General features: G+C 50.3%; 1 protein-coding gene and 1 long non-coding RNA gene across 3 annotated transcripts; one reads left to right on the top strand and one right to left on the bottom strand.

The window, feature by feature from the left end:
• The first annotated feature begins 63,624 nt into the window (after positions 1 to 63,624).
• Positions 63,625 to 106,352, top strand: LOC149865176 (uncharacterized). Its single transcript, XR_016442443.1, has 3 exons — positions 63,625 to 63,751; positions 72,472 to 72,579; positions 106,238 to 106,352. It is a non-coding gene; the product is annotated as an uncharacterized LOC149865176 (long non-coding RNA).
• A 14,475-nt stretch (positions 106,353 to 120,827) lies between these two features.
• PTH1R (parathyroid hormone 1 receptor) lies at positions 120,828 to 267,105 on the bottom strand. Of its 2 annotated transcripts, XR_016442410.1 has the most exons (14): positions 266,646 to 267,105; positions 191,995 to 192,100; positions 168,708 to 168,818; positions 167,635 to 167,753; positions 156,408 to 156,502; positions 154,414 to 154,600; positions 147,889 to 148,042; positions 140,194 to 140,254; positions 138,611 to 138,677; positions 134,755 to 134,849; positions 133,032 to 133,173; positions 132,689 to 132,730; positions 129,910 to 131,402; positions 120,828 to 129,131 (listed from the first exon to the last, which is right to left on the bottom strand). XR_016442410.1 is itself a non-coding variant. In XM_090047971.1 (13 exons), exons 1-13 carry the CDS (start codon positions 266,718 to 266,720, stop codon positions 131,040 to 131,042), a joined length of 1,617 nt encoding a protein of 538 aa, XP_089904097.1. In that variant the 5' UTR covers positions 266,721 to 267,105; the 3' UTR covers positions 120,828 to 131,039. The 2 variants fall into 2 exon arrangements, 1 of the variants encoding a protein (XP_089904097.1); XM_090047971.1 differs by having other exon boundaries at positions 120,828 to 131,402.
• Positions 267,106 to 287,724: the final 20,619 nt, after the last annotated feature.

The following is a 287,724-nucleotide window of genomic DNA, read 5'->3' as shown; positions in this document are numbered from 1 at the left end:
GGAGGCTGATTTCTTGCCGTCTTCCTCTTTGCTGGTCCCCATCACATAGGAAGTACCTGCCATTTTTTTCCAGTCACATTACAGATTCCCAGATAGTTTCAACCCTGGTGGGAATCGATTCCCCTCCTAAAGGCAATACATTAAAAAAAACCCCAAATAGTTAAAAGACAAGAATTTCCCCTGAAATGAAAAGCATTTGTGAAAATTCTTAATTTGACTGAGAAGACATTTTCCTTAAAATAAATGACCAGAAATATTTAAGCAGCTCTGTGAATAATATGCAGATACTACTAGATTGCCACTGGTTGGGGATGACCGAGGCGTAGTTATGTCTTTCTTCTGCTGTGGGGATTTCCCCTGCTTCTGAGCTTTGCTGGTTGCTGCATGGGTCTGGGAGGGAATCCTCCTCCTCCACTTGCTTCTGCTATATGTGCCAGGGGGTCAGGATTTTTTGGTGGGGAGGAGGAGGTTGGCTGCAGCCCAGGCTGGGGCTGGTGACTGGGCTGTGCCAATGCTCCTGCTGGGACTCAAACCCAAAGATTAATGGCTAGAGGGTCTTGCCTCTTTCCTGAGGGGTAGACCGATCACTTCATTTGGGGTCAGGCAGAACTGTTACCCCCTGGTCAGATTGGTATGGATTGTGGGGCTGTTTGCCTTCCTCTGAAGTGGGGAGTATGGGGGGCATGGCTTCTACCTGGGATCTCTTGAACATAAGGGCCAATATGGTGCCAATCTTTAAGAAGGGAAGGAGAGAGGATCTAGGAAACTATAGGCACCTGATCAGTTTGACCTCGATACTGGGTAAAATTTTGGAAAAAATTATCAAGCCGTCCACTTGTAAGAGATGAGCACAAGTCATGAGGCTGAAGGATAGCCAACATAGTTTCGTTGGTCACAACATAGGTGGTGTCTGCCCAGCCTCGTCTTCTTCTATGATCAAGTAATGAACTGCTTAGATGTGGGAGGTGTGGTTGATGTCATGTACCTGGATTTTAAAAAGGCCTTCAATATGGTGTCACATGATGCTATAAACAAAACAGGGGATTGTGGGTTAGCAGAGTCTATGGTCAGGTGGGTTGGGAACTGGTTAAGGGGTCAAACCCAGACAGTGTTAGTGGATGGGTCTGTATCATCTCAGCAGGAGGTGGCCAGTGGTGTGCCGCAGTGTTCATTTCTTGGTCCCGTGCTATTCAACATCTTTATCAGTGATTTAGACGAGGATGTGGAAAGCACGCTGGCCAAGTCTGCAGATGATACTAAGTTATGAGGAAAATCAGTCATGTTAGGGGGTAGGATGCAGGTCCAAGTAGACCTGGACAGAGCGGACGCGGATGCAGTTCAATAAGGATAAATGCAGGGTGCTTCATCTGGAAACAAGTAACCAGCAACATGAATATGGGTTAGGAGGAGATGTCCTGGCCAGCACGATGGCTGAAAGGGACCTTGGGGTTATAGATTTTTCATAGATTTCTTAGACATTAGGGCTGGAAGGGACCTCGGGAGATCATCGAGTCCAGCCCCCTGCCCAAAGGGCAGGAAGTCAGCTGGGGTCACAGGATCCCAGCAAGATAAGCATCCAATTTCCTCTTGAAGGTGTTCAATGTAGGTGCTTGAACCACCTCCGCTGGCAGGCTGTTCCAGACCTTGGGGGCTTGGACAGTAAAGAAATTCTTCCTTATGTCCAGCCTGAAACGGTCTTGCAGGAGTTTGTGACCGTTCGACCTCGTCATCCCTTGGGGCGCTCTGGTGAACATGGGATACCAGATCAAAAGCTTTTTTGAAGTCAAGATATATGACATCAATCTCTTCTCCCTTGTCCAGGTGATAGGTCACCTGGTCATAGAAGGAAATGAGATTGGTCAAACAAGACCTACCCGCAACAAACCCGTGCTGGCTATCCCTTAGGATGTTAGCCTGGGCCAGTCCCTCAAGGATGGCCTCCTTAATAAACTTTTCTAAGATCTTCCCCAGGATAGAAGTCAGGCTAATGGGCCTGTAGTTAGCCGGATCCACTCTCCTCCCTTTCTTGAAGATTGGCACCACATTGGCCTTCTTCCAGTCTTCTGGCACTACACCAGAGCACCAGGAGTTTTCAAAGATCTGTGCCAGGGGCTGGGTTATGGTTGATCACAGGATGAACATGGGCCACCAGCGTGACACCGTAGTCAACAGCACTAATTGCATACTGGGATGCACTAGCCGATGCATCGTGAGCAGGCCTAAGGAAGTGATACTTCCTTTTTCCTCGGTCCTGGTGAGACCCCAGCTGCAGGACTGTGTCCTGTTCTGGGCGCCGCACATCAAAAAAGATGTGGAGGATCTTGAAAGGATCCAGAGAAGGGCCACAAGGATGATTAAGAGCCTGGGGGACAAACCTTATGAGGAAAGACTGAGGGGTTCAGCGTGGGGAAGAGAAGACCAAGGGGGGACTTGGTAGCCATCTGTAAGTATGTAAAGGGTAAGTATTGAGACCTGGGAGAAAAACTGCTCACTGGGGCACCCCTGGGGAGGACAAAGAGCATGGCCATAAACTGTCAGAGGATGGGTTCAGGTTGCATGCAAGGAAGTAAGTCTTTATGGTGAGGGTGACCACAATGTGGACTAGACTTCCCAAGGCGGGGTGCAGTCCCCAACCTGGGAAGGCTTCAAGAGGAGACTGGATGGGCACCTTGCTGGGATCTTTTGATCTCATCAGTATTCCTGCCCAGAGCCAGGGGTTGGACTCGATCTTTCGAGGTCCCTTCCAGCCCTGAATTTCTGTGATTCTGTGATACATTAACAACCTTCTGCAGAAGCAGGATGTTGGCTGCCACGGTCCCCCTGCTTTACCTGTAGCAATATTGGGTGTGATGTCTTGTGTTGTGTCCGGGTTGAAGGTAGTTTTACTAAGAGGCTAGAGTATGGATTTGTCTGGGATGGCTTGGGTAGGGAAGATCCTGCTTCAGGCAGGGGGTTGAACTAGATGACTTATGGAAGTCGCATCAAGCGCTACTTCTGTATGATGCCTATGAGTTGTGCAATTACTAGGAAAAAACGCATCTTTGATGTTTTTTCTATTCTTGGAGCTACCAGCATTGGCCAGCAGCCCTTGTGTCCTGTCAAAGCGGAGTTAAGGAGACTGAGAATTTAAGGCCATGTTTTCAACCATAATAATCATCTGACTAGCTAAGTGGTTGATGCATTGATGCCCTTTGCAACCATCCAGCCTGGGCTTTCAGTGGTCATAACCTGTGCACCTGATTTTTTGAATAATCAAATAATTTCAGAGCAGCCTCTTTGTATTGACATCTGCAACATGTCAGTTTTAAAGCTGGTGAATAAAAAATTATATATCATAACAATTTAGATGTCAGAGTGATGTGATTAGGATGCAACTGGAAAACAATTAGCATTGACAACTGAGGGAGTGGAAAAATCAAGCTGGAGAGAAATCTGAAATACTTTTGAGCTCAGATCCTAGCGTGGACGATAGCAGCTCTGCTATACCAGCTGATGACTCAGAGCAAAATGATCTTGCTCTTTCAGTAACGTATTTTTAAATCTTAATTAAGAGTAAAAAGAATGTAATTAGCATTAGCTAGATGTTGCCAGATGTCACCAAAGAATATTGTGTGGGAGTACACGAGGTATGGAAAGTTTGAAAATGAGTGCCTTCAAACACCTGACGAAGGAGACTGCTGTTAGATTTATAGAAAAGTAGGGCTGGAAGGGACCTCACAGTCATCCAGTCCAGGCCCCAGTTTCAAGCAGGATCATCCCCGTCTCAGCCCTCTCAGCCAAATATCTATTTGCCCTGCTCTTACAAACTTCCAAGTTTGGAGACTCCACAACGTGGCGAGAGAATCTGCTTCAGTGCTGAACAACTCCCAGAGTTAGGAAGTTCTTCCTAGTATCTAACTTAGCTTTCTTATTACCGGTTAAAAAGCAATTCTCCCCTTGTGGCCAGTTCAATTCTTGACCACCGTGCTGACGAGAGTGCTGAACATGGGGTGATGACGCATCATGGAGATACTCGAGTGGGTTTGGATCATCTTAGGTGAATAATTTCTTTGTGCATTTCTTTGAGTGGCCTAGTGTGTCCATGGGCATGTCCTATGAGGTCAAATTTAGGAACTAGTTTTGGCCAAGGAAAAAAAGATGGAAGAGTCAACCATGAAAGGTGGCACACGGGCTGTCCTCTGGCTTGGCAAATGGATGATTTTATTAGTCATTACATGATAAAGGTTGAGCTGCTTCATGCCCCCTTGATCTCAGAGGATTTTGCAGTACCCTCCTGCATTAGTAGAAGTGTTGCCAGGAGGTCCATGGGAAGTAATCATTCCCCTCTTTTCAGCACTGGGGAGGCCACATCTGGAGTCCTGTGTCCAGTTTTGGCCAGCCCACTACAGAAAGGATGTCGACACATTGGAGAGAGTCCAGAGGAGGGCAATGAAAATGGTTGTGGGGCTGGAGCACATGACTGGTGAGGAGAGGCTGAGGGAACTGTGCTGATTTAGCCTGCAGAAGAGAAGACCGAGGGGGATTGAAGAGCCGCCTTCACCTCCCTGCAGGGGGGCTGCAAAGAGGATGGAGCTGGACTGGTCTCAGTGGGGGCAGACGACAGGACAAGGAGCAATGGGCTCAGGCTGCAGCAAGGGAAGTTGAGGTCAGAGATTAGGAAAAACTCACTAGGAGGATGGTGAAGCACTGGAACAGGCTCCCCAGAGAGGTGGTGGACTCTCCATCCTTGGAGATGTTTAAGATCCAGGTAGACAAAGCCTTGGCTGGGATGATGTAGTTGGGGCTGGTCCTGCTTGGAGCGGGGGGTTGGACTAGATGTGACCTCTGGAGGCCCCTTCTGACTCTCATTTTCTATGACTCTGATTGACTTCAAATACTCCATTACTCTTTTGTCGTTCCACTGACCTCAACTGCTCTGAAGGGACTCAGGAATTGCCCAGATGCTCAGTACCCTATATAAAGCATGCCCAAATGAGCAACATGTAGGGTGGCACTGCTTCTCAAGATGATAGGCAACTGTGTCATACCTGATATGGATGACTTCCAGACGCATCCGTGCACTCAGCCCTACACAACAGAGAAGATCCTTTTCTGCCTCTGCACTGCTGAGAAGGGAGTTCCCCAGCCTGTAGGTATGGTGCCGGTTGTTCCTCCCCAGGTGCAGCACCTTGCACTCGTCGGTGTTGTATCCCACCCTGTTCTCGTCCGCCCACCCTTGTAACCTGTCTAGGTCCGACTGCAGCCTATTCCTCCCTTCTTGCGTGCCCACATCCCCCCACATCTTAGTGTGATCTGCAAATTTGAACAGGTGCTTTTTACCCCCTTGTCCAAGTCGCCGATGAAGATGTTGAACAGTGCGGGCCCGAGGACCGAGCCCTGCGGGACCCCACTGCCCTCATCCCTCCGGGTCAAAAATGACCCATCCACCACCGCTCTCTGGGTGCGGCCCTCCCGCCAGTTGGCGACCCAATTGACTGTGTGGGTGTCTACACCACAGCCCCCCAGTTTCTTAATGAGAACGGGGTGAGAGACAGTGTCGAAGGCCTCCCGAAAGTCCAGGAAGACGATGTCCACTGCTACCCCTGCATCTAAGGGTTTGGTGACCTGGTCGTAGAAGGCCACAGGTTGGTCTGACAGGACCTGCCGCTGATGAACCCGTGTTGGTTGCCCCTAAGCATGATCTCCCTCCTGGCCCCCTGTGGACTTGTGCCAGGATAACTCTCTCAAAAAGCTTCCCCAGGACTGAGGTAAGACTAACTGGCCTATAGCCCCCTGGGTCCTCCTTCCTCCCTTTTCTGAAGATGGGAACCACGCTGGCCCTTGTCCAGTCCTCTGGCCCCACACCAGAGGGGGGCCCAGTGTGGGGGCTGTTCTGGTCCCTGCTCAGGAAAATGGAGGGAAAGAAATCATTAAAGATGTTGGCTTTGTTGTCAGGTGTGACGACCAATTTCCTAGCGTGTCTTGCAGGGGCCCCACATTACCCGGTACCTTCTTTTTGCCCCCTGTGTATTTAAAAAAAGACTTCTTGTTGTCCTTGATCCGGGAGGCTCATCTCAGTCCCATCTCCGCCTTGGCCTTCCTGACCCCCCGCATCCCTGAGCAACCACAGTATAATCCTCCCTGGGGCTGGCCCCTCCCTGCCATCAGGTGTGCTCCTCCCTTTTAGCTAGGAGACATTCCTGGATGCTTTTGGTGAGCCGTGGGGGCTTTTGTGCCCTCCTGCTCCCTTTGATCCTTGTTGGGATTACCTCTCTTTGGGCTTGGAGGATCGTCTCCTTAAGAAGTGACCACTCTCCTTGGACACCCGGCTCCCCTCCCCTCCGGGACCTCAGTGCCTCCCTGACTAGCCTCCTTCGCCTGTTGAAGTCCGCCCTCCCGACATCTAGGGCTGCTGCCTTGCTGCAGCCTTTGCCACCTTGCGCTGGATGGTGACTCCCAGCAGGCGATGATCGCTGTTGCCCAGGTGGTCGAGCACCCGCAGCCCCCGCACCAGGTCGTCGTCCATGGCCAGCACCAGGTCCAACAAGGTGTCTCCCCGTTGAGGCTGTGCACCTCCTGGGTTAGATGGAGGTCCTACATTTGGGCTAGGGACCTATGTGAGTGGTCAGACCTGGCTGACTGTTCTCCCCAGCAGGTGTCTGGAAAGTTCAGGTCACCCATGATGACCACTTCCTTGCACCTAACGACCTCCTTGAGCTGACTCAAGAATTCCTGGTCAGGCTCTTCCCCGTGGTCGGGAGGTCTGTAGTAGACCCCCACCGTTAAGTCTCTTTCCCCTCGACTGCCTTGTATTTGGACCCAGAGCACTTCCATGTGCCCCTCCTCTGACCCTGTGCTACCAGGTGAGGATGTGTATTCCTCCTTAATGTAGAGCACCACACCCCTGCCTTTCCTCGCTGTCCTGTCCCTCCTGTACAGCCGATAGCCCTTGACATTCACCGCCCAGTCGTGCGTTGGGTCCCACCACATCTCAGTGATCCCCACCATGTCTGGGTTGATGTCAGCTAGCAGGAGGGTAAGTTCCTCCTGCTTGTTCCCCATACTATGAGCATTTGTGTAGAGGCATTTGAGGCCTCCTGTGGATGTGTGCACTGGCCCCCTAATCTCAGCATTGCCCTGGCTCCTGTCGCTTACCTGGGTATATGTCCGCTCATCGGTCTAGGCTGGGCTGTACTGGTGGGTGTTGCATGGTTTAGTGGTCCAAGGCTTCCTCCGCCCTCATCTTCCCCTTTCCCCCACGAGCCTAGTTTAAAGCCCGCTGGAGGAGATCCACCAACCTAGAAGAAAACACACGCTGTCCTTTGGGGGAAAGGTGAAGCCCGTCCCACACGAGCCTGTCTCTCGTCCTGATGTGCAGGTCATTGTCTAGGAAGCCAAAGCCCGCCTCGAGACACCATTCCCGAAGCCGCCAGTTGGTCTCTGTGATGCAGGTCTCATGTGAACTCAGATTTGTCTCCTTTATTTTAAAAACTGCAAAGATTGTATCGACCTGATACTCCAACGGCATGGGAGTGGAGCTGTTCCTCACTGCATATAGATTTGGACCAAACAATGCATCAGGCTAATTCAAACAGGTCAGTCATCCGTCTTGCCATCCATCTTGCCATCCATCTTTTCTTCCTCCGTCAATCAATCAATCAGTCAATCAGGCATTGGGAAACGTCCCTCCTTATGTCAGACAAATGATAGTCTTTGCCAAATTACCTTATGACTCGTAAGCAATAAATGCCTGCTATTAACAGGCAGCAGTGCTATTAAAACTGAGCATGGCCAAATCGCAGAGATGTGTTTGCTTGTGAAAGCCTGATTGTTCAGGCTGAGTGATGAGGGTTGGGCACTGGGCAGCTCCTGATGTTTTCCAAATGAACCTGATTTTTCTTCTTCCACTAACTTGCTTTGCCATTTAGACTGCAAGCTGATCTAAAAGCCTTTTGTTCCATTAGCAATGGAAATAAGGAGCGCGAGGAGATTTTGTTTGAGCATTTCTTGCAGGGGGAAAGAAAATTTCTCAAATGAATTAATAAGAGCTAGAACATTTACAGGTCCCACTGGCTGCAGGCAAACTGCACTGATGGGCTGAGCAGCATCTCACAAGCATTAATGAAGGTGTGGGCCCTACTGCTGTCAGCTCAGGTCCCTTGAAATCTTTCATATTTATCTTCCCAGCACCCCTGTGATGTGTAGGTGCTATCATCTTTATTTTACAGATTGGAAACGGAAATGAAGACATGAAGTCAAATAATTTAAGGTACCCACTGAGGTGAAACGAGAGTTAACCAGGAGGAGACACTGATGAAGCCCCATATGGAGAATGTCTCGTCCTGCACATAAACACGAGTTAATTGTAAAGAAATATTGTTATAATAATCAGGGATCCTGGTTTTCTGATGTAAAAAAAATCACCAATTTTTGGATTAAAATATGTAATCCAAAATCCACACAAGTCCTGTACCACGGAGCAGGAGCGTGATGCGACTGCAGTGGCTAAGGGTGGCTTAAGAGGGATGAAGTGGTATAAAGGAGAGCTAGGGCACACCACCGCGACTGGCAACACCTCCTGAGCTGCAGGATGTTCTCAGGAGTGGCAGGAGCTGTATTCCCGGGGCCATTTAAACTCGCCCGCACAAAGCATTACAGGATTACTGTAGGGTATAATCCTGCACGGGTGCCTGAGAGATGAAGCAACCTACCTCACTCCTGGTTCTTTGCTAATTCCCTTCCCTCCTCTGCCTATTGCTACTGGTAGATTTTCATTTCGGGCTTATATCATTCCAGACCTTCATGTTCCACAATGCTTTGCCCTCCCTGCCCTCCCCGCCCTCTGGTCATTTGGCCCCTGGTATCCTGCAAGGCACTGGCTGTGGGAGAGCTAGAAGTTCATTATGAGAAATAAAGCATGAAATCTACTGAATGGGGAATACAGGTTTTACCGTCATAGGGCCAAATCCTTGGATGTGGTAAATGCGTGTGTCGCTCTATTGAAGTTAGGGGACCTCTTCTGATTTTCCCCAGGTACAATCAGCCCTGCCATTAAGAAGTATAAGTGAATCAAGGCATTATGCGTTCTCATTTAGTATAGCTAGAGGCTTGTTTTAAGAGGCCAAATGGGAACATAATTCCTACATTTTCCTCTAGAGCTGATTCAAGGGACAAAGCAGCTTTTTCCCCCCTTGCTGGAATAGTGCTCAGTGTTGCATCAAAAGAATGTGGTCCAATTGACAGGTGACACTGACAGTGTCTCACTGGGCATGTCTACACGTGCATTTAAGTGCGACAACATTTAATGCGCATTAAGCTAATGCTCATTAAGCAATTTATGGCAGGTGTCTACACGTGCAAGACCTTAGGCAGCAGGCCTTCCCCCGCCCAGGGCCCAGGACAGCCATGCACCTGCCAGCATGGGCCTGGGCACAGGCTCTGGGTGGCTCTGCCTGACCCCTTCCTCCTGCACTTCCTGCTCCAGCCTCCTGCCCCACTGCCCACATACCCCCTGCCCTCTGCTCACCCCCAGCACCACTCTCAGGACATGCACATGGGTGAAACAAAAAAATGTTATTACCCCCACAACACCCATCCCTCCCTGCTCAACAAACAGAAATCCCTCCATCCACAAATGAGCCCCTCCACCACCCTCCTCACCCACTAACAATAAAAAACCCACTTACAAGTGGTAAACTATATACAAGAGGAAAACTATTTACAATATTTTAGGTCTTTAAGCCCAGAGTGGGGGGCTTAAGGGGCAGGACTGTGAGGTAAGTGCTCAGCACCTGAGCCCTTGGATGCTCCCTGGGGCTAGGCTCAGGCTGGCTCCCTAGTGACAGGGCTTTTAGTGCCGGGTCACATCTACACATGCATTAATGTGCATTAACTAATCATGCCTAAATTTGATACCTCATTTGCAGGTATCAAATTTAGGCACAATTAACTTAAGTTAATGCAAATTAAGGGTCAGCACACATAGACATGTGCACATAATGCTCATTAACTTAGCATAATGCACATGAATGTCTCGTGTAGATGCACCCACTGAGTAAGAAGGATGAGTGAGCATGCCAAAAGCAATTTGGGTTTGAAACTGCTGGAAATAGATTCTGGTTTTTAGTTGTGCAATAGAAAAAAAGCAACAAAGATTTGACAGGAATTAGACACATTTTGTTAAATAAAATAATTGTGCCCCCAAATCAATTTTCCATTAAAAACAGGGAGGATGTAGATAGTCTTTCATCTGTGGCCACAGGGGACTGGACTAGGACCAAGTTGCAGTAGAGGAAACTGAGGTTGGAGTTAAAGAGGAACTTTCTAACTAGGAGGGTGTCAAGCACTGGAACAGGCTGCCTAGAGAAGCTGTGGACTCTCCATTCCTGGAAATACTCAAAAGTAGGTTGGATGGACACTTGGTTGGGATGGTTTTTGTCAGGGGTGATCCTGTCTTGAGTAAGGGGCTGGATTACATATGACCTCGTGAGGTCCCTTCCAGCCCAACTTTCCTATGATCTTATATCCACAGAAAATTTGTGGCCAGTCCAAATACAGAGTGGGAGATTTCACATGCATTCACCTTTGAGTGAATTCCTAATTCTATTTGCATAGCCAACCATATACGTTATGAGGAACAGCGGTGGTGTGCCGATGCCGTCCGATTTTGGGTGAACCGCATTTCTCCTATCTCTGCGGCTTCATCTATGAACAGATACAGGCTGTTTGCCTTCCTTCATGAGCAGAGCTCTACAGAGTTAAGGATTATTGTTAACATCTGATTACATTGCTCGTCCACATTGTGAAATGTTCTCTGCTGTTTTATGTGATGGCTGGTCTCCCAAAATAGGCCCAATTGCTTGGAACATGTCGATATTTTTATCCACGTCTCTCTGAGTCAGTGCAAGGGTATTGTTTCCAGTTGTCGCCCAGCATTGTCTTGGCTATGGACTGTGTTTGCAGATAAATAATGAGGGAGGAATTCATAAGGCATGAGGCAATAACTCCACTGCTCCATAGAGAGAGGGTCTTTGGCATCTTGTTGGTTCTGACCACATAGTTCTCTTTTGTTATTAGCCCTCCTGGTTGTTGTGTTTATTAGCAAGCATCCCAATATTTTTCAAAGGAGCTTATTACATCTGTGTTAAAGGCTGGGATGTTTAAATGAGCTGGAGTTTGGAATCCAGCTCCTATTAAATTTCAATGGATGGAAATATCTCTTGCCTCACTAGGCAACAGAGGATGTTCTTGGGGCAGGGGGACCTTTGGAAGCAAGGATAGTGGGCTTGTGCTTACAGCCTAAGCCTGTGAATGTTACTGTTTTTGTTTCATTCCAGTCACTTGACCTCTCTGCCTCAGTTTCTCAGGCTAGGACTGTAACACCAGAACTTTGCAGCATAAATGAATCATAGAGAAACAAGCCCTCAGGAGATGATCTAGTGCATGCCCTTACTCAAGGAAGGATAGCCCTGTTTGCAATCATCCCAGTCAAGCATTTTCCTAAGCTGCTTTTAAAAACTTTCTGCAATGGAGAGTGTGTAGCCCTTCTAGGTAATCTGCTCCAGAGCTGAACACCCTGATAGCCAGACTGTTCTTCCAAATATCTAATGCAAATCTCCTGTTACAATTCAAACTCACTACTTCATTTCTTATCCTCTGCAGATAACAGAGCATATGATCTCCACCCTCTCTAGAATAGTTTGAAACACTTGACTGGGAGATGCTGTAGACATGCTGAATATTATATTATTATTCCATTTTATTGTATACATAGGAATTTCCAGGATGGACGGACCAGAGCCCTGTCTAGTTCAGGGTCCTGTCTTTGAAGGAGACCAGCACAAACTCTTTCAGCTGCACATGCAAGAAACCTTGCAGGGGGCCACTAGAGGATAACCTGTCCCTGGGGGAAACATGTCCTCTGTGGCAGGCCAGTAGGGGGTGCTCCTGTGTTGAGCCATCCACCTCACTGTGCCTGACCACCTTCCAGGCTCCAAGTGCCTCCCTGGGGGCACCTAATGTCTGGCTGACCTTCTTCCTGGAGCACATCTGCAAGCCTGGGGGTAATGCAGCCACCACCCAGAGTCTGGACTGATCTTGGACCTGTGCCCCCTGGGAAACACAGGTCTAATAGTCCGTGAGGGTACTTGACCCACTGCAAGAACTTGGGGTGCTTCCTTCAGTCTGAAGCACAAATAGTGGTCTCCTTTAGTCAGCTGAACAAAGGCATAAGCTAGACCCTCTCCCAGTAAGTCTCCTACGCTAGGTACAAAGGAGAGCTTTACTGGTTCCAAGGAGCAGGTTTGGAATAGGGTACAGGGTAGAGCAATATTAGAGAAATACCTTAGGGCAAACAGTGGCATGGTAGCCTCTGATCATGCATCTGTGTTACTGCAAGCTATATATCTAGTTAGATCTCAGGTAGCTTACTCACAAGTATCACTGAGAGGCAGGTGGAGATTTCCTCTGGAGGCAAACAGTTCACTGACCATGAGTTGAGAGAGAGAGAGAGAGAGAGAGAGAGAGTTTCAGATGGTCTCTGTGAGTTTTCATCATGGCTGCTGCTCCTTCTCTGGGACAGTCCTTCACTTATATAGCCCTTATGACCTCATTTACCTGATCCAGTGAAGGCCAGCAACTGTTGGCTGCCAGCCAACCAATTTGAAATGCTTCACTGGTTGCTGGGTAGACGGGCAGGGTCTTTAACCCCCTCCCAGTCATGATGGCTTTGTTTAGAACAGGAGGGAGTTTAAACACCCTACCCAGGTGTGCGAGGCCAGTCATGTAGGCAGAGGGAGCAGGTTTCCCACTCCCTCTGGAATGTACCCAGCTCAGGTTACAACTCAGGGTTACCTGAAGCTGATGGGACCAGGGATGTCTGCTCTCTGCCATGACCATGGTAACCAAATTGTCAGATAGCAGAGTCTGGGGAGAGACAGAGATGGTATTCTGCCACATCCACGTACTGCCATACAGTTGGGTCGGTTCATACATGTGCCAAACAAATCCCAGGCTGCTATATTTGGGGTCAAGAATAAATTTCATCTTATGGTCAGATTGGTATAGACTGTGGGGGTTTTTGCCTTCCTCTGTAGTATGGGACATGGCTTCTACCTAGGATCTCTTGAGTGTATATTAACAACCTTTTACAGAAGCAGGAGATTGGCTGCTGTGGTCCACAGCCATTGGTTGTCATGGTCCACAGGGCATGGTTTACTTGTGGCAGGTTCAAGTGTTATAGCTTGTGTTCTGTCAGGGTTGACTGTGTAGTTTTGCTAAGAGCGAAGGCAATGGATTTGTCTGGGATTGTTTGGAAAGAGATAATCCTGCCTCAGGCAGTGGGTTGGACATGACTTCTGAAGGTCCCTTCCAGCCCATCTTTTCTATGATTTATATGAATTCCCTATAAAAATCCTTTGCAGTTATAGGGGCACTCCTGATTTCCAGAGTTCATCATAAATGTTGCCTAATAAAGCCTCATTGAACTTCTATGAGGCAGGTAGGTACTATTAGCTTCATCTTGTGGAAGAAGACAATGAGTCACAGTGAGGCTGAAGGCTTGATGTCTCAGAGCTACTGAGTGTGGCAGTGCAGGTGCTCTTTGTTTCTCAAAGTGAAGCCTCTACACACTTGGCCTAAGCCTTGATGGCAACAAAAGCTCAGGATGGAAGGGCTGACACCCAACCCCTTGCTGTCATTGCTATGCAGCATGTCCCTAGAGTGGACACAACTGCTTGGTGCGTGAGCCAGAAGAGAGAGAGTGCCAAGGCAGTGCAAGATTTAGGACTTATTTTCTCTCTTCAGGCTCTTCCTGGAAGCCGAGTTCTCCGAGTTCCTGGATATAATCCTCCAGGCCTTATGATGAGAGGCTGTGGGACTCTATGGCCTGGAAAAGTGCAGGCTCGGGGGGGGCCTGGTGGCTGTCTATAAATACATCAGGCGTGTGCATTAGGATCTGGGGGAACGCCTGTTCACCAGAGCGCCCGAAGGGATGACAAGGTCAAACGGTCACAAACTCCTCCAAGACCATTTCAGACTGGACATAAGGAAGAACTTTACTGTCCAAGCCCCCAAGGCCTGGAACAGACCGCCGCCAGAGGAATGGAGGTGCAGGCCTCCTCCAATTGTACATATGGGTGTTCACATACTTTTCATTGGTCACAGTCATATTTTGCAGCTGCCTTAGATATAGTCTGCAGACCCCCAGGGGTCTGTAGACCACAGGTTGAAAACAACTGGTCTGAGACAAGACTTGAACTCAGGGTACTTAGCGAGAGTTTGCCATCATTGTGCCACCACATCACCTTCTGCTGATAAGGGTTCATGCCCAAACAGGATGATGAGCAAACTTTGAATTATTCAGAGGGCTTGAAGACCTAAAAAGTTTGGAGTGAGTGAGAGCTCTGCCGTTGAAACTGGGAATCTCAAAACAGCTTTTCAGCAGTTTGGTCCTAGCAGGAAAACTAGGAAGTGCCAGGAAAAGCAGGTCAAGAAAAATCAACCAAAGTGAGGCAGCAAACTTTGAGTTGTTCATTTTCCAGTCTTGGTGTGACAGGAGTTGCCGGTCATTTAAGACACAATGGGCACGTCTACACGAGATGCGTATTGCGCAGTAGCCGAAAAAGACGGTGCAGTAGCGTGCTGGGCAAGACCTGTGCGAAGATGCTACTGCACAGTGTTATTTATGCTACGGCAGAGTTAGCATCACTAAAACCCTCGTGTGCTGGCGCTACTGTGCAGTAGTGCGAGTTACCGCGCTTGATAACCAGGTACTAAACTTAATGCCCAGTAACTACGGCACATTAATGAACATATAGAGGCGCCCACGATGGGCCTAATCCAGCTTGATCCCAGTTACACCCCAAAAACCATGGCATTTTGGGTGATGTCCTTAGAAGGGACTGCAAGTGGGACGGCAGCATCATGAGCTCGCTGGTGCAGGTCCCATGGTGAAGCAATGGGGGAAAGATGGAGTGCATCACAGCAGCTGCGACCTCCTCGTAGTAGCACGCTGGAGAAGGAAGCTACAAAACCTGGATAAAGTCCTGGGTATGTGGCTGGACCCAGGAGAGGAGCATAAAGGACACTTTCCGTGGTCAGAAGAGCTAGAGACCTGGGGGCGTGGGATCCGAGGTTAAGGCCTCCTTAGATGCTACCCTTCATTTCCCTGTCGCCGGTGTCTTGCTTGGTATTTCTACCTTGGCTGAAGGAGGAAAGCTGATGAGAAGGAAGCTGGACGGAGAGCAAGGTTCACTGCCCTTGGGAGAAGGAAAGTGGGGGCAGTATCTGTTTGTCCTGTAAGATGTTGCTCCGGAGTGGCTGTTTTCCATGCCTCTGAGACATAAGCCAGTCACGGCAAGGGCAAGTGGGGAGTGTTTTCCTCTGCTAAGAGTGTTGTTCTGCAAAGCAGGTACGCTATGGGGAGCGTGAGGCACGAGCGGGGCTGAGCGCGAGAGCCGAGCGATCGGTGGCCTGTTAAACGCTGCATTCCCATCCCCTCTCCTCCTCGTAAAACAGAAAGTTCAAGTTTAATAGCAAACAGAGACCATCGCTTGTCCTCGGCTTGTCTGTGATGAGGTGTCCTGCTCCAGATGGCTCTCGTCATGGCCCAGGGACCGCTATTAATAGAGCGGTAGGAAGCACTTCTGGTGAAACTGGGGAAACCGTTACGGCGTTTGGAGACAGCTCATGTGTTAACGCCCGATCTCGACTCAGGGAGCCCCCGGGGTCTGTGGTCTGTCTTGCAAGCCGGTAGGGTCCAGACTCCTAGAGTCAAGATGGGAAGGAAGGGGGTAAAGGGACGGGGACAGCTGAGCTCTGGCCCAAGGGCAGTTGTTTCTAAGGGCTCGGGGCCAGCTCTAGGTTGTAGGAGGGGTTCCCCTCTCAGCTGTGGATGGTGTGCGTTGCACGCATGGATATTATTTTTACCCTGTCATTTTTGAACACCAAAAACTTGAGCTATAACTTATCCGACCCAGAGAGACAGTGGGAAAATCTGGTTCCTATGTACCCCCGTGAACCAAAACCAGATGAATTCACATGGTTCTGAGTATTGTTTCCATGTGATAGTAAACATCGCTTGTTTAAACCAAGTTTGCCTCCTGCGTGTGAAGTTTTAATGCACTGTCTTTTGATGCCTCGATGGTACAAGCTTTGTTTTTGTAGGCTGGGGCCTCCCACCCCTGCTTTCTTTGACCTTTTGTTCTCTGAAACTTGTTGCTGACTGCTCTCTTGTTGCTTGGAGCAGCTTAGGTAATCGGATGATCTCTTGCCGGTGGAGGCGTTAGCAACATTGCGCCTGCAAAACTACTTACCGAATATGTAATCTGTTACTGGAAGGAAAAAAACAATCCTTCGTGGGATGAAATCCTTATGCAGCTCGTGTGTGTAGCTTCTGGATACACCTTTCCAAGGCTGCAGATGCATCAGCTTCATTATTCTTTAATCAGAGGAAAAACAGGCCTCTAAGTACACGTCTCCCTTTCATATTAAGAAGGACCTGGCCTGCTAAATCTTCACGGATCGCTTGATTTGACAAGGTGCAGGGCTCATAGCTACCTAATCTAGATATGGCCAAACCATGAAGTCTAATGGTGCCACGTGCTGCAAAATACAGCGGTAGTATGGAAAATAGGACTATCGCATGAAGAGAGCCCTTCTTGAGCGGATGTGTTACGGAGCACTGTGTCCAGATTTGGGATATGGACAGATTGGAGAGCCCAGTGCAGTGCGACGACAATGACTTGAGGCGTGGAAAGCAAGACTTATGAGGAAAGGCTGAAAGAACCAGGGTTATTTAGTTGGGAGAAGAGAAGACATAGGGGTGATTATAAAGAGGATGGAGATGGGCTTTTCTGTGTGGCCAGAGGGGCTCAGGTCTAGGAGCAATGGCCCCAAACTGCAGCAGAGGAAATTTTAGGCTGGAGATGAGGAGGAATTTTCTGTCTATAAGTGTGGTCAAGGACCCTACATGCATCTGAAAGATTTGGGGTAATGAGGTCCTGGTCTTAGCTAGGGCTACTCTCATTCAAATAAAGGTAGTGTGGTGCCACATGGATAGAGCAGTTTGAAGTTCAGTGAGATTTTTAAGGCCAAAAGGAGTCATCAGACCATTTCAGTCTGAGCCCCTTGTATGACAAAGGCCACCGCAGGCCCTGGAAGCTTTTAAGTGCAGGTTAGACAGATGTCATCTGTCCGGGATAGTTTAGACAGGGGTGACCATGCCTTGATGGGGCTGGGTTGGAATAGGTGACTTCTTGGCGTCCCCTCCAGCCCTGTCTGACTTGGATATCTAAAGCACACCTTCCTGGACGGCAGAGGAGGCTAACCCGTAACATGTGAATGCTAAGTACTCCGAAAAATAAAGATGAACCCAAATCGCTGTCTTTGGGAGGAAAAAAAACGGCCAATATTCTTAATCGCCCCATGCCTTAGCTGCACCTCAGCTTCTCTCGTTTTCCAGGGGGTATTTTGGGGATAGCGAACATTTTTGAATGCCCTGCTAGTAGCAAGTATCACAGAAAAAGCCCAGGAGACATTGAAGCAGGATTTGGGTAGCTTTCAGCAAGGAAGGTGCTGGCCCACTCACTGAATCATGATGAAAAAGCAGAATATGGAACAGCTGGTGCGCACTTGTCCATCCCAAGCGCAGAACGGGGAAGATGTGACTCAAGGCTGTATCGTGAGATATATGTGCAAGGGGGCTGAGTTAGGGTCTGATTCTTGTGTGAACTAGTTTGCTGAACAATGTTGGTGGGAAAGAGAGAGAAACCAAGCTCCTTGTGGATTAGGGGGAGTCCAGGGTTTTTGTGGGTGATATCTTCTATTGGACTATCAGTATAGTTGGGATCGGCACGTTCAAACTTTTGCTGGTACCCACCATTGTGTGACTATGTCCCTCCCAACTATGCCATTGATCCAAAAGAAGATCTCACCCGCAAAAGTCCTTGCCTCTTGCATTTTTCTTGGACCATCACAGCTACACCATCACCCCAACACTACGAGAACAAAACAGCATTTTTCTGGTTGCAAAATGGACCTAAGCAAAACTAAGAAGGATGGTCGCAAAGAGGATGGAGCTGGGTTGTTCTCAGTGAGGGCAGACGACAGGACAAGGAGCAATGGGCTGAAGCTGCAGCAAGGGAAGTTGAGGTTGGATATTAGGAAAAACTTTGTCACTAGGAGGGTGGTGACGCCCTGGGACAGGGTCCCCAGAGAAGTGGTGCAATCTTCCTCCTCGGAGGTGTTTAAGGCTTGGCTTGACAAAGCCCTGTCTGGGATGATGTAGTTGGGGCTGGTGCTGCTTTCAGCAGGGGGTCGGACTAGATGTGACCTCCTGAGCTCCCTTCTAAGTCTAATTTTCTGTGATTCCAGGATTTTATTAAAATAACCCAGCAATAATAATTTTGATTTCAGTGGGATCCAAGCTAAAAACCTTGTATGCCCTCCCCTTCCCCCCACCTTAATTAAAACAAGTCTGTTTTGGTTTGATTTGACCCGAATCTTCCTTCTACCCCAAATTATTTGCCCAGCTCCATGTTCTGGCAGCCTCGATTCTGGAACTTCCTAAACGTTGAATTTTCAGCCCTACAACCTGAATGACTTTTAAGGAATGGCTCTTTTTATTTTAAAATGTAATTGTAATGGTTGGCAGATTTCCACAAGGGCTCCTCACCCCGAGAGACCTGCTGTGTGTGACGGCACCAAGCTCTGCCTCGGAGCTAAAATGAAACCAGAAAGCCTCCAATATTTTTGTGCCTTTCCTAAGATTTATGTCACAACTTAATTTCCCTTTGAGTCTTAATGAAAGATTTGTGGGCCCGAGAAAGCGTTTATGAAATCCAGCCGGTCTCGCTTCCTCATTCAGTGCCGTGCCAACTTTTTGCAACAGGGTTAATCAAAGAGATGGAGATGACTAAAACATAGGTTTAATGAAGACTAATGCTTATGGAAAACATTTAAGGCTACTGCTGGAGGTCTCTGGAAAATAATTGCCTTCTGGTATAGGGGGCATAGAGGGTTTTAAGTTAGTTTTTTGTCTTCTACCTACTGGGCGATCCTCCCCCTCTATGCGGCACTGGTCAGGCCGCAGCTGGAGTACTGCGTCCAGGTCTGGGCGCCGCACTTCAGGAGGGATGTGGACAGCATGGAGAGGGTCCAGAGGAGGCCACTCGCATGGTCGGGGGCAGCAGGGCAGGCCCTACGAGGAGAGGCGACGGGACCTGAAACTGTTCAGCCTCCACAAGCGAAGGCTGAGGGGGGACCTGGTGACTGTCTATAAACTCATGAGGGGGGACCAGAAGGGTTTGGGAGAGACCTTGTTTCCCCAGCTCCCCCAGCATAACAAGGAATAACGGCCACAAGCTGTTGGCGAGGGGGTTTAGATCAGACATCCGTAAGAACGACTTCACGGTCAGGGCGGGTAGGATCGGGAACCAACTTCCAAGGGAAGTGGTGCGGGCTCCTACCCTGGGCATCTTCAGGAAGAGGCTTGATGCCGACCTGGCTGGAGTCATTTGAGCCCAGTGTTTCTCCTGCCCAGGCCGGGGGTCGGACTTGCAGATCTACAAGGTCCCTTCGACCCCACTTCTATGATTCTATTATTCTGTGATAAATACTGGGCAATTTTGTATAGTATCACCTCTGTCTTGGGAAATGAAGTTCCTGACCTTCTTCTCCTAACTTCATGCTGAATCTGAATTAAAGAAACAACATGAAAAAGCTGTGTGATTTTCTCTGCAGTCTGGATTTTTATTTTTTTGTTGCAATAGTTGGAATAGCGGAGAAGGTAAAGGGAAAAATAAAGCCCTCACAAAGCACGTGCTGAAATCCTTCTCCTACTATCCTTGTAGACTGCATAGATTCATAGAAAATTGGAGTTTCTAATATTGGAAGGTACCCCAGACAGTCATCTAGTGCAACCCCAAGTGCCTACAGAGGTTAGGAGGCTGTGAAATCACTCTTTTGTGTCCTTTTTTCTGCAGGGTTGGCTTTGCAAAGGGTGAAATAGAGACATGATTAGTCGTGTTAGCATTTCCAAGTCTGGCTTTATTTCCTGGTCCTACCATCACCTTCTTGCATGGCTTAGAAAAGTCACTTAATCTCTTTTGTCCCCAAGCTCCTCGCCTGTAAAGTAGACCTGATGTTACTTCTGTTCTTCTGCTCCCAGGTTCAGGTTCAGATCTGTGTCTGTTAGAGCCAGGTGAGACTTTTTGGACAAAACGTTTTGTCAAAAAATGCCACTTGTGGTTTCAGGAATTTTTGCTTTCTTTTTTCTTCTAATGCTTTTTCCAATTTGAACCATTCTGGAGAGAAAAAAAAAAGATCAGAATCATTGAAACATCCTTCTGACATTTTTAAAAAATGAAAACTGTTAATGTTCAATGACAATGGCTCTTTTGGATCCAAGCGTGGAGGTTTACATTTCCTAAAAAGAGGGGAACTCAAACAGGACGGTGCCGTTTCGCACTGCTTTAGCAAATATTTTGTAGATTTCGTAGACGTTGGGGCTGGAAGGGACCTCAGGAGATCATCGAGTCCAGCCCCCCTGCCCAAAGGGCAGGAAGTCAGCTGGGGTCATAGGATCCCAGCAAGATAACCCCTAGCATCCCTTGCAGGATCATTGTGGCTTCCCTCTGTCAGGAGAGGCATGTGGGGGGTAGGCCTTGGTCTGTAAATTCTCCTTGCAAGATTGGGCGTGCAGAGCTGAGCTACTGAGCATCCTAAGGCAGGACCTGGAAGCAGTGGAAGTAATGCAGACCCTTATAAGTCTTAGGGGTCAGGTCCTTTGCAAGTGATAATTCAGGGCAAGCATAGGTTCAAGAATAGGATACATGGATACCTTCACATTTCTGTGCCTCGGTCGTCCCCTCTGCACCAGGAGCAGAGAAAGGCAAGTGAGCAGTTTAGCACTTCTACTGGAAGGAAACCCACAAATCCACAGGGAACCAGCCAGTTTGGTGCCTTGGCTTTTTTGGTGGGTGTCTAATGCATCGCTGCCGCCCTGATTTGTTGTTCAAACTAATTCATTTTTACCTCTAACCAATGAATAATAAGCTGCAGCCTGTAATACAGAAAGCTGGAAGATAATGGGGGGGGACTAGAAAGAAAAAAAATGCCAATATGGAGATGTGTTAACGAGGGGCAATAACAACTGGCGACAAGCCAAACCTAAATTTGCTCCATCCCTCTTGCTCCGTTAGAACAGGGCCCCTGCCACGTCTGCAAAAAAATTGCTTGCTTGTCCCCAACAGGCCATTTATCTTCAAAGAGGCAAGTCTGCATGTGGAGAGTGTGTGACTGTTTTTACCACGGGCTCAGCAGTGCAGTGATGTGAATGCTGGTTCTTGGCTTCTGAGAATCATAAAGACAAACAGAAGCAAAATTTCCATTGTATTAATGGACTCTCAGAATGAGGAGCTTCACAGTCGCTTCCCGTGATGGAAGTTCCCGTACTCACCTGAATCCAAGACAACCTTGAATTTAAGATGTCTCCTGTCAGCATGTGTGTAATTGCCAAGCCATGCAATAGCATCCTCGGTGGCCATGTGCAGTTCCTGTAGTCCACTGCTGAACTTAATCAGCGGGCAGTCATCGACAATAAGGGACATGGTGTGTGTTTTGCCACCACTACAGTCTGGATTGTCATGAAGACCCTAATGGTGGAGGCTGGCCATGCGCAGACCTTGCCCTGTCTGAAACCTATTCAGCAAGGCCTGCTGAGAGAGTGGCAGGTTTAAGCCGTGCAAGCAGACTGTAGGACCTGTGATAAGGAGCTAGTTTAGTGGTAAAGTCTACCTCCATTCCTCATACCATAGGGTTTCTGTCATGCCGCCCTGGGCTGGTAGCTTGGACCACAGTGGGTGTCATGATGGTAGATGTGCAACAGGTAGATTGCAGAGACTGTTGTACCCCCCCACTTCAATTCTATACATGGAAGATGTGTAAATTTGTTGTAATTTTCCATGTCTAGCATCTAATGATTGGAGGATCTTCCTAAATGTGTCTCCACCACCACTGCAGCAGGGAAAGCAGTGAGGTAGGAGGGGGCATTGGGAGACAGGCAGGTGGTGGGGAGCAAGTGCTATGGAGGCAGTGTGGGGGCAGGTAATTTGCTCCCTGGGCTGTCTCTCCCCATGTACCTCCCCTTATGCCTATGCCTGCCCTTTCACAGCTTCAGACTCCTGCCTCCCCCCACAGCCCCATCCCTCCCCCACCTCCCCACCCCAGTTTCCTCCTATCTCCCCACCCCCAGCAACCTTTGTCCCCCATTGCTTACTCTTGCTCTGGTTCAATCCCTGCTCCATCTTGGGCTATGGCCATGCAGTTGACCTTCAGCTTGTCCCTGTAGCAGTTGTATGGATCCAGCACTGCTGCTATGTGGCCAGGGTGAGGCTGTGCTCTGCTCCCCAAGCTGGAGCAGAGGGGGAGACAGGGGAGGGAGAAGAAGCAAAATGGAGGAGGAACAGGAGGAAGGGGGCTCAAGGCTGCGGGGAGGCAGAAGTGGTACAGCAGAAGGAAGATGGAGAGCAAGGGCCCAAGACTGCAGGAGTAGAGACAGGGGGGCAGAGGTGGCAGAGAGGCTCCAGCCCCAACCCTCACCACATTAAATGGGGGGAAAACCTCATCTTGTAATCGAGTAGGTGCAAATGATGCTTTGTTGGCCACCTGCTCCATCTTCCTGGCCAAAGCAGAAAGATTCCCTTCTATGTACCTCCTAATGCTTTGTCTAGCCTGGTTTTCAAGGTCTCACTGATGGGGCTTTCTGCTGCTTTCCTTTGGAGAGTGTCCTATGGACTGAAGCCCTTCATGCACTTCCAAGTCTCCCCTGGTGAGTCTTCAGACTGGACTTTGCAGACTAGGAGACCTGTATAGACTTGTAGAGTGCTGACAGTTCAGTGCAAATCTTCACTTGGGCCACGTTGAAGGAAGAGACTCTTCTATTGCTCTTGGCCTGGGGAGTGATTTGTGTATCTCAAAGACTGGAAGCTCATGCTTACCTCATTTGAAGGTCCCAGCATCAAGCCCTGCTGAAGACTCAGTGAGGAGGCCCTTATGGTAACAGTTTGGACAGGAAGTGTTGGCACTGGGAGACTCTTGCTCAAAGCTGGTTCAAACCCATCCTGGTAACTAAATCTCACCACAGCTCCCTTCTGAAGTGCTTCTCTCCTTTTCACTGCTGCTGCACAGGTGCTTATGCCTCAGGGGTCCACTTGCTCCTTGCATTTTTGTACTTTGGTCTCTCCATAGGCTCCCTGCCTTGTATAGTCATGGGGGATGAATTAAGAGATCCAGGATTCTCACTTTCGAAGGTCCCACGTCCAGAAAGTCGCTCTGGGGATCAACCCAGCTCAACCATCTAGAAGCACTGCCTTTCTCTGAGAAGAATTTTAGCACTTTATTCTGGAGGACACTTATGGTTCTCCCCAGTGCTATGTATATTTTTAATCAGGGAGGGTGTAGAAAGCTCAAAGGCCAGGGGAGAGACTCAAAGGCTTGGGTAGCATGTCATATGACATACAATACACGCAGTGTCTCTTTTCATGAGGATATCAGATAACTGTTTGGAGTTGGTAGGTACTGTGGAGGTTGGGGAGCTATCTGTTTGCATGGAACGATGCATGTGCAATGCACTAAGCTATTGCATTGCATCTCCAGTCCAACATTGCAGACACTAGAAGTTAGGATACAGAAACACCGGCTTGGAAGTGACTTATGTCACTGAATCCAGTTCTCAATGGTAGCAGGAAAGTGTCTTGTATAACCCCTTCATCATCTGATCATGCTTTGTCCAGATTCCTAGAGAGAGCCTTGCTTTTAATATGGCTTGTGACCTTCCCGACTGCCTGACCCCACATCTTTGCACAACACAAAGCTCTGTTTTACCTAGACACTGATCACAAGCACATAAACTAATACTCATTGGACAAAAGCATCAAGTCTGTCGTGACACTAGGTAGAGACTGGCTTCTCCCAGTCAGCTAGGACAGTGCTTTCATCCTGTTGGCCTTGAATGTCATTGCCTGTTCACTGCTCACTCTCAGTTTAGAAACTCAGTGCTACTATCCTATCACTATAGCCTTGTCTGCCATCAGTCACTGCCCTGTTGGCTAAGAAGGGTGGTTAAGAATAGACAAGTTCCTGTATGTCAGTACTAACGCCTAGCTCCTCCTAGGAGCCAGTACTTTTCTGGGAACGCGATGAGGGAAAAGCAAAAAAAACCCCCCTGATTCTAACTGGGCACGTCTACACATGCAAATGCTGCAGGGTAGATTTACTCTAGAGTAAATTACTCTAGAGTAAATGCACCCTGGGCAGGCATCTACGTGTGTGGGGATTCACGAGCAGATTTGCTGCTCCCGGCAGCAATCTGCTCCCACCCCCTCTGGCCCTGCACTGGGTCCCTGCAGTAGGGTGCTAGCCCAGGGGCTGGCAGGGAGCATGGGTCAGAAGAGAGCTGCCTCTTTCCTGGGGCTGGGAGACCACTCCCTATCCCCAAGATTTTTCTGCTGCTGGGGTGGGCTCTGGTGGCAAAGCCCGGCCTGGGGCAACCTCCTCCTGCCCTGGAAGCAGGGAGCTCTCAGCCCCGGCTCCCCAATCAGGGGCATGGGGCTTGGAAAGAGTTGCAGGGGAGGGGCAAATCCCAGCCCCCTGCTCTAATCCAGCTAACAGTGAGCCCCCATCTGGGTGGGGATTCCCTGCTCATCCTAGCTTCCCCACAAGCAGATTGTGGCAGGGGACTGGGACCTTCCTCTCTCCCACAGCTCTTCCCCCTTGACTGCCTGATTGGGGCATGTGGCTAGGAAAATTGCCTGTGTGGCATGGGGCATGGGGCTGTCTGACTGGGACAGTTCCCAACCAGTCCCGGGCTGAATGGGGAAATCTACACATGCAGCCTGGAGCTGGCTGGGGACTGCTCAAAATGGGACAGTCCCCAGCTACCTTCAGGCTGCACATGCAGACTTCCCCATGCAGCCTGAGGCTGGCTGGGAACTGTTCAGGTCAGTGTCAAATCCCAGCCAGCTCCAGGCTGGGTAGGGAACTCTCCCTGTGCAGAGAACAATTTCCTAGTCCCCTACTGCAGGGAGACATTGTCCCCGGCCAGGCTCCAGTGGCAGAGCCCATGCTAGCAGCAGGCAGCTCTGGGGGGCAAGGAACTATTTCCTGCTCCCTGCTGCCCAGCTGACCATCTACATGTGCCATACTGTGCAGTAAATTACTCAGCAGTTAATTTGCTACTTGCATTTGCAGGTAGCAAATTAACTGCTGAGTTGAGCAAATTACTGTGCAGTAAGGGTCCGCACATGTAGACAGTGATGCTTACTCCGGAGTCATTGACTCTACTGTGTAGTAAAGCATCTCGTGTAGATGCCCCCACTGAGTAGTATTTTTGACACCCATGTTGTACGAGTGTAAACAACAGCTTCTCATGCAAGGCCATGGAGAATCGTGGCTGTCCTCCTTGGAGCGTGCTTTGGACAGCTGCGAAAGAGCCTGATGCATGCAAGCTGTGAAATGGAGAAAGCTTGCCAAGGCTTGAAAAGCATGTGAAATCATTTTGCCCGGGGGTTTATTGGTGATCGTGTACACAATGAGGGAGAAGGAGTTTTGGGCTGTTTGGCTGCTTTTAAAATAAGATATTTTTAAAGCGTATCTGGCAGGCTTTGGAGGACACATGCTTGATCCACTTCACTTTGGAACAGCCCCCGTTGACTCTTGTGACTTTCATAGGAGTTAGGGAAAAGCATGGGAGATGCAGGCCTGGAGTGCTTATTTTTGCTAACTGCTGCTCTGCTCTGTCTGGAGGGAAATGGGGACTAAGGGGCTTTTATTCTGATCATTGCTGCATCCAGAGACACGGTTCTCGACCCTTTTTTAGATTCAAGACACTCTCTATTCAATTCCAGACACCCTGCAGAAAATGCCGGCTCTCTGCTTTTGCTCATTTTTTGACTATGGAAAATAACAGAACAATTCTTCTGTTGCACAGAAATGCAGCAAAGACCACAGTGGGGCAGGATACGTCTGACATTATGGTGAAACCTCTGGGTTTGTCTTTTGAATCCTGGTTGAATGCATAACAGTGAGCAGCACCCCACAGCACCCTTAAAAGGATCTCATAGCACCCAAGGTGCCACGGTTGACCGTCACTGATCTAGAGATCAGGCCAGTCCTTAGAGTGGAAGTGTTTGCTGGAGGGATACAAACCCTGCTGTCCTGAAGGATGAGGAGGGTCTGCTTGAACTCCTGGCCGGTGGTACCCAGCTCAGGCTCTGACCTGTTTGGGCTTCTATTTAGCTCAGATAAAACTCTATTGATTAGTTTGGTGGCTACTCTTTGAAATCTAATTGGCTAGCCATTTCTGGGATAACTCCATTGACTTCCACCAGGGCTGAGCATGGTGCTTCCTGAAGCGAAAGGTGTTCAGGAAAATATAGGACTAGATCTAGGGATCATAGGAAAGTAGGGCTGGAAAGGACCCCATGAGGTCAGTTAGTCCATCCGCTGCTCAAGGCAGGATCACCCATGATACGCTCTAGATCTTGATACTCTTCCTCCCTACTTAGTCAGGCTGGCTTCTGTGGGCTTACTTGTAGAAACAGGTATGATTTAATGGAAGAAAATTCACTTGAATATATGCCTTTCTTTTTAGTTTCACTGAGGTTTTGGTGTGGTGGAGGGACAGACTTCCATAGTCATTTCTGTGCTGTTTGAGTCATATCAATGTTGATAGGAAAGTAGGGCTGGAAAGGACCTCACAAGATCCATCCTAGTCCAGCTCCTTGCTCAAGACAGGATCATCCCTGACTAAACCATCCTAGGCAAGTGCCTGCCTCACCTGCTTGAAAGCTTCCAAGGATGGAAATCCCACAGTTTCTCTAGGGATGCAAATAGGTTTCATGTAGCTCCCTTCTAAAGATGACCAGAGAGAGCCCTGGCTAGCTGAAGGTGTTTCATGAAACCAGAATAGTCACCATATCAGACTTCAAATCAGGAAGTAGAACAGATTTACAAGTTTATGAGTGAATATTACAAATTATTTGCCTGGTTTTGCAAAGTTGGAGGACAAGACAGGGCCCTTTGTATGGTAGCTACATGGGTACATAGTTGGTCCATGCTGATGCAGTCTGAAGCAAGCTGTTAGTTGTGCAACCTATGTTAGCTCTGGGTAAAGTGGGGTTAAGAAAGTGTGGCATGACTCTAAGGACAGAAGAGAAGCAAGACCCCATGCCTGGTAATCCCATCAGTATTGAGTTGTGCAGTAGCAAGACAATCTCAGACTGTGGTCGTAGCACGCAGTGTACAATTGCTGGGGTAGGGAATATTGAAGGGCATCCCTTGGACAGCCAGTTAAAACAGGTCCAACTCTGAAAGCTTCCCATGTCGTGAAGTGCATGGAATCACTCAAAGTCAGCAGGCAATTACCAAATAAATGACTAGAAATCCCGATGTGCCAGCTGTCAGTTCACCAGTGAGAGAAGAGACAAACTTCACCAAACAAATTGCCTGCCTTTGCTTAGTTGCTCAATTTTTTTCTGGATGACAGTTTTTATAGGAGGGTTGTTATCTATTATCTTCACCTCTGTTTTCTTGGGCAGGGACCGGGACTTCCCCGCTGGGATGCCAGACGGACTCGAGGGGAACGCCTCCAGACCTCAGGCTGGGGAGGAGCGGGTTAGAGAGCTTCTGGAGAGGCTGCACATGTTCAAGTCAGCGGGTCCAGATGCTCTCCACCCCAGGGTGTTGAGGGAGCTAGCAGGAGTAATTGCAGGGCCCTTGGCACGGCTTTACAAGTGCTCGTGTTGCTCGGGCCAGATGCCGGATGACTGGAAGGTAGCCAACGTGGCCCCATCTTTAAAAAAGGGAGGAGAGAGGACCCAGGCAACTATGGGCCCGTCAGTCTTACCTCAATCCTTGGGAAACTCTTCGAGAAGATCCTCAAGGAGCACATCTGCGATGGGCCGGCTTCAGGGATGATGCTCGAGGGCAACCAGCACGGTTTCATTAGGGGCAGGTCATGTCAGACCAACCTGATTGCCTTTTATGATCAGGTCACAAAAGCCTTGGATGCAGGTGTTGCCGTGGACGTCGTCTTTCTGGACTTCAGCAAGGCCTTTGACACCGTCTCCCACCCCATCCTCATTAAGAAACTAGGCGACTGTGGCACGGATGCCTACACAGTCAGATGGGTTGCAGGTTGGCTGGAGGGTCGCACTCAGAGGGTGGTGGTGGACGGGTCATATTCGACCTGGGGGGAAGTGGGCAGCGGAGTCCCCCAGGGCTCGGTCCTGGGGCCCGCGATGTTCAATCTCTTTATCAGTGATTTGGACGACGGGGTGAAAAGCAACCTGTTTAAATTCGCTGATGATACCAAAATTTGGGGTGGGGTGAGGTGAGCACGCTAGTAGGGAGGTAAAGACTGCAGCAAGGCCTGGACAGGTTGCAGGGGTGGGCTAGCAAAAACAGGATGCATTTCAATATTGACAAGTGCAGGGTGCTGCACTGGGGCAGTAGAAACCAGCAGCACACTTATAAGCTGGAAACTCCCTTCTAGAGAGCACGGAGGCAGAAAGGGATCTGGGAGTCATTGACTCCAAGGTGAACATGGGCCGACAATGCAAGGTCACGGTCGGCAGGGGTAACCGCATCTTGTCGTGCATCCACAGATGCATCTCGAGCAGGTCCAGGGCGGTGATCCTCCCCCTCCATGTGGCACTGGTCAGGCCGCAGCTGGAGGACTGCATCCAGTTCTGGGCACCGCACTTCAGGAGGGATGTGGACAACATGGAGAGGGTCCCGAGGAGGCCACTCGCATGATCAGGGGGCAGCAGGGCAGACCCTACAATGAGAGACTGCGGGACCTGAACCTGTTCAGCCTTCACAAGCAAAGGCTGAGGGGGGAGCTGGTGACCATCTATTAACTCACTAGGGGGGACCAGAAGGGTTTGGGAGAGACCTTGTTTCCCCTCGCACCCCTGGCATAACAAGGAATAAGGGCCACAAGTTGCTGGAGAGGAGGTTTAGATTAGACATCTGCAAGAACGACTTCACGGTCAGGGCGGCTGGGATCTGGAACCAACTTCCAAGGGAAGTGGTGCTGGCTCCTGCCCTGGGGGGCTTTAAGAAGAGGCTTGATGCCTACCTGGCTGGAGTCATTTGATCCCAGTTTGTCTCCTGCCCTGGCAGGGGGTCGGACTTGCAGATCTACAAGGTCCCTTCGACCCATTTCTATGATTCTATGATTCTCTTCAGCAATCCCTGGCAGTTAAGGATGATCGTCTTCCAGGATTGGGTCTCAAGATGGCTGGCAAAGCTGATCTGGGATTTACAGACTGCTGCAAGTCAGGCAAGTGTTGCCATGTGCGTTGGGTGGCTCCCAAGCCTTGATTCGTGTGATTTATTATAGGCCAGTGGCAGCTAATGTATAGCATGCATGCCAAAAGTGGCATGAGCATCTTGTGTGTGTGGCACATGGCAGGTTGGGGAGGGGACAGGCAGCACAGTGGCAGATAAGGCAGGGAGCAGAAAGCAGAGCAGCAGATCAAGCAGGAGGAAGGGGACCAGAGGGCCATTTGATGAGGGTATGGGGCCAATGGCAGCAGTCATCTGAGTGATGAGACGATCCCATGGGGTGTGATTAAATCAGTGATTGTCGCAACAAGTCTGTGGCCGCCTTGGAGTTTACAGCTGTCACTGCTGTCACGATAAAGCAGCAACAGGGGAGAGACCCCCGAATCGCCTGCTGGCAAAGCGCAGCCCGCGGTCTAGCTCTTGATGTGAAGGGATGTCAAATGCCACTAAACTCGCAGCTCTGTGGCCTGGAGCCAAAGGCTCTCTAGGTCAGCCTGAAAGCTGCCTTGGCATCACTAATTCCATTTTTCTCTTTCTGTGAATAGATGCTATGAGCTGTAAGCGGGTTGCGCTTAGAAGTAACCGAGCACAAAGACAGTGCAAATAGCTGCTGCAGGCGAAACAAAATGTTGATAGCTGTAGACTGTAGGGAATCAAGATAGAAGAGAGAAGACAAGCAAACCCAGGCTGGTCCCATCTGCAAAACAGACCCAACTTTAGCTCAGTCGGTGAGAAGTACATGTAGTTAGAAACAGGCTGGAAATGGAATCATAGAGTCTTAGAAAACGAGGGCGGGAAGGGACCTTGGGGGGTCACATCTAGTCCAACCCCCTGCCCCAAGCAGGACCAGCCCCAACTGCATCCTCCCAGCCAGGGCTTTGTCTACCCAGGTCTTAAACACCTCCGAGGATGGAGACTGCACCACCTCTCTGGGTAACTTGCTCCAGTGCTTCACCACCCTCCTAGTGAGAACGTTTTTCCTAATCTCCAACCTCCACTTCCCTTGCTGCAGCTTGAGCCCATTGCTCCTTGTCCTGTCGTCTGCCCCCTGAGACCAGCCCAGCTCCATCCTCTTTGCAGCCCCCCGGCAGGGAGGTGAAGGAGGCTATTTAATCCCCCTCAGTCTTCTCTTCTGCAGACTCAATAAACCCATTTCCCTCAGCCTTTCCTCACCAGTCCTGTCCCCCAGCCCCCAGGCATCTCCATTGCCCTTCACTGGACTCTCTCCAATGTGTCCACATCCTTTCTCTAGTTGGGGGCCCAAAACTGGACATGGGACTCCAGATGTGGCCTCCCCAGTGCCGAATAGGTGACAGAAGATGACACATTGGTGAGGAAAGGTAATAGGTGAAATCCCATAGCTTAACCGTATATTGAATATATAAGAGGGCTGAAAAAGGGTATACAAGCCTGAGGAAACAACTCCAGTTTGGGGAGCTGTCATCAGATCAGAGGAGGCCACACTGGTCAAAAATGCAGCCCCCAATGCTGTGACAATGCTGAATAATCATGCATCATTTGGAAAGCCTATGTAAGGCTACCTTTACAGACTGTTTGGGGTTTTGCTTGCGTAGTAGTATTGCTTACGTGTTCAAGAAAGTTGGATTTGGGCCTGGAGTCCATTTATGTCACCCCTTGATCAAAACTGAGTTTCACACTCTGGGCCAGGTGGGGCTCACAGCCTGGATGTGGCTGATCATCAGCGACTTGGATGAGGGGGTGAAATGTACTCTGTCCAAGTTTGCAGATGACACTAAGCTATGGGGCGAAGTGGACACGCCGGAGGGCAGGGAGCAGCTGCAAGCAGACCTGGACAGGTTAGACAAGTGGGCAGAAAACAACAGAATGCAGTTCAACAAGGAGAAATGCAAAGTGCTGCATCTAGGGAGGAAAAATGTCCAGCACACCTACAGCCTAGGAAATGACCTGCTGGGTGGCACGGAAGTGGAAAGGGATCTTGGAGTCCTAGTGGACTCCAAGATGAACATGAGTCGGCAGTGTGACGAAACCATCAGAAAAGCCAATGGCACTTTATCGTGCATCAGCAGATGCATGACAAATAGGTCCAAGGAGGTGATACTTCCCCTCTATCGGGCGCTGGTCAGATCGCAGCTGGAGTACTGCGTGCAATTCTGGGCGCCGCACTTCACGAAGGATGCGGATAACCTGGAGAGGGTCCAGAGAAGGGCCACTCGTATGGTTAAGGGCCTGCAGGCCAAGCCCTACGAGGAGAGACTAGAGGAACTGGACCTTTTCAGCCTCCGCAAGAGAAGGTTGAGAGGCGACCTGGTGGCTGCCTATAAGTTCATCAGGGGGGCACAGAAGGGAATTGGTGAGTATTTATTCACCAAGGCGCCCCCGGGGGTTACAAGAAATAATGGCCACAAGCTAGAGGAGAGCAGATTTAGATTGGATATTAGGAGGAACTTCTTCACAGTTCGAGTGGCCAAGGTCTGGAACGGGCTCCCAAGGGAGGTGGTGCTCTCCCCTACCCTGGGGGTATTCAAGAGAAGGTTGGATGTGTATCTAGCTGGGGTAATGTAGGCCCAGCACTCTTTCCTGCTTATGCAGGGGGTCGGACTCGATGATCTGTTGAGGTCCCTTCCGACCCTAGCATCTATGAATCTATGACCCCTAAGTGAGGCAGTTTTCAGGTCTTCCAGATCACCGGTGCCACAGCCTTGGAGCTGGATGCCTTGCCCACGTCAGTCATGCTCACCACCTTATGGCTTTGTTTTCCTGGTACAAGAGAAGGAGGGTTAGATTTTGGTATCTGGATTTTGGTACCTGGACAAGGGGAGAGGGTAAGCCCACAAGCCCACACCTAGGCTTGATCTGGCCCAGCCGAACCAGTGGAAGCAGAGATGGCTTGTGTGTAAACCCCATTATTTCCACAGGCGGTGGAGTAGTCTGGTGTCGTGGGCATTATGCAGTTATCAAGAGCAAGGGAGCTGGGCATCGTCGAGGGTGATGGAGAAGTTAACTCCTCTGCTGAGTCTGGGGCCTTATCTTCTCATGAGTGGTTGGGCATCGGGGCCCTCAGCTTCTGCTGGCTCTCAGGTTGCATGCGTGCTATCAAAATCTTTGGTTACTGAAGCAGGGTGACTCTTGCATCAGATGATGTGAGCCCAAGAAGACCCCTTTTCCCTGGAGCACTTTCCCCCGACACAGAAGAGACCAGATTCGGCCCAAGGCCCAGCTGCTTTGGGCTTCGGTCTAGATGCTGATCACCCAGCTCAATAGCACAGGCCTCAGGAGGTAGCTGGGGTGTTGCCCGACAGCTGGAGGGTGACTGTGCATTGCATCCCGATCCCTTGCTTCACTAAAAGGACGCTGCTGTGCGGAGGGTCTTTCCTGAGATGCACTGGGGGCCGCTGCTGCAGGTGCTTACGGACGTATGGCTTGTGACTGTGTGTAGCTTTGTGGAAAGCAAGGGGAGCTCCCACTGTGCTCGGTACCACGTGTTTGTGGGGCCGGATCCGTAGCTTGGTTTTATTTTGTGAGACGGGACACAGGACCGTGGGCACTCCTCCAGACATGGCTGAAGAAGATCACTGGGTGGAGGTGAGCCCTTGCAAACTTCAGACCCTCACTTTGTGCCTTGAGAAGAGCCGTGTTTCCAGCAGGTGAACGTAATTCTGTGCCACCGGGCACTGTCGGAGCCATCAAAACTTCAGGCCAAGGGGCGGAGATCATCTCATGCTTTCAATGCCCGTGGACCTCCACGCAGATAGAAACACAATTCGATACTCAGCATCATGCAGCAAACTGCTTCCTGCAGCTGAAACCCTCGCACTTCTTTACAGCTCACAGAAGCAGGAGGTGGGATCAATTAGGGGTTTTTACCTACAGACTTCAGATCATCTCCATTATGAGCCCTTGATGTTCACCACTGCTGCTGCTTAGAGATTGCTCTCCGTTCAGCTCTCTCCTGGAGACCTTTCTTCCTTCGGAAACATCGGACACAGATAATGGCTCACTTTCCTGCTTCTGGGCAGAGGATGGCTCTGCACAAATAGAGTCTATTGCTTTGAGACCAGGATACACATGCAAGATAAAAGATTAGGATTCACAGCTGGGTCCGTTAAGCCCAAGCTGCCTTGCTCTCAGCAGCCTCCGATCTCAATCTGCAGCATCTCCAGCGGCGAAGCGCTCTCTGTCCGGACAGTTTTGATCACACATTGCATTCACAACGGTGCCTTTAAGTGCTGTATAAAGTGTCAAGGCAGGAACTGCCGGCTCTACTACCCCGGGGCGGCTATCCCTCCGGGGCGGTGCAGGGACTATTTAGCAGCATGACCGTCTGAGACAAGGAGACAGCGTCTGCCAGGCCGCGGCGTGAAGCAGCATCATCCCCTGACCCCGGCAGATCTCTGCTGACAAACACTAGCTCACCATTCAGGCCAGTGCTTTCTCCAGTTTCAGCTGCAGGGGGAATTTAGGAATAATACGGTATAATCAACCCAGATAGAGTTTGGACAGACCATCAGGGAGAGATGTGGAAACCCCTCCGAAGTGTTTAATGAGACCATTTAATGAGACCTACTCTCAGTTTGACAGGTCAAAGGAAAGAAGGAGCTGCCCGGAGTGATGGAGGACACAGCGGCCTCTTGCTATTATAGCTGTAGGCCTGGGATCAGCTGATTGCCTCTTCTGCAGCAAATTACATAGGAAAGGGATATGGATCTTAGTGTACTGCTTCCCCCTTCACTCTGGCACCCACCTCCCACCCCATTTTCCCCGTATCATTAACCTAATGCAGCTACTTTCTACCAGGGCTGGACACAGGCAAGGGCGAACTGAGTGGCCACCTGGGGCCCAGACAGAAAGGGGGCCTGAAAATGGTAATTATTATTATTATTATTATTATTATTATCATCATCATCTCTGGCCCAGGGGGCTGCCAGGAGTCTAGGTACGGTGCTGCTTTCTGTGGTAAACTGGACTGAGATCACAAATGCTGGGGGGTCACTCAAGCATCGCAGTCACAGGGCATCTCCTTCTGTTGCGTGGCGAGCACCGGCAGAGAAGGTACAGGTTAATTAAAGTTGTCTGTTGAGGTTCGATAGCCAGCTGATGGTTGTATGATGATGCTTGATAGCCACACTGGCTAAGTGGATTGCTTCACTCCCTCTGTGATATTGCAAGTTCAGGGCAGGAGTTTGCAGTGTGGTTCATGCACCTCACTGCATATGTAGTTCGGCGAGTCCTTGATGCCTCTTTTGTTCAATAAATGGGCACACCTTCCAGGTCCCGTACAAATGTGGCTCAATATTTACACTGCAGGTAGAAACCCAGTAGCTTGAAGGTGAGGTCTATGACCAAATTTTTGGTGCACACTGTTGCCGCAGACCAGATTTCACGCTGCCGGCTCTCAGCATCCAGGCTGTTGGATGAAAGTTGGAGGGCGTGTAACCAGAAAGGTTTCTACATCTTGGTGGGCAGGCAGTATCTTCATACAGTGGGAGTTCAGGGTCAGCCACGATCTTTTCAGACTCTCAAAGTACGGCCGAGCCCCTTCTCACCGTGGAGGGAGCGATATTTGATAACTCCAGCAGCCGTGGAAGTGACGTGGATTTTCGAGCACCGCTCACTACTTGCATGGTGGTGTTCACCTGTGTGTCCACGTGATGGGTGTGAGGGCTTCGGTATCAGACAGGAGTGCGGGGTATTCATCTGTAGAGAGTGCCAGGGCCGGGCTCGATCTCCGGAGGGTAGGACCATTGCTTCCCCAGGATATTCCAGCGAGCTCCTCTACAATGTTTATTCCCATCGCTGTCTTTGTGCCAGTCCTTTCGCAGCTCAGTCGAGAGTTCAATCCAGCATTTTTTTAGTGCCACAAAACTGTACATTTAGCTTTTTATTGCCCTGGCAGTTCTCAAGGTGGAATGAGGAAACAGCTGTCTTAGCTGCATTAGGTTTCAAGCACCAAGTTTGGAAATAGGGTCTCTAGGGTGTGCAGACCGTTTCTGAGGACTTTTCCTGTTGTCTCGAACGTATCGCATCCCATCGACAACATCAAAAAGCAAGACCCCCTTTCATCCAGCCGCACCCAACAGAACCTCTGATTTTGGGTTGAAAATGCCTGTTTGGACAGTTTTTTTCCCAACCCTCGTATATCCTGGCCCAATTTCTACATTCAGTCTCACCAGTGGAAACCATATGGGGCATTTTGGACTAATGAGGAAGAGGCTGGGCCCAGGCCTGACTAGCTGGAATCTGAATAGGAGCAGTCGATCTGCCGCAGGAGCTGCTTTTTGTATTAATTCCTGGCCAGCTGGAACAAAAGGAACTTCAGATTAGTCTCATGCCTGCAGAGAAACCTGTTCTTGCAAGAAGTCAGGTGCTTTCCAGCCAGGGCCAGGTCTCATCTTCATTGAAACCAGTATAAAGGTTTCAACTACAGCAATGGATTGGGCCCCTTCCCTGAGGTTCAGATACGGCCCTGAATTTTGAAAGCATTCCTGAAGCACAACTTGCAGGCCTTTTCACTGAACAAGGATATTCCTCCAGAGAGATAGATCCTACTTTTGACAGAGCCACCTGGATACCACGTGAAGAATTTCATAGATTTCATAGACATTAGGGGTGGAAGGGACCTCGGGAGATCATCGAGTCCATTTGCTGCAGTACAAGAAGAAAATCCCCACAAATTGCACACCATTAGTCATGACATATCATCCTTCCCTGGAACCTACATGGAAAATGCTCAAACAATTGCAACCCATACTAGAAGATGACACAATTCTTCAAGAGATCTTTCCAGAACCACCCATCCTAGCTTTCAAACAAGAACCGAACCTCACCAACCTCATCACCAGCAGCAAACTTCCTTTGGCCCAAAGCACACCAAGTGGATCCAGACCATGCCAGGACAAAAAATGTAAAACCTACCAACACATCACCTCTCCCACAATAACTACACCCCACAACAGGACCATCACCATTCCTGGGTCTAACACCTGCATCTCCAGAAAAGTTATATATCTCTTCCAGTGCACTAAGTGCCCTGATGGAAAATATGTAGGAGAAACCAAACAAGAACTGCATACCAGAATGAAAGCACACCAGAAATCTATCAAAGAGAAAAATACCCAATTGCCTGTGGGTGCACACTTTTCACAAGACAACCAGTGTCTCTCCAGTCTCTCAACTCTAATCCTCAAAGGGAATTTACAAAACACCTTTCACAGACGAGCCAACGAACTTCACTTCATCAATCTACTGGATACAAAAAATCATGTACTAAATATAGACATAGGATTTATGGCATGTTATAACCTGTGTGCCATCTGATAACCCCAGGTAACCTCTCTACATGTTACCAGCTACATTTTCTCTCCAGTTCAGAATTCCCCTTCCCCCACCCAACACCTACCTGTCTCTCACCTATTGCCTCCCATGGCTTTTGATCCCCACTGCCATGCATTTGCATTTCCACAGACCTGCATTTTGCATGTTGGCTGCTATTCCACCCAGGAGAACACAAAACACCAGCAGACTCTCCCTATGTCTGAAGAAGGGTGTTTGTGCCTGAAAGCTTGCAAAGAACAATTTTTCCACGTATTTCATTGGTCTAATAAAAGATATCACATCTACCCAAAGAACCTTGTCTGCTTGTGTCCTTAGACCAACATGGCTACAACCAACAACTTCCAGGTTCCACACCCACCACTCCTCCCCATGATAATGCCCATCTAATCTTAGTGTTACAGTATTAAGAGATGGCCCTTGGCTTGATAAGCAGCACCATTAGCAAATGCCAAGACAGGGCTGAAAAGAAGCCACTCTCCTGGAAGCTGTACAGGTACTAGATGGCTTTGATTTTTAAATGGGCCATTGCAAATTCTCCTTCACTGCCAAGTGTCTCGTTTACAAAATAAAAATTGAAATGCTTCAAAAAGCTTTCAGCATAAAATGTGGGGTGTGGCAGGGCACTGTGTGTGCCTGCCACTTTAAGGCCCTGGAGCTGGCAGCCGCCAGGTGCTTAATGAGGGCAGCCATTTTAGGTTCAGGGCTGCCCATATAAACAGGGCAGTTTGGCTTGCCTGCTGGAGGTCAGGCAACAGTACTGGTTTGGGGGCTGCTGAGTTTCATTCAGAGGTAAGGGAGGAGCTGTAGGGGATGGTAGGAAGCTCCTGGTCCTGGGTATGACCTAAAACTACACCCTGCTGGGAGTGAGTGGCCTGGTGCGGGACCCCCCCAGGAAATGCCAGGCCAGTGATCACCCCGGTGAAAGGTGGGTTGGGGCACCTTGACCCCTAGCCCTCACCTTCAAGTGTGTTGTGTTCCATTGGAGGTAGTTGTGGGGGTGCAAGGCCGAGAGGGAGAGTAGGGAGCCAGGGCCAGGTACAGCTGAGGCTGCCTGAGCCCTGCAGGGGTTTGAGACCCCCACAGGGAGAGTTGGGGCCATGCATGGCTGTGGCCACCTGAGCCTCCCTGAGGAGGGAAGCCCCAAGACCCTGAGTAAAGGGGGCATGATGACCAGTATGGGGAGTGTCCAGTGCAAGGGGGGGTTGCGGTGGGCAGTGCCCAGTGTGAGGTGGGGCTGAGTCCTGACCTGTTAAGCCCTCCACCATCAGGAGGCAGAGTTGGGTCAGATATAACACCCAAGCTGCAGTGTGAGGGGGCAGTGTGATGTGGAGCCCAGTGATGGGAGAATGGGCGCTCAGCCAGAAAGAGTGAGAGCTAAGTCCTGACCCCAATAAGGCCTCCCTCCACCGTTTGGAGGCAGAGTGTGGGTCAAAGATAACATCCGTAGTAACACCATGACCTGCTGCCCAGGGGGGGAGTGAGAGTCCCTTCTGACACCCTGAGGCACCAGTCATGGTGTGAGGTAACCCCAGCTCCACACATTCATGAAGGAGGACCCAAAGAGTAATGGTCATATACCAAGTTCTGTCAGAGCTTCCCTTGACTGGCCCAGGTGGGGGCCAGGACCAGGAGGGTCCGAAGGGCAAGAGGGCCCACTGAGAGGGATGCCCAAGAGCCAGGGGCCTGGGGTCCTGACTGGCCTGGGGGTGCGCTGGGGCTAGTGTGAGCCAAAGGTCCCAGTGAGGGGACCACACCCGAAGGGGAACCAGTGGCAGGGAGATATGTGGACCAGTATGACGGCGGCAGAGTCCGCCTGAAGAGAGGAACCCGGGCGGGGTCCTACAGTAGGATTCTGGGGCCCATCGTGTGGACAGGCACGTATGAGAACATCATGTCATCTGCGAGGCTTGGGCTGTGGTGTAGGGGAGGAATGGAGCCGCAGATAGCGCCCCCTGGTTGTGGGGCAGAAAATGGGCAGCCTCCTGCTTGATTACATCTATCAATTATTAAGATCAAGGCGTGGCAGGAGAGGAGGTGGGCGGTTGGCCCTAGAACAGGTGGGCGGGCTGCGTGGAGATCGGCCCCAAGGTGGCCCCCTGTTAAACGGGGAAATAAAACACATGACAGCTGTAGTGGGCTCCTTAGGAAGGAGGGGAAAGAATTCTGTGTGTGCAAATACTCCTAAAAATCTAATGGTGGAGGGGAAGGGAAGAGCAATATCCTGACAAAAGCACCAGCAGACGCTGAGGTAATGAGTAATGGCAGATCATAAGACTCCTTAACTTTTCCAGTCAGCTGCTCTAGGCAGCAAAGTGTTTCTCTAGGCTGCCTCATTAACACATCTGAGGGGGGACTCTGAATCATGCTGCAGGTGATTAGAGGCATGTGGTGAGCCGTTTTGTGTGGTGGAGTATCACGGGCATTCGATCAACCAGGAACCCCATGGTCTGTGTTTGTAGCACATCTCCTGGCTGGTTCAGGAAACAGGAGGTGAGGGGAAGTGGTTCCTATTAGAAGGTCTCTTCTGCACAGGCTGTAACACCACGCTGCCAGAAACTGGGGGCAAAATTTTTGCCATGGTGTAAAGTTGCATAGCACTTCTGATACCCATGGGGTTAGATTGAATTACTGGGCTGAGCATTTACTCCTTGATCAAGATGCATAGTGGCTGGGTTTTACTGTTAGACTGTGAGCTCTCTGGGAGCAAGGAGCAGTTTTCTCTTCTGTGTTTGTACATCTCCTGATGCTGTAAAGTCTTAGTCCATGACTGGGACTCCTTGTGCTATCACACAACTTCTTATGCTGGTCTTAAAGATCCCCAGAGCATCACCTAGAAAACACAGTCCTCATCCTGACTGGTGCTTCCATACAAACCGTGGGTCCAGTGGTGAGCTGGTGTCAGCTGATGTTAGTGGAAGGACCCAGTATCATCAAAGGGGGTGTGACCTTGTCAATGGGCATGTCTACATGTGTGTATTTAATGTGCATTAGCCCAAATTAAGATGCATTAAGAGTGTATGTCTACACATACACACCCTTAATGAACCTTAAAAAGGGTGATTTAAGGCTACATGGCACAGGTAGCTAAGTCACATTAGCACACGTGTAGATGTACTAACGCACATTAACATGGTGTGCATCAATGGGTACATACTGTGTTAATGCGCATTAGTGCATCTACACATGTAGTAATGCGACTTAGCTCCTCACACCTCAATTTAATGTGCCTGAATGTGCATTAATTTGTCCATGTGTAGACATGCTCCTAAATTGCCTTAATGCCCCTTAAGCAAAGGTGCATTAAGTTTAGGTGCACGTAAATACATGTAGAGACATACCCAGTATGTCTGTATGCCCTATTTTGCACAGGGGCATGTGAGAGCCCAGGATGTGCAGCAGTGAAAAAGTGGAGACTTTCATGGTTTTGAATTTCTCTGAACCATCATTCACCTTTGCATGGGTGTTATGATAAAAATCAGGTCCAAAATGGGATAGACACTCACCTAAACCGGTTTAGTAGCATGTCCTGTTGTGTGATTAGAACAGCGTAGGAGAGACTGTGGAGTCTCCCTCCGTGGAGGTGGTCAAGATTAGTTTGGACAAAGGCTTGGCTGGGGTCACTCTTGCTTTGAGCAAGGGGTTGGACTAGATGTGACCTCTTGAGGGCCTTGCCACTACTGTTTTTTTTTGGGGGGGGGATTTTTTTTCTTTTCTGCATACAATGAATGCAAGTGAGAACAGGCCCTGTAATTATTTGGGAAGCTTTTCTTGTAAACCTTTGCTCTCAGTCTTCTTTTTTTCTCCAAGTTTTTGTGTTTAATTTTGAGGACAATTATTTGCCAACATAAATCTGTTTTAGACCGAGGTTAATTATTTTTGGCAGGGGAGAGAACAAACCATCTTCTCCTGTTTTATTGTTTTCCATCTTCTCAGCGGCCTGTTTGTTTTATGTTGCCGCAGCAATCTCTGCCACGAAGCTGACATTTGAGAAGCGATCGGGGACTTTCATTGCATGGATGTTCAGACATATTCACGAGCACAGGGGATGGTGATTTTGATTTTTAGCACCAACTCCATCATTCATCAACTTGAGGATAAAATGCAAGCAGGGCACAAGGGCTCCAGATGGCTTGGATTGTCATCTGTATGGAAGAACCATAGGGAAGTCGGGCTGGAAGGGACCTCCAGAGGTCCTCTAATCCAACCCCCTGCCTCAGGCAGGATCGTCTCTGTCCAAACCATCCCAGACAAATCCTTTGTCTAGCCTCTTCATAAAAGGACAGTCTCCCCTGACGCAACACAAGATATAACACCCAAACTTGCCACAGGAAAAGCAGGGGTCCATGGCAGGCAATGTCCCATTCTGTTAAAGTCAAGACACATGCAAATAGATGTTGTGTTCTGCTCCCAAGGAGCTCCTTATCCATATTAGCTGTGGTGCAGCCCGAGGAGTAAGCGAATGGGATGGAGTCAGGGTTTCACCCGGAAAATAGAGGCCCAAGAGGACCCACTTTGCCTGGCTGAGAAGTAAGCCAGTAGGGCTGTGCAAGGCTTTGGACAGATTCGGATCTGGAGAAGCTTTGGACACTTTGGGGTCTGAGGCAGCACATCTGGGTCGAAGCGCTGCCTCATTGGCTTCCCAAAGCGGTTTGGAGCTACCTCGGGGGTCTGGCCATAGGGTATAATGGGGAAACAATACAATATCTCAAACTTGTTGTTTTTTGTCCAATTTGGATGAAATTTTCAGGGATGGTAGACTCTGCAGAAAGCATGAAGTCTGCCAAGTTTCAAGAAGATTAGTGCAGGGGTGTGGGGGGAACTGCACCCCAAATTCTTGAAAGCAAAACTCGTGTCTTGTCTAGTTGTTACAACATAGTGGGGTAAAAACTGCAGGGCTGGTAGCCTTTGCTGAGGCCACAAAGCCTGCCAAATTTCAAGAAGATGGTGCAGGGGTTTGGGGGGAACTGCACCTCAAGCTGTGGACAAGCAAAACTCGTGCCATGGGTGACACTGCATGTGTTAAGGCGCAGCGGGGTGACAGCTGCAGGGATGGTAGCCCCTGCTGTGGCCACGACGCCTGCCAGCTGTGGAGATCGGTGCAGGGGGGGTTCTGGGGCCCTGCACCCCTAGCTGATGACAGGCAAAACTCGTGCCATGGGTGCTTGTGGGACTGACTGTCTCTGTCTTGGGGCGGGGAGGGGAGACACCACTGCAGGCCTGGCTGGGAAGCTGCTGTGTTCCCAGTTACCAATCAGTCATGTTTCACTCGGGGACCAGCTCAATACACAGGACCTAGCTAATATAGCCAGTTAATTGCCATCAATTAGCACCTACAAAAGCAGGCTAAGGAGAGGAAAGAGTCAATACAGACAATCAACTGCCCCAAGACAGAGACGGTCAGTCCCACAAGCACCCATGGCACGAGTTTTGTCCGTCAGCAGCTAGGGGTGCAGGGCCCCAGAACCCCCTGCACCGATCTCCTCCACAGCTGGCAGGTATTGTGGCCACAGCGGGGGCTACCATCCCTGCAGCTGTCACCCCGCTGTGCCTTAACACACACAGTGTCACCCATGGCACGAGTTTAGCTTGTCTGCAGCTTGGGGTGCAGTTCCCCCAAACCCCTCCACCTATCTTCTTGAAACTTGGCAGGCTTTGTGGCCTCACCAGGGACCACTATCCCTGCAGTTTGTACCCCCCTGCAGTGTAACACACAGCTGTGACATGAGTTTGGCTTTCAACAATTTGGGGTACAGTTTGGCCCAAACTCCTGCACCTACCTTCTTGAAACTTGGCAGGTCTCCATCCTCTCAGCAGTGGCTATCATTCCTGCAAGATTCATTGAAATTGGACAAAAAAACAACAAAGGTATAGTTATTTAATTGATTCCCCATTATACCTTATGGCCAGATCTCCGAGGTGGCTCTGAAACTTCAGAGCTGCTTCGGCCGGATCGAGGTGGAAACCCGGTCCTGAGCTGTGGGTCGGATTGTGGTCATCCAAAGCAGCCAAATCCAAGGCCAGATTGGATTGCTGCTGACCCGCATGGACCTATAAGCCAGCTGGTGCCACGCTAGGCGGGCAGCTGCCTCTCACTCCTCTATGGGCAGCTCCGTTCTCCCTCAGTGGGAAGGTCAGTAAGAGCCGGGCATGGATTATGTATGGGGATGGGTTGTTGACCAGGCCTTGTCGTTGTTTCTGTTTGCTCTGAGGAAATGGAGGCAAGAGAAAGACCGTTATGCATAGCTCTGGCATAGACTATTTTGCATTGGGCCCCGTGACAGCAGTTAGCTTAACTAAATAGCATAATTGAATATGCTAATGAACTACCTGGGTTGCGGCTGTGGAGTCTGAGACGTGCACAGCGCATCTACATGTGCCGATTTAAGGAACATTTGTCATTTTTAAGGCGCGTTAAGGGCACACCGTGTAAATCCACACCCTTAATACATCTTAAAAGTGGCGATTTTAGTCTCTTTGCACCTAAATTTGATACCTGCAGAAGCAAATAGCTAAAATGCCTTAATGCACATGTAGAAGTGCTAAGGTGCAGTAACACCATGCATGCCAACTAGTTTTAGTCCTAAGCCATCCCTCACACTGCGTTTAATGTGCCTTAGCATGTGCACGTGTAGACATGCGCCTAAATCACCTTAATGTGCATTAGGCAAATGTGCATTAAGCTTAGGCACGCATAAAAGCACATGTAGCAGTGTTGGGAAACGAGGCCTTTCATCAGGCTGCTTGGGGTCTTCCACAGCCTTTTCCTTCTCAGGGCCACATCCCTGGTCCCTTTCCTTCCTCCAGCCTCCCTGATACCTTCCCAGACCATCCCCAGCCAAGAGGGCAGGGAAAAATCCCTGTGTGTAGTGCTCCACCCTCTGCTGGTATTGGCTTTCATAACTTCAATGGTAAGATGCTCCAGTCATTGCTGTCCTGGCTTTAGTTGGACCAAGGCTTGCGGAAAGAGTATTAGTCAAGCCTATTCCTCAGAGACATGCAGCTCTCCTCCCTTAGTTGTTGCTTTTAAACAAGCTTCTCTCCCTCGGAGACAGAAAACAATATTTGTATGGGCTGGAGCAATTGATAGTGTTCAGGGCTGACGGGAAATTAGCAAGGTCGTTAAAATCCATGTGGGTGGCTTTCGGTTGCAGCTGTTTTACTAAAGGGAAAAAGGGTGGGATCGAACCCCCCCCCGCCACTGTTGCAGATGAACAGCTATAAATTGCAGTTGTTTGAAGCAGAGGCTAAAAAAAGAAAAAGCTGAGCAAGGTTATTGGAGGTTTTAAGGTTTCCTGTGTGTTTCTCAGATCCGCTGGCAGAGATGTGGCTTCACCCAACTACTCTGTGTGTGAAAGCAGGATGCTGAGGTTAGTGTGGGGTGGGGAGATGGCAATTAGTGCTGGATTGGAGCAAAGCTAAGACAACGAAGGAGATCTGGCTCATTTTTAGCTCTGCCACCCATAGAGGCCAGGGTTATTTTTTTTTCTAGGGGTGCATCTTTGGGAGTTAGCGGGTGTCTTCAGATCCTCAGCACCTCTGAAACTTCAGCCTTTTTTATACATAGGTCAGAGGGCCCATTTTATTAGACGAAGAGCAAGAAAGCGGGAAAACACACAAGCCAGATTTTCCCGAGGGCGTATAGCGTGCAATCTGGTTTTGGTAAGGAGCTCTCAATCAATCATGGCATGGTTGCTGGTCTTCTCAGACACCACAATTTCTACGCTGTGGACATCCAAAGAAAGGGCATTTGGTGCCCCAAAAGCTTATCTAGCAACTCTCCCAGTCAAAGAAATCTTGCTTCTCACATGTTCTCTGGACCAGCGCAGCTACCGCAGCCCAGCTGGTTCTTGCAAGAGGTCTTGACAATGTGCAGATACAGAGGAACTCAACACTCACATTTGACCTCTCATACCATTGTTTTTAGCCATTGAGCAGGGGTTGTTTCATCTGCCTTCCTCCACTAACAAATGAGGAGGAAATGCTGCATTTTTTTGAATGTCGTTAGCATCACTGCCATAATAAATCCCACATATGCAGGGCATAAATCCAGCCTGTATCTGTGTTCACCACAGTGGCTATCATGGCTTCCCACAGGGTCTGGGAATTTCCAAAGTGTAGTACATTTTCTTTCTATTTGTTACTTAATCTGATAGGAAGGACCACCCACCGGGTGCTTGTTCTGTGTGCTCAATGAGTCAAGTCTTAGGAGGGCTGGGGCATGCAGGCGGACGCGGCAGCACGGATACGGAGCTGGCTATTAGATGTTTGCTAACCACAACATTTTATGCCCGGCCCCACCACTTGCAACCTGACATCACGAATACTCACGTTGGCTTTTGCAGAAGAGCTGAGACATTAGGAAAATGTCCCTGGTCTGGACACAACCTTATCAAGGGCTTCACGTTGACAGTGTGCTGAAGGCCCGTTGACTTCAATATTTCTGTGCCTTTGTGAATCAGTGCCTGAACAAAGAGCAAGGCAGCCATTTGGCAGCCTCAAACACAGAGGTAACACATTCATCAAAAGCCTTTAAATGTTTGCCCTTCTGCTGCAAAGCACACCCCTATCCCAAACACTTGAGCTAAAGGAGCAACTCCATTGGCTGGTAGCAGTAGTAGGCTGTAATTCCCTATGTGGGAGAGAAGGAGAGATGGGGGGGGCGGAAAGGGAATCGCCATAGTGTTATCTGATGATTAAAGTGATGGAGGGTTGGAGGGTGGGCCTAGCAGGTGTGAGATCCTGCTTGAAGACCGTACCCCACCTGTTTCACACTAGGGACTTGTCCTTAAGTTGATGCCTTCCAAGTGTGTTCCTTCGTTTTGGAGCTGTAGAGCTAGCCTCTGCTTTGGAGCCTGATGGATTTGGAGCAAGGGTTTCAATATTTATTGGTCCAACAAGAGATTTCATAGATTTCATAGACATTTGGGCTGGAAGGGACCCTGGAGGATCATCGAGTCCAGCCCCCTGCCCCAAGGGCAGGAAGTCAGCTGGGGTCATAGGATCCCAGCAAGATAAGTATCCAAATGTGTCTTGAAGGTGTTCAGTGTAGGTGCTTGAACCACCTCCGATGGCAGGCTGTTCCAGACCTTGGGGGCTCGGACAGGAAAGAAATTCTTCCTTATGTCCAGCCTGAAGCGGTCTTGCAGGAGTTTGTGACCGTTCGACCTCGCCATCCCTTGGGGCGCTCTGGTGAACAGACGTTCCCCCAGATCCTGGTGGTCACCCCGATAAACTTATAAGTGGCCACCAGATCACCCCTGAGCCTGCGCTTTTCCAGGCTAAAGAGTCCCATGGCTCTCAGCCTGTCGTCGTAAGATCTGTTTTCCTGACCCCTGATCATGCGCGTGGCTCTCCTCTGGACTCTCTCAAGCTTCTCCACATCCTTTTTGAATTGTGGAGCCCAAAACTGGACACAGTACTCCAGCTGCGGCCTCACCAAGGCCGAGTACAAGGGGAGAATGACGTCCCGGGATCTGCTTGAGAAGCATCTATGGATGCAAGCCAGTGTTTTGCTTACTTTACTGGCCGCAGCATCACACTGAAGGCTCATGTTCATCTTGTGGTCAATGATGACCCCCAAGTCCCTTTCTTCCATAATACTGGCTAGCGTAGCACTGCCGAGCCTATAAGGATGCTGCAGGTTTTTCCTCCCAAGGTGGAGAACCTTGCATTTTTCGGTGTTAAACACCATCAGGTTCTTGTCCGCCCATTTGCTGAGCCTGTCCAGGTCAGCCTGGATCACCCGCCTGTCCTCTGGCATGGATGCTTTGCCCCAAAGTTTGGTGTCATCGGCGAACTTGTCCAGTCCGCTCCTGACTCCAATGTCCACATCATTGATGAAGATGCTAAACAGAATAGGGCCTAGGACAGATCCTTGGGGGACCCCACACCACGATGATCAACTTCCATCAACCACCACCCTCTGGGTCCTACTGCGGAGCCAATTCCCAGCCAGCGGGTCATGGTGAGGTCAAAGCTGCAGTTAGCCAGTTTTGCCAAGAAGTGATCATGGGATACCAGATCAAAGGCTTTGTTAAAGTTGATGTATATGACATCAATCTCTTCCCCCTTGTCCAGGTGATAGGTCACCTGGTCGTAGAAGGAAATGCGATTGATCAAGAAAGACCTACCCACAACAAACCCGTGCTGGCATCTGCCAGTCCATTAAGGATGGCCTCTTTGATAAACTTTTCTAAGATCTTCCCTGGGATAGAGGTCAGGCTGATGGGCCTGTAGTTAGCCGGATCCACTCTCCTCCCTTTCTTGACGATTGGCCCCACATTGGCCTTCTTCCAGTCCTCGGGCACTACACCAGAGTGCCAGGAGCTCTCGAAGACCCGTGCCAGGGGCTGGGCTATGATGCTCGTCAGCTCCCTGAGTACCCTGGGGTGTAACCCATCAGGGCCGGGTGACGTGAAGGTGTCCAGCCTGTTGAGGTGATCCTTCACGAGGTCAGCACTGATGGAGAGCAAGGAATCTCCCTCACCCAGACCTCCCTGACCCATAGTGGGCAGGGCCATCCCATGGGGCGGATGCAAAACTGATGCGAAGTACCCATTTAGCAAGTTTTTCCTGGGCATCAGTTGTCAGTTGTCCCATCTGGTGCAGCAGGGGTCCAACGTTGCCCTTGCTTTTCCTCTGGCTCCCCACATATCTAAAAAAGGACTTTTTATTGTCCTTGATATTTGTAGCTAGTTGGAGTTCAGTTGCAGCTTTGGCTGTCCTGGTTTGCTCCCTGCAGGTCCCGGACCAGAGCAGAGTACTCCTCCTTGGTGGCGGTTCCAGTTCTCCATCCTTTGTAGGTCTTCCTTTTTAGACACAGGAGGTCTGCCAGTTCCCTGGAGAGCCAGGGGGGCTGCCGTGCCCTCCTGCTGCCTTTCCTCCGAGACAGGATGGACTTTGCTTGCGCATCCAGGATCGCTCCCTTGAGGAGCAACCATGTGTCCTGAACGCCCCTCTCCATTGGGTTGTGGCCTTTTAGGGCCTCTCTGACAAGTCTCCTGAGCTTGTCAAAGTCAGCTTTCCTGAAGTCAAGGACTTCTGTACAACTGACTGACTCGCCAGCTTTATGGCAGATGGAGAAGGGGATCAGCTCGTGGTCACTGTCACCCAGCTTCCCATCGATCGTTAGGTTGCTGATTAGGTCGTCCCCGGTTGCCAGTGTGAGGTCGAGCAGCGCTTTGCCTCTCGTCGGCCCGTAGACTTCCTGCGTCAGATAGAGGTCGTCCGCACATGAGAGGAAGTTTTGCGACCGCTCAGATTTGGCCAAGCGCTCCTCCCATGAGATGTCTGGGTAGCTAAAGTCTCCCATGACAACCATACACCAGGAATTTTAACCCAGAGGGTTTCATGTCATCACCGTGGATGCCAGTGTCGGCTTGCAGGGACATGTAGCTTTCCTTGACATAGAAAGCTAGACCCCTGCCCATTTTGTCCACTCGATCCCTCCTGTACAAGGTATAGCCGTCTTTACCCGTGGTCCAGTCACGGGTGGAGTCCCACCAGGTCTCCGTTATCCCAATGACATTGTAGTTATTTGCATTTAGGAGGAGAACAAGTTCCTCCTGTTTATTCCCCAGGCTCCTGGCATTTGTGTATAGACACGGAAGCGTCCCCTTAGGGGCTCTTGCCTTGCCTACATTTTGTTCCAGGGCTGGGGCAGGGGTGGGCTCCCTTAAGTGCCTTGGCCTGCTGGCTTTGCAAGGGTTGCTCAGCAGGCCAGCAGTGGTGGTAGTCCCCCATCCCCCGTCCACCGGTGGGCTCAGTTTAAAACCCGGTGGAGCAGTTCAGCTTGAGAAAAGCCTCCTCCCCGGTGGAGAGAGGTGGAGGCCATCACTTCCCAGCAGCTCGCTGCCTCTCTCGCCGAAGATTGGGCTGTGGTCATGGAAGCCAAAGCCTTCCCGATGACACCAGCGCCGCAGTCTTTGGTTCACTGCGTGGATCCTCCTCTCCCTCCTCAGCCCATAGCCCGAGGGTGGGAGGATCGACGAGAACACCACCTGCACCCCCAGGCCCTTTAGCCCCACTCCCAAATCCCTGTAGTGCCTCATGACCCAGCTAGGAGCGCTCCAAGCCATGTCGTTGGTGCCCACATGGATGAGGAGCATGGTGTCTGTGGGCTGGAGGAGTTTAGGGATCCTCTCCGCAATGTCCCAGATGCAGGCCCCTGGGAAGCAGCAGCCTTCCCGGGCTAAGGGGTCGGGGCGGCAGATTGCCCCCTCAGTGCCCCTCAGGATGGGGTCTCCCACGACAAACACTTTGCGTTTGGTCTTGGGGAGAGCGGGGGCGGTAGCTGCAGTGTCCTCTGCATTGCTTGGAGGAGCTGGCAACTCCACAGGCTCTGCTGGGGCTGCAAGAGGCTCATACCTGTTGCAAAGCTCCAGCGGGGCAGGGGCCTTGGTGCAGCGGGCCCTGGGGCCCTTGACCACCTTGGTCCTGCCCCGTGGCTGGACAGGTAAGACAGCCACAACTTCAAGTTTCAAGCTCAGGTGCATAACTATAGGCCTCTAAACCCATACTTAAATAGGGGGTGACTTCAAAAGGGACCCAGCACCCACAATACTTATTAACTCCAGTGGGATTTGAGGATGTTCCTTGTCACCACAAAACTGGGCCATTTCTACAGGTGGCTAAAGATGGTGGCAGGGTCTACACTAGGAACACAACTGGGCAAGTTGGGGTTAATATTTTTCTCTAATTCATAAGAGAATTAGAGACAGGAATTCCCATCCTAGAGCAAACCAAGGAGCCTGCTAGCCTGGTATCTTCTGTGTGATGGTGCCCAGTGCCAGCTGCATCAGAGGTAGCTTCAAGTAACCGCAAAGAAGCCAGAAATGGGATATGTGAACTCCAGGGAAGGTTTCTGCCCTGAAGCCTGCTGAAGTGCAGCTTAAGACCTCAGGTACAAGGGTTTCATGGTGAGGTTTGTGGCTGCTCCCACTTTCTCCAGAAGTGTTTCACAGTCCTGAGCTGGGAACAAAGCTCCATCTCCGTCACGTTCACAGATCTCATTCCTGAGGCTGACCTCCCATCCCCCCTGTGCAACTGCACCATCACAAGAGTCAGCATGCAAGTGCGGTGAAGTGCTCCCTTTTGTACCATGGGCCAATACCAGAGAGAGCTTTGAAGGACCAAAATCTTAATTCTTTCCTCTGTACAAAGTGCTTTGAGTTCAAGCAGAAGGTCCTTTGCAACGTGCAAGATCCTGGCATGATTATTTCATCAACAAGCCAGTGCCTTTTTCTTCAAATGATTGCCTTCAGCACAGCCCCCATCTTCCTTTCCAAAATTAATTTAGGGTCTGAAGATCAAGAGAGAGGGAGAAAGAGGGAAAGAAGGAAGAAAAGAAAGGAAGGGGTCCATAAAAAGAAAGGAACTAAAAAAATATTGATTTTCAATTCCCTTTCCAAGTGAGACCGCGTGAGTCTTGGCTCCAAATGCTCTAATAAGATGCTGATACATCGCAATCAATGCGTCCTTCGTGTCAATGGAAAAGTCTACAAGCAACGAATGGAAACTTCTCACCACCTATGTGGTGCCTAGGGACCAAAGTAGAAACCCATAGGACTGTTGATCCATGATCAGGGGACAGATTATAATGGAGATCAAGGAAAGCACAGTTGGAGCCTGGGGGTCTTCGGCAGGGCACAGCTGCCGATCACAACTAGCTGAGGACACTGAAGCTGTGAGGAGGATGGAAGCCGGCTAGAAAGTCATTGATGCCTTGGCAACAGGCACGTCCTGCTCCTTCTTGTCACGATGTGCACAAGAAACACCAAAAGTGTAACTCTGAAAAGAAGAACACAAAACCCTGCCTGCCTTCCAATACACACTTAAAAGGAGTGACACCAATGTCTTCCAATGCACGCTTAAAAGGAGTGATATCAACGCCTTCCAATGCACACTTAAAAGGAGTGATACCAATGTCTTCCAATGCACGCTCAAAGGAGTGATACCAATGTCTTCCAATGCACGCTTAAAAGGAGTGATACTAATGTCTTCCAATGCACACTTAAAAGGACTGATACCAATGTCTTCCAATGCACGCTCAAAGGAGTGATACCAATGTCTTCCAATGCACGCTTAAAAGGAGTGATACTAATGTCTTCCAATGCACACTTAAAAGGACTGATACCAATGTCTTCCAATGCACGCTCAAAGGAGTGATACCAATGTCTTCCAATGCACACTTAAAAGGAGTGATACTAATGTCTTCCAATGCACACTTAAAAGGAGTGATATTAACACCTTCCAATGCACACTTAAAAGGAGTGATATTAACGCCTTCCAATGCACACTTAAAAGGAGCATTTCCTACCTCTATACACTGGGTGTTGCCTGTCATGTAATACCCTCAAGGCCACAGCATGCTGACTACAGCCATTTTCTGTGAAGCAAAAACTGCCCAGTGCTGAAAGCAAATTTAGTTGGTGAAGCACGCTGAAATCAGGAAATGTCATAGGTTACGGCATAAGAATTGTTATTCCCATTGCAGCAAGGCTTTCAGACCTCAGACCAGGACTGTCTTTGTACAAGGCACTACATACACAGGCATGCTACAAAAATGGCCACATGCCAGAAAAAATCCTAACCTGTTCAATTAGGGTGCAGTAAACAGTCATCCATAAGTTACCCATGGTATTGGCACAGGAGACTGAAAAGGTGAAGGCATTCCCATATGTCCCTGCAGGGGCTGCCGATATCTTGGGTGGTAGCACGTCTATCCCAGCTGGGCTGGGAATGAGGAGAAGCATGGTTATTGCAGCCAACCCAGCTAAGCCAGTGCATACAGAGCATCTGCCATGCCTGGAATAGGGCCCTCCCCAGGCTTGCTCCCTGATGAAGAAACAAGGGGCACAATTTGGCCCTGTAGCAGCAAAGCTGTGAAGCAACCTTGCTTCAGCCACACAATCATGGAGAAGTGGGGCTGGAAGGGACCTCCAGAAGTCACATCTAGCCCAGGGCTGATCAACCTTATGCAAACCACCTTATACAAATCCATTGTCTAACCTCTTAGCAAAACTGCACCGGCAACCCTGACATAACCCCTGAACTTGCCGCGGGTAAACCTTGGGTTTTAGATGGTGAGTGAGGATGCAAAACCCTGAACACGGCAGTGGCTGCAGGGCCATGCAAGAGTTTGTCTGGCTCTTGGCAGCAACACCTGTCACCCCAGCATCCTGTCCCTGACTCTGCTCCATGCAGCCGGAGGCTCAAGCCCACCCTGCCCTTCACTTCCATCCTGGTGCCTCCATCTACCAAGCGCCCAGGGCTTGAGGGCCACACACACCAGCTGCCCATGCCGCTTGTGGTACCCGTGCCATGGGTTGCCCACCCCTGCACTAGACAATATTGCTGCAAGAGAAGAACTGAGGACTAGATCTATGATAAAGATCATGCTCAGCAGATTTCCTCCTCTATCTTGCAAATGAATCCATACCCATGTGATTTCAGGCATGTGAATAATCCTTCCTGACGGCTGCAATGTGGCCCAATGGATGGACCAGGAGTCCCATCTCTTCCCATCTCTGCCACTTGCTTGCTGGGCCACAGCATCATCCCCTCCCACCGTTGTCTTTCTTGTCTACTAAACTGCAGGCCGTCTGGGACACGAGCTCTCTCACACTGTGTGGACTGTCTTCTTGTACAGCACCTTGCACCCTGGGGCCTGTGTCTCTTGGTGTCTCCAAGGGGGTTTTAGCACCATAGAAATAATAACGAATTCCCTCCTGCAGAGCACAGAGGGCAACTTAGCCACGTGGAAGCAGGATCCCCTCTCCAAGCGTATAGCGCACTTTGAAAGGCAAAAGGTACGGCCATGGTCCTTGCATGCCCACAAAGATCTGCCATTGCCAAGGCAGCCACGGGGGCTGCTCTACTCTATGCCAAGGACTAGGGCAGGCAATGACTGCAGGTAGGGTTGAGTATTTGCCCCTTGACATTGGAAAGGCCTTGGACATTGAGCCATTCTGCTCCCTGCCTGTGGCATGCAGGTGAGGCTCTGAAGGCCTGAAAGCATTTGATCTAACTACAAAGCTAGTCTAACTACTAGGCACCATGGGGTGTCTGGGTAAATATTAATAGTCTGTGATATTCAGGAGGTCAAAGTAGACACAGGAGGTCTGCTAGTTCCCTGGAGAGCCAGGGGGGCTGCTGTGCCCTTTTGCTGCCTTTTTCCTCCGAGACAGGATGGACTTTGTTTGCGCATCCAGGATTGCTCCCTTGAGGAGCAACCACGCGTCCTGAACGCCCCTCTCCATTGGGTTGTGGCCTTTTAGGGCCTCTCTGACAAGTCTCCTGAGCTTGTCAAAGTCAGCTTTCCTGAAGTCGAGGACTTCTGTACAACTGACTGACTTGCCAGCTCTACGGCGGATGGTGAAGGTGATCAGCTCGTGGTCACTGTCACCCAGCTTCCCATCGATCGTTAGGTTGCTGATTAGGTCGTCCCCGGTTGCCAGTGTGAGGTCGAGCAGCGCTTTGCCTCTCGTCCGCCCGTAGACTTCCTGCATCAGATAGAGTTCGTCCGCACACGAGATAAAGCTTTGCGACCGCTCAGATTTGGCCAAGCGCTCCTCCCACGAGATGTCTGGGTAGTTGAAGTGTCCCATGACAACATACAGCGGGATTGTGCGCCCTCAGCCAATTCCCTGGTGAACTCCTGGTCGAGGTCCTGACTCTGGGTAGGGGGGCTGTAATAGAGACCAGTTCTTTCACTCAGTGGTGAGGCAACCCATCTTAAAGGGAAGGGAGGTGTTAGCTGAAGCTTGCATACACACACACACACACACTTGCGCACACACACACACTTGCGCACACATGCACATGCATATGCATATGCAAAAATAAATGTTTCAGAATGAGGTAGGGAAGGAGGTGGTAGGAAAGATGCATGGTACTATATTTTTGGGGCCCAAACTTCAGCCAGGGCAGCGTGGCTTTGCTACTGCAAACTCCAGTAATGTCACTGGGGCCTGCTGGCATCAGCTGAGGATCTGAACGAGTCACTTGATGAACCAGTGTTGGTTCCTCCACTCGAGAGTGGGCAAAAATATGTGGTCTTACTTCCATCCCGGGAGTACAGAAGCCAGGAGAACAAGGGTTAGAAATAAAGTCCCAAGTTTGGTCCCCCAAGAGCCATCAGGAGACTGGCCCTCCTAAAATTTCCTCTGGGGCATTGAGCTGGAAAGCTTTCAGCATACCCGCCTGCAGCAGGCAGATAAGCTGCCGTGGGGCTTTCCCCCAGGGGCTTCAAAGAAGAAACACCAGGGAGGGAAGAAACCCCAGTGCTTTCTGCTGCTGATGGTGATTGTTTAAGACTGTTTCTGGCCGGCCCCAAACTTGTGATTATTTGCAGCGCTCCGAAAGCTTAATTGAATCTGCATGAAATGGCTTTTCCTTTATCATAAATAACGTGAGATTATTCTACCCCTAAAAACTCTCAGTGGCGCCTTGTGCCAGGGGCGTGTAGTGTCAAGTCGTGCATTGCAGGAGTGGGCCGAACTTGTAAAATGTGGAGGTGTAAATCCGGTGGGGGGAAAATCTCCGCTGACGTTAATTGGCACGGTTAAAAAGCTATTGAGGTCAGTGCAGCCTCCCTTGGTTTAACTGAGAGCTGAATTTAACTCAGACTATTTCAGGAAGGAGTTTGCAGGCCCCAGTCCGGGGCACGCTCGCTAGTCTTCAGGAACTGCGGTGACAGGGTACTGATACCGCCTCGTCATCGTTTCCAGCTGTTTAAATTGCTTTATATACATATTTTCCTAATATCCCACTGCCATGGAAACAGTTGCTGTTCTTGTCGCAGGGAGATGGTGGGATCGTGGGTGCCAAGGAAGGGTTTGCTTGAACTTGAATAGGAGGGCAGGTCGTGTTAGAGCAGTCTTGAAGTTGCTCTAAGTTGTAGTCTGGCTGAAATGGGCCTTTACCGACTATCTGTTGAAGCCAAATTGCCCGAGAAGAACATGCATCAGCAGTTTGTGGGCACCAGGAGCCACCGGCATAAAGGTTTGAGAGGAGGAAAAACAAGTGCACGGCATTTAAAAGAACACCCCGAGGTCAGCTGAGGCCTCAAAACTGATGGTAAGTTTTGAGGAAAAATCCTTTACAGACCATATGCTCCACGGGAATGTTTCTAGGACGTACACGCATGCGAACGGGGCTTCGAGTTTGCAACGGGAACCTGCAGCGTTTGCAATAGCAGAGTCACTGCAGCATGGGAAAGGAAGCAAATTGCCGTGGGAAGAAGTGAAGGTATACAAACTTTGTGCCGACCAAGGAGAAATGCAGACAAGCACCACGCATGGAGACGAGCCCGTCTGATCGCAAAGATCTCTGCAGTTTTAATCCTCTGAGGCAGGGTTAATCACCTCGCTGAGGAAACGAGTGCTTAGCAGTGCCGTGCCTTGACTCCTGGCAGCCCTGGGCAAACTTGTAGCATCGGGCCCCTCTTGGCCAGAGATGATGATTTTTTTGGTTGCAAAAGTCTATCACATTTGTGGTATCAGCGTCTTGAAATAGTTCATTTCATCGCCAGTCCTGTCTATACACAATATTAAAACATTTTCTTTTTCTTTCATTTTTGGGCCCCCCTCTGTCTGGGCCCCAGGCTGCTGCCCAGTTTGCCCGTGCATATGTCTAGCCCTGGTTCTTAGCACCATGAATTGGGAGACTCTCCCTGCTGTATCGCTCAAAACTGCCTGTACCCAAGTGGTGCTTAGGACCTCATAGACATGCCATTGGCTGTGGATGGTGTAGGCAAGACTCCTATTGACCTCAGTGGGCTTTGGATCAGGTCCACAGCTGTATCCCAGCTGCAGGCTGTAAGGTGAAGCTGACCGTCTGTGCACAGGGACGGGATTTATGCAAACTCGAAGGCTCCTAAATGCGGGGCTGCTTGAAACTGGTTACAACGGGCTGCGTTTCTACTCCAGACTTTGGGGCACAATCAAAATGGTTGGACCCACATTTTTGGCTGAAGGAGGCTCCTGTTGCCAGCACTGACTACAACTTTGGCTCAGTTTCCCTTCTGACTGGGCATGCTCTGATAACTATTAGGCCTCAGCCAGGTGCTATAAAAACCAGACTCTTAAATCTTCCTGCAGCTTGGCAACATCAGGGCGGCTGGGCTTGTCCCGGTAATTTATGGCAATCCTGAAATGATCACTATTAAAGCATGCAAACAAGCAAGAAACTCCTTGGATGAACCGCTCTACCTGTTGGGTGCGCATCCCTTGACTTGGGAGACCCCCAGCCCTTCCAAGTCGGTGTTTGAAGTGAAATGTTTGGGCAGTGCCTGTAGTTCTCGATGACATTTGTAGGTCTAATAGTGATATCTCTTTCCAGCAAAGGGTCCCTATCCCTGGGCTCTCCCTGATTTGGTCATAGGCTGGGACTTGGGTTGGCTTCCTGAGTAATCTTGGGCCAAGTCATTGAAGATTTCATCTTTGGAGTGGGGTTGCCTGTTGCTGTCATGGACACAATCCTCTGGGCTCAATCTGTCTTTTTTCTGTCCAGCTCTACAAAGCGGGGAGACAAACTTAGCATCAGAGGGCAAAAAGGCGCCCTCAAACTTCTCCCCTGCCTTACAGCTACGGTGGTGTGAGAATGAATTCCCACTGTAGCTCAGTAGCTCGGTCTAGTGGACTGGCACCCCACTGTGCTAGGTGCTGTACAGACATGGTGCAAAGAGCTTACCATTGAAGTGGTGCATTAAGGTGGCAAGCACTTAAGGGACTTGCCTACACAACTGCCTCACTGCACTTGCAAGCCCTTCCTTGAAGAAAGCCGTGCTTACTTGAATGGGTGGGATGTGCATCAGTGTGGTCAAGGCAGGAAGGTGTCATAGGTATGTCCAGAGTGATCGCATGCAGCGTTCCTTCCGACGGGAAGGGACACAGATCTTTTCTCAATGAGACATTATCATGGTAAAGCTCATTCCTCCTCTAATCTCCGTTATTAATTACACACCTGGCAACTATATTTGTTTCTGCTCTTGAATGATAATAGTTAAAAAAGAAATCCAGTTAATTTGTTTAAAGCACTTTACAGCTGTGACCCACCTGTCATCTAGGTTGTGACTGCTGTACTTCTCAACCGCGAGTGACTGGCTTTGATGCATTAAAGGCGGAGCAAAGGTCTCTGCCATGTGCTTTTCAGAGCGTCAGGTTAATTAATAACAGTAGCTCCCCATGTCTCTATTCCAGTTCCACTCTGTCCTGATTAGTTTTATGATCAACTCTGGTCATTAAGGCTCACGTCCTAGTTAAATGAACGGGGAATTATTATTTTGGTGCCTCTCTAACTTCTCCTGGTCTTGCTTTGGTTGGTGTGCTATCCTGTTCCTCTATTGCTGCTGGTGTATGAGGAGTTGCCTTTTTTTGTCCTTGCCGCCATTTGGAAAACCAGTATCTTTATTTTTTCCCCCTTCCTTTGCCAAAAACTCTAACTTTTTGCCCTCTGATGCTGTGAACCTCTGCAGGATCCTTGCAGTGCAGTTTTATGTGCAAGGTCTGCATTGCATGCAGGAGTCAGGAGGCGGGTTGGCATCCAAAGGGGCTAGCAAGTTGTGGTGTGTCCGTGTGTGGCGGGTTACCCAGGTGTCTCCCACATAGGTGGCTGAGTTCCTGGCATGCTCCCATGGGTGGGTGCATGCATTACTTCCAACTCTTCTTCTTCTTTGAGCTTTACTTTTAATCATAAAATGGGCAATGGCAAAAGATGAAGCTCTGCCTGAACCTTCTTTGCAAGCTCAGTTGGTCCTAGGGTTTCCCTGGAGCACGTTCCCTCTTCCCATTTCCATTCCTGCTGCAAGATGCATTGTATCCTGGGTAGGTGTTGTTAACCACGGTCCTCAGGGATGCTCCCAGGAGCCCTGCTGGGAAGCACACAGTCCCTTCCTTTTGACACAGGGGTCCACAACTTCACAGAAAGTGCCCAAGAGCGTGTCAAAACCACTGTGGCGGTGCTACCAAGCACACCCAGTAACAAGGCAGCAATGCCATGTTGAGAGCCCTCCCTGCCACTGGTTCCTCCTATTTCTGTCTCTGGTGCGTTTGAGGGCAGCATGGGGGAATGCCTTTGGTACCTGTATTTCTAGGCTGGGTGTGTGCAGTGAAGGAGGATGGGGCTGTGCTTCTCAGTAGGACTCTTGGAAGGGTTTAGACAACCCTCTGGAGATGGTTTCAAGAAGTTGTGGACTCTTGTATTTAAGGGAGGGGGACCTACTTGCTAGCAGTTGTCTGGATCCTGCCAAACCCATTATGTTAATCACCTAGCCAGTCGAGGCACCCGCTCTCTCCATCGTTAAAACATACCGGTGTTAATCTTTTATTTCGCAATAGCTGCACATTTTTTGTACAGGAGAGAAAAGCACACTTATGAATGCAAAATCAGTTTACGGAGCAGAGGCATCTCTAAATGAGCGATCAAACGTGGATGTGATTGATCTTGCATGAAATAATAAAAGAATTTAGTAATGTTTGTTATAGGATAAGAGGGCAGCTGGCAGCTTCCTGGATATCTCAGTTAATCTTTGCACTTCAGCTGTATCTCTTTGCCCAGCTGAAAGAAATTTATTTGAATTGTAGAAGTCACAGAAAATGAGGGTGGGAAGGGAGCTGAGGAGGTCACATCTTGTCCAAACCCTGCTACAAGCAGGACCAGGCACTTGAGGATACTTGATTTATGATGGATAAATAGCTGAGCTGGATAATCCACAGTGATGCCAGTGTTATATGCTCTTGGTTGGGTTAATGAGCCTGGCCACCATAGAAATGTCTGGTTGGAGAGGTCAGCTCCATGTCTCCTGCGCTGAGACAACCTTCGACACACCCGTAGACACTCATGCTACGACACCGTACAGTATTGCTTGTCTTTGATGAGGTTCACATGTAAACCCCTGGCCAGCAAAAAGACTGGGCTAGTTGTATGAGCACAGGGCTAAAAATGAGTAGCAATCCTTGCAGCCGAACCTCAGCTCTAAATTTGCTTGATTTTATTTCATATGGCTTTGGGGAAGACACCGAAGAACAGCAGGGAAGTTAAGAGGAGGCTAATTAGAGCTTGTGAATAATTTATCGAGCGAGTTTTGCCTGCCTTTCCTGCTCTGTAAACAGTTTTCCCTCCCCTCCTTGGCATGCAGAGCGTCTTTCTGGGTAAGCCGGTGGGTGGATCGTGTGCGGCAGATATATTGACAGCTCAAGTTTGCGCCGTGCTCATTATAATTGAGGTGCCTGGTAATGTTCTGAGGAGGTAGGTTTTTTGTTGTTTGCTGTTGTCAGAATCTGCTGATTTTTGCCCATTTTGACAACCGTTTTGGTAACCTGGCATGATGGGAAATCTGATGGGTTTTTGTCAGTCCAGCTGCCCATCTCAACAGCCCCCCCAACCCTGTTTCCCTCGCATTTCTACCTTGCATGGAGGGTATTGGGCCATTTACTTTCTCCCTGTGTACCTCTGGGCATAACCCTGGGGTGGGAGGGTTTGTGGTATAATCCACAGCTTTTTTGGGGTCACTTGTGGCTGTAGCATCTGACCTCCAGGCACAGGATGACCATACCCGCTGATACCTCCAGCATCTCCGTCGTAGGTTCTCCCCAGCACCACAGTACTGGGGAGGGGGGCAAATAAGTACCTAATCCTCTTCTAGTGTTTAACATTGTCCTCAAACTCCTCTGGGAGGTTCAGGAGTGTTATCACCCCATTTTACAGATGGACAACTGAGGCACAGAGAGCCTCCATACAGTCCTACTAAATGTCTCCAATGACTGGAGAAGCCTTCCTCATTACCCTGTGTCCTGCTATGTAAGTGAGTGCTAATGAGGTCGTTCATCTGTGGTGAGGCCTTCACATGCCCTTTCCAAAGGCTTCACACTCCTCCCTCCCCAGTGCTACTCCTATATCCTCAACCTCCTCGTTAAGTATTGATTGATATGGGCCTATTTCCTGGCATTGCTGTAGCCGGGAGTGATACCAATTAGCTGCTGTGAACAGGGTGAGTTTGAATTGTTGGGAGACGGGTTGATGGGTGGAGCCGGTCGGGTTAGAGTCCAGGGTTCAGTTTCTGGGTTAGACGCAAATGTCCCCCGTGTCTGAAGTCATATCCCTTTGGGTACAGTTTTGACAGCACCTAGGTCACTTAGGGGCCCAAAGCCCAGGGCATTTTAATGAGTCTGTGGCTCCCAGTGCCACTGGGAACAAAATCATTTCCAGCTCAGCGCCTCAGTTCCCAGTCTGTAAAATGGGCATGATTTCTTTTTCCTCACTCCCACCCGTGTTGATGCTGCTTTCTGTTGTTGGGGTGGTTACTGATCGTGGTGCACCATGGGGCCTTGACCGGGACTGCAGTAGCTCCCTGGCCTGCTTTACTGCACGTCGCCCCAAGGCAGGGAGGAGAAACGATCCTAAAATCCTGGTCCCCTGCTGCAAAACAGTGGACACACAACCTTTTTGGAGGCCTCTCCTGTCATCTTGCCCTGTCTGGCGGGCTTTTCTCTGTCTCTGGTCCCCACTCCCATGTTTCCCACGCCTCTCAGAGCCCATCTGCAAGAGGACACGTGGGGGGAGTCTGTTTAATGGGAAATTCCCCAGCTGCTGGGTATACGTCCTTCCCTCTGCCGCTGCCTGCAGTTCACCAGGCCTCTCCTCTTTGGCGCGGGCCACAGCATTTGGGAAGGAGAAGGACGCAGGACAGAGTATTGACTGTCAGCACGGTGGGACGAAGCCAGCAGGGCATCAATGCAGGTATTTGGGAAGGTTTTAATGAGACCTTCCTCCTAATTAAAAGGCCCCTAGAGGCCCCTTCCTGGCTCTCCTCCTTCTCCCCCCTGCCCACCGCTCTACGGGTTTGACGTTGAGAAGGAAGGTTTGCGGTGGTGTGAAAAACCCTTGTCCCTTGGACTAGATTTGTGCGAGCTTTGGTGAAGGATCCCAGGCAAAATCTGCAATTTTCTTTTCCTTTTTTGGCCTGCAAAATTTAAAGGACCAGATTGTTTGCTGCTGCCGTCCCCTCCCGCAGTGGATTTCAGACCTCTAAGACTCAGCTCCTGAAAGCTATTTAGATGCCTGATGTTACCTCATATCCATGGGACGTGGGTGTTGAAACAACACTGAGGTGCTAGGTCTTGGTTCATTTGGGGCGTGCTCGCGTGAGCATGTGTGTATTATGGGGGGAGGCAATACGAAATAACTATACTGGAAGTAGCATTTGTCCTTTCTGAGCAGCACAACTCTCTTCAAGCTAAACTGGAGGTGGGGTTTCTTTCCCATTTTTTTGAGTGGGGATATGTCCAGGACTCACGTTTTTGTGTGTTGTAGCAGGCATGTCCTCCCTGGGACATCGGTTCCTTTCTCATCTCTGCCTCTGCCATCACTTATACAACTCTGATTTTCCAAAAGTGCTGATCACGGACGATTTCGACGCAGGTCGCCGGGTATCTGGCCCCTCTATGCATAAGGCTTATTTATAATAGGTCTGTCTGGCCCGCATTGCGTCCAGGAGTCTCATAGTAGTTCCTTGACTTTGAGGCCCGAAGGCATCATTAAGATCATCTAGGGCAGTTTCCAACCTTGTTTCATTTGCGGACCCCTAAAAAGTTTCGAATGGAGGTGCAGACCCCTTTGCAAGTTTGGAATGGAGATGTGGATCCCTTCGAATGATCCATGCTCTGGCAGAAAGCCACCTTGGTTTCTCCCCAAAATCTCTGCCCTGTGACTATGTGATTAGATGGGCCAGCACAGAGGATTCACACCTCACCCTGTCTCTTTAGGTAACCTGAGCTGGCTGCAGTCCTGGGGGGGGAACCTGCTCCCTCTGCCCACGGGACTGGCATCAGCCACCCGGGTGAGGGGCATCTACCTGGGGAGCTGGAATCTGCCCGGTAACAGGTGATGTATTTCAAATTGGTTGGCTGACAGCCAGCTGGGGCTGACCTCCACTGGCCCAGGTGAATGAGGTCACGGGGGCTGTATAGGTTGGGGGGGGGAGGAGGCAGCAAAGCCGGGGAGACAGAGGAGCCTTACCATCTGGACCTAGCTCTCTCTCTCACCCCAAGACTCCAGAGGGGAAACTCAACCTGCCTCTGGAAGATGCGTGTGAGGAAGCTACTCAATCTGTTTAGATATTTAGCTGGCAGTAACAGAGATGCATGATCAAAAGGCTACCTCAGCCCCACTGTTTGCTCTTTAGGATTCCTAAGATATTGCTCAATCCTGTACCCTAGTTTCCCCTACCCCTTGTAATCAATAAAGTTCTCCTTTTTGACTGGTGTGGGAGACTTATTGAGGGGTGGGTCTAAATTATGCCTAAGAGACCCCTTAGGTCTGCGGACTAAGGGAGACTTTCCTTTTTGCCCCCGGACTTGGGGAAGTGCCCCAAGTGCCTGTACCGGGTTGAGTACCCGTCGGACTATTAGGCCTGTGTTTCCCCGAGGACACAGAGCCGAGACAGTCCCTTCTCGGGGTGGTGGTGGCGATGTTACCCCCAGACTAGCGAGTGTGCTCCGAAAGAGGGGTCGGCCGAGCATAAGGCACCCTAGGGAGGCATTTGGAGCCTGGAAGGTGGTCAGGCGCAGGGAGGTGGGCGGCTCAATGCAGGAGCGCCCCCTACTGGCCCGCCACACGTGCGGGTACTCATGTACTTCTGATTGGTCATAGTCATCTTTCTCAGACCTCCCAGATATAGTCTGTGGACCCCCAGGGATTTGAAAGCCACAGATATAGGGTCCTCTCCTGGGGTCCAAGTAATTTGTACATCAGACCATTTGAACTACAGCATAGCTTTTAGACTGACATCCAGCCTTATTTAAATGTGATGGACAATCCTCCCGTGTCCCCACGCAAATTTTCCCCATGGCAAAGTGCATCTATTGTTAAAATATCTACCTCATTCCCTGGTCCTTAGAGACAGGAAATACAAATCAGGTCTGGCATATCCCATGCATCTCCAGCCCAAAACCCCAGGCAGTATAAACCAGCATACTCCGCTGGCGTCTAAATGGCAGTGTGAATTTGTGCCAGTTGAGAATCCTTCACAGATGTTTAATGTTGCCCTGCAGCATTTGTGGGAGGATCTAGAGTGTCGAAAAGGAGGGTGCAGATGGTGTGTACCATCGCATGTAACACAGCACCTATTTTTTTATCACATTAAAAAGAAACTAGATGCTTTGCTAATACCCCAGGGCTGTATTATTTCATTTAAGATTGGAGCAACAAGACAGATACATTTATTGGAACGTGCATTCATTTGTTGTATCGTATATAACCCCCCCCCCCAACAAACTAGACCAAAAATAATCAAAATAGGTTGTTTCATTAGTCTTGCAGTTATTAATGGACATCTCTCTTTCAGGATTCATAAAGCAAAATCTAGCCTTCTCGAATTTGGACAGTGATTCCCTGCTGTACTTGCAAGTTATTTCCACACCTGAGTGGTGAGTTAAAAAACAGCCTGCAGGGCTGTGAAATAGGAGGTACAGCACCAGGAGCAGCTAAGACCGGGCAGAATTGCAGAAAAAAAAGATAGCTTGATTTGCCGAACATCAGCTTTGAGCAAGGGACTGGACTAGATGTGACCTCCTGACGTCCCTTCCCACCCTCCTTTTCTATGATTCGATGATTATTTCATTAGGACCATGAAAAAGGAGACAGGGTTGTTAATAGCAGTGAAATGAAGTGTTCAGAAACATGAGGTAGATTATAATGAGTCAGTTGGCTCCATCAGGACATGCTGCTGCCATTGCCAGGGAGCTGGTTTTAAACTCTGGGTGCAGCAGAAATCCAGGGGGGGTGCGACTGCACTGCTGTACCCCCACCCTGCATCTGCCCCAGCACTGTTCAACAGCTGTCATGTACCCTCCAGAGGTGGCTGCACTTTAGTGGTAGATCAGGGAAACTCTGAGTATGTTTTGCTTTCTGGTTTGTTTGCAAAGCATTGAGATTATCTGGTCCCTACAGATAAAATCCCTTTTTTTTTCTCCACCCAGAGGCAATGGATATACTGGACTCTAAAGACATGTCTCTTGACTTTACCCTGCCTTATCACTGGGGAATTTAGGAAGAAGACCACAGCTTCAGCTTCATCTCGCTATCCCTAGCCCCATGTTATGCATGTGTGGTAAGCACTTCAGTCTGTCTTTCGTGCTTGCAGTTAGATGAGCTATTTGCAGTGCAGAAAGATCTGTCTGTCTGTCTGAATCAATCTGAACTGAATGATTTTCTGTAAAACACTATCGATCCATCTGTTTGTTCTCACAAAGGTTTTGATACCGTTTATCCTCAGGAACAGATAGAAGTAATATTGGGAATTAAAAAAGAAAAAAGAAGCTGAGAATAATTGATGAGGCTGCTTGCCAAACTAAAAGCCTGGTCTAGCACCCGCAGAGCAGGCAGTGGGGCATTCATGGTGCTTTTCTTATAAACCGAGACATGTCTGCAGGGATGGCTCACAGACTGGGTAGAGCAGGCGAGAGTAGGACAAGCTTTCCTTATTGCCCACGGTTGTGTGTCTGCATCTGGGTCGGGGGAGGCCACATCTAGGGAAGGGATGATCATTTGTGGCCAACTGGACTGTGAGACATTCAGAAGCTAATGAAGGCTAGTTGGGATGGTGTTGCGATGAAGTGGACGGTTGTCCACCAGAACCTGGACCAAGACGATTATGAAATTCAGGCCCGATTCAAAGCCCGTAGAAGTCAACAGGAAGATCCCCATTGACTTTCCCATGTCTTCCCAGCATAAACTATGGTCTATAAGACACCCATTCAGAACCTGTAGGAAGTCACCATTTTCCCTTGCCCTGCCACAAACATCGATTTTTTCCAGTACTGGGCACATAATAGCCTGGTCTGTACCCCTGGCAAGCTCCTCCAGGGTGCATATTTTCTCCAGGAGACCAATGGAGACTTTCCCTGTTTCACTATAGTTGCATCTCTTTGTGTTGTTGAAGTAACTCCACGGCCTCATCTCATTTTTTGACCCGCTGACTCTTACTCAAAGGCGGTTTAAATGTTTCTGTGTGGACTGCTCACTCTCTGGGTGGTGGTTGGTGATGTCTGTGTGCTTTTGATGTCCTTGTTGTGCTTGCTGGACCACGTAGCCCCATCTTCAGTTGTGCGACCATCAGTTCCCTGGTGGCTGGGGACTCCCCCGGGATTTCAGGTGCCTGCAGCTGCAGCGTGACCGTCTATGTAGTGGATGACTAATATCTGTGACCTGTCACAATCATTGCTTTAGATCATCCAGCCATTGAATCCACTAAATGCGTGCTGATTGCGCCACGTTTTGTTGTTTTTACACGTCCTGTAATAGAGCAGCAGCACTCATAAATGTTTGATCCGCTTGTATGAACCTTGCCCACGCTAGCAACTCTGTCGTTCTTGAGGGAGATCACTCTCGTTCAGCCATTGCACGTGGTGCCCTAAATTGATCAGTCTCATGGTCGTCTTGCTGCTTTAGCTGCTGATTGGGTGCCCAGCTGTTTTTTAGGGGTTGGTACAGGACCTGCTCTGCCATTTATAGCGATGTGCTGCCTTCCCTGGGTGACTGCTAAGCTTGTGGATGGTTGCCCATGCTTTCACGTTGCTGTGGGTCGTGTCCCCACACTCACTGAGGCTCTGCCGTGACTTCTGTGCTTCCTCCTCTAACCCAGGTGCCAGTTCTTTGTAAGCAGCAACATGTCCTCAGCAAATGCAGCTGTTTCAAACATCTGCTTGTATTCTGCAGACTGATCAGAGAGCTCAGATGTCAGCCCAGACACATCGTTCTCTCTGCAGCCTCCTGGCATACTCTCCTTCAAATCAGCACACACTGTGGTCATAAACTGGTTGTAATTTTGTAGCGTTGGGTCAGTTTTTCCTATAACAGCACGAGGGACACAGCTATAACTCTTCCAACCCATTCTCTTGAAATTCAAGTGATGATGGAATAGCACTGAGCTCAGTGTCAAAATAATGTTGATCCAGATGGTGATGGGGGGGTGTGCTGTGAATATAGAGTCTGGCCAATGTTCACCTTGTTGTATAAACCATCTGGGTTTTGGCTGACAAACACCTGCTTAGGACTGTAGCCTCATTTCCGTCAGCTGCCGCTGGAAGGACTGGGGAGCTGGGGGCCGTGGATGAAGCTCAGATGGTGTGATCTGACCCATGCACCCACCAACTCACCATTTTCATCCATTAAGCAGTAGTCCCAGGTGGCTGCTCAAGTCACTAATAACCACTTGAGCTTTGAGCTGGTTGAGATGATGTGGACTAGCAAACCAGCACAATGTCTTTTAATCAGGACATTGCTGGTTTTGGTCACGGCGGCTGTGCTGATGACAAAATCAGGCTGGATGAAGATGGCACATCCAGCTGGTCCTTCAATGGTCAGGTTCATGCCAGGTGTTTTGGGGAGATGATTGTTAATCCCTCGGTGTCTCTCCTGGACCTCTCTTGTTTAGTGCCCGAGAGCCCTTTGGCATTAGCTGTTATATATCCCAATGCCGGCTGCGATGTGGACTCTGCTGGTATCACTCGGGGGTAACGCTGATTGAATGGGTCTGTAGCCACCGATGCTTTCTTTGCAGGATTCGAATCTACCAGGAGCTATGGCACGAGCTCTCCTTTTGGGACATAAACACCAGGTGGATTTAAACTAGTAGCTAGAACTGATCAGGATTTTTTCAACAAAATGCTCTTCTGGTGATTTGTGAACAGCCAATATTTTTTGCTGCTATGCTTGTGTCGCTTGCAAGGATTTCTCAGGTCTAGGATGGACTTTCAGGGGCAAAGACACCAGCAGCCCTTTACAACATGCTCCTGCAGCCTGATAATCAGGATGCTCATGTAGGGCACGGGAAACCCAGGTCGACATCCCGGCTGTCTTGGGGACTCCAGCCTCCGTCTCCTACCACCCAGATAAGTGCAGCACCTGCTTGATTATGTGTGAGGGAGGAGGGTCTCTCACCTGCCCGAGCTGACAGGTCTCAGTTTCATCCCAAAGCAGCGAGAGGAAAAAAGACATGTCAACTTTCCACAGGACAGGAAAAGTAGTTCCCACCCAGCCCTATGAGTGAGCCCGTGGTGAAAGCAGCCCCCATTCCTACCACTTTTCTGGACAATTGGCTAATTCTTTCCTGATCTATATACAAGGGGAGGCCCGTACCCATTTCCCGTTCCAGACAGGATGACCAGAAACCTCAGCCGGACGCTGGAGCCCTGTAAAACCCTCTAGCTGCTGCCTCCTTTTTGGCTTAGCTGCTGCAGAAACTCTCCTCCCTGCCACCACGATCCAGCTGGTTTTGTAGCCATGCCACTGCTTTTTTGCATCAGCTGGCTGCCATGTTGTTCTCGGCATCTGCTTGCTTGTCCCTGTCAAAGGAAAGTTTTCAGAGCTGTTTTCACTGGCGGGGCTGTGTGGCCAGATGAGCTTGCAAAGGGCAGTTTCCCGGCCGGCTGGATTCCCGGCAGCGCGCCGAGACCGGCCCTACACGGTGGCAGGTTTGCCAAGGTCTACGTCTGCAGCCCTACTTCACCTCTGTGTCTTCCTGACTTTCCCATGCCACCGAGAAAATCCTCCCCCTCTCTTCCTCGCTCCTCTTATCTGTCTCGTGATGCCTAGCCTTTCCCCCTTAACGCCCACTTTGATCTTCCTTTCCTTTGGCATCCACCATTGCCTTCCCACAACCTATGCCTAGTGCCTGGTAGTGTGTGGGACAAAGGCTGCCTGCTGGGGGCTGGCCTGTCATAGACTAGCTGCCACTGTCCCATCTGCCATCCTGAATGACCTTGGCAAAGCATTGCTCCTTCCTGGTTTGTTTCCCATTTGTGTCCTTCCCTTGTGCAAGGAGCCCATATCCTGACTTGCATTTCAATAGTGCTGAATAGCAGGGGGAGGGGAGAGAGGCATTTCTTTTGCACTGTGATTTCCCCAGGGCAGTGAGTTTTCAATTGGTTTTTAAATAGAGTGCACCCAATGCAAGACTTGCTGAACAACAATCAGCCTGCCTTTTTATCTTCATTTCTTCACCTGCCATGGGGCTCTTTCAGGGGCTGGTTCTGCCTCTCTCCTCTGCCAGCATCCTTGAGGGCCTGCAAAGCCTAGTAAGAGATGGCATTACTATGCTATGTTGCTCACAGGGCCCATGAAGAAGTTAGAGAGGACCCTGAAGGCTAAGGAACACTGTCCCAAGACAGCATTGAAGATTGTATTGTTTTTTCTTGAATATTTAATGGAAAGCTATTATAGAAGCATGGAAAAATCAGGCCGGCGGGGCACTTCGGGGGTCCTAATAGCAGCCTATAGGTTGGAACAAGAGTTGGAGGGGGGTGGTTTGGAGAGTGACACCATGAAGCTTTTGGGAAGCCTCATGTACTTGGGCAACAGCACAACAGCTCTGCGTGTGCACTGTAACACACGGCTGACAGTGCACTTGAAATAAAGATCCATGCTGAGACCGTCCAAGGGGAGTCCCTTTCTTCTTGCACAAGGAAACAATCCTCTAGATCAACCCCCTGTTTCAACCAGGATCATCCTTGCCTGAACTGCTGCCTATGAAAGCTCGTGAACTTCTGAATGAGTTATTCTTTCAGGTGGCCCCCTGCCTAACCCAGCTTAAAAAAAGGTTTGCTTGACTGTAGCAGGAGGCTTGGCGCTCCTGCTACTTTAAGAGAAGCAGCCAGTGAGAAGCAGGCAGGGCAAGGGCCAATTAGAAGGTCACTTGATCACGAGGGGGCTGGGCTAGCAGGATATAAGCCCAGGGCCTGGGCTGGCCATGGGGAGTCATGGGGAGAGGAGCTCCTGGGCTGCAGCAGGGCTCCTGGCTAACATCTGGGGTAAGCAGCTGTGGAGGTTTTTGGAAGGGATGAAGGGGAGGAGGAGGTCCCAACGGCCCCCGGAGGGGCTGAGCAGGCAGGGCCAGGGGTCTGTAGCCCGGCAAGGGCAGAGGTAGAAGTGTTGACCCAGCAAAAGGGGCTCCCCATAGCCCAAGAGGCAGGTTAGGAAGAGTGAGGGAGGAAGGAGTGACATCCAGGAGGCATGGCCTTGGGTGCAAGGGAGAACGGAGGCCACATAATTAGCCCATTAAAGACGCTAATGAAGAAATCGGACTTGGGAAACCAGGGGGTGCCAGGGGCATCACGGCCACCCCTGGAGCAGGACCCTGTTACATTGACCTATTCTTAAAAGCTTCAGGAACAAACCACAAAAAAGGTTCTTTGGGGAAATCCGATATCTTTTATTAGACCAACTCAAATAGTTGGAAAAAGTTCTTCTTAGCAAGCTTTTGGGCACAAACACCCTTCATCAGGCTGAGGAAACATCTCACGCAACCAGCAGGTGTAATGCGGGCAACATCAAATGCCCTTAACGTGCCATCGGTAAAGCCGGGGGATGAAGGGCGCTGCCAGTGTCTTGCCACTGCAAAGACAGGGAGTAGTTTGTTAATATAAGCCAAAATAGTGAAATATTCCATTTGGGACAGGTTGACATGTTCAGTTTCTTCCTTGCTGTGCCTTTGCTCTATAAAAATGGAAACAGTAAAGCAAAATGTAGACATTTCAACCTTGACAAAACTAAATATTGCCAAATTTTTCATTATGAGAAAAAAAAAAAAGGCCTTTTCATTCCAATTCAGGACAAACCCAATGTTTAAAATTCCAGGATATCCTGGAGCATGAGAATAATGGTTATTAAGCAACTCCAGTAGTTAAAAGAATAACTCAAATATGCACAAACTGCCTTCCCTGCCATGCGGGCAAAATATGTGCATGATTTATGATGCCACTTCAAAATATGACAGTGTTATTCCTATTTTACAGATGGCCAGTGAAATCAGATGACTTCTGCCTGGCCATTAAAGGCCAATCCCTTTACTAGAAAAGCATTTTTCTCCCCCTAGAAGGACTCGTTGCTGTGCTATTTCATAGGGACCCACTCATTCCCTTGTGACATGACTGCATTATTTAACGGAGGGGGTTATTCCAGTGCTGCGTCAAGAAGTTAATCAAGCAGGCAACCTGCATGCAGTACTTTGCTGTGCTTTCTGAAATATCTTTGCGGATGGTTTCATGCAGTTAGCTACGGGAAAGAAGTAATTCTTGCCACTTTGAAAACTAAGGTGTGCTTGGGAACTTGGGGCTTTGATGTTGGAAAAAAAATAGTCTCTCCCTGAACTGTACAGAATGACTGAAATGCATAGTACCAAGTTCATTGAAGAAACAGAGGCCACCTTTGCTCACTAGCAGCAGTAATCTGGCATTATGTATGGTCTTCAAAGTATGAGCGCGATGCTCATATGGGCACCTGCATTTCTGTGATCAGCTTGATCCAGCCTTAAAACCTGTGGAAAAATTAAAATCACAAAGTCAAGTCAAAGAGCTTGCTAATTTTGTTTTCTAGCACTTGACATGTCCACAGCACTAAAAAAAATCCTCAGAATACAGGAATGAGTATTATTATGCCCATTTTACAGATGGATCTACTGAGGGGAAAGTAAAATGGCCTGCCCTGAGGTGAGAGAGAGATCCTGGGGCCAAACCAGGATTATAACTCAGGACCACCCGAGTCCCCAATTTTAGGCTCACCCCTACTCTCCAGCCTGTTGCTTGAAGCATGATGCCACCTTCATGTAGAGCACAGAGGAAGGAAATCCTCCACTGTGCTCACAGCACCATAGCCCCTTCCATCTGTTTCCAGTCACGGGGTATTAGCATAGAGTATGCCTCCTCATCATGCACTTCCTTGGGGGATACTACTTGTGAGGTTTGCTGAGCTAGTGAAGCAACTTGCTATGTTTGCAATGTCCCTCTGCCCAGGTCTCAAAGCATTTTTCAGGTTGTGGTTAAGGCATGAGACTGGGGTCCCAGAGACCTGGGTGCAGTTTGTGTAACCTTGGGCCTATCACTCATACCGCCGCTCTTTTTCATGAATGTGGGAACAATAGTATATCATTTGCCTGCTTTGGCTGTGGGGAAATGACATGCTCTTTGAGGGTTGGGGATGACATGGGTTGCCCCAAACACAGTGGGGTGGGGGGGGGGCGTCCAACAGATATTACTGCAATGCCAATAAGTTAATTCTCCTCTTGATAGCAATTGAGAAATAGGGCCTGCTTTCCTTGCCATTGAAATGCAGCTACCTTGGGGTTAAGAAGTCACTAGAGAGCAGTGCAGTGCTGCGTAGTGGTGTGTGGCAGGAAGTGAGTGAGGAGAACACCCTCTGGGGGTGCAGCTACACGTACACTGTTACTGTGCAGTAATCGAAAATTACTGTACTGTGCAGTACTGTGCAGTAAATATGGTGACCTATGCTGACTTGGGAGTAAATTGCTGTACTGCACAGTACCGCACGGTAACTATGGTGACTTATGCTGACTTGGGAGTAAAATTGCTACCTGCATCGTGCAGGTAGCAAATTTACTCCCGAGTAGTTACTGCGCACCAAGGCATGTGTAGACACCTTAATGCGCAGTAACCTTTTTGTGTGGAATGACTTGGGAGTAACGTTACTCCCAAGTTGGTGCATACACAGCATTACCGCACTATAATGCCTGCATGTGTAGATGCAGGTCTACAAACCACTTACTGCGCAGTAACTTACTGTGTATTCAGTTACTGCACAGTAAATGCATGTGTAGACATGCTGGGTAAGTCACAGAGCAGTTGTAGCCAAGGGAAGGACACCGTATCTCAGCAAAGCAGCCAGGGGAATTTAAGGAGGAAGAATATAAGGACTCACGTTGGAATTTGGCCAGGATGGTGGGGTTAACACCTCTTCTCTTACAAAAAGTGCTCAGGGACTTCTGATGACCGCAAGCAGCCATGAGATGTTTTACATCTCATCCAGAGGAGGTGGGAGGGGAAAAAAAAGCCCCTTCTGCAGAAAAACATCTTAGAAAAGCTCAAATGTAGGCTGCGAAACACGCAGCTAGTGAGGTCGCCAGCATTCAGGTGCAGGTCCTAATATGTCTGTTCGACCACCACACCCACCTATTGCCTTTTTATGAGGGATCTGAGTGGGATCTGAGCATCTCCTATGGATGAGTGATAGCAGCAGTGAAGTCCCTGGGAGATTATGTGTGTCTAGCACTTATTTTTTGGCTTGAAGTATTTGTTTGCCACAGCTGTGAGGGTGGATGGAGGATCACAGTAGAAAGTGTTTTTCTTGCTGCTTCCCTGGACTCCCTCCTGCCCATCTCCACCCATCTTTTATGTGGTCCTGTGATTCCCAGCTCTTTGGGGCAAAGACAGTGTTTATGCTTTTTCTCTGTACAGCACCTAGCAGAGGGAGGTCTGTGAGCAGGGCTCCTAAGCACCACCCCGAGGCAAATAATAATCACAGTCCTACAAAAGCACAGTGGCCTCCGTGGTTCATAGGGTTCAGGCTGTATCACAGCCACATCTTGGCCCACTGATTTCAACAAGTGCTTGACATTTCTCTCCTGTTATCAGCATGATCTCACATGCTGAGGTCTCACGCGTGCAATCAGCACGTGCATGGAAATGTGTGCGGTATCTGGGCCGAAAAGGTAATAATGGCTGGGGAGAGGATCAGCGCTTTTATGAAGTCTGCTGGAAAAGAAATTCCCTGTTGCTTGCAGGCGAGAAAACCTAGACTGATCGAAAGACCTGGAAAGGAAAGGAGCGGAGTCACCAAGACTCTTACGCTGCTCTCTGGAGTTACAATTATATCCTCAGCAGCAAGATGAGGTGTGAAGTTGGTTTCTACGGCTGATTTAGCATCTGGCTGGGGCTGGAGGTGGTAATTGGTACCATTTGTGCTAATTTGGTCAGCGTTTCTTTGCTGCCTGATCGAATCAAGTATCAGCTTTTTAATTTTTTGTTTGTGTTTTTTCAGTTCAGGGGGAACGAGGCTGCGGTTTCGCATTCTTCCCGAAGTCGGGTGCCAGGATTTATTCTGGAGGCAAGGGAAGAGGTTCGAACGATACTTCAGGTTTTGTATTAGGTAAAAAAAAATAAAAAAAAATAATATTGCCAGAGCTGCAGCAGAACCAAACTATTGTATTTCACCTCACCCCAAAGTTAGAAAGGGAGGTGAAAAAGTATCTGGCGTGCACAAAACCTATGCAATTAAGCTTTTCACCTTAGCGCTTCCTCTGTGCCGCCGTTCCCTATGTTTTTCCAGCTACAGACACGTGTAACTGTAGCCTCCTCAGGTTCTAGGTTTAGAGTAAAAGGGCTTTTATAGAGCTGGGTAGTTCACGGGAACAGTAATGAGGTGTTTGGGCTCTTTACTGCTAGGTCACTAGTTCAACCTGCCATCAGTACTGGCTAAACATCCTCCCACGGTAAAGCTGTTTGCCAGCTGTTTGCCACCCCTGGGGCCAGAAGGCAGCTGTGTTTCAGAGCACGATTCATCCCAGGGCTGCTAATGAGGATGCTGGCTTTTGCAGCGGGAACCTTTGACCCCTATCCAGTGCACTAAGGTATGTGTTTAGCCGGGGAGAAGTTATGGGGGCAGACAGCAGTCATCGCCGCCCAAGCCATGTCCTTCTCATGGTCTTCATGGCTCCACTACAGCAGCTGGCCCACTGGGGCATGATGTGCATCTTGGGGAGGCACCGGTTGTGGAAGGGATGGATGGAAGCAGAAGGCAGCACAGGAGGCCAAGCCCTACGAGGAGAGACTAGAGGAACTGGACCTTTTCAGCCTCCGCAAGAGAAGGTTGAGAGGCGACCTGGTGGCTGCCTATAAGTTCATCAGGGGGGCACAGAAGGGAATTGGTGAGTATTTATTCACCAAGGCCCCCCCGGGGGTTACAAGAAATAATGGCCACAAGCTAGAAGAGAGCAGATTTAGATTGGATATTAGGAGGAACTTCTTCACAGTTCGAGTGGCCGAGGTCTGGAACGGGCTCCCAAGGGAGGTGGTGCTCTCCCCTACCCTGGGGGTATTCAAGAGAAGGTTGGATGTGTATCTAGCTGGGGTAATGTAGGCCCAGCACTCTTTCCTGCTTATGCAGGGGTCGGACTCGATGATCTATTGAGGTCCCTTCCGACCCTAGCATCTATGAATCTATGAGGCACTTGGTTGCGTCTTCTGGCTCCCCTTGGCAAAGGAAGGCCCTGCCACCACAAGGACCCTTTGGGATTGGGTGGTTTCTAACCTCTCCAGAAGAGCTTTGTCCCCTAGACTAGGCCTAAGACCCAGTCAGTGCACATCACAAAGCAGTTGAAGCTGGGCAACCACCTGAAGCTCAGCTAAAGACCTCGAGTCAAAGGTCCAACGTCCTTTTGAAGACAGCGCAGAAGGGCTCGTATCATCTTTGTGAGCCCTTGAAGGGCTCCTGGGAAGAGCTGAGCAGACCTGACTGCACCTTGTAGATGTTGGTACAAGTTGAGATTGGGTCATTAGGTTGCGGATGGGAGGCTGTTTTGCAGGTGGGAAAACTGAGGCATGGAGCATTGAGGTGACTTGTCTGAGTGGAGCATTGAGGTGACTTGTCTGAGTTATCCCCAATCTGGCCAATAGAAGTGATGTCTTCTGAGCCCCATCCCAATGTTGTCTCTGCTCACCTGCATGGCGTGGCCCTTTGGGAACAGCGTGTTTTAAAATGTCCTTTGGCTTTAGGTCCCTTGTTTGCAAGGAAGGCTTCCAACCAGCTGGCAGCGGGGTGCCGGCTCACTTTTTCACAAGTGCACACTGGTGCATGCATTACTTCTCCACGCTCACCTGTAGATATTAGGCTCCATCCCTTACAAGCAGAGGTGATAGGATAGCGATTTTTTTGGAATGTGAAAATTCACAGGTGTGAGGGTGCAAATAAGCCTTGTGGCCTGAGTCTCATTTTTACAAAGAGAAAGACTGCTTGTGATGTTTGGTTGATGGCAGCTAATCACAACTGGTAGCTGGGCTTCGCGGTGTGAGTGTGTTGCAATGGGCAGGCGAGAAAAGGTGATCCTGCTCTTCATTAACATGCAGAAAGACAAAAGACCTTCAGTCTTCCAGCTCCTCCTTCTTCGGGTGACCCTAATTGTAATTCTTCTAGTGTCCTAGGCCATCAGCAGTGCCATGCTAAATCAGCAAGCCAATGTGTCTTGCGACCCGTGTTCAGTTTCCGTGGCCTTGCTTTGTAAATCAGCTTTAGTTCATTTCTGCTGTGGCCTTATGGTGCTCTCCTCTGCCCAGTCTCCTCTCCAGCTTCCTCTCATTGTTTGAAATCGTGCGTGACAAATGAGTAAGTAAGTAAGATTAATTAATGGAGTGCATGTGGGATTTGCGTTGGGACTGGAAGAAAGCATAGGCTTTTCGGTGTACTTCGAGCTTCCTGCTCCTCCCCTTAACTCAGATGTCAGTCGGAAAAAATGTTTCCTGCCCTCACAGCTGTGAAAAGTGTATAGCCGTAACTCGTTTGCAACTGAGGTTGTGGCATATCTGCCTGAGTCTGCAAAGAGCCTGAAACAAAAGCTCAGAGAAGGGAAGACTGACCCACTCATCTTCATAGAAACTGGTTGCTCTGGGCAGCTCTGGAGGGAGGGGGCTGGATGGGTGGGATTAGGATCCTCCCTTCTGTAGGACAAATTTCTGCCCTGAAGGTAGAGACAGATGTCCCCATGTGATGTCCGTGCTGGGGACAGGTGAGGCCATGTCCAAAGAGGTGGCTGAGTTGTATTTAAGCCTCAGATTACCACCCTCCGCCTGAGACTAGACTGTCTGCATGGTGGTTGGGACAGAAGGAGAAAGGAGATCATTTTAGTTGGATCCTGGACAGTATTTATTTTCCCGAGGAGAGAAGTGCTGTGTTTATTATGCTATTTTAAAAAAGATATAGTTATGAATCCACAAGCACAAATATAAAATCAGGCCTTTTAGGGCAAAAATTGCTGCATAAACAGAAGTGTTTATGGAGAAATTAAGCTGGCTGAACTGCCGTCTGTCTAGGTCAGGCTCCTGCACACCCCTTAACACATGTCACCCTGTGAGCTCCCTTCCCAGCCTCTCCAGCTTCCCCAATCAGGCAGCCCATTTAGCATGGGAACAGTGAGCTGTCTGAGATGGGCTGGGCTGGGGGTTGCTGGACTCAAAGCCAACCTAGGCGAAAGGATTGGAGTCGGCATTGTGCAGGGAAGCAGGTTTCATAGTTTCATAGTTTCTAGGGTCGGAAGGGACCTGAACAGATCATCTAGTCTGACCCCCTGCCATGGCAGGAAAGAGGACTGGGGTCAAATGACCCCAGCAAGGTGTTCATCCAACCTCCTCTTAAAGCCCCCCAGGGTAGGAGCCTGCACCACTTCTCTTGGAAGCTGGTTCCAGATCCTAGCCGCCCCGACCGTGAAGTAGCGCCTCCCGATATCTAACCTGAACCGCCCCTCTGCCAGCTTGTGACCGTTATTCCTGGTCACTCCTGGCGGTGCTCGGGGGAACAGGGACTCCCCCAGTGCCTGCTGGTCCCCCCGACTAGTTTGTAACAGGCCACTAGATCCCCCCTCAGCCTTCTCTTGTGGAGGCTGAACAGGTTCAGGTCCCGTCGCCTCTCCTCGTAGGGCCTGCCCTGCTGTCCCCTGATCATACGAGTGGCCTCCTCTGGACCCTCTCCATGCTGTCCACATCCCTCCTGAAGTGCGGCGCCCAGAACTGGACGCAGTCCTCCAGCTGCGGCCTGACCAGTGCCGCATAGAGGGGGAGGATCATCCCCCTGGACCTGCTCGAGATGCATCTGTGGATGCAGGACAAGGTGCGGTTGGCCTTCCTGACCGCGTCCCCACACTGCCGGCCCATGTTCATCTAGGAGTCAGTGATGACCCCCACATCCCTTTCCGCCTCCGTGCTGACAAGAGGGAGTTCCCTAACCTGTAGGTATGGTGCCGGTCGTTCCTCCCCAGGTGCATCACCTTGCACTTGTCTGTGTTGAAACCCATCCTATTCTCGTCTGCCCACCCTTGTAACCTGTCTAGGTCTGATTGTAGCCTGTTGCATCCTTCCAGTGTGCCCACGTCCCCCCACATCTTAGTGGCCTCAGCAAATTTGAACAGGTGCTTTTTACCCCCTCGTCCAAGTCACTGATGAAGATGTTGAACAGTGCGGGCCTGAGGACCGAGCCCTGGGAGACCCCGCTGCCCACGTCCTTCCAGGTTGAGAAGGACCCATCCACCACCACCCTTTGGGTGCGGCCCTCCAGCCAGTTGGCGACCCACAACTGTGTGGGTGTCTACACCACAGCCCCCAGTTTCTTAATGAGAACGGGGTGAGAGACGGTGTCAAAAGCCTTCCGGAAGTCCAGGAAGACGATGTCCACTGCTACCCCTGCGTCTAACCATCTGGTGATCTGATCGTAAAAGGCCGCCAGGTTGGTCTGACAGGACCTGCCACTGATGAACCCGTGCTGGTTGCCCCTAAGCATGCGGTCCCCTGCTGGCCCCTTCTGGATGTGTGCCAGCATAATTTTCTCAAACAGCTTGCCTGGGATCGAGGTGAGACTATCCAGCCTATAGTTTCCCGGGTCCTCCTTCGTGCCTTTTTTGAAGATGGGGACCACGTTGGCCCTCTTCCAGTCCTCCGGTACCTCACCAGAGCACCACGAGTGCTCGTAAAGCCGTGCCAGGGGACTTGCAGTGACCTCGGCCAGTTCCTTTAGAACTCTAGGGTGGAGATCGTCCGGGCCGGCTGACTTGAATACGTCCAACCCCTCCAGAAGCTCCCTAACTAAATCCTCGCTAACCCGTGGCCCAGGTGTGCCTCCCCCGGGGCCCGAGGGGGGCACAGGAAGGAGGTGGCTCTTCTGGTCCCTACTTAGGAAGATGGAGGCAAATAAATTGTTAAACATGTTAGCTTTGCCGTCCGGTGTGACAACCAAGTTTCCCAACGCGTCCTGCAAGGGCCCCACATTACCCGGGACCTTCTTTTTAGCCCCTATGTATTTAAAAAGGGCTTCTTATTGTCCTTAATCTGGGAAGCTAGCCCCAGTCCCATCTCTGCCTTGGCCTTCCTGACTGCCCCCCTACATCCCCGAGCAACTGCAGAATAGTCCTCCCTGGTGATGACCCCTTCTTTCCATTTGGTGTAAGCTTCCTTTTTAGCAAAGAGACATTCCCGGATGCTTTTGGTGAGCCACGGAGGCTTGTGTGCTCTCCTGCTCCCTTTGATCCTCATTGGGATTACCTTCCTTTGGGCTTGGAGGATCGTCTCCTTAAGGAGCGACCACTTACCTTGGACAGCTGGCTCCCCTCCCCTCTGGGATCTCAGTGCTTCTCCAACTATCCTCCTTAGCTCGTTGAAGTCTGCCCTCCTAAAATCTAGGGCTGCTGCCTTGCTGCCGGCCTTTGCCACCTTGTGCTGGATGGTGACTCCCAGCAGGCAATGATCGCGGTCGCCCAGGTGGTCGAGCACCCGCAGCCCCCTCACCAGGTCATCACCTGTGGCCAGCACTAGGTCCAACAAGGCATCTCCCCGGTGGGGCTGTGCACCTCCTGGGTTAGATGGAGGTCCTGCATTTGGGCTAGGGACCTACGTGAGCGGTCAGACCTGGCTGACTGCTTTTCCCAGCAGATGTCCGGGAAGTTCAGGTCCCCCATGACTACCACATCCTTAGCCTTCACTTCCTCTGTGAGCTGACCCAAGAATTCCTGGTCAAGCTCTTCTCCCTGGTTGGGAGGTCTGTAGTAGACCCCCACCATTAAGTCCCTTTCCCCTTGACTGCCTTGTACTCTAACCCAAAGCACTTCAGAGTGCCCCTCCCCTGGCTCCTTGCTAATTAACAAGGATGTGTATTCCTTGAAGGTGGAATTCCTCGAGGTGACTCAAAGCCTCCTCTTTCACAAGCTCAGTGCAGGGACTTCAGAGCAGAAGCTATTGCAAAGGGACGTGTTGCAAGCAAGTCCTCCCATAACACCACAATCAACTTTTCATGCGGATGCTCGACTCCCTATTCCCAAAGCAAGGTTTACTCTTAGCTCAGTCAAGGCGCGTATGAGGAGGGCAGAGAATGTGCTTCAAGGACGTCCTCAAGGCCAGCTTGAAAAAAATGCAGCATCAGCATCGACTCTTGGGAGACGATTGCCCAAATAGAGGAAGAGCCTGCTGCAAGGATCTCGGTACTTTGAAACCTCACAGCAATAGGAGATGGAAAAGCGGGAGCGGTAGAACCGAATCAAGAATCCAGACCGAATCATGGATGTGTGTCATGGACCAAATCAAGGACGCAGAGCCACCCAGCCCTCATGCAGACACATGCCTGAGTTGCAACAGAGTCTGTTGGTTGTGGATCAGCCTCGTCGGCCACCTTCGGACCCGCTCAAACGAACCTGGAAGGCAATCGTCGTTGACTGTGAGGGACTGAGGAGGAAGACTGAAAGCAAGGCAGGGATTGGGGCCATGCTTCCACACTGGAGCGGGGTCAGTTGTTTTAGGTGGTCAAACCATCCCCAAGCATTCAGAGTCACAAATCTGGCCCCCCACCGAACTCACAACATCATGAGCTCAGAACAGCGATAACAATTGGTTGCATTGCATGTATTGATTTGGGGGTTTTAGCCTCTCGGGTTCCCATGTTCTTGCTTGGTCTCCACAACCGTCAGGTCTAGAAAATAGTTCACTCGAAAGAAAGCCGAGACCCCCACATAATATTCGTGCTCAGCTCTTCTATGGTCCTGGATCTTAAGGCACTTTTCAAAGGAAGCCAGGATTTTATCCCCATCCATAAAGAGAGGGGAACTGCGGCACTTCTGTTCCCTTCGCATTCAAACCAGGCAACTTTCAACTTTTTATTGTCCCTGACAGTCAAGCACACACAGACTCCTTGATCTCAGAGGGGATTCGTGGTTTCAGCGCAGACCAGCTGGAGCGTACCCAGCCCAAACATGGCAATTTTAGCTGGTAACCTCAGGAAGTCAGAGTGATGCTCCTGCCATCACTTAGAAAACCCAGAGGTTCCTGGCTGGATGGTCTTGTTTTTCCACTGATTGCTAAATTTGGGATCAGGATGGACTATTCCCTTAGGCCAGGCTTCATGGACCATGGGTTTTTTGTCTTTTTCAGTGAGGCCTGTGTCCTGGGATCATCTCAGCATCGATTAACCCATTACTTTCCTGTTATTCCAGTAGCAAGGCATTGTCCGTGATGGCGTCTTTTATGCTTGCCCCCGTACCACTACGGAGGTTGTTCTCGGTGTTTCTGGTGCTGGATCTTGTGTGTGAAAGTTTGAAGAGGTGATTTGGGGGAATACTTAGCAACTGCTTGTCTGCATATGTGGGGGACTAGACTTGGTGGCCTAGGAGTCTCCTTCCAGCCACATGTTCCTGTATCCCTTGACACACTGATAAACCCCCAGCCTTTATTTCTGGCATGATGGCAGTGTTCAGAGGCATCGACCAAGATCAACCACCTCCTTTTTTGTTAAGAGTTTCCCAGTGAATTAGATGACACTGATAGGAAAAACTTTCTCACGAAGATGGTGGTGAAGCACTGGAATGGGTTACCCAGAGAGGTGGTGGACTCTCCATCCATGGAGGTTTTGAAGACCCGGCTAGACAAAGTCTTGGTTGAGATGATGTAGTTGGGGCTGGTCCTGCCTTGTACAGGGGGTTAAACTAGATGGGACCTCCTGAGGACCTTTCCAACCCTCATTTTCTATAACTCTATGACTAACTTAAAGGGAAGAAGATCATCTACCTGCTTACCCAACAACCCAATATTTTTCTTTGGTGATCTTCCATCAAAATACTGACCGAATTTAACACTGCTTAGATGATGGGATTCATCATTGTTCCTTATTATTTGTTTTGTGTGGAATCATAGCATTAGAAAGGAGCCCAAAAGTCATTAAATCCAATCCTTTAGAGGATGGGTCTTTATTGCTAAACCATTGATATTGGTCTTCAAATACCTGAAGGGTGTTTATAAAGAGGAAGAAGATAAACTTTTCTTTGCGGCTATAGGGGAGAGGGGGCAGAAATGACCTCAATCTACAGCAGAGGAAATTTTAGGTGGGAGATTAGGCAGAATTTTCTGATGAGGCATTGGGAGTTGTGAAATCTTCACACTTGGAAATTTTCAAGAGCAAGTTAGACAAATAGTTGCTTGCAATGGTTTAATCAGGACTTAATCCTGCGTTGACCAGGGTGAACCTGTGAAGTCCTTTCCAGCCCTGCTTTCCTATGATCCCAGACTGATGTCCATCCAGCCTTTCCCTGAAAACCTCTAGTGAAGGACTTTCCCCAAGCTGCATGCTTGTAGGTAAGACCTTGAGGCCCCATTCTTCACCCAGGGTCTATTGCTTATACGAGGTCTAAGGACATCAAGTCCCAGGATCGAATAATGGCAATTTAAATGAATTATTTATTATACAGGGAGTAATGGGATTTGCTGGAACTAATCTGAAAGCCTCGGTAGCAATAAAAGGATAGGTTGTAGCTGTGTTGGTCTAAGGACATAAAGGAGATCAGATTTACCCTCAGTAGCAATCATCAATCTTCAGCTTTGCATTATTACTCTGTTTTTAGCAGCTCTGTTGTCTGTGCTCTTGGGGCAACCAGCCTGTGTATTTAGGCCTTGATCTGAAGCCTGCTGAAATTAAGGAAGACCGTGGTGGGTCCTGGATCAAACCTGGTAGCACGTTCTCTCTGTATCACAAGGCAAGGAAGAAGGAGTTTTCTGCTTTGGCACGTCCAGACCTTTTATTGTGCTTGGCTTGTTCACAAATTAATCTGCGTGTGTGATTTTTTTTTTTTCTTCTTCCTTGTTCGCACACACAAACATTTATTCTTCGCACACACACATCAAAGCCTGCCGATGACATCATGGTAACCACAGGAGGAAAATCCTTGAGATGTGTGCTCGGGCTTCGTCAAGCTGCCGCTTGTGTTGTGTTTTAGAAAGTTAATGGTTCCCACAAGACTTTAACCAGACAAACAGGCATATTTATTTATCTTTTTTTTTTTTTTATATTGCTCTATTTCTAAATGGGACTCTGTGAAGGTTTCTTCTTAATTAATTTTAAAGGGTTTTTTTTTTTTTTGTACTTACAGACTTACAGCTCATTGTAAACAGCTTGCAAGTGGAATATGAAGCCTGTTCCAGGCTCTCCCTCACCATCCATTTGCTTATTGACTCTAGTGTTGGTTGTGAGAGGGTTGTTGGGGCTTTGAAATCAGCATTGGAAGCTTTCTGGAGAAGGAATTTAGGAATTTAGGCATCTGGCTGGGCTCATCTGACCCCAGTGCTCTTTCCTGCCCAGGCAGGGGGTTGGACTCGATGATCCACTGAGGTCCTTTCCAACCCGAACATCTATGAATCTAAGCGTGTGCATGTGCAAGGGAACCTCTACGTATTTGTTTCCTGGGTCTAGGTCTATATCTATACATGATAGGAGTGATTTCCAACAACTGAGCTCCTTAGTCTTTGAAATGCTGCGGGAAAGCCTAACCCGGTGAGTGAAATAATGGGGATCAGCTCCAAACTGATGCGACAGGCAACTAAAGAGCACTGGGAAGAATTTAGGCACTTCAGACCCTAAGGGCATGTTTGCAGCTGGTGAGCCCAGGCTGGGATGGCTCTGGGATGCTGCCTGCATGCTCTCAGGAGATCCAAACCTGGAAATATACCCATGTGACTGCTCTGGGGTTGCCCCCCAAAGCTGCTCCAGGACATCAGAGAGCAGGGAAGAGGTCCTTGGAGTGACCTCATTGGCATACTTCCAAGGTATGGAGTTCACCAGTGGGAGTGGGAATGTCTTGGGTAGGACACAGTTGGGGAACATGGTGTAGATGTTCCCCAAAAGTCATTCAAATTGAGCCAGCCTAGCAGCCATGACATTACTTAGGTGCCTTGATTCATTAAGTGTCTTCATGCTGGTTTGGAAAGATCCCTAGGTGCTGAGACTTGGGCCACTGTACAGACTCAAAAGTGATGCCAACCAGTTGCCTCGGTATCCAGCTCCTTTCCAAGCTCCGTTGTGGTCCAGCTGGTGTGGGAGGCCCATCTGGTTCCTTGGATGGGGACAGAGCACACATGCATCAATGCAAACACAGTGCGAAGGGTGTATGCCACATGCCCACTTTCCCTACCCCAAGTCCATGCACTGGCCAGGGGAGCTGAGTTGGCTGGTAGCTGGGTGGTGGAGACTCAGTCTTTACTGGTATAGATTGGGAGCAGATTACAGTCCATTGATACGGCTTCTTGTATCATGCTGGGACTTAGGGAGAGACTTGCAGTCTCACAACTTATTCCTTGGCATGCAAGTGCCATACTGCCCTTTGCATGGGGCAGCGGGAAGGCTTCAGTAACAATAAACAATTCCTATTTCACTGCATGTTCCTCTCCGTCCCTTAGGAGAGGCACAGCATCATGGCATTAGCACACATCTAGCAGCTATGAGTTCTCAATCAAGCTCTGACTCTGAATCACTAACCCTTGCCCTTCCACCTCTTTGGGTCAAATGGGTTGCGGTATCATTTCAGGGGGCTAAAATCAGGATAGCTTGGGCTGTTTCGTGATTTTTTCCCCCCATCTGTGGATTGACAAATAATACCAATTACCTCCCTCGGAAGGGGTTTGGGGAAGGCTGGCAGTTGTCAAGCATTCTGTAACTTTAAACCACTATATAAATATTAGGGACGATTCAGCCAACTCTTGTGAATCATCACCCCCTGACTAGAGAGAGAAGAAGTTGGAAGGATGGGAGGATGTGGTAGCGATGGACGTGTGAAAAGGAAATAACAATCCAATAAACAAGACAGACCAGGAAGATACATTAGAGATGGTTGAACAGAGGATCAGAGTTTAAATAAATTGCGTAAGGTTATATGGGCAGTCTATAGAAGTCATGAATTGAACCTAGATGTATCTAGACAGCCAATGAGGCACTGCTAATGGGCTCCTCAGTCTAGCAGATGAAGGAACAACAGAGTCCAATGGCTGGAAGCTGGAACCAGAAAAATTCATTCAAGAAGCCAGCACATTTTTTTGTCTTAGCAGTGAGGGGTAATTTGCCATTGGAATAAATTACCAAGGGTCATGGTGGACTCTCCATCACTGTCAGGTTTTAAGTCAAGTTCAATGTTTTTCTAAAACATCTGCTCTAGTTCCTGTAGGAAATTAGCACAGGGAAGCCCAAAGGACTGCCGTATAGGAGATCGAGCTGGAGGATCACTGCGCTACCTCCTGGTTTTGTAATATATGACTGTATCTTCCCAGGGTCAGGAGCACCTCATCCAGAAGACCAGGCTCTTTTACAAGTGTGATGATGTGTCGAGGTCCAAACACCATTCATCAAAGAACCCAGCAGAAGCCATGCATTCATCCGGCAATCCCTCTTCCTCCAGGTTTTGAACTAGTGACCCACTAATGAAACCTTTCAAAGACATTACCAAGACCCTTGATCTCTTCACCTTCCCTGGTGCCTTTGATTTAATTTCTGAGGTTTTGCACTGCATGTACAAACTATCTGTGGCATAATCTAGTGTAGTGAGATGTTGATTCCAGTGACACGTTAATGGATTCCTTTTGCATATCGTCTTCTCCCAACTCCTGGAAAAGGAGGATATGCTTCATACTGCTCCTGTAAACCCAGTAGAAAAGAATTCACATCTTTTCCTTAGAATATAGCATGACCGTTAAATCTTGCATTAAAATCAGATGTATAAGGTTGACCCACGTAACTCCATAGCTATGGAGTCTGAGACGTGCTATGGTTGTTCCTGTGACGGAAGGGTGTAACATTGCTAATTCCTTGGGGGATTCATTGTGTCAGCATTCATCATAATGAGCTGCCTGTGCAGATCCAGTGTGAATCGGAGGAGTGATCTGCATAAATAAATATTAGTGATGGCTAGTGGGCCTGGGGGATTGGTAATGAGCTCCGGCGCTGTGCATTTCTGGGTTAGCGGCTTGAATGAAGTCTTGTGCAACTGCATCACTGCCTCCGTACGTTGGGGTCAGCGACCACTGGCTAGAGCTCTTACTCCTCCGAAAGGGAGACACTCATGGTTTCTTGGTGTCACGTACAGGAGGTTTGTAAACTGGTAGGTGGTTTTGCCAGCTACGGAAGGGAAATAAAAGTCCGCACATTAGGTCTTCTATTGAGGCCCTTTCACTGGGGCTTGTTTTCTTCTGGCCAGGATGGTCACAAAATGAGAACAAGTCAAGCCAGAAACACTGGGCAATAGTCTCCAGAGGCCTGGCTGGCCAGGAAAGGAGACAACAGATCTTTCCATTTGAGTCCAACTTCCTGTCCTTTTTATAGGCTCCTCCAAGCAGGCATGTGGCTAGCTTGGAGCCTGTTGATCCTTCACAGGGTCCTCTACCTAGGATCTTCTGTGTGTATATTAACATCCTTTTATAGAAGCAGGATGTTGGCTGCCCTGGTCCCCCTGCTTTACCTGTGTTATGCCTTGTGTTGTGTCAGGGTTGCCTATAGTTTTACAAGGAGTTTAGATTATGGATTGTATAGGATGGTTTGGATAGAGGTGATGCTGCCTCAGGCAGGGAGTTAGACTTGGACTAGATGTCACCTCTGGAGGTCTCTTCTCGCCCAGCTTCTCTATAATTTATATGATTTACAGGCTTACTTTTACTGCATCACAATGCCATTTTCAGCAAGGTAACATCCTTTCTCATAGCATTGGCTTGTGCCACAGGTCAATGGAGAGGTCCTACTTTAAGCATTAAGCCTTCTAACCCCATTGCAACTAATGGAGCACTAGCAAAGATGGCCAGACTTCTCATCCTGGGTCTTTCTTGTGCAGGAAACTACTTTTGGACATCCTGGCTAATGGCCTTGCTTCAACAAATAAGACTGGACGCCTTCTTGGAAGGTACTGTAGTTAATAAGAGAGCCAGTACTTGAGACTTCAGTGTCCTTTGTTATAGAGGAGGGCAATCTAGGTGATTTAATGACCTTCTAAACTTGAAATCCATTCCAGGTAGCTGTCAGTTGCTCACACGGGATATATCTGCAAGGAAAAGGAGGCAGAAATAGGGCAAGAATCACTAAAAGTGCATGTTTTGCCCTGATTAAGACCATTTAAAGACCATCAGGGAGATACTGTACAACAGGAGGGATGTTTAGGGCTATGAGATGGGTATTTTCCAGGAAAAGATCTCAGGTCTGTCCTGAGATTGGGTGCATGTGACCATGTGACAGGAGTACTTCTACTAGAGCCTTTCTATCAGTGGCTCCACCCTCCTGTTATGGGCCACCTGCCTGCCTACTTTCCTGCCACGCCTTGATCTTAATTGATTAATGAATAGATGTAATTAGTGGGAGGCTGCCCATTGTTTTTGTCCTGGTGCCAGGGGGCACTATCTGCGGCTCCTTTTCCTCCCCTGCACTGCAGCCCAAGCCTCGCAGATGATACTCACATGGTTTTGACCTGGGCCCTGCTGTAATTTGGCCCCCTCTTTGACTTCCCTGGGCTTCTACTGCCCCATCTCATCCTGTGCTTTCCTGGTGCTCTGCTGCCTCCTCACCCTGGGGCGTCTCACCCCTCTCAGCCCTCTCTCTGGGGCTTTTCACTCCTCATGGCTCTCTCTCTGGGGCTGGGGTCAGTGCACCCCAAATTGCCACACCCTCTCTGGCACCAGAGTCCCCACGGTACCGTGGAGCCTCTGTGAGACCTCCTCCAACCCCTAATAGCCTAACCCAGTCCTCTGGTCTTACAAAACTACAAATAAAAACTCAAGCCCCTGGGCTGTAACGAAAAGTCTCATTCAATCCCTACCAGGCAATTCTTCACACGTAACAGCAGGCAGGAGCTGCTCGGTCCGTCAGGCTGATCCACTCCCCTTGCCCCTGACTGAGCTCCTTCCCCCATGGCTGCCAGCGGAGCACTGCCCTCCTGGCCCCACTCCTGGGGTTTATATGTGCCAGGCCCTGCCCCTTCCTGTCGGCTGACTCCCCAGTGGTTGCCCTAGCAAGCAGCACCTGTGAACCTGGCTGCCCTGGTCTCCCCACTCCCTGCTAGGGCTCTCTCCCAGGCTGTTCTTGCTCTAAGGAGCAGGGCACCGGTGTGCTCTGCAGCAGACCATCTTGTCTATCTTCCATGGCTATGAGGAAGAACCTAGCACAAGCTCAGTGCTGGCTGTATTGATTTTCACAGAGCGGCAATGCCCACGCTGAACGAGGATCCAGCCCCAGGGCTTGGTCTGCAAACTGGGCAACATCAAGTCACACCAGGAATTTTTCTTCATAATACAGCAACGTGCTTCTACGGCAGCTCTGCTTGACCCAAGCAGCACATGGTGCTTTCCATCAAAGGGCCTTGAAGTGCTCTGCTAACATCCGAGCTTTCCAAGGGAAAGGTTCAGTGCTGATGCAAGGACAACAGCACCATGACCTAGAGTTACAGAGCAGGAGGGAAAACAGGAGATTTAGAAGGGAAACAACCCTACTGCATTCGGCAAAGAGGACCCCGAGATCCTGGCATCCTAAATACCATGTAGCACGCGGTTAAACCTAGAGGGAAACCATATGCTTCCCTCACTCGAATGCTGAGCAGGTCTCGCAGCTGATTTGTACAAATCAATTTTGATTTCCCTGTCAGAAGCAGAGAGGAAATGAAATTGGAGTCTGATGGACTTGAAATCAATCCTAGGCCTCACCCAACTCTTAATGAAGTCAGTGTAGGTCCGTTGGGCCATATGTGATGGTTGTGAATGTGCCGAGCCTTTCCAACTGAGGTCCTGGAGGGAAAACTCATTTGTAGATAGGTCTGAGAGTCAGCTCAGGCAGTGGCATCATCTTCAATGCACCTTAGCCCAATGACTGCAATCCTTCGCAAAGATTTCTGCAATACTCATTTCCCTTGCTAGGATATGGAAGTTATTTCGGAAGACATCTTCCTCCAGTGATCTGCTCATTTTTGTTGCTGGAAAAGCAACACAGGTGGATATATTTTACCTATGTGGTAAGAAAGACTGGAAGAAGTGCAGTAAAACAAATGCATGTTTAGTGACCAGGAATTGCTGAGCGCTCAGTTATAGCTATGCAAATAACTGATTCATATTTCTTTGCATTTCCCTCTCCTTTCCTTTGGAGAGGTATGACTTCATGGCATTAGCATAGGGCTAGGAGCTTTGAATTGTCCTCAAACTCCCAACCCTAACCCTTGCTTTTCCACCTCTTCGGGTCAAATACATTCTGGTATAATTCCATGAGATTAAAGCAAGGATTGATTTGTCTTGCTGATCTTTGATTTATCATTCTGTGCAATAGTGAATAATATAAGTTATTATTCACTATCTCCCCCCCGACCCCTCCTCCAAAAAGAACTCAGCTTGACCCTGAATTAAAATTAAAATGGTTGTGGGTCACATGAATGGCTCTCTCCACTCTAAAACAAATGTTTCCTTTAGCTTGGAAGTATTTGCTATCACTTTTGAAGAGAGACAATCAGAAGACATTTGAATTCCTTTTCTATGAATCTATGACTCTTGGAGTAAAAAAATAAAAAATCCTAGGGCTTTGGCACACGTTACACTTATGGCATGATTTAGTTAGATTGGACTAGTCACCATTACTATGAGAGAGTTTTTTTGAGCAGTTGCATGGGGATGCTGTTTAACACTTGGCCACCAGCACTTTAAGTGCAGTTAACACATCTTAGTGTAACACGAGAAAAATAGGGCTGGGAAGGATTTCAGCTGACCATCTTGTCCAGCTCCCAGCTTAAGGCAGGGTCAGCCCTGTCTGAACCATCCTAGACAAGTATCTGTCTAATGTATTCTTCAAAGCTGTAGGAACAGCCTGACCATTTGGTTTTGAAAATGGCAAACCCAGATCTCCTGACAATTTTAGGCTTCTGTCCCATTTTCCTTATTGCTGGAACAAACCGTTGAACGAAACCCAAATAAATTCAGCAAAGCAACATTTTGACATCAACAAATTTGCCTTTTTTTTTTCTTTTTTTTTCTTCGCTGCTGAAAAATATTTTGGCTGAAACAATTCACCCAGCTCAAGGCTCAGGCCTTGGCCGAGCCCCATCAGGAGGGAGAGCAGAGCAGGAAGGCAGGTTACATGGGGGCTGTTTGGAGCGACCCCTTTGGGTTTTACATCACTGCTGTCTCCAGCCTGGTTTAGAGAGGGTTGACCAACTGCAAAGGGAATGGGCAGTTTCTGTGTGGGACGTGGCAGATCAGGGCGGGGACAGGGAGATAGGGCAGTGAGAAGAAGGCAGAGCAGCAGACCAGGCAAGAAGCACAGGAAATGGAGCAGAAAGCAGAGCAGCAGGTCAGACAGGAAGTATGGGAAATGGAGCAGAAAGCAGAGCAGCAGACCAGGCAAGAAGCACAGGAAAGGGAGCAGAAGGCAGAGCAGCAGATTGGGCAGGGGAAGAATTGGCACTTGGGGAGAGTGCAAGGTTAATTCATGGCATACCTGCCAAAAAGTTTGGGCCCCCCGGTTTAGAGCAGCTCTTGTGCTCCAGCCACGTCCCTGCCGTCTGGCAAGCCTCTGTCAGTCCTTCAGGAGTGCCGGCAGCTGGCTTTACGTCACGACGCCTGGATTACACTGGGTTTCTGTCTCCGTTGCACAGCCAAAGTGTCTCGAGTGTCCCAAAAATTCTGAATGATTTTTTTAATGAAAAAGGCTCAGTTTTTCTCCTTACCAAATAGCTTCCTTTTCTCCTGCAAACAGCTCTAATTTTTACATTTTCTCAAAAGGCATCACCATGTAACCCTGTCCTGGGAGAGTCGGCCAGGACACGTAGGTTATATCATCAACATTTGGAATTTTATTTTATTGGAACGATTCTTGCAAAGAAGGTGGCAGAAACATGAGACATTTAATGCTGGACTCTTTTTAGTTTTCACTCACCCAGAAGAGCAGCATTGTTAAGTGATAAAATGGGCTTCTGGACTCGCATTAAAGGATTGACACAACAGCCCATTCCATGAATGACAGAAAGGCCTTATTTACTACAATCATTCACGCTTAAAGGAGCCTAAAGCAAATCAAAGTCCAGTAGTCAGCTGTCAAGTGATCATTTCTCACCAATTTCTCATAACTCAGGGTTATGGTTGATCACAGGATGAACATAAATTGCCAGTGCAATGCTATAATCAACAGAGCTCATAGTGTACCGGGATGCATTAGCCGATGCATCGCGAGCAGGGCTAAGGAAGTGATACTTCCTCTCTCCTCGGTGCTGGTGAGACCCCAGCTGCAGGACTGTGTCCCATTTTGGGTGCCACACTTCAGAAAAGACGTGAAGGATCTTGAAAGGGTCTAGAGAAGGGCCACAAGAAGGATGAAGGGCTTGGAGGACAAACCTTATGAGGAAAGATGAAGGGATGTGGGACTGTTCAGCCCAGGGAAGAGAAGACCGAGGGGGGACGTGGTGGCCGTCTATAAGTGTGTAAGGGGGAATTATCATGAGCTGGGAGAAAAGCTGTTCACTAGGGCACCCCAGGGGAGGACAAGGAGCAATGGCCATAAACTGTCCGAGGACGGTTTCAAGTTGGATGCAAGGACGAACTTTACGGTAAGGGTGACCGCAAGCTGGAACAGACTTCCCAAGGAGGGGTGCAGTCCCCAGCCTGGGAAGTCTTCAAGAGGAGACTGCACGGACGCCTTGCTGGGACCATTTGATCTCGGCAGTACTCCTTCCCAGAGCCGGGGCTGGACTCGATCTTTTGAGGTCCCTTCCAGCCCTGAGTTTCTGTGATTTCTGACTACAAGCAAGAGGCAGTCTCTTTCTTGCCAGCTTCTCGTGGTGTGGATCCCATCAGCTGGAAGATCAGCTGGTTGGAGTACACATCAGAGAGCTTTCTTGTTCTTGAAGCGCACCCTGTTAGCCGGTTCGTCCCTCTTTTATACCTTTAGCTCAGTATCTTCAAAACAGTTGCGTGGTTGTATAAATCAAGAGACAGTCCTGAGCACTAACTGACAGGAAAGTCCTGTTAATCGAACTGCTCATTACTGGTTATCAGAAAATCTCAGTTTTGAATGAATTACCTTCCCCAGTGATGTCATGTCTCTATTAAATTTGGAACGTATCAGGAAATTGATTAACAACCAGGAAAAACACAAGGGTTTCGAGGAGACATCCTTGGAAGATTAAGGGAATCACTAGGGCACAAGAAGAGCAAATCAAGAGGAGACGCCCTCTACTTGTTGGTCAATGGGCTCATGTTGCAGAAAGGGAAGTTGAGGTTGGATATTGGGAAAAACTTCCTTACTAGGAGGGTGGTGAAGCACTGGAAGAGGTTACCCAGAGAGGTGCTGGGATCTCCATCCTTGCAGGACCGGCTAGACAAAGCCCTGGCTGGGATGATGTGGTTGGGGCTGGTCCTGCTTAGAGCAGGGGGTTGGACTAGATGTGACCTCCTGGGGTCCCTTCCAGCCCTCATTATCTATGATTGTATGGTTCAAAGCTGGGATGCAGGAGCAGGGAGCCATCTTTCCAAAGCTCCAGATGGAGGGGCAGCATCTTGCAGTTTTGTTTATTTGCTGCCTTTTCGTTATTAAGCAGCTAGGATGTGTTTTTTCTTGACATTACCATGAATGGAAAGTGGCAACTCCTAAATCAGTGAAAAAAAAGGCCCAGGGAGATCGTCTGATCTTTCTTGGAACAGCTTGAATGTTGCAATGGAGATAAATGACTCAGTGTGTCCATTAAGCACTAAAAGGCACATGGTTTGCTCATTATAGGCCATTGTATGAGAAGGCCTCAGCCCCTAATGTAATAAAGTTCTGCTTTATTAGGTTATTACAATTATAAACAATGATGCAAACATTGGGGTGGGGGAAAGAGGGCAAGCACTGCAACCGCAGTTGGCATGGTGTTTATTCTAATTTTACATTCTTAGTTGATGGAAATCAGTCCATCTCCGCTCAAGTCAATGGAAACGGGCTGGGAGTTCGTATATACAGCACAAAGCCGTATGCATATACGCCAGCTAGCTTGACGTGCACGGTGCTATGCAGACTTACCTGGAGGATCTGGCCCTGAAATTTTAACGACGTTTCATCACCAGTGCACAGTGTTAATGGGGCCAGTCTCAAAAGCTGCGATTCCCTGTAAAAGGTGCAGGCTGCTTTATGTCTAATCAAGCAATTGTACATAATTTCAGGGCAGCTGAACTGAAGTCTCAGCAAAACAACGTGCCGTTTTAAAAAGCACTCCCCGTTAAACATGATTGGAGAATTCAAGTGTTTCTTGCAGAGCTATTTGCTTAATGGGTAGAAAGGAGCTGACTGAAGTGTGGCTGCATTGCAAATTAGGATTTGTTTTATGTTAAACTGGAACGTGGCGTTCTTATTTCTGGGATAAATGCAGAAGTCAAAGGTTTCGCTGGGTGACATCTTTTATTGCACCAATTGCATAGCTGGGATAGCGTTAGATGAGCTTTCGAATGCGAGACGTGCTTCAAAGGGTCTGGGACAAAGACATCCAAATACATTGAGTTAGTCTGGAATAGCTTTTGGGACTTAAATCCATGCCCTGCTTTAATCTGAAGTTACTTTTAAGTGGGGACGAGATAAACCAGAACAAAGTGCTCTCGGGGTGGACCTGGGAGCGACTTACCATGGAATAAAAGAAGGTGGGTGTTTATTGTATTTCACCTGCTCTGGGGACATTTTTCCATGTGCACGCTCTTACTCTGTGCTAAGCAGAAGCTAAATCATGGTGATTTACTGTGGTTTGGCTATCCTTGTGGGCAGTAATATCACTTCTGGTTGCAACTGTCCTGGGATAACTGCTCTCTGTCTGCTACAGATCCCCCTGCAATTTATATCCAGGTACATAACTGATGTAAATTATACTGGTATAATGTGTCCAAGTCTATGTGCAAGGTCTGCACTTCACTACCCTTATGCAGCTCCACTAACACAAAGCTCCTCCCAGTGACAAAAGGGGAGGCTATGGTGGTGGTGCCTTTAGTAGCAATTATCCCCAGATCTGGGAATATATTAATCACTGGCTTTGCCTGCAGTTTATCACCATGGAAATAGTATCTGTATGCCAGATTGCTAATCTGAAAATGTGTCCAGAGGGATACATTTTGGTCTGTCGGGCTATGTCATGCCTTTCTGCATCCTGACAGCAGCTGGAGAGGCTTTGTGCTTGTACCACCTTTGTCAATACAAACGAGTCATTTCCATATTCATTTATTATACATGATCTGAAATGAGCTCGTGGGACAGCAGCCAGAAGATGACAGGTCTCATTTACAATGACAATGACTACAAGTGAGGATGGTTTGTTCGTGATCATCCCTCCCCCCACCCGTCGGGGCTGTGGGAGCATTTGAAAATGCAGCTGAAATATTGAGCTGCATCCTGCCTGGAGCACTAAACATATGAAAAAACACTTGATCCCTCTATTCTAGGATCCGCTCTATGGATCAGGTCCTGATCTGGTGTCCACTGAAGTCAATGGAAAGACTCTCCTAGACATCACATCTGACCCTGAGAAGGTTCAGAACTGACAGGGGTGCATGCAGTTAATGCTGTATACAAGATGCAATACCGACTCTTCCCATTACCCCTTCAACTATCAACCTCATGGCACAGCCTGTTTTGAAAGGTCCAGAGGACTTTTACTACTGTCTGTCATTACCAGGGATCCTGGTTTTCTCTGATTTAAAAAAAATTCCCAATTATCAGTTAAAAAAAAGTAACCCCAAATCCACATTTTTCCATGATTAAAATGATGTATGTATGGATGTGTGTGTGTATATATATGTGGGTGTATGTGTATATATATGTATATGCATATATTTATAGATGTGTATATATACGTATATATGCGTGTATATCTGTATATATGCATAAATATGTATATATGCACATATAGATGTATACATGTGTGTATATATATGTGTGTATATGTATGTATGTGTGTGTATGTGTATGCACACATATATATATATTAGTGGTGTTTCATTTAAATCATGGACAAATGTGAATATTGGGTCACTTTTTTTAACCAAAAATTGTTGGTTTTTTTTTAAATCACAGAAAACCAGGATCCCTGGTCATTGCCTGAGTTCTCTGCCATCATAAAATCCTTGCTAAATCAATCCAAAAGTTTACTGAGAGTTGTAATATTCTGGAAAAACCTGACTCCAGAAAGGATCGTTCTTCCTCACAGATGACTTTTTGTTGGGCTTGGGAAATTGTTTTCAAAGCTATTAGAGGAAGAGCAATGCTTTTCTTAGCTGTCCCTTTGACTCTGGACCTCCATCACAAATAATGTCCCTTTATTCGTTGGTTGTCCCTTTATTCATTGTAAGATACCTCCTGAAGCTGTTTGCAAACTCCAGCTACTTTCAGAGGGGAAATGTGGCATTTTATAGTACGTGGCAACACAACACGCCGTTGTGCACAGAAACTGGAGGCGAGAAAAATAACCTGTTGGAAGGAACCACGGGGCCATTTTTGTGCAACTAATTAAGCAGGCTGCAGTTTAGACAGGAGAAGCACTCTTGGGAAAGGTACTAGGAGCTCTTCAATAGCCACACGTAATCAGGATTGGTGTTTGATGAAACAAAGACCTTTGAAGCTGTATAAGACCCTGTGGCTCATTAATTAAGGACTGGTTTTCAAGGAAAGGGGCTTGCCTATCAACACCATCTCCTCCTGCTGCCTAAGAGAAGTGCTTTACTGAGCTGTCGCCCAGCTGCTAATACAGCTCCTTCTTTTGCTTGTAAAGGCAGAATGACACAAGCAGGTATAGATTTGGCAGCTACCTGCCAGTTAGTACCTTCGGGAGCTGAGTAGACTGTCATCCCACTTGAGCAATGAAACCTCTTGAGCTGGTGGTTGCTGTTCATAGAAAAGGCTCCAGCCAGTTTACGGAGGGTTTGGAGTCAAGCAGGCGGGGCATTTCTTGTTCAGCACTGCTCTTCCTCCCCCCCGGAAAGCTGCCAGGCTGGTGCGTGTCACTGTCATTATAATGACTCAGTCGAGTGCATTAGACATTGACTTTTTTCTCTCCTTTTTTTAATGCATCCTTGAAAGGGAAAGAGCCATTGACCTTTTGGCGCCCGCTTTTACATCGCACCACCTGAGGATGTCGTGTTGCGGCTGTTCCTCCTGCGTTGCAGTAAATTGCTCCTGGGAGGTTTTGCAGCAAATGGCACGGCTGCTTCAACAGGCTTCAGCGATGCGGCAGCTCCTGAGTCCTGGCTGTCGAGGCGGGAGAGCGTCGGCTGCCTCCGTGCATTGTCCGTTCGGTGGCTCGGAGAGCCTGGTCGCAGTCAGCCAGCTGATTAAACATGGGAGCATGCCTCCAGGCCTGAGAAACAGGAGGCTGGAAGTGGGGAAAGGTATATGTGCTTTCCCCAGGGAGCAGGGACCTTGTGGGAGAGACAAAACAACTGGATGGAGAAATCAGCACCATCGTTGCTATAACAGGAATTGGCACTAATAGGGGTCTACCTACAGTGTGGGGGGACATGCCAACTTCCACAGTTGATCCCGACGTAAAAGCTCTAATTCCCTGGTCATTTTAAGGTGGCCCCACCCATGGGTGCTGATTGGTGGAGAGGCCCCACCCCTTGGTGCTGATTGGCAGAGGCTGTGGTGGGGGGAGGAGGGACGAGGGGGAAGCTGCCATCTTGTCTGCTGTCCTTCATGCCACCCTGCCAACTGGCACCTTCCTCTTTCAGCAGCAAGGATTGCCAGCATTTTCCTTTTTTTCTTTTCCGATTGATTTTGTAGATTTTTGTGGACAGTCCCAGATTTTGCCGTTTATGTAAAAGCTGCGAAACCATGAATTAAATAGGCCCTAGAAATAATTAGTGAGCACTGCCGCACTTTGGTCTTAGTGTATAAGACTGTCTTTTTATTCTTTATACAGCATCAAACACAGCAGGCTCCTGGGCTCTGGCACTCCCTTGTAAAATAAGAGTTTTTAAACCTGAAAGCTTGCTTAAAAATTGTTTTCCGACTATTTAAGTTGGTCTAATAAAAGATATCAGATTCAGCCAAGATACGCCTTGGGATTCCTTGAGTGTGTATTGACAATCTTTTTATAGAAGCAAGACGTTGGCTGCCATCAGCCAGCCTTAGGGTGGGCAACATGGGTGACCGTCCAAGGTGCGTGGCTGCCATGGTCCCTTGCTTTACCTGTGGCAGGTGAGGGTGTTAGGTCTATGATGTGTCAGGGTGTGAAGGGTGGAGATTATGGATTTGTCTGGGATGGTTTGGATAGGGCTGGTCCTGCCTCAAGCAGGGGTTGGACTAGATGTGAGCTCTGGAGGTCCCTTCCAGCCCGACTTCTCTATGATTTTAGCACCCGGAGAGACTATATTTAATGCACATTAGCAAAAGCGCATCAATGAACATGTAGACGCACCCAGGGAGATTCACTGCTATAGCCCTGGCCAGGCATCTGAAGAACTCGATGGAGATCTCCCAAGACCCATAAGGTCACCTGTCCTCTGTATGTCTACACCGCAGTGACTGCAGCTTAGCATAGCTGTCTCCTCGGTAGCTTGGGTTCGGGGGGTATCGGCGGAGGAGACGTGGAGCTCGGTCCACGCAGACGCCGAGTGAATGATCTCAGTGTGAGAAGCGAGCTGGACTGTTTGCACTGTGCTGCTGGATGTATGCTGGGGGTGAATGGTTAAAATGCTTTCAAATGCTAGTGCATTACCACTGATCCACTGAGACTCGTGGGCGTCCCCCAGCCTGCTCTGCTGGGTGCTAAACTGTCCCAGCCCTAAACCTGCTCCATTCGGGTTTAAATAGAGCCATAGCTCCAGTATCTCAGTGTGAGAGCAAAGAGACCATACAGGCACCCAGCTTCAGCAGATTCATGCTCCCAGGGGAAAACCCGCTCCCCCTTTTTAAAACAAGCCAACGTTACATCCGGTCACGGTCATGGACGGCGATAGACAAACGGTGAGAGCAGCGGCACTTTAATCAGGGCAAAGCTCTGAGAAATCAAATAGAGGGAATTATCTTTTGCCAGATTGTAGCTGGGGTAAGAGTAGTCCTGACCCCTATGTTTCACTGTCTGGGGCAGAGCAGCTCATGACCGCAGCAGTGCACCAGTAAGAGCAGCACAATGAAACTGGTGTAAAACCAGAGAGATGGACGATGACCTGAGATCCTAAGCAAGCGGTGGTAAAAAACACAGCGTGGCCCAAGGTCTTCTTTATTTAGAGAGCCGCACACATCTCGCTTTCTGTTTCTTACAGGCCAGATCCCACTGTAGAGCAAATATTAGAAGCACAATGGGAGACTGATATTATTCCTCATCCTAAACTCTCTTCCTTGACCCTCTGCCAGCTAACCACTTTCCAGCCAAGGTGAATACGGGGACACCGGCTTTTAATATTCTCTCTTGGGGAATGATGCAGATAGCATGAAACTCAGATCAAGGGAAAGCTATTTTTGCCCTGAGAATCAACTGCTGGCACAGACTTTGCTTGTAATTATCCCCTGCCCCGTCCTGACCCCGGTACTCACTGGGAATCTCTGGATGATCCAGGATAATTAGTGAGTCACCAGGTCCTCATCAAAATGAATTTTTCCACCATCCTGCATCTGAAAATCCTCAACCCGTGGTGTGAGGAGTGTGGAAGTTTGTAATGATCCTTTTGTGGGTGAAGATGCATTTTATAATTCAGCAGAATCAGAACTAGCCCCCCTGCTCGATCCCTATTGCAGGATCTTGAATGCAACTTATAGTTGCCTGAGAGTTAGGACTGCTTCTCATCTCTTTCCTCAGCAGATCTTGGAGTGCTGCACCAATGGCGTCGGCGTCATTATCCCCATTGTACAGATGGGTACACTGAGGCAAGAAGCTGGGAAGTGACTTGCTCAAGATCACTCTGCAGACCCATGACGGAGCTGGCAAACCAGATCTCCCGAGTCTCAGCGCCATCTTTACCAGACCACAAGGTCTACTAGAAAGGCCGGGTCACACCATCAGACGTTTGGACAGACCTTTCCAAAATAGAGTATGATGGTCTTTATAGGTCCAGGAAGGTGAGGAGGCATCCAGGACTCCCCAGGCCTCTGGAGAGGAGGTGAAGAGTGTCCTTTGTGGTGACTCAGGCTTGGGGAACAGCTGAAGTCCCTCCAACCTCAAATTTTGAAGCACACGTTGCTTTTCACAGTCTTGGGAGTGGGGAAGAGGGTGAAGATCTCAGTGCTTTATCCCTGTCTAGGATGTGAATAAGTATCTAAGAGAAAAAAACATGGGGCTAAAGCTGCTAATTTTCCCCTTAGCGTCCCTTACCTACTGGACATCTCTTTCCCTGACCCACATCTCTTCAGCAATATGGTGATGGAAGCTGTAATTTTTGAAAGGTGCTCCCTAATTCAGGAGTTTGAGGAAGCTGGTCGTTGGGAGATGGTCCTTCAGTTGAGTAGCTAGTGGGTGTGGGTGAGAGACAGACAAAGGGTCTGCAGAGGTTGCTACTGCTCCACAATAAGAGATGTTCCTTTTATTTGAATCTACAAGTGAGACTTTAGCATGGAAATTTCATTGCGTGTCAGTGGGAATGAAGTCCCTGTACCCATGGAAACTTCCCCCCTTGAATGGGAATCATTTATAAGTGGCAGGGACACTGAGGAGAAGAGTTTTCAATGAGCTACAGGCAAAACGATGGAAAGTGAGCCATGCACATTGCAGAGCGCTGAACCTTTAGACAGGCAAAACCCTAGGAGTTGTTATGATACTAGAGAGAGGCGGAGGAGGAAGAAAACTGCTCGGCATCTCCCTAAATCGACAAATAATGAACCAGCCTGTCTGGCCTCAGCCATGCTAATGAAGTCATCACAGAGGAGGTAACATGCATACATCAATATATACGGTCTACAAGGAACGGAAGCTCAGATTAGGAAATGAATAATTCCCGAAGACATAACCTAATCACATAGGCTTGCAAGAGGAAGATGCACGGATAATTATGTTTGTTCCAAAGGGTAATGCAATCAAAAGCTAATATGGGGCCAGTGGTTCGTCACCTGTTGTAAACTCGTTACCTGAGCCGAAAGGGAAGGTCCTCTGTCTCGGTGTGGGAGCTTCTCATAGGTTCCTGGTGTTTATGGGACGAGCCTGGGACCCCCTTTATCTCAGACACCTTTACGTTTCACCCAGCTCCTCCTGCCCAGTAACAGGTGCGGGGATTAGGCATACCTCCCCCAAAAGGCATCTGGTCTTCACCTGAACACATCAAGGGGTGGACATCCACCTTTTCCCTTGACAGTCTATCCTGATGCTTTGTCCCGTTTGCTGTTTGAGAAACGTGCTTTCTGCTGGTTGGAAGGGGCACGTTTCACTTGCGGCAAGGTCATGTTTCACCCTCTTTCAGCAGGCAGGGCAGGGTGGCACTGTAAAGACTAACTGGTTCAGAAAGGCATGGGCTTTTGTAGGCAATGGCCTACTTTGGCAGATACAGACGCTTCAAGGCTCCGGCTATCAGTCATGAGTATCTCCCCTCCGTGCTCATAAACACCCTTAAAGAGACCCCACGGCTGAACAATGTGGAGTCTAAAGCTATGTCTGCATTGCCCTTGTGCCAGGAAAAAGACTGGAAGCACCCCTTCCCGCTTGGTCCTGCTTTGTCCATGCTAAAGCTCAGAAATTAGGCAGTAAAATCAGTCTAACGTGGCTCGGAGATGTTCTCAGACTCTTGGTCCCATCTCAGCTGGCTGTGTTACCTCTGTTTTGGGCTTTGGCATATGCTGAATAGGGACTGGGGAAGTGGTCGGCTTGTGCAGGGCAGCCCAGGCCTTGGCAAGGAGGCAGGACTGATGTGGCCTAAGTAGCCTCTGCTGGCAGGATCAGGGCCCTAAAGGGCACGTGCATGCATCTGAAGTTGCCTATAGGGCCTGATCCAGAAGCTGGACTGATAGTGGCTGTTGCAAACTGAACAATTCAGGAGTCAGATCCTCAGCACTGCCAATTTACACCCCATCCAGCCTTGTGCATTAGCAAATAATCCTCTCCTCTTATGCCAGGTGAGCTCAGGATAACTGAACCAAGGGGAAAAGCTCTCCTTTGCTTTTTGCCACTTTCAACTGCTTGCCCTTCACCCACCTTGAATGCTGTTGAAAAAAGGCAAGCCAGCTTTTATTTCCTGCCCATTTCAGTTTTGCTGCACGTTTTCTGCAGCCTGCTTTGCCGTGCTCCCCTTGGCGGCACCGACCCAGCATGCATGCCAGCTTCCTCAGGCGACGGGCTGCAGGGTGCCCCCGAAGCCTTGCAGAGCTCTCCCTGCATCCCAGGGGGATGCATTCAATAAAGCAGCTCCTTCTTCACCTTCACAGTGAGGCTCATTGAAAGCTCCCAGGACCCTGGCTGGATCGCTGGCCTCTTTGGTGGGTCAGCGGTAGAATAAAATGCCCCATCGGGCTGCCGTGCTGCACACCTCGGCGATACTCACGTTTTTCCCGCAGGGTTAACTTACTCACAGGCAGGCTACGGAGGGAGTTGCTTAATGACCTATATATGAAATTGCCTTGGCTGGGATCCCTGTGGTTATAGGCCAGAATCCCACTAGGAACAACTCTTCCTTCGGAGGTGAATTAAGTTCACTGCTGCATAGAGGTCTTTCAGATGAGACGGGAAGGCCGGAGAGCTGCTCTGCTCCGTGAGGGCTGCCTGTCACTTCCAATAAGAGATGGGGTCTGTCTGCCGGTCTTCCTACGGTCCCCATAGTGCTAAAGGCTGTGACAAGTAGAGACGGTCCCTGAGCCAAAGCACTTACTCCCTGCAGCTGGATTGCATGCTCAACCTCTTTCTCCCTGTGGGAAACTGAGGCACAGGCAGAAGAAGGGCCAGCTTTTTATGGGGACTGAAATTCCTGGTTCCTATGGAAATTGGTGGCCATTAGAGGCTTAAGCGTCGTTGACATGGCCCAGGTTGCGTGGATGGAGTCTGGGATGGGACCAGGGCATGAACACAAGCCGTCTCAGCCCACGTCCGCCGTCTTGATGTCATGTCAAGTTTATCCTCCTTGTCCTTCCCAGGTGGTCGTGATGTGGTCCACCTCGGCAGGGGCTGTATGCCAGTGCGGTATGACTTGGGCATTGAAGGCAGACAGGTTCTTTGGGGGAATCCCATATCTTTTATTAGACCAACTCAAATAGTTGGTCGCTACAACCTACACCCCTTCAGCATTTAAAACAGTTTGAGGCCTCGTGGGTAAGTCTGCCCCATCAGCGGTTTTCCTCTGGCTCCTGAAGACGTCACGCCACCAGACTCCTGTTCCCTCAGTCTTGAGTTGCCCTCGAGATGACGCTATATAATCTAAATCTGAATTGCTTTCCTGAAGCATAACAGACTTAAGTTACTCCAGCTGACTTCCTGCCCCTGGGGCAGGGGCTGGACCTGATGATCTCGTGAGGTCCCTTCCAGCCCTAATGTCTATGAATTTATGAAATCAACCTTACGGAGTCGCTCCAACATTGGATCTGGTCTTGCTATCTGTGGTAATCCTCCGAAACACCGATGGACTGAAATAAGGATCAGGCCTTTTCACTGCATGATGTTTGGTGGTTTTCTCCTGTTTGGGTTTGATTGTTTTGTTGGCTCGCATGCAGAAATGTAGGTGTGAGCGAGGCCAAACAGCAAGCCCAATGCTCAACAATGCGCAGAAACCACTTGCATCTGCATGGGCCCTGGAGCATCAGGCCACTTCTAGAGCCTGCTGTAATGGAGGATAATAGCTTAGTACTTTAGCTAATGAAGACACCCCTTTAGCAAGGGTCTGGCACAAAATCAGCGTGGAACCATTTTAAACCAGTACCTGCTCTCTGCTGGGGTATACATCCCCTAAGGTGGTTTGGAAGCACCCTGGAAAAGGAAAGGTGCAGGGATAATGCACTCAGGACCCCAGAAGCGGGATCAGTGCTTGCATACTTGACAGTGGTGTGGGCTAGGAGTCAAGCCCTTACTCAGTGTGAATTGACACTGTGATCAAGACCTGGGTCTCCTGGACGTCCAAAAGGAGTATCCTCCTCGGGGTGTCTTCACCCTGGGCGTGACTGGTTGACTCTTACTCTCTTGGTGGCATAGCCTGCCTGCGTGATGGCCATGCAGCTCTGAGGGATGAGTCCGTGGGGTTTCGTATCTTGAGAGCAACAGGGCTCGTTTGGAGGCTTCAGTGAGGAATGATCCCCACAGATCCCATCTCTTCTCTGGCACAAGCCACCCTGTTGAAATGGGGGCCCCACGTCTCTCCAGGTGCTGGTGCTTCGCAAGGGGTCCCAGGGGCCGAGTGGGGGCTGGCAGAGGCACAGAGCCCACCTGAGTGCAGTCTGGGAGCTGGGTGCATGATAACCCTAACCCTAACCATAACCCTCTCCCTATACCTGTCAACCAGGATGAGAAAAGGATTGCAAAAGGAAGGAGCAACAACCATCTCTGCATGTCTGGTGACCAGCTGCCCTGGTTGGAGAGGCCGGGGTGGCTCTCCTCTGCCCGCTCGGGGCCGTGCCAGCTCAGTGGCTCAGCCAGCTTGGCAGAGTACCTGCCAGGGACTTTGGCTAGCCTGGGTCCCTTGCTGCCTTGCCCTGTGGTCAGGCCAGGAAATAGCCCATTTCCTGACCTCATTGCACAGGATTAAGTTGAACACTGGATGCTGCCCTATGGCTTTTTCTGCTGGAACTGGAACCCAGCTGGGCTGTCGAGGGGGATGCTTTGAGGGTGGGGGTCTGCACTTAGCCACCTGAAGGAGGGGGAGGGCTGGGTCTGGTATCCTGCACCCCTTCTCCTTCTGCCTGTGGCAACGGGGGCATTTATGTCCGAGCAGAGGGGCAACAAACCATATATTCACTCCATGCTGGGTGGGAAAAGGAACCGTGACTAGGGGGCTGGTGGGTGGTCTGGACCCAGTGCAGATGGAGGGTGAGGATAGCAGGATACCGAGCAGCTGCAGAAAGAGGAGGTGATGAGGGAACTCAGATCTCAGGCAGAGGTGAAGTGGTGGAGATGGGGGATCAGTACTGATACCCAGGAAGCACATGTGTTGCAGGGGAGGACAGGGGTTAGACACCCCCGCTCCCCCATGTTACACTCCTGGGACATAGTGGTAGCAGTCAGATCCAGTAGTGAGAGAGGAAGTTTGGGACAAGAGTCAGGAGTTGAGCCAAGGTCAAGACCTGGAGCAAAGCTGAGATTGCAAATCCCAGGTGGACTTGGCTAGGGGCCCTATGGGTATGTGGCCAGCCTGACTTACCTTACCTGGTGGGGCTGCCTGCTGCAGCTCCTGACACTCATATCCTGTGGAGAGGGGTGTGCATGTGTGTGTGTGTGTGTGTGTGTGACACTTGCATTGCGAGTGTCACACACACACCTTTGCAGACCTTTGCAGAGGTGCCTGTGTGTGCATGAGAGAGACAGCACCGGTGGTTATGGACTTTGTCAAAGCTTGTGACAATGTGGGGAGGGCAAGCCAACCTGGAGCTGGTGCAGGAGGGTGGGGGTGACTTAGGAGTGGTGTAGGGCACGGTGGGGCACCAGAGACAATGCAGACTTGGAGTAGAGGGCAGTGGACACCAGAGCGACTCCAGTGTGTGAGCCGTCCTATCCCCTGGTGAAGGCCCAGATGTTCGTGCATTTTGGGGTACAGTCTTCTTGGCCAGGTGCAGATTAACCCCTAGCCCCTAGTGGGAGAATGGCTCAGAAACCCGGCTGTGAGGCACTCCTGGAATCTCCTGTCCCCTATGAGGATGTACCTTGCACAGAGGAAAGCTGATTTATCCGGTGACAACCTCCCGGTAGCTACACGCTGTGTGAACGTGATGGCTACTAACTTGGCTGACCTGCAGGGATTGAACAAGAGATCTCCTGGCTGCCGCTGCAACCAGCTGGGGACTCAGAAGTAAGCACTGGGCAGGGGTGAGTGAAGCGTTAGCAGATCGCGCGTCCCTGGTTCCTTTGTAGTGTTTCCCCTAATGACTGAATCCAGCCTAGTTTTTTTAATTTAATGATTGCTAAATTTACCTGTCCTTTAATTGGATATCTCACCTCAAGGGAAATTTGCATCCTCACTGCTTTGGCCAACTCAGTTGCAGCAGTATGCTGAGAGGTGCATGCATTTCTTGCAAAATGGGAAAATCCTTCCCAGTGACTCTGAATGAAAGAGGAAAGACAGGGCTGGTGTCTAGAGACCACAGTGGAGCAGTCGTGGGGCATTTCAGTGTGGTCTTGAGGAGAGCTTGGCTTCACCCCAGGGTGTTGAGGGAGCAGCAGGGGTTATTGCAGGACCCTTGGCACGGCTTTATGAGCGCTCGTGGTGCTCGGGCCAGGTGCCGGATGACTGGAAGGTAGCCAACATGGTCCCCATCTTCAAAAAAGGGAAGAGAGAGGACCTGGGCAACTATAGGCCCGTCAGTCTTACCTCAATCCTAGGGAAACTCTTCGAGAAGATCCTCAAGGAGCACATCTGTGACGGGCCGCTTCAGGGATGATGCTCAAGGGCAACCAGCACGGTTTCATTTGGGGAGGTCATGTCAGACCAACCTGATTGCCTTTTATGATCAGGTCACAAAGGCAATGGATGCAGGTATCGCCATGGACGTAGTCTTTCTGGACTTCAGCAAGGCCTTTGACACCATCTCCCACCCCATCCTCATTAAAAAACTAGGCGACTGTGGCACTGATGCCTACACAGTCAGATGGGTTGCAGATTGGCTGGAGGGTTGCACTCAGAGGGTGGTGGTGGATGGGTCATATTCGACCTGGGGGGAAGTGGGCAGCGGAGTCCCCCAGGGCTCGGTCCTTGGGCCCGCCCTGTTCAATCTCTTTATCAGTGATTTGGACGACGGGGGGAAAAGCACCATGTTTAAATTCGCTGATGATACAAAAATTTGGGGTGAGGTGAGCATGCTAGCAGGGAGGGAAAGACTGCAGCAAGGCCTGGATAGGTTACAGGAGTGGGCTGACATAGCCAGGATGCGTTTCAATACTGACAAGTGCAGGGTGCTGCACGTGGGCAGTAGTAACCAGCAGCACACTTACAAGATGGGAAACTCCCTTCTTGAGAGCACGAGGCAGAAAGGGATCTGGGGGTCATCATTGACTCCAAGATGAACATGGGCCGGCAGTGTGGGGGCGCGATCAGGAAGGCCAACCGCACCTTGTCCTGCATCCACAGGTGCATCTCGAGCAGGGCCAGGGAGGTGATCCTCCCCCTCTGTGCGGCACTGGTCAGGCCGCAGCTGGAGTACTGTGTCCAGTTCTGGGTGCCCCACTTCAGGAGGGATGTGGACAACATGGAGAGGGTCCAGAGGAGGCCACCCGCATGGTCAGGGACAGCAGGGCAGGCCCTACGGGGAGAGGCGACAGGACCTGAACCTGTTCAGCCTTCACAAGAGAAGGCTGAGGGGGGACCTGGTGACCATCTATAAACTCACTAGGGGGGACCAGAAGGGTTTGGGAGAGACCTTGTTTCCCCAGCGCCCCCCGGCATAACAAGGAATAATGGCCACAAGTTGTTGGAGAGGTGGTTTAGATCAGACATCCACAAGAACGACTTCACGGTCAGGGTGGCTAGGAGCTGGAACCAACTTCCAAGGGAAGTGGTGCTGGCTCCTACCCTGGGGGCCTTTAAGAGGAGGCTTGATGACTACCTGGCTGGAGTCATTTGATCCCAGTTTTTCTCCTGCCCTGGCAGGGGGTCGGACTTGCAGATCTACAAGGTCCCTTCGACCCGACTTCTGTGATTCTATGATTCATGGATGGTCCTACCAAGGCAGACAAGCCAGATTGTGGGGATGATGATGGGGATGATGATGGTGAATTTCCAGGAGCCCTTGGACCATTCAGTTGGCTTCTTTGTCTCCATCTTCGCTGTTCTCCGCTGTCTAGGTTCATATACCATGTTCCTTGCTGTGCTACCCAGCCTCCCTCCATTTGTGCATTCAGCAGCTCACATTGGGCATGCAGCGATTGCTTTCTTCTTGCCCTAAAAGGTGGCACATGTGGGTAAGAAGTGCTTTGCTCCTTGCCTGGTGAGCAAGGGCATGCTGAAGAGTGCACCATGCACTCAGAGCAGAAGGGGATGAGATTTGTCGGGGGCTCTTGGTTCTTAAGGAAGCCCCGTTCATTGCCTTGGACCAGCCCCCGGGAAGACCCCACCTGAGATTTACTCTCAATGTAGACATTTGCATGGGACCAGAAAAGCAGAGCTGTCAACCAGGGTTGCCTGTCCAGGTCTTCATGTATCCTCACAACCCCTGCATGTAGTCAGGCACCGCTGTCTTACAGAGGGGGAACTGAGGCAGGGAGAGGGATATCGAAGGGTCCATTCCCCAATGACTTCAGAGGCCCTTAAGTGTTTTGCCAAAGGTCGCCAGTGGTGACCCTACCTCCCAGTGACAAAGGGACGATGGTTTCCAAGCCTGCGCTATTCACCAGTGCAGCACCCACATACCAGCATCAAAGAATGGGCCTTTAAACACCCAGCAGAGAGATCCCATTATCTCCCATTACCTGTCTGGCAGAACAGCCCTGCCAAATACTAATGCCTGGCATCCACTGGGAAGTAAAAATAAGTGACAAAATTTTCCAAATGTCTGCTCCCCAGATTCACTGAAAAGACAGAGAGGGCTTCAGATAATTTCCCAGGGGATGCAGCTGTGTGATCTATGGGCAGACATCTCCTATAGACATTTTGCTTTATGGCCCTTTGTTTAAAAGGAGAAGATTCATCAAGCAGATTCATTTACTCGTGCAAATTAGCAACATCTCTTCTTCCTCCAGGCAGATGCCTTTTGCTGAACTTTGGAGACTTCCTTTGAGAGAGGCAGAGAGATGCTTTCCTCTCCTCGCTACCAGCCGATGTTAAATGCTGCTCTTGAGAAAATGACAAGCGAAGGTTAGGAACAAGACTCATTTGGCTATTTCTTTTTAGGGGTAGGGCTATGAAAATGCATTTTCCATGTGGGAAACAAGGGTAATTCCTAGCTGAAACCCTTCACATAGACTAGGGTTTCGGTGTCATGCTTAATAGGCTAGCTGCAGCTCTCTTCCCCTTCTGGTCTCTCTCGGAGCAAATTCACCTGCCAGGTGTTAGGCTTCATGCCGTTTCCTATCCAGGGACGGAGTTTCTCAGTTCTCCCATTTGTAGACTGGGAGCTCAGCTCTGGTGCCCTGATTGCCCTCTGTTATTAATGTCCTTTTCTGTCTGAGTCTAGGCGTCTCTTTAGGAGGATCAGTCGCATATGATAATGTAGAGCATTGCTTGCTTAATGGTAGAAACCCATCAAAGGGGGAAAAACATTTAAAAACAGCAGTCTACAGGCATGTCTATCTTACCTGCAGTTGTTCTGTGCTCTGATGCAAACCTATGCAAACCCGGCGTCTTTAAACACACCCATGAGAGTGTTTTTGCATTTGTTTCCTCCCAATAACTACCTCTCCCTTCAGGTCTCTGTCTTTAAACCATGCTGTTAATATTTATTTGCTCTTCTGTGCTATCTCCTTTCCAGGTCAAAACTGGTCGTGTCGAGCAGGTGGAAACGGAGGCAAAGAACCATCGCAGTTGGTTAGTAGTTCTCACTTTTTCCTTTAACAGTGCTTAGGGAGAGGTAGCTCTCTAGAGCCCTTCTTTTCCCATCCTGCTTTCTCACCCCCACTTTGATGTGCATTTACAGCTCCAAACCTTCATAAGTCCATATTGCAAAATAACAGGAGCCAGAAACCATAAAGAAGGCAGAGCAGAGTAGCACCTTATAGATCAAATGATTCAGAGAGCCTGAGCTTCCATAGGCAACGGCCTAGCAAGTAACAAAGTAAGCTCTTGCTTGTAAAAGCTCATGTCTCTCTGAACTGGTCTATAAGGTGCCACTTTGCCTTGCTTTCAACCTGACTGCAAGCTAACGTGGCTAATTACTGCTCAGATCATAGATTCTGAAGAATAGGCCCAAATGGCACAAACACAGGCTATTTATTGGTAAGGTTCTGATACCAACTTTTGCCGTGGTAGTAAGTCTCCACCCATCCTTTTGCCTGTAGGCCAGAGGCCCCTTCACCTTGCCATACTGTATCTTGGCTAGTGGTGGCCAGAGGTGACTTTTCTATCCCTCATACCCTACCTATGGGTGTGTCCACAAGTGCACATTTACCATGCAGTAACCAAAATTACTGTGCAGTATGGACACATGTTTCTATGTGCATGCCCGTGCTGCACAGTAAATATGGTGACTTACACTGGCTTGAGTGTAAATTTGATACCTGCATCATGCCAGTATCAAATTTATGCCTGATCAGTTACAGCACAGTAACGAACGTGTAGACACCTTACTGCGCAGTAATGCTCTGTGTGTGTGTGTGGAATGACTTGGGACTAACTTTAGTCCCAAGTCTGTCTACACACAGCGTTAAAGCGCTTTAATGACTGCATGTATAGATGCTGGCCCGTTCCCACTTACTGCTCAGTTACTAACTGTGTAGTAAATTTAAGCTGGTGTAAATGCACATGTAGACATGCCCATTTATTAGTGAAAAGTGGAGCAAATAAGTACTGTAGGCTCAGCCTCTTAGACTTCCCCACCAAAAAGTGGCAAGAGATTTCCACGTTCTTGCATCTGATCTTTGGTTTGCAGTCCACAGCCTACTGAAGGATCCCTTCTTCCACCTTCTTTATTCAGACTGGAGCAGCCCTTGTGCTGTTCACCTGGCCTCTGCTTCAGCTACAGCTGGAAGAACCACGTTTGCCCTGGTTGCAGAATTCAGACTTCTGAACAATGAAGGTTAGTGCATCAGTAGTTGGAAACTGTCCATGGGTGTAACAATATCACACACACACACACACACACAAATACGTTTCCATCTCTCATCACTTTCCCCAGTCTCTTGGTCTATTTTTGAACCCCCTGTCTATTTTTGGTTGTAAGCTCTTTGGCCCAAGCACGTGAAATCCTATATGGCTGACTGGCAAGTGGAATATAAGTAAAAATAATGGCCATATTTTAACTGTTCTACTGATGGCTTCAGCATCTGAGGGTAGCTCCTGTTTCCGCTTTACTTCCTCTGCTCATGGGGGCAGGGGATCTTGGCTCCTTCTCTGCATTTCCAGCTGCTTTTACAGGCCTTCAGGCTCTGCTTTGCGATGAGAAATGTGAGCAGCTGTGGAAACAGCTGGACACAAGGAAATGGAGCCAGTATCCAATGGCCTGTCAGGTGTCAAGGGACCAGTAACAAGTGATCTGCTGACCATCCGTGTTGGAGATTGCAGTGCTTTCCAATCCTCTTCTAGTCATTTTGCCAATTCTACCTTTTCCCCAGTCAGATTCAGGGATTTTGAGATCAGGGATCAGCTTTCAGGGAGATGAAACAGCCAGGTAGCCTTCCTCAGGCTGTGAATGAGTGGTGGGTTGTAGCATGTAGTGGATCACTGTATCACCCTACCACCATCTTTATTAAGATGCCATCAGGTTATCACTAGAATAAAAAGGGGGGGAAAGTGAATTTCTAGCCAGCCTTCAATCCTAGCCAAACCACAGCAGTGATGTCTGACTGGCTAGACATGGGTGAAATTTGGTTTGATGACACTCACCCCTAAATGGAGTTTCTGGGTGACCAGAACACATCACGGGTATGGGCTGATTTCACCAAAGCAATGGTGGCGGTGGAGATTTGAAACAGTCAAATATTCTCATTTCAGCAGTCCCAACATGAAATGTTTTGTTTCAGAGATGCCAACTTGTTTCACACAAATAGTTTCTAAAATAGCTTTGGTAACTTTGTGTAGTAAAAAGGACAAAGAAAAGTTGAAGCAAAAGGGTTAAATCACTGGAGAAATGAAACAAAACAATTAGTTTGGGGCCCAGCAAAGCATCTCAGATTGGCCTGCAGAAATGAATAAATAAATATATATAGTGCAATCCAAATGACAAATTACATGCCATGACACACAAACTTTCATGCCCAAAGAGACTGAGGCCCTGTTGTGCAAGGTACTGCGTATACAGAGAATAACTAGCAGCCTCTATCAAAAGCACTTTGCAATCTAATTGAGGGAAAATAATTCATTTAGGGTCATAGGAGTAGAATCCAAGCCCCTTGTGCTTCCCTTGAAGGCATTAGATCATGCTGCGTGTGTCTACACGTGCATTTACGCCAGCTTAAATTTACTGCACAGTAAGTTACTGTGCAGTAAGCGGGAATAGGCCGGTGTCTACATGTGCAGGCATTAAAGCACATTAACTCAGTGTGTGGACTGACTTGGGACTAACTATAGACCCAAGTCAGTCCACACATACAGCATTATTGTGCAGTACGGTATCTACACGTGCGTTACTGCACAGTAACTAGTTGGGCATAAATTTGATGCCTGCATGATGCAGGCATAAGTCGCCTTATTTATTGCACAGTATTAGTGTAGACGTGTGCCTGTACTGTGCAGTAATTTCAGTTACTGCACAGTAAATGCATATTAGCAGATGCACCGCTGCTTACAAAGAAAAGGCCAGGAAAGAGGCAGAAAAATTCCAGCAACCATCTGATGTCCCTATAATATTACTGGTTTATTATCCCAGTGGCTCAGTTGCTGTACTCTTATTCCCCATGTGTAAATCACTCATCTGTCTGCCTCAGCTGGGCAGCCTTTGCTGCAGCAAAGGCCTGCCTGCCTGGCATATCTGCCTCCCATAACAGACGCATGCTCATCTCTCCGCAGATGTATTCCCGGCGTGGAGCACAGCACAAGGGGTAAAAATAAACGCAAGGGTGATGTGATCACAGTAGACTGCCTGTCACCAAATTGGCACCATCTGCTGCTAATGACAGGCCACTGCCCTTGAATGATGCAGAACTGGGTATTGTTTTCTCAAGGGGACAGGTGCTGCTGAGATTCTTCCCTGTCTGGCTCTGTACGGGCCCGGGTCAGCTCTGGACCCTTTTGTTCAGCTATTGCCAAGAGAGGCAGCCCCCTCAAAACCCATTTCTATGGCTAGGTAAGCCCCTCTGCCCTCAGAGCCTCTCCCCTTCCCAGCCGCTCCTTTGGGGAATCCATCGTGCAGCCCTCCTGGCCCCTCTTGATCCTGGTCCATGTAGCTGGGGGGAACAACACGGCATGCTCTTCCCCTCCCTCCTTTCCGTGGGAAATGGGATGCAAGGTTTGTCCATCGTGGCTGAACGCACAGCTGGTTTTCAACACAGAGCTGACTGGGGCCCCTTTAGGCAAGAACTCAGCAAGAAGAGCCCCCTCCTCATCCAAGCCTACCTTAGAGGATAAGAATTTGGAGATATTACTATCTGACTGGTCCTTGTAAAAGCCAAACGACCCACCCACACTTCTACGCCCATGACATTTTTCACAGCTGCCCCTTCTCTCCCAGTCTCATTGGACCTCCTGGATGTTTGAGCCCCCAAACCAAAACGACATGCAGTGTCCCATGAGTACAACAGACCTGCCTGCTTGCGCAACGGGGGAGGCACCTGTACACTCACTTCTACGCTCACTCACACAGTGTGCAAAGGGATGAGAGTCAGCAGAGCATTATCCAGCTGGAGGACTGGACGGAGGAAGGATGGCCCAGGTGTCAGGGCTCACGACTGGTTCTTAGGATGTCTGGCTCCACCACACACATCCTGTGTGACCACGGTCCAGCTGTTTAGTCTCCAGGCTTCAGTTCCACGTCTGTAAAATGAACGGGAATGAAAACACAACTCCATGTCTCCGGGCAGGTGCTCAGGCAGTGTCATGACAAGGCGCAATGGTCTCAAGTTGCAGCAAGGGGTTAGATATTGGGAAAAACTTTCCTAAGGTTAGAGGTTAGATAGTAGGGAGCACTTTCTCATGAGGATAGTAAAGCACTGGAACGGGTTTCACAGAGAGGCAGTGGGATCTCCATCCTGGGAGGTGTTTAAGACCTGACTAGACCAAGCATTGGCTGAGATGATGTAGTTGGGGCTGGTCCTGCCTGGAGTAAGGGGTTGGACTAGATGTGACCTCCTGAGCTCCCTTCCCACCCTCATTGTCTATGATACTATGAAGGGACCCACTTATGTTCCTAAGACAGCTAGACAGACCCCAAACCATTCGATACAGTGGTATGAACAGATTTTAAGAGGGACCTAGTCCCTGCTAGGGGTGACTACACCAGGACTTTTCCACACTGATCAGCCAGTGCCAATGAAGCGACAAGTATGGGCAATGCCAGGGTGCTCGGTAGGAAAAGCATCTTCACGTGGCTTGTGCCAGGGCTCCCTGGGCTACTGCCAGCAGTGGAGTGGCTCTGATGCTAGCTGAGTGGTACCCTATTTGCCTCAAGGCGTGGGGTCATGCATCTGCTTTGCACGGGTGGAAAGAAGTGGCCCACGCTTTGGGGCTGCACAGAATCAGGCCTTTCTGCTTTTAATTCATGTCTGTCTACGTTTGGTAGCATGTCATTACCTGCTTGGAGCAGGGGGTTGGACTATATGACCTCTTGAGGTCCCTTCCAACCCTCATTTTCTAGGCTTCTGTGATCACGTTTGTGGCTGCATGCCGGTGAAGTCACATCAGGGCCACATATGTGCTGCTTGGTGCGTGCACCGAGCAGAATGTGCCTGTGGATGCCGATCAGTGCGTGTGTGCAGGTGTGAGCCTGTCTGTGTGCTGCAGTGTGGGTATTTGGGGCTGGGTGCTTTGCTCGGCATGCATCTACTACAGGACAGTCGGCGATGTGTCCTGGAGCCGCTGGCCGAGGGAGGGGTCAATTTGGGAAACCACAGCTTGTAAAATAAACGTCTGCATTTTAGAGCCAGGCCAGAGTCAACCGATAAAACCCATTCGAGGACCAAGGCTGAGCAGAGCTCATTTTCTGGGTTATTTTATTTCCTTTGCAAACACAGGCAGGCAGGTTCTCTGTCCTTTTCCAGCTGTTTACAGCACATTCATCTGCATTCATCTGCTCTTCCCAAAGCCTCAAGCCTATCCTTAGCTTCAACCCTAGCCAGCCCAAGGACTTGGGAGAGAAAGGAACTATTTAGACAGAGACTGGTAAACAGCATATGAGACCAATTTGGGTTTGTTTAGCCTCGCTGTGGTGCATGTAGTACAAACACAGCCCTGAGGTGGCTTTCCATGGTCCCATGCCTGCTGATATGCATGGCCCTCCTGGCATACAAGGCAGCGTGTGCTTCTGCGTGTCGCAGAGAAGACCTGGTTGACCTCCTCCGCAGCGGACCCTGAAGCCCCGGCAGTGGGGTAGGAGTGGAGAGAAAGAGGTTGTTTGGATTAAGGAAGCTGGATGTACCAGTTGCGGTCTTCGATCCTCAGAAGTGGCTTGATTGGAAATTCAACTCTGGAAGGGGCTGATCTCATCTGACTGCACCGACCCTTTAAGACTGGCTTGGTACTAGGAGGATTATAAGAAATTAGGGGTGGAAGGGACCTTGGGAGGTTGTATCTAGCTCAGCCCCCTGCTCAAGGCAGGATCATCCCTGACCAAACCATCCCAGTCAAGTGCCTGTCTAGCTGGCTCTTAAAAACATCCAAGGATGGAGATTTCTGGGCAACCACTTCCAATACTGAACCACCCCCAGAGTAACAAAGCTCTTCCTAATCTCCACCCAAGATTTCCTTTGCTGCCACTTGATGCCATTGCTCCTAGTCCCATCTGCTGTAGACACAGGAGCTAAAAGAGGAGCGAAGTGGAGATAATTTTCTTTTCCTATCCTTACAGGGAAGAGAGCTGGGCTGAGCAGCATCAGGAGAGGAGAGGAAAGGAAGGAAAGCAAAGGCCAGCCATGTGAAGAGTGGTGTCTGGATGCAATGTAAAATTTCCCCTTGCTGGGGCAATCCCTTAAGCCCAGCATCCTGATAACACCGCTAATACCAGTGGCCTCTACAATCATGCATGCTAAGCAAAGGAGTCCTCTTGTAGTCCCAATGAGCTAATAAGATGGCCACCATCAAGAAGTGATCTGAACACGAGCTACATCCAGCTGCTTGGGAAAGAGACTTCTGATAGCAAGTGGCACTTGAGAAGAAGAGAAAACAGCTGGCACTAGACCAAGTCAGACAGGAAATAAGGCAAACTTCTTTAAGAGTGAGGGCGCAGTTTATTGGCGCACGTGGGGTTTTGCGTAATTAAATGAAGACAAGGGGCCTACTCTATTCCACCTATTAGAAGAGACCATGTTGCCTACATGGGGTTATCTTCCATCCTGTTCAAGCCCCAGAAAGCCTTATCACCTGCCCAGACAGCTTGGGCTTTGCAGTTATCAGTCTTCCTGAATCATTTCTATTCCAGGAAATATGAAGTCAAGCATGCTCGGACATCAGTGGCCATTGAATGAAGGGCTCCTTCAATGAAATGAAGGAATGAAAACTTCAGCAAAGTAAGCCTGGCTGGCTGCGGTCTCGGGCTTGGGACACCAGGTGACCTTGTCAGTCTCGGAGCACATTGGGCCATATTGTGATCTCAAAGTAAAGCCACGAAGCAGGCTGGCTGCCAATGGATGTGAAGAAGGGGCATGACATACTGCCCTTTCTTACTGTGTCTCTGCACAGTAGGGACCTGTGTTGGGTTGGCCATTGGATTCGTTAGCAGCATTTGAGCAAACTCTGATGTTTGGTTTAATGGTGCGGGGACCCAAGGATGGACCCCTTTTCATAAACCCTTTTCAGCTTTCCAGCTGTTTAGAGGGTTTTTTTTGTGTGCGTGTGTGTGGAAACCTGAGCCCTCTCTTGTAGTCTGGATTCTTTTGTCAAGGGAAACAGCTTGGTATGCAAGGAAAACATGTTTTCCTAATGACACGCACTAGGATTTCATGACTTCCTGCCCATACAAGGTTCCTCTTACACATCTCAATGTCTAATTGCACTTTGGGGGTGGTCTCGTGGACCTCCGGTGAGGCAGGAGGGCGTCTACTAGGACACACTCATAGGTATATAATTGGTCACTTCTGGATGAGGAAGGGCCAGCCAACTACAGAGGACAAATAAAAAACAATTAGGGCTGCTATTGTGGGTTGAGTTGGGATTAGACCCATGCGTTCCTCTACATCAGCCTCTGCTTGTCCAGAAGCTCCCCCTTTAAATATTTCAGTCCAGTGTGCTAGCTCCTGCTTGCAGGGCTTTAAATATGTCTAAGCCCTTTTCCTCCGAGATTTAGCTGCTTCTCCTCTGTGGTCCCTCAAGGAGGTGGCTTTCCTTTGAAACCAAAATTAAATTTCGAGCCCTCAAGGCTGTGGAGAAAGGGCAAACGGGAACCAAGCCTAAGCCGAAGGCAAGTAGGAGGAACCCAGCACAGATATACGTCTTCTAATCTCATATCCACTGTGGGGCCTGTCTCACAGTGTCTGAACACAGGTGGTTGGTAGCAGAGCATTTGGCAGCCCATAGATGCATCACAGCTCCAGAGCCCAGGCCTCTCTCGTACTTTCACAAGAAACAGCTTTGTTCCAAAAACGCTCCTGGTTGCAAATGCTCCAGTGTCCGCTTCGGTGGGGAACAAGGCTGGTTTGTGATGCCTGGCAGCAAGCGGCTCTTCTGCCTTGGAGACCATTAGAAACCAGGCAAGGGCATACTGCGTGGTGCTAAAAGCCACACTCAGGAAGGATGTGATGCAGACAGCCTTGGCGTAGGTCCCAGCCATGGGTTGGCATCTTGGCATGTGCCCAGTGTTGCATTGCACCTTTTCAGGACAGAGCAGGCGAGCTGTGCTTTACAGCAGCACGCTCTCCCACAGCACTTTGATGTAGCTATGGCCAAGGTCAACTTTGGACCTGGCTTTTTGGCCAGGCTCTTTCGTCTTCTCCCTTTCACTGCTTGGTACTTGGAGCAGCAGTAGTGCTTATTTTTGTTGCTGTTCAAAATACAGTACAGGGGACCCATTCTCCCCCTTCAAAGTGGGCCACACATTGACCAGAATAAGAATATGAGAGACTGAGTCAGCCCACAGCCCAGTATCCTGCCTTGCACAGTGGCCCTGAATAGGTATGAAGGGCAAGAGTCCAAAGTGCAGGCTACAGCTTCCAGCCGTAGAGACCTAGAGAAGCCTAATTTTGAGGTTGCAGCTCTCACTCTCAGATTTAATACTCACTGCATGCATTAGTCCAATCCCCTTTTGAACTACTTAAAATGATCAGCCTCCGCCGTGACGTGCACGTCACCTTCTGCGCTGGATCTGCATGGGATCTGGGCTCGGTGGAAAGTCTAGTAATGGAGCTGAGGTTGTTGGCTTCTAAGTGCCACGCTGGTTCTTAGATTTAAGACCAGAAGGGCTCATCCAGTCTGCCCCTTGGTATGACTCCAGGTGAATAATCTTGCCCAGTTGTTCCTGAAGCAAGCCCGTCTCTCCTGATTCAGCCAGAGCACCTCTTTTGCAGCGATGTCCAGGAGTGCAAGAGGAGCAAAGCACGTAAGTGCAATTCTATTCCACCCTGCACGAGTCCCCAAAAAAGCAGTTAAAATGCAAGGTGGATGGTTGCTCCACCTTCTCCCAACTTTTTATTTGTGACTCATTCTCAAGAATAAGATGATGGAGTGACACAAGCCTAGAGGCCTTCGCTTTAGTGGACTTTATGACCCTAGTCCACCCTGTTCAAGTCTGCACGACTCCATCCGTGCATTTCCTTTTCCAATATGCTGTCACCTTAGCCTCAAGACTCAGCTTTTCAGGTGCTCAAGCAAGATGGGAGAGGGTTGCATGCAAGTGCCTAATAGGTGGAAGACGATCTGGTCTGCTGGGCAGTATATTGGCACAGAGCGACGGTTGCGGTCCACTCTGCAGACGGCTACAGTTTAATGTTTGGGGGGTGAGGGGGAACATCTAGAGACGTGGTTTGTATAATGCTTTGGCACCTGCTGCTTCCCACGTGGACGTCCATAGCTGTTACCTCCAGGACTTCTCTTACCAAGCGTTTGCCTGGCCTCGCGTATAAACCTCAGGCAGTGGGTGGCCTAGATGATCTCTGGAGGTCCCTTCCAGCCTGATTTCTCTATTATTCTATGATCAAAAACAGCTGCTAGCCCTTTGGCAAACATAACCTGCTTCCCTTTTCCAAACGGTTTTTGCTTCCAAGCAGACATAGCTCTGGCTTATTTATTTAATTTTATAAAGGTCATTTGGCTATGGATGGCCTCGATATCCCCAGGGCTAATATCACATAGTATGGAAAGGAGCATTGAGAAGGAAAAAAAAATGCTCCAAGGGGCTTTTCTTTCTTGCGAGAGAACAGCAATGGTTTGGGACCTTCAGTCCCGAGGCAGGTGTGGAGAGGAGCCCACTGCTTTGTGTTTCAAATAAATGGCTTGCGTATTGGTTGCATACACCTGCCTGTGCAGATGCCAAGACAGCTCTTTGTGGCTGGGGCTGATTTTTTCACTAGTCTGTCCAGGTCCTATGCACTGCTACCATGTATTGTACAAAAGGGGGCCATGCCTGGACCCAGAACTGCTCAGAAGTGTCATAGCTTCAGATCTGGCAACAGAGGAGAGGCCTTTAACTAACCCAGGGGTCTGCATCTTATGGTGCCCAGGCTGGATCCGGCCTGCGGAAAGGTCTGATCAGGTTTTGGGAAGGTCCATCTTGGCTCGAGCAGCATTGGGCATGGGGTAGTAGGCGTGTGTGTATAGTACACAGCTCTGCCTGTCCCAGGGCCAGGTATCTGCAGGGAGGGTAAGCTCAGGTTGTCTTGAGCTCTTTGGCAGGGGCTTGCAACTCGGGAGCTAGCCCATGGGGGCAAAAGGTTGCCAACCCCCTGCTCTAGCCCACATGGCAGGGGGTGTTGTCAGAGCATTGCATGGAAGAGAGAGGTGCAGATGTGTAAGTAAGTGACTTGCTAATACAAAAAGAGCATAAGAATATAGGCCTGGAAGTGGCTTTCAAATGTAGCCGCCTCTGTTCACTAGCACAACATGGCACTGATGAAAGCAAGGGAGATGGGGGTATGCACGGATGGGGGAGTGGATGATGCCCGCTGTTTCTAAGTCGGCAGGCTCGATAACTGGCTTGCTGTTCGCTGCAAGTGCCTTGTCATCAGCGCTTGGGGCAGGAGGGCCTGAGTTTCGATCCTAGCTGCTGTCCTGGATGCCCAAGAGCCTGCCGATGCTGAACAGTGAGCTCAGCAAAGATGCAGGAGGCCACAGGTTTGCTGGAAAGGAAACTATTCATCCTGCAGTAAGTGGATTGCAAGGCTGGGGATATTTGATCTCAGTCCTAAGGCCTGCCCGGTGAGACAAAAAAAATCAAGCAGAGCAGAAACCTGACAAATGTGGCTCTTGGCCCCAGGGTTGACCCCCTACAGCTCCCCATGCTATGCCTGGGTACAGAATATCTTCCTCTGACCCAGCGTGCCTCAGTTTCCCTTTGCCTGGGCTGGGATTTCTCTATCCTCGTGAGGCACGGGAGAAGCTCTGGCCACCTAAAACACGCTTGCTTTCCAGGGCACAATGTCACCCACCCAAAGAGCCTCCCAGCCACCTGCCAGGCTCAGTGTTGTTGCCCTAGTCCAAGACCCTGCTGTTGGTCTTTGCCCATCCGGGAGCCAGCACCTGCCCCCACATTGCTGACACCACCCCTGAATAGGTGCAGGCCGGCGCTCCCCTCCCTTGCAACCTTGCTTCTCCGTTGTCTGCTCACTCCTCCTCCTTCAGGCACTAGCTTGCTTTTGCAGCAGGTTCCCAGATGTTAGGGGCTGGAAGGGACCTTACAAAGTCATCGGGTCCTGCCCTGGAGCCTGTCCCTGGGGACCTCACAAGCCCAAGAGTGGGAAGGTCACCCAGGGAGGTGGTGGAGTCTCCATCCTTGGAAGTGTTTAATACCTGGCTCTACAAAGCCTTGGCTGGGATGATGTAGTTGGGGCTGGTCCTTCTTGGAGCAGGGGGTTGGACTAGATGTCACCTCCTGAGGTCCCAGTTCTTGTTTCCTATAGCTCTGTGACTGTACCTGGCTCAAGCTGCGGCAGACTCGTGTTCGGCTGGCGTGAAGGGTTCTGCTTAATTGGTGCATGATTTACACACGCGCAGTCGTGGTGGCGGCATAGCTGGGATGCACCAGAAAACAGGTGTGAAGCGAGATTTGTGAGAGGAGACAATGTCTTTTAGTGGAGCGGCCAAGATGTCGGGTGAGCTTTTGGGCACACGGCGGGGAGAGGCTTGTGATTTATGTGGCACTCGGATAGTGATCCCCATTCATCCTCCACGCTCCTCAGGGCCTCGTCTTGCTTCAGCTCACTTTATCCACTCCCACCCAGCATAACGACGAGGTTATAATGACCCTCCCAGAGCCCTTTGCAATGGTGTGTGTGGTGGCTTTGCTGGCTGGTGCGGCGAGGCAACCCACTGTCTCACATCTGCATTTTGGCTCAGTTTGGGGTGGACAGAGGAAATCCCTTTGCTTAGATCAGTGGTTCTCAACCTTTGCAGACTCAAGGTACCCCTGGATAGACTCAAGCCACCCCTCCAAAAATGCCAGCTCTTACTTTTCTCTCTTTTTTGTTCTTACATAAAAAATAATAGAGTGGTTTTTTTCTATTGCAAAAAACTCAGCCATGGTTTTCTCTTTGAAATCTCTGGGTTTATCTTGTGAATCATATTTATAAAGCTAGCAGGCACCCTTGAAAGGATCCCAAGCTCCCCAGGGTGTTGTGGCAGCCTGGTTGAGAATCACTGGTTTTGCTGGTGTGCCAGCTGGGCCTATGCACGGTCGTAGAGTACTAACACAACCCCCGAGCTCTGTTGGCGTCTTCACACATTCCCCTAATACAAAGACTCAGAAAAAATAACTTCAGATTGCACTGGTCAAACTTAACACTGGCGTGGCTAAATGAGACAAAAATAGGGCACTTTGAGAAATATTCTGGCTCGTCTGGGGCCGTATGTGCATTCCTTCCCAGCGGGACAAGAGCCAGGGCAATGGAGCGGCCCGGTTTAACGAGGTACAACTGTGTTTCCGATGGCTCCCTCGTTCAGAATAGCACCTGCTAATCACGTGTTAGCTATTTGCCGCGACGCGTGCTGCATGCCTGAGCAATGCCTCCGCATTGTTCATGCTCTGCTTAATGAAGGCATCACGCGGCTGTGCATGGAAAGCCCAGCCCTGCCTGTCATTGATACCATGGGTATATCGGGAGGGATGAGCGCATGCTTCAAAATAGCCACTGCAACCACATGAGGAGAATAGAGCTAAAAGGCACAAAAGCTATTTGGGAAGGATGGTGGTGATTGTGGGGGGAGGAGGGCAGATCTTCGTGTTCATGCTCTTATTGGTGCTGCATTCCCCTATTTTCCCCTGGCTTCACGTGGTCTGGATCCTGAGCCTCCAACTCCAGCTTAACTCACCCAGAGTTGATGGCACGTTGCTATTGGGATCAGAGCAGAGCCAGCTGCCAGGGAAAATGGTGGGGTAACTTTCTGCTTCAGGGGTGCAGAGCACCATCGAGGTGACAGTCCCATGGACACACAGGCAAGCCGAAGCCACTTTCATAACACCCCGGCAAGAAATGAAGGCCGGCATGCAAAGCTAGCCCTGCTCCCGACCCCATGCCTGCACTGAGGTCACAATATGCAATCTATAAAGTATGTTTTTGGGCAGAGAGTACCAACTCTGCTTGATCAAAATCATGCCTGTTCCTTAGTGGTGGGAGCTGCAGATGCACAGTGGGGAAAATCCAGCCTGATTTTCAGTCATGTCGATGGCCCACCCCTCGCGCTGAAGCTAATGGCAGTGTAGGCCGAGACAAAGGAAAGCGCAGAGGTGGTCAGCCCGCGTCACAGGTGATGCAAGGGTGCAGCCAGGTGGTGCGCGTGTGATGGGAGCCCTGTGGACCAAGGCACAAAGGGGTGCTGGACATGGGGGGTGGGGGATGAGAGCAGCACTTGGAGAAGGGGTGAAAGTTAGGGGGTCAGGACCCACGAGAGCTGCAGGGTAGGTGCCGTCAAATGACCCCGTGTCCCAGGGGTAATGGCAGTGTCCGATGATCAGAGTGGCACCATCATCTACTTTTGTCTTAGCTTGTGGCAAGCCTGCCAAAAACGTTGGCCGGCAGCTGTGTGGAGCACATCACTGGATATCCAGCCACTTCTCCATGCATGGCCCGTTGCTAAATACCAAGGAAAGGAGGGATCGTGCTAAGATGTGCTTCTATGGGAACACCTCAAAGGAGGCAATGGCGAAACACCGGCCTTGGCAGGAAGGCACTGATGTAAAGTGCTTTAGCTTGGTTGAAGTCACCAGAGCTAGACCCATTTCGTCTGGCTGGAGCACCTGCACTGAAGTCCTCCTTTGGCCTCCTCATTTCAGTAAAAGGGATATGCAGCACGCACTGAACTGCTGAACCCTAGCAGCCAGGAAACCGCAGGTTTCTTAGGGGTTAACCAAGAGAGCACAACACACGCCAAAGGACTCTTCAAAAGTTCACAGAACCAATAAAGATTTCTTTTTATTTTAATTCCCCTTTTTGTCTTACATACACCCGTGGGTTTTTTTTTTTTTGTTTTGGTTTTTTTTTCCTTGTTTTTTTTTCCCCCTTGAATTACTTTGGTCCATACAGAAAGCAAAGGTGGAGGAATGTAAACCGTACGAGTTACCGAAGATAGACACAATGCAGCATCCCAGTACGACAGAGAAATAAGTCACAGCTTTGTCCCTTAGGTTTACCCCCCTTTCCCCCTTCTGAAGTGACCCGTGATTGAAAGGCAGCCCAAAATAAGAAGGAGCGCCATCGGGCACCAGCTTCTTTCCCTCCTCCGCTAAAGGAGCCACCAGTTTGAAGCTGATCCCCCTAGAGAAGGTCCTTGCAAGCTTTGGGGAGTCACCGTAATGCCCTTGCCCTGGTCACTCGAGGCAGCCACCACCACGCAGGTGGCTGGGAAGTCACACTAGCTTTTTAGCAGCAGGTAAATCCCTTTGGACGCCGAGCTCATCGAAGGGACTTGCAGACAGCTAATGGGGGAATGGGATGGGGGAATCCTTCCAGCCTGTGTATTCTCCCCTATACACACTTACGTACATAGGGCTGGTGCAAAGTACTCTACTGAAGTCACTGGAGCCATGCTGATTTCCACTACCTAGGGATGCAGGCTGCCTTTCCCCTGTATTAGGAGACACTGGCAGCGGCGGATGGGGGACTCAACCCCCGAACGGCTTTGTGCCTACTCCCCTCCAGCCCGTATCTCACCCGCGCCCCTGTCCCGTCATGCGAAACATCCCTCACTCAACGCCAAGCCGCCTTTCGCTAATCCTGCTCTCAAAGGAGGAGGGCGATGAGCTTAGGCCGAAGAAAGGTTACGGACAAATTCTGGCACTATGTTTAGAAGAGCCCACGTCTCGGCGAGTGCCCCAGTTTAAATAGAAGCTGCTTCTCCGCTGAAGTCATTGTTTCCCTCCTCTCGGTGTCTGGTGCTTTGATGGGACCGCGCAGCTCGACGGGAGCCTGATTTAACAGAGCTGTCGCTCGGGCGTTGCATTGCCTCTCCGATTCAGTGGGGGACAAGCCTGCTATATGTGGAAAGCCAGCAAGTAAAAAAACCCTTATCTGAATAACTTTGCTGTCACATGTCTTTCCCATTCGTGTATCCACGATGGTCTAAATCCCTTCTCCCGTGACTATCCCGGAGTATCTCAGCCACAGCTTTAGCACCCCCAAAGCATTTCAGAGAAAGGAGGGGTGTGTGTGTGCGATACAAAAGCCCACCTGAACTAGTCCAGGTGTTTTGGAGGTCTAGTCGCTTGAACAACACTAGCAAGCTCTTTTTTAATCTGCATGCACCAAGGATGAGCTCTGCAGCATTGAAGTCAATGGGAATTTTGCCATGGGTTTCAAGGTGGGGCCAGGATTTTATCCTAAATTGATGTTAGGCGAGCCCGGCCTGTGTGCCCACTAGATTTCCAGCCAGAAATTATAAGCTTTTGTGCAGTCTCAATGAGGTTATTAAAATGTTCTCTCCTTCTCAGCTCACAGGGTAGGTAAGCAAGCACCAGGGCCACAGAGCGGGGCTTGCATGCAAACTAGAAGACATCCCTTGCACCGAGTCTCTGCTAGAGGAGAGAAAAGCAGGAGAAAGGGAAGACAAAGAAGCACCGATATGGTCAAGGAAGGTGTTTGATCTCCCAGTGAAGCCTTTACCCAGAACACAACTTACTCGTGCCCTGACGCCCGCGTGAGCCCCTGCTGAGAGTCAAGCCTGCATGGTGCAGAGATGCTTTCCCAAGGGGCGCCCCGAATGCAAGCCGCTGCAATCATTGTGTGCTTTGCTGACTTTTGTTTGCATGTGTTTTCAGGCGGCATTTGCACTCGCTCGTGTTTCCTCAAGCCAGTTTCAGGGTCTGAGCTGATTTCCAGCTCCTTTCGCCCTCATTAGAGGCAATGGGATTGCACGGTTAATTAGGACACAATTTGTTCCGCCGCATTCTTGTAAACACTGGCTTTGGCTCCCATACAGATGCATGAGCTTAATCTCCCAAGTCAGCACTGTTTCTTCCTAGACACGCCAACACACTCGGCTATCGCAGAGCAAGGGGCCGTACCGATGGATGGCAAAACACAACGGCTAGAGACAACTCCCAGGCAAGTCTCTCCGGCGTGCGCAGAATTAGCACCGAGGCCCTTGGACCACGCGCCCGAGCTTCTCAGGCTACTGACATCTGCAGCGCTGGGTCTGGAGACAAGAATGCTTTTTATTAAAGGTTGTGTCAACATTAGGCCCTGATCCAAAGCCTGCTGAAGTCAACGGAAGGATGTTGCACGTGGTAGGCAGGAGGTCAGAGAATTACAGCGGTCCCCTCTTGGCTTTCCAGTCTATGGACCAGGCTCTTGCAGAGAAAAACTCAGCAAGTTCAGGCAGAGGCCAACACACGGGCCAAGGTTTTCCAACCTCTCACTGCTCTCCGGGAAAGGTTTCGTGTGCTGATTTTTTGGGCCAGAGCCATGCAAGCTTTGCCAGGTTCTCATGGCTCTCCCCTGCTCGCTGACAAGCCAAATGACATGTGGAGGTCTTGGCTCCCGCTTCGCTTTGAGTTTCTTGGGGTCTTTCACCTGAAGGTCAGCGTGGAAATCAGATGGGGAGAAATCAGGTGAAGCCGAACTGGAACATGATCCGTGCCAGCAAACAGACATCGCTGAGCACAGCGCGGCCAGAAGCGAGCGGGAGGCCGAACCAACTGGTGCAGACAAGAGCTGAACAAAGTCAGAGCAAAGACAGCCGGCTTATTATTAGCAATGGGCAGCAGATTGGGTTTCTCCTTGTTTTAGTCTGAATGGTTGCCTTTGCTCTCATTCTTATTTGCAGAGGATAGGTTTATGGCTCCCATGAGCCAATCCTCAGGGGCGTGAAGCAAGGGACTGTAATTTAGGTACTTTAATATCCAGCGATGGAATTGCACAGCGGCCTGAGTCTGGTCTCTTTGGCATTTGTTTCAACTTGCCTAACTTAATTTGCTTTGGGTTTTTTTTTCTGGGCCACCTATGACGGGGTGATTGTTTCAATGTAGTATTTTTATTCCATCCACTGTCAAATGCATCTGTCAGTTCAAGCACGATCCTAAAGCTTGGCATCTCGCAGAAACCACCGTTGCAGCTGATGAAATCAATGCAGATTTATTTATAAGCCTGGCTTAATTAAAACAAGGGCTTGTTTACTGCCTGTTCCTGAGGAGAGACGGCAAATTGTTTGCCTAACAGACCTGCCCTTTCAAAAGCCAGGGACTGATCTGACACCGCGGGCCTTCACATTTCGACGGGGCAAAGCCGGCGAAATCCACGTGAAACTGAAATGTCACAGGAGTGAAAGCAAGGCACCGTGCTCTCTTCCCGAAGGTCTGGCATCATAGGAAAGCTGCAGAATCAGCTTCCGGACATTTAAACTCAAGTCCAGCTCAGAACAACATTGCCATGAGCAGCTAACCTCTAAAATGGCCAGGCCGACCAAGGGACCTAGCCCTCTCTTAAGAGAACAGACGGCGTGTCTACATGGGCTTTTGCACTGTCTGAACTCAATGTGGATTTACCTAATGCGCATTAAGGCAATTTAGGCGTACGTCTAGATGTGTGTGCACCAAGGTGCGTTAACGGGGTGTGCTAAAGTTAGCCCCAAGTCAGTGGACATGCCCAGCATTAATGCGCCTTAGCACATCTACACGTGCATTGAGGCGCTTTAGCTGCTTGCTAAGTTTGCAGGTATCAAATTTAGGTGCGAACAGCTTAAAATCGCCATTTTTGAGGTGCATGAAGGGCGCGCACATGTAGACCTGCCCCCTTAATGCGTCTTAAAAAATGGCTAATGCGCCCTAATTGCCATGTGTAGACATGCCCAGAGAGTGATAATATTCATTAGCATTTCTGAAACAAGGAGACTCTGGAAATGATGGGCTCTAACTAGATGGACTGCAGAGCTAGTTCATTTGGGACGAGGGGCCAAAAGCAGCGTGCTACCGCTGTTTGGGAGGAAGGTGATGTCGACACCAATAACTAGTGTCAATCCTTAAGGTTACCATCAAGTCCAGCCTTGACAACACCCACCCTGAAAACCCTTCTGCACCCCAATGGCAGTCCAGCCTAGTCTTGGATGATCTACGCAACTTCAGGGTAGGAGGCTGGCTTCACTCTTGCAGTGGGCTGGGGACTTATTGGGAACGGAGGCCTCAAGCAGAAGGCGGCCACCAGTGGCAACCTCACAATTCGCTGTTCCTACTTCCTGTCTCTCCTGCCGGTAATTAAAGCCAAGGAGAGACGGGTGATTCATAGGTTTCTAGAAGAGCAACACTTGTGGGATGAGAAACAACCAGGAGAGCTTTAGTGGTAAGGCCGGCTATCGGTGGGGAAGGGCAGCTCATGTCTGGTGGAGGCTAACTCTAACTAGCCGTGTGGACGGAGCCCTCTAATACTTTCATCTCTAGGTCACTGGTTCAGACCTAAAAAGAGTGGCAACTTTTAGGAGTTACTGGAGAATAAAAGATGCTCAGGAGAAACGGAGGCAGAGCTCTTACTCATAGTGTCAATGGGCAGGTATCTTCATCCTATATAGTCCTGGCTGACTTTCTGGCACATCTTATGGAGAAGTCGAGGATCGAACATATCAGGCAGGCTAAAGATCCCTCCCAGACTTTTTAGGCAATTGGATAAAGACCAGAAGCGATCTCCAAACTCCTTTTCTCCTGGGAACGAAGCCACACGCCAAGCCAGGTTGGTGCACTTCCCAGTAGGATTTTAGGAATCCACGTGGATGCGCTGGGCTTCGTTCTCCCGTGTCCGATGACCCAGACTTGCACCCGCTCAGCTGTGATTTCTGCTTGCATCGAAAGCTCAGACCAGGGCTGAACACTTCTATTGACTTGGAGGGAGGGCAGAAAATGGCTCCGGTGGAGCCGTGATAGGACAGCAAGCTGCAAGAGGCAGCGAGGTTTCCAGTCTGGAAACAGGAACCTCCTCCAGGCCAACGCTACGTGACATCCGTTAGGTTCAGCCTTGCACTGCCACAACCAAAAAACACAAAAGCTGACTTGCACGGCTGGACGTGAACTTTCCTTTTCCTTATGTAATTTATGAACCACCATGTTTTCCAGGCAAATCCAGGCAGCCTGGGCCAATTGCGCTGGAAATTCAGTTATAGGGTCTTTTGCCAACGCATTTCCTTGACAATTTAATACGTTTCGTCTTTGAAGATACCCTAGAGAAACCGGATGTAAAATCTGCTATGGTTGGAGGGTTGTGCTGGATGCTTTACAAGCTCTGGAGCTGGATGGGGCTCTTGCATGCCTCTCCCGCTTGCCCTGAAGCATGTGGAAACCCTTTTGCAAAAACAACAACATTCAAAAAATCAAATAGCAACACAGGGCAGGAGCAAACTTCACTCAAGACTATCTGTTCTCCAAGAAGCGCCACTGGAGCCGATGCAGTCTCTTGCATAGCAGTAGCAGCACCGATATGGTGAAGACCAAAGCCAACCTGCTGCCCTTTTCTCTGATGGCCCGAACACCCTTTCCATGCCAGCTCTTGCTCTCTTTGCACACATTCCCTTCGTAGGAAAAACTTTTGCTGACTCAGAGACACTTTTACTCATGTTCAGTAGTGCTGGCTGATGCGATGTCCTTGACTCATTCTTGGAGTAAGGTCTTATTGCATACAGGTAAAATATATCAGAGACGAGAGTGGTTCATAGATTCATAGAAGTAGGGTCGGAAGGGACCTTGCAGAGCATTAAGTCTGACCCCCTGCCCTGGTTAAAACAGCAAAGATGCTCTACGAGGATTTTTCAACATCTGGAAACATCAGCCGCTGCCAGGTTTTAAAATCCCAGCCAACTCTGCAGGTGGTTGGAAAATGGGGGAAGAGTTTCTAGGGGGAAAAAAATCAAAATGTACCCCTCTCCCCACTCTCTGTTAGTTCAAAACAGTTGCCACCATGCTTAATTTCTAAACACTTGGGTCAATTCTCTCAACCACCAGCCCCAAATCGGGACTTTGTTGAGGGCTTCGAGCTTTGGCTCTAAAACCTTGAACTAGGCAGGAAGATGGGCAGGGACAAGCTGAAGGATGGTGGGGAAAAAGAAGCCAACTCTTGGGACTAGAACAGAAGTCAGTTTATGTAGGGTACAAAAATCACCCGTGTGCACAGAGCACACCCAGACAGCAGAAATGCCAGGAGGTTGCTCCACGAAGGATGTGCATTTAGCCACCTCAAGAAATGCACCAAAGGGGAGGATGAAAATCTCTGTGTATGGTCAGAGAAGAGGTAGATTAAACAGGGAAGAGGTCTGGAGGGCGAACAGATTGCCTAGCTCTTGAGAAAGAAAAGGAGCAGGTGGGAGCAGACGTGCAAAGCTTTAGGAGACGTCATGCAGGAGGCATAAGGCGGAGAGAAGACTGTCTCAGACACCTATGAAGACAAATGCCCCCCTCGAAACTTTTACCCATCCCTAGAACTGAACTTGGCAATTTTTGGCTGTGGTTTTGACACCATCTTCCCCTCTTGACATCCAATATCTGAGCCAGAGGTGCTGGCATAGCCAAGGGGAAGCATTTTCCTCCAGTGTTGGTGCCAAAAGATTCAGAAACAGGCTCTTCACCAAATGACCGCTGCAATTTTTGCGGACGCAATGGGGTCCAAATCCCAATTCTCCCTGCCGTCATGCCCCAGGGGTGGATTTGGCCCATAGGCGTGCATGTCTGCTGCCAATCCCAACTTCAAAATCTGGAGGCTCCTTTCACTTTGCAAGATCCAAACTCTTGTGAAGCCAATGGCAGGCTTTTCACTGACTTTGCTGGTTTTTGGACCAGGCCCTGTACACTCAACCATCTGTTCTCTGCAGCTCCTAGCACAGACAGGATATGAATAGGATTCAACAAAAATACAGTATGACTTGCCGTAAAACCAGACAAATTCCACTTTTTTTTATGTTCTTAATTCTTACATGCAATTCTGTTCATGCATATAAACACTCAAAGGGGAAAAAAAAATTACTTACCATTACATACAATTTGTACTTGCGGTGTTCAAGAATAGATTTATTTCCCCCCCCCCATTTCACACGTCATTTTTTTTTGGCACGTCTATCAACAGACAGCAATTTCTAATCATTAAATAATAGGTTATCCAGTGATTAATTTTTTTGTGATTAATTGCGGGTGATGACTTTACTTACAAATAACGTCCTGGCTCTTGCTAATTACCCGAACCTTGCTAGGTGATCTGCAAACATGGCAGCAATCTTGAGCCGTCATTAGCAAACACGAGTCAGGAAAGAGGTTTTGCTTTGGATCGGTAATGAGATATTTACTCAGGAATTTCTTTCTTTGAGTGATAGGATCAAGGGGATCACACGCTCACTTGGCAGGCTTTTAAGCGAAACACGCATCCGGCGGGGTTTGGAGTGGGGCAGAGAGAAACTGTCCACGCGAGGGATGGACTGCCAGAGCCAGCACACTCCGTGCACGTCCCGCTTGAATCCGGACTGCATGTCGGCTGAATGGGATGCTAAATAAGTCGAGCGTGCGCACGCTGACGGCCGACTAGAGATGACTTTCTCCCCCTTTGATTCCCTGCAGAAGCCGTGCCAGCGTGTGTGACTACGACACAAGCAGCGAGTGCTTCAGACTGACCCAGATTTCTGCAAGGCTGGCTCGCTCTCAATGCCACACATTCACTCAATCTGCTTTTCTTTGCATGATTACTTAATTTCTGCATATCATTAAATGAAAAAAAAATAAAATCCCACGCTACTAAAACGATTCACCCTTTGAAGACCTGACATTGCAATAGCTGCCGCTTGGTGGTCTACGGTAAAGAACATTTCGACTTAATTATAACAATACAAAACAAAAACAAACACCAAAAATAAATATTTGTCTTCCAAAATCTGCCTTTGCTTTTCACCTGCAATAGGGGTGCCGGTCCTTCGGGGCCCCGAAACAGGGCAGCCTCTTGGCCCCGCCACGACACCCTCCTCCCACAAGTTTCTGATCCAAAACTCAGTGATGCCGGCAGGAGCCTTTTTGCTTGACGTCACTGGGCTTCGTATCAGGCCCTAACCTGAGAGGCGGCAGAAAGGCAGGTATGGGACACTCGAGGCAGATCAAGATACCGGCTGCTCTTCCCAGGGGCCTAGTCAGGACCTGAGGTTTGGGACGACCGTCCTTCGTCCTAACCGTGTTGAGGAGAGGAGCAGTCCCTTTCCAATGACTTGGGTATATCTGCGAGGCGCCGGTCGGTAGGATTCACCAGCCTAGCCAAGAAGGAGCGGGATAGAGAGTGGATTATCGGATAGGCACCAATCTGGGTCCCCAACGACCTTTGCACAACAGCTCTTTCTGAATACATTTCAATAGCAGCCGGATCACATTGATAGGGGATGAACATGCTTCTCGTGCTGGACATGCTGCAAGCATTTATTCTCGGCTCTTAAAGTGCGGGAGGAGGAACGCCTGTTACACCAGGAGCCCAAGGAAGGGATCAGGCTGGCTGCGTGAGATTTCCCCCCCAGCAGGCTGGGGAGTTCCCAGCTGGGGTCACTGTCCCCAAGTCCTTGAATGATGCTTGGGAACCGGTGGACACACCGGGGTTGACCCTCAGCTAGCGCTGCACGGGCTCAGTGGAGCTCTCCTGGCTTTCACCAGCCAGAGGCGCAGCCAGTGCATGATATCAGTGCTGCTCAGCACATCAGATAGGCCAGAGAATAATGTCACGTGTGCTAAAGCATGCTCACTGCTGAGGCCTGGGGTGAGACCAGGACATCCACAGCATCCACCAGGAAGGCGCGCTGCAGAGGATCGCCATCATTCCTGAACTCTTTTCCGCAGTCACTATTAACCGTACACTTTCCCCTTGCTGGGACGCGACTGTGTTTGAGCCCCGGGGTGGTTTCAATAGCCTCAAGGGACCCATGAATGCTTATACCAGCTGAGGGTCAAGCCCGCTGTGAGTACATGCATATGTGTATGTGTGTGTGTGTGTGCACCTTGGAAGGGGAACCCACAACCCATCCTGGAGGTTCAGAGATGCACCTGGAGGTCTGCAATGAATTATCTGTAGGCCTGGCTTGCAAACGTCACGTTGAGTCGGATGCCGGCCTCCGTCGGCCCTGATTGAAATGGGATATTGCTAAAACAGCTCTTCTCCTCACATGTTAGCCTTCCCGTACTCAACGGGGAGCAGGAAGTGAGAATGGGAAGGAAAAAAAAAAAAGACTGAAAATGAGTTAAGTACATTCCCTTGAACATCCAAAGTGGGTGAGTTTTACATGCCCCCCCCACAACACACACTGAGGTACCATCGAGCTCCTGCTCCACCCTACTGCTCAATGCACTCGCAAGCCAACAGACTGATTTTAGGCTTGGACCAGCTAGAACGTCACGTTCATTTTAAATCTCTGATTGCACTAATTTTACTCTCGCTCCCTGGGCTCAGGTAGGAGAAGGGGACCCCCAATATTCATTTACAGCCAGTAGTTGTGAGTCATTTACCAAAGGAGAAAAAAGCATGCTGCTTCCTCAGGGAATCAGCAGCGAGCTTGCTCCTGCAGGAACATGCACCGAGTGACCCCGGACGGACACAGACGTCCAAAGCCATCACAGTCCGTGCTGTGTCTTAGTCCGCTACAAGTAGTGGCTATGGCCCAGGGGACTCAGCCAGTCCTGTGTGTGTTACCATATGACAGACGGGCTTTACAATAAAAGAGACAGCCAAACCAAGCCAAGTGGTGAAGGCGACGCCACCGGCCTCTCATACCACTGCAAGAAGATGGCACTTCACGCTCCCCGCTCCTTTGACTGGGTTTCCTTTCATCGTTGTGCTTCAATTGCTCTCCGAGAGGTGAAACTACCGCGTGCCGTTTGTACACCCCTCGTGTAAACTCTGACTACCCCCGTTGTTCAACAGGTAGCGAGGCCCGCAGGGCTGGACAGCACTGCCTTCATTAACACCTCGGAGACCAGACCACTGAGTAAATGTGTGTGATCAACAGCTGGCCACATCGATGGCCCGCTTTTTCCATGTGACGTGACCTCCCGTTGCACAGAACAGAGAAACTGAATGAAAACCCTTGGCACCCCATGTGCAGCCTGGTCTTCTTTTGCCCACTAAATGCTCTCCGGGAACCTTTCATCTCCTTGTTCTTCGTCTTCCTCTCGGATCCTTACATCACTGTCTCTCTTTCTTCTTCAACAAGCACCGTAGGCCTGTCTCCGTCGTAAAGACCCGAGCCATTCAGGTACTCCTCGTCTTTGTTGTATTGCTCCGGCCCGGAAGAAGGCATGGAGTTTTCTGAAATGGAGCCATTTTTGACATAGCCCGGCAAATTTCGGTGTCCATTGAGGGCTCCCGGTATAAGTCTCGTATTGAGGTGGAGGGCGAGTGCCCCTCTGGTAGTTACGTTCGTGATGCTGGTGTGGGAGACCATGGGTCCATAGCTATATGTTGTGCTCCCACTCCGTGCTTTCCTTTTAAAGTCAAGTGCTAACGTCCATCTGCTCCATGACTTCTTTATTTCGGCTTGAACCTGAAGATGTTGAGAGATGAGAGAGGGAGGAAATCATTTAGTCTGGGGAAGAGAAGACCGAGGGGGATTGAATAGCAGCCTTCACCTCCCTGCCGGGGGGCTGCAAAGAGGACGGAGCTGGGCTGTTCTCAGTGGGGGCAGATGACAGAAGGAGCAATGGGCTCAAGCTGCAGCAAGGCAAGTTGAGGTTGGAGATTAGGAAGAACATCCTTACTAGGAAGGTAATAAAACACTAGAACAGGTTACCCAAAGAGGTGGTGGCATCTCCATCCTTGGAGGTTTTTAAGCCCTGGCTAGACATAGCCTTGGCTGGGATGATGTAGCTGGGGCTGGTCCTGCTTGGAGCAGGGGGTTGGACTGGATGTGACTCCTGAGCTCCCTTCCACCCTCATCGCCTGTGAGTCTGTGATTAGTCAGGAATGAAGAAATGAATGGTAGGGGATAACAGGGCAGAGGTGTTTCTGAAAGAGGTGGTGTTAGCTGGGAGAACTAGCTAGGGAAATCATTACAATAAATTGGATGAAATTGTGGGCAAGGTTATATTTAGGTTGACCACTGTGCAACATCTCCTTCTGCTGCTGGGTACGTTTGGTGCTCGGAGGGTGGAAACTCAACTGCGTGAGGTATTTCCCAGTGGACTGGGTCAACGGGCAGCCTGGCATGGACTGGCAATGGTCTGATGATGTGAATAACTCCTGCGGTGCTATGCATAGCTACACCTTTTCCACCAGCTGGCCTTGTATCGATCCATAACTGAGATTATTTATCCCTCTCTCCCTGTGTGGAACATGACTTTCCTTCCCCTCTTGGTCTCCTGCCTAGCCTACCTCTTTCTGGCTGATATCTGCAGAGCTGCAAACCGGCACGGCCACCAGCTTCACAGCAAACTCTCTCTCAAGCGGCCTAGCAAGCTGCTTTCAAACAACTCGTTCTCCAGTCGTAAATCCCCAGTCGTTCCCCCCACACAAGCTCATCACCCAGTCCATAATGCAGAGCTTAGTTTTGCAGCCTTCCTGCGGGGCACATGCCACATGCCAGTCGCTATCAGATCGTGACCAACATCTCTCCATGAAGCTTTCACGGCCTTTTAGTTGATTTCTCTCCATGTCCCTAAGTATCCCTGCATAGACTTGACTGTAAGGTTTACGCCTTAGATCACTGGTGTTGTTTTAGGGGCCAAATCCAGCCCTCGGAGCCATGTCACCCGGGTCCTCCTGGCTCTGGGCTGTAGATATCTGGGATCAACTTACAAAGAACGGGGAACTTTAAGAAGCGAAGGCACTCACCTCTCCATTGCAAAAACAGTATATGATGGCCACAAAAAATCCCTGCAAAAAACAAAGAAACAACAACAAAAAAAGTCAAATTTATCTTGCAGCCTCCTATCGTCTATTTTCTGTCCACACCCCCAGCTTGAGTCTATCTGCATTGCTCAGGTCTTCACTCGTTGCTCAAGCTAAGAGAGCTACATCCATGTATCCTCAGTTGAGTACAATTTACCCACACAAGGAAAAATCACGTTGAGGAGCAAATGCATCAGATAGGAAGCGCCGGGTGTCTACTTCCCTTCCCACACAGCACCACAACCTTGCCCTTCGCCTGCCCAGAAAGCTGAGGAGCATACCGTACCTGGAAAGAGTTGAACAGCATTTCATAGTGCATTTGAACTTGCCAAAGTATCCCTGACACGTCTGTGTATGGCATTGCCATGAAAACTATGTAGTGAACGCCGAACAGAGGCATAAGGACGAGGGTAGATTTCAGCAGCTTCCTGCGGGGGAAAAAGAAAGGCGTGGAGGAAGTCAAGAGACTAGATGAATGTCTCAGCCTTAAAGATCCCTGTCTTTGGCCCAAGTTGGTAGAACAGGTCTGAGCGGGAGCCTTGCTGCCCATGATGTGGCTCATGGTGGGGTCCAGTCTCCAGGCCTGTCCATCTAGCACTAAGGTCCTTAGTAACTAAGGGCAGATCAGGTTCTTTGGGCAGAGGTGATATCTTTTATGAGACCCACTAAATCGTTGGGGGGGGGAAAAAAATTGTTCTTTGCAAAATTTTGGGCACCGACGCCCTTCTTCAGGCAGAGGGTGGCTCCGCTTTATATCGAAATATAAATGGCTGATGTCCAGGTAGGGCAAAAAAGACGGGTCTCTCGGAGCATGAGCATAGCTGGTGGAGGGGGGCAAGGGGAAGGCTTGCAAAGCCGTCGGGATGCTGGTCTGCCCAGGGGAGGGACTCCCGGGACGTGCCGTGGGGCGGTGCTGCTGGCACGTCTCTGCATCGAGCAGGCGTCCTCGGGCCGTGGCAGGGGAGAAGCGGCTGCATCTCAGCCTACAGGCCCTTCGCATTTGGCTGGGTTCATATCAGCTGTCCCCGCGGGGACAAGCCCTGCCTGGAAATGATGCTGTGCGAGGGGCGCGAGTCCCTGCCAATTGTTACGGCAGTCACCAAATGGAGGCAATTAGTGAGGGAGAGGAGGGCACGGCTGCCAGGAGGCCTGGCCGCGTTCGGCGTCCAGCTGACAATCACGGCGGGGCTTCGAAAATAAAAACAGTTGGGCCCGTCCAAGCCTTAATTAATTGCAAGCCTCAGCCCCTGAGAAATAAATAGATAAATCACAGCTCCGACAAGGCAGCAAAACAAACCGTTGCCTTTTCCAGCCAGATTCTAGGCCCCGCTTGCAAATAAAACCTCTCGCTCTTGAACTCTCTTTGCTGAGCGCGATGGTAGCCGTGACCTCGCGTTTTGCCCTGACACGGCCCTGGATTATTTCTCTCGCTCCCCTGTGGACCGTTTTGGAGCGAAGCATTTCAACCTGAGCCACGACAAGCCCTGCCGAGCTCTGTAGCAGGGGCCGGGCCTCGGCGATTTTGCCTTTGTAGTCCAATTCGAGCTATCAAGGAAGGGGGGGAAGTACCGTGACACACAACGTTGCCAGCTGGGTTCGAAAGCCTGCTGCCATGCAGCAAGCGGTGTTTGGGAAGCTGATTGAAAGAGCGGCCCCAGGTTTCACAAACAAGGGAAAGGAAAAACAAGGAAAAAAAAAAAAGGAAGGAGCGATGTGCAATGGGATGCAGCAGCATAAATGGGCTGCCTCTACGCAAGCCAGCCCCGCCTGGCAGCGAGCGCTTGCTTTTATTCAATGACACCACATGTGCTAGGCGCTGTACGGAGAGACTAGCGGATCCACTTCCCGAGCAGACAAGGGCTGGGAGGGAAAAAGAGGGCACAGGAGGGGTTTTATCACGCAGGGCAGTAGGGAAGACTGAGGCAGCCCCAGTGCATGCTGGGTGCATGGGCAGGAGACTACAGGTCTTCCCCCAGGCCTCTCACCCCAGGGCATCTTCTGCGACTCACCTGTACTGTTGCTTGGTGTCGCACCGCCCTGCATTGGTTTCCCGCAGCTTGGTTGCTAAGACTCGGATAATATTGATAAAAAGAATAAAATTTACCTGGGAGAGAGAGAAGGGAAAAGACGTGACAATAATAATAATCAGTCATCAAGCTGTTGTGGGCTCGATCTTGCACCCAAGCGCTCGGGAAAGGCCTCCACGTCTTTTCGGCTCCTTGGGGCCCTTCTATACCGTGCTTCACCGCCCCCCTTGTGAGAAAGCTTTTCCTAATATGCAACCAGGTTGCTGCCCTCAGGAAGAGCCTCACAGAAGAGACTGAGCATGCCAGGACAGGACACAGATAGTTATGATTTTTGCCTGTCACAACTCCCCAAAATATCAAACTGGCTGCAGGAGGAGCAGCTTTGTATACGGTGAGCTGAAACCACCCTGGAGTCTGACCTGCCTCTGCCCCCACACAGCGCAGCCCTCCAGAACGAGGCCTGTGGGATCACAGAGGGGGAGGGCTGGAGCCACTTCTGGTGGTACCATCTTTGCTAGCCTTTCTGTGTGCATGGGCAACGGTGCATGGGCAATGCTGCATGGGCATCGACGAACCTTTCTGTGTGCATGGGCAACAATGCATGGGCAACGGTGCATGGGCAATGATGAACCTTGCTGTGTGCATGGGCAACAATGCATGGGCAATGATGCATGGGCAACGATGAACCTTGCTGTGTGCATGGGCAATGAGGGCAGCCCTGCCTCATGCAGGTACCACAGTTAGTTCTGGGGGAGCTAGCACAAATGCGGGGAGCTGTGTTGTGTATGGGGGAGGGGGGGTACTCTGTATTGCACAAGTCTGTTCTTTGTCTCCACCACTCTCAACCCAGTTCCCTTTATTCATGTTTCAAGCAACTTTGAGGACAGAAGGTGAGAACAGAGACAGAGAAGTGGTGAGGTACCTATAGGGACTCTGGGACATTGGCACATGTTTCTCTGCAGAGTGTAAGGCCCCCCACCTGAGACCCAGGCCCAGGCCAGCGGTAGGTACTTAGTAGAAGCAAAGAATAAGCAAGTGTTTTTTCTCAAGCAGAACCTGCAACCTGAACAGAAAAGACTGAGCAAGGATGGAGAGGAATAGGTATTCAGCAGGGATCCTGCTTTTCTCCCATTTAAAAAAATACCAAATTTTTGGTTAAAAAAAAAGTTGCACCAAATCCATATTTTCCCGTGATTAAAAGGAAACACCACAAATATACATACATACATACATATATATACACACACATACATGCACATATACACACACACATATATATACACACACATATATACACATGCACACACACATATATATATAGAGAGAGAGAAAGTGGTGTTTCCTTTTAAACATGGAAAAATGTGGATTTGGGGTTACTTTTTTAACCAAACTTTGGGGATTCTTTTAAATCCGAGGAAACCAGGACCCCTGGTATTCAGGCAGCCCCTCCACGTACAGAACGGATGTACAGGGGAGGTTATGAAGGAATGACTGGCTTCATTGAAGTCCACGAGCATTTGGCCATTGGTTTCAATAGGACCTGCATTTCCTGCTTCAGTATCTTGACCAAGGTCACAGAGAAAGCTTGTGCTAGAGCCAAGAATATTGCTCGGAAACCTTGTCTCCAACTCCTGTGCTTTCCTCAGAAGGCCGCCTCTCCTTTCCGGCCAAGTCACTGGACTAACCATGACCAGTGCTGGTGTCTCTGGTGCCCTTCACTGGTCATCCTCTTTCTCCACTGCTGGTTTATTTCCAAAGGCCTCACGGCCGTCTTGCTGGGGTCATCTGACCCCGGCGGTCTTTCCTGCCCAGGGGCAGGGGGCTGGATCTGATGATCTGTAAGGTCCCTTCCAGCCCCGAACAACTATGAAACTATGGTGCCAATTCCAAGGCAATAACCCCATACCCTCCCTTGCACCCGCTATAGCATCTATTTCTGCTACTGCTGGAGACAGATACTGGGCTAGCTGGACAATTAGCCTGACCTCGTATGGCACTGCTTAGGCTCATATGTTATTAAATGCTCGTAGATTCATGGGCTCGTAGGCTAGCAGGCCGGAAGAGCTCATCTTCTGACCATCTAGTCTGACCTCCCAGGGACCACAGGATATGAAACTTCTCTGCATTCATTCTGGCTTGGACAAAGCAGATCTGTTCAAAAGACAACCACCTTTGATTTGAACATGTCCCATGACGGAGTCTCCACCGTACGCCAGGGTAGGCTGCTCAGTTCCCTTCACCGTTCAAACTCGGTACCTACCTTTTACCTAGCATCAGCTTCCTGGATCTCATTAGACATTTGCCAGAGAAGCTGAACACAGTTCAAAGTCAGTAAGGAAAGTCCTCTTATGAATCCTAAAATATGAACAACCCCTTGAAAGAACTCCAGATAACTCAGTGACTTCCAAGTTGCCAAGGTACAGGAGGGCTTTTAAGCTCCTTTGGCTGAAATTTCACTGCAAGCAGATACAGTAAATGCAAGATGATGTCCAGAAATGTACGACAAGCCAGTGTGGGAATAGAGGAAGCAGCCAAGCGTGCAGGAGGAATCTGCTGAGATTAAACAGAAATGACCTGCAGAATATGTTTGCATGATAAATAGTTGCATTTGTGAATAAGCAGAGCACAGGCAGGGCAGAGCTTCCTGGAGAAACATTATCTTTACTGGGGACAAGTCTCCATTTGGCTCTGTCTCTTCTACTAATTAGGTTTTAAATTAAAGGCAATGAGGTTGCTGGCAATCAGCCACCTGAACTAGCTGAACTTTCTCTACATTTTTATTTTCCAGTGACCATTGTGTGGTCTTGGCAATTAGTTCCCCCCCTCCTCACCCAATGCATGTCATGAATGGCTTAATCCAGGTGGAGACTTTCCATCAAGTTGACTTCCTGAGGACAAAGAAAAAAGCTCCCCGTGCCACCTCGACTAATGAAGTGCATCGGCCTGTTTATTGCAGGAGGTTTTCTCCTGGCATTTGCCGGCCGACGGTCTGACTCTCTTCCCACCCGCGCTGGTTTGTTTCCAATGTTTCCCTCTTTTATAAGGGGGAACAGAGTCCCAAAGGGCCACGTCCAAAGCATCCTGAAGTCAGGAGTACAATTCCCATTGGCTTCAGTAGGGTCCAGCTCATGGTGCGTGAATGCACAGAAGAGACTAGGATGGAAAGGTCGGGAAAATAGGCTGCCTATCACGAGAGAGTTGTGAAGGGAAGCAAGGGAGAGAGAGGGCGAAGAGACAAAGATGTTTTCTATGGTATGGATTGAAACCAATTTCCCAGGAGAACCAAGGCCCCGATCCAGAGAAGACAAGCGTGACTACGTGGCCTGAGCAGCCCCAGCTCCATAACTCTTTCCATAACCGGGCCATTTTGGCATCTTGTGGGTGCCCCTTACATAACCTCGGTTTGCTCTGATGTGCCGTCTGGGACACGGTACCGCTCTTCCCTGACACTCGGTGAAGGACACCAGGGACTGCCCAATATTGACTGTTATGGGGCTTAATTGACCTCTCCCATAACAACCGATCTCTGGGACACTCCTGGTCCTTCCCGGATCCAGAGCAGAAACTCAGGATGAGCAAACAGCACCAGTACAAAGGCTTGCTTTGGATAAAGACCCTAAGTCCCACACTGAAGGAGACCTCTTCTAATAGGAGCATGCTCCACAAGCTGAAGCACCCTCTCAAATCACTGGTCACTTTTGCCAAACCCAACATAAGCCATCATTTCGTTTCCTTGCTTGGGGTCAGGGAAGCATGATAAGTCTTTCCCCCAGAAACAAAAGCCGACGTGGCTCCTACATGCACAGCTCATGCCAGGTGGATGCCAGCCTGTACTCACCACAATAGCTGCCAGGATGGGCACCTGAATGATCCATTTTAAATTGCCGGCGCTCAAGTCCCAGCACCTGGGGAGACATGGACACCACATCAGCAAGTGCACATCTGGATGAAGAGACATTCCTGATTGCTGCTCAGACTTGGAAATGGGATGGTCCAATCCTTGCATATCAACAGGCCCATCCCGGCCCCAGACCCATCAGTTATGAGGGAATTAGAAGGCATCTCTGGCTATGGTGACCATTTATTCTTCGTCACAGATCATAGAAATAGAGGGCTGGAAGGATGTTCAGGAGGTCACATCCAGTCCAACCCCCTGCTCCAAGCAGGACGGACCCCAACTACGTCATCCCAGCCAAGGCTTTGTTTGCCTGGGTCTTCAAAACCTCCATGGATGGAGATTGCACCATCTCTCTGGGTAACCTGTTCCAGTGCTTTACTACCTGCCTAGTGAGAAAGTTTCTCCTAAATTGAACCTCAACTTTCCTTGCTGCAGCTTGAGCCCATTGCTCCTTGTCCTGTCATCTGCCCCCACTGAGAGCAGCCCAGCTCCATCTTCTTTGCAGCCCCCCTGCAGGGAGGTGAAGGCTGCTATTTAATCCCCCTCGGTCTTCCCTTCTGCAGACTCAGTCAGCCCAGTTCCCTCAGCCTCTCCTCACCAGTCCTGTCCCCCAGCCCCACAGCCATTTCCATTGCCCTCCGCTGGACTCTCTCCAGCTTGTCCACATCCTTCCTGTGGTGGGCGGTCCACAGCTGGACACAGGACTCCAGATGTGGCCTCCCCAGTGCTGAATAGAGGGGATGAATCACTTCCCTTGATCTGGTGGCACCGCTCCTGCCAATGGAGCCCAGTTCTAAATGCATTTAAAATAGTAGGGTGTTTATACACGTGCTCTAGGAGTGTGTGTGTGTGTGTGTGCGCGTGTGGGTGGGTGATGCACTTTAATTAGAGCAGCTAAAAGAGCCACTCTAATTAAAGCACCAAGAACACCTCGTGTATCAGTGTCCTCCTGCTTATAAAATGGCAGTGGGAGTGTATGAACTAAAGCTTGTTCGATGGACTCTAGTTAAAGCGCCCCTGCCATTTGAAGTGTGGGGGCACTGATACAAGAGACGCTGGAGCGCAGTAATTGCCACGCTCCCGCAGACTCGATTAATTGAGCCATTCATTGAGCACGTCGGAGCAGCCTCGCTGCTCATGTTTAGGCACCTTTACTTTACAGCTTTCACAGTGCCACCCCTTTTACACTCCTTAAGTCTTGTTTCCAGTCTTATGGATGAGACTCCACCATCCCAGCCTGCTCTTGGGTGAGTTCGGGAGGTAAGCGGTGTTGGCAAGGGTGGGGAATCCTAGGGTTCAGCAAGCTGTATGGGACAGCTTTGCATAGGCCATGTCTTATTACAGAGTGAATTTTACCTCCCTTTCATCATATTGGTGCAATCTGCTACTGCTGAGCCTTTGAGATCAGTTGAAAACTCAATGCATTGGTTCCTTTCCCCTGTGCAAACCTTTCTCCAAAACAACGCAGCCAAGACGTTGCCCAAGGAGAGGAGAAAGCAAGACAGAAGCCAGCCAGGACTTACTCGGTATCTGCAAGAGTGGCCCTCACACTGGCCCACACCATGACAAATACAGCAGGGAGACCTGCAAACAAGAAAGCACTCGTGAATGACCAGCATCGAGCGAGCTCAACCCGAGGGGAGAGGACCGGAGCAAACTGAAGGACCCTCTGGTTGCTCCTGCAACAGCTGGGACGATATTATTAGGGTGTTTATATAACAGACCCGACTTGGAGCCTGTCCCAGGTCAGCGAAGCCCGCACACAGGGAAGGCCCTGACAAGCAATGTCTTCTATCAGGACCATTGCAAAGCAGAGCTGGGCTTGGTCTCTCCTGCTCTTTCCTCCCACCCTGATCTTTAAGGACACGTGGACCTGGGGTTAGTCTCAGATCCCCATTTCGTATTTGGTGGCTGATGCAGAACAGTGAATCCAACTACTCCAGGTTTCTGGGGGGATTTGTATCCAGGGCCACAGTGGGCTATTTAGGACCAGCACCTGACACAGTGACCCCCGTCTGTCTGTGCCCTGTCTTTATGCACAATAAGAGATGGTCTCTGTCCCAAGGAACTTCTAATGTGACCAGGGAAGACAGGCGAGAGAGAAAACAAATGATGCCTTGGCCAAGGCATCTAGCACACTGCCTACCCCATCTTCTCCCCTCTCCCAGCTAAAGAGAGGGAGGAGATGAAGGGAAGAGGAGGAGCGTGATGGAGAAGCCACTGGAATAATTAGGGGTGGGTCTTGAATCTGCACTGAAACACCCTGACATTTTACCCATCACATTCAGATCACCTTGAAACAAAAAGAGCTTTTCTTGGTCTGGGATGGAGAAGCTCTTTGCCTCTTAAGAAACCCATCACATGAATGAACCCAAGGGAGGCCCACCGCTGAGTAACTGTGAAGCATCCAGGGCCGCTTTATTTCTGCTGAAATCAAACTGGCTTCAGGGAATTACATGAGACGTGCACTTTTTCTCCCTCCAAGAGGTGGGAGAATATATCCTGCCAGGGAGCTGAATATATCCTGTTGCCAGGTGCAATCTGCTTTGCTTGCGTGTGATCCCCTTACCAAGCCAATGCATGCCAGGTATTGCAAATGGTAATAAAATGGCCCCTTTCGGGAAAAAGGAAGAAAGAAGACATTTCTCATCGACCGGCATAAACACACTGCCGGACTCTGAGCTCTCTGGGTTGCAATTCAAGCAAGCACAGAAGCATATGTTTAATTGTAAGCACGTGCTTCTAGCTCGCTGGGCATTTGTAAATGTACAGCACCTAGCACAAGGGCACTGGGAATTTGGCTGGAGCCTCTAAATTTTACTGGAGTAGAAAAAATCATAAAAAAATGCAACATTTGACCACATTCAATGCTCTTGGAGCTCCTCTGGTTGTAAGGACTTATGAGAAGGATGCATTTCTACCCTGCTGTACATACCCAGCTCTACAACTACAACCAATAGCTGATGTTAAAAAGGACTGGTTGTCTGACTGCGGGCAACCTGGGCTGTATTTCATTTTAGAGATGTGGGTGTTCATGCTTTTATCTAGTATTGTGTTTTTTTAATTATTTGGTTGCTGAACCCAGGGTAAGACAGGTGTATAAGAAGTCAAAGAAGTCAAGAAGAACCTTTTTACCAGACCTTGGATCAGACAGGCACATCCTTTAATAAACCTGAATAAATGCCTACTTGCAAAGTATTGGGCCAGTCCTCAGCTACACTATTATGAGCTGCAGTGAAGTTACTTTAGTTTACTCTAGAACTGGTACTTGAGCTTTAATCTGCATCCTTTTTCAAACAGAATCTATTAAATAAAACCCCCGCATCTTTTCACACACACGGAGACTTTCACAAGATATTTTTTTTCCATCTGTTTCAAGGGAAGATACAACCAGAGAGCAGGGTTTGAGTCTATAATACTTCTTTTACTTGACCTCTTTCCCCTGCCCTTTTCTGAAGGGCAAAACTGTAAGAGTACATGGGAAAGAGGCAAGGGGCAGAAAACTCTGGGGTTGAGGAGAAGGCAGGAAAATTAAAACCCCAAGTACTTGAAAAGGAGCATTTTCAAATCCAAAGCTTTTCACTAAACATGTTGCAACACAGTTCAAATAAATGAAAAAAAAGGGTCTCTTAAAATGCATGTCACTGAAATTACTGTGACATGCACATAATTTTGCATGTTCAACCCATTTCTCAACCACCTCTGCCTCTACTTCGTCCCGGGGGAACAGGGCACCGTTTGCATGATCATGATCTTTTGTATCCTTTCTGATGGGTCCCAGCTGTCCTCCCTGGCCTTCATGACCTGCTCTGGTCAGCACCTTAGGTCCACTCATTTGGGGTGCCTTTGTTTTTAGGTGCTTGACTTGAGAAGTCTTGGCCCTGGTTGTCAATGCTGCTGAGTACCCGCAGCTCCCAGTAGAGTCACTGGGACCAGCTGGTGCTCTGCAAGCCGTGAAAACCAAGCCCAAGGCATCAGAAGAGGCGTATCCAAAAACACCAACCCCAAGAAGAAGCCAGGCTTGAAACTGTGGCTGCAAAGTCAGCCTGCAAGTCTCTGTTGGAGTGAGTGGCACAAAGGATGGACGGTCCCTGCAGCTGGCAAAGCCACCAAGAGCGGGGAGCTCTCATGCACGCGCGCGTACACCCTCCTGCATGCAGGGCCAGCATGGCGCAGGCAGAGCTCCGCTGGGTGCTGTCATTGACTTCTACAGTATCCACATTGTATGCGCTGTGCATGCCCAGTCAATACACACAGTGTGTACAATGCAGGTCCTATAAAGTCAGGTGTCTGCCCTGCCGCTGGAGAAGGTGTGAGCATCGCATGCTAGACAGGGTGCTTCCCCCCACCCCTCTCTCCTGCAAAGAGGTGACCAACGGCCAGTGTCCTCCTGCCATGCACACACATGCATATCTATCTATCTATCGATCTATCTATCTAGGTACATACACACACACACGTGTGCATTTCTTCTAACACCCACATATCGTGCACGCTGAGGTGAAGAGAAAGTCAACCGGGATTGGTATTGACTGTTTCTCACAACACAGGAACGAGGGCTCACAACACAAAATAAGCGGGGGGTAAATTGAAAATGGATGCAAGGCAGTTAGTTCTTTTTCACCCAGTGTGTCGTCGCAGTGTGGGATTCATTGTCACCAGATGTGGGGGATGCTGAGAGTTTAGCCAGATTCAAAAAAGGGACTGGACACATTCTTGGAGGAAAGGGACTATGGACCATATGATCGAGAGGCACGGCCTCTGAATCAGAGCATCCTAGACTTTAAGGGCATTTATACATGTGGTCTGGGAATGGGGGTGGAGTTTTAATTAAAGTGGCTCCAAGAGTGGCTCCAAGAGCCGCTTTAATTAAAGTGCCCAGAGTGTCATGTGTATCAGCATCCCCGCACTAAAAAGTCGTGGCGGGGTGTTTAACTAAGGATCATTGAATGAGCCATTTCTGCCATTTTTTCAGTGCGGAGATGCTGATACACATGTCGCTGCAGTCTGGTGTAGCACGGTAATTGCCACACTTCAGTAGACTCGATTAATCGAGTCTGTTCTGATGCACTGTAGTTACAGCATGACACAGCAGCCTCTCTGCATGTGTATAGGCGGCCAGTATGCTGGAGGCTGCAAGTGAGAGAGGAACAGTGGCAAAAACCCTGGGCAGACCCAGCTCACTGTCCCCATGAGCATCTGTGCTCTGCCATGGTGCGACACAAGAGACTGGGCAAGATGGATCTATGGTCCAACCCAGTCAATGGCAATTCTTATGTTCTTATGAGATGAGATATCAGATTTGACAGCTGGGGCAACAGTGGTGGCGTGAGACTGTATATCGTGGGGGCATTGGATGCCCTGAAGTCTGCCACCAAGACACACAACCCTCTCCTGCCTACTCTTCCTCTGTGGGCATGTCTTCATGAGAAGCTTACTGCGCATTAGTCTAATAACACTGCGCAATAGTGTGGCGGTTACAAACCATGCTAATAGCCCACCGTGCAGTGTTATTAGGCTAATGCACAGTAAGCATCACAAAATGACCGTGCACCAGCGCTACTGCGCAGTCACTCTAGTTACTGTGCATTTAGTTATTAGTTTATTAAGCAAGTACTAAACTAAATGTGCAGTATCTAAGGTACATTAATGAATGTGTAGACATGCCCTGTATGTGCCATATTCACAAATGAGACTTTGGAGCTAGCCCAGGGATGCCCCTCTGCCCTGCTATCAGTCTCAAGCATACCTAGACAAACAGCTGAAGTAGGTGTCCCCCAGGTCAGCTTCACTGCCTCCTTTCTGAGTTTGGCAAGTGAAATCTTGATTCTGGCCGAAACAGTCAGGTATGATGCCTGAAGACCTGTCCAGACTCCCTCTCTTCAACAGTTGCAGAGAACTAGAAGAGTGTGGGGGAATTTATTGCCACTATTATTATTCTTCTGCCTGTATTCGGTGCTCTATCTTTTCTGCTTCAAGGAGGACAAAGGCGCTCCATAATTGAGTTCAATACAGCTACATGGACTTAAGCCAGACCAGGATGTGGACTGGAAAGTCTCCTACAGATAAATCTCTGGAAGTGACATCAGAAAGAGTCATTGAGCGCTTTGGTTTTGCCAGCCTTCTGAAAATAAATTGTTTTATGGTGAAAGGGTTTTTTTTTTCATGTATATATTTTCCTGGAAATATCCAGAATAGCACAAGCCCTCAGATGTTTATGGTTAAGTAAGCAACGAATCTCAGATCTTGGGGCAAAAGTCTCTTCTGTATCTATGTGAATGTTATGGTTACTTATCACCAGTTCCATATCAGTCACCGCTGCGGCGTGGGGACGGCTCAGCGCTTGCTGGAGAACTGGAGTTGTTCCACTGACTTCAATAGGCATTGGATTGGGGTCTCCAACTGGGTGCCCAAAAGTTATCAAAGCAATCAAAGCTCACACACACATGCACACACACACGCACAAACACATATTTTATCTTGTTAATCAAAAGAAAGCAAAACCAAATGCCACTTGAGAAATCCTGTGTTCTCATTCCAGAGGCATTTAATTAAACACCACAGAGTTTTGGAACTGAATGGGCAATCAGTGTTGTGACAGGTGTGACTTTGGCTTTGTGGTCTGCTTGATAAGATGATTATACTTTGGCAGTGGCCGGAAAGCATTAATGAAAGGCACCAATGTCTACTTAACTGTTTTTTGTTCAGCCTCTTTAGCATTATGAACAACATTTTATTTTTGTTGAACATGCAGCATTATTTTCTACTGCCTCTCTCTCCTTTCAGCATTTGCACTGGGAAATCATTCCTTAGATCTGCTCCTTACCACATGTTTAATTTTAATAACAGGCAGCAAGATAAATTTGCCCCTATCCCTCAATATAATATACATAAGACTCAATTAGCAATGTGCTCTAGGTAGCCAAGTGTTTTTATATACCTTGAATCTAAATAATTCTCAGCCCCAAACCAGCCCACATAAGAACTGTCCCATGATGACCTGTTTGGGATCCTATTGGCTAGTGCAGAGGTGCCTGATTCATTTGGCTGGATCTGGGCCATAACATATGGCCACCAGACCTGGCCATTGCCAGTAGCAGGGGCAGAGGGGGTGGCTGGTTGGTATGACTGATGGAGCTGCTGCATCAACATGACTCCAGAGCTCAGGGCATGAATGCCACTGCCACTAGCTCCACTTTTTCCCCTGCCTCTGACCAATGGCAAATGAAGACCCCAAATTCGGTGGTCAGCAAGGGGGTGGGGGAGATAAGCGGTAGCGGTGTTTGCCTCCTGGATTCTAGAGTCATGCCAATGACCCCATTGGGTTGCAGTTAACTCACTCATAGGCCGCCACTTAGACGGCCCTGGGGTAATGCATCATGTGCAACCTTTTCTGAGGAAAACCAGTTTTGTCTCACTGTGTAGATTGAGGATCTAATTAGCTGGGACTTCCATTCAGATATAAATCATAGGGGGAAAAGGTCAACTGCATACACTGCCAATCGTGACGGTGCCTGCAGTACATTCTTCTGGGCTTTGCATTTTAAAATATAGGTCTGCTCTCTTTCCCTCGAGAGACAGTGTCATGGACACTGCTATGAAGATGCTTTCCTGCTCCGCTGCTCACTCACACCCCGTTATTCCCCGTAATGTGCCCTTGTGGATCACCTGAAACATTTCCTCTTCTCCTGTAGCGTTGACACCTTCAGACACTTGAAGGCAGCGATTACCTCACCCTCAAATGAAACACACCTCACTACTCCCCGCCTAGCCCCGTCAGACCAGCGCTGCTGCCAGATGTGAACAAGAGTGCGTTCTTGACTTGCATCTAAGCAGCTGTCCGCTAATGACAGCTCTTCTGCACCCACATCCCGCCCCTCATGCCCTGCTCCAAGGGGGAAAAAGGAACGATTTCCCTACAAATTGCAGGTTTTCATTCAGGGGTGTAGGTCGTAGCTGTGGCAGTCTAAGGACACCAGCAGACAAGGGTCTTTGGGTAAGTCTGATATCTTTTATTAGACCAACTCGGATAGTTGGAAAAATTCTTCTTTGCGAGCTTTTGGGTACAAATACCCTTTCTGTCAGGCTGAGGAAGCATTTCTTATTCATTCCTATTTCTTTCATTCATTTCTACTCATTCCATCCAGGAAGAGCACACACCAACTGCAGATGCTTCCTCAGCTTGATGAAGGGTATTTGCACCCGAAAGCTTGCAAGGAAGAATTTTTCCAAGTATTTGAGTTGGTTTACTACAAGGTCTTCATTTGGGCATTCGACTGCCCAAGAAAACCAGCATCCCGAGTATTTCAGATCAACTGAGGAAGGGAGGTTCTGTGCATACAGGGACCTTCAATGTCCTCCTGGTTTCTCCAGCCATTTCAATCACAGAAGTTTAGGGCTGGAAGGGACCTTGTGAGATCATCCAATCCAGCCCTGCTGCCTTGGGCAGGAAAAGACCACTGGGGTCAAATAACCCCAGGATGAGAGTTTTAGGAGCACCTGGCTCAGATATCCAGCTGGTGCAAAAGGGTGTTCCCCTATGCAGTTCAATGGCACTCATTTGCCCTGTGCAGGTCTGAGTGGTGGATTTTGTGCTCTTTGCAAATGAAGTCAACCAGAAGATGCCTTTATAGGACTGGTCCCTACAAGCCAAGAGGTTCCACACACACCCTGTGCACCCCTCGGTGAGGCCAGTCAAGGACCCTCTTGGTAAGTAGCCATGCAAACGAACCAACCCATTACCCTACCACCAGGCAAGCCTCGGCTGTGATGGGACCAGGCAGGGTTTGTGGAGCCTGCTCAGGAGGGCAGTAACCTCTCCAGGTGGCTGACCCCAGCTCAGGATGGCCCCGTGTGCCCTGCCCTACAGAGGGGATTGGGGATGATGGTAAGCCAGGGAGAGCGCAGGTGGGTCAGGCACTTTCTGGATCCACCTGGTACAGCTGGAGGATGGACCACGAAGCTTCAACATCCTGCCTCGCAGCCCTTTGAGAGGTCTTTCTGGTTGCAATTGGGCTGTGAGCTGTGGAGAGCATTTTGAACAGTTTTCCTTTGCTCATGTACTCAAACAAGTATGGGGGGGGCAAGTGCTTGCCCCTTCCCCCAGCCTTTCATTCCTCTCTCCATCTCCGCTCCTCAGCCCTTGCATGCACCCCCTGCCAAGTGGAGAGGACTGCGTGCCGTAGGCCAGCCAGCGGCAGAGAGCGGTGGTGACTTACCCCAGCCAAATAACGTGAATCCCCAAAGATATTTCTTCTCTGAGAAAAACGCCATGAAGATCAGGCTGTGGAGATAGAGACCTTCCACCAGTATCCAGTAGTAATTGGTTGCCAGGAAGTAAAGGAAGAAGGTAACAGCTACCTTACAGCCCACCTGGAGTAACCAGAGAGGAAAGAGAGTTAGGTTCAAAGCAGGGTGCGAGAGCCACCAATGCCCACCCAAACCAGCAAAGTTGGTGAGCTAGAGAACAAGCTGGAAAGGCTGCTAAGCCTGGGATACATAGTCCTACGGGGGGTCTTCCTTAGCAAGGAGCAGGGGCTAGGGTCCAGGAGACAAGGGCTTCAGACCTAGCTCAACAAGTAATCTGCTGCGTCCTTTCTGTGCCCCTATTTCTTCGGGGCAGAGACACTCTTGAGATGCTCTTGTGTAACACCAACCAGCACAGGCCCCAAGCTCAGCCAAGACCTGCTGGCTCTGCTCTAATGAACGAGATATGGGACACCGCCACCATAGAGGGCTGGGGTGTCATTTGGTGGAAACTCTCTAAGCTGAATGGAGCTAGGTTGGCTTATTCCCTGCTGATGGTCGGTCGGGCTGATAAAGGTTACCCGTAGGCTGGGAATCAGCTCATGAAATCTGCTAGGAGATGACATCTCTTGGAAGATCCCAGGAGTATTGCACACGATTCTGCAATTAGCCCCCTTTTATTGTCCAGTTTATTTTTTTCTGAATGATGTAGGACCTCATTTGGAGCTTGTGGACTGGCTCTGAGTTTGGTTGGAGTTAATGAGTTGCAGTGGATTTACCCCACTCTAGTCACCTAGAGAACTGCTCTGCGGTGCACGAGATGGTGAGCCGAAGCAGAAATGGTAAAGCAGGGGAGTCTGCAAAATGACACAATAGAGTTTGCTATGTGCATCCCAGGGCCCTGGGCTGGTGCTTGATTGTAGCTTTTACATCATAGGTTCATAGACAATGAGGTCTGGAAGGGGTCTCAGGAGGTCACATCTAGTCCAACCCCTGCTCCAAGCAGGACCAGCCCCAGCTACATCGTCCCAGCCAAGGATTTGTCTAGCTGGCTCTTAAACACCTCCAAGCATGGAGCGTCCACCACCTCTCTGGGTAGCCTGTCCCAGTGCTTCACCACCCTCCTAGTGAGAGAGCTTTTCCTAATATCCAGCCTCAACTTCCCTTGCTGCAGTTTGAACTACAGCTGTGCCACAGACTCAGAGAAGCAGAGCGCTGATCAGCAGCCGCTGCCGGCACCTACATGCATTGACTTCTGGGTGTGTGCAGACTGCTCGCTGTTTCAGCCAGCACAGGAATTCAATTACATCCATGTGAAAGAGGCCCTGTATGTTCAGGATATGCAGGGGAAGCCTTTTATCAAAGGCAGACAAGCAGCAGGATGGTGTTATCACGTGTGCAAGTTGACGGCATAGACACAGGAGGTGTGCAGCACTGAACCGTCCGCGAGCACGCCGCTCCGACTGCAAACCCAGACAGGTTCACTCTGTCTGCACAGCAAGAGAGTAGGTGGAGTAGCAGGCGGCACTTAATGAACCTAAGTGAACGGCTGGAGATGGCACATTGGCAGTGCTGAGAAGGAACCAAACAGCCGTTGGCAAGGGCAAATGAGGCTCTGTGGAAGTCAAAGGGGGCTAGGACTGGATCGATTGGACTTAGCACTGGATCAGTAGCTGTTTAGTGCATGCAAACTGCAGAAGCAAATGTGCAACCACAAATTACCCATCCACAGACAGCAAGCGTATGGCTACAAAGGTTAAAAAAAAAAGCCTGAGCAGCTTGTTTTGGAAACTTTTGAGAAGAAACATGTCAGCGCTTCATTTGGAAGGATGTTTTGTTCCTAGGATGACTTGGATTAATGAGAAATAAAAAAAAAAGGGTTTTGGGTGAAACAAAATGCTTTCTTTGTCTCCAAGTGGTTTTTAGAAGTTTTCATTTCAGCGTGGAAAACTAATATTTTTTTTCTAGGTCACCTCAAAGCCAATTCTCTTCCCTGCTCAGCTACTGAGCTGCCGGATCTACTATTCACAGGAGTCTACTTTGCACCTTCAGCTGGGTGGGGACGAGAGATTTGCAAAAGCACGCGGGTCAGATTTTCGAAGGTGCTCCCCACTCCTACCTGACTATATTGGGAGGCGAGTGCTTTAGAAAATCCAGCCTCAACCTTGGGCCCTGATTCAGCAAATCCATGTAAGCAAGAGCTTAAGGCCTTCACTGTTCAGCAAAGTACTGAAGGACATGCAGTCAGGGAGATGGAAACACTGACACTGATAGACCCTGAAGGCTGCAATGTATGCTGCTTCTATTTGTCTCTAGAGAGCACTGTGTACGTGCTCTGGTACACCATGTTGCCCCAGGTGGGGTTAGGGAGGCCAGGGCCAGCACCTGGGCTGGTCCCAGGAGTCTTACCTGGAGTCCTGGGGACCGCCGGGGGCTGCAGCCACAGCAATCCTGCAGCAGGGAGCCTGGCCGGCATCTGGAGCACGGCTCCGACTGGCCAGGCTTCGATCTTGGGTGGCACATGTTGCCTCCCTGTTTTTAGATATAGGTCTTTTTGATCTCCCAGTGTCAAAAAACCCTGTGTGCTACAAATTAGCAGCATGGGGAATGCCTGCACGTGTGGTGCGTGCAGACCCGTCTGCACATATTGCCCATTCTCGCTTGTCTGAGTGTGCCCCAAGGGACCGTGACCTCCTCATGAACAATGCTGCCTCGCACATACTACCTACCACATCTACCGCTGGAGATGCAGCAATTATTCCTCATTCCAAACATAATTAATCCACTGTGGAGTTGGGAGACAGGCTTGGCAAGATTTTGGGCACAAAATGGCCCGAGGAGAACTGAGGAAGGCCACTTAGTGCCCGAAAGCATGTCTAGCATCTCTCCCAACTATATAATGGATCCACTTAAAGATAGGACCTGAAAAATCCTGCTTCTCACATATTCCCTAGACCATCACAGTTACAAAACCACTAATCCATGTATGATGTGATGACCCTGGCATTGTAGATGATCATGATAATGAGGAGCATGGGAGGGGGGCATCCAATCTCATCCCCCTGTCACTGCAGGATTGTTCCTCGTGGACTAGCAGAAGATCACAAGAAAGCAGGGCTGGAAAGGACCTCACAAGACCATCTAGTTCAGTCCCTTGCTCAGCACAGGATCCTCCCTGATTGAACCAGCCCAGCCAAGTTTCTGTCTAACCTGCTTTTGAAAGCTTCCAGGGATGAAGAGTCCACAGTTTCTTTGGGCAGCCTGGTGCAGTGCTTAACCACCCTCAGAGTCAGGAAGATCCTCCTTATCTCCAACCTAAGTACCCCCTAATGCAGCTTGAGGCCATTGCTCCTAGTCCTGTCCCCAGTGGTCATGGACAAGAGCCCATCTCCATCCTCTCTGGAATCACCCTTCGGCTATTTGGATTCAGCTAATCACCCTTCAGCTGATCAAATCCCTCCTCAGCCTTATTTTTTCCACTTTCAGGCTGAATACCCCTAGTTCATTCAGCCTTTCGTTACAAATTTTTCCTCCCAGGCCCCCCCCCCAGTCTGTTTTGCTGCTCTGTTGCTCCCTCCGCCAATGCTTCACTCAGACTGATTTTACATGCAAACAGATCCTGCCATGGCAGCAATCCTGCCGATTGCTTTGGGAGGGCTGTGCAGTAAACCACGTCGCTGCCGCGGGGAATGAGGCACAAAACTGCCCCGCCGCTTATCCTGCGCTCGAAGCGAGGAATTCCCAGGCTGCTCGGCTATGAAGCTGGTGACTTTTATCAATTAAGAAATGCCCTTTTTTTTGCTAGAGAAAAAGCAGTGGCCAAAAAGAAAAAGAAAAAAGGAAAGATAAATTAAAAAAAACAACAACCCCAAACCCCAACACCAACCCTGTTCTAGTGGTAACTTCTATATTGGTAGAAAATTGCTGTCTACCCACACATTCATCGGCTGAGGGGATAATTGCAGAGCTGCCACTTCATTTGGAAACAAAAGGTAGTTATTAATCAGTGCTAATCCACTTCCTCACTGGTTTGCTTTTGAATTCCACTGAACAGGAGATGCTGCTGAAGTGCTGAGATGCACAAAATGAAGCCTCCCGCCCCAGCTATCCATTGTGATGGATCTGGAAGGACGAGTGCCCAGACTGCTACAGAAACATTACAAAATCCACGTCGTCTTTGTTGTCGACGGCATGGGCTGGCCCTGAGCCAACGTGATGGCAGCCGCCTTTGACTCCAAGAACCAAGCTGGTGGCTTTCCAGACTAAACCCATGAGGCTCTTCAGCTTCTCCGGGGATCGAGTGCAGGCAGGGACATCATGCACATGGCATAGTGGGTTATGATAATGCATGGACCATGGTGAATAATCCTGCAATGTCCCTTTGCAATTTGGAAAGCCAGGGGGTGGAGGGATGCTCCTAAACCTAGCTTCTCCAGGGATCGGGTGCTGGCAGGGACATGATACATGCTGCGAAGTGGGTTACGACAATGCATGGACTGTGGTGAATAATCCTGAAATGCCCCTTTGCAGTTCGGAAAGCCAAGGGATGGGGGAATGCTCCTAAACCTGGCCAAACTGAATCCCTTAAAAGATTTCAGTGGAGCAACACTGGTTTCATGGCGAGAGAACTACGGATAAGCTCCACTGAAAGCACTCCTGTGACCACACAGCTTAAACATTCAAGCTTGCTTTACGCTAGCTAGCTCAGGGGTAGTCTAGCTGTGGCAGCAGGGAAGACAGTGTGGGCTGCAGAAGTCTCCTGAGCTAATATTTGGGCAGTTTGCTCCTGCTGAGCTCCACGTTACCACCAAGGAGACTGCTTCCAATGCCACCTAGAGCAATGCTTGTTCCAGTAGGCCACGAGCTGCAGGCACGGCAATGACTGCGGGCAGACCTGGCCTAGATACGGGAGTGTAAGGCCTTTCTTTCATCTTCTCCAGGCTAAATCAGCCCAGTTGCCTCAGCCTCTTCTCACAAGTTGTGCCCACCTTTCCCATTGCCCTCACTGGACTCTCCAATTTATCAACACGGACTTAGGCACCTACATGCAATTCTGTTCCACTCTGCTCCAGCGCTGGAAAATGGACTCTCAATTAGACCTCTGGCAGACGTTACACTTAAGGTGGGAGTAACCAGTTAATGCCAGCCTGGCCACACATTCATGCCATGAATGGGAGGAAGAAAGGGAAATAAACCACCACATTGTGCTGCAAACTATGTGTAATATTTGCGTGGCTGGTTTCCATCGCACCTGAAACTGAACGTGTGCACGGGTCCCGGTCGTGCAGCCCGACGGCTGACTCCAGCGTGGTCCCAGGGGTGGAACCGCCAATCAACTGATTGGCAGCATCAGCCCTGGGACAGCACCAAAGCACATTCAACAGCCTAGTGTGGTCCCTCAAGCAGCTCTGGGATTGCACCAGTTCACCAGGCACCCTGCTTTCTACTTGCTGGTGCAGGGGAGCCATCTGGGATCATGATCCCGGACTCTCCTGCTCTGGAAAATAGTAGCAGCATGATTGGGATCTGATCCCTGACCCCAAAATTGCCATGGAAGGACATATGGTTGTTGGGATCTGGGAGCAGGTATTGGATGCATGTAGGCTAGGGGCTTTAATGCATCTAATAAGTCAGACAGAATCTGTCCCATTGCATTTACTACTAATAATCAGAATAATGCATTAAAATGGGAGCAGCCAACAACAGTGGGAGTAGCAGGTTTCAACGTGCCAGGATGACAACAACCCCTCTCTTTCTAATGGCATCCAATGCTGCGAAGCACCTTTCCAACATGTGTTTCACCATCCGAGCCAGGGTTGTTAAATCGTAATGGGAGCAGTAAGTTGTAACACATTGTAAACTGCGGCAAAGTGAGATGTTTAATGAGGTACGGCTCCAGCTTAAAGCCTACATCCTCTCCCAGCTCTGTTCTCTGGACTCAGAGCTGAGTTGAGGGCTTTCCAAGTCACGTAGCGCCGCGTCCAGGAAAGGCAGGCATGTCAGTCAGAGGGCACAGGTCTGACAGCTCTTGCTTTGAACGGCAGAGTGGAAAAGCATTGCGTTACGGACCGGAGGGGAAAGTGTGCGCTGCGAGACTGATACACGGATGGAGGCAGCAACGCTTCTGGACTAGAGAGGAGACTCTCTCCTGGGCACTGCTGTCATTGGGAAACTGTGCAATAGCGGTGGGCAAAAACCCCCGCCCTGATATTCCCTGCGATGATCATGGATAGAAAATAAAAGTCCCATTTGCATTGATCAGATAGGTCAGAGGGGACTTTAGGACCCACATAAACCCTGGACTGAATTCAGGCTGGTGAGCAGAGAAGGTGTACAAGCACTTGTATGTGTGGGACACGGGGTGGCGTGGGCGGTAGTGGAAAGAGAAAGCTCTCCAAGAGGGGAAGAGGCATGAAAGTCTACAGCTTCCAACCCTCGGGGTGCTACGGGAGGCGATACGCAGGAGGGAGAGAGGAGCAGGAAGGCACAATACTCACAAACTGCGACTTATCCGCTGGGGGGGCCTCGGTAATGGACTTCAGGTCTTCTTCTGAGATGCGCTCCATCTCCTCCAGATACGACCCCGAGTACAAGACCGCGTCCTTCACAAAGATGCTGACGGCTCTCAGCATGAAGGAGACGAACAGGTGCATGTGGATGTAATTCCTCGTGCAGTGCAAACGCCTGGGCGGGAGAACAAAAGGGCGAAAAGGTGGGAAGTCCACCTGGGCACGGGCCAGATTCACCTGTGCTTCCCTAAAGCCACCTTGGCTGCCGGTTGCTGGTGGGTTCAAGTGATTCTGCCCCGCGGTGGGACCCCTCCTCCCAACAGCACCACGTGGCTGCCGTGGACCCGCTCCAGAGTCAGAGCCCCGTTACAATGCAAATTCACCCTGGGAAACTCAACCGGTCCTCCCCCGTCTTCAGGGGGACTGGGCAGAGGGTTGAAAAAGAGCCACAAGGTGCCACGAGCCTCGTGGTAGGACCTGGAAGGATGCTCTGGGCAAAGACAAGGTGGGGTTCGGTGGTGCCTGAGATGACTTGCTCCCGGTTTTGGAAAAAGAGCGGGGTGGGCGGCCACTGGCGGTCTGGTAAGACAAGGGTGTTAATCCCCGTGCCTGGGAAAAACTTCATCTTGGGTTAGAAGTTATATCCCATCTGGCTGCCTCCCCTCCGCGGTTTCCACGACACCTCCTATTGTGGCATTGTCAGACCCCAGGACCCGGGAGTAGGGCTCCAAAACAGCCGTGGCAGCCCTGCAGCAGTGGGTGGGCTGGTCCCTGAATAAAAGACCCCCGAGCAATTTGAGATCCTGTAGCTCAGAAGCACTGTCCCCATGGGAGGGGTGATATTATTTATTTGTCCAGGGCAGTGCTGAGAGGGGCTGTGAGCTCATATCCATTGAAATCTCCCAGCTTTGATGGCAGCATACATTTCGGTGTCTCATGCAAGCGGATCGGGCTGTGGGCCGGCGGAGAGGTGGGTGAGCTGAGCCGGAGGGTGCTGCTCCTGCACTGTTGCTTCTCCCACCATAACCTCCGACTTTAGCAGCGACACAGCAGCGAGGAGAACTGCTCAGCGCCGGGGGGTGTGAGATGTGAGCATCCTCAGAGTTTCTATTTGTGGCGGGGAGAGTTACAGCACTAAAGCTTTTTACCAAACCTTCCTGCTCTGTGATAGGCAATGAGGCATTTAGGAGGAAGAGGCCTTGCAATGGAGGACGACACAGCACGGGTGCCACAGTGCTGAGGCCAGTGTCTTGCTTTGGATGCACATCAGACCTACACGCACAGGTTCTCTCCACTGCCTGGGCTAAGAAATTTGCCCTCCCAGAGGTCTGCATGCTCGAAAAGCCAAAGGTTGCCTGTCTAATTCCCGGGTCTATGGTTTAGCCTCGGGCAGCGGTGCCTGCGAGCTCATTTGCAGACGCTGCAGAAGTTGCATTGCGCGGCGGCTGTCGTGATTCGCCGTGGCCAGCCGAGAAAGGAGCCACCCTCCGTCTGAGCGTGGTGCGCTCCAGCCAGTTCCCTCCTGGCAGTCTCCAACCCTGACCACAGGCAGCAGGTGTGAGCACCACCCCTAGAGAAGAGCGGGCTCTATAAGCTCGTCCCCATCACAGTTGGAGGACTCCTCATCTAGGGGCTACCAGCCATTTCTTGCCCCCGGTGCATGCTCTTAGGAACACGAGGGCATCAGAAAAGCTTTGCTGCTCTTCCCCCAGGGCTTGGACTCATTCAGACTTCACCCCTGGTACGAATAGGAGCATTAGGTTGTTGCACGCAGGGCTGAGCTCTCTCCACACAGGCCATTTACTGCAGGATGGGAGAGCTTGTGCCCAACCCTCCACACCATCTTTGTTTCAAGGGCACGACCCACAACTAAGACGACCTCCATGTCAGCCGGAGGAGATGCACACGCAAAGCAGGTTCATGATGTCTGAAAACCCAAGTACCTCCAGATAAGAAATCGATAGCTCAAAACAGATGCCTACCTGAAGTATCCCAGGATAAGGACAGCCACTGTCAGGGAGCCCAGGGAGATGGAGTATCCGACAGTATAAATCACATAGAGACGATCAAAGACCTCCTGCAGCACAAATGATGGGAAAAATAGATGCCAGTTTAGAATTAATTCCATGGCAAGGTAACACAGCGGTGCTGGCCACATAGGGATGAAGGCTATTGTACTTGCTGAGAATATAAACCCACGGATCAAAGGAGTGTGGGGGATGATTAGAGCAATATCACTATATGGACCCGGTGGACAACAATACGTGATTTTCTAGTGACACTAGGGCTGCCAGGAGTCTTTGCAGGTGCTTCAGAGTTTAAGCCGGTGCCTCGCATGTCCAGTATACGCTGCATTTTGGTAGCGTTTTTCATTCCAAAGGACCCCAAGGCAAGTCATGAGACGTGGCGAAATCATGATTTTCTTACTCAGGCCTATTCAGACAAAACATCCATTCCTTTAAGGTTTTTGCTTGACTAAGGATGTGTGGGATTTAGCTCAGCAGGTTACTCTGAAGTGCTACCAGGGTGGTGGGTGTCTAGCACGAACTCCTGGAGAGAGACGAAATTTTGGCCAGCAGATACTAGGAGAAAACATCTTCCCCTGCAACGTGACCTGTCATCTCTATTGCACGCACGTGACTTCCGTTTGCAAAGTCTCACCACAACAACCTTGCCACAACGGGGCTGCAGAGAGGCTGGAGCTGGGCTGGTCTCAGTGGAGGCAGATGACAGAACAAGGAGCAATGGGCTCAAGCTGAAGCAAGGGAAGTTGAGGCTGGATATTAGGAAAAACTCTCTCACTGGGGGGGTGGTGAAGCAGTGGAGTGGGTCACCCAGAGAGGTGGTGGGGTCTCCATCGTTGGAGGTGTTTCAGCTCTGGGTAGACCAAGCTTTGGCTGGGAGGATGTAGTTGGGGCTGGCCCTGCTTGGAGCAGGGGTTGGACTAGATGTGACCTCCTGAGCTGCCTTCAACCCTCATTTTCTATGTCTCTATGATAGACTACACATCCCTGTAGGACTCTACCTTGCTTTTGGACAGAGACTAGGTGACCTTAGGTACCTCATACCTTAAACATCTAGGAAGCCATGGCTTCAGAAACCCTTCTTTTTGAGTCAGCTTTCCCATAGATGACTGGAGGCTTATTCCCAGGCAAGGAACATGTCAAGAATATCAGCTTTAGCAGGGTTAAAACAGCTACTAGCATTTCAGCTCCACAGGCGCTTTCATCTCCTTTGCCAAGAAATAAACTCAGAAGAAACCAACCAATTCAGCATCTTTTTGCTCAGCCCTCCCCTCTTCCCGGCCAAGTTTCAATAACATTAGTAACGCTGGGCTCAGGATGACAGCTCTGATTTTGATTTAGGGCTAGCAATGCCACACGGGAATGTTAACCTCAGCCCTGTTACATCAGAATCCCAGATCTGGGAACGCTTCCTTGTGGTTTCCACTGGTGGAGTGGTGTGCCTGCCAGCATTCATCTATTTGAAAAAATAAAGCAGTGGTTGCAGCAAGTCGCCGAGAAGCGACACCAGCAGACTGCGCATTTCGAAAAAGGGGGGCCCAGGTGAGGCCCAGCACCCCTTGCCCATCACCAAGGGGGCACCCGGGCAGCCCCGACACCGGGGCGTGTCTCCCCGAGGCTCGTGTAGGAAGATTTTCGCTCCAAGGAATGGATTCTAGCACCAGAAGGTTTACGATGGCAGGCAGAACAAAAAGTTTTCCCTTCCCCATTCAGAATTTTAAGTGGAAACATCCATGTCCCTATCAGACAACGGCTCTATTGTAGGAGCAGGGAGTGTGCTACCGGGAGGGACCCTCTGATTGGCTGGCGAACATGCTACGAGGCGTGGTTTAGCCACAGAGAATCTTTGAAATAACGGTGGTCCAGAGGTGTCACGCACATGCACATGCACATGCACACGTGTATATGTATATGTACACACACGGGAATGCACACACGTGTGTTTATATATATATGCATATGTATATGTACATGTACACACATGCATGCGTGTATGTGCATATGTCTATGTCTACGTACATACACGTGTGAAAGCACACATGTATATATAAGTATATGCATATGTGTATGCATGCGTACACATGCACACATGTATGTGTACACGTCTATGTATATGTACACACATGTGAATGCACACACATGTATATATGTATATGCATATGTATATGTACATGTACACACATGCACGCAGGTATGGGTATATGTCGATGTCTATGCACATATACGTGTGAATGCACACACGTATATATATGTGTATATGTAGATGTATGTGCAAACACACATATATATGGATATGCATCTGCATATGTATATGTACACATGCAAACGTATATATGTATATGCATGTGTATGTGTACACACGCATGTATGTGTATATAGATATGTATGTGGATACACAAAAGTGTATATATACACACATATTTATGTACATGCACATGTATACGCACACACGCACACACTCAGTTGCAAGCACAGGACATGCAAACCTCTGGAAACAGCAGCTGGTTTCAGTAGCACAGCGGCATCATGGGAAAAGATGAAGGCTCTGGGATGGCAGAGAGAGAGGAGAGCTAGGAGGCAGGCCCCAGTCCCGTCGCTGAGGGCCGAGCTGTACGGAGGGGCTTTGGGTACGGAGGACACGTGCCCCAGGAGCAGTCTCCCACGCCCAGAGTAGCTTTGGAAGGGACGCCCTGCACACCTTCCCCTCCCGCTCCAGGGGAGAGGAGTGTGTGGCCCCCTCCGCCGCGTCCTCCGTCCCCTCAGGGCAGCGTGTTTCTAGGCTCCTTCTAATCCTAGCACTTGGAAAAGTGCAAGGACACTGGTTCCCTCCTTGCAAAGGGCTCAGCGAGCGACGGGGAGAGCTCTGGGGCACCTTCTGGCCTCCTCATAGATCTCATCCCATCCTGCGGCCACCATGCAGAGCCACAGGTTCTTCAGGGCAGGCAGGGACAAGATACTGAGTCCCAGTCTTGCTGACATAGCCCTCCTCAGCAGAGCATCTATCCCTATTCTTTCAGGAGGAAGCAGGACACCGGCTATTTTACCTGGCCAGAAGGCAAGGGCAGACCCAAGGGCTCTTGCACTCCAGTGCAGCAAGCTGCACACCCCAGAGCATCCTTCCTTCCTGATACAGGACGAGCTTAGCCTAGTGCTTTCTGCAAGTCAGCTCCAGACACGCATCGCCAGGAGCATTCAAATACCTGGAGCCGGTGTTTTAAAAGCAAAGTTATATTCACGGTGGGGCTCCCTTTGCTGTCTCATCTGAGCCTTCCCACTCCAAAGCTTTGCTCTGCAGGAATGACAGCTACCGCCGCACATTTCTTTAAATAAAAGCCATGACTTGGTTAAGAATGACAGTCTGCCAGGAACTGGGGTTTTCAGAAAAGCCCCAAAGGTCTTAATGTCCGCAATAAAACGGCATGGGAATAGCAGCTCTGCAACAGCAGATCTCAGCCTGTCGTTTGGGAAGCCTCAGCTGCATTGTGGTGTTTGCTCAGAGACAGGAAACACGACACGGCAGTCGTTTCATAGCCACACACCTGAACCATGGCTTTACAACCCGGCCGGGAACAGGCCACAAATCAGACGTGGTTTGCCTCTCAGCAACAAGGATGTCATGCAATGGGATGGGAACTGGGGACGTGGGGATTAGAAGGGTTGTTTCAGCCCCATGATGCCTATGCAGGGCACGACTCCGTCGGGCAAAGTGAAAAAGCAGCCTCTGCCCCGAAGGGCTTACAATCGGCATGTGCGAGAAGAGCCACCAGGTGCATGAAGACAGAGCAGAGGGTCCCAGGGTGGGATGAGACGGTGCTCGCCAGTGGTCTCCCCGGTTGCCTTTTGTGGGGGTCACTGCAAAGAAGCAAGACCTGGGAGGAAGAGAATGGGTTTGATCTGGGGGGAGAGTGAAGGCGGGGTGGGGGCAGCAATAAAGATGCAGAAAACCTAACCAGTGGGAAAGGCTGCCAGCGGGGGCTGGTGGCAGGTGGGCATCGCCGCTGAACAGGGGGCCGGATGGACGGCGTGGGGACAAGCCACGAAGGGCCTGGGCATGGAGCACAAGGACCTGAAGCCTGATGCTTTTGTATCACGTCCCCAGTCCTGCACCAGTGGGGGGTTTTGAGCTTTGCCCTGCCTCGGTGGTGCTTAAGGGGGCATTGCTGTGCCCTTCCGAGTGCTGCCAAGGGCCTCGCTTCCTAGCACCCACATGCACGGGGAACTGGAAGGCCATGGCTTGGCCCGGCCCCAGGGACGGCCGCCCGCCCGCCCGCCCGCCGCGTAATAGCGGAGCACAGAGGGCGGCGGTGCACGTCCGGAGACAGGGTGTGTCGCACGCCACCGGCTTCTGTGGGAACCCGTCCCCTTGCCCCCGTCACCACGACTGAGACCGAGCAGGGAAGGGGCCTCCCAGACCGCTGAGTCCACAGACAACTGTCAGCCCCTCTTGCATGCTGCAGCCACAAAACACCCAACAAAACCCCCGCGGCGGGCTTCAGGAAGGCAGCAGGGGAGACGAGGGCACGGTCGGTGCCCAGGCTGCCATGGTGCATGCTCAGATGATGCTAGGCAGTGCAGGGCATCCTTTGGGAAGAGATGAAGACAAAGCAACACCCCACCCCAGCCACGGTCCTTGCCGATTCGAGCTAGGGGGCAAATTCCTTCCTGACCCCAAACAGGGGATCAGCTTGATCTGAGTACCCAAACCAGCCCCCCTTAGTATATAGGGGAGCTTCCCAGGCCTAGCACATGCAGCAAAGCTTCCCCCAGATACCCCCCAACACCACTCCTCCCGATGCCCCCATTATTTCATAGATTTCATAGATTTCATAGACATCAGGGCTGGAAGGGACCTCGGGAGATCATCGAGTCCAGCCCCCGCCCAAAGGGCAGGAAGTCAGCTGGGGTCATAGGATCCCAGCAAGATAAGCATCCAATTTACTCTTATCCAAGCTGAAGCCCGGCGGTTCTCCTTCCTCATTGTGGGCATGCTAAATTAAACAGAAACATGCAGTTGGGGCTGGGATCTACCCCCAGCTCTGGGGCAAGCCCACCCCGATGTCTGCAGCACAGTGTAGAGATACCCAGGCCAGCTTGGCTGACGTGGGCACGCGACGTCCATGGGTTAATGCACCCCACAGCTCCATGGGTTAATGCACCCACTACGTCCATGGGTTAATGCACCCCGGTAGCCGGCTGGGGCGTGCCCACCCTGCACTGAGGTCTGCACAAGGAAGGGACAGCAAGACAATCACACCCTATATCCCTAAAAGACATCTGGAGCAAGGAGTATCCGCTCCCCTATAAAGAGAGGCTACGCGTGGCTAGTAACCGGGAGCGCTTCAGCTTGTGGGTGCACAGCTGGAGACGTCACGAAACATCTGGATTCTCCGCGGGCAGGTTCTTGGTGTCGCCTGACAGTCAGGCATCTACAGCGCCAAGCCCCTTCGATAATGTAACGTCAGGCTTCCTACTGCCCAGCATGCGGTCTGCCCCCCAGGGCGCCGCAAACCCAGGGGTGATGCTGTCCTGGCGTGACATTAGGACATCCAGAGTCTCCTCGTGAGAAGAGGAGACGACTGAACGGATCCGGTGGCTGCGTGAGGCTGGAGGCTTGTCGGGAAGGCTGAAGTTAAACTGCCTATCGAAGGGCTTTCCGGCTCCATCAAAGCTGCTGATTCAGATGTGGTTAATGATATGCTTAAAACTAGCGGGGACAGCATTTGGATGGCCACAAACCATCCCCTATGCCCGGAACCGGCTGTCACCCTTCCTACTCTTTTTTTTTTTAAATAAGAGGTGACATTAAACAGCCCAGGGACGGGATGCGACCAAAAGGCCCTGCGTGCTGCTCTGATCCACCTCCCATGGAAGAAGAGGAGTTGCGTGGCTTGTTCCAGTTGTGACCTGGAAGTTTTCTCACGGAGCCCAGCGGGTGCAGATGTGCTGGTTTGGGCAGGGCTCAGCAATCAAAGCACTTGCCGAGGAGGGATTTGGGGACCAGATCCTTGAGCGGCTCCTGCAAGGGTCCAGGGAGCAATGCCCCGGTCTGCTGTGCTTCGCGTATCTGAGCTCTTTGGTCTCCCCCACCTGCGCATTTCAATCCCACAATCTGGGAAAGAAAAGGCCGATTTCCTAGGACGGAGGCTTAATCAGCCAGCATTGCTTTGCGTCGTAATAGCACAGGAGCCCCTTCTGCAGAGGGGAGGAGAGCAGGCCATTGCTGAGCAGGCTGGGGACAGCTATTTGTCACTCATTAGCCCTGGGCAAGCCACTTTGAAATATAACCACGACAACGTGCTGATGAGGGTTTGCACGTGAGACTTTAACAACTGATGGAGAGCTAACCGGTGCAGCGTCTGCGATGCAAAGGGTCAATAAATCCCTGCCTGTTCCCCGCTCCACCCAATATTAAGGCTCCCTTCACTGTGGATCAGTCTCACGTGAAACCCCCCCAGCATCTTAGTATAAAGCAGGGCCACGCAGTCTCTACCCAACAGACCCTACTCATTCAGCCGCTTTTTGTTTGCAAGCATCACGACCCTTTCACCGAGGCGCGAATGAGCTCCGCAAGCAAAGGCTGTGCAACCACTTGGTTTTGAACCACGCTGTTTTGATAAAGCCGCCCTGGGACGCACTGCAGTTTTCTCGACATGCCTGGCACGTGACTGGCTCCTGGGGGGCTTCTCTCATTACCCCGAGAGCAGCGAAACCACCGCGCTGTAAACAAGCCGTAGCAGACAAAGCCGGGGCTGGTGGGCTGAGGTTTCATCTTCTCTTGGTCCATGTCTCTGGGACTGGTTTCCAGGCACAGATGAACCTCCCAAGTTGCTGCCTGGCCTCTCTTCCTTGACTGTCCCGTTAAGGAAGGGCAGCGAGGCAGCGCCCGTGCCCAAGTCCGCCCGCGGCCCGCTCGGAGGAGCAGAGACGGGATGGACGCACACCCTTGCAAAGGGAGGGCAGCAAGGCGAAAGGGGAACGTGCTTGGGCTACCAACCAGCGCAGGCCAGGACACGAGCAAATTGTCTCCTTGCACACCCTTGCCCCAGGGGCTGCTCCTCTTAACGAAGAAACCACTGGGAGACAGACTGGCCTCGTAGCCAGGCTGGGTTCCCGGGCAGGCGAGCACCGACCGAGCTGATCGCCCCGAGCTCAGGTTTCTATCGACACCGGATGGAAAACAAACAGCGTGGGGCTGTCGGGTCAGGGCCCTGGTGTGGAAGCCACGCGTCTCCCAGCTCTTTGGTTTGGAGGCAGGGAGCCTCTCCGAGCCGGCTCCTGGGCTACTGGGGGCAGAAAATGAGAGACGAGGCAAAGCACTGAGCCACGAGGGCTACATGATCTCCGGGGCACTTCGAAAACGATGTTCCTGCCTCTCTTTGGCCCAGCATCCAGGATGCCTCTTCTTCCAGGGGGCACATCCCGTCCTTCCCCGGCACTAGTCGCTCCATGAAAGCCTCCTGATACCCTCTCCATGCCCCGCGGCGCGAGAGGGGTGCAGGGGTGTCAATCTGACATCAGTGGCCCTCAGAAAAACCAACCCGCAAGTAACTGCTTCCCAGCTATGATCTGCAAATGCTCCTGGCTTGAATATCTTCAGTTTACATTGCTGATTAGAAAGCAACGCAGCCTCTTGACAGTCCTGGGGGGGAAATCCTCCTAATTATATTGCTCAAAAACACTGGCAGTCTCTGGCCTCCTTTACATGTTCACAGGTTCACAGACGTTTAGGCAGCTCCTATTCATTTGATGGTCAATTATGACCCACAGGTCCCTTTTGGACGTGGTGCTAGCTAGCATAGCACCACCAAGCCTGACAGTTGCTTTGGACAACCTCATAATTATCATAGTTATCATAATTAAATAAGAACATATTTGTACTCCCTTATAGCATGTATCTATCTATCTATCTAGCTAGCTATAGACAGAAATGTATGCACACATCCCTATCTATCTATCTATCTATCTATCTATCTAGATATATAGATACAGACCTCTGGGCTTCAGGCCTTAAGTTCTCTGCAACTTCCCATGGGCTGTGCTCCTCCAGCTCTCTCCCTCCCAACACATCCCAGCCACCTCTTGATACCATGGCAACATGCCTGTTAATTGCAGTCGTTAGTGGTGACATCCTTCCTTGGAGGTTCCTTCCTCCCTCCTTCCTAGTCTCCATCCTTGGAGGGGTTTAAGACCCAGGCAGACAAGGGCTTGGCTGGGATGATGTAGCTGGGGCTGGTCCTGCTTTGCACTAGATGTGACCTCCCGAGGTCCCTTGCAACCTTCATTACTATGATTTTATGACACGGAAATACTCTCCCTCCAGTGGGGGGGAGAAAAATAATAATAGAAACTTCTCTCTTTGTGTCTGGTAAAATTCCTCCCACCTGGCATTCCCCAACCCGCCTACTTCAGAGTCAAGGAAGGGCTTGATAAACCTGCCAGGTCTGCAGGGAGCAGAAGACTAGGGGTCTGCATTGCTGCCACCCTCCACCAGCAGAGAGATGATGAGCTAATATTACTCGTCGGCCATTCCCGTTCATGTGCCAGGACCCCCCAAAGCCTTAAATGCAGCTACATCGGGACTGCCTTGCTCGTCACGGAAATGCAGCCACACAACAAGGCGACCACCCAACCGCACATGGCAGCCCTGCACAAGTTTCAACTCAATGTCAGGAGCAACGGCAAACTTCTCGCCCGGAGATTGCTAGCCTCGGCCTTTTTCCTGACTTGACGCCAGCTTTGATACCACCGCAGGGGAAGACAATTTCAGAGATGAGCAGCCCGTGGGAACTGCGGTAGGCATCTCTGCAATTAAAAGGCTGCAGAAGACAGGGGCCTTTGGATGCTAAATGGATCTCGTGACCCTGTTCCTGCAAATAGCTACCTGCCAGCTGTGTTTCAGGGTGTCAAGGCTGCAGTAAAATGGCCCCTGTGAAGCCTTGCCTCTGCAGGGATGCTCATGTTGAGAGGAGGAGACCGCACCTGCCGCTTCTTAGAAGCTGGTTATTAATGGAGAAGGATGGGGCAGTTGCTTGCCCCCTTGCCTAGGACTCTGGAGGATGCGATGCCGTCCCCAGCAGTTTCCAGGACCAGCTGCTCCCCTACCTCACGCCTCAACTCAGCGACAGGGCTCTGCTCCCTGTTCAGGGTCGTGCAGGATCGTCCCTTACAACACGCACCTTCTTCCTCCTCGTTTGGGCTGCTCCGCACCCTGCGGGCACCCAAACCGTAAGGGAGCACCGGCTCCCCTCCAAATTTTCTTGGCTGGGGTGACATCGCTGGGGCTGGCCCTGCTTTGAGTAGGGGGTTGGACCCTTCCAGCCCCTATTTTTCTATGGTTGAACCCTCCCCATCCAACTTTTCGTGGGAACTGATCCAGGGCCCCGTGACGGTGGGCCCACCAGCCGGGATTTCCCGGCATGTGTCATCACCTTGATTTCAACTACTAGTCGCGGCCACGAATAGAGGTGGTCATTTCTCGGGGGCATTTATCAGACCGACTTTAGCTGTTCAGAAGATGCTTGGTGGAAACCAAGCTCAGGCCAGGGTAACTGTGCTCCCAGCGCGAGTGGGGCGCTGCTTATTACTCTGCGTAGCTGGTGACTTTTGAACCATTGCAGCTGGTGTAGGCATTCAGAGCCGGACGTGTAGCCGGACGTGTGCCCAAACCTCTTCAGGAAGCTAAAGGCTGAGGACATTCACCCATATGTCTCTGTGACGTGCTAGCAGTGTAAAAGGGAGCCGGCGTAAAGCCAGCTCGGGCGTGTCTACACAGCATACTCAGAGATGCCCTGGGGCCGTTTCTGTTCCCCGCTGGGATGATTATAGACCGAGACGCTCAAATACCTCTTTCCTCACTTAGCCACTTGATGCAAGCTTTGCCTCGCTGCTAACCCTGGTGCTGGTGGGGCTGGGGTTAAACAGGAGAGCATTTCCACCCGGGAACCGCGTGCGTGTCGCCGTCCTGCCTGCCCCCAGCTGTGAAGTTTGTGGCTCGATCTCGAGCGTCATTTCCTCCGGGGAGCCAGGAGACGGCACGATCCTAACTACGGACGGGGCGCGGCGCACAGCGTACACCTCAGCCTAGAAATATCTGATGCAGGTAGTGTCGAGAAATAAGGGTTTCTGTTGGATACTTGGCAAATACGGTGGGGACAGAGGAATGGTAGAGATGCAATTTTATTCTGCGGATGAGGCCTCATCTCATGGAAATCCCAACCTGGCTTCTGCCAAAAATGAAGGATTCACTTCTGCATCTCGCCGCTCTGTATTCATACGGAGACAGGCAGGAGGTCTACAGAGAGCTAACCCAGAGGCTGATCTTTGATCTCTAGTCTCCATGAAAGACGAGGAGCTCCTGGGTACCAACCCCCCACGGCTTTGCAAATCACCCGTGTCTTTGTAAAGCGACCGTGACATGCAATCATTCGGCTCTGGTAGCTCTTTGCTCGGGACCTCCCAGGCACAGAGCCACGGAGAAGCAAACCCCACTGCTCTTCAGCTTCATTTCAGCGTCCAAATGAAGACTAGCTCCATTTTCAGTCACTCGTTACTGGGGGAGCATGAGTTTAAAGGACCCTGTCTCTGTGTCAACCCTTATTAATACGGGAGTTTTGCCCCCTCTAATGCATGAGTCATGACAATAGCTTTACAAGCCTGCTAACTGGGGAAGATCCCCAACTCTTTAGCTTAATGGGTGGAAGCTGGGCCATTTAAACTCAGAGGTCCTCAGCTCCGTACTGAGAATCAATGCAAAGAGAGGGCTATTACTAGTTGGATTGCAAATTCTCTGAGGTTGGGACCATGTTCCTGCTCTGTAATTGTACAGCACCGAGCACAATAGACTCCTGGTCCAAGCCTGGGGCTACTGGATGCTACAGTATTGCACAGCAGGCTATGAGAAGATGGTCAACTGTCCACAGGGTGGTCTCTGTTGGCAGGGAGCAAGTCTCACTGGCATGTGGGCACTGCTGCTTAAGTACCTTGCTCACCGCACGCTATCCGCTTCTTCCCCGACCGCAGTGAAGTTGGCTCATGCCAGGTAGAAGAAGGCATGGCTGGCTTCGAGAATAGTTCCCACCCCCCTTCGGGTGAAACCATGATGAAGAAAGGTTTGGATGCAGCCCACCAGCTCCGGGAATTTCTCCAGCGGGGGAGGTCATTTGCGCTGTGTACAAGCGCTACTTACCCTTTCCCTCGTCTCGTTGGTGAGGAACTTTGCACACTCGCTGTAATTTGCCCAGGTCCGGTTGTTGCCTGGCACCAGCTCCCAGCTCCCGTTCAGGTCACACCGCCGATAGGCATGGCCTAGCGAAGAAAGGACAGAGCACACGATGGGATGCTGAGCAGACAGCAGGCCTCGCAGAACCGAGGAATGATCTCTCCTGGTGCCTCCCTGGAGCTCAGTGACACACCGCCAGTCTACCCTCATCTTCCTTTTCCCCTCTTGCTCACAGTTTTATGTCAGACCCCCCAAAATCTCCCACGAGGACCCAACTGTCGACTCTCAGCTATTTGTTCTACTAAGAAATTCCCAAAGGGCTACCGTAATTCCTCACATACCACACAACACCTTTTCCCTCCGAAAAAATTAGCCCTCCAAAATGGGAATGTAGATGTTTAGCGGAGAAGCTGATTTCTGTGCCAGAACTGAAGCAGGGAGACACTGTAATACCTGTCCTTTGATTCTCTCTCTTCTCTCCAGCCAGCATAAACAGGGAAGACACTATCTTTTCACCATCTCACAGTTGCTTTTGAATTAGCAGCAGATTTTGGCCATTAGAGGGTTCAAAGTCTAAATTCGGCGTGATGTAAGTTGGCTGGGGACTACTGAGCTGCTTCATGTATCGGCTTCAGCCATGGCTCTGGAAAACCCCTTTTTCTTCATTCTGCCTTCCTAAAACAAGGTGTGCGTCTTATTTAAGTATGTGGTACTCAAGAAAATATGGTAGTTGAAATGGGGCATTTGTTCAAGCGTTGCAAAAAGGTTACCTAGGGGGGTTGTGGATTTTCCATCCCTGCAAATTGTCAAGCTCAAGTTAGGCAGGGATGGTTGAGGCAGGGATGACCTTGCCTTGAACAGGGGCTGTACTAGGTGACCTTGTAAAGTCCCTTTCAGCCAGGCTTTCCTATGATCATCTATCTATCTATCTATCTATCTATCTATCTATCTATCTGTCCCATCCAGCTCACTAGTCCCAAGTCACATCCCTCCACCCTGCAGGGGATAACCATCTCCTGGCAATTGGGGAGGAGGCTTACCTTTGTGATTGAAGTCGTAGATGTACTCTGGACATGGCAACGCCACCACTTTGCCTGGCATGCCTTCCGGCCAGCAGACAATGCCATCCCACTCGGGCAGGCAGAAGCCATCTGCAGAGGAGGAGCAAAAATGAAAGGTCACTGGAGCACAAGGAGCAAATGTCTTTGCCCTTCCTTGCCCTTCAACGCTTCCACATGCATTCACTTCACTGCACGTTAACTGCCTCCAAGTTGCTAGCTCGGTAAAATCACTGAAGTTGGGCAGTGCAATATGCTTGACACCTACTAGGATGCGGAGAGAAGATGCAGCCAAGCCTTGTATCTGGTTCTTCTCAGACGAATGCAGAACAGACAAAGAGCGTCCCATGGCTTTGGAAATCACTTTATACGTTGCTCTGGAATAGCCTGAGTCTGATCAGGTTGAGGGCAAGCAGCAAAGCTCATCCCTTCAGCCAGGGGAGGAAATGGGGAACCGACCCTCTAGAGAGACTCAATCCAAATGATGAGCTTAATTAGGACTGCAACTAGTGCCCGGCTGGCAACAAATGCTGCTGAATTATTGCACAGATGCATCTGAACGCGAGTTTGGTTGGATTTTTAAAACAGTTTTGAGGGCAGCTCCAACACCTGTCCAGGCAGCAGTGGGGGCATTTCTGCCAACCTAAAGAAATAACATTTATAACCTAAACCTAAAGAAATAACATTCAAAACACTGCATGGAGTTGCTGGCATCTGTCTGCTGCTATCGGTTTGCCTGGCTTTCAGGGAGTGGGGGGCAGCTAATGGGTTTCCTGGCTTTCAGGGAGTGGGGGGTAGCTAATGGGTTTCCTTTGGCCTTGGCCTGCCCCCCTTAGTCAATGGGAACTCGGTGACTGAAGTCAAGGCAGGAAAAAGGGATCCAAGATTTGGAAGAAAGTGCACACGATATCCTGCATGCGCACTGATTTGCAATTTAAGAGCGCTAACTCGTAGCCATTATATATGGATCTAGAGGCTGGTGCTTACATGAGGAGAGTAGAAATCAGATGAGAAAAAAAGGGACTAAAACAGGTCACAAGGATCTCCTTCCTCCATGTGTCTCTTAAGAGGGTATTTTTTTTAGTGTGAAAATTCACAAATCGTTTCTTAGTTGCTTTAGCAATTCATGAAAACCTGCAGAACGCGGAGCTCCCCGAATGCTTGCAAAGAAGAATTTCCCCAACTTTTTAAGTTGGTTTAATCAAAGATATCGGATTTACCCAAAGAACCGTGTCTGCCTGTGTCCTTAGACCAGCACGGCTACAACCTGCGCCCCTGCAACCTTGAGACTGAGCAGCCACAATAGCAAGGGTTTCAGCTAACCAACCACAAAGCCCAGCTCCCTCCACAATAAAGTTTGGAGATCTGAATCCTCATGCTTCGTTACCTAACTAACTAGGGTCAGGAAGAAATTCTCTTTGGGGGCAGTTTATCCTACCGTTGATCGCCGCTGGATTTTCTCTACCGCAGGTAAGACTGCCCACAACCCAAGTCGGCCACCTCTGCTTTAGGACATCCTATAGTCTTGCACTCATTGCTGCTTGCTTATACAAGCAATACTTTAGCAAGCTGTGCATCCTTAGGCTGCCCTCAGAAGAGGAATGACTTGTGCTAATTGCCCTGGTCTTAAGAAGTTAAAGGGGGAAGAAAAAAAAAGAAACGGTAGCAAACTCCATCTATCAGCAATGGACTTGCAGCAATCTCTGGCAGGTCAAGGCTGCACTCTGCAAGGTACTGAGCCCTCTGGTCCAATCCAGTATTGTTTTAAGTGTACATTTTTAAGAACACATTTTTAAAACACCTACATAGTTATAGGTGCTTCAGATACGTACACCTCGAACACCTTGATAGCCCCATTGAGATCATTTGGTGCAGACGGTGGAGCATGCAGCCGAAAGACACAGGAGCCAGGACGCCTGGTTCCTCTTGCTTCTGAGCTGCTGCGATTTTGAGTGAGAAATACAGGGCTAATTCCAGCTGTCACAGAGTAAATGGGGGTGTCTCGCCGACTTTCACGCACGTCCGATGGCATGTGCCTCAGGTAATCTTCCGTGCTATCAGTGCATCGGTGGGCTACGGCAGCTCTGCCATAACTCATGGGGCTGTTGGGAGACTGAAGGACTGGATGCTCTTGAGGGAGCAATCAGTAGTTAATGAAGCCTTTTTGTTGTCAGCAGATGGATCCATCCCAAACTCACGTGTTCAGTTGGGAGACAATTGGTATCCTTAAGAAATTTGCTGGAGAGGGCCACGTGGGCTACGCTGCAGAACCTGCGACGGCCCCAAGACTGCATTTGGGTGACAAGCAAATGCAGACAAGTAGGTTTGACACCACTTTAATTTTCTGTTTGCTGGAGCCTTTCCCCTCTTTAGTAGCTGCTGCATTTCTGATGGATGCAGCTCTAGCTAAGCTCTGCATCAAGTGTGTAGTGTAAAGGCACTGCACAGGAATCAAAATGGACTACGCTCCAGGGTACCATTACTAAAAAGACATGATAAACGCACCGAGATCTTAGAGATGGTCTTTCATTAATATCAGACATAGGCCTTCAACAGCCTTTCAGTCATTCAAGTAATGGATATTCTTTGTAAGGCATGTCCTTTCGCACAATTAAATAAAACCCCAGGTTGTCTTAAAAAAAAAAATCAACCCCAAAACCCTTAGTTAATGTGCTCCTATTAGGGTTTAGGGAGGACAATGCTGAATTCAAAATAAAGGCCTTCTAGGAAATAAAAAAGGACAATTTGAATTTTGATTTCTTATTTTTAATTTAGTGCTGATGAAAGGTCACAGACAAGCCACCGGGATATCCGAAGTCTTCGACTGCAGAGAGTAAATAATATTCCCAACCCCAGTAAGACGTCCAGAGATCAAAAATACATGAATGCATTTGTATTTTTGAGGCAGGATGGCTACGCGGTCTCTATTCCTGCGAGCTGTACTGTTGGTGCTGTGCTAATAACTGTTTTTAGTGATAATTGGAGCTGTGCACAGAACTGAAGTTTTTTGGTTCACTTGACAAACCAAAAAAAAAAGAAAATGTGCAACTCCAAATAAAAAAAAAGTTATTTTGATTTTCTCAACAAACTAATATCTATATATCTATATATATATCTATAGATCTCTCGATATAGAATCTATATATCTCTCTATATAGATTCTATATCGAGAGCTATATAGATATCATTCAAACCAAGACCGTCTCGTTTCACTTGGGTGGTTTAACCCTTTGCTATAGCCAGGCAAATCATCCCACAAAAAAAGAAAAGGAAAAAAAAAGGGTTTTCAAAACCAAAAACACAAATATTTTGTTTTAACAATGTTTAAACAGCTCCTTTCAGCTTCCCTGAAGTACTGTAGCTTCTGGCCAGATTTTCCCTGAAACTGCATTTACATTTTTTTTTTTTTTTTTGCAAAACGAAACGCTTGTTATTTGGCCCACGTTTCATTGCTTCCCCCTACCCTGGTGACAAAGAAAGCAGAACGCTTCCCGATAAGCCCAGAAAAGCTGCAGACTGCTCAGTACAGAGAGCGAAGGGCACCTGGCTCCTGTTGCTTCTGGGGTGTTGCAGTTTTTGAAGGAGAAATTTAGAAATTATTCCAGCTGCTGCCAAAACCAAGAGAGTCATCTGCCCGACTTCCACGGGTGCTGGACGGTGTCCAGCAGAACTCTGTGCCTCAGTTTAACCATCTGTGAAATGGGTGCAGCTGTCCTGGCACGTCTCGTGGGGCGGTGAGGAGATTTAACCCATGCTCTTGCTAGAGCAATTACTATTTAACAAGGGCATCTTCACGGGCATTTGCATGACCTGTCCAAAGCTGAATTTGTTCTTCCCTTGCAGTTTACTGACAACAGGAAATGAATGGATACGCTCCAAAAGCATTTTTAAAAAAGCAAGCAAGTTCGTTTTTATGTAGTCACATAAACTTAGTCACACAAACTTTTTATGTAGTCACATGAACTTATTCCTGTGACCTTTGACTGACTTCTCATACCTCTCGCCCTCGACCACTTGTTCCTTTATTATCCCATTTTGACCCCAGTGACGCTCCGGGTTACAATCTGGACCTCACATATTTGTGTTCTACTTACTCTACGAGTCACTTAGGACATATAAGACATGGAAAGACAACTGCATGAGAGTGCAATGCTATTTTCATTTTAACAATCCCAAGTGAACCTCTTCGGCTCCCCTCTGCACTTCCCCCCTGCCTTTTTTTATTTAGCTTTTCACTTTTCTCTGCAGTCTACCCTGCAAGTCAAAAGAGAGGAAAAAACTGGGAAAACCCTGAAACGGAATTGAAAAGCAAAACGTTCAGAAGTGAAACACTTTTCACGATGACCATGCAATGCTCTTAATTTTCAGCACGAGAACTTTTCATAAGGCAAATTCAGCCACCTCCATTTGGCTGCTTCGGGGCACTGCCAGGAATAATAATAGTTCCTCTCGAGAGATCAAGAAGACGCTCAGCAACTCTATGTAGCAAATGCAAGGAACCAGAGTGGATTCACTTTATTGTAAAACCCAGAATTGATAAGTAGTGTTTTTTAAAAAAAAGGCAGGGGCGGGGATCAGTTTAGGACTGAACTGGTTTGCACGCAACAGCACGGTTGGCCAAAAGGACCTTTTTCGGTTACAAAATCTCTGTGCATTTGAACAGCATTACGGGTGTTTCCGAAAAGGGGGACATGCGTATACAACACCCATGCATGCATGCATGTATGCACGTACGCATGCGTGCACCCACATGCCCACACATACACACGCATGCACAAACATGTGCGTGCACACACACACACACACACGGACTATGGACCAAGTTGCAGCTGGTCTGCATCAGTAGAGGCCCATTCATTTCAAAGCTAGGTCAGTGCAGCCCCGCGGAGGCTCTGGCCCGACGTGCCAGGGAGCGTGGTTGAGGTTCGTGCGCTAACGTGATGCCAGGGGATGCTTCTTTGCTGAACAAATCCTTTGTGAGGGCTTCCCCCAGCTGCCTGGAAGCCGGGGCAGGAGACAGCCCTGCACAAACCGCTGGGGGCAGCGCCTTGCCCAAAGGCTATAGAAGTGCTAAACAACCCCCCTCGATCAACACGAGGCGCGCGGTCGCCTTCCTGCCGTCCGCCTCCTGCTCCGCTCCCTAATCCGGGGTGAAGGCCACCATTGTTGGCAACCCTCCCTTCTTCTCCGGCATCTCTTGACATCTGCCGGTCGCAGGGCTGCTTCTGGCTCTGGACGGACTCATGGAAGAAGTCAGGCGCTAAGCTAGGAGCTGAACTTGGGCTTCCTGGACGCATCTAAACGAGATGCCCGCTGCACAATCGTTAGCACGCGGTCATTTAATACTTCCATAACCAAGCACTAAATGACCTTGCACTACCTGGCTGTGCTGTGCAATAGCGTCTCGGCACGTTTTCCTAGTCACATTTGCTGTGCAGTAGATTATTGCTACTGCGCGATGCCTCGTGAGTCCTCTACGGTAGTGTTGTGTCAGGGTTTGCAATGAGCTACCGCGCAGTAAGCGTCTCATGCAGACGCTAGTTTTCTGCTGTCCCCATGAAACCTGTCCCTCCTGCTAGAGGTTTGCCACTGCCCAGACCTCCTTTCTGGTGTGCAGGGAAAACAACGGCCCGTTAGAAAGGCTCATGGGCTCCCTTGCACGAGTACAGGGAACACAGTGGGACACACCAACCCCAAAACAGTGGCCCGTGGAAAGGATCCAGACAGGGGAAGGGAGAGCCCATTAAAAAAGAAGATAACCCCCCCCACAACAACACTTGGCTTATTTAGCTTGTTAAAAAGAGCATCACAGTGTTTCCGGGGAGGGAGCAGGGACAAGACACCCAAATGTTGAGCAGACAGATCTTAGCTGATTTATAGGAGAGCTTATAAAGCCCGCTTGCCTGAGACAGACTGGGATCTGGGCTTAGAGACCCACGAAGACCAGCCCCATGTTAATATTGAGGCAGTCCAAGCTAGGAAAAGGCCCCATCCCTCCCCAGCGCCCCTGCAGTCGCCTCCTCCTAGACCCAGCCGTCTCAGCACCACCTGCCTCAACCTTAGCTGGCTTTCAAAATAACTCCCCCAGCCCACAGTAACGCCGTGTCCACTTCCCTGCCGCAATAAAAAAACACGACGCTTCCTCTCCCCGGTGCTGGATAAATAAAGAGACACCGGGTACGGAGAGGGAGGAAGGTGGACGCCGCTGGCACCAAAAAGAAACCAGCTCCCCGGGAGACGTGAGGCTCCAGCGAAGCAGCCGCTCCTGGATTTGTCCGTGTCTGGGGCAGCTGCTGGCTTAGCTCTTGCTCTGTATTTTTGCCCCTTCATTTTTGCTCTCTCTTCCCACTGCAGCCCGGGACAGGCTCAGGGCAGCCAGCCCGGCAGGTCCAACCGAGCCCTGGCTGCGATCTGCCTTCTGGCCAAAGCACTGGTCTATCTGCACAAAGCCTTACTGCACAAACCAACCTCCCTTCGCATCTGCCCTGTCAGAGCTGCTCTTCCTCAGTTTCCCCGAGGGTCAGCAGCATTGCCCTGGCTCTCCAGGGAGGCCCAACTTGCAATGTAACCTGCCACAGCGAACGTCCAGACTAGACCTCCACGCTCTGGGTGCGGAGAGCCACACACCCTCTGTATCTGTTTCCACACCATGGCTCCTTCTGCTGATCCCTGTAAGCATCACCCCTTGATCATAAAGGGGGTACGACAGTCTTCGCATCCCTTAGTCCTGAGGATAAGCAGCCCTCCTGCTTGCACTTTAAGTCCCAAATAGCAAACCAATCCCCTCCTCCAGACTGGCATGCTTGTCTCCCAACCTGCACGTCTCAGCAGTAGCCCCAGCTGGTCTTGGGCACCAATTCCTCTCCTCTCAGGCCCATAACTTTATTGGTACCTGAAGTGCAAATGCAGAATGCCTTTAATGGGAGCAATGAAGCCTCAACAGGGCTGTGACTTGACGAACTTCTTAGCACCAGAGCACCCTTGGGTAACTCTTGCACTTTGCAATGTACTTGATACCTGCCTCGACGCACCTCCTTCTGCCAGGCTCTGCCGATGGACGCTCGCGCTGACTTGCCATGCCTCCTGCTCTGCCAGGGCTGGGGCTTCCCAGAGCCCCTCCGCCGGGGCTGCTCCCACGTCTCTCGGCCTCGCGTGAAAACCTGTGCAGCACCTGATACCTCGCACCTGTCTCTCTGCTAGCCTCAACAAGCAGCTCCCACTGAGCCACGCTCTCCTGCCTTTGTATTTAGACAGAGCGCCCGGCTTGAAGCAGAGTCTGAAATGTGAATGGCCATAAAGACCTGCATGAAAAGGGGACTCCGCTCTACTTTGTAGTCCAAGAGAGGGAGACGTCTCCTCACTTCCCAGTTGCGCTTCTTCCACCCAAAACAAGGTTGGCCAAACTCGTCTAGTTCAACTCTGCATCGGGTTGCCGCCTGGTTTCCCTGCAACCTGGACAGCTCTACATGAATCATGTTTTGCTGGGACTGAATAAATAAATGCCACGAATAAAAACGTGGCCATCACAACTAGACATCACCCGGGGGGGAGTTAGGATGCGTATCTCCCTGCAGGCACGGAGCTTCGTTGGCCAACATGGAGAAGCTTGAACCACCTCCAGACAGGGGCTGGGACAACTAAAGCTAACTTGCAACTGTGGGGAGACTCCCCCGACACAAAGACCATGTGTGAATGTGGAAGAAACTTTCAGACGAGAGCACACCTGCCCAGGTGTAGGAGAAGTCTGTGCCCATTTCTGCACCCGCATCTGCACATAGTGACAGGGCGTGAGAAGAGAAAGACGTTGGCGTGAGCCCTCCCGAGATTTTCCTGGGGGGGCAAAAGGGAGCAGGAGAGTAAATGCAATGCACCGAGGACTGGAGAGCATTGCATTCACGCATTGCTTTCATGACACATGGCTGCTTAAAGGCCCCATCTTGTCGCATCTACCTTTAGTCTAAAGATCTGGGCCTGAGCTCCCCTTTCTCTGAGCCTGGGGCATGGGAAACGTGGTGACATAGGGGAAGATTAGAGGGTAGCACTCAGATCTCTTCCCCCGTTTCTTTACCGAGGAGCCCACACTGAGCTCCAAAGACAGAGTACAGAGAAGCCGGGTGCAGAGAAGATGGACAACCCTTTCAAAATTACCTATTAAAAAAAAAAAAAAAGACATTTGAGGAACTGCAAATTCACTGCCTGCCTCTCAGGAAAACTTGCTTGTGAATTGTGTGCACCTGCATTTATGACTGAGGCACGCCGGACAAAGCAGGACAGCAGGGTCCTATTCCTGACCCTATGCTGTGTCTTCCTCCCCTCTTGAAAATGCAAGGTCTTCAGGACAGGAGCCGGCTCTCGCGATTTCTGCACGCAGTGTCTGCAGCACTGGGGCTTGGAAGGGCTATTGTGGCATTAAAGTTGGTACCAAATCCATACCACTGCTGCGAGGCATCTTCTGACGCAAAAAATGCCAGAGGACTTTCTGAACTGGACTTCAGGGAATTCACAGCTCTGTTCACTCTCCTCGCCGGGGCTCACAGGACACAGCCGGCACCACGGGGCAGGACAGAGGCAGGGAGAAGCTACAGATGGAGCTGAGGTTGAGGAGCTGATGCCTTGGCATCCTCCCTGCTCCGGCTCGTGTAACGTGGGTCTAACGAGGGATTTTCTCTCTTGCCTGTTGGGTTTTTTCTCTCCCCTCCCGCCCCTCCTTGCATCTCCACTTTTTATGCAAGCACTACATCCATGTGGAGAACACATTAAAACCATCTGCGCAACCATTTGGCAGCTGGGTAAATGCAAACAAGGTCCCGAGGTGTTTATCTAGGGGTATGGAATATAAATCAGCCCGAGTTATTCTGGCACAGCGTGAGGCACCAGGGAGACCGCAGCTGGAATACGGTGTGCAATTGTGGTCACTCTATTACGGGAAGGACATTCAGCGGATTGGAAACAGGCAGGGAGGAGCAACCAAAAAAATGACCCAGAGCTTCGGAGGGGGGAGATGTGTGTCTGTATGGGGGTGTTTGTCTGGATCTACAGCGGCATTTCCAAGCCTTTACGTGTGTGTGTGGATTTGTGTATGTCACAGACTAATATATATAGACATACCCAGATTCACACATGTGCACACACACACACATCTATCTATCTATCTATCTAGCTAGCTATCTACCTACCTATAGACAGAAATGTACGCACACATCCCTATCTATCTATCTATCTATCTATCTATCGATAGGGATGTGTGCACACATTTTTGACTTTTCCTATATATGTATCTTTCTGCATGTTTGCACATAGGTCTAGCTTAAATGTTGTGCATGTGTGCGTGCGCACATACAAACACACATATATATATCATGTGATGGTGCAATAGGTCTGTTCATATATATGCATTAGACTCTGACATACAAAGATCCATGTATGTGTGTGCATGTGTGTGTGTATGTATGCATGTGTATGCTATGTATGGAGAGCTGTGTGTGTGTGTATCTAGTATGCATATCTATAATGCATGTATGCATATAACTATGCCCTGTCTGGATGAACATAGTTAGGGAAGGGTATGTGTATGTGTGTGCGTGTCTGTGTCATGTAATGGTGCAATAGGTTGTGTTTTTGTGAGCATGTACTACATGTGCACGTGTCCTCACACCTGTCTATCTGGATGTGTGGACATGCTTCTGTCTTTTCCAGTGTCTACATCTTTCTTTGTCTGCACATAGGTCTAGCTTCAATATAAGGGTGCCTGTGTCAAGTGAGCTCTTTATGTGGGGCCTGGGAGATGGATATCTTTGTCAGTGGAAGTATGCCCCATCAAAGTATGCTTGGGTAAGTGTGCATTTGTGCATTTCTGTATCACAGAGGATATGCTGCTCTCTTGGAGTACCCACCAGTGTTGCACTTTTAGCACCTGTGCCTTGCTAGTATTACCCATGTGCCAATGCTAGTGTGCACTGACCTGCACCTAGTGGCACCCAAGCCCCAGCCCCAAAATGCTGTGCATGCTGGAGTCAAGAGAGTAACACTACCCACTGCTGACATGCGTCCCACCCAAGATGTACACAGCAGAGCCAGAGAGAAGAGGAGCTTATAAGTATCACTTGAATATTACAGGTTATCCAGACACAGCTGAAACAATTGAATTAACTGGTCTCGCCAGACAATCTAATATTCTTTTGGAGACTCCTTGCCATCCCTTCTGTCTGCATAACCCACACAACTGAGTGGCCCCGTCAGATCCTATCCCACTGCCTCTGGAAGGCTGTTTCCCATCTGGTCTCCTGTGACTCACTGCTCCCCTCCTTCCAGCACCTCCTTAAAGCAAGGTTTTCCAGGTAGCCTAAATGTCCACAGTCCTCCCCTTGAAGAAAAAAACCAACGAGCAAAATTACTGTTAAGAACAAAAGTGTAACTTGGGAGCTACAGCTAAGCATCACTGTCCACATACTCTGCTTTTTTAGAATAATCCCCTCAACTATATCTTGTCCAATTAAAGCTCCTAAAGTGAATAAGGAAGGGTTGGTAGGATTGGGCTGTTAAGCCTGGCTAGCTCTATAGATCTTTGCACTTCCTTGCTAGCAGTTATATCATCAGTGCAGTACACTGGATCTTTTGGCATACAACACAAACCTTTTCCCGCCCCAGTTCCCAGCTGCTGGAAACTGGGGTGCATATTATAGGTGAGGAAATACGGTAATGACAGTTTTTGCCCTTAAGCTTCTGCAAGGCAAAAGCAAACGTAAGTCTGCGCTTGATCCGTGGAGAGCAGATCATCGAGCAGGCTCAGCTGCTGCTGCTCTTCGGGTACTACAAGGACAGACCTTTTTTCCCTTCATTCGGCCGTTCATAAACAAGGTGCATTTCTTATTCCAGGACGTGTTGTATGGAAGAGAATATGGTATAAACCCATACGTATTGCAGCAACCGATGTTAACGGCAACAGCCCGTTTGCTCAGTTTTAGCTACATCCCATCCATCAGGCCCCCCATTACCTACATATCTGAACCATCTTCCACCAACTTCAAGGGTCTTTGCATTAAGCACCCAAGCATGAATGCAAACAGTAGCCATGGCATTGCAGGGAGCCAACTAAACAGGATGGAAAGGAGGCCCAAATAACAACGGGGGGCTCTTCTGTGTTGGGAGTCCCCGTCCCCCATGGTCTCCCGCACCTTGCAGGGGGCACCCGACAGCATTGATCACTGTTATCAGGAACGGTGCGGCTGGGTGTTGTTTTAAATGGTCAGAAAGCACAGGCCAGGGGACAGGTCCCTTAGGGACAATGGAGCTGTAATGCAGGCTGCCAACACACGTACATTGGATAAATATTCATGGCTTCTTGACTAAAAATAGCCTCCCCCTCTCTCCACCCCCAGCAAATAAAACGTTTATTTATTAAAAAAACAGACCTATTTCAGGGCAAGCTGCAAACACTGAGGGCTCCAAGCATACAATGGCAATGGCCTCCGCTAATAACAGGCTTGGATTAAAAAAAAGAAAAAACCCTCTCTCTCCCCCCGCAAAATGTCCCTACTCCTTTTCCAAACCATGGCAAGACAGGCATTTAATTCATGGGGGGAAAAAAAAGTGAGATGGCTCATAGCTGGGAATTTCACTTCATCGCCTTCCAGGTTTGACTTTGGGGTGGCATCAGCTCAGCCACTGTTGCTGAAATGAAATATTTACGTATGTAGAAAAGAAATGTTCAGGTTTCCTGTTCCTACTGAACAGCTTTCATCTGGAGGCTAAATATATATATATATTTAAAAAAAAAAAAGGAAAAGAAAGAAAAGAAAGAAAGGAAGGAAGGAAGGAAGCCACTACTTGCGGGGCAATTGCATGTGTATGCATGCATGTGTTTTTGGGTCTCCCTCTGTTGAATCCTGAGCCAAAAATGGCATAGGAGAAATGCCCATTTGCACAAAGGCCATATGGAAATATAGGAAGCAACAGGCAGACGCCATTTGGACCCTCCTTGGCCCTGTAGGACTGCTCAGGGCATGCCCATTATACAGCATCATGCTTGTTTAACACAAAATCCCTTTGGAAATACGCCGACTTCAGTTTGAACCTGAGTGGATTCCTTAGACCAAAGCGAATGAGCATCAAAAGGTCCCAAGAGTGTGTGCTAATTAGGAGAAAAGATGTGGGCTCAGCTTAGGTTAGCCAGAACAAGGCAAAGTCAGAGCCTAGGAAAAACATGGGAGTTGGTAATTTTCTCACGTCCACAGGTCCTGTGAATTGCTAGCAGGGAACTGAGGGTTTGCTGTGATCTGCTGGTATGTGAAAACCATGCTCTGCCTTTCCTTGGCTAGGTTTTGACTTGGTCTTACTTACCACATTCGCTGGCACATCTGCAAAGAGCACAGCCTTTTTTCCAACAGTCACAGAAGGCTTTGTGGGTCTCAGTGCAAGTCAATGGCAAGTCCCACTTTCAAAGTCCTTTTTTTGAAAATGGGGCTTAAGAGTCTAAGTGCTTTTGAAGATGCTGCCCTTGGTCAAATGCAGGGGTGTCCAAGACAGAGTCTGCAGGCTGGATCCAGCCCATGGAGCCCCATTATCCAAGCCCCCAGTGCTGTCTGAAGTGGACCCACATGCGGTGTATAGCATGGGTCAGGGACCAGCTGGAGTGGGCATCATGTGCAGTATATGTCTTAGACTGGGCCATGAATGCTGTGCGCACTGGATGTGGCATGGGGCAAGGGAGTGTCCATGGGCCTGATCCAGCCTGCAGGGCAAGCCACATGCCATTCATCTGGTCTACTGGACCGGATGAGTTTGAGATCTCTGGTCTAACAGATAAATTGTATGTATGGTCAAGTTGGGTTTTACACCAATTTAGTGTAGATAAACGCACAGGCTGCACGGTTGCTTTACTGCGAATAACACATGAATTTTTTATTTATCTGAAACCTGTTTCCCATTGACACAAGCTATACTAAACTAAGCCACATAATTTTGGTTAGCAGGGGTTTCACTAGATCAATTCAGAATCTCACTATTGGTTAAACCAGTGCAACTTTCTTTGCAAGACAAGTGTGACGTTCAACCAGTTTAGCTAAACAGAGACATACATTGGGTCACGTAAGAGTCCTACTGGTTTTGCTTTCCCTGAAATGGCAGGTTCCAGGGGCAAGTCAAAGCCAATGGCAGCCAAGTTTAAATGGTCTTAAGTGTGTCCACTCAGGGCTAAACTAAATTTGTCCCAAAAACACATACCTTCTGCTCAACTGGGATAATTTTGCATGCGGCAAAGTCCTGCTCCTCCACACAGGAAGTGCAAATGCTACTGCTCAGGATGTCCCCTTCAGCTCCGCCCTTCTCCTAGAAGATTGAATTCTAGCTCCAAGGCCATGAATCAATTTTCCAGGGATGCCATTGGTCGCCAAAACCACATGAAAGTCAGACTTGGCATGGACAGGAAGGCAGAACTGGTGCAGCATGAGAGACCATAGGCTGGTGGAGGAGGCAGATAATCCCATTCACATACTGTATGTACTTAGGCTTTGTTAACATACTTGAGAGCAGATGTGAGAAACAAAGAGCAAATACTTCCACAGGAGGAGCTCTGGAACCTGTTACCCGCTGCGTGGCAGGCGAGGCTTGCAAACGTGCCGAGTCAAGCAAGCTGGAGAGGAGAAGCTGATCAAGAAAACCAGGAAAGGGAGGTAAAAAATGCCAGATGGGACGCAGCAGAGCCCAAGTTCCTCCTGCTTTCAGAGAGCCTAGGTCTCCATGAAAGATGGTTATTGTTCCTAGGTTGGCTGCTTCCTGGGGAAGGGCTAATGAGCTCCATGCATAGATGGGATCACATTTTCCAACCAGAGAGCCAGTGCTCCACTGTGCATCCCCATGACATTCGGAGATGGAGAGGGGCCAGAGTAGAAATAACCAGGCATTGTGTTTGTGTGGACCCCCTCTCAGTTGTATTTTCACGGCAATTACTAAGCAGCTTTGCTGAGCTCACAGATCCCCTCCAACCTGATACCAATTCCTTCTCTCCTTCATGGTGTGCCATCAGTAGACTTCATAGGTTTCATAGACATTAAGGCTGGAAGGGACCTTGGAAGATCGATTCCAGCCCCAAAGCAAGGCAAATACACTACTATCCTAGACTATAAATACTGAATAATCATAATGATCATAGGATAGTAGGACTGGAAGGGACCTCACAAGACCATCTAGTCCAGCCCCTTCTTCAGACAGGATCTTCCCTGACTAAACAAGCTCAGCCAAGTGTCTGTCCAACCTACTTTTGGGAACCTCCAAGGATGGAGATTTCACAGCTTCTCTAGGCAGCCTGGTCCGATGCTTGGCCACCCTCAGTTAGGAATTTGCACTTAATTTCCAACCTAAATTTTCCCTACTGCTGCTTCAGGCCATTGCTCCTAGTCTTGCCTCCTCTGGCCACAGAGAGAAGCCCCTCTCCATCCTCTTTATAATCACCCTGCAGGTATTTGAAGACTTACCAAATCCCCTGCCCGGTCTTTTCTTCTCCAGACTAAACAACCCCAATGGAGGAGAAAGCACTGAAGATGGGACCACATAGGTATCCCAGAGCTCCAAACTATGGGGAAACTTTATGCAGGTGAGGACTATGTTGGTTATTTCCCTTCCTTATGGTGCCCAAACCAAATATATCTATATCTGATCACTTCCAAGCTTCTTTGAGTTTTATACCTGGAGCTGGATGCTTTGGCTTGGTCCACCTTTACATAAATATGCCACAATGAGCACAAGGAAGAAAAAGACCATGAATTCTACAGCTGGCTGGATCTACAGAGGTTGTAAATTGATGTCGCTCTGACATAACGCACAGGGCCATGACAATTAACATCATTAACAATATCTTCAGCTACTTGGGTGGAAAAGCAAGCAAAAAAACCCTCTCAGATGTTTGCCAAAAAACTGCACAACGGGGCCTAGGATCTGTTTGACCAGCTTCAAAAGTGGTTCACTTTCCTTCACATGATTCTGTTGATAATTCAGAGGTTCCAGTTGACTGGGGTCCTTTTTCCTTGGTTCTTGTCCACATGGATTTGCATTGCCTGGGCTTCACCTTGAATTTCAGGACCAAAAACAGCACAGAAGCAGATGCTAAAGATGCTTCGCCAAACATTTTTTGACACCCCGTCCTAACCTCCATCCTACCCGCTGCTGTTTCATAGTGAAGGTCATTGATGATGAGCACATCGTCTTGGGACTGATATAAGCACACAATGAGCGAGGGAGGGGAGGAAAGCGTGGGTGAAGAGCAATGGGAAGAGAAGTCTACAGAAGTATCTTCCAGTGATATTTGCCTCAAGTGTTGACACGGTGGTGGAGAAAAAGAAATGGTCATTTCTGAAAAGGGACAGATACCTGGGAAGGCCTCAAGGAGAGCTGGGGAACCCTCCCTGCAGATATTACATAGCAGGCACTACAGAAAAAAACCTCAACAACCAGAGACGTCCGAGAGGATGGACAAACCAACGGACTATAGAGCAGTGATTCTCAACCGGGCCCCGTGGGAGCCTTTTACGGGTGTTGCACACCTCGCCGTGCTAACATTATGCAAAGACATGATTCACGAGTTAAACCCAGAGATTTCAAATGGGAAGTCATGCGGTCAGAAGCACCCTGACCTGTTGCGGGCTGTCTCAGCTCATGGCCACAGAAGAATTGCTCTACCATTTTTCTGTCATCAAAAAGGAAATGAAAGAGCTGGTGTTTCCTGAGGGGTGTCTTGAGTCTAATGAGGCGGCCCTTGAGTTAACGGGAGGCCAGGACTTATTACTCTGCAAGGGCTCTGCAAGGGCAAGGGTCAGCGTGGCCCTGGGGGAAAGCATGTGGCTTAATGTGTGGCATGCTCGCCCAAAACGGTGGGCGGCCCGGCGCGGATCTCCAAAGCGGGGACCCATATCGTGGATACAACTGAGGTCTGACCCTGTTGTCTTAGGCAGCATGAACAGGGATGCTAGTTAGACTTTTTTCAGATGTTTTTTGCCACCAAGCATCAGTTGCATCCTTATTTCCAGCCTCTCCTGGACAGAATATACCTCAACAGACCTTCCAGAGAGGAGGAATCAGGTCATGGAGGGGCTTGGCTTACTCACAACATCCAGATGCACGCGTACTTAAAGAAGAACTTGCAATCTCATTAGACAAGACAGGCAGATACGTGGAGCAGAAAGGACTTTTCCAGGGCGAGACCGCAACACAATGGCAGAACCACGAGGAGAAATGACGTCACCTCCATTCATCGAGGCTGTTTTTCAGGGAACTGTAGATGGGCTAGGGGGAAAAAGCTGGGTTTACCAAATCATGTCAGCTGCAGGGACAGAGCAGGGGGGGCTAGGTTGGAAAAACTGATGAAAAATGGGCTCCTGCATCCTTGATGCTGGCCAAGTCCTCATCTGGGGTGCACGGGTGTGCTGCACACGTGAGGAGTTGGTCAGCCGGCTGCGGTGCATCACCACACTTGCACATCGGACTGTCCTTTAAGCTGATCTTAGAGAGTGCGGCATTAAAGCATCCAGCTCCAGAGCAAATCCTGTTTGGTTTAATCCATAAGTTGTGGGAGAGCTCGTGCCCGGGTGGATAGGGCGTTGAGTTGCTTATGAAGCACTGACTCAGTCTCATCCCACTTTTTGTAGGGTTGCACAAGTGCCCATAGGACGCTGCTCCCACCTCCACGCTGTGTGTGCAACAGTACTCGCACCTCCCGTCTAAATGAGCATCTCAACGTTAGTCGCGTATGTACAGGTTGCTCCAAGTCTTCATGAAGCAGGTGCTGCTGGTTTTGTTGGGCTTGCTGAGCAAGGCTAAGAGTTGCCTTCTGCCTTCTTAGTTGTGTCGCGTCCCTGATAGTATTGGCAGCCAGTCGACAGGGGGATATGCGACATGCCCCGTTACTATCTTCATTGATGAGTTCAACCTACCTACAGTTCCCTGAAAAATGTTCACCCGAATAAATGGAAGAGACCGCGTTTCTCCATGTGGCTCAGCCATTCACCTGCTGCGTCGACGAGTGGGTAGCTAGTTTAAACATATTGAAGAAAAAAAAAGGGATCAAAAGAAAGCAACCCTGGAGCATGGGGGTGGAGAGGTGAGTTCAAATCCACCTCTGGCCCAATTTTGGACAGGTATTGCAACCAAGCGCCCCAGGGACGGCAGGTGTATCCTGCTATGGGGCAACGTCCCCTCTTCCTTTAGCGAGACCATGACTTGCTTTTCTTATAAGCACCCAAGAAACACAACTATGAATTGCAGTTTCCATGAAATCACTCTCTTCCCCCCCGCAAGTCATTTCAGAAATACAAAATTCAGTTCAATCCCAACCAGTTTTTTTATTGTTCCATTTATCAATCACACCGAAAAGTGAATAAATAAATTAAAAAACCCCAAGCCAGCCTTCCTGAAGCCAGTACAGCTCTGCCAGTGAAGCAACACAGATGTGCCATGAATGAAACCCCAGGACACACAGTCAGGTTGGGATTTTCAAATGTCCTGAAGTCCCATGGACACAAGCTCCTAAGTCACTTAGGTGATGGCTGTCCAACTGGCAGCCTATGGGCACCGTGAGCCCGCCAAGGGGTTAACTTGTGGCTCTTAGTCCCAGTCCAGGCCTTCTCCCTCATCGCTCCCTTGCTGCTTGCTGCTCCAGGTTCCCCTTCCCTCCTCCAGCTTCTGCATTTCCCCAGGAATCGCCCACAGGACTGAGGCACCCCACAGCTGGGAGGCTCAAGGGGACCCAGGGACTCTGCATGGCATGGTGCAGTGCAGGGGACAGCCCTGACTCGGGCGATTTTGCATGTCCTCGTTTCATTTTTCACTCGGGCACTAACGAGAACCTCGTCTTGAGCTGAAGGCACAAATATTGAACGAGGATGGGAGCCAACGTGCATAGAGGGAAGGCTGCTCTCACCACAGAAATGCAAGAGTACGCTCTGAGGTTTCGCGGAGGAGCTGTTCAGCAGCACAGAAAGCAGGCGGGAGCTTCTTCCCCGCTTCAACCTGGGAGCGGCTTTGAAGGAGGCCGACTGCAATCCTCCTAAGCGGGACGTTCACCCGCGCAGAAGGACTGACCAATGCCACCCACCCCTGCCTGGTGAGAGTCAAGACTCAAGTCTGTGGGCCATCTGCTCCAGCCGACATCGCTTTGGTCACATATGCCGGGTGCGGGTCAGGTCCTACCTCTCAACTGCTCCGCAATACGGGCCCCTTCACCACCGCGGGCGTGGATTCATTGCCACCTGCGACGACAAGACGCTGGAGGGCTCCCAAGGCTCGGATCAGCCGTCCGTGTCTTGGAGAAATCCCATTGACATCACCAAACCGCAAGGCTGGAGCGTGCATCGCTTCGGAGGCCACCAGAAGCCAACGCTCCCTGGAGCAGCATTCACCGTGTGCACTCACTTCGTGGTGGCTCGCGCATCCAGCACGTGGCTTTTCTTCTCCGGGGGGAAGCTGCCTCGGTTTGGCCCAGCTTCCTGAAGACCCTGCAAGGGCCACGTTGTTTCTCACCAGCGAGGCACCCACCCTGCACCCCGGGATCGAACTGAAGGGAGGCCAAAGGGGCCTTGGGGGCCAAGTGCTGGCCCCGTTCTGCATATGGGGCCAATTCACCTCCCTGGTGAGACAACCAAGTTGCAACTCAGGCTCAGTCCAGCTTCTGGACAAGCCTTTCCCGGTCAAAGGAAGGTGGAGCAGCCACAGCTGCTTAATACTGGTACTGCTCATACCAAATTATAGGTGCTTCTGCAAGGACAGAGGGCACTTGGTGGTCAATACGAATGGAAAAAACGAATAGCCTCACCAGATCCTATCCTACTCCTAAAGAGGAGTATGGATGTCCACAAGGTTAGCATCCCATAGGGAGGGAAAAAGCGACATTCCTGTAATCCCCCTGAAGAGACGCTGGCTACTCCAGAAACATGGTGGCGGATAGGCTGCAGATGCACATAGAGAGATAAGCCTTGTCTTGGGCAGCTTTGACTCAACGTTGACCCGGCAGACCGAACGCGGGAGGGAAAAACGGAGGGGGAGAGATTGCCCTGGCTCTGCAAGAGCACCCGGATTTCCCACCACTGTCCCCACACCTTGCAGGATACCTCGCCCTACAACAGCCCAGAAGCTGGCTACGGCCCCGGAGGCCTTGCTGCGGGTGCGGTGGGTAGGGCTGGCTCCAAGGACGAGCGGCCTACATGCCAGCGCGGTGGGAGGTGGCCTCCGCAGCCACCCACTGCTTTGACGGCACTGCAGCTTTCCGGTGGTCTCTCGCACGGAGCTGCCAAGGAGAAATGTGTCCCTCCGCTCCATCTCGTGTGGAAAGTGCCGTGCATCTCTGCACCCCGGGATGCGTCGCTGCAAAACAAAACCAGGCGCGGGATTCCTCCGCAAGGAAGAAAAACGGAGCAGCCCAAACCGCTTTTCAACTGACTGTGAAGTCGGCCCTTGGGTGGTTCTGCTTACAGAGCCTCAGCCAAGCAGCTAATCTCATTAGGGCTAACGAAACGCAGATCCCAGGCTTTCGTTCTGCTGCTCCCAAGTCACGTCGGGCGCCTAAAAGCCATCCATCTTCTAGGAGGAGGATGGATCTGTTTTCTCTGAATTGCACGAGGCTTCCTGGAAATGGAGTGCTTTTGTAGACCGGAAGAGATTTCCCAGGGGTAGTCTTCTTTTAAATCAAATGCCTATGGATTGCACAGAGGGCCGGTGCAAAAAGCCGCGTCTTCGTGTTTCGGGGGTGGGGGGGGGTAAGAAGCTGTTTCGCATTAAAGGCAAGATGTCTCACACGACCAACCTTCCTAGTTGTCCTCGACTGGAAAACACTTTTGTAGATTAGAGATCCCTATCGGGGGTGGGAAGCTGCCTGGATCATCTTTATTCTTTATCCCACCAGGAAGAGTTGGTGAGATAACGGGCGCATCTACACGAGACATTTGCTGAGGAGCAGCCTAATTAAGTCTTCAGTGAAGTCTCAGTGACAATACGGGAGGCTGTATTAGGCCACCGGGAAATAATTAGTGCCACCCTAGGTTAGTACTTGTGCACACAAGTACTATCCGATGGGGGTATTCTTGAGTGTGCAGCAATGCATGTGTAGACACTGATGGGGTTGGCTAGGACACGGGTGTGCTTTAGTGCGGGGGCTGCCTGCCGGCTAGCCTGGCATTAAAGCATCCTCATGCCACAGCCAGCCTCTCTGGCAGAGTAACCCCGGGCTGGCAGGACACCCGTCTCGGGGCTCCCTGCCAGCCAGGGCTGCTCCGACCCAGCCCAACATGCAGTCTCAGGTGCGTGTGAAGACGCTGCGCCCAGGAGCAATCAGCTCTGGCATGGTATGCGCTGGAGTTTATTGCACTGCATTAATTGTGTGTGTAGACGTGCCCAATAACCCTTGCGTGTGTGTGGGCCTTCCTCCTCCCCTCCACTTGTATCTTTTCTGATGGTGATGCAAAGAGCAGCCCTACCTGAAATTCATATTCCAGCAGCCCATAAGAGCATGTCTTAAGGCTGGAAATCAATAAGAAGACCTCTTAGAAGGGAACCTTAATGAGGCACTAGAAAAGCAAGTTGCTTTCCATTATAATTTACCATCAAGCCAAGTGCATCAGGAGCTCATCCCACTCCTTTGGAAACCAATGGGTGAATTCTTTACATTGACTTTTCAGACCTATAGGCAAGGCCCACTGGACGATCACTAAGCCCAATGGTTTTGTTCCTGCTCTCCGTAGGACTTTATATTCCACTTGGTGCATCTGAGCACCCTGACAGCTAAGCAAAGAGTAGGAGCGAATACATGTATATCCCCTCTGGACAGAGCGCTTCCAATGAACCCTTTCACGCTTTCTGAATTGCCTGTTGCACATGACACAAGACTCAGATTTTTGCTGCCTCCATGAGGAAGGCCTGATCCAAAGCTGGATGAATTTAATGACGGGTTGGGCCTTATCAATACACTTCTCTCCACCAAGTACTTTTTCTAAAATAAAATGTCATCCCAACTGGCGTGTGTCCTACAGACAGTTTTGACTGCGACAACACAGCATCTTCCAATTGACAATGGTCCCATTAGGAATCGCCGACTGGGCCCCAGGGTCAATGCGTCTCATCCCACATCCCACACAGCTGGACTTCCTACACCTCTGCAGGCTGGAAGCTGCAATGGGAGAGGAGCTGGGGGTGGGGAGGAGTTTGGAAGCGCCCTGTTTATCCTCTCCCTTGGCACCTCTTCTCTGACACTGTGCAAGACCTATGGACGAGTCCAGCATATGGCATTTTTTAATATTTTTGAAGAGCTGCCCTCTGTTGCACGCATGGCAGAGGCAGCTCTGGAAACACTGGCAAACATTAGCTCTCCGGAGCCTTTCCCTGCAGAGTACCTACACCTGCACTGCAGAGTGCAACGGTGGCAGGTGTAGATCGACCCAAACTTGCTATAATTTAGCTCAGGAACTGGAATAGGCAAAGCAAAGCAACACATGGGCTGTGCAAGCCTTCCACGGATGTACTGGAGGCCCTTGCTCACATGGAGGCTGGGCTACCAGGGCTACCGTGCTATTGCTATCCAGGCCAGGAAGCTTACAGCCAACATGGGTATGTCTTTGTGTGCTGCAATCACCCCTCTGACTGCATTGCAAGCATAACCTTAGTCTGACCAGGAGGGAGGCAGTGGTAATCTGGACAATGCTCCTACATGGGGCCATACCCAGTGGTCTCCAGGCATTGCTGCAGGTCTTCAGGGTGGTCAAGAAAGACGCTCACTCCTGAAAAGGCATTGCCCTTATCGCTTTCATGCTGCACATCATCCAGGACACCAAAGTCTCCCAACCATTCCCCAACCGCCGCTGCCTGGAAACATAATCATGGCAACAACTACCCGGGTAACAACCAGGATGCTCCTTCCTCCGCCCCCCGGGATCTACACAGCAGCAATAGGGTGAAGCAAAGACCCTGCCCAAGGGGTATGAATACCTTGTCCCCAGGGAGGCAGGCATCCAGGTTGTAGCTGTATCGGTCTAGAGGGAAAGGCAATCAGAAATAATGGACTTTCATTTCTACCCAGGAGAACTTTTACAATCTTTTCTCCGATGCCTGTTTATGCAAAAAAATTAAAGAGTTTTTTTTTTTGCAAAAATCTCGTTGGTCTAAATAACAGATATGTATCATCTCTACGATGAGTCCCGATTGCCTTATCCCCATGCAGGCCTTTGGAAATCTGAACCAGGTCAGGAACAGGACAGACAAGGCAGCGGGATCCCTTCCAAATGCAGAGCAACCCGGGTCCCTGAAGAAGCTAGCACTGTACATAGAGAAGGGCACATGCTTGGCCCTTATCCCAGCCTTAATCCTCCAGAGCTGCCTTTAAATATAGCTTTCGGTCCCTGCACGGTGGAGGAGAGGATAACATGGAGAGCGCAGGGGTCTGTGCAACGGGAGGTCCCTGTGCAATGTGCAGCACCATGCTCTCTGAGTAGGGAGCACAGAAATCTCTAGCCCAAGCATGCCAGCAGCACCGCAGTCCCACGGGAAACTGCAATGCAGGTTTCCCAGTCAAAAATACAGCCAGGCCCAGGCACAGGTGCTGTTCAGCGAGGCCCTGATTGGGGAAGGGAAGGAGGAAGCAGGCAGGATGTGGCATGGGGATGCAAAGGTGCAGCCCCAAAGGGAAAGCAGCAGCTGGGCTTTTCCATCTGTGCACTACCAGCTTTGGTATGGGGCTCGGATGGATGCAGAGACATGCACCCCGGCTGCCAACCTCTGGGGCACGGGCTGGGCATCCCCGGGCACCTGCCCCCCGGCTGCTGTGGGCTTGCAGGTAACGAGATGTCTGCCCGCAGGTGCCCTCAGGGCTTCACCTGCCCTCTGGAGCAGGGCAGAGGGCTGGTATATGGGGGTGGGGGTCCCACCCACGTGCGGTAGGAGCAGTGGGGCCCGGGGCCAGGAGCCCCCGCAGCGTGCTGGGTGGCACGTTGGTCCTGCCGCCGCAGCGCTGGTAATTAACAGCTGTGAAATTGCTGACGGACCGTTTAGTCACTCACATGAGTGCATCCCAGCACCCCCCCTTCCATCTGGCACTGATTAGCAGCCCGAAATAGAAAGCAAGCGGAGGAGAGACTCAAAACAAACCCAGGCCCCTTTGCAGGGGATGGGCAGCCCACGCGGCTTTGACGTCTGCCGAGAGGCCTGATCCCCCCGTTCCCGGACCCAGCCCGTGGCTGGAGATCAGGGGTCATGGAGTCCGGATACAGGATGCAGCTGTCTCAGCAGGGGGGACACTCACCGTGCACCTTGGGCACCTTGGCTTTCAGGTGTCGCTCGCACTTGGCCTTGGCTTTTAGCAGCAGGAAGATCTGCTCCTCCTTGGTGATGACATCGTCCGCATCCACCTGCGAGGAGAGAGGCACAAGGCATCAGTTCTGGCTGCCGGCAACGCGGCGGGTGCAACAGGCTGGTACGCAGCACGTCCCGGCAGGCCGGCAGAAGATCTCCAGCGCCTGGGCCGGCCTTGCTGGGTTTGGAGACACTGTACCAGAAGCTCTGAGGCATTGCATTTAAGGACAAAATATTGCACAGCACAAAAATTTAATAGGCAGAGGTTTTTTTTTGGCTTGGTCCTTCACATAGACTCATAGGAGGGTTTTTTTTGGCTTGGTCCTTCACATAGACTCATAGATGATGAGGGTTGAAGGGACCTTGGGAGGTCACATCTAGTCCAACTCCCTGCTCCAAGCAGGACCAGCCCCAAATGCATCATCCCAGACAAGGTTTTGTTGAGCCAGGTCTTCAAAATCCCCAAGGATGGAGAGTCCACAACACAGAATCATAGAAAAGTATCAACGAGGGTTGAAGGGAGCTCAGGAGGTCACATCTAGTCCAGCCCCTGCTCCAAGCAGGACTGTCCCCAATCTCTCTGGGTAACCCATTCCAGTGCTCCACCCCCCTCCTAGTGAGATAGTTTTTCCCAATATCCAGCCTCAACTTCCCTTGCTGCAGCTTGAGCCCATTGCTCCTTGTCCTGTCGTCTGCCCCCACTGAGATCAGCCCAGCGCCATCCTCTTTGCAGCCCCCCGGCAGGGAGGTGAAAGCTGCTATTCAGTCCCCCTCGGTCTTCTCTTCTGCAGACTACATTAGCCCAGTTCCCCCAGCCTCTCCTCACAAGCCATGTGCCATAAGTCGTATGGGATCAGATGGCAAAAAATGCCCAATACCGGCTTCATTCAATGAAGTGTAACACCGCAGTCCCGTTTCAACTGGACTCTTCCAATTTGGATAATCGTCTCCTACATTGACAGAATTGCCGATCCAAGCCCGCTGTCCCCTTGTCAGGTGCTTCTGACCTAGTCCGTGCCCAAGGGACAATTTAAGAGGGACCTGAAGATGGAGAGCTGATTGGAAAGGAAGTGTCCATACTCAAGGATCTCCCTGCATCCCCATGCACTTTGGCTGCTTTCCGATTGCCTGTTGCACATGACACAAGACTCAGATTTTTGCTGCCTTCATTAGGAGAGTTACTGTGCGTCTGGCTACACCAGCCCTTATTCAGCGGCACTTGCTGAGCTCCTCAACGCGCAACACTCAGAAGGGGCTTCCTCGGGTCCCCGGGCTGCAAGGCCAGAAGAGATGGGCTTGCTTCTGCACAATTGCAGCAGCCGATTCCTCCATGCAGCCCCGGAGGAGAGTTGCTCTTGCAGGGGGAGAGACAGGCTCAATTGAAAGATGATCAGGGACTGGGAACTTGCCACCTCCCAGGGGAATGGTGCTGGGGAAGAACCAACTGCCTCGTCCCAGACCCTCGCCCCGTCTGTGCTGGGGGTGCTCACCTGTACCTCACTCCTTTGCAAGGCAGGACACTCACGGTCTCTTCTAAAGGACTTGGGAAACAGTTATGAAGTACAGATAAGGAAACTGAGGCGTGCAGACATTGGGTGAAGCGGGTTCGAGTTTCAACTCCACCACAGATTTCCTTGGAGCTCTTGGGCAAGTCACTTTGCCCCCCCAGGACCCCCACTGCTCACCTGGACAATGAAGGGAGCTAATAGCTAATGGGGGGCACACAGCATGATGATGATGAATCCATTAAATATTACTGGGTGCTCAGCTGTGGTGGGGAGCAAGGGCCAGATAAGCAGCTTAGGGTCTTTAGAAGATCCCATGCTCAAGCAGTAGAGGGGCTAGGATATGTGGTTGAGCCATTTCGCCCCCAGGACGCCAGCGCCCGTAGCAGGCAGGGATGCAGCTATTACATCCCGTTAAGCAGTGCTTGAGGGCAGCATGATGTGTCCCCCACCGTAGGAGCACAGGAAAATATACCACCGGGCAACAGCTGGGCAGTGATACCAGCCCTACTGCTCCGGACACTCCCTCCCCAAAATCCCAGTGGGGTTAAAATTAAGACAGAGCCCTACCCCACCAGTGCAAACCACTGGCCAAGGCTGCTTCCTTCCGTCGGCCCTTCTCCACATGGCACTGGCCTCCATCCACATCCTCCCTAAATCCCCGAGCAAACACAGACGGCAGGGAGTCATGTTGTCCAGCCCTGGAGCTGCTGCCACCTTGTCTGGGATGATGCATTTGGGGCTGGTCCTGCCCTTGAAGCCTGGAGGGCTTGGGAAGCGACCGGGTTATAGCTGCGACAGCCCTGGGGAGCAAAGGGCTTTGCTGCCTGGTGCTTGGCTGCTGTCAAGGTCCCCGGGTGAAGCGAGGAGGCTCAGGGCCTTGCTCTTGCCCACCTGCCTTGGGGGGCATGTGCGTCCTCCTGGCTGGGGGGGATCTGGGTGCATTACAGCAGCTTTGAAAGGTAAAAGCACAATGAAGCCTGACCAAAGGACAGAGCGGGCTGAGAAACTCCTGAGACAACACAGTGCCCAGGGCTGCGTCCCTTTGCTGCAGACCAGCCAAGGGGTCAGGGGGGTACTCCTTTGCACCCCTTTCACGTGGCATATCTATTCCAGCTGCATGGGACTGTCTCCAGGACTTCGGACCCTGCCTAGCAGCAGGGGACTCTGGCCTGGGTCATAGCATGTGGATGATGGTGGCACCTAGACAAGGGATGCACGTGCCCGCTAGGTCTGAAGATGAAATTAGGCACATCTGAGGTCGGATGCAGATGCTTCCCCTGCATCGGCATCCGATGCAGGCTTTAAAGTCGTTAAAGCCTTTCCAGCTGCAGGGTGGAGGTAGATGGGGCTATTAAATGTATATCCCAGGCAGGGAAGGGAGGAAAGCGACAACGGGACCTCACTTTACGTCTCAGATTTGAGCAAGTCCTGGGGCTTCTCTCTGCAGGCACTTAGGGAAGCAACCAGAGGTCGGATTTGAAGCGAACAGACCTGAATTAACCCTCCGCTTCTTCCTCGCTGCCATGCAAACACTGTTATTCAGAACGAATGTGGCTTTGATGCGATTCCCTCTGGAAGTGAAGTAAGTCGACTTGGACGGCAGCCCCTTGAATTCTGAATGAGGGTGTCTATCTGGCAGGGGAATACAGTTTTTTTAGCCCCTTTGAAAAGTTAGCTCAGATGAACATCCCCAGGAACAAGACTTTAGGTGCTCTGGAGGAGAGAGGGGAGGGAGGGAAGGAAGGGGAGGTTGGAAGGCAGCAGGAGTGAGTTTTTCAAGCCTTAAAAAAAATAAAAATTAAAAAAAACCCCATAAAAATCCTTCCTCAGAAGCAGGGAAGCTTTCAAAACCACCGGCATACTAATGTAGAATAAAGTCATCTCCTGCCAGATGTTTGGCTGAGCTGCATTTAAAGCAACACGGAGCCTCCCAGCCCTCTCATAAAGACTGCTGGGCCAAATCCTGCTCTAATTTACACCTGTGCAGATTGTGAGCAAGGTCAGCAAGGCACCGACGCCTGGAAGATGGGGCAGGATCCAGCCCCAGGTCTTCATTAAAAGGCTCATTCGATCCGTGCAGGTTCTTAATATCGCTTTAATTGTCGCTTACACCCGGTGGGAAAACGCATGCAGCTCATTTGCTTTCCGCTTGCTAAGGCAGTTGCTTGTTTTGCAGGCCTCCGTTTATTATTTTATTGGTGGGGCTTAGTGTCTTAGAGACCCCCCTGGAGATCAGACTCCCGTTGTGCTGGGCGACGCTCACACACACATGCAGTCAGGCACGGTCTCGGTCTAGAAGAAGTTATGAGCCACCCGAAAACATCAGCTCTGTGCTCCAGATGGGGAACTTGAGCCCAGAAGAGTCAAGTGATGTGCCCAAGGCCAGACAGGAAGGCTGTGGCAGCACTGAACTGACCCCCCCCCAAATACTCTGCTTCCTAGTTACTGCCCCAAACATCCACAAACCTTTCAAAAAAAAAAATCATGGGATTGATTTATAAAGATTGGGGATATATTCTGGATTTATCAGACACGTTCTCTGGGCTTGAGCCCATGCTATACATTTGGGTCATGCTTTCCAGCTTTTCTCCATCACCACAAGGACTAGAAAGGGACTGCTTTTTTTTCAGAATGAAAGACAAGAGTCTGATGCAAATCCTGCGACTCCCAGAGCTGGGGCTTTATGGAAGTCCCTACTACTGTGACACTCAGGGAAGATCAGTGGCAGCGACAGTGCCACAATATGGTGCTTTCCATACAAAAGCAGTAAAACCTTCTCCATCTGCAGAATGAAATGCAACTTCTCCCATTCACTCGCTCTTTGGTTCTCATTGTCCCTCTCCAGTCTCCTGCCCCGAGACAATACGGATGCAACGGTATTTCCTACACTGCTCTAGAAGACCAAAATAAAGCAGCAGACCCGTGTCCACTGCAACATGGGTGTATTTGCAGCCACCGATACTGGGTTTTGCCATGCTTCCTTCTTCACAAGCAAGCCTCAGTTTTGGTCCCAAACTATTTGCAAAAGGCTCCCAGCTAAAGAGGTTAGCAAACACTTAGGCCGACTTTTTTGCTCATCTGACGCCTCTGGACACCACGATACTCAATCAGTGCTTCTCTTTCCAGAGGTGCTGGCATTTGGGCTGTTAATGACTGGGGTTAACCTTTGCAAGGCGGTCACTGATTCTGGCGGTCTTCCATGTCGGTTGCCTGATAGGAACTGAGCTGGGCACTGTTCCCAGAGGGGCTCATCCCTGCCCCATCGCGAGCTGATGGGCACCACAGGCATTTGACACCTCCAAACAACAGGTTTCAGCCAGGCCCTGGAGGGTGCCCCAAATCCAAGGCCCCACTTGAGACTTTGCAGGATGGTTCAATGCCAACCTCCCAAGCAGGCCAGTTTGATGGCTCTGTGCTTCAGTTCTCAGGCAGGGGGAGATTTCAAAACGCAGGGGACACATCGTCACATGCGTAATGCACTTTAGTTAATGCGCATTAAATCTAGTACCTCCTAGGAAAATGCACATTTGCCTGTCTTAATGAGCATTAGCTAAAGAGCACAGGGTGTGTCTACACATGCATTAAAAGTGCTTTAGTTGATGCGCTTTAAGTATAGTACCTCCATTGTGAGGTACTAGGAAAACGCGCATTAGCCTGTCTTAACTAAAGAGCACAGTTCTTAAGTGACGCTTACTGCACATTAGCCTGTTTTAATGTGCATTAACTAAATTGCACAGTTTTGTTAGTGACGCTTTAATGCACATTAAAATAGGCTAAAGTGCATTAAAGCGTATGTGTAAACGTGCCCACAGTTTTTAAAGGATGCTTACAGTGCATGCACCTTTTTTAACGAATGTGCATTAACTAAGTAGCACAACAAGGTTCTTTGGCACGGTTTTTAAAGTGACACCTTAATGCGCATTAAAATAGGCTAATGCGCATTAAAGTGCACGCCCAGTGTTCTAAGGTTGGATGGGACCTTGATGGTGATCTAATTCAACCTCCAGCACAGATGAACTGTAACTCATCCCAGGCCGACACCCCTCCAGCCTTTTCTTGAACCCTGCCAATGAAGGAGATTTGACTGCTCGCCTGGGCAGCTTGTTCCATCATCTGCTGTTCTGGAACAGAGGCACTGGGAGGGAACTACCCATAATCACCCAGCAGACTTGTGGGGTATACCAGCCACATCTCCTGAGTCCCAGCCCAGTGCTCTGCCCATCTGTTCCCATTGCCTTCTTGCTGCATAGTACACACACACACGTGCGTGCGCATGCACACACACACACACACACATCTTAGACCTCACACCCACATAATGCCACCTTTCAGCACTTGCTGCTTTACACATGCAGCATCAAGACTTTGCTGTCAAGGAAAACCCTAAATCTCAGGCCAAACAGACCTGCAGTGACAGCAGCCATCAGCGACCACCGTTGGGCACAGCTACAAGGCACTGCCAGAGGGTAAACTACAGTTTCCCTATACATCCCATATCCCACTTTTTAAGGGATATACCTGTGGGTGCAGAGCCACATGGCCCACTGTCCGTCCCTGAGATCTGCCGCGACGGTCGCTGCATGAACGGGTACCAGACCTTCATGCAGCTAGAGAAGCTTGACCAGAATTTAAAGGCCCTGCAGGTGTCTTTCTCTTACACCTGTGGGATTTATACCCTTTTCTTGTGGTCATCACTGGGCTCAATAAACGCGTGCATGTGTGAATGAGAAGCATCAAACAACAAGCTTTAATTGTGGAGCACCAGGCAACCTCTGCAGACCCTTGGCCTCCCCCTGTCTCCAACTTACAGTTTCTACCTGAGGGGCCAGCTCTCAATTCCCAACTCTTCTAAATTAGAGAGTGTCCCTAAATTCTAACTTTATCCCTATACACTCAGCTTCCATGAATGCGGCCTCTGGGCTCTTCCGTGGGGTTTGGGGCACGGCATCAGCAACAAAATCTGCCGAGCCCCTTGCTCGAGCAGAGCGCAGAGCCAAGGTGAAGCAGGAGAGCTTTGCAAGGAGAAGGGGGAGATTGCTTGCAACTGAGATGAGACCTGCTGCTGTTCCCCCCCTGCCCCATGGCTTGCGCTTCTTGGCTTCATATCACCTCGCCAAAGAAAGTTTCTTGCAGGAAAAAGCTCTAGTAACCGTTTCTATGTTAACAAAATGCAGAAATGCGCGGCAGGATGTTAGCCAAGCTGGGGAGGACAAGATAGAGATTCTATCCAGGCCTTGTAAAAATCAGCTTCACTGGGTTTTTCTTCGCCCCTAGAGAAGATCATGGGGTAATTATGATAATGTTTTCTGGTATTTCGATTTCACTGGCTGATCTCCCAGCCGCTAAAGTAAACCCCAAGTCTCAGCGGAGAAGTCATATTCATCCTTGTTTATGGGATTCATTTGAAGGAATAACACTATCCTTTTTGTGAAACCTCTCTGGCAGCATATCAAAAAAATAGCAAAAAAAAAGCAAATATAGATTCCTGGTCAAGGTTGAAAATGTTACAACCAGGCCCGATACAAGGGTCTGCGAGTGAATGGGTGGCTTTGCAAGCGGGCTCTCCATAGCTTTACCTGGAGGAGAGAGGGCACGCGTGGAAATTAAAGAGCACGCTCCAGGGATTAAAGAACTCAAAGGCAGAGGGGTTGAGCCATAGGAGAAACCGGGTCATGCGCCTCACATGCAGGATCACAAGGCCTGCTGCGTTCATGCCAATAGGCTTTGGATCAGGTGCAAAGGCAGTTGTGCAGCCTCTTGCACGGGGGGTCTGGGCTGGTTTCTGTGCTGCTGAGACCTGCTTGGCTTCACGGAGGACAGCAGGATTGATGTGCACCTTATACATTCACCAAATCAGAGACACGCGGCATGGGCTTTTGTGCGTCCGAGTGCACGGGTATCCAGAGCCAACTCATGCCCAGGTGTCTGATACGTTGCTTCTAGGTGTGTCGGTGGAGTTGGCAGCCCCTGGAAGCTGGGCCGATCAGAAAGTGACATCAAACCAAGCATGAGAAGATTTGGGGGGCAGAAGGCAGGATTTCAGCTCAGGGCTGAAGCCTCTGACAGAACAGACTCTCTTCCTCACTGCTCCTGCAGACACGGCAGCTAGGATCAGGACCATTATATCAAGGTCAAAGGGTGCCGGAGAGACATGCTGCTTCCACCCTGCTTTGCCCAGCTCTGCAGCCCAAACTTCAGCTGCTAAAACTCAGAGATCTACCAAAGCCAATGGACCTGGGCAGCTTGCAGGAGCTGGGGGATCAGTGATTTGGTCTGTACAATGGAACCAAGGGAACTGCACTTCTCCTTCCAGGACTGGAGTCAACCGGACGCTGACGGGGGCCAAATGTATTGACCCTGCACCATGGGATCACCCGCCAAGGTTAGGTGCTCTGCACTTGCAAGCTTTTGCACCGGGGTTTCTGCACTGAACTGCTTTTTCCTGCTTGCCGCCCCATGAGACCCATTCCTGATCCCCCTTAGGATTAAACTCCTTACCTCTGGGGCTGCACCAAGGGTCCAGGACACTGCAGCCTGGGTGTGCTGTGGTGACTGAGGGAGGGGAGACCCTTGTAGCTAAGACACAAGGTCGCCATAATCCGGGGGGGGGGGTCAAGTCCCAGCTCTGCCACTGACTCCTCACACAACCTCGGGGAAGACATTTAATTTCTCCGGGTCTTATTTCCCCACCAAGGTCCCAGCTATGAGATCTTCCACCCTAGGGGAATGTCTGCCTGGTGGGTTAAATGATACAAGACATGATAAGTGATACCCCAGCTCAGCAGGGGGGACTCACCCGGGCCTGTGTGTCTTCGGGGACACAGTTCTTCCACTTTTCAACACGATTTAGGCAAATGACCAAACAAAACAATTCTCCTGCTCTCCCTCCATGGCCATTCCCTGGACTGCATCCCTTGCTCCGGGGGCTGAGAGGGAGCTCCTCCCCTCCAACAGCCCTCTCTGGTCCTTCCCATGGCCCTTTCTTGGGACAGCTGACTGTTTCCCACCTGGCTCCAGGCCCCCTACAAGACCCGGATGCCCTGTCGCCTGCTGGTGTAATGCAGAATTAGGCCATGCAGCCAGTCTGCTGCGGGAATGAGCCGGCTGCTATTTTAGTTTGGATATTAGGAAAAACTCTCTCACTAGGAGGGTAGTAAAGCACTGGAACAGGTTACCCAGAGAGGTGGTGGGGTCGCCATCCTTGGAGGTTTCGAAGCCCCGGCTAGACGAAGCCGTGTCTGGGATGATGTAGTTGGGGCTGGTCCTGCTTGGGGCAGGGGGTTGGACTAGATGTGACCTCCTGAGCTCCATCCCAATCTTCATTTTCTATAATTCTCTGTGAACCTTTTCCAGCAATGGGTAAAAGCAATACCCGCTCCCCATCACAAAAAAAAGGCTAGCTAGCTAGTACACACAAAACTAAAAATACTTTGCTACAACAGAGCAGTACAGAGCTTGACCAGGAAATGGTCCTCCTCTTTGGGCCCACAATGAAGAAAGAACTTAATTTCATAGAAGTGGGGGGCGGAAAAAAATGGAGAGAAATAGTGAAGTTGTGCCCTCCCCTCCCCAACCTCTCTCTAATTCCCTTTCCATATTTTTTGGTGGAAAAAGTCAAGAAAGACTTTGAAAAGAGCCCTTTCCTGCACATCAGAGCCATGTTTGCCCAAAATAATTTTCTTCTATGGGAATGTTTCCAACCCGCTGTGCTCAGCAGCTCTGGTTTTTGCGTGGCCCCGGTCCCGGTGGCTGAGGTTGGTCACTGCAGCTGTGTCTACAGCCCACAGCGGTCCTCCAAGAACTGTTGTCAGCTCGCAGCTGTTGACATTGCAATGCTCTGGTCTACACTACAACCTCTGGACTTGCCTGGTGATGTAGGAAAGGAGATGGAAAGATCGACCACCAGCAGACGCAGCTATGCTGAGGAAACCCCAGGTCTAGGCACAGCTATGCCAAGGGAAGAGCGCTTCTGTTGGGTTTCTTCATGGTCTAAGTGCAAGTGCTTACCTTTTTGATCCTCCAGTAAAGGGCACCACCAAGAGAGCCATCCTACAGGCAGCAGCTCCACAGATGTAGACGAGCCCCATATAACCAGTATGAATGAACTCCTTGAGTGACTGTCATGGCCAAACACCTCCTGGGTGTGAAAGCCCAAGGTTTACAGCTGTCAACACTGCAATCTCACCAAATGCCGACATTAGCCAGAGGCTTTCTGTCAGCTGAGAGCATGAGTCATGCAGGGAAATGGTTTAATTCAGGAAAAAGAGCAGCTTGGATTTGCAGGCCAATATCCGACACGTGCATGGACACGTGCAACCCTGTAACGAGAGGCAGCTTCTACCGACAAACTGTGGTTTCCATCAGGCCCGAGGAGATTCACGCTTCTGTTAGCCCCGGAGGGCCAGCGCCAGGAGGGCGGACGACGGGGCTCGGTGCAGAGCACCAGGCATGGTGCTCACACCTGGAGAGAGTCAATGCGCTCAAAGTCGTCTGCAGCACATGAGTAACAGAGGCAAGATTAGCACCTCCAGTTTCTGACTCCTAGATCCATAAAGCAACCACCAGCTGGTTCACGAAGCTCCAAAGACCGGGGGTACGATGCATCCCTCAAGGAGAAAATTTGTGCATCTGAACGCCTGTCAATAGGGATGCTGCAAACCCAGCTGGACCCCGAGATCCCGGACTGGGGCTGCAGGTCTGGAAGTGACTTCAGACCTTTTACCTCTAAACTAGGCAAGCTTTACCCCTAAACTAAACTACCTCTAAACCTTTAAACTAGGCAATGTAGATCTGAAGTCACGGGGACGTGCCCCATGCGGTGTCCACTGGACATTCACATAGGACAGCAGAGGAGCTCAGGGACCAAATCCTTAACAACGTCCGTCAGCTGGGATGAATTGGCTTTACAAACCGTGCAGGGAATCATGTTTTATCATCTTCAACTCTGCTACCCGTGGGCTAGAAAGCTCCTTTCGTGCATAAATAGAAGCAGAGATCCTCACACATTCCCGTGACTCTGGCAGCTGGCACTTTGAAGGGGAACAAAACCCCAAACGATCACCAAAGTTCGTGTTAAATAAATCGCTGGTCACTCAGAGCCGTGCTTTTCAGCTGCAGCAAGTGGCCATGCCTCTGCTGCCTCCCATGCACATTCGCCCCAAATCTTAACATGAAGAATTAAAACACCAAGCAAACACCGGCAGCATTTCCTGCAAAAGCTAATGCAGCGCGGCGCGAGATGAGGAGGCCCTGCAATTTCACCGGGGGGAGTTTGCTTGCAACCAGCAGGCATTATTCCTAGCATAAAGATTGCGGCTTGCAACCCGTTTCCTGTCAGGTTAACGCTGGAAACATTTTAAAATAAATAGAGCCCGCGTGCCAGTTGGCCCAGCCAGCCCGACGGTAGCACAGTAGCAGCAGCCGGCGTCGCTGACCCGCTGCCAGGAGCGGAGGGCAAGCGTATCTGGGAGCGGACTGCGGTCCCACCCACGCAAGGGGCTGGAGCAGCGAGGATTGTGGGAGAGCGATCAGGAGACAAGGAGGAGAGCCTGGGAGCCTCCCGGGGGGATGGCTCAAGGGGTACGGCTGTCTGCACGAGAGCAACTTGCCCATTGGTGTGTGCATGCATGCATCCAGGACACCAGACTTTCCCTCTCCCTTATCTGGGATCCTTCTGTTCACCTCAATGCCACTCACCAAGAAATAGGGACACGAAGAGGAGCAGCGGTCCTAATGGCCAGGCCTGGGTAGACTGGGGCAGCAAAGGCGAGGAGGAGACATGGGGAAGGGGAAGGATGGGAAGCAAAGACGGTGGCACTGGAAGGGGCTGGGGCATGGGGCCGTGATCGATGCCTGCACCCCTTGGCTTGGGCCACCCACGCTCCGGCTACCCCCAGGTGGGAATCAAGTCGCCGGTTATCCAGATACGAGGCTAGTGTGGATACCTCTCCAGATCCAGACACCCACCCTTTGCACTGAGCTTCTTGCTCATTTTAGGCAAGCTGCTCCGGATCCAGCCAGCAGCTGCCTGGCTCCAAGAGGGCACCCAGGGCACAAGCCTGCAGGGACACGGCCCCAGTCCTGCGCACCGCGCTGTGCTCACGCCTTCCCATCCTGGAGACGCCGAGCTTTGTACAGCTGGCAAATGCTATTTATCAGAGCGGGGTAACATTTATAGGCCACCATTGCACTTCTGCGCAGGGAGCCCAGATGAGCTATGGTCAAAGCAGACAGAGCAGATATCTGGGTTTCTCACTCCATGGTAGGAAGAAATCCAGCATAACTAGGGGTCAGAGCTATACTGTGAGCAGCTTCCAGCCATATATTAAAAAAAAAAAATCAGCCAAGTGCCAGCCTTGCAGCATCTCTCTGCATTAGGAGGAGTTGATGCCCAGACACCTCCTGGTCCCAGTTCCACCATCTCAGCTTCAGTCACATCCAGGGCTCAGGGATAAAGTAGTGGCAAGATGCCTTTCGGATCCTGCCGTGGGAGGCGACTCACTAGGGCAGAGCTCCTTAGCCAGGGTACCACATCATGCCAGCACTTTTTGGTGTGCAAATGTGATTTGCACGATGAGCCCAGAGATTTCAAATAGAAACCCAACAGTGTCAAAAATATTCTGACCTGTGGTAGCCGTGCCGAGCGCTTTGCAACACAACTGCTCTGGCATTTTTCTGCAGCCAGAAAGTGAAAATAAGGCATTTTGCAAGGGGTGCATTGAGTCTAATGAAGGGGCTTTAAGTATCAGGCCAAGAACCACGCAGCTAGAGGATAACAACCTGCTACAACCACTACTAAGGGAAAAACACCCCTCAAGCTCGAAATGTGTGTCTGAAGGATCCCAAGCCATTCTTGCAGTTACTCTACCTATAGAGAACAAACACATGCACTAAAATAGGGACTGAAACCCATGCCAGGTTAGACAGTGATGCCGGCAGGGAGCCAGAGCACGTCTACATGCTGCACATTATTCTTCTGCCCCTGACACAGGTGATCTGGGCTGATGCGCCATGAAGAGGCCACGTGCCCTCGTTCACTGCTGGTGCACCAGAAAAATAGGGTGGAGGTCAGCCTGCCGCCGTGGGTTTCTTATTTATCTTGGCTCTCCTGGATGTTGCCCTCTCTCGTCTTCGAGAGATGACACAACCCAGCGTCCTGCAAGGCCCCACCTCCAGGCACACGCACTTTGTGCTCGCCTACAACGCTGGATGCTCTCTCCCCTTCCTCCCCCGGCTTTCCGTACAGATGTTCCTCAGCTTTTTTCGGCCAGGAAACTGCTGTCTCCAGAGGTTGTTTCACAGCCATCAGAGCGGCAAAGGGATGATGTTCCCTCTCTCCGCGCCGCACGCGTCTTTCGTGGCTCTCTCATCTGATCATGAACCAGAAGGGCCTGAAGAGAGCAAGGAGCCTCTTCCAAGTGTCCCTTGGACGTGTCCTTCCCAACAGCCCTGGGGTCCTTTGAGAATAAAAGGCCTATCCCGCTTGGAGCAACATTATCAACAGCACCGAGAACATCTCCCGCTGACTTTTAGCTGAGACAAGCGTAACTCGGTCCCTTCCCCCCGTTATCGCCCTGCTCTGAAATGAACCCTGCTCATTTTTCTTCCCCCTGATTTTACAACCCTTTAGGCCCGGGGGTGTTGCCGTCGGGTCTGGGAGTCCCTTCTTTGAAGGGGACAGTCTTTTCGGCTATAGTTCGGCTTTTTATTCCAAGCCTGCAGAGATGCTCTCGGAGGACGGCGGGTTGCGCTCCATCTGGCATGGGGGATGCCAGCCGGGCTGTTCAAACAAACAGGCTACAGGCCTCTGCAGCAGAAGTGGATAAGAGAGAAAAAAAAAAAAAAAAAAGCAGGAGAAAGTGCCACGTTAAATAACCGGACTGGCCTCTTGGAAAGGGGAGCAATGTTTCTTCAACGTAGGGCCTGAAGGCACAAAATGCACCGCTGGAATCCAGCTGGAAGGAGTTGAAGTGCCTTTCTTTCCTTGGCCAGTGGGCAGCTACAGGAGGCACACTGGGCTATTTCACAGCTACCCATGCCTGCATACCCCATGGCCATTGCATTAGCATTTTAAAACAAACCATTCCCAATAGAGCATTGGATGGAAAGCCATGAGAGGGGAGAGCTAGGAGAAAAGCCTGCTACTCAGCACTTGATTTCTTTTTTCCTTTTTCAGCTGCAGCAGCCAGCTGTGATCCACAGGTAAGATACGGCCCCTGTTCTTGTCATCCGCTTAGCACGCTGCCAACCGAAGCGATGCTCATAGTGAAACCCGGGCAAAATGCAGGTTTCCCTGCTTGCCTGAAAAGATCAGTAGTTTTATTGTTTTGTTGCTTTTGGGCTGAATCAGGAAGGCAAGAGTAAAGAAGAAGAAAACAAAAAATCACTTCTTGGTCTTGAAGTCAATCAGACTTCCTTGCTATTTGTTGCAGTGATGTGGACAGGGATGTCAAGACCACCGATTAGCCTAGGAGATTTGAGAGCTCAGAGTCATTCAGACCGTTTCCTGCAGAGTCTAGATCCTGAGACCGCTGGCCACAGGATGGTCTTATACCCAGGAGCCTGGAAGTGCTGGTACGACTGGTTGCTCCAGAGCCCGCGCTGCAGGAAGCACCGAGGTCCCCGGACAGAGCCCGGACATGGTAGAGGCCTGTAACACTACAGACCTCTCTGCGGAAGCGTTTTGGGTCCCAGGACTTGGTGCTTTCCGGTAAAAAAGGGTCGGGTTGGCCGTGCCTAGTCCAAACTCAACTCCTTTCATGCAGGGCAGGGCTCTTAGACCCATTTAACAGAGGGGGAAGAAAGACCGAGGCACAGAGTGACTCTCTGAGGCTCATGCAGGGAATCAGCGGCAGAGTGGGGGACCATCGGTTGAAAACCATTCATCTCGACAGGCGATAATAGACTGTGGGCAGCATGGAGGATGCTGGGATAGCTACCCACCACGCATCTAGCGCAACACCAACGTTGCGATGGGCGCCAGTGCGGTTGCTTTGGTGTGAACTGGCTTCGCTTGCTGATAGCTCAGCTCCCTGCCCCTCCATCCCCCATTTTCTACAAGAACTGATATTTAAGGATTTAATTATTCTTGATGGGCACAGGCACGCACAACCGCTCACAGGACGGTTCAGAGGAGAGCTAAGAAGAGGTCCAGGTTGCTAGTTCGGATCAACTCTAGCTTGGTAGCGATCAAAATGAATGACCTTTCCGACTCGAGAAAGGCTTCATTCGTTGTGCTAGCGAGCAGGTCTCCTCTGCCAGGCGGCCCCAGGCTACTGACTGCTTATGCACATGTACCTGTCTTTACTGTTAGCTGCTCTTCCCCATCCTCTGCATCTCTGCACTGCCTGCAGCCGTGGCAGGATTGCACTAGAAACACATGAGCTGCTAACCTTGGGGCAAAAGCACCCACAGCTGAGAGTACAGGAACAAAGGGAGACTCCATAACACCTACTCCCTCATCGGAGCTGTTCACCTGGGGTTCAATTCAGCTTGATGCTGAGCATTACCCAAAGCACTGGCGCTAGAAGGCCACAGCTCTTTACAGGAAAAGACAATCAGCTTAGCTGCAGGTGCTTTCCCTGCATTTGCCCCATATTTAATGGGAGCTCCTCCTGCATTTGCCCACCGCAGCCCTGTACTTAATGGGATGAGCAAGGAGCTTTGGGGCATTAGGCTCCCAAATCTCCAGACCCTCCAAAAGCCCTCGCTAGATGCTGGAGGGCCCCCTTTCTTCAGCACGGTCTTCAAGAAGACACCCAACACAACTGAAGTTGTTGTAAAGACATGCCATGGCCTCCATGCAACCAGTGGGAGCTTTGCATCCAGGGGCCCAGCGCTCATTCAAAGCACAGGGACTGCAGTAGCGGACACAGGGGTTGGTTTCATAATGAGCCCCTTCTAGAGACTTTGCCAGGCCTGCAGAGTATGAGAAACGATAAGAAAAATGCTACCCTCGTGAGTCTAGCCCGCCTGCCAGCCAGATAACCTCTTCCTTCCTGCAGCGCACTCGCTCTCCAGGGCTCACCTGGTCTATCGGGTCCTCGATTAGAGAGGTCACATCACCATCTCTGCCAGGTGTCTTGCATCAGGAGGGCACCCTGGAGCCAACGCAAGGGGTGGTTGGGTTATAACCCCTCATAAAGCTTTTCCCATGTCTTGTGCCCCCAAAACCAACCAAATGGACCATTTTGATATCGGTGTCTTAGACAAAGCCCTGTAGAGCGAATGATTGAAGCCGTGCCTGGATGTTATCATTTGCTCTCCACTTCTGTAGGCACTTCCACCTGACTTGGTCTTCTGCTTCCAGCCATAGGAGCTAGATCTGCATTTTTCAACTTTTTTAGACTCCCCCGCAGAAAATGCTAGCTCTCAGCTTTCCCTCATTTTTTGACTACAATAAAATACTAAAGCAGCTCTTCTTCTGCAAGAAACTCAGAGCACAGCAGGTCAGGTTCACCACTCTGGATCCCTCGCTGAAATCGGTGGGTTTATCTTCTCCATCCTGTGTTTGCACACTTCACGGTGCTAATATTGCACGCTAGCCTACGCCACCCTAATATTAAGGATCTCATGGTGTCCTGGGGACCACGGCACTCTGGCTGGGAATCACTGGGTTAGGCCATGCAAGCGTGCTGGGTGTATCTGCGAATGGGTATCCATTTTTGCTCACCATGAAACCTTCATCAGGGACAGAGCCAGGCTGCCCATTACAGAGGTCTGTCTGGGATAAGGGAGCGGATTGGGAATAGATACTGCCATGGGGGCTTGATCTCTAAATGAGGTTTTGCCTTGACAATGAGAGCAGAAGCTGTTGTCTTTAGCACCAGAAAGGAAGCTGAAGAAGCACCTCTAAAATGAAGGAGGAGCTCAGCCTCCACGACCCCACGGAGACTGAGGTCTACCTTCATTTTAGAGGTGCTTCTTTCAGGTTAGCAAGAGCAGACCGCAGACCATCCCTGTGCCACAGCTGGACTGGGATTCGGGAGCCGTGAGTTCAGTTCCCTGCTTTCTGCTGCTGGGTGAGGCCAGGCAGGTCCCAAACCCTTGCTCCGTGCCTCAGTTTCCCTGTTCGTAAAACAGGGAGGATGGCAAGATCTACCGATGAAAAGGACATCCCAGCAGGATGTGCCCGATTCCTCTGAGTAACATAACTGCATCTGTCTCCGGCACTGGCAGCGTTGCTGTGCAAGGGGCTGTCCTTAAAAAGAAGCCAAGCAACCGACCCGAGTGAACGGTGGCTTTGATGTCACCCCCGCGTTTTGATGCCTCGCCTCGCTGGCAATGGGTCGGGGACAGGGTTCCCCGAGATGACATCAGGACCGGAGAGGCTTTCCATGTTTTCGGTGAGTCACAAGAAGCGCCGCCTCCCCTTTTCCTGGGGCGCAGCCAGCCCCGGGGGTCGGGTTTCAGGACGGGCACGTTTTGAAATGCTCCGCGCAGATGCCAGGCCTATGAGCAAGCTCTCGGGGGTTGGCAAAGCCCCTGGGAAAGACGGCATTTTAACAGCAACACAGTTCGCAGGCAACGCATCTGAGAATCTGTTGCCTTGTTTTCTCCACCTACAGCTCTCAGACGAAGCAGCGTCCCAGATGCCCGCTACCGACACCGCGTCCACAGGCAGAACGTTATTTTCATCACCCCAACCCGCTTTCCTGGCGCGGGTGACCAAAACACCCTTTTTCATAGGCTGCATCAATGAAATGCCCCATGAGCCGAACAGAAAATAGAGGAGCAGGAGCACCGGATTCAGCCCCAATACATTTAAAACTGGCTGGCCGGGAGATTTATTGTGAGAATTAAGGTTTACTGGTTGTGACTTCACCATCCACTTTGGCTATTTGCACACTGGTTCTCCCAGCAGGACCGCGTAGCTGACCCTTTTGCACCGACCTCTTCAGCCCCAGCTATCGAAGATCCGCTGTGACCAAAAAATGGCATATGACACACAGCCAAGCTGCTCCCACTGCATCCAAGAGATGGGCAACTAGAAGATCTGGTGCTGCTAACAAACGGCATATGACACACAGTCAAACTGCTCCATTGCATCCAGGAGATGGGCAACAGCCATCAAAGATGTGCTGCTACCAATAAATGGCATATGACACACAAACTGCTCCCATTGCCCCCATGAGATGGGCAATGTTGCGAACAAATACTAACGTGAGACAGGCAGGTGAATAGGGGCACCGAAGTGGGATTCGGGACACCTGGGTTAAATTAGGGCTCTCCCACTGGTTTGCAAAACAAATCACTTTTCGCCCTGTGCTTCAGTCCCCCGATAGATGACATGCAAGCATGCTATTGCCTTGCCTCGTGAAGCTCACTGAGCTCCACAGGCACCTATATAAGAGCTAGGTGTTAATATAGTTTGAACCCAGCTGTGTGTTTTGTAGCAATGACCGGCTCTGTCAAATGGGCAGAGGCAACAAATAGAGCACCCTCTGTGAAAAATGCCTATATTTAAACACTCCAGGCCATTTCTCTAGGAAGTAATTAAGTTGCTTATATGCTGACACTCGCCTGATTTGAAACCACACCAGCAAGGGCAGCAAAATTCAAGGTGAACCAGCAGTCAAAGCTGGCTTCTCCCCAGAGGCACACCTCCAGCCCTGGTGCATGCTGCACACTTAACTACAGCCCTGGTGCGTGCTTAACTCTGCCCTCCTGAGCAAACATCAGTCATTAGCAAAACTCTGACAGGGCCACTTCCCCATCGCAGCTGAGAAGCTGCTGCTCCTTCATGGACTGATGACTGGCGCACCCCTGTGCGGTAGGCATGTCCTTTGAGCTGCACTGGCAGAGATGGGATGGTTGGCAGAGAAAGGGCATTTTGTTTGGCCTCACACAGGAACAAGGACTGAACCCCGGACGTCCACGCTACCCATACCTCCACCCTTCCCCTAAGTCTGGTACAGCCTGTGATGCAGGCTCACAACAATATTATTCATGCAGGGAACTGAAACATGGAGGGTGCGTCTACATGTGTGCATTTACTGAGCAGTAACCAAAATGACTGCGCTATATGGGCACGTGTCTACACATGCACGCCTGTACTGTGCAGTCAATATGGCAACTTATGCCAGCTTGAGTATAAATCTGATACCGGTGTCATGCAGGCATCAAATTCATGCCCAATTAGTTGCTGAGCAATAATGCATGTGTAGACGCCTTACTGCGCAGTAACACTGTGTGTGTGGACTGCCTTGGGACTAACTTGAGTCCCAAGTCAATCCACACACAGCCTTAACGTCCTTTAACACCTGCTCATGCAGACACCGGCCTATTCCCACTTACTGCACAGTAAATTACTGCACAGTAAACTTCAGCCAGCATAAATGCATGTGTAGACACACCCAGAGAGATTTGTCCCTGAGGGCACCTGCCTCTATCACTTCTGCATGGCGAGTCTGGATTGCTGGTATCAGTAATTGGCAAGGTTCAAAGTCTGGGATGCAAGGGCTTTGGGGCTGCAGTGATTTGACGGGACCCACCAGGACTGTGCCTCCACCCAGGCAAACCTAGGTCGGAGGACCTCACAGCCGTTCTCCATTGTTGACGGTCACACCAAACTGTTGTACCTTGTACTTGGCTATGAAGAAAGTTATAAGACATAATTTTCCAGGCCCAAGGAGTGCAAAGCCCATTACCTGTCCCAACACCCAGCAGCCAGTGAATTCCCAGGGCAGGCACAATTCCTGGCTGCCAATCAGTGCTTCCTCTTAAGTCCCACGTGAGTCTCCTCACTATTTTAGCAGCAGCGTCAGTCCCAAGCACAAAGCCAGTGCTGACAACCCAAAGACCTTTCTGAATTCATCCATCAAACACCACATCTCCTGACTGGCCACGCAAGGCACACCCCAGCCAAGTGTCCGTCCATCCTGCCCTTGATGGGGATGGAGATGCCACAGCTCCTCTAAGCAGCCTCTTCCAGTGCTTGACCACCCTCGGGGTCAGACACGTGCTCCTAATCTCCAATCTACATTTCTTCTGCTACAGCTTGAGGTCACTGCCCCTAGTCCTGCCCCCCCCCGGCCACAGAGAAATGTCCGTTGCCGTATTCACATCATCCTGCAGGTATTTGAAAACTATTATCAAATCTCCCCCTCAGCTTTCTCATCAGAGGCTCAGCTTTTCTTTAAAACTACAACCACATGTCTAGCCCTCATGGTGGCAAGGACAAGACTGAAAATGCGAGCAGACGGGCTGCCTGTGTCTGCAAAGAGCCTGAAGCAATAACTCTGAGAGTGGGGGAAATTGCTCTAATCAGGCCACGGGGCTGCAACCACTGGGAGCCTCCGGTATGAGTGCGAGGCCAACGCAACCCTGCGAAGTGCTGCTGGATGGGACACAAACTCACAAATCAGAGTGGGGAGGGAAACTTAGTCCTTCCTTGTAGGGGACAGACCTCAAGACAGGGGATGGCGGTATGGGGAAGCCCAATGAATCAACTGCGCCCCTGCGGAGGCCCTTCCACCACGCTCGTGTGCAGGCCTCCAAGACTGGGGAGTCTCAGGGTGCATAAGGAAGGCTGGGTTGCCCTTATTAAGTGCTGACCCAATGCATGGGCTCCAGCGGTGCAGATGCAATCAAAACCCATTGCTCAGGAGTAAGCAAGGCTTTTTGCTCTGTGGGAAGAGCAGGCCTGGTGGACAGGCTCTGGTCTATGCTTGGAAGAGGGTCCAAGGCCAAGAGTGGGGGGAAAAGATGGTGACAGAGGAGAAGCTGGCCCAGGTGAGGCAGAGAGGTAACTGGCCCTGAGCAGACAGCTAGGAGAGCTTGCTAATGCATCCAGCCAAATGATTTACAGCACATCTAAGCCCTCTGTCTCTCTCCCCGCATCGGCTCAAGATCTCTAGGTGATGCATAGCAATGTGTCAAATTCTGGAGTTGTCAAAAAAAAAAAGGGTGGGAGAAGAGACCTCCATGATGTTTCTCGGGGGTCCTCCTTCATAAAATAAAAACAAAGCACAACCAAATAAAAAAGGAAAAAATGAAAAAACAAAAAACCCAGCAGGAAAATGCCAGCGCCCCGAGGATTAACAAGAGAGGAAGGACGGGCTCAGGACCAGTGCACTGAGCTGGGATGTGAGACGGGGTCAGCGGCTAACTCCGCTCTGCGTTTTGGCAGCTCGGCACGGACCACGTGTTTCAAGGCACTGATTTTGCAGGGAGTGAGGCGCCGAAGTGCCTCAAAGAATCTGGCCCTTGATCTCCCCGTGCCTCAGTTTCCCAGAGGCATAATGAATCTCCCTACTGTCCCCTCACCTTGGCTGTTTAAGCTTGCAGGGACAGCTGCTGCCTTTCTCTCTGTACAGCGCCAAGCACAGCGGGGCCCAAACTCAGCAGGAGCCTCTGAACTTCATCATCCAGTACCGCCTGATGAGCTTCCCATCATTTCCAGCGGGGCCCGCTTGACTGCTAGAGGAGGGAGCGATGAAGCGGCGACTGTAAGGGCTGCCGACCTGCGGCGTCCAGATTGGCAGGACATCAGCCTTCTCCTTGAAGGGCTGACTGCCTTCCCAGCACAGCAGCTCCAGGCCACACTATGATCATTATATGCACTTTTATTTTTTATTTTCTGCCTCCTAAAACATTCCTTGCCCATTGCAATGCACAGCTGAATGCCCCCAGTGAGCGAGCGCAGGATCGTGCCCATCTGAGTGACGCGGTGGGGGGGTTGGCAAGTTTTCCCACCCCGCGGCTCTGCTAGCCGGAGCATCAAGCCTTAGATCAGGTTAACCTGCTTCTGCCCAGGGGCTCTCCCATCCCTTCTGCTCTTCGCAGGCGGCTGTGTCCAGCGTCCAACCAGGGTGGGTTGCATCGGTCATGCCCCGAAGCCGCTGGAGCAGGGCAGCTGGATTTGATTCTCCGCTCCGCTGCCCCTCTCTGTGGAGCAGGAGGCTGGGAGTCAGGGTGTGAAGGCAGCTTCCAGCCGTCTTCATTTTATCCTGGATGCACATGCTTGGTGTACTTTAGAAGAGCCCCAAGGCTGCTCCAGCTTCTCTCTCGTGGGTCTGGTTGGAGGAGGCATGCCTCCTGGGGACAAGGAGGGATCACATTGGGTTCACAGCGCTGGGGAAGGGTGCTCAGCTGGGTCTCTTCCAGGAGGACGTGTCTGCCAGCTGCTGCCCTACCAAGGGGACAAGCACTGCATCGAGAATTAGATGCTGGGGTGGCTCCTGCCCAGTCTTTCCACGGGTGCAATTGAGAGCACCGTGCCCTGTTCTGCGCACCGCGCGCCAGGGCTTGCCACTCCCTTGCTTGGAAGTGCTCAGGGGCAAGATGGGGTTGGGGAGGGAAGGCGCATGAGGACAACGAGGCATGGCTCTCCCCTCCCTCGCCTCCCTCCAAACAAACAATTTTAAATTTACTTCTGCAAGGATGACACCCCGCTACATGTACAAGCGCCCTTGAAGAATAACACTGAGCACGTGAAGACCCGCCGTGTCTGCAGCCCCGTGTGAGCACGTGCGTGGCATTTCCATACAGCGCATGTCATGCCCCCTCCAACCATAAGAGCTGAGTCCACCCAAGAGGAGAATAACTTTCTGCTGCTGCCCCCTGGAAGGGCTCCTCTTGTAGCCTCGGCACTCAAAGTCCACACTTTGGTCAAGATGGTCTTAGATTAAGTCCCTATGGGGCAGCGAAGGGCTTCATTTCCCAGAGTCTGGCTAGGATCTTAATGACCCATAGCCGAAATGGAGCCCCCCAGTCCAGACTGGGCTGGCCCTCGTTAGAAGCCATCCATCACCTGGATGAAGTTTCTCCCGTCTCACTTAACCTCTGCTGTGATCCCTTCAGCACCGGGGGGTCAGAAATCAAGGTCTGCTCCTGCCCTCATCCTTCCCATCCGTGCCCGGGGCCTGGCAGGGCGCACCCACGCGCTCCGGCTCGGGAAGCACCGTGCACGCGCTCTCTGCAGTGCTTGGCGTCCCCAGTGGCGAGCGAGGGGCTGACGCGGTGCCAGCGAGGGCCTGGGCATCTGCACACCCCCAGGCCTCTCCTGTTCACTCTGATGACGTGCTGGAGTCAGAGAGCGCCGTCCTTGTCGGCCGGCTGAGGATCGAGGGTGGGGTTCAGCAGTTTTCTGGGGCCAAAACTGCTTTATAGTCGCTGGGTGATCAACCACCAGCCCTTGGCTCTAACCCGCAGGAACCAGACACAGGGATGAATTCAATGGGCAGACTTCGATGGACGGGAGCAGGAGCAAACCCTGGTGAGAAGGGATCAGTTGGGTCCCGCCATGGCTCTGCCACTGACCTACTCTGTGGCCTCAGGCAAGTCACTTCACCTGCAAAACAGGCCACCTGGAACCAACTGTGAGCCTGCGAGCCTCATGTTTGACGGTGCCGTGTGAGACCTGAGCATCTCCCCTGAGCACCTGCAGTCGGATCCCGGCGAAAAAACCATTCTTAGGGGCAGAGAGATGAGAGGGAGAGGGCAGATGCACCCAACTGCCACCGCCCAGGCGGGAGGGGATGAGGGGCTGCAGGGAGGGAAGCTCATTTCGGACCCTGAGGAGAAGCGGAGTTGCTCCAGGCGAGGCCCCGCTCGACTACTTCAGCAGGGGCGTCGTGCTCCTCTCAAAATACCCGGCCGAGCGGTTTCCTCCATGGCAGCTCCCAGCCTAAAACAGCTCCCCAGTTTCACTGACTCCCTGCCAGTCGCCATCCTTCTGTAACCAGGGGGCTGCACCCCATTTGCTACGGTCTGCATCCCAGTCCCAGTAACCTGGGGGGGCATGGGCAAGCTCCTTAAAACCCTGCCTCGGTTTCTCTGCTTGTGAGGGTGCCTCATGAGGGTGAGGCTCATTTCATTCACGTGTGTAGAAGGAGGCACGAGGGAAGGGGCGAAAGGACTGTCTTTAAGGGTAAGGCCTTGAATCCTTGGCTCTGCCACTGACTCCCCATGTGTCCTTGGGTCAGTCCCTCCGTCCTCTGGGCCTGAGCGCTCCCATTACACCAGGGCTAGCGGCCTGTGAGCCACATGCAGCAGGGGTCAATTTGCAACCCTGACACAACACAAGGCATCACACCTGAGCCTGCCACAGGTCAAGCCAAAGTCCTGCTTGTGGAAAAGGCGGTTAGCGCACGCTCAAGACAGGCCACGTCCCATGCTACAGAGGAAGGCGACAACTCCCCCAGTCCGTACCAACCTGCCCTTGGAGTTCAATTCCTCCCTAACCCCAAACGCAGGGTTGGGTCCTTGCTACCGAAAGCCAGCACTGCCCTTGCCAGGGATCTCATATGTGGCTTTAAATCTGGGAGCAGCTACATAATCCCGAGTGACGAGGTCTGCGCTGGAAACAGCTCCATCCAGGAATTCAGGGTTCAAAGCAAGATGCTGCGTTCGCCGAGCGTCTCAGGGAGCATCTAGCGTGGTGGGTGAGGATGCAGCTATTCTGCTTCCACAGAGCCAGCCCCAAGCGGGAAAGAAGGAGACGCTGAAATGCCATCGGCGTATCGCAGCCCTTTCACCGAGGGCTGACGTGTGAAGCAAGAACGGGCACCGGCTAGTTGCTATTCCTGGAAAGCGGCTCCCCGAGCCCTGCCGTGTCCAGGAGAGCCCTGCTGCTCTTCAGGGCTGTTCACCCAGTTTTTTTCCAGATGTTGACCTGGCCAAACAACTGCTCAGCAACGAGGAGGCCTTACTTGCCTCTAGTCTGATAGGACCACAGGATCATAGGAAAGGAGGGTTCGATGCTCAGCTGTAACATCCCGAACCCGGACCTTGCATCTAGCCTGACAGTCAGTCTCAGCTCGTTAAGGCCAGCGTTCCCCAGCCGTGTTAACAGAAGTAAAGACTGCCCATTAGCAGAAGGATGCTACCCTCAGATGCAAGGCAGACAAGGTTATTTGGGTAGATGTGATATCTTTTATTAGACCAACTAAATAGCTGGAAACATTGTTTTTTGCAAGCTTTGCATTATATGCCACTCCAGCAGCTATGGCCAGTCACTGGATAGGCAATGGGATTACCCTCTTTCTTCTAGTGTTGGAAGCTTGATTTTTGTCCTAAAGTTTCTCTCCTCCAGTGTCTTGGCCAGAAGCTCAGCGAGTGTTACCAGGATGGGAAGATGTCCCAAAAGCAATCAAGCTAAACTACACCATCACTCTATGTTGGCCTCCAAATCTCGGATTGAAAAGCTCCGCTTTCTCTGATCTCTAACACCTCCAACTGACAGAAACACAGCCAGAACATCCGTGAAGCTCATCCCAAGAGCCACCCTGCATAAATCAGTGACTGCAGTCATAAACTAGTCCCCTGAGACAGAAATCACCTATTTCAGGGAATCTCTAGGGGAACATGCTGTTCTCTCTCAGGAACGGTTGCATATGTTTTGCAGCGTGCCAAGACGTGTTGCACCCCAGAAGCGGGTGCATTTTACAGCTGCTCTGGCTACAACAACCTTCCACACCCACTATATAATTTATGAAATACTCGGTTCCATCCTCAGCACACACATGCGAAGGGTTTCTTCCAAACCCACCCTGCTTTTGCTAAATCCAAATACAATTCATAGCCTCCGTGTTCCTTCCCTGAAGCAGGCCGATGGCGTTTCCTCCCTAGGAGATTTTTGAAACCTTTCTCTAGCATCCTTGGTTCCTAATAGGACCCAGATGGCCTGGCCAGGAGGGTGCTACATCAGGAGACTATCCCCGGCCAGGAGCACTTGTTGCATCAGGAGACTAGCCCTGTAGCTTCATATAGGTTGCAATAGTTTTCAGGGGGCTACGAATGCAAGGCATCACTGCCATGCCTTTAAAAACTAGCTGCAGTCTCATCCTGCCCCGTTGCCTCTCTGAGACATTCCTGATGGTCTTAACACCCTCTCACCTGCTGGCAATAGCTTGGGCTGCCCTGCGTCTGAATCAGGTGCAAGCCCTGCAGCCGCGAGCAGCGGGGGCCCCACCGGCGCCAAGCTGCTGTAGGCCAGCAGCCATCAACCCTATTTGGATTGAACTGAGGCCTAAATCAGAGCCTAAGTAATGGTCTGGCCTGTGTATCCTTCTTTATTGGACTATAATGTGACGCTGTTTATTTGGCGGTAATAATTTGTGACAGTCGGACAGTTGGCTGGCTCGCTGCCCTGGGGGAAGAGAGAGCCTCTCCTCTCACCTCTCCTCTCCTCTTCTCAGCCCTATGACGGGGCTGGAAAATCATTTCTGCAGCTTGTCAGAGGAAGTGAAGATGTCTATGGAGACGGGGGGGCTCTGGGGACTGGCCGAGGTGGGGTGGAGCCCATCGCTTTGCAAGGATTGTGAGCTCCCATTGTGCCCTCCCTATGCATCGCCTGTGGTGCAGACTCTCCTTGCAGGCTCCTGAGAGTTGTGAGACCTTAGGACTCGTTCATCAGGGTTAGATATAAGGGCATCCAGCCTGTGCTGGTGGTCAGTCCCAGACAGATGCTCACACAGCAATCAGTGCTGGGATAATCATCTTCAAGGGCGGCTTTGAATAATTAGAAATTGGCTTAAGTCCTGGAGTGTGAGGTTTTATATCCCATCCAGAGCTCTCTATTTATTTTTTTTCTTCTTTCTAGCATTCACGGTTGCAGCTCTGAATATTATTCTGGGCTCTTTACATATCCAGTCCCTTGCTCTGAATCTGGCTATTGCTTTTGGCCTTCCCGTGGCAATGAGTCCTGCGATGGAATTACCCTCTTTTGAATGTGCCTTTTTTTTCGGTGGATGGGAATCTCCCCTTGCTTTGGAGAGAGGAGACCTGGAGCAGAAGCACCAGCCCACATCAAAATGTATCACAGACTATCTCCTACGGCCCAGCCCAAAGCTCGTTGAAGACCACTGAGTGGTTCCAACCATCAGATTTCCAGGGGATAAAGGTATCCGTAAAATATGCATTGGTAATCAGTCGTGGTTAGCAGCCTTATTCACAGGAGAAGCTAGAGACGAAACATGGACCGTGGAAGTGATGTCCCTTTTGGGGTCAGACACCACCAAAAGGCACCGTAATGGGCTGAGACACGATGATAAGGCACATCACACAAGTACTGCCTTTGCCCCAATGGCATAATCCTAATTTACCCCATCTCATGAGTTTGCCCATCAAAGCCAAAGGACTGCACCATGGCAGATTTACAGCAGGGGACATGGGGAGAAAAAGTGGGTCTGAAAAAGCTGATGTGAGAAGCACAATGAAGGATGCAAGATGGATTATCAGACAAAAGGCACGGATGGGATCAGCTGCCACACACACCGGATTCCCTGGGGCCAAATAGTATAAATTATAGGACCGGAGAGAGTCAGAAGTCAGGGGGAATGGCTGAGCAGTGCAGTGGGGCACAATTAATTGGTAAAATAAGTCAAAGGTGTTGGGTAATTTTCACGACCGTCTCGGTGACTTGGGAACCAAGGCTTGATTCCCAAACAACTTTGGCAATTCGGAAAATGCATCTCATCCCCTAGTTTTATTGCACAAAAGTAGCCATGTGATGCCAATCCCTTATCCATGCTGTGCTGCACCAGCGTACCTTGTGATTTACACTGCAGGACAAACCCTCTTGGTGCAGGTCACTTGCTACATCAGTGCATCAAGCGATGCTGTGGATGCCCCATGAACTCTGCTGCTAGCACCGTGGTCCCTCACGAGGGTGTTTCCTCTGACCTTGCCAATGCCAGTATCTCGTGAGCATAAGGAGTGAAAAATATGCATGGATGGCTGGATAACATACAACAGTTATGTTAAAATGATACCATGAAGACCGCAAAGTCAAGCTCTCCAGCACTAGAAAATTTCATAGATTTCATAGATTTCATAGACATTGGGGCTGGAAGGGACATCAGAAGATCGAGTCCAGCCCCCTGCCCGAAGGGCAGGAAGTCAGCTGGGGTCATAGGATCCCAGCAAGATAAGCATCCAATTTACTCTTGAAGGTGTTCAATGTAGGCGCTTGAACCACCTCCGCTGGCAGACTGCTCCAGACCTTGGGGGCTCGGACAGTAAAGAAATTCTTCCTTATGTCTAGCCTGAAACGGTCTTGCAGGAGTTTGTGACCGTTCGACCTTGTCATCCCTTGGGGCGCTTTGGTGAACAGACGTTCCCCCAGATCCTGGTGGTCACCCCTGATAAACTTGTAGGTGGCCATCAGATCACCCCTGAGCCTGCGCTTTTCCAGGCTGAAGAGCCCCATGGCTCTCAGCCTGTCATTGTGAGGTCTGTTTTCCTGACCTCTGATCATGCGCGTGGCTCTCCTCTGGACTCTCTCAAGCTTCTCCACATCCTTTTTGAATTGTGGAGCCCAAAACTGGACGCAGTACTCCAGCTGCGACCTCACCCAGGCCGAGTACAAGGGGAGAATGACGTCCTGGGATTTGCTTGAGAAGCATCTATGGATGCAAGCTGGCATTGTGTAGTAAATTACTGCGCAGTAAGCCGGAATAGGCTGGTGTCTACACGTGCAGGCTTTAAAGAGCATTAAATTTAAAGTGCATTAAAGCTGTGTGTGGATCATGGGCAACTAGTGCCTCCCAAGCCTGGCGGGGCACCAGTGGGGCACGACGGGGGCGGGGCAGCAACTGGTCGCTGAGCGCACCAGCAGCACGGCAGCGATGGTAGTACCAGGACTTCTGCATGCAGCACAGCGGCAGAAATTTCAGGGGAGCACTGGCATTGTCTATGCCCCCCTACCAGCCGGAGCGCTCGCTGTGGGCAGGGGGGGCATGTGCCCCCCCAATAGTCTCCCTATGCATCGCCTATGGTGTAGACTGACTTGGGACTAAAGTCCTTCCTTTCAAGGTTTTCTTAGTTGAGGGAAGAGAAAAAAGTCGCACCATATCCCACAAGTGCTGCAGCCTCCATATTCCCCTGATATGGCCCCATGCACCCCTCAACTAAAGAAAACCTTGACAGGAAGAAGAGTTTGTGATGAGGACACCCTAAAACAAAATGCGACTGAGCAGCTTTTAGTGCTTCCACAAACTGCTGATCAGAGGCACTTCCAGCAACAGCAGAAACATTGGGAGAAGTGTGTGGCTGCAGAAGGAGCGCCCTTCGAAGGAGATTAAGCCGAAACCCTTGTAAATAAAATATGTTGTTTCCTACAGCATCAGTCTTGATACTTTTTGAACAGCCCTTGTCTGTGTGTGTATACCCACACACACACACACATATATATATGCATGCACATACATACATACGTAAATACATATATATACGCACACAGATACATACATATATAGACACATACACGTATGTGTGCGTATATATACACACACACACGCACAGTGTGTATGTGCACGCACCTATGTCTGTATATATGTGTGTGTGTGTATGCGTGTCCATGTGTGTCTGTATGTATGTGTGTGTGTATGTTTAAACAAATGTCTGCTTCCTCCAAAAGCCATTTTCTGCTGCACAGCCAGTGGAGAGAATTACCCTAAGAGGTTTTTACAATGTGCCTCATTTGCTCAGCGGGGGCCTGCAAAGTTGAACAAAGACTTTTCCCTGTCGAGCACTCGATGAGTCCCAGGTATGAAAACCCGTCCCCCACTGCCAGTCAGATCCTAGTCTTTCTTCTGCGGCTTCCACACCCCCCCAGGGCACTTGGCATCTTCTAAGAGCTGCAGACCTGTTAATCACTAGGACCAATGAGGGGTTTTAATCCTAGTTCAAAGGCAAGTTGAGAGCCAGCCCCTGACTGTGCCACTCAGGGAAGAAGAATCAGCTGGGTAATGAGCAGGTGATTTTGCGGTTATATGTGCTAGTTAGGAAAACGTCGGAAGTGATTAAGGACAGAAGCAGAGACAGTCTGTCATATCTGAAGGTGGGGGGGACAAGGTGGCTGGAGGAGTACCTTTATTCTTGTAACAGCACATGCACTAGCATAGCAATTAAATCTGTCTCCTGCAAGGCCTTAAAGAAACAAAGTGGCATAAATAAGCATATCTTTGCATACTGATTGGCGAAGGACTAGATTTTGCCAGGTGGCAGGTGCTCACAACTCGTAAGGGATTCAAGAGCAGGTGCTAAGGTATTGTGCTTTCATGTCCCAGAAAACAAATACCACCCCCATCTCCCCGGCAATATGAGAAGGAGTTACTCTAACCTATTCCATATCCTTGAAAAAGTCATGAGAGCTGGGGCTGCTCGAAAATGTTCTGTCCATAAGGGAAGAATAGTGCGGGGTTTTTGATTATGTACAAGTTTTACCAACCCCCCCGTCCCCCCCCCAAAAAAACCCAGCCAACCTACAAACCCAACCTATGTACCCCAAAAATACTTGTGGGAGTCCATTAAAAACTGAAATGTATTATCTTTTTTAGTGAAAACATTGTAGTTTTTCGCAGGAAGGAAGGAAGGGAAGGAGGGAAAGAGGAAGGCAAAGAGGGAGGGAAGAAGGAAATGAACCTATTGGTTTTGTTGATTTTTCTTTTCTTGAAGGAAACCGAATTTCTTGTCTGTGAATAAGCCGAACTCCTCCGCCTCCGCCTCCGCCTCCCATGAGAAGCGGCTCCCAAGGCCAGTCTGAGGTTTGCTTTGTTTCCAGAAGGTCTCGGCTTCATAAGACCCATCAATGACCCATCACGTTGGCTTGGGGTCTGGTTGGCCCAAGGGTCCAGTAACTGGATAAGTGGAGCTCACCCATCCATCTCCCCCCGCCTCAGATGACAAGGGCTACCAGCCTGGGCCAATTTGAGGACCAGTCCCACTCTGACTGACCGCAGTAATATGGCTTGTGGCCAGTTCAATGGGGCACTTAGCCCAGAGAGTCTCCTCCTCCTCTTCCCTCCCTCAACCCAGCTTGTTCCAGAAACTCCCGCACTGGTTACGAGCCCCCCACCCAGAGGCACAGAGCGTGCACGCACACGGAGAGAAGTTGGGGCAGTTTCTCCCCAGCCAGGGCACACGTTGCAGGTCTCACTGGGATGCTGAGGTTTCTGCGTCTGGGCCGATGTCCAGCTTTCGGCAGAAGAAAGTCACTTTTGCTTTGCCAGTTTTAATACAGATGAGGCAAGGGCAGAAATAGAGGCGCCTTAATCAAATCAGACCCCGTCCCATTTTTCCCCATTCGGGGCATTACTGATTCCCTCGATTGTTTTCCTTGACTCCGAATTTCCCTAGCTGATTTCCTGTTTTGCTTTCTAATAATTATTTCCCCTGTTTAACTCCCTCAGGCCTTAGATCCAAGTTCAGCTACTCTGCTAGTACGTCTGTGCTTGGAAGACAAGCTGGACTCAGATGCCTTGCCTGGCTCTCTGTTAACTGCAGCAACTCAAGAAAGACCTTGCTGCTAGTGCGGGTAGTGAAATGAAGCCTGCAGTGATAGATGTTATCATTTCAAGATGCTCCCTAACAGAAGGAGTCGGCAACTGGGAGATGGTCCCTCAGGGAGCTAGTTCATTAGAGACAGACAAAGGGTCTGCAAAGGTCACCTAATGCACCACATTTAAAGTTTGTTTTTTAGTTCTCATTCATTGCATGCCGGTATTTACTGCACTAGAAAACTCTCTGCTGAATGTGCAGCTCTGGGCAAAATAAAAGAAACTAGTGAAATGTTTGGATGCATAACGCTGGGATGCAGAATAATATGGGAGACAGGGTCAGAATGGACTGCCAAGGGGATCAAGCCAGCCCCTTGCTATGGCAGCAACTACATCATATAACCCCTTCAGTAAATGGATAAAAGCTCTATCTTAAAAGGAGTTTTCTTCTCCTTGATACCCCCATCTAGAGACTGTTTCAGAAACTCATTTCCACTTCTGGCTAGAAACCTTCTCATTCCCAGTCTACATTTATTCAGAGCCAGCTCATGCGAATTTCTTCTTCCAGCAACACAGGATCAGGAGCTGACCATCTCATCTGACCCCCCAGCTCAAGGCTGGTGTAAAAAAATTCCTTTTTTACACCATTGCAGCCAAGTGTTTGCTTAGCCCTGTGCAGTACATAATGCTTATATCGACATGAAGGTGGAAGCCTCACTTGCAACCCTCTGCGTGGTGTCAGCTGCACCATCTTGAAGAGGATATAGAAAAAGTGCAAAAAGGTCAAAATACTGGAGAAACTCTCTAGGGAAAAGGGACAGGAAGGACTGGGCTTGTCACCTAGGACAGGAATAAGAGGTGACATGGTAAAATTTCTGCGTGATGGTAAAATTTCTGCATGCAGCCCCCCTGCACTGTGCCTGTTGTCAGTTGGACAGTCCTGGTGGCGGACTAGAAACCTCTGTTCTCCCTCATCACACAAGAAAACACAGACATTCAATGAAATTTGAAACGGCGAACGCTCCTCTGCAAAGCACCTCTGGAAACGTGGGGGGACCCATTGCAGTGGAAAGGCAGCCAGCCCCTGGATCTGCAAAAGGGATCCGTACAGTGCATGTGACACTTGTCTGAAAGTCTGGCCTATAAGGGAAATGAGGCTGAATGTCAGGTGCTGAGGGCTTTTGCAAATCTGGACCTTGTTCAGATGCTTAAAACTGGGAGCTGAGCTCCTCTGAAAATCCATCCCAGAAGGCTCTCGACATTATGGGCTATCTAATGCATAAAACGTACAAATTGGGTGGAAACAAAGGAGAGAAATATTCTTGTTCTCTCTACTTATGGTCTCAGTGTTGTAATTCTCGTAGATAAAAGCAACCTTTAAAAAGACACCTCATAGCTCCCCTTAAAATTAACCTCTCAATGGGTATGCCTGCACATGTGCATTACTGGACAGTAACCAAAATTACTGCTCAGTACAAGTGCATGTCTACACATGCATGTTGGTACCGCACAGTAAATAGGGAGACTTATGCTGACTTGAGCATAACTTTGATACGTGCATCCTGCCGGGATCAAATTTACACCCAATTAGTTACTGCGCGGGAACGCACATGTAGACGAGTTATTGTGCAGTAATACTGTGTGTGTGGCCTGACTTGGGACTAACTTGAGTCTTGAGTCAGTCTGCACACAGCGTTAATGCGCTTTAATGCCTGTATGTGTGGATGCTGGCCTATTCCCACTTACTGCGCAGTAAATTACTGTGCTGTAAATTTAAGCCAGCATAAATACATGTGTAGATGTGCCCAATGTGTCGTTCATGGTGCATGTACTTAAAACTCTGACACGTTACTTCTCTCATGGCATATCCAGGAGTTATGGAAGGGTAAGATGTTTTACATTCATTGCTGATAAACCTCTCAGTGATACGGTTGGAGTGTCGCTGTAGTCATGATCGTCCAGGAAATGCATGAGAGGCAAGGGCTGTGGAAGGGCAGTTGTTGCTCAAAAACTTGTCCAACAGCTCTTCCAACTATCCAGCTGGTCCAATAAAAGATATCACCCCCTGCCTCTTGCTAATTCCCTGGACCATCATGGCTGCAACAACACTTGAATCCTACATGAGCTGAGGAAATGATCAATGACAGACAGTCCTGTCTAGAAAGACCCTTGAAAGTCCTTCTAGACCCAAGGAAGGGCACCTAGTGCCCCAACAGCTCTTCCAACTTGACTGTTGGTGCAAAACATCACCAAAAAATCCTCGCCTCTCCTAAACTTTTCAGCTACATGCTGATACTCAAACTTTTACAGCTGCTGCTGGGCATGGGAGGCGGGAGATAACTAACACCTTATTTTCCGGGGCTGTTCCATGCATTGAAGACAACAGGGCCACCTCTCCCAAGGGATAATGCACTGTGATCCGTCCACAAGTCTCTTTGGCATTGTACACCACCCTGCCAAGCTCATAACCTTGGCTTGTGCCCTGAGAAGTATTATAGGGAGGTATTCTGGGGACAGGAGAGCAAGGAAAACTGGCAGTTAAAAAAAAAAGAGGGAAATTTATGTCTCAGTGGCTCTGTTAATCCTCCATCTCTGCCACCCTTGAAAGCTCTTTAGCTTTTTGGAGCTGTTTTTATTTTCAAACCACTGTCAGGAGCTGTGGATTCATGATTCATCAGAGGAGGATGTTGCTCCTCTTAATGGAAATGTAATAAATGCAACTTGTCACCACCAATCCTAATGGGTTTTTTGTTTCCCCTCCACTTGCCTCGATGAATAAATACCTGCATTCAAACTGGTGTGAAATGTTCTCATACCTGAAAGCTCCCTTTGCCTCTCATTTTGTTTTGGGATAATACAGTATTATACTTCATGCCAGAAGCAGTCCCTGAATGAGGATGCCCGAGTACATCAAGGAAATGCCTCCAACAGTTCCTGTTATCCCATGAGAAAGTTCCTCTGTCCTCTCCTTCCTGAACGATAACCAGATTTGTAAGAGGACATTGGGTCTGAAGCCAGACCCCAACTGCGTTAGTTTGCAGCAGCTGGTATCTGAGCCGTGTTCTCGGACCTGCAGGTGCTCCAACCCTCCCCGTGCCACGGACGTCTCATCTGTCAGCCCTGGAACAGAGGCTCCCGTTCTTAAAAGGGAGGCGAGTGGTATATTTTCCTGCCATGCTTTCAGCTCTTCGATTTCTGGACGTGCCAGAGTAAAGTAGCGCTGGGTGAAGGTCTGCAAATCGGTGCGGATGAGCAGGTCTGCCCTGAACTGCAGAATCCATCAGGGAACCCCAAGGCGGGCTGCATGCTGTCTTCAAGGGGCTATCACTGCATGGCTCAGACAGCTGATGGACTGAAAAGCCCAGCTATTTTAGGGGAAATTCACATGATCTGCTTTGTGGCTTCTTTGGGGTTAAGGTTGGGAACACCAATAAGACTGGGGCCCATCAGTTCACAGCCACACTCCTCCTGCCTCTGGTTGTTGCAGGTCTCCAATGCAAGCAATGTCCATGCTCAACATTACTCAACCTCTAGCATCGCAAGGGTTTGAACTAGTTAAACAGTGGCACATTTTCAGCCCAGAGAAAGTTGCAAGATCACTGACTTGGGGTATCTCTACTTGCACCTCTTCTCCATGCACAACGTGGGCCCTTTCCCATCTTGTTTTGGGGCTGGAAATATTAGCAGCAGTCTTGTCATCCTTTGCAATCCATTTCCGTGCATGGGGCACAGTTTAGTCCAATGCTGTCGTCTCCAGCGGACAGTCCAGAAAACTTGTGGTGTTGCACAGGACAAGATCCTCAACTAGTAGAAATAGGCCTCTCATACTTAGATTCATAGAAAATGAGGACTGGAAGGGGCCTCAGGAGGTCCCATCTAGTCCAACCCCCTGCTCCAAGCAGGACCAGCCCCAGCTACATCATCCCAGCCAAGGCTTTGTCTAGTCGGATCGTAAAAACCTCCAAAGATGGAGATGCCACTGCCTCTCTGGGTGACCCGTTCCAGTGCTTCAACACCCTCCTAGTGAGAAAGTTTTTCTTAATATCCAACCTCAACTTCCCTTGCTGCAGCTTGAACCCATTGCTCCTTCTGCCTCCGCTGAGAACAGTCTAGCTCCGTCCTCTTTGAACCTCACTTCAGGAAGTTAAAAGTTGCTATCAAATCCCCCCTGGGTCTTCTCTTTTCTTGACTAAATAAGCCCAGGTCCATAAGCCTCTTCTCACAAGTCATGCTCCTTAGCCCTCCAACCATTTTTGCTGCCTTCCATTGGACTCTGTCCAATTTGCCCCCATCCTTTTTGTAGTGGGGGGCCCAAAACGGGACACAGGACTCCAGATGTGCCGAATAGAGGGGAATAATTACTGCCCTCAATCTGCTGGCAACGCTCCTACCAATGCACTAAAATTCAAGGGAGCTACCCCAGTTTAGGAAGCCCTACTAAACAATTAGTCCCAGAGCTGCTATATGCCCAAAATAGGATGCATTTAACGGCATCCAAATGAACATAGACGTTCTTGGATAACATTGCTCTTGTAGCTGTTTAGTGACATCCACAAAGGATGGGACATTTGTCTGGACTTGCTGCCAACAGTTCCTGGCAGACGTCAACCCTACTGTGGGATGTGATGGGTTCACCATTGCTAGATGCCATCCCATCACCCCCAGATGACTTTCTATAAGATATGCTCTAGCCTGATTAGAAAACATGGGTTTCCTGGCAGAAGGACTGAGCAGAGTTCCCACGCCAAACAAAGCCCCCCTGACCTTGAAATCTATGAATAGCTCGTGCTAACTGCAAAGATCTGGAACAGATATAAAAATGGCATGATTCAGGACTGAAGCCAGCCATTAGTTATCAGAGATGAGAAAGAAAGCTTCACAGGAGGCAGATTCATTCACGTCTGTCTATGACAGGGCTTCTTCTGCTTTCTCTGAAGTATGTGGTGTTAGCTACTGAGCGGATATCAGATGAGATAGTCTATCAGTCCGATTTACTCCGGCAAGCTCTCATTGTTGTAATTCTTCGTTGTGAGGAATGACCTCTTCGGCCGGTGATGAGGCGTGCAGTGCTGCTGTCATGGTTGCGTAACCCTCGGCCTGTTTCTCAATGGCAAACGGCACTTAATTAGCCCATAATGAGAACGGAAGCAGAAATCGGAAGGCCAGCCCAGAAACACGGCCTCTCTGTAGCGGAAGACATCTGCAAAGTCGGTCATTGGCTATTGAAAAGGACCCGCCACCAGAAACCTTGTCCCCTGGCAAAGCTGGCAGCTCAAGGCAGAAGCCAAATGTCTTTAATCATAAGCACAGTCAAGCATAGGAGGAGAAGCACATGGAAGAAGCAAGGGGAATAAGACAAACCAGCCTGCTTCCAGCCTCTCGCCTTGAAGGAAACCTCTTGGTGACTCTAAGAAGCAGGTGTCACCTACTGCACATCTCCATCTGTTTAACACCTGGGTGTATACGGCCATGTTTACCATGTTCCCGTGGGCTGTTAGAGATTTTCTGGGCAGGAATTGAGAGCATAAGTGCATAACAAATCTATTCAGCTCAGGCAGCTGTCCAAAGGGCTCTTAGCTTTCCAGATGCAAAAAACATTGGTGATTCAATCTCCCTTGCAACATACTGGCTGGTTTTGATGCCCCAAAACAGGGTCACGTGGGCGAGATCCTTCTTAGGGGACCTCTCATGGGTACACACCGTGCTAATGATAACTGCCCGTGTTTGTGCAGTGCCTTGTGGCACTCTGCAAACTCTCTGAACAAAGGGCAATCCAAGGGGGCTGGGCCTGCTTATTCACCGTCGAAATACCTGCGTAGGGTGGAGCAGCAGTTTAACAACACCTGCCAAGACTACGCAGCCACTTGGGATGGGAAGAGAGAAAGAATCGTACCTGGCACTGAAACTGGGGAGGCAATTCAGTGAGACGGAGCATTGTTAGCCAAACTGGAAGTTGTCTTCGACCAGTGATTCTCAACCAGCACTGTGGGGTGCCTTGAGATCCTTTCAAGGGTGCCGGGGGGTACCACACCATGTTAGCACTGTTAGGTGTGCCAGCATGATTCACAAGATAAGCCCTGAGCTTTCAAATAGAAACCTGTAGTATTAAGAACATCCTGCCCTGTTGTGGGCTTTCTGAGGTCCCTGCAGCAGAAGAATTGCTCTAATATTTTTCTGCAGCCAAACAACAAGTAAAAAAGAAGAGCCGGCATTTTCCAGGGAGGGACCTTCAGTCTAACGAGGGCTTCCTAGAGTCTAATGAGGGGGTGTCTTGAATCTAAGGATGTTGGGAACCCTTTCTCTTGGCAACCTAGTAACATGAGCTCTTAATCATTATGGGCGCGTCTATATATGTGCTTGAATGTGCATTAGCTTTTTTTAATGCGCATTAAAATGGCACATAAAAGCATGCTTTTTACTTAATGCACATTAAAATAGGTCAATGTGCACATTAAAATAGGATAATGCGCATTAAGCATCACTTTAGGAAGCATACTCTTTAGTTAATGTGCAATAAGACAGGCCAATATGCATTTTCCCAGTACCTCATAATGGAGGTACTAGATTTAACGTGCATTAACTAAAGCACATTCATGCACATGTAGATGCACCCTAAGTGGTTAGGGTCCTGGTTTTAGGCCTTTTCAAAAGGCAACACCACCAGGTGCCCAAGAGCTTCATTTTAGGATGCTCTTCAGACTGAGGCAAATGGAGGCGTGTTCCCCAGTGAATCATCCTGGAGTCCCTAGGGCAGTTCTGCATCTGAGAGGCAACTGGCCTCCATGGTGCACAGCTTATGAGATAGATACAGCAGCCTCCCAGCCTGTGCAGGGGCACTTGCAGCCAGAGGACAAAATGCACGATGCCATCATGATGCAATGTTGTGTGCCCCAAACAAGATGGGGCTTGGTGGTGTCAAGATGACATCATGGCATGATGTCACCTGGTTGGCTATGCAGTGGCTTAGCCTCTGTGAATGTTTTCCTCTAGTTGTTGAGCTGAGCTAAAGGGACCTCTCTGTTAGTCCAAGTGGAAAAGGCTAGTGCTTTTGCTGGTAAAACGCCACCCACTGTGCTGACAGGGATGGAAAGAGGTACGTGGGGCTGCATTTGCCCCCATAAAAGGTTTTCTAGCTAAAAATAAAAGGGAAGTCCCTTTGCACCATATACCCCTTGCTGGCTTCATGAGGGCTGGCTGCTTTAGCAAAGCCCAGCACTTTGCAAAAACACTCAATGCAGACCCTGAAAAAACCATGCCATAGTTACCCTGGACCAGCTAGGATGGCACTGTATGAATCCCAGTGGTTTCTCTTCACAAGCTCTGGTGTGAGCGGTCTTCTTCTACTGACACCCTTTTGCATTTCAGGGTCCAGCCAAAGCATCATGCCCAAAGCCAAACCCAGCCAGAAGCATTCTAGGGGCCAAGTCCTCAGGTGTCCGCTATTGACTTCAGAGGAGCTATATGTATTTCCACTAGCAGAAGATGTGACCCCAGTTGGTCCCCCATAACCTTGCTCATCACATATTACCCAACATACCAGGACTAGCGCTACCCACACTCCTGCTTCGGCTTCTAAAACACAACACGGTGAGCACCACTAGAGAGCCCGCAAACTTCATAAAGGGGTATGGCCCTTTTCTGACACACTCTGGTATCTACACCCACAAGTCAGCTCCAGATGACCCCAAGAGGTTAAATGAAACGCAGTCAACATCGCTGCAAATCTGGCTTAAGTTTAGAACTTGTAACAAAAGCCCTGAGGATGAGACAGTGGCCTGGTGTTGGGTTTCCATCCAAAACTTTCATATGGTTGCAGGCGGCTGGGACAGGACAGTGCCGGCCTGGGTGGATTCTAGGAAGATCTCCTGCTGAGCTGGCGGCGTGTCAATGAAACGTTGGTTTTTGTGCCCTGAAATGAGTCTTGTGGCCATATTCTGCTCAGGGACATGTCTCCACAGCTCCTGCAGACTTTGTGGAAAGCAGTACATGCACATCTCTGGGTAGGATCTGGCCCTTGGTGCATGCCATGGCAAACCTAGGTAAAAGCATAGGTCCCCATGCTAAATGCAAGGTGAAGGTTGAGCAAACTGTGCCGCTGCGGTTTCCCAATGGGACGGGGTATGGGTGGATCTAATTTGGGATGGAAAGACAGCAGTTCCAACTTGGCCAGCCCTAGCCGCACCAAGAATAACTCAAGGAAATGTCTATCCGCAGCCCAAAATATAGACAGTTCTGCCTACATCACAGTACCATTCAGGTACCACCTGCCCCAGGGATCATGGGAGACAGTCTTATCATTGATAAAGGAAAGAAGAGGGAAGGAGAGAGCATGGAGAAGGGAGACTGCATGAAGGGGAGGCAATAAAGAGGAGGAAGGGAAGAGAGCCAGGTAGCTAGACAAGAGATAGCAGGGTGTGATAAAAGCAAGGGTTTATGGGAAGAAAAACATGTGTGGGTGCTCTGGGAATCAAGATATTCAGGTTTTGTTTTTTACTAACTTCCTGTGGGACCTTGAGCCAGTCTTTTCTGCTCTCTCTCATCCCCCCATATTTGTTCTCCCACCACCCTCCATCTGTCTTGGCCTTTAGACTTAAAGGCGCGTCTACATGTGCATTAATGTGCTTTAGTTAATGCGCATTAAATTGAGTACCTCCATTGTGACGTACTAGGAAAACGCACATTAGCCTGTCTTAATGTACATTAACTAAAAAGCTTGGGTTTTAAGTGCCCCTTAAAGCACATTAGCCTATTTTAATGCGCATCAACTAAAAAGCCCTTTTGTTTCGTGATGCTTTAATGCACATTAAAATAGGCTTAGCACACGTGCGGGCGCGCCCAAAGCTCTTTGGAGGACAGCCGGCCAACACGCCACTCAACCCGGTGCCAGCCCAGCTGACAACCTCTAAATCATACCCATAAGCTGGGGAGGAGGAAACAATTCGAGAGGAAAGAGGAACAAGGGGAAAAAGCTCTTCTGACGACACGCCCTGCGCTTCGAGGGCTTCTGCCTCCTTCAAAACCCGAGAGAGCAAAATGGATTTGTCACAGCTCTGCCTTGCTCCTTCTGGTTTCATTTAGCCTCGTGTGTGTGTATGGAGAGGGGTGGGACGGAGGTGGGGGGGAAAATAGGGGGAGGCGGGACACCGGCCTTCACCCGGTACTTTTCTCAATTGGAAACAAATGGGAGCTCTCAGTTTTCCATTCACTGGTTTTATAACAGTTTGAAATTAGGCCGATGATGCGCTTCCTCACCAACACCATCTATCTTGGGCTAATTATACAGGCTGCACTAATTGCGGGAGCTGACAGAGAGGACCGCAGCATTCCTCGGCTGGATTTAAAGGGAGCTCAGCGGGGACGCACGCTCGCGTTCCCTCGCTCTGGGCAATTATGCTCCTGAAAATGATAATTAGAAGCTTGAAAGAGAGCGGGGCCTGGCAAGGAGCACGTGTTCCCGTCCCCGGAGCGGAGCGGGGGGCCTGGGAAAACGCCGTGTAAAAGCAAGGCGAGACTTGGGAGCGAGGCAAAAATAAACCCGGGGAATTAGGAGGGGGAGGAACAGATTCCTCAGGTCGCCCCATCTCTGGCAGAGCTTCCCCCCGATAAGATAAAATATCTCCTCTGTGCCCTGGCACTGTTTTGTGGGTTTGCTTCTTGCTGCGGCCCTGAGAAAACAGACAAAATCTAGGGGAAACCAGACAAAAACCCTGCTGCAGAATGAACGGACCCAAGAAAAAGGTAAGGGACTGAGATGCGCAAATGCGGGTAGAAGAACACTTTTCACAGACCAGCCCACCCACTTCCTGACCTCACGGTACTCCAGGTCCAGGAAAATCGACAAAACACCTTCAAAAGACTGGGCCTGGGAACAAGGGGTCATAATTCGACTGGATCCCCAAAACCAGGAATTATAGACAGAGGCTAACTATATGGCTCATTATCATCTACTGCTCTTCTTCCTGCCCACAAAGAACTTTTCCTCTCTTGGATTGTCTTGGTCTTCTTACTGCAATTCTCTTGTCTTTCATCTTATCCTGATAATGTCTTTTCAGCTCATGAAATATTGCTTGCTTGCTGATTTACAAGCTGTCTATCAATCTATCTATCCACAACCAAAGTGTGTCTGTGTACGTGCGTGTGTGTATATGTATGTGTGTATACATACATACATATGTATATATGTATGTGCGTGTGTGTGTATACATGTATATATTTATACACACACACAATTTACACGCATGTGCGTGTACATATACGTATGTATGTATGTATCCACACACACACTTTGGTTAAGTTTATGAGGCGCAAATCTGCCTTGCCTTCCATAAACGACGTGTGCCCTCAGTGGCTGGGGGGCCATGGCGGTGGCGGGAGCACGGTGGTGGTAAATGGGGAATTCCCACAGATGCTGCCAGCGCTGTCGGCGATGGGGGGTGGGTGGCAAGCGCCGACCAGGGGTTGACAACCACCCGCAGACGCCGCTGGCAGCACTGGCAGTGGCTAGCGGCGATTGCTGACCGCCTGCAGATGCAACTGGCCGTGTTGGCAGTTCCTTTTCATAGGGGGGGACCACCATGCTCAGGGGGTGCATGTGCACCCATGTGCACCCCCTACACGTCGCCAATGCTGCCTTCTATTTGACTTCAGACTAACACAGCTACTTACTTCTCTTTGTCTTTCTGCAGCTCTTTCTACAGGTAGGTTTGGCCTCATCAGCCCCTGTTTTGTAGCAACAGGGCCTACACCCTTGTTAGTCAGCACGTCTATATGTGCATTTACGCCAGCTTAAAGTTACTGCACAGTAAGTTGCTGCCCAGTAAGTGGGAACAGGCTAGTGTCTACACGTGCAAGTGTTAAAGCGCATTAACGTTATGGGTGGGCTGATTTGGGACTAAAGTTATTTGCAACCTTCTGCGTTCCTTGTATTTACCTCCAGAGCTTTTCACAGGCTATTGCTCTATTCCCTACTTAGCTCTGGCTGCATCTGCTTCTTTCTCGGTCTCAGCGAAGGGCTCTTTGTGCTCAAAAACTTGTCTAAAATCTCACCCAGTGTACCCATTTCACAGCTAGGGCCCCAGAGACTATGTGGCACATCCAGGATTACACAGGAAAGCTCAGGGACTGGAATCCAAGTTTCCCTCAAAATCTGAGCTGGGAAATGTGATGCCTGAACCAGCTCCTGACTCATGCATCACACACTTCATCATTGCACCTCATGCGGTTGTTCACCAGCCAGCGGGCTGGATGCCTACATTCTCCACCTGGCTCCATCACCGGTATGATGTGTGACACTGGGCATGTCTGCTCCTCTGTTCATGCTGTGAAACCCTAAATGAGGCACTGAACACCTCCATGGTACAACAGAAGTCCCTGTCCAAAAGAGCTTACCATTACACACACTCCTCTGGTCCGTCCCGCCACCTGCCTGCACCTGTCATCTCTTGGTGGAGACCCAGAAGTCTCTGGAGAAAGCACTGCCTTGTCTCTGTTTGCATGGCCCCTAGTGCAACCGGCCGTCATCTGTGGCTGAGGCTTGTAGAGGCCATCATGGGATGAATAATATACACAGGGTGTGTCTACCCATGCGCATAACCAAAATTACTGCACAGTACAGGAGTGTTTCTACATGTGCACACCCGTACAGTGCAGGAAATATGGCGACTTATGCCGACTTGGGTGTAAATTTGATACCTGCATCATGCCCAGTTAGTTACTGCACAGTAATCCACATGTAGATGTCTTACTGCACAGTAACACAGTGTGTGTGGACTGACTTGAGTCTATCTTTAGTCCCAGGTCAGTCTACACATAGATTAAAGTGTTTTTAACACGTAATGCCTGCACATTTAGACACCGGCCTATTCCTGCCGGTATTTAATCCAGTAAGTTACTGTGTAACTTTAAGCTGGAGTAAATGCATGTGTAGACATGACCATTAACAAGGGTGTAGGCCTTACTGCTACAAAACAGGGACTGATGATGCCAAACTTACCCTGAAGAGGGATCTGGGAGTAACAGAGGGGGAAAAAAAGAAGCTTTATTCCCTTTTCCCCTCCCTGTGGGCTCAACAGAGGTCACCACCTTTGCTCATGCCAGGACTGGCTGCCAGGAGCCCCCGTGTCAGTGGATTTGGGGACAACAGAGCAGGCACTTTCCAATCCACTGTGGAAAGTAACCCCACTCCAGCCCTGACCAGCCTTCTCCACCAAGGCGTGGGCCCCGAGGACAAGGCAGCTCCCGAAATGCCCTGCTCAGGGCTTAAGGGGGTTTGTGCCAGGAAGGCAACTGTGCACGTTGGCCACCTCTGCTAAGCCACGCGGGAGAAACAAAGGCCGGGGAGGAGCGGAAAAGCCACGGAGGGGTTAGCAATGCATCCTCTCAGACTCCTTCTGCTGGGCCCAGGGCCTTGAATCACATGGGGGCAGCTTGTCCTGAACCTCATGGGAACCGGGTGGAGGAGTTTCCCCCTCCTCACCTCTGCCCAGTCTCTGCTCCCGTTTCGGAGGCAGCAGGAGCAGTGCTTAGTGGTTTGCTGCCATCTATGGCCAAGAATGAATAGTGCAGGAGCAGGTAGAAATGCGGGCTGGGCCCCATCCAGACTCCCGGGTTCATCAGGGTCCCTTCCCAGCACAGCCGTCTAGGGAGCAAGGGGGAAGGGCTAAGGGGAGACCTCGCCTCGGACCCAGCCTCCCTCACCCAGCCAAGTTGCTGTCTGTGGGCCGTGGTACCCCAGAGGGAGCGGGAAAGCATTCAGGCCACCAATAATTGCTCCCAAATGCTAGCAGAGGGTAATGAATAGTGGCAGGTTGGCCTTTGGGAGCAATGCCATACAGCTGCAGGACAGCCAGCAAGTCAGCCTCCTCCAGCAGTGGGGGAAGAGGGAGATAGAGAGGGAGAGAGGCATCCTTTTTAAGAAGGATCCCCCTGGATAAAATAAGCCTCTACCCTCTTAACTGGCTTTCCAGGGCCTATTTTCTCCCTCTTTCCCTTTGCAGGATGGAAGAAGGCCTGGGAGTTAGCAACCACAAGCTCTCTTGCCCTGATGCTTTTGGGACTATCTTTTTTTTCCACCTGAGCAATAGTATGTAGCATTTATCCACCTGTTTGGACACAAGCGCCAAGTGATTTGCAGAGGAAAGTGACTGGCCTGATGCCCATTTCACAGCCTGAAAAACTGAGACCGGAGGAGGGGCAGCGACAGGTAGCAGACAACAGCTGGCAACCAGGCTTGCTCTCGGCTGCAGTGTTGCTCTGGGGGATTCATTGCCGGAAAGCAGAGCAATCAGGCACTACTGAAGGGGGTCTCAGCGCCAGGAGGGGTCTGTTTGCAGCCGAGAGGGGCTTGCGGAGGGGAGAAGGGGTCTGTCCAGCCCGTGGGGCGCTTCTCGGCTGAATGAGAGCATCCCTGTTTGGGGCAGGGCAGCGGGGAGAGGGGGAAGCAGTGTGCAGCTAACTCAGAGAGGAACGAACTCTCCTGTTTCGGCCTGATTTTAACATTGGCAACCAGCTCCTCTAATCCAAAGCCATCTGTGATCAAACCAGATTCATCGAGGGGGTTTTATCCCAGAAAACCTCAAGCCTGAAACACCACCAAAACGCAGCCCCCTCTGGGGTGAACCCAGCGCTGGACGCTACAGGAACGCTACAGATCAATGGACCAGCAAACGGAGACCACAGCAGCAACTCACAGGTGCGCAGAGAAGCAAAACAGATTTCCATAACCCATCCAGATACCAAGGCCTGGCTTTCTTACTGCTGTTTGCATGGCAATTCACGGTGCCAATATCCCCAAAGCTTTCCAGCATCCTGAGACTCACGTAAAAACCATCAAACCTTAACAGTAAATTGTGGATGGCAGGGTAAAGGTGCAGTGTACCGATGAACAGGATCAGAAATGCCCGAGTTTCTGTGAGCAAATGCTCACTGTGTCTGGAGCTGCGGAGCAACACGCACTCTCTGATCGGTGCCAATGTCTTTTCGGTCATCTTTTGGTGCTTGTGCCTTCAGGCTTCTTGTTTCTAAGGTTTTCTCTCCATGTCTCAGAGGATGAGAGAGAAAGAGAAAGACAGAGAGAGAGAAAGGGAGAAAGAGAACAGGAGAAAGAGAAAAATAAAGGGAGAGGGAAATAGAGAGCAAGAGATAAAGAAAAAGAGTGAAATAAGAAGAGGGGAAAAAGAGAAATAAAAAGAAATAGATAGATAGATAGATAGATGCTGGGTGCCAGCATCTTTGATCTACACTCAGATGTCGACAGGCCTACTTTGGGACTTAGTCAGGCCTGTTACCATCATACCTGAGCTCCCCGTAATCTTCATGCGTTGTGTAGTTTTAAGAACAAAGTAGACAAACACCTGTATAGAAAGTTTTCAATAGAGATGACCCTGCCTCAAGCAGGGGGTTGATAACCTCCTGAGGTCCCTCCCAGCCCTACTTTTCTCTGATTAATTCATGGCCCTTTACAAAAACCGTTAGGAAGGGATATATTAACAACTGAGGCACACAGGGAATGTCTCAGGGCATGTCTATCCCCTGGCATCACATTTATCCTGGTGGGGCCGCGCTCTGGTACCTCCCACTCCAAGCCCAGAAGTACTCCAGTAACTTTAGGGTCATCCCCAGTTACCGTAGACCAAAGCCATCACAAGGGCTGTCCTGGACCATCTTCCCCACACTGCCAAATCTGGAGGATGCAACCACTCTAATGTGGACAAGCCCAGATGATCCCACCCAAGGTCACACACATGGAAGAGGGAGGAACTGAACCCAGGGCTGATGTGTGCTGGGCTACCCCCTGGACCAACCTGACTTTCTAAGAAAGAGCATCACCAGCTGATAAATGAATTATGGCATCACACAATGAGCATGGAAGAGACAGGCACGTGCCTCACACCCCCTTCTCTGCTGGGACATGCACGTGCATGTGAAGCAATTGAGACCAAAATCTGGAACAGCCTGCCAGCGGAGGTGGTTCAAGCACCTACACTGAACACCTTCAAGAGCAAATTGGATGCTTATCTTGCTGGGATCCTGTGACCCCAGCTGACTTCCTGCCCCTTGGGCAGGGGGCTGGACTCGATGATCTCCCGAGGTCCCTTCCAGCCCTGATGTCTATGAAATCTATGAGAAGATCATGTTCTTCGCACCGCTCGAGCTGCCAGCCTGGCACATCAGACAGCAACAACCGGCACGGTGCCAGGGACAATAGGGCCCTGGTTGATGACTGCGGTTCCTGGTCACCTCTGTCATTCACCAAGCATATCATGGATTGAAAAGGCTGCGTGGAAGGCAGAGAGTGCAAACACCCTACAACTTGTGACAGGCAAAAGCAGGGGGGAGGTGGGCGCAGCAATACCTGGGAAATACTTGGTTCCTAGATGGAAGGGGACTGTGCCCCATGCTAGAGAAGATGGCAAGCCCTCCACCACCCTGTGCTAGTCTGATTTAGGGGGGATATTCCTTCAAGACCTCACACGTGCCCACCAATCTGACCCTGTGTGGAAGAGCAAGACACTCCGGCTAGAAACCCCTAAGTACCGGCAAGAGCATCAGGACCTCCCAGTCAACCACCTGTCCTGCCCTGGCCTTGCCTATGCTTCAGAAACCGCCCCCATAATCCTTGCCAGCCTGATCTGAGGGGGACCCCAGTCCCTTGGAGCCAATGGCAGCTGGAGAGAAAAGGTGAGTGAAGAGTTAAAGCAGAAGGCGTATTTTCTGCATCCCAGCAGGGCTTTGCTTTCTTTGTAAATGGATGGAGAAACTCCCAGGCCTTTCTTTTGCATTCCCATGGGGCATTTAAATCCTTCTCCAAGCTTGCAAATGGGCAAACCCCAGGGAGCAGCGCTGAGCCCATGCCCCCTCGCCGTGGGGCTGGGGACACGCTCCTTTTATTCCCCTGCGGGGAAGAAAGGCTAGCGCCGTCTCGGGTCCGCTGTGCTAGGAAGCCCATGGCATGGCCTAACGCAGCAGGAATGCTTTTAAGCTTGCAGGGCTGTTTATAGATACAGCTCACTGCAACTTGCAGATAAACTCGGGCGCTTGCTCCTGATACCGAGCTATAAACAAACAGCTGGGGCTGCTCCTGCCTCCTCCTGAGATGCAAACAGGCCTCGGTGCGCCGAGGCTGTCCTGGCATTTGGAAACCGATCCCGGGCAACAGCAGGACTCTTGCAGAGCATCTTCCCTGCTGTGCAGGCATCTGGGCCCGGGTGTCCAGCCTCCCCCATGCCCACGCTTTGTCTGGGAGGTGGGATCAGCCCTGATTCAGCATAGCTGGGATGAAATCCCGATTAAAGTGTGCACGCTGAGTCTGTGCCTGAAGCCTGCAAGTCCTGGAGTCACATGAGGATGCCAGTGTCCCCGCCTGCATTTTTTCAGAGGCAAAGTCGCCTTTCTTGCCCACAGGGTGATGAAGAAAAGCCGGAGAACATGACCCCCCCGCTTTGCTCCCCTGACCAACTGATATAGTTGCTCCTGCCTGAGTCTGCAGAGAGCCTGAAATAATAGGGTTAGCCCACTCACCTCAGTAGGGTGGTAACTTTACAGCCCACTGCACTGTAGTAGTTTCAAGCACCTTCCTCCCAACCTTTGGTTTTCCTGAAGATCTGCTAGCCCTTTTCTTCACATGTGGGGCTCAGAACATGCGTGTGCAGGCTTATGAGTGCATATACCTGGCTGAGCACATGCATGTCCCTGAGTCTAAGCTGCCTCTCCATGAAAGTGCACTCTTTTTGCTGCACATCTGGATAAGTGTGCAGTCTGGTGGGGCTGGTGCGTGTGCATGCACGTGGATGCACATGTGTGTGCTTGCATGCCGGCTTGTCCTTGAAAGCACCCAAAAGTCTTTGGGTGAGCACACATGCCTTTGTGTATATGTGTGTGTGTGTGTGTGTGTGTGTGTGCATGCGCACAAGCCTCCTTGTGAAAGCCTAATATGCATGTGCCAGTGAATATGAGCACATGTAAACATGCCTGGATGTGTGTGCAAAGGTGTTTGTGCAGAACTGCATGTGCCTGCCTGGATACATGCATGCTTATGTGGGCCAGCATGTGGAAGTGTGCAGGCCTCCCCATGCAAGCACTTTGCAAGCACATACCTATGGGTGCAGCATGCCTTTTTACGCGTGAGTGTCGTGAACACGTAGAACATGCCTGCATGTGTGCCTGTGAGTGTGCACATTCATGTGTGAGCATGTAAGTTCACCTGTATAAGTGTCTTGCTTGTCTGTGCAAGCACACTTGGGTGTGCATACCCACGTCCGCAAGCACACACAAGCGTGTAGCTGCTTCGAACGCACATGCCTGCATGCATAAGGACACACATGTGTGCTTGTGTGTGGGGGTGAGCATACATGCCTATCCGTCCAAGCACCTTGTGTGTGTACGCTTGTCTGTGCAAGCATGCATGTACGTTAGCTTGCATACCCGGCTGTGTGTGCTGACCTAGCGTGCACATGCTTGCTGTGTGCGCATGCATGTGGGTGCGCCCTCTGAAAGCCCGTGCAGGCCTGTGGCTCTGTGAGCGCTCCCTGCCCTGCAGCCTGCGATCCTGCCAGGGACGGAGCCAGGGCGCGTGCTTCACGCTCCCTCTCCGAGTCAATAGGGGGCTTTGCTAGCGTGGACGGCCACCACAAATGGCCCTGGAATTCTCCGTGCAGCTGTTTGTTCTGGCACCGAGGCAGCCAGGTCCTGAAGGTTTTAAGTCAGTTGAACCACATAAACTTTCCTTTCGGGGTCAGGTTTCAGAGGTATGCGCCGGGGGATGCCCCCAGTGACTATTTCCAGAGCCCGCCCCCGCCCCTGCCCCAAGATTGCCATCATTCCTGAGCGAGGGAGAGGGAAACCTAAGCCTCTCCATCGCAGGAGGCGAAGCGCAGAGGCCTTAAAAGTGATTTACAGCCTTGCAATGTCCCCTTCTGCTGCTGGGCCTGGCGGCAACAACGTGCCCATTGTGATACCAGGCACTGTTGTAGCCCCGGGGACCAGGGCCCATGGCCCTTCCTCCTTGACTTCCATGGGAGCTTTGCCTGGGCATTGCACAAGGGAAGTCAGGCCTAGGGGCTGTGGGCAGTGCTGCTAGAATCGGGGTGCTAAATCCCAAGGTAATGCAAACTGCGGGTGCTCCAATGAAACCACGAGGGTGACACTGGTTTCTGCCTATCTGACCCCATACTGGGAGTGACAGACTACCAGACTGATGCCCAAACTGGGTGAGCGTGTCATGAGCCCAGGCACCGGTGTCTAGAGGCCTCCGTTTCCCTAGGAGTCAGACACGAATAAGGATGCAGGGTCTGTCTACGCTACTCCAGGGACCTGGCACTGTCCACTCCTGTTAGGATGCCGCGGGGGTCCCCCAGACTCCTGGTTCATTCTTTAGGAGTCTCAGGTGCAAGATCTGAACCTATAAGATGCTGCAAGAGGCACCTAAGAGCTATTGACACCTCTCTTACAGCTGGGCAACATGGGGTAAAGCCTTTATTGGAGAGGCCCATGTTAAGATGCAGCTGGGGCCTTAGAGCCAGGGGGGGCAACACATTTACTCAGCCATTTGACTACTTTGAGGTTTCTTTGCGGGGGTTACGGTGGGTTAATGGCAATGCACATGGATTGCAGTGGTGCCAGGAGCTTAATATCGGCCTCTGCTGAAATGCTTTCCTGAATCGGGTCCCCGCCAGGTGAAGACACACATAAAAATTGCATTGAGAGTGAGTGATGTCGATAAAAGCTCTTATGAGCTACATCTCCATGCCCCCGTAGCCAGGGAAGTGTAGCAAAACCGCAGCAACCTTAACCCGTTTCATTCAGGTTTCTGGCTAAAGCAATGTATCTCCCTTGTATTACTGCAGATGTTATAGCTGCATCCTAATGGCTCCTACCTGCTTCCCCCTCCCCTTTTAACGCACTTAAACATCGTGCTTGTCTACAGCCAAAGGGGATGTTGTCAGTCCCGTCTTGCAGGGCGGGAACCTGGGGCACAGAGAGATAATAAGGGCGTCTTTAGCAGAGCAGGGTAGTGCACTCAGACCTCCTGGCTCGCAAAGCCCTTGGCTGGGATGATGTAGCTGGGGCTGGTCCTCCTTGGAGCAGGGGGTTGGACTAGATGTGACCTCCCGAGGTCCCTTCCTACCCTCGTTTTCTATGATGCTATGAAAGAGAGAAGAAGACCGAAGGGATAAAGTTGGAATATTTCTCATACAACATACGGTGTCCTCTGCCTGGTCAGCTGCTGGAAACCGGGGTGTGAATTATCAGCAAGGAAATACAGTAAAACCCTGTTTCTGCCAGTTAAGCTTTTGCCGGGCAAAAACCAAAGTAAGTCTGCATGCAATCTTCAGGTTGAAGGGCAAACTCCTTAGCTGAGTTGCTCACTACAGGGAAAGATCTTTTTTCCCCCTTCATTCTGCCTATCACAAACCAGGTGCCCATCTTTTTTTACTTTGAATGGGAAGAAATACGGTATTTCATACCATAACAGTAACCAAGGGCCACTCTTGGATGAGTCAAGCCTGGAGCACCCCTTTGGTCCTCTCTGGGTCTCACCTGCAAAAGGCACCTACCCCTCGTGCCTGGTGTACAAAGCTGCAGGTCTGAGGGCCCCAGCTCCATCACCCGGGCGCTACTATAACGCATACTTCTGATTTCACGACCTACCAGCTGCACAGCGAGTCCGTCCTCTGGGCCAGGCTGGGCTTGCACCGTTAAGTTTGCTGTGCCACCAACCCGCGTGAAATAATTTCCCTGTTTACAAGAAAACATTTCATGGAGACGTTGACAGCAGATTTAATTTAGCAACCCTAACGATCTCCCCGATCGATGAGCTGCCTTTTAAACTCTCCTACTCCCCCACCCCCCTTCCCCACTTACGCCGCGTTTCCATTACAAGCCTCTGTGTACGGATCAATCCCCCATCATAAATGTTTTACAGAGTCCCTAAATATGCCTCGAAGAGACTCTCGTCAACACTTCAGAATCCTGTCGCCGGATAAATAATGTCCCGCTGTCAGAGAGATGCCCAGACAAAGCCCCCGAGACCCCCCTCGTGAAAGCAGGAGACAACATTTCTGTGGCGGTGACTTTGTGTCTATTTATTATACGGGGTGACGGATAGAGGCGAGCTGGGGGCTGCTTGGACTGAACGGCCGTTCTTGTGGCAGACAGATGATGTCTCTCTCTGTCTGTCTTTCCAGCACTGTTGTGACCCCCGAGTCTCCCAGTCCTTCGTATATGTCTGCCCACAACACATGTGCGAGGTAGGGAACGAGTCTGGTCTCTGTTCTGACAGAGGGAGAATGGACGCACAGAATGGGTTAAGTGACAAGGTCCCACGGGAAGTCTGTAGCAAAGCAGAGGTCTTCCAAGGCGTACCCTCGTACCCTGACCACTGGAAAAGTCTTCCTCCATGCCCCTGCCTCACCTGATCAGCATCTCGTAGTTCATAAAATCCTTTCCACAGAGTTGCAGGTCAGAAGGAGCCATCATGTGCCCACGGGGCTGACTTCCTCCATCATACAAGGCAGAGATCCTCACCTAGCACTTGCCACATGGAGTCCAGACGCTACATCAGTGTCAGCAGAGCTGTGGATCCAGTCCTGTCTATATACCCCACCAGCCAGTGCCATCACAAAGGGCTGAGAGTAAAAGCCTAATGTGGTTACTCCTGGGATAGTTGCCTATCATAGAAAATGAGGCTTGGAAGGGACTTCAGGAGGTCACATCTAGTCCAGCCCACTGCTCTAGGCAGGATCATCCCCAACTACATCATCCCACTCAAGGCTTTGTCTACCTGGGTCTTAACTACCTCTCAGGATGGAGATTGCACCACTTGTCTGGGTAGCCTGGTCCCATGCTTTACTACCCCCCTAATGAGAAAGTTTTTCTTAATATCCAACCTCAACTTCCCTTGCTGCAGCTGGAGCCCATTGCTCCTTGTCTTGCCATCTGCCCCCATTGAGAACAGTCCAGCTCCATCCTCTTTGCCGCTCCCCTGCAGGGAGGTGAAGGCTGCTATTCAATCCTGCTGCAGTCAGCACAAGCGTTTCCTCAAGAACCCATCACCGCAGTTCATAAGGACGCAGAAATACAGCACGCTATCACATTGGTTTTATACACTAACCCGAGCTACACCGGTTTCTGGAGCAGGCATACAACCGCTTTCCTGAGGTAGTCTACTACAATGATCACTGCTACGACATCTCATAGCACACAGGGGAGCCAAAAGCAGCTCGTTTGCATGGCAGAAAATGGATGCATACATCTGCCCTGATACCTTATCATGTCACCTTCCTTCATATGAGGATGAAGCTGGCTAGAGCTGGGGAGATATCACCTGTATGGGGTCATATAGTTGAGGGGGTATCTTTACCCTGGGGTACAGTGCCTTCCACTGATATAGGTCTCCATGGGCATGTTTACACATTCATTTAAGTGCACCTAAATTTAAAGTGCATTAGCTTAATGTGCATTAAGTGGGTTGCAGGTGTCTACACATGCAGGCATTAAAGCGCATTAACACTGTGCATGGACTGACTTGGGGCTAAAGTTAGTCCTGGAGGTATCAAATTTGCAGGTCTCAAATTTAGGTGGAAATAGGCTGAATTCACCGTTTTAATGTGCATTATGGGTGTGCATGTATAGACCCATGTCCTTAAGGTCCATTAACTTAGGCTAATGTGCATTAAAGCACCATGTATAGATGATGTAGAGACAGATGGGGGGGGGACTGGTGATAGAGGCAGATCGACAGATAGGTATATATGTATGTAGGTATGTACAAAGGTAGGTGGATAGATGTATCCATCCAACCAAACCTAGGAACAATGCTGCATACTCATCAGTGCCATCCAGCAACATGTGATCTATCACATCCATACACCAGCCACCCTCTTGTAACCATCCTAAGGCTGTTCCTTTGCACTGGACTGAAATGCATCCATGGTCAGGACAGCAGGAAACCCCTGCGATGTCCCAGGTCAGTTCCCACTGGCAAAAGAGCTTGTGGCTTTGTTGTGTCTTTTCCCCCTTCAGCTCATTTGACTAGGATCAGTTATTGCAAAGCTATCAATGGTCTGGATTGTGAGAGTGTATTTAGGCCTGTGATGCTTGATGTAGCCTTAAGGTATAATGGCCCTGCCTCTCCTGAGGGATAAAGTCCCTGGACCCACATTGTGATCCCATCACAAAAAAACCCACACTCCTTTCTTGCAAGGCAGGTGGTACAATATGGTGTTAGGGGTGCAGGCATTCATTCTGTGGTAGCTGTTAAAAATGCCATTAGCCTTGCTGGAGTCTGCCCTATGCAAATACATTGTTTGCTTTAAAAGGCTGCAACTATAAAAGTAATGGGTGGGAAGCGGGGGAAGGAAATGGAACTAAAAAAGAAATCGATCAGCTGTGCCTGTTGGGAGCTATATCAGTTTTAAACCCTGAGAAGGATGAAGCTGCAACATTTCATTGGTGGATAATCAGAGGAATAGCAAGCAAATAGTCATAAATGCTTAAGATGGGATTTCAGAGTAGAAATCGCGGTGGGCTATTAGTTGCGGTATAAAAATGTGAGCACGCGCAAACTTTGCATTTATATTCCAGATAAATATATATATGGAGAGAGATGTGGATAGAAGAGGTGTAGAGGGATATACAAACAGATACATAGAGGAGGTGTATGAAGAGAGACAGACAGATAAAAAGACAGATAGTTAAGCATAGAGAGAGAGAGAGAGAGAGAGAGGGAGTGTACAATAATAGACAAATAGAAAGGGTGCATGATGATGATGATGATAGATAGCTAGCTAGCTAGATAGATAGATAGAAGTAGGTGCATAGTGGTAGGTAGATAGAGAGGGGGTATACATGGATATAAAGACAAACAAACGGTGTGCAAGATGATGGACAGACAGAGGGGGTGTACAGTGATAGACAAAAAGAAGGGTGTATGATGATGATAGATACATATATAGAGCAGGTACATTGTGATAGATAGATAGATAGATAGATGGGGTGTGCAGTCATAGAAAAATAGAAGGAGTGTATGATGGTGATGGATGGATGCATAGAAAGATAGACACACAGATAGAGGGGCTTTCAGTGATAGATAAATAGAAAGGAAGGATGATGATGATAATAGATAGATAGATAGGAGCAGGTACATGGTGGTAGGTAGACAGAGAGGGGGTACACATGGATATAAAGACAAAGAAATGGGCTGCAAGTTGATAGAGAGAGGGTGTGTATGGTGATAGACAAATAGAAGGGCTGTGTGATGATAAATAGGTAGATAAAGCAGGTGTATGGTGGTAGGTAGGTAGGTAGGTAGGTAGATAGAGGCGGTGTGCAGTAATAGAAAAATAGAAGGGGTGTATGATGATGATGGATGGATGGATAGAAAGAGAGACAGATTGAGGGGTGTTCAGTGATAGATAAATAGAAGGGGTGCATGATGTAGCTAGCTAGCAGGTGCAAGGTGGTAGGTAGGTAGGTAGATCAGGTGGGTAAATGGTGATAAGTAGGAAAGAAGGTAGGTAGACAGAATTATAACAGCCCAACTTTTCCGTAAGTAACTAATGACTTTGGCGGCTGAGTCTGAGGCACTTTCAAGGCGCCTGGTTCCCAGCACGTGGGTGCTCAGTCCTTCCAGGGCTTCAGACCCTTGTGAGGTGTCTCGAGTTAGGCCTGTCGCGCCATCAGTCACTTCCAAATCCCGCAGCCAAACTGGTCATAACTGCACCTTGGCCCCACTTCCCTGGGCCGGCTCTCTAAAAGCCCCTCGCCCGCTGACATCCAGGGTAGAAACCACGGCACTTAGGAGCAGGCTGCACGACGGCACAGCCCCAGGAAACACAAGTCAGATTAGCTGGAGAGACCCGCTGGCAGGGCCTGGCTGCTTTGCACTGCTCGGGTGATGCGAAGCAGCTGTCCGCTCCCTTCAGCCAGTCCAACAACTGTCTTGCATTACCGAAGCGGAGCATAGCAGCTGGAGCCGACTGGGAATCGGCCCCGTCGCCTGCCCCCCAGAACATCTCCTAGAAAGACGGCGCACAAAAGCGCGGCAGCTCCAGGCCGCAAAGGAAAACTGCGCTGAACAGAAGCCAAGTGCGGAGAATGTAATTACACAGTTAAACTCAGAGGCCACTGACAGCTCCGTAACAAAGGGAGCGCGATCTTGCCGGAGGCAAATTGCTTTGGTCCTGCTGGAGGACGGGAAGATCTGTTGACAGCTCAGATGTCTTTTTTTAGAGAGGAGACTGCAGGAATCAGCCGGGTAAATAATGACACTCGTTACCTCCATGGCGCTCTTTTCATCCTAGAGAGCTTCCCAATTACAGACGCATGTAGGAAGTGCCCTAATGCATCACACCATTAAATCAGCCGGGCCCCTTTTAAAGCCTCTAAGACAGCAGTTCGCAACCTTTTTAGACTCCAGGCACCCCTCATTAGATGAAAGGCGCCTCGTGGAAAATGCCAGCTCTTAGCTTCCACTTGGTTTTTGACTGCAGAAAAATGCGAGAGCAATTCATCCGTAGCAAAGCACTCAGAAAGACCACAACAGGGCAGCGGGGTTTTAGCACTCTGGATTCCTATGTGAAAACGCTGGGTTAATCCGGGTTATTGCGTGGTACCCTATGCCAGCCTTGAAAGCATCTCATCTCATGGCACCCACGATGCTGCAGCGCCCAGGGTGAGACTCATTGCTCTAAGATCTTATAGCAAACTCATCGCCCCGGTATGTAAGGATATGTCTGCAGGGTGGTTCTCTAAAAAATAGCAGTGCTGGCTCTGACCATGCGGATACACTGTCATCTCACTATCTTGGGTCTTGCAGCCAGTATAGCTCTGTCACTACAGTGCCAGGCCTGGGCTCATGAGCTAATAAATCATTAACATCATCTGACGTGTCTATATTGGTGGGTGCATGGTGCTGCACGGATGTATCTTGAGGTGCCTTCCAGTAGCACATCTGAAAATATCTGGATCGGGCTGCTTGTTCTGTCCCTGTGTCCCTACTGGGATAAGCATGTGCAGCGGGGTGCCTTATGGCAGACTATAATCAGTGGTAGCCTTAGGGTTGTTGGGGCCCCGGGCAAGAGAGTCATTCGAGGCCCCTTAGAGGCTTAATTTTGCTCACCTATAAGCAAGATGTACACCTTGCTGGGGTCGTCTGACCCCAGGACTCTTTCCTGCCATGGCAGGGGGTCGGACTCGATGATCTGCTCAGGTCCCTTCTGACCCTAGAAACTATGAAACTATCAAGTCGGACATTTTCGATTTCAATTTCTCTTTGCGCTGTCCATGAAACTTATTCATAAGTTGAAGAAAGAGCAAAGTTTTTAATAACTTCACCTCCCCCCCCCCCAAAAAAAAATTGTTGCAAAATTTTGGGGCCCCCCAAAAGTTTTAGCACTCCAAAAGTGTGGGACCCTGGGTGGTCGCTCAGTCTGCTCTCCCCTAAGGCCACTACTGCAATAATGCTTTGTTAATATATGTCTTGGGAAGGCAAATCCAAGCAAAGTCCATGCACTTGGGGTAGAAATAGAGGTGTGTGAGAGGGGGGTGCCCAGCTGAGGGGCTAAAATGGCCCATTTGAGGGGTGGTGGTGAGGACTGGGGTAAGTGGCTGGGCTTTCCCAGCCCCAGGGCTATACTGTGAACATGTACCAACATTCATGAGATGGGGACCCCCTTGGTGAACTGGGTTCACCTAATTTCAGTCTAAACAGAGATAGTGCACACCATTTGGGGGGCAATTTATACCCTAGGCACACCTGTGCGGTCGCACACTTAAATGGACTTTGCCCTAAGTGTACGCACCGTGAGAGTGTTTTAATACAAATGGCAAACTTTGTAGCCCAAAGACCCATGGACGGAGACGAATAGCAAGAACATGAGGCTCTTGGTGCTTTGTTCACGTATGAGGAAGCACAACACGTCGCTGCAGATCCTCAAGCAAAATTAGGGCCCTGCGGCGCTCGGTGCTGTACAAACACATCAGGAGTGACACTCCCCAGCTTTGCAAACTTACATGCGAAGTAGAAAAGCTCAGGGAAGGTCAGGAAGGGAAAAAAGAGACAGTGGGTGGGGAAAGCGAGTCACGTTATGGCACACAGCATGGTGATGAATAGAAGTTGTATCTCCCTGCTCACAGTCCTGAGCATTATTCCCCGTCCGCAGGATCCCTTTATGCTTTGCACTGCTTCATATCCTGGCACTGCTGCTCCTCTCGCACAGGGATTTTGTTCTTTCCACCAAGCGGCCGGCAGCTCAGCAGCTTGAGTGAGATTCGTCAGCTCAGCAATCCAGCTGAAAAGGACCTCAAACCCTTCCCCCTTTTTGCCCACTTTCCTCTTTCTCCAGCCCTCGTGCTGTATAACACTCATGCATCCGACCAGGGAGATCATCCAGATTATGTTGAATCATAAAAAACGAGGGTTGAAGGGATCTCAGGAGGTCACATCTAGTCCAACCCCTGCCCCAAGCAGGACCAGCCCCAGCTACATCATCCCAGCCAAGGCTTTGTCTAGTTGGGTCTTAAACACCTCCAAGGTTGGAGACTGCACCACCTCTCTGGGGAGCCTGTCCCAGTGCTTCACCACCCTCCTCGTGAGAAAGTTTTTCTTAATCAGGACACTAATCTTGTCCAGACCGAGGCTATAAGCTGGCCTCACCACTAAATTGAACTCCTTTCAACTGAACTAACCTGATTGTTTGGCCCCTTTAGACAGCAAACAATATGTACAGCACCCAGCACAAAGGCACCCTGCACTTGGTCTGAGCTTTAAGGGGTTACTCTAATGCCTTTGAAAGGCCGTGCGGATCACAAACCCTCTGCAGACGGCAGTGAGTGGTTGTGGAGATATTCACAGGAGTAAGGGCTCCTCAGCGTGAGTAAAAGGGCTCATAATCTGGCCCTGTCACTGCAAGGTCCTTGGGGCAGGGATTTTGTTGACCAGCTCTCCCTGGTCCTAAGCACTTGATCTCTTTAACTCGTTTACAGCTGAAGAAGATGAGAGGAAGGAGATGAAAGGTGCGATATATCTCCAAATCTGCAAGTTGTATGCCATGGCAGCAGGGAAAAGGTCTCTTAGCCCAGCTGTTGGCATCACTGCCTGGAAACATTAATTGAAAGTGTTGATGAAAGCTGGGATTCCTTCAAGAACATCCTACCAGATGACCCAAGTCCACAAACACGTTAAAAAGTTATGCCGGGCCTAAAGCCATTCTAGTTAGAGAGAGATGGGGCAGTGATGATGAATCATATTGGAAATGATACATAATGAATGGCAAAAAACAGGGGAAGTAAATGGAATAGGATACAGATTGCAAACTCAAAAATGTAGGCAGCTGATAAGGGAAGCTAAAGGAATTACAGACGTATTAATGGCGTTGGGCACTGATGGCATGCGGGTTTCTACTGTTTGCTGCCTGTGGCATCTGGATACAGCTCAGCCTCCTAAACACCAGACTGCTTTTGTCTAATTTACCGAGCTCAGCTACTCTGGCAATTCAGCCTGAGACAAATTCCCTGGAGCGCTAGTGTACAAGGAAGGAGAGAGCTCGTCTCTCCTGAGGCGGCCTGCACCAAACCCCCGTAGAAATGGCAGTGGATGCCCAAAAGGCGTTTGTGCCCAAAAGCTTGCGATTAAAGATTTTTTTTTTTTTTGCAAAAATCTACTTGGTCTAATAAAAGATGCCACCTCTATCACCCCTAAACCATGCACAGCCTCTCCGTGAATCTAGGCACAGCTGAGACCAGACCTCACGGGGCGTGCAAAGGACTGGGGTCTTCCCATGTTTATTGCAAGCCGCTGGGATGCAGGCGCCTAACTCCCAGAGGCCTCTTTTAGAGGCCCAGGGAGCTAGTCCAGATCTCCAGGAAAGCAGCAAGCAGCACGGCCTGGCTCGCAGGGACCGAGCGCCAGAGGGGAGGGGCCTGCCTCCTTCTACTTCCCAGCGTCATAGGAATGCCATTGATTCCCTTCCCCACCTTCCTGCCTGGCCCCCTGTGCTCCCGGTCCAGCCCCCTCCTCTCTGTTTGGTGTCATTCATTGCTCTGGTTCCCATCCCCGGCCTGTTTGCCAGCTATTTTGGGAAGCCGGCCCCTGCCTGCTGCGGAGGCGCGAGAAAGGACGGCAGTGATGCAGCCGCAGGCCTGGGCATCCCGAGACACAACCCGAGGAGTTTGGGCTGCTCTTACGTGCATCCCATCAGCTGTTCCTTCCCCCGCACCCCACTCCCCCAGCTCCTGGAAAGAGGCAGATCAGGACTATGCATGAGATCAGGACAATGTGCTACTTCATGCCTCAAACCACAGGTATCTCGCCCTGTCACAAGACCCGTCGCATGCATTCATGTCCTGGTTTGCAGGCTCTCTCAACACGGCTTGCAGAGCCGGCGCTGTCGGATGCAGACCCTACCCCACATCTCTCCTCCCCGGGGAGACGTATCCCAAAGGGGCTGGGCTGAGCCAGCGGCGGGGAAAGAGGAACGGTGCGTCGGGGGCTGCCGCCGCAACAAGGCGACCACTGTGTGCAGGGCGCGTGAGACCTGCAGCGTGCTGCTGAGGGAGAGCCAGGATGACGTTGTCTGGCTGGGGTGTTGGGAGAGGATGAGGAAGAGCTGCAGAGATGCTGAGGGTCCCACGGGCTCCAGGCCGCCGCAGTGGTGCGATGCACCTGGTTGGGTGCATCGGCCCGGCACAGGGAAGGGACACCGGGTGTGCACCTCTTCGGCTGGTCCCTGCCATGCTCATTTACACTACTGGGCTCCATCCTGCCTTGCTCCAAGCCAGGGGCCTGAGGGCCAGCCCCCGGCACAGCCCTACGTAGCACAGATCTCAGCTCTGCGTGCTGGGGACCCCGCGAGCTGAAAGAGACTCCAGCCCTCTAGACCTGGGGGCTGCCACCTCTCCTACGCTCTGGGGATAGGCAATGCAATGTTACCCCTATTCCTCTGGATATAAACCACCCTTCCCTGGATGCACCCACCTTTTCTGACTCTCAGTTTAAGCAGGAGGAAAAGAAATACCAATTAAAGACCCATTTGCAGGGATGGAGCTCTACGGTGCGTCTCGCAGGGGGCTATTTTTGGCTTGTGTTTTCATTCAGATTTAAGAAGCAGGCCACATTTCAGAGACGCCTTTGGCTTCCATGCTTCATGTCTCTTAAACGCAGCCTGCTTCTCAAATCTAAGCGAAAGCACAACCCCCTCCTAGATGCACCATAGAGCTCTGGCCCTGTAAATCGGGGGCTTTTATTCAAAGGATTAGGGGACCCAGACTAGTCAACAGGCAGAGAGGGCTAGCTGGGCTGCCTACAAGCCAAGGCTTGGGTGTCAGGAGCTGTACATCTCATCCTGGGCCCTGTCATGGATTTGCTGCTTGGCCTGGTGACTCTCAAGCGGGGGTCTCCGGAGGGGTACAGGGCAGGGGAGGGGAGCGCAGCTTCCCCTGGCACCACATCCCTTTGCCGTGAGCATGTCTGGGTGGCTGGCAACTACCCCTCCTCTTGGTCTGGGTCAGCAAGCGCCTCCCCCCATGGCCTTGCTCCATGAGCTGAGGCCAGTGCCAGCCTGCGGCCACAGAAAACCAGGCACTGCGGGCTCTCCATCCATCCTCGGAGGTGTTTAAGACCCGGGTAGACAAAGCCCTGGCTGGGATGATGTAGTTGGGGCTGGTCCTGCTTGGAGCAGGGGGCTGGACTAGATGTGACCTCCTGAGCTCCCTTCCAGCCTCATTGTCTGTGATTCTGTGATTGAATCCCAGCTCCCCATGCATGTGACTTCAGGGGTCAAATGCCAGCTATGGACCGTGGATAAGGAAGATGTCGATGCAAGGCCCCGGCAGGCTGCACCCAAGGGCTGTGTGTGGCAGGGAGAGGCTGGAAGCCCCCCTGCATTGGCATGCCTTTGCTGTGCACTGAGAAGCCAAAGTTATCAGCTTTCCTACTACACCCAGCACTTGCTCCTAGCCTAAGTGAGCTACAGAAGATCGGGAGCTTGGGGGGATTTCTGCCTTGCTTTGCTTCTCCCCTTTGCATCCAGGCACTGAATGAAGAACAAACACTGCAGACACCCAGTCCACCGGCCAGACCCCTCGGGCTTGCAGCATGTACGGGGACACATGAGGCACTGTGCATAATTTCAGCTTCCCTTTAAAAAGAGAGGTCGGTGTCCAAGGCCGGGGGCTGTGAAGCAAACCCTCCGGCAGTGCATGCCGGGATCTGCAGGACACCCGGCACAATGGCTCTGAGCGGTGCCAACTCCTGAACTCTGCTGCTTATCCGTGTTCACTCTGGACCCTAATGAAGACACTAGAGCATGTGCACAGACTGGTTCATGGACCTGTTTAGCAGACAGAGCCGGGGGGAGGAAGGGGCAATGTTTTGGCCTAAAGGCAACTAGGACTTGAAATGTTGGGTGATGAACAGGGAAAGCAGGAAGAGGAGGACAGGCTGCAGACAGCAGAGAAGGGGAGCAGCTTTTCCTGGCAGGAGATGCCCAGTGACGCTAAACACAGACAGCCTGTTGAGGGCTGGGGTTGTCGGCAGAGCCTGATGCAAAGTGGAGCTGGGCACTTCACTGTCTTTGGCTTATTAACGACCCCATCCTAAGGGTTGCGCTCTCTCAAAGCCCCCTTCTCCACTGGGACTCTGATGGGAGTCTTGGCATGGCTGAAATGGAAAGAGGAGCCATATCTTACACCCTTAGCCCGCAGGAATCCGCTGACCCCTTTGCTATCCAGGAGCTCGATCCCCTCACAACAGCTGGATCCCCAAACTGAAGACCCCTGCTGTCCTGTGGGACATGGATATGGGCAGCTGGCCACAGCCCGGGGTGCAAAGCAGGACAAGAGAGGCACATAGAGAGCTGGGATGGGGGCAGCGGGTGCAGGAAGCAGCAGCTGATGACTTTGGCTGTGCCCGCAGGGGCAGAAGCTCAAAGTTAATGCCCGGGGTGGAGGGGGAGTTACAATCCAGCTGCCCTCCGCCCGACACAGGGGTGGCCTGAACACATGGCACGAGGCTGGACGGGAGCCAGACATTTGTTTGTGCCTGGACTTGGCCGCGGCACTGCTTATGTGACAGTTCCTGGCACCCTTATCTGCCCCGAGCTCCGGGAAACGCTGATTCAGTCGATCCCACCCTGCCCCAGAGGACTCGCCCTCATCGACTCCTGCGGAGCTGTTGACAAACAAGCGGCAGAGCGGGGCCCAACGAGGCGAGCTGCAGCCGAGGACACGTCCCCTGAAGCCCGAGCGGTGTAAATCAGGAGTGGCGAAGCCAGCAGGCCCGATTCTCTGCAAAGCCGGCCACTTCGCACGGACGCACGGCGCAAGGGGGCTGGCGAGGCTGTAAACTCCAGCAGCTGGCTTGCACCGGGGGCACCGGGGCAATGCGATGCATGGCTACTGCTGTGGCACTTAAAGACAGACCCGAGCCTCCCAGCCCTTGCCTGGCGCTGGAAAACCTCCTGCATGGCTTGCTACCCGGGCTACATCTCGACTGGGGGGAGGAGAGTGGTCAAGATGCCACAAAGAAGTGATCCCCAAAACAGTCGATTTTGTCAGTGCCCAGGAGCAGATTAGCATCAGAAGCAAATCTCTGGACCCCGTCACCCGGTGCAAGGAGGACCGGGCACCCCGAGGTCCTGCAAGCCTCTCCTGCCCACGAGCTAACCAAAGCCTTGCCGAATCCAGCCGGGCGGCCTCCCCCTTCCTTTCCCTTCCTTTCAGTGGAGTTGCACTGGTTTACGCCAGCTGAGGATCTGCCCTCCCCTGCCCCGGAGCTTTGTGGTTTCTGTGATGAGGTGAGGTCAAATCACAGGGAAAATATGATCTGAGGGACAAGAAGAATGAAAAGCAAACACACTTAACGGTGGGGCCCGGGGACGAGCCGGGGAAGAAACACCCTCGTGACTGCCAGCGAAGGCAGGAAAGGGCCGATACCGTGCGGCGGAGTCATCCAAGGAGATGCCGAGGGAGTATGCAGACCACGACCAAGGGTGACTCAGGGCAGGAGGAACAGCTCGTCCTGCCGGGCCAAACCCCAAAACCATCCTCCAGATGAATAAACAACGAGGAAAGGCCTCGCAGCCCACCCAGCGCAGTGGGGAGGTTTCTCCCGAGGGCATGCGGCGTATCTCTGATCGGAACGGGAGGCCGATATGGGTTGCAATCGCTCGGGGAGAGGGAACAGGCCCGTGAAACCGGGAATATGAGCCACGGCCGGCCGGATTCGCCTCCCACATCCATTGCTGCCTGCAAGTACGCATGGCGCTAACGGTGGCTGCGGGGAGAGAAAGCAGTTCTTCCTTTTCCAAAGGGAGGACCCTGCTTGGGAGCATTGGCAGCTCCTGGCCGCTGGCTGCGTGACCTGCGAGGGAGCATCAGGACTGGAGACTCAGGTATCCCGCGGCCGCGAGCAGGAGCGAGGTGCTGCAATGCAGGCCCAGACGACCTGGTGGCACCAAGGTTTGCAAGACGACTGTGCAGGGTCTTGGGACCGAGGTCCTCCGAGCCTCATAACCGCGAGCTAACCCAAGCCTTGCCTAGCTCAGCCCAGGTCCACGCAACACGAGCTGTCACGATGTGATGTTTTGTCACCCTCCAGGAGTTGCGACCTATGCTGGGTGAGGACGAGGATGACTAGCCCACTAACATCACTAAACCACACCAGTTTCCATAGCCAAGAGTGACACCACGTAGCCATCTCTGACCCTCCCCGGCTCAAAAAACCAGGGGCCGAACCTGCTGCAGACCTAATGATGCGAGCTAAAACAGAGGTGTCTTGCTCTGGACCCGGGTTTAGTCCCCATGAATGATCCCCCCCAGAGGCATCGTTGAACTCTCTTTCTGCACAGAAATGGGTTCAGCGGCGCATTCAAAACCACGCAGGAAACTCAGGGCCGAGCTGAAATCGGCCTCCAAGGTGCAAAACCTAGAAGACAACAGAGTTTGGCAGAGTTTGAAGCAAACCTTCGAAAAATCAGTTTTCCAGCTGCAAAGAGGCCAGGTAGGCTGATAGCCCTCGATAAGTGAGCCACGTGGAAGACCGAGGCTGCGTTCACCGGGTTCTCCAAGCTCTTATCTCTCCCCTTCCCCTGCTGCCTGTTTTTATGGCTCTCAAATTGCCATCTCTGAAATAGATACGCTATGTAATGTCGCTTTATCGATCTGGCTCTTGCAGCACTTCTGCGATAAACCAGACGTTTCTTTCCAGCTCAAATGCGCAACGTGGCCTGATTTTCCACAGCGGGGATCTCAAAGCCTCAGCTAATGACGGGCGGTTGCATCAGGAAACGAGCGGGTATCAAGTGGGGCAGCAGAGGTTTGTAGCAAAGACGAGGCAGGGTGCGGGGAACGAATCCAACACCCGCTCTTCCCGTGGCTTCGAGTTGCATGGCAGGGGTTGACACAGGAAAGAGCAGGGCTTGGACTAGAGGTCACCTCCTGAGGGCCCTTCCAACTTGACTTCCCTAAGATGTCTCAGACCGGGAGGCTCTAACACGCTTTATATTGCTACTGCCCAGTGGAAGAAAATGGGGAAAGGGCCAGCAAATGGTTTCGGTGCAGGTATTAGCAATGCTCCCACAGCAGACAGGGACCCAGCAGAGAAAGGCCACGGTAGGTGGAAACGGGCGTAGCAGGAGGTCCTGCATGCTTTCCAACAAGCTCAGAAAACTGAAGAGGCTTCAGCTTTTGCAAAGTACTTCAAAGGAGCGCATGCCAGGCCTCAGTGGGCGCCGGGTGTGGATAGCATGGAGTAACTGGCCCTGGATTTCACTCTGTGCTGAGCAGGGCAAACACACAACTCGTTCTCCCGAGATAATGCTATTATAATACGAGGCTGCAAGGGGGTGAGGGAGACAGTTTGCACTTTGCAAAGAGCTACCCCAAGCTAGCAAGCATACTTCAGGTTTACTTGCCCCAGGTAGTCAAGTTAGCCCATGTTTTCCAAGGGGTAACTTTATCCTGGGTTTACTGCGGAGTAGGTCTGCGCCTCGCGTATTTTACCACGGGGTAAAATCAACTGGCTGGGAGTAAGTGCTTCGCATGTCTTCATTACAGTGCAGAGACCGGCCAACCTGGAATCCGGCTCCCGGCTCCCTTCCCACTGAAAAGTGGAGACCAGGGGCTTTGGGTTGGGCCTTATCCTGTCCAGTTTTCCCAGTGTTCACACCAGGATCCTCACTGGGACAGTTCCATCTTGTAGCACACAGATTGGGGCTCTGATCACCTGCCTGGGTATCCTCAGGGCTAGCCCTAGTTTCATTAATTTCCCATTATAACCCTTTGTAGATCCATGGAGACAGGATTTTTGGCTGCTTTGGAGGAAGTGAATGAAACCTCGGCAGTACGCGCTGCAGGTTCAAGATCATTATACCCATTCTACAGGCAAAGAAGAGAGCAGTGAGGTACAGGTTAAATTGGGGAGTCCAGATCCTACAGCCTGTGAGATGGATCTGGCCCACCATGCAGTGTTATCTGGCCCAAGAAGCCAGGATATTGGCAGCCGGGCTGGAAACACGGGGCTGGGTCCGAAGCCTGGAGTCAGCAAGGGGAGGGCACCTGGGTGGGGAGTGTGAGGCCAGGCCATTAGCACTAGTAAGGGGAAAATCAACCCTACCTTCAGTGAGCTGCTGTGATTTGTCTTGCTACTCCTAAAGGTTGCTGGCCCCTAGGTTAAATGACATGCCTGAGGGTACCATGTAAGTCAGTGGCGGAGACAGAAACAGCCTCCCAGTTTCTCAATGCAAATGCTCAGTTAGGTTTCTGGACATACCAACCACCTCTGCTTCCCTCGGTGCCCATGGGGAGCAGTTTTGCTTCCCAGAATACTCCCTCTCTCTGTTCCTTACAAGCCATCCCGATCCCACGTGCAACCAGCTGATCTCTCTCGACGCGCGGCCCAGCATGAGGCCCAGCGGAGGCAGCTTCCCTGCCCACCTCTGGGGCTTCCCAGTGATGCTGTGGAGGTTGACGCCGTTCCTCAAAAGTGCAGCAGAAAACAAGCATGCATAAGTATCTTATTTAAATAAACCTTGACGGGGGCGTGTGGAAGCGATAACATCAAGGAACCCAGATTAGTCACACTCTTGGGACACCCATGTGAAAAACCCTCCCAGCCCGATAACTGCCCTGCTTCTTGCTGACACAGGCATGGATATCTTCACCAAGGGTTTTACAAGCCCTGCATTTTCTAGACTTTTTTTTTTCAGACGGCACAGCTCACCTCCGGGAGGACTCGTTATCTGGCGGGCTACCGGCACAATAGAAAGCCTGTTAAAAATAGAGTGCTCTTTGGACTCGCATGCTGCTGGCTTTGCACTTCCACCAGCTGGAAAGGGGGAAGGAGGGAGATCGGCTTCTTAACAGTTGATGCCTCTCCGAGCCAGAAAGGGGGCACAGGAGTCATACATGTCACGAGCCGTGGCTGTACTCAGCCTAGTCTCTGCAGCCGGCGGGGCTTAAGGCAGCTCGAATGGATCAAGCCCTGAATAGGAGGCCTGGAGGAAAGGCGACTCCTCTTGGCATTGCTATGGATCTGCTGTGTGATCTTCGTGACTCCGCTTCCCCATCTGGGTTCAAAGACCCTGACCTGCCTCTGTCGGCTAGGCACGTAGGCTGGGCGAGGGAGCCAGGGAGTTGCCTAGCTGGGAGAAGGAACACCATGCTATAATCTCCTTTATGACTGAGTTTTGCAGCATAGCTTGATCTGGGTTTGCTGCAGTCAGTGAAGGAGACCAGCCCACAGCTGGGAGGAGAGGAGCTGGGCTGCGGGGAGCTGCATGTGGGGCCAGGAGCAGCATATAGCACGTGGGGAGAACAGCCTGCCTGCACAGCGTGGTTGCAACTGGGGAGGTCTGTGGCTTATGGGGCATGAACCCCCCCTCCCTCAGCTGCCCAGAAGTCAGACAGCCGTGATGGTGGGTCAATACTCACGGGAAAGCTTGCAAGTGTGAAGGTAAATGAGCTTGTGAGCGTGCATCGGTCCAGCTGGCGCAAAGCAGCATGGCTTCATTGGAGCGTCTCTGGTTCACACCAAAAGAGGCGCTGGCACGAGTGGGTGCGTTACAAAGGAGAGAGAAGCTGAAGCCCAGATGTACATTGAAGGCCACACGGCAGGCAGATGCTGCAACGTGAGCTGCGAGTTGGCACCGGGTTTGCACAACCTGCTCGCAGTTTCGAATAGTGACCTCTCACCTCCCCTGCCATTCAGCCCTGGGCCTGTGGCTGCAAACCTGGACTGCCACCGCCCAAGAAACACGGGTGTGACCCTGCCCTGTGCTTCGTTTTACCAGGAACACAGTTAAATGCAGGAGAGAGATGCAAAACAACATGCTGCAGCCTAGGCTTGGGGCTGGCCATCATAAAATTGCAGGAAAGTCAGGCTGGAAGGGACCCCGTGAGGTCTAATCCAGCTCCCTGCTCCAGGCAGGAGCATCCCTGCTCAAACCATCCCAACCACATGTCCATCCAACCCACTCTTGGAAACTTCCAGGGATGGAGACTCCAGAACCCCTCTCGGCAGCTTGTTGCAACGCTCGACCACCCTCATAGTCATGTCAGCCACAGACCTGGCTCTTATTGCGCTTGGCACTGTACAAACCGATGTCCCAAAGGCTGGCTCTGCCCTCCAGGGATTAGCTTAACTCAGTCTCTTACCAGGAAGTCACCTGGTCCTAAGGGCTTTAGGAGTGTACAAGGCCTGGCTTTTCAAAAGGGGCTTGTGATTTGTTGTTGTGCGAGACTTTGAAAAAGACCTGGATTTCAGCACCCCCTGGGGATTTCACCTGGCAAAAACCAGACCCCTCAAAAATCAAAGACCCTGCAGGTTGAATATTAATTTTTGTTGTTTCGCTCAGCAACCCCGTCATAGCTACACCCCCAAGGTGATCGGTGTTGAGGGCCAAATAGCTCTGAGGGCAAAATGCAGGCTGGGGCTCTCATCATTTGTATATGCCAGTCAACCATCTACCACCCCATCCTCCCTCGTCCCCATGTGATATAAACTTTCTCATCATAGGCCAGCCTCCATGCAGTGGTCCCTGTGCATCGCCCAAGATGGGCCAAGGTCCCCCCCCAGATGCAGCTGCCCTTCAATGACCGCTCCAGTCTTTCGCTTTTCTAGTCCTTCCATGGGTGCACCCATAGAAATCTCATATTTATTATCCTCCCTCTCTAAGAGCTAGCTTAAGGTCTCCGAGATCATAGCCCGAGGCATCCAAATTGCTGAACGCAAGTGGTGCAATCCAATCAAGCTGAGACTGGAGTCTGTCTCTCCCGTGTGCAGCATGTCTAATAAACCTCAGAGAGGTCCTGATGAATTCCTTACTTGCCCTAATAAATGTATATTGCTCTATAAAGAACATTTTTTTGGCAAAAATCTTGTTGGTCTCATAAAAGATATCACCTCTGCCCACGAGCCCTGATTGCTTATTGCTCTATAATTCATTTCTCTTAGCTTCCTAGTATTTCTTGCTAGTGCCACAGTAATGCAAATTAACCTCAGACACGTATAGGAGTCACCGGCACCATAATCCCACTTATACTGGGATTTAAAAACATGTCCGCATGTCCCCCGGCACAGAAGCAGCCCACCCAAAACACAGACTCCTGCTCCGCTCTCTTTTGATCTCATCCGTGCCAGCGGGTCAGCGAGGGTCAGCGAGGTCAGAGTTCGAAAGGCTGCAGTCCTGGGGGGGGAAGACGAAACTGCAGAGTCCACCCAGCGGATAAACACCCGAAGGGCCTCTCTGCCTCTTCTCTCCCACCGGTGTAAATCAGGTGTCAAGCCAACACGGCGGTGCTGCCAGAGGACGGCCGTACAAGCGAGAGGATCCTAAAATATGCCAGGAGGAGAAATGGCACGTGAAGCCAGGCTGCCCGATGCATTCTCGGCTCCAGGGCAAGCTCTGAGACTCAAACCCTGGTTTACTGGAAATCGCTGGGAGGGTCGTCCCTGATCTGAGCGGGACCGGGGTGCTGCCGGCAGAGGGTGGAAGAGCCGGCTGCATTCGCTGTGCCTGGTCTTGCACGTCACGCAAGTGCGCTCTGAAAACCTACAGATTTGGGCTCAAGGGGCGAGACTCAGAACGGGCCCCAGGAAACTGGCTGAGCGATCGAGTGGTTTTGAAAGAAACCCCCCTGCTTTTGGGGGCTCTTTCATTCGTGGTCTTGCTCCCCCGGCCTAAGAGTCTCCGCAACTACACTGCTCTTTGGGCAAGCCTTTCTGGAAAGGAAAGCAAAGATTTGCAACATCAAAATCCCACACGTCTCGCTATGCCAATCTGGAGATGTCCCAGGCAGCAGCTGCCTGTCTTTCAGCCCTGTGTTTTGCGCTTGGCCTAGCAGGGCCTCCAGCTCTGATTGATTATTGGTGAGCACAGCTGCAGCAAGCTCAGCAACACTGATCGGTCGGGTACCCCCAGCTACCTGAGGCTGCGGGCCACTTCTATAAGGAGAGAAAAAAAATGACATAAAAAATAACCTCCGTAAAGAGAGAAAAAAATGACATAAAATAACCTCCGTAAAGACAGAAAAAACGACAGCAACCCCCTATCCGTTCCCCTTTGGGTCAGCTCAAACATACTTCCAAGTAACTCTCCCTCACGCACTCTCTCCAACAATTGACACCTTATCCCATCTCCTCTTCTCCCACTAAGGAAGGCCGCACGCTAGTGCAAACATAGCAAGATCAGGTCAGCTTTGCAGCTCACTACTTCTTGGCTCGTTTGGGACGAGTCTTACCCAGCATTACTTTCACACCGAGGCTTGTTTGCTTTCTGTCTTCTTGGCGGTATAATATTTATAGTTCGGGGAGATCTGCTAATCCCCCAGTACAATAACAAAAAATGTTATACGGGGCGGGTGGATCAGCAGGCTTCCGGGTGCAAAGAAAGGATGTGTCGGGCGGTCTTCTCCGCCAGGTTGAATGAAGTTAGACAGCTCCCCGGATTTGTGGGATATTGCTACAGATTTCGGGGGGGTTCCCCCCCACCCCGCTGAGACAGGCCATGATCATCTCTCCCACCCTGCTTTAATTTTAATCAGCCCATTTAAAGCCTTGCAAACTTTTCCCCATGTCATCAAGACATTCTGCTTGCTTGAACATCGACTAGATAAAAATATTAGGAAAATTAGGATATTAGGGTAACATTTTCTCCTGAGGAGGGTGGTGAAGCACTGGAACGGGTCACTCAGAGAGGTGGTGGGGTCTCCGAGCTTGGAGGTTTTTAAGACCTGGCTACACAAAGCCCTGGCTGGGATGATGTAGTCAGGGCTGGTCTTGCTTGGAGCAGGGGTCTCGACTAGATGTGAGCTCCCTTCCAAACCTAACTTTCTAATTATTCTAAAAAACAGCACTTTCATCTCCTTTCTATACACTGACTTCTGGCTGGTTCATCTATCAACAGCCAGATCCTTAGCGTGATACCCATCAAAACACCGCTGTCGAGGGCATAGCAGTGCCAATTCACATCAGGGTGAGAACCTGCCGCCGAATCTTTTGCAAACTAGGAGGCAATATTACAGCGAAAATCAGAAGAACAAGACAGATCCTGTTCTGCCCTGGGTATCCGCTGAACCGGCAGCTTGCTGCTGTTTGCACGGTGCCTAGCAAAAGCCAACGGCAGAAGAGGCGCAGAGGATCTCCGGTTGTGACTGCGGTGCTGCCAGTTGGGAACATTATCGGGTCGGCTCCTCGAGAGGTGTAAACCGGCCCGGGCACTGGAGCAACCTCGGTTTATGCCACTGAGGATCCGTCTCTGTTAATGCTGGCCTCGAAGCAGAGCTCATCTGCAACAGGAGCCACGGCAAGAGATTATAAATACAGAAGGCAGCGCAGAGGCGTTGCACAGAGCATCTGTTCCCGTGATAGCGCTCAAGGCTGCCGGGTTAGGAGGAAACAGCTGAAAAGAAATGAAATTCCTGGATGCTTTTGGTTGAGGCCTTTGAGCTTTTCAACCCCCTTTGAGATCATAATTTAGTGCCTGGGAGTCTTGACACCGCTCAGCTTTTAGGGTGACAGGTCTAGCGCAGACCCCAACCCGCAGGGCTTGCCAGCTCACACCAGGACAACTGTGAAGCTGCCCCAACAAGTCGGCCCGGTTGCAGCCTACCCCTGCTTTCATCTGAGCGCGAATGGTAAGATTGGGGGTGATGCCACTAAAACCTGTGGGATTCCTCCCATTTCGATGGGTGGAAACCGGTTCTGATTTTTGCACGGGTGCAACCTCGCCGGGCCGTGACACCTGAGCCACAGGGGCAAGAAGGTGGCCGGCAGAAGCGAGAGGTGCGTATGGAAAGGAAGGACACCTCTCTCTTCCCACCTCTCTGCGCTTCACGCTGCACAAGGGGGTTTATATATTGCACTGCAGCAAAGGCTGAAACAGCCCACACGAGCGCACTGCAAAAGCTGAGGCAGCGATGGTTTAGGCAGGCTCTGGAGGGCGTAACGTGCCCCGTGCTTTCCACCCTTGCTCTCTCCGGACGGTTGTCTACAGGGGCTGGTAGCGATGTGAACGTGCCCATGCTCTGATCTCAGCCCCGGGCCATAAACCCAAAGCAATCCAGCCGTGGAAGCGAGCAAGATTTTAGGCTAGTCCTTTCCCCCTCTCAAGAAGCACAGCTGCAAAGCCCAAGCAGGTTCATTTAGCCCGGTGGCTCGCCACCTTTTTAAAGACTCAAAGCCCCTCGGGAATGCCAGCTTTTAGCCGTCACTCCTTTCTGGAGAATGGAAAAAAATGCCAGAGTGAGTCTTACGTGGCAAAGGACTGACAAAAGCCGCAACAGGGCAGCAGGGTTGGGACACTCTGGTTTCCTATTTGGAAGCTCTGGGTTTATCTTTTGGGGGTGTTGGTTGTAGCCGTGTTGGTCTAAGGACATAGGCAGACAAGGTTTGTTGGGTAAATGTGATATCTTTTATTAGACCCACTAAGTAGTTGGAAAAAACAAGTGTTCTTGGCAAGCTTCTGGGTGCAAACACCCTGAAGAAGGGTGTTTGCACCCAAAAGCTTGCAAGGAACAATTTTTCCAACTACTTAGTGGGTCTAATAAGAAGGGTAAAGTTGGTCTAATAAGAAGTTGGTCTAATAAGAAACACCTGAAGAAGGCTGTTTGTGCCCTAAAGCTTGCAAAGAACAATTTTTTTTTCAACTACTTAGTGGGTGTAATAAAAGTTATATCGCATTTCCCCAAAGAACCGGGGTTTATCTCATGAATCGTGTATAGGTGTCTGTGCTTCTAGCAGCGCGGCGCCCTGCAAAGGCTATCACGGCACCCCACAGCACTCTGGTTGCGAATTGCTGGTTTAGCCCATTGCCTTTCACAAGTCAGTCAGCTGCCTGGGGGGGCTTTTAGTTCAGACTTTAAGAAGGGAGTGCCTGTTTGCTCTGCATGGACCTTAAAGATCACCAGCCACATTCAGCGCAGTATGGTCTGCTGCAAATAGCTCTTGTCTGCACACCCTCTGCTGTTACGCGGCGGGGCTGTTGCTCACCACCCCAGAAGTGAACGCATTGTAAGAACAGGCTGCCAAATACATTGGGATCCTGCTGTATCTATCCAGCTACCTTCAGAGGCTCTGCTATGGGGTTTGAGCAGTGCCACACGCTCTCTACCGGGGCACTGCCGTGCATGGGGGGTACTTTTCGTGTGCAAAGTGGGAAGGTTAGAAAGCAGGATCCTGACCCAGCTCCAGTTTGGCTGCATACTGCAGGTTGCAATGCAGCAGTGTGACAAATGCTTTAACTTTCAGGATCATGCCCCTCTCTTTCCTCCTCAGCAAAAGCCGAAGCCGTGGGGAATTTCACCAGATGTGAACAGTTTGCAAGCCCGTTGACAACCTTACTGACCGTTCCTGGCAGATCAATCACTTTTCGACACCCTTCTCTAGGAAGGGACTATAGAAATGACCCCTAATAGCCTAGTAGAAGTGTACTTCACTGCCAGGGATTCTGCTGCCTAATTAAAATGAACGGTGTTACATGGGCACAACCTTACCATACCCCAGGGCTGAATCAGTACCTCTGGGTGCAAATGCGACTGCACTGGGCAATGAGCAGCCCCCTGCAAGCAATTCCTTTGCTTTCGCTGGTCTTACTCCTGCTCCAAACACGACCCAAGTCATCCTTTCCCCGAGCCCTGAAGTCACTCACAGTGCGATGCATGTATCTGAGCAGCCCTCCCCTGCTGCGAAGCAAATCCCAGAGATTAGGATGTGCAGTTGTCCATTTGCTGAGATTTTTACTGGCTCCGCGAATAATCTGCAGGTGAAATGTCCATTTCAAGGACGTGGCAACTGAGATAGCCTATCCGTGCATGTTGCCCGTGGTCCCACAGATGTTCCCTGTGCTTTGTGCTAGTAGCAGGGACCCGCCGTGGAAAGGGGAGACTGGAAGCAAGGAAGTGGGTAGGACTGTGCATCCTCCCTTATCTATCCTTGCTGCTGGTATTTGGGGAATTCAGCCTGAACAATCACAGGGCACCAACATCCCACCAACACCCATTGAAGTTGATGGGGATTTTGCCACTGACTCCGAGAAGCAGGTCCAAGCAGCGGGGCGATAGCAGGTGCTGCATATTCAACTGCAGCATACTATCATCCAAAGGGGTCTGGATGTCACAGAGGGTGCTGATTTGGGCGCAGCTAGATGCTGGGCCAGAGGGGTTGGGAAGAAACATCCTTAGCCATTGCTACTGCAAACTCCCCCCCACCCCCCGCACCAGCACATCTCCTGGAGCGGACCCTGCTTTTTCTAGCGTACCCCCGATACGACACCAGAGAAGTCTGCCCATAGCCGGAACATCTGGGTGGGGGCGAGTTTTATAGACTGCTCTTTCTCCGTGTCTAACAAGGAGCCTTTTAACTGACAACACCCTGCCACATGTCCTAAAGCTGGAGTGCTGCGTGATTTCGCATTTCCCCAAACAACAGACCCATCCCCGACACGCACAAAACTCAGCAGGAACTTTGCTAGAGTGGAGATGGGGAGATCCTGGGACCTTCCCCCCCCAATCTCATGCTTGACGTCTGAAGCAGATCCCTATCCTGAACAGTGACCGTCCCAACTACCGTTCACGCGTGTGCAGCCTCAGGGACGCGCTGTGACCCCCGCAACGGCGGAGTGGGAAAGAAAGGAAGATGCTCGTACAGGAGCACAAGGCAGGGTGGGCTCCTAGGAGGCTTAGGCACAAGTCACCCCAGGCTGCAGAGCTGGGACCTAAATCCCACTTGGGAAGACAACTGCGTCCGCGGTGCCTAAGAGCATCTCACGCCTCGGAAATCTCCCTGCGTACCTACATCCCCATGCACACACAGCCGGAGCTAGTAAAGAGTTAATACTACTTTCATTCTCCGGAGCGTAAACGGTATGCTATCCATGCGCTGACGCTGTGAACTGCACAGCGGATCCGGCACGCTACTGTACGGAGCCTGCCAGAGCCCGGAGCAAGGGTTTGCTGAAATTCAGCTCCAATTTGAGTCTGTTAAGATTCAGATCCTCATCCTGGATGGCGAGGCACAAAACCATGGCCTCTGTTAACGGGACAACTTTGGCTAGGGACTGGAGCGGGGCTAGCCCGGAGAATACTTCCAATACCTGGGTTATAAATGTTCTCTCTGTTTTTTGGGGCTGGGAGGGGGAAAAAAACAACCCAACAAAACACAAAAAAACTAATGCCAAAAGCTTCGGGAAAATCCAGACATTTTCGTTTCATCTCCCAGCGCAGAAGCGGCCAGGCTCCACCGCGAGACACACAACATCAGGCTGAAAAACCCAGCGCTCTGAATCTCCGGGCAGTAAATTACTCATCGAGGAAAGCGCCACGAAACAATTGCTCAAGAAGGAGAAGGGGGAAGAGAGAAGGAGAGCGTTTCAGGCACTTACCAGCGCGTAGACAGAACTTAGCACGGAGCAGCAGAGGATCAAACCCAGGCTGTGATAAACCAGATATGATCCCATAGCCAAGACGCTTAGGGCAGCATCCAAGAAGCTCTCTGGGCAGCTGGGAGGAGGAGAGAAAGCTTCTTGCAGGGATCCGGGCTTGGAGAGGAGTCCTCCTTCCCCCGCGACCCCTTCAGAGGTCTGGCCGGATGGCTCTCAGCCCGAGAGGCAAATGACAAGCCAGCCCAGTCCTCCTCTTCGCCTTCTCATTGCTGAGCACCTCCAGCCGCTTCATGCATGTAGGCAACGAGTCCATGTGAAAAGGAGCAGGCTTGTGTGTGTGTGTGCATCTGTGTCAGAGCGGAGAAATCACATCCATATGTCAAAACTGCTATTCTGTTTCCTTTTTATGAGGCAGTGGGAAGTTCAAATCATTTCTTTGTCGAATGCAAACACACATAGAGAGAGAGAGGGAGAAATGGGAGGGGTGGGGGGGGAGTTGTAAGGGGTGGGGGAAAGGTTTTAACCACTGCTTTATTTTTAGATCCAGTAATTTTATCTTTTAAGGTTTCACAGGGAGGGGGGCGGGAAAAAAAAAGTCCCCCCCCCTTTTTTTCCCCTCTCCCCCTTCAAAGCAAACAAATCACAAGTTTTCTTTTTTAAAAAAAAAGCCCGAAGTTGGAACTATTTTCACCGAGCAATTACGTTTGTGCAAGGAGGGGTGCTGTTGGCTCGGGCTTCTCTATTGCTTCTATATTTCAGTGCACAGCGGCTCCACAATAGGTTTATTCTGCCTGCCTTCTCCAGCTTGCAGCCGGCTCTCCTTGGGAGCAAGATGGATTTTTTCTCTCTCTCTCTCTGCCTCGCTCCCCCCTGTCTGTCTCAAAGGATCTGCAGTTTCAAAAAGCCAATTGAGGAGGGCATGGAAGCGCGGGGCTGAATTTTGCTTTCTTAAAGAGTTGACTTGAGATGTTGCCCTAAAAAAAAACCCACCCCCCCCTCCTTTTTTTTTTTTTTACTGACTGCAGGACATTTTCCGACCTCCTCGCCTTGCCATCTGCAGAAATGCACCCTCTCTCCTGCACACACACACACACGGTTCTTGTGCTGTCCCAGGAAGAATAAGCACCCAGATCCTGTAAGTAAAAAGAAAAGTTGCTGATTCTCACTCGGGCTCGCTGCTGCTGCTGCTTTAGCTCCGCTTAGCAAGAGGAAAATGCTGACAGCCTGTTTACTTCCACCCCGAGCAGAGAGAGGGCATTACCAAAAAATTGCTATGGCACTTTTGGTGGGGGGGATCTCTCCCAGTTATTCCCTCTGTGGAGCTGCCTCCCTCCAGCATCTACCCTGCAGCTTCAAGCCGCCCCCCCAAAAAGGCAAGCACGCTGTTTTTGCAAGCAGCCACCTCTCTATTTGTGAGCTAAGACCATCCCCCTCTAACCATTCCCCCCTGCTCCCAGGATAAAATTTACCAGCCTGCTATTTCCAAGACAGGATCCTTACTCCAGTTTCATTCATAAAGTTTCAAGGAGAAGAAAAAAAAGAATCAACACAACTCTCCCCCCCCGCCACCCCGTGACACACACTTTTTTTTGGCAACGGCGATAGTTTTTGTTTAAGCCAAAAGGGCTCACCAGGCATCCATTGATCAGATCCGTGTTTTCCAGGGGGACTGGAGTAGGGAGCTTAGCTAATCCCTGCTGAAATCATTTGCCAGGGATTGCTTTATTCTGGCACAAAGGGTGGATTTCTGCTTATTATTATTATTATTATTTAAAAGGAGCTTTTGGAGCCTCTATCAAGGTCTTTGTAGAGTAGATGGGGGGGCGCGGGGCGGGGGGGGGAAGCAGCCTGAAGTTTTCTCTGGGTGGACCTCTGGCCACTTCTCTTTTTTATTTCTCTGAGTGAAAAATCTGTAAGGTTGGCTTGCTTCTTTTTTTTTTCACAACCCCCTTTGGCTGTGAATGGGTGCCTTCAGCTGATTTTATGAAAAGGGGCTCTTTCCAAGGCTAAGGTAGAGAGGGCTTCCTGTAAGAGAGAGGGAAGGAGGGAGGGAGGGGGAAAAAAAGTTCAAAAAAAAAAAAAAAAGTTCAGCTCTGGATGCAACCTCTTCCTCCCCGCTCGGCCTCTCAGCCAGTCTGAGAGGCTCTCAGTGAATGCCTGTAGTTTTAGAGCAGGGAGGCAGGTATAAAAATCAGCATGGCCAGGACCCCATTGGCTGGCCATCGCCGCCATGTGACCCTCAGGCAGGGAACCACAGGGTTAGCTGTCCACACCTCCCACCCCACCCCACCCCCTTAGCCTGTCCACCCCCCTTCCCACCCCCTCTTCCCTCCCTTCTCCGACCTTCCCACTCCTGAAGGAGGGAGCTGGGTGCCTTCGCAGGCTCTGGCTGCTGGCTTCAGCGGCTACACATGTCTCCACTTAGGCCGCGGGTCTGGTTGCAACCCTTCTGGGAGAGGGATGGGATGGGGGCGAGGGCGAAGACGGGGTCCCGGCTACAGGCGACGTCGAGCGCGCGCGCAAATCCAGCCTCGACCCCGGCCTGGGAGAGACATTCCTGGGACAGCTGTGCAGGGCAGAAACGGGGCGGATTAAACAAATATGCGTGCTGGAGCTTGATGCCCTGGCGGAGAAAACCGCTGCAGCCTGAGGGGCCTGGCTCGCTCCGGAGGGGAGAAGCTGGCCCCGGCTTAAATGCTCCGGGCTCCCCCCACCCGCCGCCCCCCGGGAAAGCGATAGCGGCTTTGTGGCTAGCCTGCCAAGCCGGAGCTTGTGGCGCTGGACTTCTCCTCTGTGTGTTTGCTCACATATTTTGGACGGCGGGGCCTTGCTCCGTGCCCGCCTTGGCGCGGGGAGACAAACAAACAGGGGGGCATCCACCCGCGGCTCCTTTGCGGGGAGGGTCGCTCCGCTCGGGCCCTGTGGGGCCCCGGGGAATTTAATGATTAAAGACGGTGCCGCTTCGGCAGTTCCCCCGCCTCTGTGCTAACCGTTCCCTTGCCTCTGCCCTCTCCCTCCGTCCGAGGCAGCTAAGCCGGGGAGGCGCAGGCCGCAGAGGCCCCCAAAGGGTTTGGCGCTGATATTTGGGGCCCAGGCTCTGCAGGTCTACAGACGGACACAGCAGCCAGGGGTCAGTGGCCACCCCCTCGTTGCTAATCTTTCCTGTCCCCCCACTCAGGGAGGCTTGGCTCATCGGTGCTTAACAGGAGCTCAGCCCTGCATGAGAGCCAGGCCTGGCTGTGTGGACACAGTTTCAAGCCCTGACAGACCAGATGAGATGATCCAAACCCACTGGGGTCTTTCCCCTGACTTCCTCGGGGCTGGGGCAGGTTCACGGATGGGACTTGGTTTACCGTGCGCCTGCCTGATGCTACGACGCTCGATCCAGAGAGAAGTGGGGGAAACCAACTAGGAGATCAGGACAGTCAAACACCCAGGTCCATTGCTCTGGTGCTAGGGAGCAGCCCCGGGGCAAAGCCAGAGCAAATCAGGTTCACCAGCTGCACCAGGTCGGGTTCACCAGCTTCGCCAGCAAACTTGCATGCATGCCCCCGACTTCTACCCTAGCGAGTTGCAGAGCCCTGCTTCTTGTAGCGCCTGAGCATCTCAGGCCATGCCTACACACTAAATGTACCCTGCTCTGGAGTGGCATCCTTGAATGCACTGTTACCTCTTAATCCAGAATAGCATTCCCGCATTCACGTGGCACTTCAGGCTGGCTAATTAGCACTGCTGGATCTGTTAGCCCCGTGATTCTCAACCGAGGGCCCCTTGTTAGACTCCAGGTCTCAGTCAGAAAATGCCAGCTCTGAGCTTTCAACTGGTATTTTAACTACAGAAAAGGGGTGGCCAACCTGTGGTACCGAGGCCACGAGTAGCACTGGCAGCCTCGGTGCACGGCATGTGACAGATCAGGGTGGGGACAGGCAGCACAGCAGCAGATGGGGCAGGGAGCAGAAAGCAGAGCAGCAAATTGGGCCAGGAGCATGGGGAATGGAGCAGAAAGCAGAGCAGCAGCACAGGGAGGGAAGCAGCATGCCAGCAGGCACCATGGCTGGGCACAATATGTCTATCCTGTAGGCACAGACTTTTTAATGGATCCTCCCAATCCTACTATCCCCGTTTCTGGTGGCAGAGCCATGCTGCTACTCACTGTGTCCACAGGTAGTGGATTGGCTTCCCTTCAGGGAAAGTTAGTGGCGAATGAGGGGAAGTTAAATGATGGATAAGCAGTTGCAGACCAAGCAGCAGCAGCACCACCAGGATAGGGTGGGGACAGCAGACGGCAATGGTCTCCCCCCTGAAAAGCCACATATATCCTTTGATAGTGCTGCGACATGGCGAGTAATGAGCCTACCCAGCCCCCAGCCATGGGTCTACAAATCCTCAGGGTGGAGCAGGTGGAAGAAGATGCTAAAACCTCAATGGCTGCAGAGGTGGACGAAGGCTGCAGCAGAATGAGATCTCCAGTTGTCTTGGTCTCCTTGCCACCGGATCAAAGTCCCATTCTGTCAAGAATCGTGTGAAAGCTGATGTGCAGCAGCTTCACGAAAAAGGAAATCATGCACCGGCATCTCCCATGACAAACCAAAAATCCAGAGCTACCCACCCTGCATGCAAACATGTGCCTGTCACTTCCGGATTGGCCCCATCAGCCATCTTTGGACCAACAGATAAGGTCGTCATGGAAGACAATCAGCCTCAATTGCAAGGGATTACCACGGATGACTATCCTGGTCAGAGGGGGAATGGCAATGCAGAGAGACGGAGGCCTTGTCTATGCACTGGGGTCCCTGCTGCCATGTCTACCTTGGAAAGGCTAAATGGCGATGCCTCCTAGTGCAGATGCAGCATCTGCCACCTTTGCTGCCACATCTCTGTGAGTCATGCATGGTGAGCCACCCTCAGCACTGCCCTGTCAGCTAGGGTAACGCCAGCATTGCTATGTCCGAAAGGTGGTGTGCTCTTTCCTGACCTAGGTAACTCCAGCAGAAGTTTGCAGTGTGGACCAGGTCTGAGTTACTTGCTTAAGGGCACGACAGCAGTTTGGGGCAGACTCCAAGATCATAACACCCAGGTTGGGGCGTGATCCTTCTTGTCCTGGTCATACATACTCGGTTGTGTTTGCAGCACTGGAGACATGCTTGAGACATGCTCATGGGTGAGGTTATGATTTCCCCCCCGTAGTTAGTAACAGGATGGATGGATCCATTCCCCTAAGTGGACTTGCAGACAGGTGCAAACAAGAACGACTGCGCGTGTGTTTTTGGTCTTGAACACACCTGCACATGACATGATCTGACCTGCATCCCTTCTCAGGCCAAAAATGATTGTGCCACGTTGCTGGACTTACATTCACACAGGAGACCCTACATCCACAGTCCGCGCCCGTTACCTGGCTGCCCACATTCTCCGCCAATTTGTTGCATCCCTGTGACACTATGATGAGTCTTATACCAGGCAAGGAGACTACGACACAGTTGACCTAAACTAAAGCAAGTTTATTGAACCCTAACAGATACAATTCTATTTAAAACTGAAGTAGCAGTAGCAGTTTAAAAATTTAGGTTTGTAGCTAGTCAAAGCAGATGCTCACCACCCCGAAATGTTGTGAGTGCAACTTCACTGGGTGATCAGACCGTGAAGTCTTGTCCGGGGCTCCTGGCTTCCACGTCTGATATCAAGACAGGATCTCGAATCAATGACAGTGTAGCAGGAGGGGGATCTAGGGTCGCCATGCTCTCCCCTACCGCCCCTTACCGTGCCCAGTTGGTCTACAACGCGCCCTCAGTTTTGCCCGCCACGTCTTTGATGTCAGATATGTAATTAGGGAGGCTGACTCTTCGGCTCCCTGGACACGGTTATCCTCCTGTACATTTGTCTGGCTTTGCTAATGAGTGCTCCTGCACACCCTAGCCTTATGGGCTATGCGTGGCTCCAGCTACCCCTGTACTATGCCCCAAACCTCGCTGATGTACCGGACGTTGTTTAGTTTTATATTCTCTTCGGCTCTTGGGCTCTCCACAGCCCCTTGTCTCTCTCTGTGCCCTCTCTGGAGCTCTGGCTTTTCGCAGCCTTGTTTCTCACCGCTCCCCACAGGCGCTCTGGCTTTCTGCAGCCTTGTCTCACACTCGGGCTCGCCACAGCCCTTGTCTCGCTGCCCCACTCCCTGGGCTTTGTGCTGTCCCCTCCCCCGGGGCTTTTCTTGCTAACCCCTTTTCTGGGGCTGGGGTTCCCACACCGCTGTGGATCCCCTATGAGGCCTCCTCCAACCCCTAATAGCCTCACCCAAACCACCGGAGTAAACAACAAACACAAAGCATAAGCCCCTGGGCTATAACTTAAATTCTAGCCACTTAGCTGTAACATCCTTCGAGCCACCCCACGGGTACTCCATCTCCTCCCCAGCATCAGCTGCTCGTGCAGTCCAGCTTCTCCTCTTTACTCACCTAAGCAGAGCTCCTTCTCCCGTGGCCGCCAGCAGCCCACTCCCCCCGGCCTCAGGCTTGTGATTTATATAGGTACCAGGCCCTGCCCCTTTTGGCCAGCTGGCCAGGCCGGTGCCAGTCACTACCCCCATTAACCAGTTGTCCCAGCAAACCTGCACCTGGGCCCTTGGCTCTGCTCTCAAAGTAGCAGGCACCTTAGTGCCCTGCTACAGACAGGATCTCTTCAGGCTTTCTTCAAGGGTGTTTCGAAGGGTACACGCCCTCACTTTTCTTTATATACCATATAACTTGCATTTCTTAATACATAAAATTAACTTAAACCTTCCTCCTAATGCATATTAATCATCTTGCTTCTGTTTGCCAAATATGGTTACCTTTAACTGAAATTTTATATTCTGAGATAAACTTTTCATTCTTAGGTGGGGGTAGGTTTTGCTCTGGCTGTTCCTCTTTTGCCCAGTTTATATTTATTCAATTTAGCTTGCCAACTTCCTGATTTGTTTTAAGTGAGGGATAGTATTTTCCCATCTGCTCCTTTCACTGGATGCAAGTCTTGACCACAACTCAAGCAAAGCATGCAGCTTGAGCTGAGCACAGAAGTCAAACCCAGGCCTGAAGGCCTCTGGGTCCCAACACCATCTAGGAGTGTCTATACATGTGCTTAATGTGCATTAGCTTATTTTAATGAGTACTAAAGCATCACAAAAAACTGCTTTTTAGCTAATGTGCGTTAAAATAGGCTAATGTACCTTTTTCTAGTACCTCCCAATGGAGGTACTAGGTTTAATGCGCATTACCTAAAGTACATTAATGCACATGTAGATGCACTCTCTGGAAATCAAAGTGGTCCCTCCTTAGTTTCTCAACTGGGTGGTGGTTTCTTTTCCAGAGAAGTGATGGCTGCACCCTGGGAAAAGGCCTATTTTGCTATGTACTGGTCTGCCCAGTTCACTGGGAGGGAATTTGGACTGAACCCATGTCTCCATTCATATTACTCCATGCCCTTCATTGATTTGGAGTGGGAAGAAATCCTTGATAGCACTGCTCTAATGCAAACAAACTTCCTGTTGTGCTGTAAACCCTTAGTTTTGCAAGAATTGTTCCCAGAAACAGAGTTAAATATCAAAACCTCATGGAGCTTGGAGGGGGGAATTGGACCATTTTGCTTTGTTTTCACTTGACTATTGATGATCGTGGCTTATGTGTAAAGCAACGGCCAAAATACACAGGGTGGGCCTTGGCTTTGCCAAAATATACCGCCATGAACAAACAGGAAGCAGCTTAGCTTTGTAACTGAATTCTTACTTCTTGCATATACATTCAGTGCGCTCAGAGGCATGTCATATATGTAGAGACCTACTGAGATTTCATGGTGAGGTTGTTGGTGCGGGGGAAACCTTACTGAAAATAAAATGCTGGCTCCCTAAAGGGAGCCAACAGTATTCTGGGTGCTGATACCGGGGTGGGGAAGTGGCGATGGGGATCTACCTGCTTGAAGTATTACCAACAAGATGGCTGGTGCTCTTCCTCCCCTTGCTGCTGACTGGCTGCAAGGGCTGCCTGCTTTGTGACCCTGCCCCTCTCCACCAATTGGTGGTGAGGGGTAGGGCCACGTGATAGGCAGCCACAGCCAATCAGAGGCAAGTGTCATGGCCACCGGGGACCCTCAGACAATCAGAGGCATGGGAGTGGCCTCCACACTTTGCCTGCAAAATGGCTGCCAGGCCCCAAGTACTACCCACAAAATTGGTGGGCAGCTACCCCAAATTTGGTAGGTCCCGACATATAGGGGAATAGCGAGTGGATGTAATGAGGGAGAGAGAAAAAGGAATGAAGAAACCTCACACACTGTTTTCTTCCATGTGGCACTAAAATGTGGGGAGAAGTGGGCAAGTTAGAGGAGAGGGACAGGCTGCAACTAGATCTGGACAGGTTACAAGGGTGGGCAGAGGAGAATAGGATGGGTTTCAACACTGACAAGTGCAAGGTGCTGCACCTGGGGAGGAAGAACCGGCACCACACCTACAGGTTGGGGAACTCCCTTCTCGTCAGGGCAGAGGCAGAAAAGTGTTCTTGGTGTCATTATTGATGTGAAAATGAACATGGATCTCCACCCTTGGAAATATTTAAGAGAAAGTTGGACAAACACTTGGCCGCACTGGATTGGACAGGGGTGATCCCACGGCCATTGTCAGAATCTGCAAAGTGTCCATTTTATAACAGCCTTGTTGGGTAGAGCAGTGATATTCTCCTGTGTTACATGGGGCATGGAGGCCCAGAGAGACTAAGGCTATGCCAACATTGCTACTTAGTGTTATTCCTAATTAGTCTGAGCCATCCTCCCTGTCTATATATTACCTTCAGCTGCATATTCTGCTTCCTCACTGGACGTCTTCTAAGAACCAGATTATCCTTTGGTTGTCCATCGCTTCTCAGTCTTTTGGCTAAGATCAAGTGTAGATCGCTTCTTGGCCTCTAGTGGGCTAAGATCAAGTGGGGGCATTTGAATCCCAAGACCTCCTTCTTTGTCTCATGCTTTTGGGCTTTGTTGATTGCCTCTTGGAGCTGGGAAGGAGTTCTCCCCATCCCTCCCGCTCCTATATATGACAGTGGTTTTATTAAGTCTTCCTTAGCAGCATTGGGTGCTGGATGCAGCCCAGATTGGGGATGGCGATTGGGTTGTGCCAATGCTCCTTCTGGGACTACAATTGGGAGGTTTCTGGCTAGAGGGGGACTCCGGCTCTCTACTTAGGGCCAGATTAATCACCATATTTGGGGTCATGGAGGAATTTTGCCCCATGGTCAGACTGGTAGAGAATGTGTGGTGGGTGGTTGCCTTCATCTGTAGTGGGGGGCATGGCCCTCTTGCTTAGACAGAGTACCCATTAACAACCTTTGCTGCAGTAAGATATAATCTGTCCCCCTGTGACAGGTTAGGGTGTTATGTCATGTGGTTGTATCAGGGTTTATTACAGTTCTGCTATAAGGTTAGACCAGTGGTTCTCAATCTACCTGCCATAGTGAGCCACACTTACAGGTCTCAATGTGTTATGTGGGTTGCACCCACACAACTTACTTCCTGTGTAAACATTTAATAGGATGTCACATGGGCCACAGCAGTGTGCTGATTGGGTTGCGTGCTGCCCATGGTCCACAGGTTGAGAACCATTGGGTTAGACAGTGGATTAGTATGGGATGGTTTGGGCTAGATGACCTCTGGAGGTTCCTTCCAGCCCAACTCCTCTATGCCTCTACGATTGAAACCAGTTGGAGCTTGGGCAGTATGACTGCCCTGTAGGCTGGTGCAATGAAGTGAAAAATGGGGTTCCTTTTCTCTGTAGCCCATTATTGGCCCCAGTGGGGTGGTGAATAATATGGCAACGTCCCTGCAGAAGGGGATCTGAAGAGATGTTTCTACTCTGTATCTTCCAGCTGAGTAGCATCTTCACACAGGCACAAGATAAAAGCAGCGTGGGACACTCCCACCCACCTCTCACAGCCGCATCAGAACATGCTGTGCTGGGAGGTGGTTGGGTTTATGTCTCAGGCCTGCTTTGAAAATAATAACCAATAAAAAGGATTGCATGGAAAAAGCCATAAAGCATCCAGACATTTATGAAGCTGGGCTTGAGAGCGGCGGCACCCAGGAAAGCCAGGCTGTCCAAGGGTTTGGGCTTTTATTCCAACTGCAGATCAAATTGCTTGCACTTGCAGAACTCAGAGGTGAGTTCCCTGTCTCCTTGCAACCCCTTAATTGCTCAGGCTCAGACACAACCAATAGATTTGAAACCCAGAGTGGGCTTTCATTATCACCACTAAGAACAATGCCACAAGAGGAACTTAGACCAGAGAGGTTTATTTTGGATGATGCATCAGGCAGAAGGGAATCTGGCTGGATTTTCAGATTAACAGATTTTAAAACAGAAGAGGCCACTAGAACAGCCACTGGGTAGCACAAGCCAGGGTTTTTTACTAGGATGCCACTGTGCTAAACCCTCTCACTTTGGTTAAACAACAGCGTGGCAGCCAGGGAAAAAAATATCCTCTCGGGAACTGAAAGCTTCACAAGATGGAGAATCCACGACTTCCCTTGCTAATTATGCAAGGAATAATCACCCTCACTGGTGATAGTTTGTTCCTAACATAACTGGGTGTGTCTCCACATGCATTTATGCTGGCTTAAATTTACTGCACGGTAATTTACTGTGCAGTAAGTGGGAATAGGCTGGTGTCTACATGTGCAGGCATTAATGTGCATTAACACTGTGTGGACTGACTTGGGACTAAAGTTAACCCCAAGTCAGTCCACACACACAGTATTACTGCGCAGTAAGGCATATACATGTGCATTATTGCACAGTAACTAATCAGGTGTGCATTTGATACCTGTATAATGCAGGTATCAAATTTATGCCCAAGACAGCATAAGGTGCCATATTTAATGTGGAGTACTGGTGTGCATGTGTAGATGCGTGCCGGTACTGTGCAGTAATTTCAGTTATTGTGCTGTAAATGCCCATGTGTAAATGTGCCCACTGTGCCCCTCTTCATATCCCAGGCATTGCTTCTTGCTATGCCTTCCTCTACGCAATTATGGAGCACTTTAAGTTTTAGTATTTTCTTCTCATGAAGGACCAGTAATCAAGCCTTCTCCCAAACTTTTGACATGAGACAGACTCAACTACTCTTTGAGGATCTCACCAGAAGGCTTTTCCCCCCTAGCCCTTATACTGGTTTTGTGGCCTTTTTCTTCATTTTTTCCAATTTCTCAACTTCCTTTAAAAAAAAAAATAGCAACATTGAGAACTAGATGTGGCATTCCTGTATCCGTATCATTTGCAACAGTATTGTTCTGGTTGTTAGAGATAGGAAGAAAGAAATCCAGCAGACTCTGTGAGACAGCTGGCCAAAAATGCACGTTAATTTTCAGTTCAAATGGAGAAGAATATAGATTTCCTGGAAAAAGACTTCCTATTTTTGGCAGCTGACTTTTTTTTTCTTGTTTTCTATTTCTTTACCCCCAAAACTATGGACATTTTCAACCAAATGAACTGTTTTGTTTGGTTGAATAGTTATTTTTAATTGAAAATTAAGTTCAGGGGGATAAAAAGCCAACCTTGTCTTCTCTTGAATGGAAAGTTTCACTTGGAGATAGAAGCCCGTGGAACATATTGGTCTTGGTGTCTTGGCTGGGGTCAAGGGCACACGAACACTTTTCAAAGTGTTTGAATTAACAGCCAGAGCTAAGCCTGAACTGAGACAAAAAACCACAGAGTTGGAAGTTTATAGGAGCAAGGTCCTGAGCATGCTGTAAAGTAATGCCTTGTTAAATCCAAGCCATGGGCCTTCAAATTCCACCTGTCTTGCCATGGAAAACACATTGCACTGACCGACTGCTGCAGAGATATGCCCTCGCTGCAGGACGACGATGCTAAGGCTTCTTCTGGAGGTAAATCCTCAGCAGAGGTGAATGAACGTTGCTTTGTTCAAATCATGGGGACATGTTGATTCAGGCCAGCTGAGAAGCTGGTCCTAGAGGGGCTGTTTCTTCCTTTGCTCATGGTGCATCCTGAATGGTGGAGGGTCCAGGAGTTATCTGCCCCCTCTTGATAGAGGTTGTTAAAGTACCATTGGCAGAAGGTACCTTTGCTCTGAAACCTCTCATACAAAATAGTTATGCCCTCTGGCTGAGACCTGACCTCACCACCTTCTACTTGTGCTATAAATGTGCAGCTGGGGAAGGCACTCCCTGCTTCAACCCCACGGTTGGCTTCCACAAAGCAAGGGACTATAGATAAGTATAAGTGAGTTCAGACTTAAGATAAGCTTTAATATTTTTATTTTGGGACCAATGTTTTGGTTTTGGATATCCACTGTTTTATATTGTATAATTAGTAGGTTTGTATTGCTTTTTACTGTTGTATATTGTATTATTATCATTTTTGTATTGATTTTTATTGTCTTATACGGATATTGTATGGTTTAGGGCTGTGTTTGTAAGTGAACCAAAGTCATGTCAAGTTTCCATTTTATATGTCAAGTCTCCATCTTGTGTCCTCTGCCCAGGCATCCCATGTTGCAATTGTATGAGTTACGTACCCTTCCCATGTAAATTGATTCCCAGATGAATGAGAAGGATTGGGAATGATTGAAATCCAATGGTAGCAGGCCTCTACTGAATGGCCTGTAATGACTGGGCCAGCACTTTGCATTGATTCACCCAGGAATCACGGACTTCATCCAGGAACGGAGACAAAAACCCAGCATTTGAAAGACAAAAGACCCTGCAGAACCAGCAACTCTACCATTGTACCCCACCATTACAGACACCTGAAACTGCACATCCCTGCATGGAGCACACATGCTCAGTATGCCAGGGGCTGACCCTTGCCTGAGCATGCCTCCTGTCACTAGGGTCACACAAGGTCTGCCCCTATAAAGAGGGGCAGTGAAGACAGACCCAGTGGGACACCCTTTCCATCTGGACCAGCACCATGCCACACCACCTATCCACCCAGACGCTCTGCCAGCGACCCCCTTCTGGACAACACCTACTGGACAGGAATGCCTTTCCAGCCTGGGATAGGTAGATATTCCCTGCACACCTCCACCTACAATTTGGACTGTCTCTCTCTCTGTCTCTTTCTCTCTCCTCCTGGACTTCAGTGGACTTGAGCCCCCACACCAAGCCTCTCTAACACCTGCTGCCATTGTGTGTGTGTGCATGTGTGTGGGTGCAAGGGAACCAGTAAGACATTGTGTCACCATCTCCCCTGTTCAATAAAACCACTGTCATTTGCAACCCCGAGCTGGGTCATGTTTTACTGAATCCCAGTCCATTCCCTATCTTAAATTTCAGCCTCGTTTTCTCTCTCTCTCTCAGATCCATCCCCCCCCACTATTTTCCTGATCTCCTCCCAATTCCTTCTCCCCTTTTCTGCCACCTCTCAGCCTCTCCTTGCTTTTCTGCTGTCCCTGCTGCCTTTCAGCCTCCCGTGCTATCTACTGCCTTTTCCCTGTGACTTTCTGCTGCCTTTCTCTGCTTTCCCACTGCCCTGCTGCCTTTCAGTCTCTCCTGCCACTTTTCCTGTGATTTTCTGCTGTCCGTCTCTCTGTTTTCAGGCTTCCCCTGCACCTTCTGTAGTCATCCTGCCCCACCCCCCGCAACTTCCCAGCTCCTCGTGGCTGTCCTGCAGTTTTCTCCAGCAGCTGGAGCCTTTCTCCAGCTCCCAGCACCTAATGCCGCTCCCTGCAACTTCTCTAGCTGCCCCACAGCCATCCTCTGGATCCCCACACCCAGAGCCCCTCTTTAATACCCACACTTTCCCTTAGTCCCATTTCCCCACCTACCTTTCAGCTCCCCTGTAGCTCCAGCTCCAGTCCCAGCCTCTGTGTCAGCATTGCTCCCCTGTTCTGCAGGCTTTGAGCATTGTCTTTTAATCAATTAAGATCTATTAACCTAAAGTTACCCCCAAGCCTCAGTTCTTCAGCCCAGGCCCCTCTAGTCTACCAGTTCTAATCCTGGTCCTGGTAACTTTCACTCCCAGCAACTTTCAGTCCCTACACTTCTACTTTCTTACCTTAACCTTTCCCCAGGTATCCCAAGTACACCAAGCACATACATACACATCACAACACCCAACTTAGGAACTCACCTGCAGCTATGCATAGGTGGGTGGTATGTGTATGCATTAGTGAATACACATATATAGATATCATTGTGTGTGTGGTATATGAATTAGTAATTCACATATGAGTATTGGATGTGCAGGTATTGGTAACTGATTCTGTCTAAATTTGGTGTGTGTAGCATGTATGGGCTTAAATTGGTGATAGGTGTGCATGAACCTAGACTGGTTATTTTGAACATGTGTGTATCTGAGTTGCTAGTGTGTGTGTGTGTGTGTGTGTGTGAGTGTGTGTATGGCATTGTGTGCATGATATGCGAATTAGTGATCTGTGTTTAACTTTTGGGGTGTATAGTGTATGTGCTTGAATTGGTGATAGGTATGCATGTGTCTAGGCTGGTTTGGATGTGTATGTGCCTGAACTGGTAGTGTGTGTGTGTATGCACCTAACTGATTTGTGTGTTTGTATATGTGCAATTGTACACTACACCCTCCTGTCTAACCGTGTAATATTGAGATCCTGAGCATTGGCCTGACCCCTCAGGGCCACAGAACAATCTCATGAGAAAGCCCTTTTCCACTTGAGATTGCAGAATGAAGCTGGCAAACTCGAGATCTCACCTTTGAGTGCTTATCAGAGCTGTGCTGAACTATGACCTCTTCAAGAGGCTTGCCCAGAGCCAGATTATAGGGCTCTGATACTGCATGCCTGCTCTCCGTGCACCCATTGAACCCATTGGTAGGTTTATTGCCAGTAGGTCTAAGGAAGTGATTCTTCTCCTCCATTCAGCACTGGGGAGGACACATCTGGAGTCCTGTGTCCAGTTTTGGGTCCCCCACTATAGAAAGCATCTGGACAAATTGGAAAGAGTCCAGTGGAGGGCAATGAAAATGGTTCAGGGGCTGGGGGACATGACTGGTAAGGAGAGGGAACTGGGCTTATTTAGTCTAGAGAAGAGAAGACTGAGGGGGTATTGAATAGCAGCCTTCAAGGGGGGTTCTGCACTGGTCAATCATCATGGCGCCGTGTGACCAGTGGGGTTCCCCAAGGCTCTGTCCTTGGACCCATATTGTTCAACATCTTCATTAATGATGTGGACATTGGAGTCAGGAGAGGACTGGCCAAGTTCGCCGATGACACCAAACTTTGGGGCAAAGCATCCACATCAGAAGACAGGCAGGTGATCCAGGCTGACATTTACAGGCTCAGCAAATGGGTGGACAAGAACCTGATGGCCTTCAACACCAAAAAATGCAAGGTTCTCCACCTTGGAAAGAAAAACCTGCAGTATCCTTATAGGCTTGGCAGTGCTACGCTGGCTAGCACCATGGATGAAAGGGACTTGGGGGTCATGGTTGACCACAAGATGAACATGAGCCTGCAATGCGATGCTGCAGCTAGTAAAGTGACCAAAACATTGGTTTGCATCCATAGATGTTTCTCAAGCAAATCCCGGGACGTCATTCTCCCCTTGTATTCGGCCTTGGTGAGGCCGCAGCTGGAGTACTGCGTCCAGTTTTGGGCTCCACAATTCAAAAAGGATGTGGAGAAGCTTGAGAGGGTGCAGAGAAGAGCCACACATGTGATCAGAGGTCAGGAAAGCAGACTTTATGACGACAGGCTGAGAGCAATGGGCTCTTTAGGCTGGAAAAGCACAGGCTCAGGGGTGATCTGGTGGCCACCTATATATTTATTGGGGTGACCACCAGGATCTGGGGGAACGTTTGTTCACCAGAGCGCCCCAAGGGATGATGAGGTCGAATGGTCAGAAACTCCTGTGAGACTGTTTCAGGCTGGACATAAGGAAGAATTTCTTTACTGTCCAAGCCCCCAAGGTCTGGAACAGCCTGCCATTGGAGGTGGTTCAAGCACCTACATTGAACACCATCAAGAGTAAATTGGATGCTTATCTTGCTAGGATCCTATGACCCCAGCTGACTTCCTGCTTTCAGGCAGGGGGCTAGACTTGATGATCTTCCAAGGTCCCTTCCAGCCCTAATGTCTATGCAATCTATGAAATCTTTGAAAATAGGATGGAGCTAGACTGTTCTCAGTAGGGACAGATGACAGGACAAGGAGCAATGGGCTCCAGTTGCAGCAAGGGACATTTACGTTAGATATCAGGAAGCATATTCTTCCTAATATCTAGGAGGGCAGTAAATCACTGGGTCAGGTTGCTCAGAAAGGTGGTGGATTCTCCATCCTTGGAGGTTTTGAAGACCCGGCTAGACAAAGCCTTGGCTGGGATGATGTAGCTGGGGCTGGTCCTACTTTGAGCAGGGGGCTGGACTAGATGTGACCACCTGAGGTCCCTTCCCACCCTTGTTTTCTAGGATTCTTTGATTCTAAACCCGAAAACCCAGAGGTAGGCCAGTGAGGCCCCTCTGTTCTCATACCGAGGCCTTGAAGGCAGCCTCGTAATGGTGCCATGTACAACATCACCAGCAAGCCTCCATGTTTGAAGTGTGCCTCCAGGTGAGACACTGGTGAGAGATCTTTGGGATCTATGCTAAGAAGCCACTTTCACCATGGTGTAGATAAGTCTATAAAAGACTGGTCTCCATGATCTACCCTGATACAGATGTTCTGTAGAGTCAGTGCCTGAAGGCCAACCTGACATGGTTCTTGTAAGAAAGGGGGAGCCCAAGGGAAATCAGAAGTCCAGAAGGGGATCTTCCTGGCTCCATGGATACTGCATACAAACTAAGATCCTCATCAAAGGGAGACTCCTTGAAAAGCAATTCCCTCAAGGGATATGGGAGAGATTTCACCCCAAAATGGCACCTACCACCGGTGGCTTTTTCCACCTTAAACAGCATTTGGCTGAAGACACCTCAGCCAACCAAGCCCACTAGCAGCAGAAACACCCACCTCCACTTGGGTGCTAAAATGAGAGGATCATGCTGGCAGAAGCTGGTGCTGTGAAATCCCCAGGCCCAGGGTCTGCAGGGGGGTGGTGGCATTGACCTTCAGATGCCTTACATGGCTCTTTTTCTTTAGAAGATGAATTTAGCTGGTCCTTTGCCCTCGTTAACCCTCACAGAGTGCTGGCCAAGGGCCATTCTGGCAGCCGGCCCTCCGAGATTGCGTTCTGTTCTCCCCAAGTGATGGACTTTGCCTCCATCCACTTGTATTTTCTTAACCTTTAGAGGCCAGAGACACAAATGTGCATGTTTCCCAATCATTTCTCCTGGAAAAATATCCATATTTGGCCAAACATGCCAAAGAAATTCCTAGGCTTTGCAAGACATCCCAACTGGGGCCCTGACTGGAGTTACACAGGTGCCAGTCCAGAGGGACTGAGAGCTCAAAAGTGTGCTCCAGATCACTGATCAACCGGTTACCAGAGTAGCCTCATTGTTAATAAGAAAATGCCATTACCCTTCTCTTTGATAGCAGGTGGCAGGATGTATAAAGCATTACGATGAGATTAAGACTCCTCTCCTCGGTTGCATTGAGTCACCTGTGGACTTCCTTGAAGGAGAGTGCAGATGGAGGGGGGTGCTTTGATTTGGGGTAATTTAGAGCAGACCCAGGGTTGCTCTCACTTACTTTATTAAGGGCCCCAATAAGCCAGTATGCTGCAGAAATGACTGGTATGTGGTAGGCAGAGGCCATACCCTCTTAGTCCCTACACAAAAGAGGATGTGGTTACGCAGCAGACAGCAGGGAGGGACAAAGTAGGGCTGCCAAGGACACATTTAGACCAGCACAGAACTTTTTTATGTCTGGGAAACTTTGACAGGGCCCTGGGCCTGCTTGTGAATTGTCCTCTTCTTTTGCACAGCGGCTGTCATGGGAAAGTGGACGGGTAGACCAGATTTGCCCTATTCTTTTTTCTTCCCTCCTTAGGGAAGGTTTATTAACTCTGCTCACACAGGCAAGGGCCTGAGTAATGAGAAGCTTTGTACTGAATTTTATAAACTAATGCCCCTGGCTGCTATTAATCATGATTTTGCTGTACTTAATGACTCGTCCATTTCCCAACTGGTTTTGCTGCGCTCAGTACTCAAGTGCATTTCCCAAATGGACAAGTCAGGGCTCTCCCAGGTCACTGATGAGGGGAACAGAAGCACATCGCAGCATCCCACAAAGCCTGCCTGCTTTCCTCCACGGGCCAGCGTTGGTGCAGCATTCGGACTGCACCCACCGTTCCCTTCTGCAGGTCGACGTCCCCTTGTGCTGCCGCTGGGTTCCTGCCACCGGTTTCCACCATCTCCTTTAGCTCTGGTTTTGAGGCAGAGACAGAATTAATGGCCAATGTGAGCATAGAGACAAGTCAGCAAAATAACCACCCAGATTAACAAAGCCTGCAAGGAAAGTTCGGAGCACCTGCAGGCCTTCAGACCAACAAAGGTGACATGCTCCACCAAGCAAAAAGCAAATGAGAAGCACTGCATCAGCAAAACGGATGGGACGTTTAGGTTTAATATTGGGAAAAATTTCTCACAAGGGGGTTAGTAAAACACCAGAACAGGTTACCCAGAGAGGTGGTGGGATCTCCATCCTTGGAGGTGTTTAAGATCCAGGTAGATGAAGCCTTGGCTGGGATGATGGAGTTGGGGCTGGTCCTGCTTGGAGCAGGGGGTTGCACTAGATGTGACCTCCTGGGGACCTTCAACCGTCATTTTCTATGAGTCTATGATCAGAACAAGCTTTCAACTGTACCTCGAGGGACACTGTGCCCTTAGCACTCATACGGTGGGCACTGTAGCAACTTAATGGGCTGGATTTTGTGCCAGAGTAAATCAACATATCTTTGATGGACCTTTGCTGAACCTAAATCTATTAAAGCATCATAGACTGAGAGCTGGAGGGCCAGAGAGTTGCGAATGCCTTTGCTCTGAATACATCACTATTTAATAGGACATCACAGCAAACAGAAGGCAGTTCAGCCTATGCTTGTGGTGGCTCTGTAGACTTTAATAATGTCCCATCTCCTCCGGCCCAGATCTTGTTTGGAAGTTACAGTAAATTCCTTATCACAGATGTACCCTTGTGCTTTGGGAGTCAGGATTAAAATACCACAGCAGGGATATAACGTTCTCTGAACAGTCTGTGACTTGTGCAATAGCTTGGCTTGTTTTGAACCTGTGCAAGAAAGGTGGGGAGAGGAGATAAATTATCTTATCGCTGCCTGGAAAAAGGGACACTTGCTGAGTCAGACAGCAGAGCAATGAGGGTTATTTTTATAGTTGCTGAGCTTGTAACTAGCTCCCAGGGATCATAAATGGACATATAGCACCTGCCCTTGTAAAGCGCTCTTTATCTCCAACGAACTGGTTCAATGGGTGTACGGAGAGCAGGCGTGTAGTCTCAGGGCCCTATAATCCAGCTCTGGGCGAGCCTCTTGAAGAGGTCACAGTTCAGCGCAGCTCCGGTAAGTGCTCAAAGGTGAGATCTGGAGTTTGCAGAACAAAGCTGGCAATCTCAAGTGGAAAAGGGCTTTCTCATGCAATTGTCCCAGCAGTCGGCTCGGGCAGGAGATAACCCGAGTGCATATCTCACACCTACCTGCCAACCAAGAGGTCCTGCGGGTTCAGAACCAGGAAGGTAGCAGAGGTAGCTTTGCCTATAGGTTGCCATTTGTGTATGTACCTATTGTCCCAGATGTTTAGAGCAATGCAATCAAAGCACCTGCAGATGATATGAGCTGCAGGGTGCACGATGCAAGAGGACTCTCTCCTTATGGGATGGCCAAGGGGCAGCTTGCGACCAGCCATTGTGAGCTCCAGACAAGGTACATTCACTTCCTCCCTCTGGGATTCAGATGAGAGCTCTGTGTTCGAAACCTGAACGCTCAAAACAGGAGCTTGGCGGACACGTCAGGGCACTCCAGCTCTTGTAGATCAGCCCTATCAAGGCTACTTGGTTGAACCCAGCTCAGTGTGGGCATTATGGAGAAGGGTATCAACTCCTGAGTGCTGTCCCTAGCCCATGGGTATAGATATGAACTGAGAGCTGACCAGCTTCAAACCCTTCAAACTCATCAGATATCCTTTACCTCAAACTAATTGCTTTTAAAGCCATCCTTTCCTGCATGCTACCCATGCGCCTTATATTAACATGCTTTTATGGGTAATCATCAGCAAACATAGGCTGTTTGGGTATTGCTTTAATATATGATTATGGGATTTTTTTGTGGTTGCCATCCTCTGATGTAAAACCTGGGGATAAAGGATCCTGAAACACAGCAGCATAAAAAAAAAGCCTTTAGCATTAACAGCATGAGAGATGGTAAAATCCCAGCTGTTTCAACTGTGCAGTGTGCAAGACACCGCTGATTTATCAGAACGTTATCCATTTCTTTCACGTTAATTGAAAATCATAAACAATACGGTGAGGGGATGACATACAACCAGCTTCACAAAATGTATTTGAAACCTAGTTGGCATGATAAACATGGCACAGCCTTTCCAGAGCAGCTCCCGATGCCCACTCCTGGGCAGTGATGGAGAGGGAGGGAAATGTGGGCTCATCTCCCCAGCTAGCATCAGACTGAGCTAGGACAGTCATACTCCAGCCCTGGGGCTGGTTCGAGGGGTATTTGGAGGCAAGAAAGAAAGGGGGGACAGAGCTCAAGGTGCTCTGGATGTATCAGGTTCATGCAGCTCCTTGGGCATTGGTCTCAGCTGAAAGAGGTTGTTCCAAACTCTTCCAGGACGTGGGTAAAACCTACCCAAGGCCCTACCCAAACCTCTGTGCCCACCAGACAGATACAGCTGGTCTACCTTCAGGGGCTATTGCTGCCCTAACTGTGGTGGCAGCAATAGATTGGACACATCTCTGCCAGAAAAGGAGTTTTCCTGCTGACCAAAGCCAAGGGGAGCCTTCACCCGGCACCAAAGCTGGGTTCATGCTGGCATAGCAATGGGGTAGGATCTTTGCATGCCCCATTGCCCACATGGCTGCACCAGGAGAACTTTGTAGTGTGGACAAAGCTGCAGTATTAAGGCTCACGACGTACTGAAAAATCACTCCAATAGCCTAGCAAGCTATGG

The sequence above is a fragment of the Crocodylus siamensis genome, chromosome 5, assembly GCF_052110815.1.
Source record: "Crocodylus siamensis isolate JL-2025a chromosome 5, ASM5211081v1, whole genome shotgun sequence".
NCBI lineage: Eukaryota > Metazoa > Chordata > Crocodylia > Crocodylidae > Crocodylus > Crocodylus siamensis.
The sequence above is the reverse complement of the archived record's forward strand: the minus strand, read 5'-3'. Positions and strand labels throughout refer to the sequence as shown.

What these genes read in the sequence shown, in the direction of transcription:
- PTH1R (XM_090047971.1), bottom strand. Translation starts at nt 266,720, where the DNA reads ATGGGATCATATCTGGTTTATCACAGCCTGGGTTTGATCCTCTGCTGC. An exon ending in CAAGGTGCCCAAGGTGCACG is followed by an intron (nt 168,819 to 191,994) that starts GTGAGTGTCCCC and finishes CCTCCTCTGCAG; the next exon opens with ATGGCTTCTGCCTGCCCGAG. An exon ending in ACTGTTTTTGCAATGGAGAG is followed by an intron (nt 131,403 to 132,688) that starts GTGAGTGCCTTC and finishes CAACATCTTCAG; the next exon opens with GTTCAAGCCGAAATAAAGAA.